Source organism: Pangasianodon hypophthalmus, chromosome 29 (assembly GCF_027358585.1).
Source record: "Pangasianodon hypophthalmus isolate fPanHyp1 chromosome 29, fPanHyp1.pri, whole genome shotgun sequence".
In the NCBI taxonomy this organism is placed as follows: domain Eukaryota; kingdom Metazoa; phylum Chordata; class Actinopteri; order Siluriformes; family Pangasiidae; genus Pangasianodon; species Pangasianodon hypophthalmus.
In genome coordinates this window covers 11,094,936-11,383,293 of record NC_069738.1, presented here as the reverse complement: position 1 = coordinate 11,383,293, position 288,358 = coordinate 11,094,936, and the positions used below count along the sequence as shown (strand labels likewise).

The following is a 288,358-nucleotide window of genomic DNA, read 5'->3' as shown; positions in this document are numbered from 1 at the left end:
CACTTGTATAATAACAAGGCATTTCCAAACTTATGCTGTCAACGTCGACTACATGTGAATCACACCAGTAGTGAATGATTACACGTAAAATATTAGAAATATTGTTTCCAAAATAATTGAAAATATCATGACATGATTAAGTTTCCCTTTCTATTTCATAGTCCTAATGGGACAGGCTCTAATTTTTTTATTTGATACTGAAATTGTACTCTCACAATATTTCTGCCAATCAAATGTGTAGGTATTTGAGAAAGCATGAAAAAACCCCACAAGGGTCTGGAATGTTTGAAGCATCACTGGACCTACACAAGCGTTTTGGAATGGGGCTTAATGTGTACAGACTGTGGGCAGTGTAGGCTAGGGCCCAGAAAATCCTGCACAGGCATGTCATGACAGCGATGACATTTTAAATATTTAAGTAGGAAAACATTACATTTCATCTTTAAAATACCTTCAGCAATATCATTCAAGCTGATCATGAACTGGTGCCATGTCATCTGTCAAATATTCATCATTCATCTTCAGGGTTATGGCGGGTCTGGAGCTTATTACAGGACTGGGCGTGAGGTACGAATACACCCTGAATGATATGCCAGTCTATCACGAGGATACACACATTCACACACTCAATCACATCTAGGGACAATTTATCTTAGAAAATCCATCTACTGGCTGGTTATTGGGAGGTGGAAACTCCATCTACTGGCTGGTTATTGGGAGGTGGAAACTCCATCTACTGGCTGGTTATTGGGAGGTGGAAACTCCATCTACTGGCTGGTTATTGGGAGGTGGAAACTCCATCTACTGGCTGGTTATTGGGAGGTGGAAACTCCATCTACTGGCTGGTTAATGGGAAGTGGAAACTCCTGGTGGGAGGTGGAAACTCCATCTACTGGCTGGTGGTTGGGAGGTGGACATGAGGAGAACATGTGAAAGTCCATGTGAGATGGTTACCTGCTACACGACCGTGCTGCCCTATTGTATTTATACTGGTAGTAAAGCATTAAAATTAATTCATTCATATGATAAAATATGTTTCGAATGGTACATGTTCATGTGTTTTCCTCTCATGGCAAGCTGTAGCGTTTTTAGTGGCATTTTGTGAATACGACTTTTCACTGCCAACTTCACTGCTATGGTATTAATTAGTATTTATAATGAAATATATTAATTTGTGTGTTATTGCCTTCCAAATATGAGTAAGATACTTGGATTGTGGCCCTGTTCTCTGGCTGGTAGAAATGGCGTCTGTCTGTCCCTTGTCAATTAGAACGACATTATCAAACTGTGACTGTCTGTAAGCTCATGTATATGGAAAACAGCAGTTAGGGTTCAGCTGCCCCGTGATGTTGCATGAGCAACAGTTTGAAAAAAATGTGGTTTTCTAGCTGTAACTAATGAGTGGTTTGGAATCTGCAAGGACTAAATTGAGGTTAAAAAAAATCTAATGAATGAATAATCATATCTAGTCCTACCTTATTTCTCATAAAAAGTTTATGTAAGATCAGTTCAGGATTCCAAAGTAATGGTAAGCATATTTGAAATGATAAAAATAATAATAATTTAATTGTTATTCACTTTCATTACCTGTATTTTAGCAGCATTTTAATAATCTAGAAATCTTTAGAATCTGATGTCTGGGTAATAAACTGTCGAATCTATTCATGATCTTTGATGACATTGAAATGTTCTGGTCTCCTGCAGATATGCTTTCTTAGCCTGCTTGGGTCAGACACAGCCAAGCTGTGAGGAGAATGATAATCCAGGTACCAACAGGCTTTGGCAGTGGACTACTTGCATAATGTAGTGTTAAGTACATCTGCTGTCTGAACAACAAATTTTGTTGTGCCAACATGCCTCTCCGAAGAAGTATAATAAGAACAAATGGTCAGTTCAGCCGATCCTTTGCTTTATTTCTGCCATGTGAAATGAAATGTGTTGTCTTTGTGGCTACATAAAGTAGTAAGGCTTGCATCTCGAAAGCACCAGAAAAAACAGATTATAAATAACCTAAAGATTTATCAAATATATTGTATTCCTGCTAGTCAACCGTGCTTGATGGCAAAGAAATAAAAACATGTAATGGATGTAGAACGAAAATGATAAATTCACTTACTTGTGGATCTTAAAAAGCAACTCCAGCGCTCTTTTTTTCCCTGTTGTTAAGCCACCATCCTGTTGTTCAAACACCATTCATGCACACCTTAATTCAATCACTTGGGATGAAATCAACCATACAAAGAAACTAAACAGTAAAAGCTAAAAAAGAGATATTAATGTGTTTATCTGTAGTGTATCCTGGCCATATTCGTAGCTCAAACAGACAAAATGAGCGAGTCCTGAGAACTGAACACACTGTGTTTGTGCGCTCAACAAAACATCACATTTAACACAGTCTTTGCTGTCTTTCTCATGTAATACTTTCACTGTGTACCTTTTACTGATATTGTATCTTGTTAGATGACTGTTTTCTGTCCTGAGTTTTACAGATGCTACAGAAAATACAGAGAATGAGAATTTTCGTGGGTGCTTACCGAATCACTAAAAATTGATTGGTGAGAAGTGGAGTAATTCTACTTTTCAAGACATCATAGGAAGTTCAGGGTGAATCTGAGATTGAGAAAAATCTGAGGAAAAAAAAGTATTCACCCCTCCAATGATTACTTCTCTTTTTGCTGTATTGCAACATCAAATTTAATCATATCAGAATGTTTTTTCTGCACCTTTTGACGTGACTGTCTACAGAAAAAAATTAATTAGATGTTCTCAGAATTATTTGAATTATCTGAATTTGAAAAAAAAAGTAAAAAAATTGAATAACTGCTTAACTGGTAAGTATTCACCCTCTCAGAGTGAATTGTCCTTTTGCAGTGATTACAGCATTGAGTTGTCTCAGATGTGTCTCTATGAGCTTTGCACGTTTTGCTTTTCTTCCATTTCTCAAATTTTTCTCTAACTCTGCCGAATTAGATGAAGGACGTTAGTGGTTTTTGCTGTGCGTGTGTTTACATGGGAGTGTGTTCAAATGTGAGGTGATTGCATGCTGTACTACAGTGGAATTAAAAACTTAATGAAACGTTATAACCAATGCCACTTTAATAAGCATTATTTTTAAACCCGATGTGCAGACAGCAGCTTCATTAACATTAAACTTATTTCCTCAAGCTAATATACTGTTTGATATGTTTGTATATATAGTGGTAATGCATGTTTATAATAATTGCAGTGCTATACAAACAAATAGTGAGAAAGCACTGGAAATGAAGCTTCACTCATCAATGCATGAATGATTGTAAATTGTTAGTGTGAATTGAATGAATGAGTTGCTGTATAAGCACAAGCAAATGAATTGACAAGCTTGATGTTGATGTTCGATGTATTTGAAGGAGTTTTACTTGACACTTAATGCTGAAGCATACTTCTGGGTTCTGTGTAACGCATTCAGGAAAACCTATAGAAACCTACAGAAAACTATAAAAGCAAAACAACAACAACAAAAAAAATCCTAATGAATTCATGGCTGTATGTGTAGCAGCTTTGCAAGATCTTAAATTAAGACAAATACATCAGTTGCCTTTGTAGTCTTTCAATAATGCAGTAGAAATGAGATTTTAAAATCCTCACTGTTTTCTCTGTGTTCTAATTTATAGCATACCAGTAAGTCTCTCTCCACTTCCTGACCTCTTAAACTATAGGCTAAACTATTTATGTGGCCTGATCTTCAGTGTTCGCTCACTAGTGAGGGGTTGACGAGTGTGTTTGTGTCAGATAGACAAGTGTCAAGATGCATTTTGACAGTGTGGGAATGAAATACGCCCCGTATGCAGTATGAGTTGACATCACATTGCGTTCTGGTGTCTGATACCAGCCCCCAGCTTTTTAATAAAATGCACTAGTAACAGAATATTTCTTTTGTTTAAACTCTGAAATGATCAAAATAAAAGTGATCTAAGTGATCCAGTCTAAGTCATGTTAAAAAATATATGAAATTGCTCTTCTTTAGGTCCTTTTGTCCTTCACCAGGGCTTTCTACAGTACATGAAGGTTAACCGTTTTCTCTGATACTGGTCTTCTTTTGTTTTTCTACACCATCTAACTTTAATAGAGTGACAGACTAAAAATGAAGTGATGGAGTGAGTGGAGTAGAGTGGAGACTGATTTCACCATCAGCTTTGCACATCTGGATCCTGATATTTTTGCCCATTCTTCTTGGCAAAATTGCTCAAGCTCGGTCAAATTGGATGAGGATTGTTGGTGAACAGCAATTTTCGAGTCTTGCCAGAGATTCTCATTCAAACTTCTGAGTTCTGAGTTTTGACTGGGTCATTCTAACACATCCAGGTTCTTGGTTTGGTCTGAATATATACGTCTAAAATCAAGTATCTACTACTGACACTGTATCTTGTTGGATGAAGACGGTGTTCTGTCCTGAGTTTTGCAGATACTTCGGAAAATACGGAGAATGAGAATTTTAGTGATGATGATAAAATTGACAAGTGGGGTCATTTTACTTTTGAAGATGTCATAGGAAGGCACCTACAAAAAAGTATTCATTACCCCCCAACCCCCTCACCCCCCCATGATTAGTTCTCTTTTTTCCGTATTGCAACATCAAATCTAAGCATATCTGAATGGGTTTTTTTTTTTCTGCTTCTTTTGACATGACTCACTGCAGAAAAAAAATAATAGATGTCTTCAGAATTATTTCAATATAAAAAAATTTCTAAAAACTGCTTATTAAGTATTCACTTAATATTATTAAGTATTCAGTGTGAGTTGTCCTTTAGCAGCAATTACAGCATTGAGTTGTCTCAGATGTGACTCTGTGAGCTTTGCACATTTTGATTCTGGCATTTTCTTCCATTCCTTGATGCAATTTTTCTCAAATTCTGCCAAATTAGATAGTGGACAGCAATTTTCAGGTCATGCTACTGATTTTCAATTGAATTAGGTCTGGGCTTTGACTCAGCCAATCCAAAAAACAAATTACAAGCAATTCCTTAGTACTTTTTGCCTTGTGCTTTGGCTATTTGTCCTGTTGGACCATGTATTTTCACCCAAAATGCAGATTTCTCAACAATTTGCTTATATTTGGCTCCATCCATGTTGCTGTTGTTTGCCTTTGTCTCTACACTAACTGTCACACTACAAGGTTATGAGATTATGAGAAAACGACACAACTGTAACACTTGGGACAGAGCAGTGAAAGGTGACAGAAAAGACACACACACACACACACACGCACTAATTTCCACCCTCATATGATTAAAATGCATTTCAAACAGATCATATGAAGATATTATCCTTTTTTTTAATTTAAATCACAGAATTATAGTTAAACCATAGTCACCATATATCATATTATAGTGATTATAATAAAACAATGCAATGAGGTAAAATGAAAAAATAAAAAATAAATAAAAAGCAAAAACAAATTATGAGCTCTGCATCATTACTCAGCAGTGTTGCTCTGCGTGCGCTTCTCCACATGTGCGTAATAGAGGTCCAATGACCTTTTGTAAATACATAATATTTTACAAGATACCCTCACTGGTATATCACACAGAGCAAAGGAATGTATGACGGTTTAGCATTAATTCTTTGGATGTTCATGTGAGTGTACAGTGTTTTTAAGCGGTGTTGACCACTTAAATTGTTGGTATAACTGAACTGAATGCGATATTAAAATCGTGTCAGATTAAAATAGATGGTTACCTATTTTGCTGCATCCTAGCATCTGTGTCAAATGCCTCATCTTGTCTAAGCAGTGAAGGATCATTCAATTCAATTCAATTCAATTTTATTTGTAAAGAGCTTTTAACAATGGACATTGTCACAAAGCAGCCTTACAGAAATATATAAATTGGGGATATAAATTTTAACTCTATACATTTTTCCCTAATGAGCAAGCCAGAGGCAATAGTTTCAAGGAAAAACTCCCAAAGAAGACATGAGAAAGAAACCTTGAGAGGAACCAGACTCAAAAAGGGAAACCATCCTCATCTAGGTGATACCAGTGCGATTATAAATCATTTCCCTTCTATAACTGTGTACTATATAGTCAAAATGTGCTAATTGTGTAAACAGGAGCTTATGAGAAGCTTACGAGCAACTTCTGAATATGAGCATTAGAGTTTATTTTCTGAATTCATTACAGTTTTAACTTAAAGTCTATTGTCTTAGAGTTATCAACAGTTCAGTGATGGAGACTTGAGTGCAGAACTGTTAGTAGCAATTACAGTCCTAAGACTATCTGAAGAAGAACATCCACATCCATCTTTATGGTTTCTAAGCGTTGCCATGCCATCGTTCTTACAATGATTCTCCAGACTGAAATAGAACAAACTGAAGATTTTAATTCTGAGACTGGGTTTAAACTGCATAGACAGACCAGAGGTCAGCCTTGAAACACAATATAACAGCCTTCATAACCACCTGACATTGACTGGGCCAGGATTCCTGGAAAAAAAAAAAAATTCTACCTGACTATAAATAAATGCAGAAAGGACATTGTACATATCACACTCTCCAGCGTCACCCAAATGAGGATGGGTTCCCTTTTGAGTCTGGTTCCTCTCAAGGTTTCTTCCTCATATCATCTAAGGGAGTTTTTCCTTGCCACAGTCGCCTCAGCCGCCTCAGGCTTGCTCACTAGGGATAATTCTGTCTAACATCTAGGACTGTTTGCATGTTTTTGTTTCTGTTTGCATGATTTTTGTTTCTTCTGTTCTGTAAAGCTGCTTCAAGACAATGTTCATTGTTAAAAGCGCTATACAAATAAAACCGAATTGAAATTGAATTGAAATTGGGATGCTGAACAATGAAGTGAAGTTCACCTAACTCAGAAACTATCAAGAAGGAATGCTACCATGAAGTGGAGGGGAAAAGAGCAACACCATCCATTTGCAGTCCTGCACCGCCATACGTCACTACCGTTTTGGGATAAAGACGGACGTGTACACTGTACACAAAGATGGCAGACGGCAGAGTAAGTAGCTGTCTTAATCTACATTTTCATCACTGATTCTAAGTTATGATTCTTGATAACATTCATAGCATTTAACATAAGGAACACAGTTTGTTGATAAGCTGGTAACCTGTCTATCCAGCATTATTGCCTGGATGAATAGCAATTTTTTAAAAATAAAATGAAGGCAGAAATACATGTCATTGGTAGTGAAGCAAAGAAAAAAAAAGATGTATAACAGACTTGGAAATCTGATTCTACAGACAAAAACTGAAGTTAGACATCTTAGTGTAATTCTGGACTCTGAATTATCTTCTAAACTAAGAACGTCATTAACTGCTTTCTATCATTTAAAGCATGTAGTATGAGTGATACCCTGTCTCCATTTACAAGATGATTTATTATTATTATTATTATTATTATTATTATTATTGTTATAGTTTGTAATTACATGCATTGAACAATATGAAAACCATTTAGTTTGGCTTTGTTGATTGCTTACGTCACTGAAGATCTTATATGGCTATAATGTTACTGCGTCATTGATAACTAAAGTGGATTTTTCCACACTACGCTTTTATATTTATCTGGGTTTTACATATTTCGAATACAGAGATTGAAGAGGAAGACAAGAAGAGGTCCCTCCAGGAGGCCTTTGAGGCTGGCAGTTCTGAGGAGGCGGTTTTGGCCAAGGAGCCGTTTGTTTTTTCCAATTCAGAAAAGACACGGAACATTTTGTGCAAAAAATGTGGGGATAGAATGGGCCTTAAAATAAACTGTTGTTTTGCTGTAATTGTTTTTGTGGTGTCTTGAAATGTTTTTAGAAAATAACATATGTTTTCCAGATATAATTATTTGCTTGTTGTAAATCCTCATCTTTATTTTACTAGTCATAGCCTGAGCTTAACCATAAGCTCGATTTTGGCTGACTGTCTTACCTTAACAAACTTTGTACAAAATTAGTTTTTTTTCAACCTTGTAAATAATTAACATTTCTATTTTATAAACAGCTGGCCCAAGAGGATCCAGTACACTTAGAGTAGAACCACGTCACGTCGGCGCTGGTTTCGGTCGCGAAATGGCTGGCATGAACTACAGTTCCCAGCAGCCCCAGCAAATCACATGACCTTGTCGCATGCCTCCCTTATCACTCACACCTGCTTTGTGTTTTCTCTAATTAGTGCCTCTATATAAGTTCTGCATTCTCACCCTTTAGTGGTGTCACCTCTGTTGTGGTGCTAGTATGCTGGTGGGCATGCTGTGTTTTGCTCTTGCTCTTGCTCATAGTTCTTGGCTTGCTAATTCCATGATTCTTTTGATTTTGTTGTTTTATCTGTATTTTTGGTAATAATGAAAGCTTGCACTTACATCCTGATATCTGACCAACCATTATATATTTTATGTATATGATCTTAGCAAAAGTGGGACACTTTTTGTTAAATGTACCAGGAAACCTTCATAAAAGCTACAGTGTCTTGTGTTTTGAGAGTTGTTACAATCCTCCTAATAAATGTGTTAAAGCTGTGTTTAATATAGCTTTTTTTTTTTGGATATTATATAAACCATGGATCACGGGCATTGTTTTTTCAAGTGAAGTGAGACAGTACAAGTTCCTAGAAAAATGCTTTTAATATTTAAAGCAACAAAACATTTAATTACATTTGTCTGAATGAATAAAAACTGGAGTGCCTTGATATTTTTTAAAAACAAGTGCTTCTGAAGGGTGGACTTTAAAATTCCAGACTCTGGTAAGAAACAGTCGAGACTTTCTCTCTGCCTCAACCTGCTCTCTAGATTCTTTTCATACTCCTCTCATTTTGTTCCTTCTCCTTCTTTTATGGTGTTTTTTTTTCTCTCTATGTTCTCATTGCCTTTTCCATGATTGTTCTGGTTTAGGTGCCATTGTAATAAAAGTGATTCCTATTAGAATGATGTTGAATTGGGTGTATATATAACATCATTCCTTATTAGAATCATGATGGAACAGACAATATCTTATTAATATAAAGCCTGTAGGCATAAAAACATATTTTTTTCTTTGCTGCATACCGCACGATCCCAGTACTGTTGCACACCTCTAGTCTCCAGTTGCTCTATGAACCTTTATAGCAAGCTTACTGAAAAAAAATAAATAAATAAAATCTAAAAAAATTATAATTCTTCTTGTTTATATCTGTATTTCTATCTATTTAGAACCTTATCTGTTTAAAACAAATCAAGTCTTTGTATTCGTTTATATCCCTAATACATACGTAATCAATTATTTGTAAATATATTTTAAAAAATACTATAAACAGGTATATAAGTATGAAATATCCTAATTACTGGTTAGCTATTAAAATGGCATAATAAATCAGAATATATCATATTGGTTTTAAAAGTTGGCCCTTTTAAACTTTCCCTAACATGTTCAGCAAAAGTGGGGCAGTATTTTTTTTTTATTTAATATTTAATCAAATAATTCAATCTAAATTTGTATCAATATACAGTATAGTGTTTACAAGAGAAGTTCTTTCCTGTTTTATTTATCCTCTCTATACACATCCTTACATAAATCAGAATACAACATATTTTTGAATATCAGTCCACACAAAGCACACAAACATATCATTACCATGTTGTGATATTTGCTGAGAATGAGACGTCACTCAAATAATATCTGCTCTGTCCTATAGTCTCTTTCCATTGATGGACGTGGTAGAGAAAGCATAACTTTTATACTGACAGATGGGTTAGACTCAGCTATATAGTGGACCTAAATGTTGGATGTATGTAATAAAATGGCAACTCAGTGTATATGAAACTCATTCTTAAAATAATTCACAATAAATGTCAGTGCAGACTGAAGCATGAATGGTTATTTGGACTGCAATAGCTCTAGGCAGCATAAAAAGCAGTTAATGGCATCATATGATTAGATTCATTAATGCTGCCTGTAGCTTTGTGCAAGAAAATGTTCCCGTTTCTGCACATATCTATTTAGTACATTTATTATTTGGTTTGTTACTGACAGAAACATTTCATTGTGCTTTCACTTTGACTTAGCTTAATGACTTAACTTATAATTGTTTTCACGTTTAACAGTTCATTATATTCATTGTTACTTCAGCTGCATCTTCAGTATGCTATAGAATAATCAAATAAAAATACTGGTGTGAGTGAAGGAAATCTAGGAGCTGATATCCTTCAGTTGTCATAATGTCTTGAGCTATTACCCCTTTCAAAGGCAAGATGGCGTACATCTAAAAACGGCATGTCTTGAAATTGTTGGTCCAAAAACCTTGATGGTGTAGAGCTGCAAATGGTGGTATCTTGGAAAAAAGACAATGAAGAAAAGGCAAAGGCTCTGGAAGAGGGCAAGAACATGGCAACACGCTGGGCGACCCAAGACATCATAAACTGGGTTACAATACAGAAGAATCTCATGCAGATGACCAGATGTTCCAGTTCTAGGTACAGTAGTGTGCCACCACTGTGAACAGCTGTAGGATGAAGTTGAGGCAGGAGAAACAGTAGTATCATAGCATGACAGTCTTTGAAGATGAAATAACTTCTACTGCACTCATTAAACCTCAACTAGCAGCCTCTGCATCATGGGTAAGAACTTTCCATTTTTAGTTGACACTGGTACAGCAATATCTGTAAGCATAGCAACAGAGCCATACGTTCATAGTATATCAGTCAGATTTTAATTCTGAAATAATGAAATCCTCATTCACAACACTATAATTAATAACGTTTTCTACAATGAATATATTTAAAGTTCTGGTGAATTACTTCTTTTGAGTGACCAACAATTAAAAAAAAAAAAGCTGTTTAACTATCCGACAGATATAAGCTGGCATTTCATTGATTTGATCATCTTTCTAGATGTGCAATTGCAGGACAGCATGCTCACTCCCCCATAACTCTGCACTGCAGACTTATTATTGCACCTAGTGTGCAACAAGCACTAAGGACCCATTGGGGCAGGAATCACACTGCCCCGTACTCGCCCTGTGAACATTTTCAGTGGAGGAGGAGCAGAGGACAGGACAGAAAGGATGAAAGGATTGTCTGGAATATGGAGTGGAGTACTGGAATAATTAGATATTAGTACATTAGAAATGCGTGTGACCTTGTTTCCTATGCAAAGGCTAAGAAAAAGTTTTCTCCCTTTTTGAATGCCTAACTTCTTAGAGCTAGTTTTAGGCCTTTTGTGTGCTTTTTGCTGAATTTTTGCTGAAACCTGGCAACCTTGTGTGCACCTCACTGGTGATGGCAAACACACCTGTTGTATCAAATTCAGTAGAACAAAGGTTTGTATAAAAGCGAACTGCTAGACTGTATGCTAGATGACTGTAGGTTATTGACTTTCAACTGCCTATTATGGAGTTACTTTAAAAATTCATCAGATAGTAGACTATAACACTAGTCAAGTGTGATAGATTCTCGACTTACATTTTGAGGCTATGTCACTATTAATGTCATCCTGCCCCACCAAATCTATGGTCATGAGCTGCTGCTGAATGTGAGGCTCTACCAGGAGCGCCCATCTCTTCTGAAAAAACTATCGTTGGAGCTTCAAGCATCAAGCAATGTGAAATTTAACTGCTTTCTTGTTTGTTAGGGATTTTGAAAACCACTGCTCATAAAAATTTTGAAGTTTTACTTATTCGGGTAAATACACCCCTTAAATCCTATTGGTATTATTTTCAGGATATAATGAGATATAAAATGTCAGTTCTCTTGAACAAATCTTGTGTTCCTATATTACTTCTTTACAGACATTTCCATTGCACCTGTAATTTTTCACCCATGCCAAGAGGTATTGAGTTAAAGTATGTTTGACATTCACATATTAAGCCATTCCTAGTCACACCGTAGGCACTTTCGAAGCCTTAGAGAGTATACCATTGCTCTGGTAATATTAAGAATCAGAAAGGCCACGTATCGAAATACATTTCAAATTCAGCGTCTAACCTCTCTCTTGTTCCATTCTCAGTTATGATGTCATTCAGTGTTTCTGTGGGCCCTGAGCCCCAATACTAATACTTGTCTCTATTTACTGTAGAGCAAAGAGGTGGATGTGGTCTGCAGTTCCCCTAGGACACATCACATTCCACAAATATAACAGAGCAACTATAGAAAGCATCCGGACATCCAGCATTACTGGCATGGCAACTGCACAGCTAGTGACCATAAGGCTTTGCAGCGGGTGATTAAAGCCTCTGAGTCCATCATTGGTATTGCGATCACAGACATCAAAAGCACTGGAGAGAGGAGAGGACTGAAGAGGTCACAGAGGATTATAAAAGACAACACTGACCCAAACCAGAGTCCCTCTGTCCAACCTGCCATCTGGCAACTATTACAGAACCACATACAGCCTGCAAACATACTAGCAAACACCTTCTTTCCCCAAACCGTGAGACTGCTGAGCTCTTCTCCACACAAGGAATCAAGCAATATAAGCTCATATAACAGTTATTCGTGGTCTTTTGCACTTAAGAGAACGTCTTTGCACTTTTTGCACCACCCAATTACTTTTTGCACCTTTTTTTTATGCATTTGCACTACTGTATCATGGCCTTTTTAATGGTTTTTTTTATTGTTTGTGCTATTATCCCTCTACTTGAACTAGATTTGCACCAGGATTCTAAGCTATAAAGACTAGCTCCACAGACTACAATTCAACTAATACTTCTCTAACCCTTTCCCCCAACATTGGGCCTCATTTCCCATTCTTTTATTAAAGGTGGGTGTGTATATATTCGTATAAGCCAAACCGAGCTAAAAATTGCTGCTGGATTTACAAATGTTTCAGAAAATCCTGATTTTCTTCATATTTGAGTGTGTATGTGGATGAACTCCAAACACACGTAAATTACCAGGCGCATGCATGCCACAGCTGACTTGCATATGATTTCCATTAAAAAGCAAACCTCACACAGTGGAAATGATGAGCGAAGCGCAAAAATAGACTTTCTCAAAGGTAGAATTGAAACTTATTTTGACTCATGCCAAGTTAAAAAAACTAAAGCAATGTAACAGCACCTGCAAGTCCAAAATCTGGAGGAAAATTTTGGAAAAGGTGATTTAGAATTAAATTAAATGAGGTGAAAAGAAAACAGAGAACAAAATATATATCTACTGTACCCCGTTGATTGCTAACACTAGACACATCACACAGGGAAACTGCTAATTTGTATTTTTTTTTTTAATTTGAAGTCAACTGTCTCTGTTACTCTTGACCAGAAATTCCTTGCACCCAGCTCAGTGCCACATTGGAAAGCAGAAGAGTGTGTATTTGCAAGGGCAGAAAGGTCCGCAGCACACCAGTGGTTATACGGCACATTACAGCTTGAGGCATACCAGATCGGTCACTTATCGGTCACTTAGTGCTGGCTCTAAGTGTCAAGCTATTTAAACTTGACAGCGCAATCCATATCTAAAAGGGCAGTAACTCACTTCAGTTAATATAGAAGTTGAGGTTTATATTAGTTAGTCTTCTTATATGTAAATTTACACACTCAGGCGCATGAGTAGGATATGAATATTTTTCCAAAAAATATGGGAGTTTCATGAATATCAAATTTTATGTGTAAATGTTCCCACAAACAATGTTGAAATAAATCTGTTTGTATCCAGCTTGATAAATGGGGTCCAATGTGTTTAAGGTTCTACTATGGGTTTGTATGTTTTGCTTTTGTTTGTTCTCGTCTTCACTTAACTAAGTATATTTTTCAGTGTCCTTTAATTTTAAGTATGTAATGTGGCACACAATGGCTCATTTCAATGTGCATTATGCTAATAAAGTTGACTTTGACTGTTAGTTTTTTTTTTAGAGTCAGTAATAATCAAAATAAGAGAAAAAAACAGTTCAAGATCAGGTTTTTGTTCATTGTTTTCATAAAATTCGCTGACGTTTTTTTTTTCCTTAGTTATCCATGCCTTCTTGTTGGGTAAGCAGCTCACTTTCTTTGTTGGGACAATTATAATATCATAGAAATTGTAGTCTGTCACACAGGTGGTCATTATAGAATATGCGGTCTCAAAGCACACAAATCTGTGTCCATTCTTCAATAACAGTCTTTGATTTCCTCTTACATATAGTTACAGCCACTGAATGCTAGTTTTCTTACTGCTTCTGTTCACCAACAGGTCAATAAATCCATTCAGCTTGATGTCAGAATCTGGTAGTAGCCATGTTTCCCTAAGGAACATAATTCCTTAAAGAGTAGTGCTTTTGTAGGGTTTCCTCCGACTCTGCCAGTGCATAGAGCTTATACAGCATGTTTGCTAAGGACCTCACATTCATCATAACAATCATCTGAAGGAAATATTTTAAAACTTCTTTTCCTTACATTCCATGATTTGACTTTAGCTATCAGCACACAGTTCCAGTTCCAGGTCTCCTCAAATGCCACATTTTTAATTTGGCCTTTCTAGCCATTGTTCACACGTATGTAGAAATGTCATTAAAATATGTATCTCAGGTACTATATACATATATGTTACAGATTTCAGTGAAGACAGCGTTAAATACACAAGGTGCTTAATGTACTGAAAAGGGCAGATTTGAACCCCTCTTGTTAAAATGCAACAAAATATTCAGTGAAAAAAGGACAGAACAATAATCTTTCTTTCTTTCTTTACTAGAATTCTATAGTTTAGGGAAGAATCAGTGTAGCCACACAACACTAAGCGTAAAAGTATCTACCTTTTCCATTCCCTACAAATATATTTTGGCAATATTTTTTGTCAGTAGAACTCTTGTCAAACGTACCAATTGCAAACTGACTAATGGCAGCACTTTACAGGCAGGGATAGATAAATCAAGAGTTGCCGAAATAGAGGCAGGGGTGGATTATAGCGCATTCTTCACTAATGGTCCTTTTAAAGTAAGATGATACACAACAACAACAAAAACCTACTTTCGCCTAGTATTACACCGGTTTGGAGGTGAGCACAAAAAAGAGCAAACACTGAAGGCAAAGAGCATAGTGACATCACAATTTTTTTTTTTTTACGACCACCACAAATGACATTGTTCGTGATGTCATTTAACATAAAGTAAATGTATAATATTACTTCACATTCCCTCGTACTACACTTTATGTTAAACAGCAGAGTGTGTGATCATTTTTGTGAATAATAGAGAGCCAACATTAGAGTGTAATATGTGTTAATTTAAGATAAGCATAAATTAATGAAAATTTGAAACATGGGAGGAAACATGAAACACATCTTGCAGTTAGTGCACCAGATAGATTAGCTAAAAAAAAAAAAAGGGAAAAAACAAACAAACAAACAAACAAAAACCCCTCAATTATCCAAATGTGTTATGTCTGTGCCAAAATTTTAACAATTTAAAACTTATTTCCTTTCTGGAGAAGTCTAAAAGTGTTATAGTGAAACTAAAACTTGCCAAACACACACACACACACACAAAGTCCAGTATAATCCCAGCTGTGACAAAAAAGAAAAAGAAAAAAAAAACTATTGTTTATGGGCGTTTCACCACTGTGAAAAAACCTTTTCACTTGCCCAATTACAACTGGCATGTATATGGAGCATGTAAGTACACTCATAAGAGTGTACCTGATCTGCTGTGATAATGCCTGATCATTTCAAGGTGTGTGGTCTGCTGTGCCACAGTGACTCTTGCATCTGGAACAGCAGTTCTGGTCTGATGGTCATTAAGGGCCTGTTAGTAACATCAACGACAGACAGAACCATAGCCTGTTTGATCAGAATAGGACTATCAACAACACTGGTTGCATTATCTGTCAGACACACTGCAGCGTCATCCGTAACAGTGACAGTAGAAGAAAAGTAGATTTGGTCAAATGGACCCGAAATCTCTCTGGGAACTCCAGGGGAAAACTCTAAAGTAACTTAGATCTCTAGAGCCAACTGCCAACTAACCCAAACCGAAGAAATCTGAACTGGTACATCACTTTTATGTGGAGGTGGATTTTGCCTTATTTTTTGGGAACCAGAAATTATCTTGAAAAGAACCAAGAAAGGTGATCAGGTCCCTGTAGTCAACAAAGAAAATGTCAAACTCAGTAACCACTGATGTAATGTTATGAAAAAACAATGCTTCAGTTGCAGAGGTACAAAAGCAGCCCACTATCAGTTTCCAGAAATGATGCCAGGATCATGCTGAATCATTGTTGAATCATGCTGTGGAGGTTTGGTCTTGCCCTTTTCTGGCATGAAACTGCCTTTGTATTCAAAGTTGTCGTGGCAGCAGATACATGGTCCTTGGTCTACCCTTTGTAAAGTGCTGCATATGCTGTTTTTGAAATCAAACATTGTGACAGCGTTTGAGGGTACCTAAAGATTCATTCAATCAGTGCCTCTTGGGCCTGTGACCCAAAGACCAATGATCTAGGTGCTAGTGGAAGGTGGAATAGAGTGTTTTAACCAGGCACTGGCTACTGCCACTGAAGCAAGGCACTTGCCTCTTTTTTGGGTTAACCCAGTGTTTTACTGCATCCCATTGCATTCCCATTGGCTCTCATAAATGCCTGTAGGATCTTTTTCCCACTGCATATCCCATTGTAGAAATTATCTAATTAAGGGCCAGGAAAAAAATTCTCGCCTTGTTAATGACTCAACTTACAATCACCAGAGTATCTCATGCTTTCAATCCATTTCTTTTGCAGCACAAAATTAGACATCCGTACCACCACTGAGGCCACCAGTATCTCTGGTCCCTGCCCTAGGGCTTCTGCATCTGCTACTGCAGTCATTATGCGTGTCCTATTATCAGATCACATCTTTCATGCACATTTGAATGTGCATAAGAGCTCTACAGCCATGTCTACTTCTCACTTCAATCCCTGCTGCAACAATGCAGCATCAGAAGAAGGCAATGAATCGCCAGCAGGTACGCCCCTGGTGTTGCTATCGGCTTTATGCTGCAGTTATGGTAAGGTTCTGTAAATGCTTACCGAAGATGCTCCAGTCTCAAACAACCTGTCCATTATCCATTCATCAGGGCATGGAAGAACAAACTACTCGCTGTCCTGTCATGAAATACAAGAGGTTGGGAAAGTCTCATTTTTCAACAATTCACAACATATTATGAAATGATGTATGTATTATATTGTGAAATAAGATCCCAGTGTTCCAATGATTCAGTCAAACAGTGTGTGAGAATAATAAATTAAATAACAGAAATACCATTTATACACATTTATACATATTTATTTTATGATGCAGGTTTAACAATAAGAAAACTAGTTTTATTAGCAAGTAATAAAGGTTTAAAGAACTATATTACGCTTCCTTAAGTCCATGTTCTCAAATCTCAACTTCTCGACAAGACAAGAATAGGAAAGAAGATGAGCACAAGCCTTTAATGGCTACTCATATGGCTCCCCAGTCATGACAAACACACAGGACAACGAAAGGAAGGAAACCTCCCTGATGGTCCAGTTTTCCATCTTTTAACCATAGAGAAGCATGTTATATGGCTAGTTTTTAAAGCAATACTATAGCTAAAAATTATATTACTAAAATTAGGAACTATTGGTGAAAGGCTGGTGAAATTATATAGTTTTAATCTGTCAGTGTGTTCTTAGGTTCATTCAACTTGATTCAGGGATTCAGCCTTTTTAATACGTATCATAATAGATGTATTTAAAAGTATATTTATTTACTATTAATGTCATATCCTCTGTGAGAGTATAACCTTCAGTCCTCCTGTGCAAATTTAGCTGCTGTTTTTCTCACAAAGTGCATGTTGCAGTCAGGCTTCATTGGGACCCCAAGACACTCCCCAATAACCCTTCAGCATGTTCTTTTCAAGTCTGTTGTATCTATTCCAGATCTATTGTATGCACAAGATGATGTGGATGTGGGGAGTAAAATCAGCAGTTAGCCCAGCCATATTTCTAGCATATTATATGTATATATATATATATATATATATATATATATACATATATATATATATATATATATATATATATATAGAGAGAGAGAGAGAGAGAGAGAGAGAGAACAGTGTTTATTTTGTTAGCAAATTGTAATTCATTTGATTTCTAGCAATTAAAATATAAGAAAATGAACGACACCCCTAGTATTTCCCAAATATAAAATACAATTTGGTTGAATTGGCTCTGTTTCCCTTCCCCCTTATGTGCTGGTACAACCTATCAAATTTAGGCCAAATGATATTTTTATTTTGGATTTTTCTATGAAAGTTACAAAATAGTAAATGCCTTTAAGTTTACCCCATGTATGTTTAAAAGTGCTCCATTTACTGAGCTTAATGCCACAATGCTTAGGACACACCACATGAATGTACAATGCATCAATTTTCTCACATTATTTTGTTCATTTATGGAAAATTGAATGGCTACTTTTTTTTCTCTTCTTCAAACTCATCTGATTAAAATGATGAGCTAATTGTCCAGCTTGCCATAAGATGGATCAGGTGTGTTTGGGAACAGGGAAAGCTTGAAATCATCACCATCTCTCCTGCTTGATGAAATAAAGCCTCTTGAATACAGTTTCCCTAACAACTTGTTCTTTTCTCTCTCTACATGGGATATCTCTGGTGCTGTTCATAATTTTGGTATTATTTCCTTTCATGCACATAGAAACAAATCTTTTGTTTTTGTCAGCCCTGTTTGACACAGAGGTGTCAGAGGGTGGGGTGTAATCTGTGTGAAATTACTTTGGCTTCTATCTGTAGTCAGACTGCAGTCCATATTTTAGACTCTCTCTCTCTCTCTATCTCTCTCTCGCTCTCTCTCGATCGATATTAATGTGACAATGCCATTATAATCATCTTAGCCTGGGTCCCATGGTTGCTCCTTCCTCCTTACATTCTGGAGATGTCCCAAATCTGCCTGATAGTAAAGTGAAAGACATGATGATTGGACAACATGGTGGACAGTCACAGGTTAAGCATTCTTTACACACTGTGCTACATGCCTTTTGTGTGCTATATTGTGATACTGCCATATTTTTGTGTGCTATATTGTGATACAGTGTTTGTCAGCAAACAGTAAACATTTTATTTCATTGCATTAATTTATTAGTAGCATACCTATAATATTTAAATCTCAAAAACTACTGTACATCCTGCAAATTGAGAGACATCCAAGCCAGGGTGTGTTCCTGCCTTCTGCCCAGTGTTCCCTGGATGGGCTTCAGATCCACTGTGACCCATATCAGGATAAAATACTTACTGAAGCAGAATGAATGAATGAATGAATTAATGAATCTACCTTATTTATTATTTTATTTATTTACACATTCATCAGGCTCAGTGTGAGGGGTTGTGATGTTTTTGTGAAGTTTAGATGCAATGTGTTCAGAATGAATAAAACTTCATCCAAAATGAGTAATAGCTCAATTCACAATCAATAAAATAAAGGTTTTCTAAAAAAGCTACACACAAACTGCTTCCATGTTTATTATAGTTTGTAATGCATGACTGCATGTCAGATTGTACATTGATCTCTTATAATAATAATAATAATAATAATAATAATAATAATATTACTATTATTATTATTATTATTATTATTATTAAATGTATTGGTCATAGTTTAACTGCTGAGCTATTGATAGCTTTGCCTTCCCAGCTAATATCACCACCAGCCGCCACTGCTTCTCATGTAATAACAGACGAAGAGTACAAATATGAGAATTATGAATCAGTGTTTAATTTATTATTGTATTGTTGCACTTCTGTTCAATAAAACTGTAAATTAGAACTCATGTATTATTAATAATGAATATGGCATGGTGAATTGATTTCATATACCAAATGAGAATTTTAATGGCTTTTATGATTGAATATCTAAAATTAAAGAAAATCCAGCATCCTTAATCTGTGGCTGTGTGGGAGAAGTGATGGAAAAGGGATGCCTAAACACAAATTTAAATCAATGCCTTAAACTGAGCTGTTTATGATAAACTGGGAGATGATTTGGACTCTTCTCTGCTAAGGCCCATTAATTGTTCCAGATCTAAACAGCTATATATGCAGGATCACCTTCATACACATAGCAAATAGCAGGCACACACACACACACACACACATTCACTCAACATCAACCTCCTGACCTGCAGTCTTCTCTCAGGCTTGTGCAAACAGGAAACTAGAAACTACTTCCCTGAGAGCATACAAGGCAGCAATGGCTTGTTCTGCTCAATATGACCTATACCACCCCAGGAAAATAAAGTAATTTCCGTACTAGGACCACAGTGCACACTCAACTCATCCCTCCGTCAGTAGAATAAACATGGGTTTCTGTATACTGCCTCCAGGCGTCTGAGCTGTCCAGATAAGAATCCACACTCACGATGATCTACCTTAAGCAGACACACACTGTGGGAAGCTGTCACAAGGGTGGGTCACCCTGCATATCAGATGTACCCCGGTTATCCATGCATCGCTGACCAGTACACACATTCTAGGCTTTGTTCCACAAGGAGCCGAACTGAACAACTGATGTTCCTAAGGAAAGAAAAGGCAAGAACTGTGCACATTTTATGCAAGGCTAACTGAAATCGAATTAACCTTAGCCTCGATAAGGGCCAGCTCAACTTCATATCTGTCCACATCATATTCAGACTGGTATAAACTGAATGTAAATTAGTTTTGCTTTATATTTATTATTCATATTATGACAGATTAAATTATACACTTACACATTGACTTACAGTAGAAAAACAAGAAACCTTTATTCGTTACATTTACATTACAGCATAATGAAATTCTTTTCTACACATATCCCAGCTTGGTAGGAAGATAGGTACCCCGGGAGCAGATAGGGTTAAGGGCCTTGCTCAGGGGCCCAATAGTGGCAGCTTGGCAGTGCTGGGGCTTGAACCCTGACCTCCTTATCAGTAACCCAGATCCTTAACTGTTGAGCCCTCACACTAACTGAGGGAACTAATATTTTTTCACAACAATGGTTTACTTTGGTAGAGAATGTATGATAAAAAAAAGTACAGGATTTGTAAAACTATTTTTAGATACTGATGGAATCAGGCAGCCGTGAATGCTGAGTCAAGACAGAAAGCCCAACTGCATTCTAAGGTCCCTTGACCCATAAATATGCCTACATGTACACACAGCTGCTACACGAGCAACACTGTTCACATAATCATCTGTACTTCTTTTGTGCATGTGGAGGATTAGAAGCTATTTTCACTAGAGACTATAGATCTATTCCAGGAAGAGAGCTTAAAAAGGTCTAAACTCAATCGCTAATTAGCCAAATCATACACCTGTGGATTTGTTGGGTTTCAAAAAATATTAGTTAGTTAACTGAAGCTCACATTCAGTCGAACCTGGAAAATGTGATTAGTTATATGTAGGGTACAGTGAAGAAAAATAAAGAAGGTTTCTATGTTTTCTTACTATAGTTTTTTTCAATATTTTTTTATACAGTGAATATAGTAAATACAGTAGTAAATATAATAAAACAAAAAAAAATATGGCTTATACCCCTGGTGATATGACATAAAAACCATGATTCAAATAGGCAGGCTTTCAGTAATAGTCTGTGTTTTCTGATCAACAATAAAGCTAGCCACACATAATGGGCTATTTTTCTTTCAGAAAGATCAGAAAGAGCAGTCATCGTTTCATCACCACCTTTCAGCCCCGTAGGCAGCTGTCTTTTCAGTAAAACCAGTTAGTAATCAAACTGCATAAAGCAAATTGCATAGCCAGAACAGATCTAACAGATATGAGGAAAACTGATGAATGTGTTCCTGACAGATCTTCCTATCAGATGTGTGACCAAAAAAAAAAAACTACTCTACCTTATAATTATTCAGGAAAATCATGCATGTGGTAACCTATAAAGCTTGAACTTTGACCTCCAATCAAACGTAATACTATCCTATTGATGGTGTGGATTACTCAAACTCTCCACAGAGAATAAATAGTGATGAAGCAATATTCAGTTTATAAAATCCGGCAAAGGTAGAGAGGGAACTCCATGTTTCCACTTATTACGATATACACAATATGGCTGTATATATATATATATATATATATATATATATATATATATATATATATATATATATAATATGTAAAAGACCCAAACCTGTTCCAGCATGACAGTGCCCCTGTGCACAAAGCGGGGTCCATAAAAGACATGGTTTACTTGGATTAAAGAACACAAGTGGCCTGCACAGAGCCCTTACCCCAACCCTACTGAACACCTTTGGGATGACCTGGAATGCTGACTCTGTCCCACATCTCCTCGCCCAACATCAGTGCCTGATCTCACTAGAGTAGAGAAGAGTAGAGGTGAATATAACAGCGAAGTGGGGATTAAATCCGGAATGGGATATTCAACAAGCACATACTGTATGAGTTTAATGGTCAGGTGTCCACAAACCTTTAGCCATACAGTGTATTTCCTCTTCCTAAAAATAAATAACATGGTGCATCTTTCTGTGAAGGACCGTTCTTCCCATTCACTATGTCAAGATGTCCAGCAGCTGGTGACGGAGGTGGTGTTTGAACACAAGGGCTTGATAGGAGAAATGGCAGCTGATGGTGCTCTTTAATGTGGATTTTAATATACAGAATGGGTACAGAGCGAAGCATAGTTGGCGTTGTGCTTGGATTATTTTGGGCTATACATGCATCTTTGATTTAATATATTAGTTTTTTTGTTGTTGTTGATTTTGGCACCAGATTTCCTGCTGACTCTGCACCCATCCTGAAAATGCACTTGTGCACAGTACACTTGAGGCCAAAAGTTTAAAGACACTTAGGCTAAAGACCTTCAAACTCAATTTTTCACAACTCCACACATTCCATGTTACCGAACCTTACCTGTGTTAAATCAGTTAGGGTATCTACTTTATTTCCACAAGATTTTATTTCAGAATAATAGATAAGAGACAGATTTATTTCAGCTTTTATTTGCCATATCTGATTTTCAGTGGGTCAAAGGTTTACATACACTTTGTTCACATTTGGTGGCCTTTTAATTTCTTAACTTGACTCAAACTCTTGGTGGAGCCTTCTGCAAGCTTCTCACAGTACATTGCCCAATACTTTTGCCCATTCATCCTGACAGAACCGGTGTAGTTCAGTTCACATTTTTATATGGTATTCAGGTCAGGGCTTTGTGATGCCTACTCCAATACTTTGCTCCAAGTCTTTAAGCCATTTTGTTATGACTTTGGAAGTGTGCTCAGGATCTTTGTCCTGCAGGAAGACCTAGTAACTACCACGTTTTAACTTTCTGGCTGATGTCTTGAGGTGTTGCTTCAATATTTCTAGAAAATCCTCCTTCCTCATGATGCCATCTACTTTCTGAAGTGCACCAGTCCCTTTTCCAGCAACACACCCCCTACAAAATGATGCTGCCATCCCCATGCTTCACAGTTGGGATGTGTTCTTTGGATTTAAAGCCTCACTCTTTCTCCACCACTCATAGTGCTGATCATTATGGCCAAACTGTTAAATCTTTGTTTTGTTCTGACTAAAGAACACTCCTTCGAAAGACTAGGCATTTGTCCTGGTGATCACTTGCAGTAGGAGCTTCTTTCTTGTGCGACAGCCTGTTAGGCCATGGTGATATAGGACTCCCTTAATGGTGGATGTACATACTTTGGTACCTGGTGCCTCCATCTCCTTCACCAGTTCCTTTGTTGTTGTCTTGGGGTTCAGCTGAACCTTTCAGCCCAAAGTTCGTTCATCCCTGGGAGTTCATTTGCACCTCCTTCCTGAATGATGCAGTGTCTGTGTGGTCTCAAAATTGTATTTTTATATTTGCATACAATTGTTTGAACAGATGCACATGGCACCTCAGTTGTTTGGAAATTGCTCCTAATGGGGATGCAGACTTGTGGAGGTCCACATTTTTTATATAACTGACATGAAATGTGTTGTGAAAATCTTTATCCTAAGTGTATGTAAACATTTGGACTGTAGATAGTTAACGTATACGGACAATGTGGGAATGGAAGGTGGTGCCAGTATTGCCTGTTGGTTTCGTTCAATATTCTCAAGTTTTCATTTTAAATTTTAAGTTTCATTCAGTATTCACAGATGTTCATTCTCAGGTTTCATTCAATATTCTGAGGTTTGTTGTTTCATAAATTCAGGCTTCAATCAATACCCTCAGGCTTTTATATCTATTTCCTGAATTGCTCCTCATAAATATAATACACACAAGCTCCAAAGAAAAAGGAACTCATTTACATTGTGGTCCATCCTGAAGTGATGACACCTACAGAGGGGACTTTCAAGGGAGAATGCTCTTGAAATATTTATGGGGTTATTCTAAACCCCATCACTGATATGTGGTGCGCATAGCCTTCGCAGTGAGTGGATCATAGTGATGATTGTGTCAGAATGGACCACAGTCTTATTCATACACTCTCATTAACAAGCCCATCTATGATTTAAATGAACAGCATTGGCAGGATTTGACAAGTAATCACAGCAATTGTGACCACAGCACCAATATCAAGTACTGAACAATAAAAGGAAACAAGCTTGGCATTACAGTTGAATGCTAAGTGGTTTGTGACAGGTGTCTTCTCTCTATCTCCCTCTCCCTGTCTTTTACTCTCTCTCTCCAGTGAATAGGGGACCAAGAAATCAAATGGAGCGACTAATGAACTAATTCTGCCCAGGCGTACAGGGAATTCAGTCTGCAATCACTCAGGTGCTTATTAAAACATCAAACAATGGCTCTATGTATATATGTGTGTGTGTGTGTGTGTGTGTGTGTTTGTGTGTGTGTGTGTGTGTGTAGTTTGCACCATCTGTAACTGTCTGCACATTACAAATTAATTTTGCATCTGTGTAAATGAGATTCTTTGTAATTTTTCATATACATTGAATATGGCTCATTAGGGACTGCTGCTGTTGGAACTTTAGGAACTTCTGGGCTATTAAAACTGAAGACTGCTGAGTCCTTATATTTCTGCATGGATATCTAAGAATTCTCCAAACGCCCAAGGATGGAATGGAGAGAAAATAGCAGAAAATAGCATGTAATTTGTATTACATTATCTGCTGAGTACGTTCTGGTATCACGCCTTACTGTAGCCCTTTCAGAACCACTGGCTCCAATTCTGGCTGCAAAAGCTATTAGTTTTTCTTCTGAATGATCCCAGAATAATACCCAATTTACTAGCTATTGAAATATATGACCGGCACTGAGCTGATTCAGGCAGAGCCAAAAAGAAATTATGATTTACTTGGTTTACTTCTTCTATTTCTGCAGTGGCTATGTGGTGGCGATGGGAGGCAAATGAAGTCAGCACACCTGCAGTGTGGCAAGTTTAATGTCCAAAGTGCAGCAGTGCAGTGATGGTGATGATGGAAGGAGATTTCAGATTATTTCAGGGGTTTTTTTTTCAGTGGCTTCTTGCACACAGGCAATTCTTTACTGAGAAAAAGAGCTTCAGGCAACAGTCATCACCATTTTTGCTGATGGGGCTGGATAAGTGGAACTTTTGCATTTGCCTTATTAGCTAACTTATTGGTTAACTTTTTTTTCAGGAAACAAAATCACTAAAAAAATTGGCTTGCACTACTCTGTTCTTTCAGAACATCCCAAATTATTGAAGATCTTACGTTCTATTCCCAAACCACAGAGAACCTAAAAAACTTTTCAACACAACAAAAAAATTCGCTAATTTATTTAAAAGGGGTTGAAAAGTAAGTATTGTCATGAAAGAGAGGCAGAACATCAAAAGTGGGTCAGATCCAAGATCTGTGCATGAGTTATTTAATTTGTATGCAGAATGAAGTGAACATATGCTGATGATATTCAACTCATCCTCTCCTTTCCTCCCTCAGACATGCATGTTTCTACAGGGATCTCAGCAGACATCTTGTCATCAGCGGAAACTAAAATATAGCAAGACGGAGCTGCTGTACATCTCCGGAGAAGCATCTCCATGTCAAAATCTTGGGATCTCCCTGGACAAATCTAAGATCCGTCACTGTACCCAACCTTGGGGAAGTCCTGGACAACTCGATCCACATAACTAACCTGACACAATCACACAGGTTTCTCTTTAACAACATCAGGAGGATCTGGGCATTTCTATCCTCATAGGCAGCTTCGATGAATTTGAGACTGAACTACTGCTGGCATCTGACACCTGCAACTCATCTGGAATGCAGCTGCATGACATGTTTTCAATGTTCCTAAGATCAGCATCAGATCAGTGTGTACTCATTCACCTCCCTCACTAGCAGGGTGTTACAGAAATCAGGCTGAGAGGGCAAGACCATCAATACACCCATGTCTAGAAACAAAAGACATGCAGAAGGCTGGAAGGCTAGCAGAAGCCAATATATAAAATACATGGCATAAAAAGAACTAGACAGTGAAAGAATGCCTGGAATAAAGCAAATGATTTAGCATAAGGCATCATAACCGGAGTCACTGTGTTGGACAGTTTAAACAGGCCATGACTGTAGGTGCACATAGGATGCAGTTCTGGTAGTTTTCCTTATGAGAACTGTCAGAATTTACAAGCTTATTAATAATTCCCACAGAAAATTTCAGCGTCTATCAATTTTACACTTTAATATGGCACAGAACTGATTATGTGGCCAAGCTTTTGTGCAGTTCTTTAAACTTGAAAGCATTATCCTAAAAGCATAATTTTTTAAAAAAAAATGTAGTGAACAAGAAGCTTGCTACTGGCGCTTGATGGAAAGTACCAGAGATGTACTCTTTGGAAAATTGTTGGCCTATAAAAAGAAGGCAAAAAGTTGATTTTCATAATAGCAGTCCATTTGCACAATAATTCCCTTTAATGGTCTTTTCAACCATGATAAATGGAAGATATGACTGAACTGCCTCAGATAACCCAAACAGTTTTACCAGCAATAATGGTTTATTTCTTCTTCCCCAACCTAGCATACATACAGAATATTTTTGAGCATGTAATTTTTGGAAAAGAAATTTCTAGTAGCAAAAACTGAATCAGCTAACACAGTGTCCTGGCTGAATATTTGTGAGAATTTGCTCAAGCCATCTTGTATGTAAAAATTAAAATAGCTAAGGTTATTGCAGTTAAGCTGGCTTAGCGTCCTAGCTTTTCCTACGACTTAAGTTGTTTAAAATATGGCATATCGTAAATCAATACAAATTTCACATGGAATTGTGTTCAAATATGTGTACTGGTGGCATGGTTATATTTGAGGAAGCCATTATAAGGAATTGAAAGGGCTCCAATTGCTCGTTTCTCAGTGTCTAATAAATGTGTTTCTGAAACCCCTGAGATGCAGCACAAGCACATACTCAATTTTTTAAGAAAGGTGTAAGAAAGAGAGAGAGAGAGAGAGAGAGAGAGAGAGAGATTATCTAAAGGAATAAATGTCACCATATACATTAGGATGATGAGGCAATGCGGTGCTATTACCAAGGAAATTGGATCCTTTGTACTTCCCCTCAAGGTTTCAGTATACTGGTTATGCACATTAAAGCTGTGGAGAGCTTTGATATATATATATATTTTTTCAGATTGTGTTCAAAATCAAAAGGGCTAGACATTTTACTAAATGGACAGAAATACTGTACTTAAAAACATTCTAACGTAACACTTTGGAAAATCAGTGTATTTTTGTTGTATTTTTGTAAAATAACTTCTTCCATCACAGCCTTTTTGTTACACTGCTATTCTTTGTCTCACTGGCTGATAATTCTAGCTTCTTTTGGAGACCATCATATTGCCTTCACTCACCCACCTCACAACCAAGACAACCCACTATTCCACAGCTTCCCAATCCTGATCCTGGCATACACCCTGTCCTTCACATTTTAGTGTTCTCCCTTCTCTTTAACTCAGGAAGGACTGTAAATTAGCTGATTAGATTGGATTAGATTAGATTAGAATCAGGTGTGCTGGGAGCAGGATAAACCGAAAATATACTCCAGGGGGTCCAGGACCAGGGTTGGGAACTTGTGCGCTATTCCATTGTCGTCGATTATCAGATGTGCCTCAGGCTTCCTGCTGGTGCTTCAGATTTGCTTTGTAGCGCTGTATGTTTTGTCTGTTGACTCTGATCTTCACTCTAGTCTAACCTCAAATAGAAGGATATGAGTGATGTTCAGGATCATGTTTACTCCCCTGAGATCAATTTCTTGTACAAATATTCTGCCATGATTTTCATGTACTACTTTTATCCATTATGATTTTACCAAGTATGCTTGCACATAAAACAGGTATGTAGTATTTATATAATTACACTATTTATTGAATTTATGTATACACAGATACATAAAAAACACATATTACTTGCTTATTCATCCTTGAAAAACAGTCAGATCACAGGACATGAATGTTACACAAATCACAAACACCCTACACAGAAAAATACAAGTGTCTCATCTAAATGAATACTAAGGCTGGTGATCTTAAGGCTGTGTGAGTCAGAAGCTCCCTGAGAGCCAGTGGAGGCTCATAATGTGCTGTAAGTAAAAAACCAAGAGCATTTACCAAAGAAGAAAAGCAAGCACTAAAGCACAGCTGAGTGGGTGGATGAGGAAAACTTCACTAATTCCTATTGGTTATCACAAGTTCATGCTTGGCACCCTAGGGTCCACTGTCATTCACAGTGATTTTGTGGATCGATTGCATATTTGTGACAGCAAGCAAAATGATTTGCTAAAGCTGACACTAGAAACAAGAAGAGAAGGCAACAATGCCTCTGTATTTTTGTCATAGGCATATACTTCTCACTACTGTTTAAAAAACTATGAATATGGCTATGAGTATCCATCATTAAAACCGGAAGAGTGCTGATGAATGTACAGTATATGCAATCCGTCATTAACACATTAGATCAGAGGGAGCAATTGCAGGAATATTGCAGTGCCCTCATTCACCAAACCCATGAATTGTATATTGCTGTCTCTGATATAATCTGATTTCACATGCTAATACAAGAATTGACAGCCTTTTTTATAAAAACTGTAATCAATAACTTGAAAATTGCCTTTGGATTCTTAAAACTCTCCATCCAAATAAATAAAAATATACTGTATATGCTGCATTTGCAAACACCAAACAAAAAAAGAAAAAAAAAAAAAAGCAAACTTCCCTTCAGAACATGATCATTGGAAGTGTGAGCCAGTGGAAAATGGAGTTTTACATCATTCTATGACAGAGTGGAGGGTGGTAGTTTGGTTTCCTATGCAACTAAAGTTTTCCTATTTGCACATTTCCTTGTCTAGTACTAATAGTGAAGTCATGACCTTATGACGGTGACCATGACCTCATGTATGGTGCTTATAAAAGGCCCCCTTCTGGCCATTCTCATGAACCTGAGAGACCCACATACTGTAGTTCCTCCATGCAGTTGGTTACATTTGTAATCTTCAGTTCTACTTCCTTTCATTCCAGACCACCAGGGCAGATTCTTCAGAACACTTGAAGGCCATGTATCAAGTCTTCATGAGGGTTCATAACACATCTGCCAGATAATATCAGACAGCATTCATAAATAGTGATAAATGCCATTCTTAAGTGAGATTGAGAATCACTCAAAGTGTTAATACTGCTTTTTATTGAAGGTGAGAATCTCTCCTGTACAGAAAGGTACTCCTCTCTATTGATGATAAGAATTTCTCATTGTGCTGATATTGTACTCTTTTGAGGATAAGAATCATTCAGAGTCTTGAGGATGTATACTATTGAAGGTGAGGGTGATTTCAGTCAAACTCACCACCGAGCACATGGGTTGCAATAAAGCAGTTAGGTAATGGGATTTAATGGAAGAAGACACCTCTTAACCTGTGTTAAAGGATGCCTGCACTATCACTTATTTACCTGAATTTATAGAGTGGACTCAATTACCTGAATTTAGAGAGTGGAGCCACTTTATGGAGCACCACAAAGCACAATAATAGTCGTTTGATGACAGTCACTGCTGGCAGTTTCTTCTACATAGCATTTTAGAGCCTTCATTGTACAACTGGAAACATTATCACCAGCATGTACAGATAAATTGATAGGTTTATTGATATACTGAGGCCTTGATACACTGTATGGCCAAAAGTACTGTATGTGCATGCCTGACCTTCATTCCCCTATGTGCTTGTTGTACATTATATTCCCCCCTTTGCCACATTTTATAAGGCTTTCCACTAGATTTTGGAACATGTGGGAAATTCTACACATTCGTTGATGTCAGTTGAAGAGGCCTGGTGCGCAATCGGTCTTCCAATTCATCCCAAGGGTGTTCAGTGGGCTTAAGGTCAGTGCTCTGTACAGGACACACTAGTTTTTCCATTCCAACCTTGGCACACCATGTCTTTATGGAGCTCATTTGTGCACAGTGGAATTGTCATGCAGGAACAGGTTTGAGTCTCTTAAATCCAGTGAAGTGAAATCTTAAATCTACAGCAGAAAAAAGACATTTTAGACAATTTTGTGCTTTCAACTTTGTTGCAACAGTTTGGGTAATACATATAAGTGTGATAGTCAAGTGTCCACATATTTTTGGCCATATAGTGTATTTTTGGTAGCTGAGTTTGAGCTATAGAGACTGTGAACTTACCAATAGCCCATGCAATTCACCTACTAGCCACGGCGAAAGAAAAAAAATGTATTAAACAAAAGCCACTTTATGTCTGCATCTTCCATTGGTTCATACAGCAAGTTGAACAAGCTGCTCCAGATCCCAATGTGAGATCACTGTTTTGCATGAGGCTTGGAGACACAGTTACAAAAAGTTTATGTTTATGTGCTCTCAGCAATCCTGTCCCATGCACTTTAAGGTAAACCTAGAAAGAGATGCTTCTACTTGACTCTGGAAGAGGAGAAAACATTGTTTTATACCACCTTGAAAAATGTTCTCCTTGCACACTTGCACAGTGTCTGACCTCTTGGGACATGACAGCATGATTGCAGAGGCCAAACCATAATTTCAAAGGTCTGTGGTTTGCTGTGCCACAGTGACCCATTCATCTGGGACAGTAGTTCTAATCTGATGGGTACTGGGAATGATGGACTCATGAGTAATGTCAGCAAGTGGTGGAACCATGGTTTGTTTAGCCACAATGGAGATAATGGCAACACATGTTGCATAGTCTTTTGAATGCACCACAGTCTCATTCTTTATTCTGTCAGTGGTGGGAAAAGCATGTAGCCATTGATTTGATCAATTGGGCAGTAGTACATCCTGGCCCAAAGCCCATGTTGGTCAACCAAATTGGTTAGTGTTTGTCTGTTTGTTCTCAAAAGCAGGTCAACTTCTGCTCCCCTGTAAGTGTTCAAAATGAACTGAATCACCATCTTGTGGATTAATCAATCCCAGGGTATCGACCTGCTGCAAGGCAGCACATCTCCTGTCACCCCAACCGGGATGCAGCTCTCAGAGGCAAGAGGTGTGGACTACTTATAGAGCTTGTTCACCCACCTCAACCATCACCTATGGTGCACTTCTACACACACTATCTGACACTACAGAATTTAACAATAACGAGATTAGTAAAAAATCAAAGGATTACAGCACTACACTTGTTGAATCCACTTACTCAAGACAAGAAAAGGAAAAAGGAAATGCAGAGCCTTTTATAGGCTGTACACACGACTTTAAATTCAAAAGGTGATGACTTTGTTATTAGTACTTAGGATGGAAATGAACAAATGGGAAAACTACACTAGTTCAGAAGGAAACTGCCTTGGTGGTGTGAAATGAAAAGAAGTAGAACAAAAGGCTGTGTGTGTGTGTGGGTTTTTTTTTTTTTTTTTTTTTGATATATAATGAGCCAAGTATGGTGTGACCACCACATAACAAGGGTAAATGTACTGAGCATTTAGTATGCACTTTCTTTGGAGCCTCAGCTTTGAAATCATTTTTTATGATCACGGCGAAAAGTACAGAGCGTAACAAAGTGCATGAGGGGAGGCTTGATGTGTCAAAGTCTACAGAAAGGGGTTGAATTGACTGGCCTTGACTTGAGGCAGCCCTAATGGAGAAGATTGAAAGCCAGGCTAGCTTCACCCAGTTTCACACAGTGTATTATGAAGACGAGAAAGCGTCTGTTCGAATATGTTATCCTACAAGGACTGAAAAAGCAAGGTTGTGGCTTATTGAATGTTTGCAGTGCAGTTTTATGTTGTTTTTTGCATGTGCAAAAATATTACAACACCCAAGGCTACATTTACATTAAGAGCCTTATTGCACAACAGCCCACATGCACACATCAAAAAGGGAAACATACTGTAGCATAACATTCACATAATCATTATAAAGATTATTTGCTCTGACAGACAGCAGCAGCTGTTCCTGATTAAAGTGAGAGGGAGTTTATTTTTTCAGGATAGACATGGTGCCGTTGCTAGATGATGACAGCAGTCGTACTGTATGCATATGCACATTTCAAGCTTGTACCATGAAGATAGTCCAGACAAAGTTAACCGTCCTGGTCCAAAATTAATATCTTTTTGTGATATGATTGGCCCAGAGCTGTGGGGTCAAGGATTATTTCTCTACTAAATAAATCACTGGAAGAATACTTTCAGATGGGCCTAAACTACAGTCATGCATGAGACTACTAATATAATATATATATTTAATATTATATAATATAATGATAATGTGTTGTAAACAGATACAAATACAGACATGCATAGGCTCACTATCACTTTCTTTTTTTGTCCAAAGTCAGTGGTTTGCTCCTGAACACTGCTTTACTGAGCTCCAAAATTAACCCATATTTATACAAACTGACCTGAAATATATTTATATCCTACACTATACACTGGGTACAGGTCAGCATTAAAAAAATACAAAAAAAAAACAATTTAATCATTAAAAAAAAAATTTAAAAATTACCTGTACATTCATTGTAAATTAAAATCTGGAAATTCTGGACCCCCTAGCAGCAGCACTGCATCCCATCTTTGTAGTAAGTTACAGTTACCTGATTTGGGAAAGACAGTGTTGTTTTGAAAGATTCCTTAGCTTACTCAATTACGTTATATAGAAAGCTTGTCAGAAGATTCACAGGGCATCTGGTTGAGACTAATTAGGAACTCGAGTGATGTAACCGACGCTGAGGAACTGAAGATATTCAGGAGTTGAATAATGTTATGGTCAGCAATTTACTGTTTGTGGTTATAGTCTGTGAGTGAACATAAATTTTTTTTTTTCAGAAGCACTGAGTTTATTTCCAGGGTTCAAGTAAAAAAATCCCATTTAGACCATACCCACTTCTGTTTCAAATCCAGATACAGACAGATATTTGGTGCACCTAACAGATACAGATAGTGGCATCATGTTACACCCCTACTAGTTGCACTCAAGTGGGGTATTATTAGCAAGAAATCAGAAGTGGAGAGTAGATGCAAGAGGTGCCTTTTTACTATGCTTTGGATCTGTGAAGAGTGTCTGCAGTGTGCTCTGGCTCTCACATGCACTGGCTCTGTGTCAAGAACAGCTGAGGGCTCAGTGAAGCGGTGGAGGCTGAGCTTCCTCAGGAGATTTTGTGAGAATAATAATTTGTCTTCTCCATTTGCTTGGATTGCTAGTGGTCCTTTTATTTCTTTCTGGATTCTTTACCAGCTGGTGAGGTTGTGGTCATTATCACCCTTTAGATGCTTTCAGTCAGCTGCATATGCTATATATATATATATATATATATATATATATATATATATATATATATATATATATATATATATGTATATATATATATATATGTATATATACACACACACACACACACACACACACACAGATCAGCCATAATATTAAAACCACCTGCCTAATATTGTGTAGGTCCCTCTTGTGCCACCAAAACGGCTCTGCCTCATCGAGGCATGGACTCTACAAGGCATTAGCAGCAGATCCTTTAAGTCCAGGTTGTCCAGGGTGTCCCCCGCCTTGTGCCCTGAGTCCCCAGGGATAGGCTCAAGGTTGCCTCACAACCCTGTGTAGGAGAATGGAGATATACACTATATTGCCAAAGGTTTTGGGACACCCCTCCAAATCATTGTATTCAGGTGTTCCAATCACTTCCATGGCCACAGGTGTATAAAATCAAGCACCTATGCATGCAGACTGCTTCTACTAACATTTGTGAAAGAATGGGTCGCTTTCAGGAGCTCAGTGAATTCAAGCGTGGTACCGGGATAGGTTGCCACCTGTGCAATAAGTCTATTCGTGAAATTTCCTCGCTCCTAAATATTCCACAGTCAACTGTCAGCTTTATCATAACAAAATGGAAGAGTTTGGGAACAACAGCAACTCAGCCACGAAGTGGTAGGCCACGTAAAATCACAGAGCGGGATCAGCGCATGCTGAGGCACACAGTGCACAGAAGTCGCCAACTTTCTGCAGAGTCAATAGCTACAGACCTCCAAACTTCATATGGCCTTCAGATTAGCTCAAGAACAGTGCATAGAGAGCTTCATGGAGTGGGTTTCCATGGCAGAGCAGCTGCATCCAAGCCACACATCACCAAGTGCAATGCAAAGCGTCGGATGCAGTGGTGTAAAGCACGCCGCCACTGGACTCTAGAGCAGTGGAGACGCGTTCTCTGGAGTGATGAATCACACTTCTCTGTCTGGTAATCCGATGGACGAGTCTGGGTTTGGCGGTTGCCAGGAGAACGGTACTTGCCTGACTGCATTGTGCCAGGTGTAAAGTTTGATGGAGGGGGGATTATGGGGTGGGGTTGTTTTCCAGGGGTTGGGCTTGGCCCCTTCGTTCCAGTGAAAGGAACTTCGAATGCTTCAGCATACCAAGACATTTTGGACAATTTCATGCTCCCATCTTTGTGGGAACAGTTTGGGGATGGCCCCTTCCTCTTCCAACATGACTGTGCACCAGTGCACAAAGCAAGGTCCATAAAGACATGGATGAGCGAGTTTGGTGTGGAGGAACTTGACTGGCCTGCACAGAGTCCTGACCTGAACCCGATAGAACACCTTTGGGATGAATTAGAGCGGAGACTGCGAGCCAGGCCTTCTCGTCCAACATCAGTGCCTGACCTCACAAATGCGCTTCTAGAAGAATGGTCAAAAATTCCCATAAACACACTCCTAAACCTTGTGGAAAGGCTTCCCAGAAGAGTTGAAGCTGTTATAGCTGCAAAGAGTGGACCACCTCCATATTAAACCCTACGGATTAAGAATGGGATGTCATTAAAATTCATGTGCATGTAAAGGCAGACGTCCCAAAACCTTTGGCAATATAGTGTGTATATATATTCAAGATTCAAGATTCAAAGAACTTTATTAATCCCAGGGGGAAATTGCTTTGCCATGTTACAATTGCTCTCAAAAAGAAAGAAAGAATAAAATAAAATAAATATATACCTATTTTATAAATATACACCTAAATTTGTATTGCACATGAAAAGTCCCTTATTGCACATGAATTGAACATGTATTGCATATGCATTACACATGAAAGTCCCAGCACTTATAGAGAGGAGTTGTACAGCTTGATGGCCACAGGGATAAAGGATCTTCTGAAGCGCTCAGTGGAACACTTGGCAGTGATTAGTCTCTGGCTGAAAGTGCTCCTCTGGTCGACCAGCACATTGTGTAGTAGGTGAGAAGGGTTGTCCAGGATTGTGTGGAGTTTTGACAACATCCTTCTCTCAGCCACAACGTGAACAGGGTCCAGCTCTATGCCAAGTACAGAGCCAGCCCTCCTGATTAGTTTGTCCAGTTTGTTTCTGTCTGCCACCTTCATGCTACTTCCCCAAAAGACCACTGCATAGAAAATGACACAAGACACCACGGACACATAGAACATCTGCAGCATGGTGTTGCAGACATTGAAAGACCTGAGCCTCCTCAGAAAATACAGCCTGCTCTGGCCTTTCTTGAAGAGTGCTGTTGAGTTTAATGTCCAGGCCAGTTTGTTGTCTATATGGACTCCCAGGTATTTGTAATCTGCAACAATCTCAACTTCCTCACCATGGACAGACAAAGGAGTGACGGTGGTCCTGGATTTTCTAAAGTCCACTACAAGATCCTTTGTTTTCCTGACATTGAGCTGTAGGTGATTGAGCTCACACCAGGTAACAAAGTTGTCCACTACCGTCTGATATTCTGAGGTGTCACCACCCTGAATACATCCAACAACCACAGAGTCATCAGAGAACTTCATCAGAGAAGGTGGACAGAAAAGCAGCTGTAAAGAAGCAGAAAAGTCATACGTTTGAGAATATGCATTGCAAGATAACGTTTGGGTGCTTCTTTAAATACTTCTTTAAAACAAAGATAAATAAAACGGCCGTGTTATAAAGTGTCTAACGTTTTCTTGGTCTCGGCTGTTTGTTGCATTCATAGGTCTGTTGACTATTTTACTGATATTTAGTTAAGTGTTGACTGTATGCAAAAAAAAAAAAAAAAAAGATAATTCATTTTACATGATGGCGTTATTCTTATATAGCCCAAAATTTCTGTGCTTTTTCGCAGCAGTGGTAATTAACATATGACCGGCATTATACTCATTTGTCTGGTACACTGAATCATTCCCAGACACCGCGACTGGCACTACAATTTCCTAACAGAAACTCTGCTTTCAAAGTCATTATCTTTCATAGAACAGCCTCAAGCTAAATTGTGATTAATATGCTTTAAAATTTGCCATGACAGCAGACTGTTTATCTATAGTCACATGATACTATGAGTTTTTTTTTGTTTCTTTTTAGTATCTGTCAGCTGAAGATTCTCTGTCTCTCCCACACACACACACACAAACACACACACACACACACACACACATTAGTTCAGCATATACAGTAGCTGGAATTTTTATAAAACACTTGAACTGGAAGGTGGGGAAGGCTATTTTTTCTCCTGTCAGCATTACCAGTTTCTGAAAAGGTTCACTCTGAGGTTAACCAAAACCAAAAACGACTCCACTGTAGGTGATTAGTTATTGATTTGGTGTCAGTGCACTGGATGTGCTCTCCAGTGCTCACTAAGATGAAAGAAGACTGTATGTCAAGGGGTTTCAATAAGACTTGACATGCAAAAATGAAATGAATAAATAAATAAATAAATATATACCTTATCAGTGTCTCACACATATTGTAATATAATTAAAATGGATGCCACCTTTCAGTGAGATGTATTTACATTACACAGACTGAAATCTTGGTAGCATTTTTCTACATGTGGTGTTGTACAAACACGTGTACATGTAGCTAGTGGTAATTTGTTGGTTGATGCTGTACAGTTGACGTGCAGTTACAATTCTAATTATAAGGATAAGTGATGACGTGGCTCCTGAGTGGTGCAAAGGAAGTTCAGAAGTGTTCACCCTATCCTCGGGAAGTTGCGAAACTAACCACTTGTAGCTGTCTATAAGGTCATGTATGTGGAAGAGGGCAGATAGCTCTATCTTCGTCATTTGTTACTCTGCCCTATGGCTCAGCTAGATAGCGATCTACGAGATGAAGACTACAGTGGTGTTGATCGAGGACGGGAGTATTAGCATGAAAGTTAAAGTTTTGGAAGTTGAGCAGAGTGTTTGAACAGAGTGTACAGTTAAGGGAGTGAGGAGAGCTGGATAGACTAAAGGACGTAAGCACTGATTCATCTCTCTCTTTAGGTAAAGATGAAACAAGGGCTATCAAGGGCACCACTATCAGCACAAAGTCAAACGGCATTATGGGCAACGTAGAAAACTGTTAACCAAAGTGAAAATAGACCAACTTCTTAATGAAAGAAGATTAAACCAACACAGTCAACTCAGAATCTGAGCTCATAAAATGAATCTTTTCATCACAGATTGATTATAAATATTGTATTGTGGTGTATTTTCTCCTTTAACTGCTATACATTTACATGTCTGCATGAACACACCTGAATTCCACAAAGGATTTAATGTCTTATTTACTAAATAAAACACAAATAATGCCAACCTCAATACCAGGACTCATAAACGTAAAGAAACAGTAGCATTTCACATAGAACAAAACTTACAGTTACAGTTAATAATTAGAGATTTAAGTGTATTAATTAATGCCAATTAATATTATAATAATTTATATTAGTGTCAATAATAAAAATCTTTTGAAAGGAATACATACAGTATATGGAGAGGGATAGTGGATTTAAAGCACAAAATGAAGCAATAAAAAAATTATATTCTTTCTGTAATTTTATATCCTGTATATTTCTTGAAAATGTCTAAATAACCAGTAGTAATCAGTAAGCTGATCAGTTACTAACTATCTACAGTATATGACTAATACATGTAACACCATCTGTTTCCAAACACAAGCTTAAACTCCTGTCCCATTTCTTACAGGCTAGGATTCTGATATGAATGTTCCCAATTTATGTCACCTCACTTTACCATAAAAAATTATTTCAATCAAATACTAACTAAAACACCAGACCAACATATTTTGTCCATAACAAATAATAACAAATCATTCAAGTGTGGCTATTAAAAGTGAATTAGGCAGTTGACATGCCATTATGTGTGGAACATCATATAATTAATACAATCAATCAAATGTGGAAGACTAATTAAAAAAACGGAAGTAAATTTATGGCTGTCATAGAGACGAGGAATTAGCCAATATAAATGCTGAAGCTCTCACACCTCAGTGACAACACTCAAGGCCTTGTTTATGGCAACAATGCACACCAGTTATGTGAGCCAATCAGTTATTTCTACACGATGCCAGAGCTCATAACACTTGACAATCACCTTCTAGTGTTGCAAAAGATGATCATGGACCATGTGTTATGGTATAATATATCGGGAGAGGTGCGTGTCTGGCTGTAATTCTAAGAAAACAGACAGAGAAGACAGAAAATGCATTTATTATAAGTTCTGTTGGCTAGCTAGTTATGTCTTCTACTAAGATATTGACTTAAAATTGTTTTAAATTATACGTACTTGTATCTCTCTATATAAATTTCACCAAAAGTGTTTCCAGAGCTCATGTATATGGATCATGTCCGACCTGCCTGATCCATCCTGATGCCCTACTTCTGGTTGGAGATCTCATCTACTGGAAATCACAGTAATCATTGAGATTACTGAGCATGGTACTACTTAAAAACCATGAAGATGGCTTTGGACCACAGTGAACAGTTATGCTATGATGGCTTAGGACTACAATTGCTATGATAGCTTTAGGACTGCAATTGCCACGAACAGTTTTGCACTCAAGTCTCCATCAGTGAACAGTGGATAAGTTCAACGAAACAGACTTCATGTGAAAACTGTAATGAATTTTCCTGGCTACACAATTGCACTATTTGTCCATGTAGTACACGGTTATAGAAGGGATTTGTTTATAATCACACTATCTGGTGTCACTCAGATGAGGTTGGGTTCCCTTTTGAGTCTGGTTCCTCTCAAGGTTTCTTCCTCATATAGTCTCAGGGAGTTTTTTCTTGCCACTGTCGCCTCTGGCTTTCTCATTAGGAATAAATTCATACATTTAAAATTTCTATCCTGAATGTATTTATTTCTGTAAAGCCGCTTTGTGACAATATCAGTTGTTAAAAGCACTATACAAATAAAATTGAATTGAATTGTACACCATTTTATTTGTGTACAGTATCTTGTGTATCAAGATTGTACCCGGATATAGAGATCTCAGGAGGTTTAGCACTGCAAGCACCTACTTCATTCATTTTCCATGTGCTTTTTGTTTTAACATGTGCCTTTGTTTGGGTTTTGGACCTGTCTTGCACCTCTGTCCTTTCATTGGTTTGTTATCCATTGTGCTCACCTGTATGCTGTTAGACCATAATTATTTTATCTATTTATACTGAACTGTTTCTGTGTTTCATGTTTGTAAGTCCAAGCCCTAGTTCCCTTTGTTTATAAGCCGTAGTTCCCAAGTGTCTTGTTTCTTTGTTTCATGTTTTCCGGTTCTGGCTCTGGCTCATTCTTTGGTTATGAATATGGATTATCCTTATTTACTGCTGCCTGTTTTGCAGTTTACAGTTAATTGCTGTTCTTTGACCCACACTATGGACTTTGATTATGATTCATGGATTGCTCTAAACAAATATCACACTGAGCACACAAACTTGTGTCCTTCCTCATATAACCACGTTACACTGTCTCTACAAGCTGCATTTGACCAAAACCTATACTGATATGACAAAATCATGGAAAACACACTATTATCATATGCAAGCAAGTAATTGCTTATTGGCATTTTCTTCTGAGGTTTCCATTTTGATGTATAAAGCAACTGGAAAAATATACAACATAGGAATTTGGTCTCTGAACACTTTCAGTCTGGCTAACTGGACACTGCAAATCTAAATGCACATGGTAAAAATATTGTCAGGATACAATCTAGATGGAAAATTCATGAACTGTCTGGGTGTTAATGAGGTCTTATATTTGTGTTTAAAGCCTCTTGAGTGCACTTTTTATACCTGTTTTTTTTTTTTTTTTTTTGAGAAGCCTGAAATATAAGGTGTGAAGTCTCTAACACATGGTGCGATGATCCTTTGCCATTTCTGTCTGCCTTGATGAAAAAATGTGCAGCATGTTTTGCATGAATATTGAGTATGTATTCTATACCTTAAATATGTCAGTCACGTCCCTCTCTTCATCAGCGGGTCAACATTTCAGGAACAGAAATGTTTTACAGCTCATATCCCACTGAGGGACATGCTGCCTTCTAGAGATAAATGCTGTAATAAAGATTGATTTAGATTTAGATTTATTGTCAGATCACAGTTTACACAGGGATAAAAAGTATAAAAGGCAGTTGCAGAGCTCCTAAAACAAAGCAATCAGGTACAATAAAATAGAAATAATAATAAAATAAGAACACAAGAGATATCCTCAACAGCTACTTTAATAGGAACACCTGTTCCCCTATTCACTCATACAAGTATCCGCTCGGCCAATCATGTGGCAGCAGCACAAGGCATAAAATCATGTGGATTAAGGCCTTTTAAAGTTTACATTGAACATTTCAGTCACTTTGACCGTGGCATGGTTGTTGGTTGTTGGTTTGGTATTTCAGAAACTGCTGATCTGTTGGGATTTTCACATACAACAGTCTGATTTTACACAAAATGGTTCGAAAAACAAAAAACATTCATTGAGCAGCAGTTCTGCAGTCAGAAAAGCCACGCCAAGAGGTCACATGAACATGTCCAGAGTGATTTCAGGTTCCAGGAAGGCAAATAGCCACTCTCAACAACCACGGTGAACAGAAAAGCATCTCAGAACACACAGCAGGCTGACCCTTGAGGTGGATGGGCTACAACAGCAGAGGACTACACCGGGATTCCAGTCCTGTCATCTAAGAACAGGAATCTGAGCCTTGAGTAGGCACAGGCTCACCAGGCGATGTTTCTCCAATCTTCAACTGTCCAGTTTCACTGAGCTTGTATCTACTCAAGCCTCAGATTCCTCTCACCGCTCTTAGCAACAAGGGGATTCTGTCCACAGAGCTGAAGATCACTAGATGTAATATGTTTTTTATACCATTCTGTGTAAAAAAAGAGATTGTTATGTGTGAAAAGCCCAGGAGAATAACAACCTTGCCACAGTTTGCCCATTCTAATGTTTGATGTGAACGTTAACTGAATCTCTTGACCTGTATCTGCAGGATTTTATGCATTGCATTGCTGCCAAATGATTGGATTGAGCATGAGCAGGTGTAAATGTAAAAGTGGATGGTGAGTGTGTGTGGTGTGTGTCTCTGTGTGTGTGTGTGCGTGTTGAATAATAGAAAATAGAAAAAAATACAAAAATACATATTAGAACTGCATATTGAACTGCATGAGATAGGAGAAAGTGTACTTGCATGTAGTTCTCATATATAGCAATGAGTAGCGATATACTGTATGAAGATAACAGAGTAATATATACACACATACGTATCTATTACATAGTAGTAATATGTATGTGTATAAAAGAGTTAGACGGGTAAATACAGTGTAGGATGCAGTAATGTGCAGTCTGTACACCCAGTTTTAGCAGGAGATCATATGCAATATGGAATTTAGTGTCACATTAGTGCAGTGTGAGATCATTCAGCAGTCTTATGGCCTGTGGAAGCAATAAGATTGTCTCCCAGTCTGTTTTGTGCATGTCCCAATACTGCAGTGCCATCTTCCAGAAGGCGGTAGTGTGACCAGATAGTGGTTTGGTGGACTGGGGGTCCTTGAAAATTCTCCAAGCCTTCTCCAGGCACAGTTTGGTATAAATATCCTGGAGGGAGAGAAGCTCATTTCCTGTGATCCACTGAGCATTCCTACTTTTCTCTGCAGCCTTTTTTTTGTGGGAGCTGTCCACTTCTCAAACTAGCGTGTAATTCTGGTTATGATATTCCTGACGATACGGTTATAGAAGTATGTAAGGACTCAAACAGAGTTTCTTAAGGTACCCGAGACTGTAATGGTGCTGTTGTGCCTTCCTTACCATAGCTCCAGTGATCATGATGTGGACACAGAGGAATTTAAAGTTGCTGACCCTCTCTGCGGCAGCTTCGTTTCTAGTGAGGGGAGTGTGTGTTCTCGCCTTCTTGCCTACTCTCTGCAGGCCGGCACATCAACATTGCAGATCGGTGTGTCATTAGTAAATCTGATGACAGTGTTGCAGTTCTGTGTGGCTGCAGTATACAGGGAGTAGAGAGGACGACACATATCCTTGCGGTGCACCTGTATTAGGGGTTAATGGTGAGGAGATATTGGATGTGGTTGCACTGACTAGTTAACAAGTCTACTAGTTGACTAGTACATTCATGATAGGGAGCAAAGCTGACTGTAAAAGAAATGCGGACAGATAGTAAAGAAAGCAGGCGAAATGCAGTTTCTTTGTTTGAAAATATTTTAAATTAGAATGAAGCCAATTCTACAGTCAACTGAACTTGTATAGGACTTTATGGGAATTTTTTTTTTTGTATTTGTATTTATATTTTTTATTCAATCTCACTGAGTTTAGTGTTTAGCATGCCAGCTAGATCTAGGCTCCATGATCCAGAATCATTTTTTAGACGCTACTGAGGCCAGAATTGAATTAACGCTGCTGTATGGCATCCTTCATCCACTGAAGGTCATTTATTGAGTTATCAGAAGGGCTCTGTTTATGCTCAGTTCCAGAATCAGCGATATGAACAGTGCCACGAACCTTTACACACAAGCGCATTTTAAGAATCGGTATGTTCTTAAATAGTGCAAACACATTTATTACACTGATTTAATTATTTTTCATCATTGACACTGTAAGAAAATATGAAAGATGGAAATGTAATTTGTAGCCTGTGCATGGCTGTTAACTGATGTGTGTTTTGATGCTTTTTTTTTTGTTTTTTTTTTTGCTGCACAAATAAAATTGCTTAAAAGTGATAATTTCCTGCATCAGTTTTTGCATTAATTTGTTTTAACTGTATAAAAGGTGACTTGTCGATTACTTTTTTTAAATTAATGGTCAACTAGTAAAAATGAATAATCATGCAGCCCATCTTCATCACCTGATTTGGACCTATTAGGGTATAATACTTCTTAATTATTTGACTAATCTTGTGATACAACATTATTTGAACAACAATTTTACAGTTTAAAAAAAAAAAAAAGAAGCTAGGGTCATTAAATCCAGAGCGTATTCCTGAAACACTGTCAAACATTTTTAGAAGATGAACTTCACTGACAATGAAGAGATGCTGCTGCATGATATAGAGCAAAATCAAAATGGTAAAGACAAATTTATTATTTTATTTTAAGGCTATGTGTGTGCATTTTATTGCCCCAATTACGTTTAGAAAACTTGCAATGCCATGAAAGTTCCTCATTATTGTTGTCTTCCACTGCTGTATTTAGGAACATAGTGTACTGTAGCATGAGGGCAATGAAGGCATGTAAAACATCTCATCATTCGGCTCATTTTTGGTTTGGAAATGCCAGACCTGTCTTCGATTTCATACTGAAATGTGCCTGTGGCTAAAAACCTGAAATCGACTGATGAGCCACTCATCGCTCTCTGCAAAAGAGGTTTCTGCACGTCTTAAAAACATGTTCCTCCCTGCACTAAGCTGCATGTGTCAAACCTTCAAACAATGCCTTATCTGAATCGATCTTCAGAGGTGCCTTTTATATGATTTTACTGCACATTTTGTCACATTATGAGCACAGGAATCAGTAATTACTGTGTCATTTATGCTGATATGATTGACAATAAGCGGTATGGGAGTTTCTCATAATCAGTTTACCTGTGATTACACTTTTCTACCACTAGGGGTTTTTGCATGCGCATGTTCAGGAGTGTCCGAGGATATATGCACATCCTCACGCAGAAAAAGAATTGGATAAATCACAAATTTGCATATCCCTGGACCCTGGTGCTGTGACACCATGACACCTGGAATGGTTATTATTATTATTATTGTTGTTGTTGTTATTATTATTATTATTATTATTATTATATTATTATATGCAAAGTTCAATATCACAATTAGAACAGTAAATGAGTGAAACTAGGGAAGAATGTTCTTGATCTACATGATTTACACTTCCAACACAGTGTTATTCTATTCCATATAAATCATGATCACTTAGAAATTCAAATGCTAGAAAGCTGGAACAAAAGGTCATTGTGGGAATTTTCACATCAACACCACACTTAAGCCATTGAGGCATCAGAGAGCTACAGATGTGGTGTCATCAGCATGCAAGAGTCACTGTGCCACATTAGATTCATTAAAGTGTAGCTGACAATTTGTATGCCAGTCACATGAAATGGGAAGGATACAGAAGGCAAAATGGTAGACAAGCAAATCAGGGCAAAAGGAATAGAAAACAAGATGATGGAAGACCTAAGCTTTTGAAGAAAATAGATAACAGACTTTCCTAGAGGTAAAAGCAGCAGTAAAGGAATAAGAAAATTCAAGGATAAAAAAATAAAAACAAATGAGAGAGAGAGAGAGAGAGAGAGAGTGAGAGAGAGAAATCAGAAATGAGAAGGAACATTATTAAGCAAGAATAGAAGGGAGACCGAGAGAATAGCAGAGAGTGTCCAATTCTCTGTTATATAAGGTCCATTTTAGGTTGTAGTTTGGTCAGGAAGAAGAGAGAAAGAGAAAGAGAGAGCAGGAATGAGAACGAAAATAAGTGCGACAGACATCGAGACATCAAGTCAAGATAGAAGAAGAATGATAAGAAGGCTGTTGTGATTATAATAAGAGACCATGGAATAGGGACCAAGAACGAATAAAGATGTGTAACAGTTCAGCATAGCTCTTCATGTTAGGATCGCGTTCCTGTCCCAAGCAGTGGCTAATACTCTAGCTCTTTCTGAGAGGGCATGGAGTTTAGAGAAACAGCATAAGATGGCCCATTCCCCCACAGCCATCACCCTTTCACTGCCACAGATTACTCCACACACCAACATAATCTATTTTCAATCCAGTCACGAATTCTCATAACAACTGCCTTGGGACAGAACGAGAAAGCCAAACAAGAAATGATGTCTTCATTCCGAGTGAGCAAATCAATGCTCTGTATGTTCAATATGTACCAGTGGGGAAAAAAAATACAAATAAAAACCCATACAAGCTGTACAAGAAGGGATCAAGATGATCTCTCGAACCTTTACATGATCACAATTGCACATTTCAGATGAAATCCAGGTGATATACTGTAGCTGTATTGTTTAAAATAGCATACAATAATTAGGGGTCCAAGCACTTCAGGTGAAATATCTCTTGCTCTTGTTAAATGAGAAAAATGCTCATGGTGGCAAATGACAAAAACACAGTTTTGCCAAAAAAAAAAAGGTAAATGCTATTAGCACTTTACTGCTACTGATACCATGCTATACTATTTATATAGTGTGTTCATAAATTCCTAACAGAGCTTGGACCCCAGTGATCTTTGTCTTTAGATTTTAAAGGCAGTGCTTTTATGTGTGTGTGTGTGTGTGTGTGTGTATTTCTCATCCCTAATTGGACTAGACCTCTTGTTCATTTACCATACTAGCTTCGAAACCATTTGAGAGAACAATCTTGTGTGCATTTCACCATATTCCTCAACATTATTCCTGCACATGCAATTTTTTCCAGTATGTCAAGCGTCCTCTGACAAGGGCCTTTCAGAGCAAAATACACATAATTGCAAAGTCATGTCAAAGTGAAGGAGAGATAAGCCACGCAAGAGCAGAGATAAAGAAAAGCCAGACAGAATTAACTTGGAGCTTCAGTCAGCAGTGTATACGGCAGCTCTCCCAACTCGCATCCCAGTGCTCTGCAGGTAAGACATTCTTTTAAATTCTTTTATCAATTTTGTCTTAAATATATAAGTGTTCTGGAATGATTTTATGTTTCCTGGACTAAATGTTTAGTCTTTCGTGTAGTGAGTAGCATCGATGCCTCATAGATCTTTGTGGAGTTTCTCATGTTCTCTTTGTGTTCCTGTTGGTGTCCTCCAATTTCACTCAAACATGCCAGTGTGTGTGTGTGTATGCATGTGTGTGTCTGTAATGCGCTATGATAGATTTGTGGTCCATCCAGGGTGCCTTGTGCCCTCGTTCCCAGGATAAGGGGAATCTGGATCCTCTGTGACCCTCATAAGAATAAAATAAAGACCACTTTTCAGATTAAAAAGCATAATTGAGACTTTTATAATTACTTGCAATAACAGAAGTAAGTAAAAGAGTCCTAATCTCAAAAAAAAAAAAAAGTTCTCCAAGATACTTTCAGTAGTTTCAGTGTATTAGTTTTTATAAGGATATAAGGATAGGTTTAATCTGTAAACTCAGCTAGCCACTATTTTAGCAATCCTTGCATAAAGTACTTCACAAAATACAAATATAAATGTATATGGTTTTTCTGTGATGTTCAGTTTTCACCTGTGAAAAGTCATTCCTTGTTGTCTAATTCTAAATTTATTTCAAGTACACTATATGGCCAAAAGTTTGTGGACACCTGACTATCACACCCATATGTGCTTGTTGAACATCCCATTCAAGATGTTGTCCTGCTTTGCTGTTATAATAAGCTCCACTCTTCTGGGAAGGCTTTCCACTAGATTTTGGAGCGTGGCTGTGGGGATTTGTGTTCATTCAGCTACGAGAGCATTAAGAGATCAGGCACTGATGTTGGGTGACGAGGTCTGGGGTTCAGTCGGTGTTCCAGTTCATCCCAGAGGTGTTCAGTGGGGTTGAGGTCAGGGCTCTGTGCAGGACACTCGAGTTCTTCCACTCCAACCTTCACACACCATGTCTTCATGGAGCTCGCTTTGTGCACATTGATATGCTGGAACAGGTTTGTGCCTCTTAGTTCCAGTGAAGGGAAATTGTAATGCTACAGCATACAAAGAGAATCTATGCGATTGTGTGTGTCCAACTTTGTGGCAACAGTTTGGGGAAGGAATGTGTGTGTGTGATGGTCAGGTGTCCACAGCCTTTTGGCGATACAGTGTATAATTCATAATTTTCATTAAAAATATCAAGTGTTTTGTGTTCCTGCTTTGGTAGGCAAGCTGTTTGATTTGCTCAGTGTTTCTTTTCATGTCAGTAATAAAACTGTAAAGACTTTTTTGGTCAATTCACAAGCAACAGCAACAGCTGGTTGGTTATTAATCCAGACATTTCTGTAGCTTGCAGTTAAATATCAGTTCAACCACTACATGATTTATTATTTATGCTGTTAGCCAACACTCTCTAGGGTTTTTGTGGTAAAATTCAGATATTTCTATCTGCCTGTGAGAATTTTTTTTTTTTTGGATAGCAAGGTTGGCACCTCTGATATCACCTAGCTGGATCGAAATGAGTGCAAGACAAGGCCAGCAGGGAAACCATTAACGGCAGTCACTGTAGATCATTTTCAGCTTTGTTTTTCATCTCTCTTCTCCATTTTTTTCCTATATAGCTAGTGAGCTGATTGGCACATGGCCTTTCGTCTCATCGGCAGTCCTGGCCACATTGCTGCCCATATGGCCTGAACCAAAGCCTGACATTTTTGATAGGTGACATGACAGAGAGCTGCACAGGTGTGATAAGAGTGTAACTGCTGCTATATGAGCTGCCATTCTGATAACCTGGATACAGCAACCTCCTGCAGCTGTATGGTGGCTGTGTGTCAACAAGTCTGAATCTGAATAAAATAACACAAGTTCCTTCAAATTCAGTATGCACAAGTGAGAAAAACATGGCTCAAGATGTGCCACTGGCAATCCATGTACACATTCTGAGCAGGGAGGGATCTGTAACACCAAGTTAATACATGCAAATGGTGACTATGAGAATACAGAGTATGTTTTACATTAGCATTGGCAAAAAGCTATTTTACTGGAAAAGTAGCAACAAAAAGTGACACATGGACCACAAATGGTACCTTGTATATATAGCTTATTTGCAGCAGTTGTTTCTTTGCTTCATTTTGTTTTCGTTTTTTGTTCAGTGGAGATTTTAGATTTTTGAACATCTGCAAAGCAATACAAAATATATGCAAAACAATACTGGTGCCTCATTAAACAGAGACATCTTAAACCACGGCTTGAGATTAACAGTGCAAGTTGCTGGAAATGGCACTGTACTGCATTATTAAAGGAAACATTAAACCATTGCACAACTTTGCTAAGGAAACTACTGTATATCATGGTTGTTGAATGTGCTAATTGGTCAGAGAGCACAAAAATAAATCTACAGATATGAGCTGAAACCCATGTTCTAAGCACATAAACTGTAAATTGCTATTGTTATCTTTATTTCGAAGAGTTTGACGAGCTCTAAGCGATAGGAAACCTCACATTCTTGGACCTGTTGCTGCACTAACTCTTACAGAAACTTAAAGTACAGTACAAACAAGTTTCAATACTTCAATGACATTGAAAACCTTTGCAAAGGTTCCATTAGCATAGACTATGCGCTGAATTTATAGCCTTGTATACTGTGATGAAGTTCTTTCTACAGCTTTGCAGGCAACTATTTTTCAACCTCCACACTCTGACAGTACAGCCTGTTCCCAGTAATCAGTATAAGGCAGTGATTGAATTTGAACCGACAAAGCATATTTTCCTTGATTGCTAATTTCCTTTCCTGTGGTTAAAATCTATTTTTCATTTTGTCATTGCTTTAAACTGATGGACAGCCACATCCTGTTGGCAAGCTGCACAAAAATGCCATACAGTATGCTGGTTGACTGGTTGTGGCTTAATGAGCACAAATCCTCACAACCACGCTCCAAAATCTAGTTGGAAGCCTTCCCAGAAGAGTGGAGGTTGTTATAACAGTAAAGAGGGACTAAATCTGGAATGGGATGTTCAACAAGCACATATATATACATGTCATGGTCAGGTGCCCATAAACTTTTGGCCACATAGTGTAACTTTTACTCACCAATCAGCTTTACTAATCAACCTTATTCTTACTGATATCATTTATCTGGCTGCCATTAAGCTGAAATACTTAAGTTGCAGACTTATTAGCATAGTTCACTTAAAAAATAATGGTATATAGGCAGTATTCATATGAATGACTTATGGCTTAATTAACTTTTGATATTTAATACAGTTAAATACCTACTTTCTTATGAATGCCGTCTCTGGCTTTTTGATCCTTGATCCTTAATCCTTAATTATCTTACTGAGTGAGGATAACTTATTTAAAGGAAAAGTTATCTACTTTATTATAAGATTATTATACAGTATAACAAATTTGGGTTACTACAGTATGTTATTTCTGAACTAACATTTTCTACTAAAATCAAGCTTAAAATTGTTAATCTATTGGCAGATCATTAATAATAAGCAACTTTATCTAGAATAAAACCATTTCAAGCTTGAAATGAGGACATCCATCCATTTTCTGTACTGCTTATCCTACACAGGGTCACGGGGAGCCTGGAGCACCCTGGACAGGGTACCAATCCATCACAATTGCACACACACTCACATGCCCATTCACACACTATGGAGAATTTGGAGATGTCAATCAGCCTACAATGCATGTCTTTGGACTGGGGGAGGAAACTGGAGTACCCTGACGAAACCACCCGAGTACAAAGAACATGCAAACTCCGCAAACACAGGGCGGAGGTGGGAATCGAACCCCTGACCCTGGAGGTGCTAACCACTAAGCCGCAGTGCCCTGCTGAAAAGAGGACAAATATCTAGAAATAGATTCAATAATCTTATAACTTCATGATCTAATCATGAGAAATATTAGATACATGTGCCTGTATTCAAGATGTACTGTATATTTTATTTGCTTAAATCTCCTTTTTGGCAGTGTTTAGCTTTATGGTTAAGATGCTAATTAACAGAAGCATGTCTTCCAATGACATTGACATGACAGCGAGTAGATTCATGCAGCCTTGACTAACACATCTGTAACACGGCATGATTGTGATTGACAGTGATTGCTCCTGGTGCACAATGAACATGACCATGGTGGATTATTTATTATATCCATCCGTTTTTTCTAAATAAAGTAGGTACACTAGTTTAGCATAAATTTACTCTTTTTTTAACATAAGGATGAAGGCTTTTTACATAAGGATGACTTACCTTGTTTGGTATTCGGAAAAAACACGGCGTGAAGCTAATACAGACTTGAAACATGAATTCAGCTGCCTATTTGTCGATGTGTACATAATAGTTTGCGTTCATCATTCTTATTATGCCAAGGATGAGACATTGTGATATAATGCATTGCTGTCTAATAGTTTCGCTGTTGATGGACATTACATTTTAGCCTCTAATTTCATAACCTGCCATCACTGATCTCATGCAGTTTTATCACACACTGGAAGAGAAAGTGTGACACTGGCTAAACACCGGACTGATATAAATGTTTCAGTTAGATAACTGTGCCAAAGAGACCATGCTCAGCATAGTTTTAAGCATTGCATGCTTGTGCAGAATAGAATGGCACTATTACGAAGATTTAGGAATTCCAAAAACATTCTCTTATGTCCTCGAAAGAAAATCCAGTAGTTGGTCTTTCTATAGATAAAGAGCTGATTAAGGCACATCTAATTAAATGATAAGAGCAAATGAAATAAGAGATTTCCCATATTTACTACAGCGATGCTAAGACTCATTTGGATAGTTATATGCAGAGGCAATCTCACACACTCACACACACACACACACACACACATGTTTGTCTTACTATCTTCTGGAGGACCTTCTATTGAACCCGTTAGCTATTCCTATCCTTTTGGACACACGCGCACACACGCGCACACACGCGCACACACACGCACACACACGCACACACTTATATGCACACAGTTATTTGGTTCTAAATGTCATTTTTTCACTAGGTCATAACTGTCACATAAGAAAATGATAAAAAACACAAAATAATAATAAAAAAAAACAACAGCAAGAAAAAGCAACATCATAATATTTTATTTCTTCATAATGTGCCTTATTCAGGAAAGAAAACACAACGAATAAATAGAAATTTAAAAAGCATCTCTTCTGACAATTGCCTTACCTTCTGCCCATAACAGCAAATTTACTTTTTTTTTCCCCAAAATTTTTACATTGGTCTTGATGAAAGCAAATATACTGCACAAGATGGCCAATATAGACCATATCTGAGATTGCATTGGGACACGGACAGTACAACAGGCATGCTGATGCATGAGTGGTCCTCTTTTTAATACACAGGCACACAAAAACGAATGTACTGGCATGTCAGAGACAACATTTAGAAACAGATTTGCAAAATACCTATGTTATTTACACAAATCAATAAATTAACTCAAGACCATCTTTGCATCGCTTCTGGACTGCCGGCTGATATACTGACACCGATCTGAAATCCACCTTTTTAAAAAACCTGGTGTATATCACATTTCTTAGAACATTACATATTCATAGTCCTTTCAGGGCATTCTTTATGAAAATTCTCTATCCACCATGTGCAGAGAATATGAATACACACACTTTACATATATGTTTTTTGTTGCTGCAGTCTTGCCATTGCATTGGCTTGGTTAGAATATGATGTGTTCGTCTTGCTCAGTGAATAAGGCAGAGATTGGCTGAGCTTCAGGAATCAAAATCAAAGCAGACTGGATAAACTGTAACCAGGAAATTGACCATTACCTTGTAGGGTATTTGGGAATGCCATTTCCTAGAAGAGTCTGTTGAGATTATATTTTTGCCTGATGAAACAAAACAAGTATAATACAAAGGTGAAAGAACCAGGACTCCCATGCCTGTATCTTTGTTGGGTTTTCGGTTTCACCACAGAAAAAAAGGTGAACATGAAAGACTCGTTCATCCAGGCCTGAGAGACCAGTAAAGGAAAGAAAAAGACATTGAAGGCCCCAGAAAGGCTCGGTTGCTCGTTCATCGGTTCTCTGGTCACTGGTTCGGGTGTTATCTGACCTCGAGACAGTCCAGGTACTCCAAAGCCAGGTCGTAACAGAACCGATACTGCTCCTGAAATGGAAAAAGAAAAACAGCATCAATCAGATTTGGCTTGATCTGACATTCTGAAAAAGATCAGACTCTCTACAAAGGATCACATATCGCATTTCAGGAGCTTTTCAGAATCCTGAAGGGTTCGAAATCACCCAGCAAAAACAAAATATAAGGCTTAATTTCTTACCAGACCATTTTAATATCAAAGACAATGGACTCGGCCATGTACACCGGTTTTTTTATGAGTACCAGCTCTCATTTATCAAGCTGGATACAAATGGATTAATTTATAAATAATTTTCAAGAGCATTTACACAAGAAATGTAGTATTCATGAAAGTCCAGTCCAAATGTACGTGTCAGGAGACTCACTAACGTGAATATTGATAGGCTTCAAATGGTATAATTAGGATAAGCTACTGTCATTTTATATATGGATTATGTTGTTTAAAAAAGCTTGTTCATTTCAATTGCACACATGAATTTAATGAACATTTTGTAAAACCCAGTCGTTCCACATTGATTTAAAAGCTAGCCATTCAATTACGACAAAAGAAATGCCACCCTATAAAAGTCTGTGCCTGTGCTCGACTATACAGTGCAGGGGTTGAGCTGGCATTACTGGAAGATTTAGTGCACACTGCACCAAATGGGATAGGATCTTTAAGGACTGGTTGAGTTTTTATGCATCTTATTTTTAATTCTGTGCAACACTTTCGAGTCATCACTCTTTTTTTATTCTTTTTTTTATTGCCGTGGATGTGAGTCAAAAGAACTTTCACATCTGCCTCTGTGAAATTCCTCTTCTTTGGGCGTTTAGTCTGCATTTTGTCATTTTGTGCTCTCTGGGAGATTTGCCTTTTAAGGAGTTTTGTAGGTGCCACTAAATGTAAATCAGCTGTGTTGTGAATGCGCTTGGTAATTTATGGGTAATTGGCATTGATCAATATATATGACATTTGTAATTTTTTTGTCAGTTTGACCTATGAAATGCGTTTCATGCATTCACACATTCATACCATCAGACTTTAATGAGAAACACGTGATCTTATCTTACATAAGAATCACGCACCAAGTATTAAACATAGGCTAATTTCCCACCACTCAGATGATCTGTAAAGCCCCTCAGATGTGCTCAGATGTTCTGAGGTGCAACTACCCTTTACTGCTCTGTACAGTACTCTTTTCAAAACCATCAGTGACAATTATCTACAGAATTAATACAGAAAACAAATACATGGCCATCCGAAACACAATCTACAATTTACCAGGGTCTCCACCATGTTAGTCTTGGAGTTACGGAGAGTCTTGACAGCGTAGAAGACATCCACCATGCTGTGGTGCCCGATCATCTCCATTATCATGGTGCAAGCACAGAACGTGCCACTGCGCCCACCTCCATTCCTGAATGACACACAGTCACATATTTCCATTTTAAACCACTCTAAAGGAGATTATCGTGTATATGTGTGTGTGTGTTTTGACATGGGGTTTAACCCGGTAGTTCAGTACAATGTGTTTTGGCAGGATTTAAGCCACTGGCTCAGTACAATATACATTAAATACTTTAAATTAAAGTAAGTGAGTGTAAAGAGAGGCAGCTGGAAACAAGCAAAAGCAAACAGACGTTTTCAGTATTAGCAGGTATGGAGAAAATTCAGTGCCAGAAAGAAAAGCAAGCACACCAGGGACACAAATACAGTATAGTATTCACAGATGATGTTGCTTTTCATTTATAATTTAAGGACAAAAGTTAAGCAAAACCTTCACTCTTTCGTCAGGTTATCTCCTCAGTGAAAAACAATGTGCACGTATTGATTTTTAAAGAATGTAACGCTGAAGTGAATGTAATTCCCTGCTGCATTGCTTTTCACTTTCATCAGTATGTTGCAAACGGGCCACACTGAAATGCAAAGTTGCTATCTGTATAAAGGAACTCCCTTTATAGGCACATTGCTTCTTCATTCCTACTGCATCATGCTGCATGTGTTCTCATGTCTCATGTCACAAATGAAACTGTTCGTGTGTTGTATTTCACATTTTCCCCTTAGTGCGATTGTAGAATCTTCTCTATACACAAGAGGAGGGAGCACAGAGAAATAGATTTTTGGGGGAAAAAAGGTGAAGTAAAAAAGACGATGAAGGGCACATTAGTGAGAGGTTTTTAACCTGTAATCTGTAAGACTCATTAACACATAAACCAAGAAAAACTGACCAACAGATATAGGCAGAGGAGTTATGTCCTCAGGCCGGAGAGCAGAAGAGCCACAGGCTATGAAAAATGATGCACTGAAAGGGGAGGAATGGATTAAGTGCCTAAAGCAGCTTCATCTTTATGGGTGCAGATGTTGAGGGATGAATGGGTGCAGGCAAGATGAGAATTAAAAAAATCAGTGTCATGGAGCATGATTTATCTTAAAAAAAAAACAAAACTGAGCTTTGGCAAACTCACAGGCAGTGAACTACAATGCGCCCATCACCACACTCCCTCTGCCACTTGAGCACTTGGGCCAGCAGAGTGAGAAAGGCCTTTTTGGAGTCTGGGATATCACGGTAGGCTGACCAGCGCAGGAACTGGAAATGACGCACCACCAGGTGACCCTCCTGCAGCTTCAAAACCAGAGAGTAAAAGACAGAAAGAAGACTAAACATGACAGAGCTCATGTTAGTGGTTCCTGCTGTATAAAAAAAAAATCTCTATATTTACCATTTTAATAACCTACACCATGCCTCTATTATTCTCTCTAAGCTTGACTCGATTACAAATTTTGATTAAAATTTACAAATGGGTAAAAATGGGGTGAGAAAGCAGGGTTAGAGGTCGCTTCACTTCACACACAAGAAATAAAAGTAAAATGTTTTTTGCTCATTAGAATTCCTACAAACTTTACATGCAGCCTGTTTGGCCTCTAACAATCTTAGGATTTGATTCCTCCATCTTGTTCAACATTAACATGATTGCCCCGCCCCTGATCTTGCTCAGCAGCCATCCTGACTTCTAGAGTTGATGACAGGATCAACTCGAGAGGAGTGCCTCATCCTAAGGTTCTCTCTTGGGTCCTCTGAAGAGGCAGGATGAGGATTATTTCTTACGCAATGTAAATATGCTGTCCTTACTTGTTAGCTATATTAGCCACATAGCACCACTGCAAAATTAAATAAGCTAACCTCAAATATCATACACATCTTGGATGATCTCTTAGACTCTGTCTGCATGATTAAACACAGTTTTAAGACGCGGCTGCAGATATACCTGCACTGAATTCATTTACACTTCTTCTCTAAAAAGATGAATTAAGCAATTAGCCTCTTAGTCCATTAGTGATGAAACATTGGCTGTGGACTCGAAAGAAGTCAGAAGTAGTTATATGTCACTCTAGCATTTTAATAAGGTCAACATTTCATGGGGCATTATAATTGAGTGGAACCAGTGTTAACCCCCTCACTGACACCAGCTATAATGGTCTGGCTAATAGAGTGCACATTATATTCATAATCTGTTTTGGCCATTACTGCACACTTACCCGTGTGATGTTATTGACCCGAAACAGCCGGGTGATGACATCATCATCTGTGGACCTGGAGAGCAACTCCACTGTCATAGGTCCAAACTGCTGCATGCCCGTCTCAGGCCAGTACTGCAGACAAGGCTGAGAGAAAAAAAGAACGAGTGATTAAGCAAGGGATGCTGTAGGGGCAGGTTCAGTCTGTGATAGCGTTATTTTCGTTTGTACCCACATGCATTATTTCTAACAAATTTAACTGGCTGTGTTTGCTATATTTTAACAACTAGCCTAATATAAACAATTCACCGTTACGAGAGATGAATAAATGCATGCCGTACGTTCATGTTAATGTACTTGGTCTTTGTTTGTATGAACCTTTCTGGCAAGCTTTCTTAAAAAACGAAACAAAACAAAACCAAATGAACAGTGCTCCTCCTATTCGTGTCTGTATTTGTTATCTGTTCATTCTGAGCAATTTATTCGTATTTGGTTACATCCCTCCATCATACAGTAAACTGCTTTCCGCCTTGCAATTTATTCTAATACACGATACGCCAAGCTTCGGAGCATATTTGTGCTTAAATTTGCATTTTACAGTGGGAGGAAGATAAGGACACAACATCCAGAGTGATATGCACACACGGATTATAGCAAGGGGAGAGGAGAGGAAGCTCTGAACACTGAAGAAAAAAATGACTGATTGGGAAAATGGGAGAAAAAAAAGCATTTAATCGGTGAAGAGAATTAATTTGTGCCACCTCGATTTCCTCAATTTTTCATTTGTAGCCTAGAGAGATAAAGGAGACCTTTTTTTCTTAATGCTTATAGTCTGCTGTGGCTTCAAAAGCAACACAGTCAATGTCAGGCTGCTTTTAACATCTGAAACACACAAACAGATAGAGGGAGGGGAGCAAGGTTGAAGTGACAGGGGCAAGCGAAGAGTGCTAGAAGCATGTTAATACCTTGTCACAGTGATGGAAGCGTATAAACAGGGTGGAGGGAGAAAACAAACATTTACATATACACAAGTTTAGCAACACATTTGCACACACACATACACACAATCACACAATTACAGTGGGACAGGATATGTGAGAAGCTATCCGTTACATGAAGTAAAAAAGGTGATTTCCAGAGTGATGCTAACAACTGTTTCCCAAACACTCACATACATAGAAAAAAGTCCTCAAATGGAGCGCAAGAAAGATCCAAAAAAAGAAAAACAGAAATTGTGCTAAAAACAGAGCTCTAAATCAGAGCTGTAAATATCTACTGGCCTGGGAAAATCCATTATACTCTACGTCACGGCATCTGAATTCTAGCCAACAGCCAAACCTTAAAAAAAAAAAAATACTACTTTACAAATACATAAATATATTAGCCCAAAATGAAGAAAATTTTTATTTTCTTGCTAACTTTGCCTTAGGTATAAGCCTAATAGATTCAGATTGTAATCGGTATAATTAGCAGCTGTCAAATTGTCCGCAGTGAACATGTGCCGTCTCTGACACCGTAGAGATGGCAGTGGACAACGCTGTAATGTTTGAATGCTAATCGAAAATAACATCCGAGCATGAACTAATCAAAAATTTAGCCAGGAGAAGAAAATTCACTGAATTTATCAGTGATCATTTCAGCACCAGTGTAACCACGGAAAGTGGTCAGTTGAATCAAGAGCGAAGATGAGGCTCCTGTTCATCAAATTACTGACTGTTACCACAGGTAACACTATATGGCCAAAAGTTTGTGGACACATGACCATCACACGCATGTGTGGTTCTTCCCCAAACTATTGCCACAAACTTGGAAGCACACAATTATCTAGAATGTCTTTGTATACTGTATAATTTTGGCAATATAGTGTAAGTCTAGAGAGACTGACATGGATGCTGCTTATGATGATCAGATTCTAATAATCTAAGATTATTTGCCCCTTTTCAAAACAAAATACAAGATCATTCATGCACTCATCTTCAGTAACTGCTACATTATTAAATATGGAATGACAGCTGAATGGGCGGGGCTTCTCTATACCCTACTAGTCTATAGGCTATGAAAAAAGTTGATAAAAATCTAGACATATACTATATGGCCAAATGTTTGTGTACACCTGATCATCAGAGCCATATGTGATGGTTGAACATCCCGTTCCAGATTTAGTCCTCCATTGCTGTTATAATAAGCTCCACTCTTCTGGGAAGGCTTTCCACTAGATTTTGGAGCGTGGCTGTGGGGATTTGTGTTCATTCAGATACAAGAGCATTAGTGAGATCACTAGGCCTCTTAGTTCCAGTGAAGGGAAATTGTAATGCTAGTTACATTATTTTATAGTTATTGTAAGACATTCTATACAATCACGTTTCCAACTTTGTGGCAACAGTTTGGGGAAGACGCACAGATGGGTGTGATGGTCAGGTGTCCACAAAACAAATAGTGTAGTTTTTATGATCTTATTTATTATTTTTATTTTTATTTTTTAGATATTAAATTAAGGAGAAACATACAGTGGGGTCCAAAAGTCTGAGACCACATTGAAGATCTGGGATTTTTTTTTTTTTCGTTTAAAATTGTAAACAAACAGAAGGTTTTACAATTTTGAAATATTTAACACAAAAAGTAAATGTTCAATATGTTGAATATTTAATATTTGAGATTCTGCACTTTTTTAGGTCCCTATTTAAATGTAAGCAAATTTGTGATATTGCACAAAAGGTCAGATTTTCCTCATGTCTCATCTCTTCTATTGAAGCGTGCGTTCAGACGACACTCCAATGGATTTGATCTAAAATTGATCATAAGGTTTTACACAAACTTGTGGAGTCCGTGCCAGCTCGAGTGCACAGTCATTAAAGCAAAAATGGGACGTAGCAAATACTAAGAAACTCTGAAATTCATGTAAATATTTCTAAGATTCTACTTTTCACTCAAGTTGTTGCTGATAATATCATTTGTAATGAAAACCTTTGTGTTAAAATGAAAAAAAAAAACATGCTGATTTCCATGTAAGTGACTGTTTTCATAATTTTTTTTCGTGATTTGAAATGTTTCCTGATACAGTATTTGCAATGGAAATGACTGTCATTATTGTAATAATTTCCATACACTGACAACTTTAGCAGATTGTTTGTCGATATGTGAAATGTTGTGAGAAACTACATTGGATGCATTCTGTCAAGAAAAGCAATGCAATTATGCATACATTTTGTGACATTTGGCATCATTTATCATGTGCTTCTGCAAGAACAACCAATATAAAACAGACCAGTGGGATAAGCAGGATGCTGGTGCTGTGCCGAAATCTTCCTGCCCCTCGGCGTGAATGTGTATCTCCTCCACTACCCCTAACATCTGTTCTCTCTAGTAGCTCCTGTTTCTAACCGGAAAAAAATTGTACCTTCTTTATATTAGACATGACATGCCCTTTCTGCTTTAAACAAAATCTGTGTAAAATTCAAATGCCTCAAGTCATATATAGCATGCTATAAGCTCACATAAGACCCTAATATTTAATGTCAATTATTTATACCAAATAAATGCATTCCAAAAAATGCTTTCATTTGGAAATGTAATGGAAATAAAGAAGAAAGATTTGAGCAACATTGGCAGAGCAGTGCAGCTGGATTAAGGAGATGGAACGATGGATTAAGGGATTAAGGGTGACATCTTTATTTAATGCTGAACTACAGCACATTAAATGGCCAGTGTCTTTAATTTCATGTGACATGGATTATGGATGTAGGATATTTACGGCGGCGGAATAATTATAGCGTAAGAAACTGGCGGATATTAGTCAGTGTACTGCAGATCAGAGGTGTATACTCCTATTCTGTCTGTTCTATTTTGCTACCTGTGCCAGATGGCTAAAAAAGAGTCATGGATGTTTGTTATATACATGAATGCGTTGATGGAAATGCGTCGAATACAAACTTTTTCACTGACAAAGCAAAACTTACGCGACAGCTGCTCTAGGACTGGACATCATTACATAAAACATTTTTATCACAAAATGGCTATATAATAGAAACGAGCTGCTGGCAGAAAAGTCTGCAAGCATTTTAATTTTATGACTCGGATTGCGTTTATAACAAAAGTTAATGGAAACTTAGTTAATGAGAAGGAGTTCTGTGGCAACACACCCAGGCAGAGTTGGACTGGTTGATCTGGTTGAGCATGACGATAGAGGTGCAGCCGTAATCAAACACCAGCCTCCAGAAATCTCCAGTGGTGATGGGCAGTGGGTGAGGCGTCACCACGAAGGCGGCTGGCCGAAGGAAACTATCCATCAGTGCTGCGTTGATGTAGTCGCTGCCGTCCACCTCTGTGGTGACGAGGAAGGCCAGGGCTCGGTCAGGAGGCAGCACATCCATGCTCCTGTTCTTCTCTCGGTTTCTGGGCAGCAGAGACACACTGCACTCCTCTACGTCTAAGTGAGGCGTCACAGAGTTCAGCGTCTGAGAGTCAGAAAACAAAGTAAGCAAAAGCGACGACGGAGTTAACTGAGTTAACACTGCATTAAAAAGCCAATGAGGGACAAGACAGAGAGAAAAAATGGAAAGGAATGCTTGATGGAAGAGGAGATAATTGGTGAATATTAAAATTAGAAAACCAACGAAACAACGAGTCAATAAACGAAATAATAAAGGCTCATGAATTGGTGTCAAAATTTCTGGGTTTTCTTTTTCCTTTGATTGTGCCGTATTATGAACACCAATATTTCTCACCAAATAAAAAAGGACAATAATTAATGGAAAAATATTCTAGCTAATCCTCTGTTCAATTAAATGCCTTTATAAAGGCATCACCTCTATGAACACTGGCAACTAGTTAGGAGCAAACACTGCTTGTAGGTATGGTTTTGATAATACTTTGTTCAAGATGTTATTCCCCTTTCAAACAATCCCTTTTGGTCGTTTTTGTGCTCATTTCCTCCTCCAAAATCTCTGATCAAACATGTACTCCAAAAGCACATGGCTCATCGTTGTCTAGGACATTGGTTCCCAACTATTTTATAGCAGAATTGACAGTTAGCTCTTTTGCTGGACTGGTGTGTAGTGCGGGAGGAGAAGGGAGGGAACGCCGGGTAGTAAGGGTTGCACTGGATGTGATAATATGGTTGATGGACTATGATGATCAGTACAGTAAATGTATGTGCTAGTGTGAGTGATTGAGCAAGTATGTGAAGTCACATTGTGTATTTGTGTTTGTTTGTACTGGTTGTACAGAAAGCTTGTTTCTTGCTATAGTTTTATTTCACTGACTTGTGTTAAACAGCAGTCTATGCTCTCTCCACTTTCAGAAATCGAATGCTTTTACTGCCGCATTGCTGCATTCTGGGACTAAACGGCTAACGTTACTACACCAACCTGTGATCTGGTGGCTGGAAACATCTGCTATGCAGAAAGAATCCCTAAACAGATTCAACAAGCTCTCTTCAGACTCATGGATGCATAATCAGTTGGTTTTCTTAGCTGATCAGTTTCTTTAGATTTGGCAGGTGTGTGGCGTATCTCAAGCCAGCCAAGCCCTATGACACACTCCCTCCTTGACTGTCTGTTTTAAGAGGAAGAATGTCAACACGCTGAATCAAATCAAGCCATTTCATTAACACTACGTTAATGATACAGGATCTTAGAAACTGCTGATCTCTTAGGACTTTCACACAAACCAGTCTCTATACAGAATGGTTCTGTGGACAATAACATCAATGGTTTGCGCTGACAGCAAGGCTTTGGTAGCTCAAATAATCACTCTTTACAACCGTGGTGAGCAGAAAAGCATCTCACAACAATGCACAATGTGCCAAACCTTGAAGAGGATGAGCTGTGACAGAAGACGTTCCACTCCTGTCAGCCAAGAACAGGACTCTAAGGCTACACTGGGCACAGGCTCTTTTTTTTTTTTTGCTATTGGGATCATCAGGGATGATGTGGTTCACTGAAGTTCTGGCTTCATGACATGAAATAATTTCCCTATTGCAATTATGTGCATGCTATTTTTTACTAAAAAAAAATCTCACTGATTAAAATTCCTATAAATTGTGTTTGAGATCAGTTTGATGAGCCAGAAAAAGCTCTCAGCATGCAGATCTCTGATCATGCTGATGCACGGAGGATTATTTTTCGCTAGAAAGAGCATGAGTACTAATAAGGCTTCGATAGAAGCATAGACGGAGGACTTGCATCTCCCAGAAAGCGGACAGTAAGAACTTCCTAATATTCAGACATAATGATTTAGATTGCAGTGTAAGTGCTTTGGCTGATTATAATGGTGTTTATAATGAACCAGCACATTACAAGTCCATCAAAGAATGGGATTTGAATGACAATAGTGTAGATTACTGAAGCTGTGATGGCTAATGTCCATCGCTCTCTGATGGGGCATTCCAAAATAGCATACATAGCATTAAGATTGTCTAGGTATAGCAATGGAATGGCATGCAGTGCGGTCCTGGAACACATTATGAGCTCCTCAGAAATGAAGTCAATAATATTTTCATGCAAAGACGACACAGTGAAATGAATGCGGTGGATGTAGCTCATTAAAATAACACAAAGCAATTAAAACAGGAGAAATAGCTGATTAAATAAAATCAATGGTGCATCTAAGGACCTGCATTTATCTGCTTATGTGCTAGTCTCACTTACTTACTGAAAAAGTAATTCATAGATCTATGTATTCAGATTAAAGGCAGAATTTCCATTTAAGTAAAATATGTATGTTCAACAAAAAGAAATCAGGTGAACAATGGTAGTATTGTGGTAACGTGGACATTATTACAATGTGTAAAAGCTATATAAAGCCATAATATATAAAAGCCATGCAGGAATAGTTGGGGTAAAAAATAAATGTATGCAATTTTACCCTTACCCACAATGTTTGCTGTTGGCACTGAAGCTATAAGGCTAATCGATAGCTAGTCGATTCCATTTCAAATTCAATTCTTTAAATTCAGATTAAAAATGTCAAAACACTACATCCGGGGACGTCAGTAGATTCCATTGCCACCATTCAGCCAATGTGCCAATGATCATGTTTTTAAATTTAAATCTGAATTTGAAGAACTGAATTTGAAATTGAATGTGCAACCAAAAAGTTTATCAGATTTTTTTTTTATCATCTGATTATTATACAATTGAATTTGTAACCTTGCAAACAATTTCGAAACATGGAACACAAGTTGATTGTATTCCATGTCACTTAAAATGTCACATTTCTGATTTGATACAATCAGAGTCACTGAACATCTGTCTTGGCTTTCTTTCTTTTATCCAATTCCAAAATTCACCATTGACGTAAACTTGTAGGAATCCGTTGCTTGAACGTACCCTTTGCAACTATTTGTTGCTTCAGTATTAGTTTAAAAAGCAGTAAGATATTTAAATGTCAGAAACAAGCTTATATCTATTATTTGATGCAGTACAAAAGACAAATAAACTGCTGTCAGATTATCGTTTAAAGCTCCAATGATAATCTGACAGAGCTCCATGCATCTCACAAACACACACCAGTGAATGACACCAATGAATAGACACAGAGCAAAATATTTTACTGTAAAGTTTATCTGCGCTTTACAAGTCTGACAGGCTTTTTCTTTTCCTATGGCTGATGACATAAGGCTTCACGGGCTGGAAATTCTCACCTGGAACTCTTCTCTGAGCTGAGAGGTGTTGCTCTGAGTGTCAACCCTTACTATGTCTTTGTAGGTGAGAGCAAACTCGTTGACTGGGATGGCTGTCTCGCCACACAGGCATGCCTCAAGGATGGCGTCATGAATAAACACATACTGCTCCTAAAAAAAGAGGAGTAAAAGTGGGTGAGGGAGCTGAAAATAATCTATGTTTGTCTCTTTAATTAGACATTCGTTCATTCATTCATTCATTCATTCTTCTTTATCCAGCTTTATCATGGTCATGGTGGATCTGGACCCTATCCCAGGAACACTGGGTGTAAGGTGGGAATACACCCTAGAATACACCAGTCCATGCGCACACATACACATGCACACACTCTTTCACACTTAGGGGCAACTCAATCTACCAGCAAGTTTTTAGAAGTGGAAGAAAATGATATAAAAAAAAGCATAAATTGCAAAGGTTTAAACAATATAGGTATCAGTAAATTACAGCTTTCCTGTTCTTCTACATTTTTACTGTTTGTCGTGTTTTCAGTAGGTTCTTTGCCTTTTGTAAAGAATACTCATTTTCAGCTTAAGTGTAATTTTATCTCCTGGATGAATCAACATAAAGAAGACGGTGCTCTCAGAAAACAGAAATCTGCCGCTGACATTTAAATACAATGCATCAATCATTGAGGAATGTGATCTCCATGTCCACAGTTCTTTGGGAGATTATAAAGCAGTCGGAACACAATAATGGCGTCATTCTTGAGACTGGTGCTGCACCTAGTTCTCCTAAAAGTATGTATTTTTTTTGTGAAGAAAACATACATACTTTTGAGTGTGTAACAAAAGAGTATGCAAGTACGAACTAACACATCATGTGACAGAGGAGAACGTTGTTGCCTAGTTACGCACGCTGTCACCGTAAACAAACTCCTCGCTGCATTTCAGCTTTTCTTCATACATTATTCCTTATATCATTTATACCGTATCATTTAATTTACCATTCCCTTGATTTATTTTTCCACATTTCATTTACACCTCTCTCTAAAACGCCTCCTTGAATTCGGAGAAGCAAACCATCACAACACTCCTCTTCCCTCACACAAGGAATTGTGGGTAATATTAGCTGAAAAAGTGTCCACACTTATCGATCCACATCTACCGGAAATAATAGACCATCCGGGTACCTTTGGGATCCTCATTTCAAGATACTACGATTTGGAACACACTCATTCTAATCTCGGGTACTATTTAGGATGGATAGTAGGCGAATTGGGACACATTAAGGGTTTGTTCATGTGTTTTATTATTTAAAAGTTCCAACATTGGTAGGAATGATTTTTATTGGTTGAATGGCAAGATCAGTATTAAGGCCAAAAACAAATAAAAGTGAGATATTATTATTATTATTATTATTATTATTATTATTATCATTATTATTATTATTTTGCAGAAAATCTTCTAAATGTTTGTTTGTTTGTGCACAATTTTGTCAGTGATTTTAGCATCATATACAGCATTTCAGCACAAATTCACCAGAAATTATAACACGCACTCTCTAAAATATAACCTGCTTTTATGAACTGGTTCATTAAACTCTTGTGGAGACTTCAGTGTGATTCATCCAAATTCTAATCTAACCTAATTTGGCCTTTTTGAATTCATACATTCTTTCATTTGCAACTGTGAGTTGTCCTAATAACGTGTTATTTATTCTCTTTAAACCCTTGACATTGACTTACTTACTACAGTCCTCAGTGTATTATTTTTTGTCTCTAAATATCTAGTGGAAAAAAAAAAAACACTGGTCAAGAGATCTCAAGGATTACTTCATTAAAAACAGGCACTCGACCTGATTATAGCACTCAAAATGTGGCTGTCTCAGATAATTCACAAACGTATGGAGGAATTCAGATGACTGTCATTAAGACCAAAGCCCAAATCAGAGCTGTATTATTTATTTATAACACATGGAATACAGACTATTCTGTATTTCACACTTTCCAGAAGGTATGCAGTGAGCCACAAACTTACAAATAAGACACTTTTTGCAAGTTTGACATGTGGTACAAATTTGCATTACACAGTAAATCTAACTCACAATTCACAAATTTTGTGTTTGCCTTACCTCGGTTTGAATCATGTTGATGCGCCGCGAGCAGAGCGTCTTGACGCAGTTGTAGATGTCTACCACTCCCTCACACTCTGCCATGTCCAGCATCACATCCAGGACGATGTAGCAACCCGTCCGCCCAGCACCCATACTGCACACAGAGATACAAAACACAAGGGCTAACTATGATTATCTATTAGTGTTAAGTAAAGGAGGCTAGATTTGTATTACGAGTCAGAGATTGTGCCACATATTTGAGAGGGTTCATCTGATTCATCTCTTAAATGGTGGGAAAATTTACAATGACTGATTCGCTCATTAAGGGCATGTTCTAAGGTAGAACAACTAACTCTCCTGGTCAAGACTTAAAGACAGTAAACATTCAAAATGACATGAAATGATTTTTTTTTACAAAACATTTATCTTTCAATAAATGCATAATTACATTGTAACTAATCAGTTATGAAGCATGAGTAACCTTATACATAAACCAGTGCTGTGTGCCTAGGTTGATATTGTGTATGTGTATATGTATGCATTTGTGTGTGTTGTGTATGTGTGTACCTGCAGTGGACGACCACAGGCCCGGTGTCGGGAGGTGTAGAGGCTTTGACACGCCGCAGGAAGGCCAACAAACCTGTGGCGTGATACGGCACTCCATGTTCTGGCCATGATGTGAAATGGAACTGACACACCTCATGTTTGGCTGGATAACCTCGCTGGAGAAGGGAGGCAAAACAAAAACTTGATTCCTGTTTTAAGCAGAAATTTCGGATGGTAGATGGGAAAAGCGTACGTTTTTGAAAAACTCTGAGTAATCTACACATGCCTATTAATGTTTTATATATGATATGAATGTGCTATAACTCTGTTTATCATGGCTGCTGAGCAGGTTGCTCATTTGTGGTCTGTAATTTCTTCTTTGATAATGTGCTTACAATTAAATTTCTGTTTTTTAATTATTTTTATTCTCTTATGTGCAGGTGCAAGAATATGTTACGTGCTGTACCGCTGCTAAATCCACCACTCTGAAGATCCAAGCGGTACTGCAAATATAGATTTTGGATAAGACCTGGGTGAAGTAGTAGTGTGTGCAATGATTGTTGTAGCGAAAGAGTGCATTTCTGCATTTCGCCTTCATTAAATATGAAAACTCTTAGCATTATTATTGAAGCATTTGTTATAATAGTCACCCTACCATATGTGCAATGAGTGCTGCGCTCGGGTTTGTTTTGAGTTTACTCCATGTGCTTTCTGTTGACATTGCAACATGCAATGCAGGGTTTTTGGTCCTGTCTCTGCCCATCCTGTCATTGTTCTGTTACCTAATGTGTGCACCTGTTCTGAGTTTAGCCTTTAATTACTTCAGCTATTTCTTCCCTCCTGTTGCCTTATCGAATGTTTCATGCATTGCCGAGCCATGTTTCCTAGTTCTGCGCACTACCATTTATGATTATGCATATTCCTATGATGACCCTGCCTGCCTGTAATGTGACGTATGCTGTAGATTATAACTATGATTCTGGGATTGTCCAGAATTTAAAAAAAAAATGCTTAGTGTATACACTTGTGTCCCACCCATTTCTACTTCACATTATAACATACTAGTGCTACCTAATAGGCAGGTGTGCTCATATGAGAGTTTTCTTGTGTGTATTTAAAAACATCTGCATGTAGACAGGGACTCCAAAGTGCATTATTACAAATAGAAAAATAATTAGAAAAATAATTTGTGTTGCTTACAATATACAATACTTTACAATCAAAAACATTTGTACCCAATTTTAGTAATTTCCACCTTCTAGATGAGTCTTGCCTGTTTCTTGAGAGCTGCCAATCTGTAAGGACGATGCTAACATGTGAACCTAGTTTCCACAACTATTTCAATTGCTCATATAACATACACAAGTAGCCATAAAGGACAAGGCTAAAGTTCCTGTCTGCCAATCAACAAAGGAGAAAAAAAGACCATCCATCCCACCAAAGGGAAAAGAGCAGGGGAAATGATTCTCTTTTGATCTCCTGCCATGGGTGGCTAAGACTTTGTTGGGACTCTTGACAAAAGTCTGAAACTTGAGACAGCAGTTTTGAAAGCTTGCTTTTTTTTCCTGAAGAGCATGAACTCAACAGCTTAGAGAGCAAGAGAGAATTTATTGAACTTCTAACCCGTTCCATGGTGAAGGTGCGCACTGTATATTCAGCCAGTGTTTCAGTCTTCAGCAGAGTGATCTTAATGTCTCCATATACCTCGCTATCATCAGGCCAGTACTTACAGCATTTCACCTGCCAGGAACACACACACACACACACACACACACACACACACAGAGAGAGAACAAACCCCTAATTAAAAACACTTCATAGGAAATAAGGAAACATTGCATGAATCATGCTTAAAATGTTTCTAGATTAAAGGTATAACTGACAAAAACAATGCATACTAGCTCCTATAATTAAGAATCTGATTACTTTTGCGAAATGTCTCATACAATCTGCGTCACAGCACTCCAATTTTTCAGTCATCAATTAAGACAGTTAAATGAAGGCAAGCTGTGCTAAACTGCACAGGAGACGGCTGCACTATGGGAGCTGAGAAATAAAACACATGGGCATGGCTCATCTCAGGAAATGCACTGTCTTTGTCAACCTGTATGACAGTTACCGTGAGCGATGGAGCAAGTAGCAAGAGCGATGAGAGATGGAGCTGCTTCGGTAATGGATGGTGCTCATTAAATGCAAGGGGAAGGAGCCACAGATGGGGCTATTGGAATGCTATACTCACTCTTCCCACCTCCACCAGTTTGGTGATCATCACAATGCTGTAGCAGTTCTCCTGCCAGACCATCCGCCAGAAATCATAGATCATGTCCTGCTTGGGCCCTGCAGAACGCCAGAAAGAGGGCTGAGGTAGAGGAAAATGTTTTGCAGAAAGAAAAAATGGACAAATGAAGAGGCTGTTGAATGAGATAAAGGGCAGGGTGGATAGAGAAAAGGGTAACGGTCAGAAATGTTGAAAATGTTTTGACATGATGGAAGATGCAGAGGAAGATAAAGGACAGAGGAAACAGGTAGGGCAAAAAAAAAGACTAATGCAGATGCAGTGACTCAGCTGAGGCTGTGAAAATTGTTTTCTGAAGTTGGGAATATCATTACAACAACAATTCTGCAGACATGGAACAGACACCATCTATCACCTTTACAGATGGTGAACACAAACACACACTGTGTTGAATATTTCAGTTGTCTGATGATATCCTGTGCTTCTTCTCTAGTTTCTGTACTGCTCAAGTTCCTCTGTGGACTTCCTTGTGGAGATGTTGTTTTAGTCATTAAATCAATAAAATAATTAAGTTACACAATTTTCGACTTACCTCCGAGGCAGTCAGTCAACCAAGACTTGCTTACTGATGTTTTTTTTTTTTTTATTGAGAAATTTTGGAGCTACAGGGCTGATGTAGCTCTCTCTCTCATCCAAAACTCTCCTTTAAAATATTTTCTTTGGCATATCGGCTGAATTCAATTATATTGTGACCTCAGGTAAATTTGGACAGCTTTAACTTAGCATCATTTACTTTCTGGCCTGATAAGGAAAAATGCAAAATTATGTTACTAATCCCTTGCTGTGGAACTGCTAGATAGAAAAAAACCATGACTTAATTCATGTGACATCATATAAGGGGGTGTGGTCAGCATCAAACAGGAAGTTTGAGGTAGGAAAAAGTGGCTTATTCTATAACTAGTTTTTTTGTTTGTTTGTTTTTATTATAAGGTTATAAAATTGTCAAGACTAATATATATTTGCATATATACATGTACTAAGATGTACTACTGTAACTAAAAAAAAATAAAAATAATGCAAATCATGTAGATTTGTTTATAATTGAATCATTTTCAGGGTTTGGTAATTTTGGGATGATATCGTTCAGGTAAATTGGGACAGTCTTAAAATACTAAATAATAAGTGGAGAGAGGAAAAGCAAAGAGTTGAAGGATGAATGAAACAACCCAAAGTTATGATGCATTAATGGATTTTCTGTATATTAAATTGTGTTTTATGAAACATCTTCAGAAACAGGGGAATAACGTAGACTGAGAAATGCAGAACATTATTTTGGCCTACTTCTGTGTACGCAGAGATTTTTACTTAGTGTACTATCTTCATTTAATTTTAAAGATTGATAGTGATGCAAGAAATAACTGATAAGTATTGCTTACTGTTTAGTTGTCGTTTTCTACTGTGATTGTTACTTAAACTGTTTGAATTTTACAAAAGAGTGGTTATGAATTTAGGGGGAAGAATAATTTTCTAAAGATTTTCTGAATTATAGATGTGGTCTGCCATGTCCATATCATATTATACTATGTTGATGATGAATTTGGAGAATGTTTCACTGAAATTTGCTTTATTGATGCCATATGTATATATGTATATATATATGTATGCTACAGATAAATAATGTTTAAAAAAAAAAAAAAAAAACGTTTCATTGAGGATGAATGTATGTCCCAAATTACCAAACATCATCAAAAATGGTGTTCAGTCACCCTTGATAAAAGGGTAAGCCATGCTTTTTTAGGATTTGATGGAAACTTTGCATATAGATAGTCAACACATTGTGGATTTCAGAAATGTATCATGTGTTAGTTATGGTATTTGTTCTATTAATGGCAAGAAAGCTAAGACAAATTGGAAATTCCAAAAAAAAAAGTCCCAATATAGCTGAATTCACCCCAATTACAGTATAAATAATATCACACTGAATTGCTGAAGTGATCTGGAAAACTGTAGGGTCCAGATCATAATCTGAAGAAGGTAGAATTGTACTGAAATTCTGGAGGTTTTTTCAGAACAATATACATTTAAAATCAGTTTAAGATCAAATTTGCAAGCACAGACTGCCTGCTATTTTTCAAAATGATTTATATAAAAGTTAACATTGTTTGGATCAAGTGTATCAAGATTGCGTAACACATTATTTGAAAGAGACCTACACTGTGCCTTTATAACACATTCATAAGCACGGCATTAATATTTTATAAAGCAACGCCTCAGAATTTATGAAAGACTTGTTAAAATACAAATGATGATATTAGAGGTTTCATGCAATTTTGGCTTTACATTGAAGAGAAAACGACAGCTATCAGTTATCATTATGAACCGACTGTACTTTTTTTTATCCATATCTTGTTATAGTTATTAGTTTGTTTCTTTTATAACATCATTCATGACACGTGTAGAAGTTAAACAGTTGTAGAAAGTACACATAGCGCTTCAGAAGACATTTAGAAATTTGATTTGAACACCTTAGTTTGAGGGGCATTAAAATAATTCATTTGGGCTTTATAAAAAAGAAGCAGTATTAGAACTGGGCTAAGCTACTGTAAGATACTGTACATAAGATCTTACAAAAGAGAAGAAGGCAGGTGGAGAATTTTTTTCCTAATTCTTTATTAAGGTATCTATATCTTATAAGAGCATGGAATTCAATGCTCAGTCTATTTGTATTAAAATGACCATATACCAATTATAGCATTTTATTTAGTAAGTCCATATATCAGCCAAATAAATGATTGTAATGCTCTCAAACTAAACCGTTAATTAAATTTACATTTATTACACTCTTATGAAGCACATGTATATGTACATTCTACAACTTTCTCAAACTGCTCTTAGTAATAATAAGCTAATAACTTGCAAAATATGGGTTAAAAAATACAATAACACAGTAATCAGTCAGTATATAATGATTGATGGCTGTTATTGCATCCATGACCTAAAGAAAAAAGATGCAGGAATCCTCCAATATTATCTTTTGCTTTTTGACATAAGCCTTTCATAAATGCTCCAGCATTGCGTTATAAAATATTTATACAATGCTTATGAATGTAGGCACTAGGTAGGTCAAATAAAGTTAAAATAAAGTGTTACTGTAGATTGTGTCATTGTGTGAGTGAGTAGAGAAGTGTAAAAAAATATCAGATACCAAATCTCCCTATCATTCTTTCAATGGATTGCATTTCTATTTTACATTAGATTTTTTTTTCCCCTTGTTATTTTTTCTATCATGTGAGGCATTTCTGTTTGGTGGAAAATCCATTATAAACATGTTTTTGGTTTAAATTCTGCTCATACCCAAGTGAATTTGTTTATTAAAGTTCAGCTTTGTTCTGGTAACCTGGAGCTGAGTGTTTGCACGTGTGTATGAAGTAAGGATTTGAAAACTGTAGCTGCTTGGCTGCTTGTGTTGCAGCATTTTTGTTTATCTGTTTAAAAAAAAAAAAAGGCCAGATTTGTTCTGGTGACCTGGAGCTTCTCTGGAGAGCAATCATGCATAATCATACACAGAATTTATCTCAAGGCTACAGTTATGATACTTCTTCTTTGTATAAATCCTTCAAACTTTCCATTATTCTCTCTCTCTCTCTCCCTCTCTCTCTCTCTCTCTCTCTCTCTCCCTCTCTCTCTCTCTTCCATACAGCACCTGTTTTTTGCAGCATATTGCATTAGATGTCTTTGTTGTAACACATGATGGTTGAGGCAGCCTGAGGCGAAGTTCTCCTCACAATTCACCAACAAACAGCCAGAGTTATGAACCTTGAACAAGTTCCCTTAATCGTGTGTGTGTGTGTGTCTGTTGGTGTGTGTGTGTGTGTGTGTGCAAATGTGTGGAATTAAAAAAAACCTGTATGTGAGGACCTGTGTATGTGTATTGTGTTGTGTATGTGTCCGATATCCATAATCGCCCTTGTCACCCATTTTCCACTTGGCATTCTGCCATGGCATTATGGCCAGTATGTAATTAATATTGAATATTTTAACCTAGTTAATATTCCCATCATTTTTTTTAGAAACTGTGATGTGTCAAAGCTCTGAAGTTCCAAGCTAGTCTTAGAGCTGTAAATTCAGAAGAATTTGTTTCAAATGGTTAAGCTTTGACCGGGGGCATCATTACTATTCACATCCAAATATCTTTTGCATGATAGAGTTAAATAAAGTTGATATGCAAAGAATTTCTGATGCAAACATCTACAACTTTTGCATACTGTATATCTGCATTTTGTCCTGTTGCATGGTGCATCGCTTACTCTATTAATTATTACTAGGGATGCATCAATAGTTATGAAGGTCAGTCTAATACTATGGTCGTTTACTCCTACTCTGATACCTAAACCTAGCATATGTTGTAATGCTAATTAACAGATGACACGAAATGACAGCGATCTTGACGTATTTCACGATTAAATCTTAGCAGACTGCAAACTGTGCTCCTTTAGAATATTGAGAGAAGCTAGTACAACATCTTTCTACAATACAAGCAGCTGCTCATTGCTGCAGTGAATGTTGGCTAGGTAAAAATAACAGCTCTTATCCGGTATGTTGTTCTGGACGATCATCCACTATGGGTCACTGACAGTGAAGGATTCTGATGCAATGAAAACAAAGTAATCCAAAGCAACCCATGCAGCTTATTAATGCACTTTGGCTAAAATGAGCTAGCTAACACTAATAAAGCATGAGCTTAGCACATAAACATTCATATGTGCACATTTCATAGCCACTCATTTCATGATGTTCCAAGAAATATGTCTGGAGAAAAAAAAAAGGTATTGATGCATCCCTAGTTATTACTCTATTATAGATCAGGTTTAAAAAGCCATCTTTTGTCAGTGATATAACAAGCAATGATTTAAACATGTTTAGAAATCTTCTGGCTCTGGTAAATCACAGCACAGCCAATCTATCTTCTTCAGAAGTGTAAAAATGCAGGTGTATTTTATCAGTTCTGCCAGAGGCATCATGGGGAATGTGAGCTCTTTAAGTGTTCCAGGGTCAACATTATATTTAAATAATCACTGTGATCTACTGATTGGTGTCTGGCTCCAACTTCTGCCGCTCCTCGGACACTTGAAAACTACCCCCAGAACACACTGGTTGATTACCGGCGAGAAACGTATCATACATATAAAGAAGGACATTCTTAGTACTCTGTGCAGTGTCTATCTGAGGCAATGTTACTCCGAGTACCCTTGTTTGTATGAAAATTCACTACTAATAGTGCATTTATAATAATATGGCTTTATGTGCATTTATAATAGCCATCTGAGCAGTGCATTCTGGGGGAAATTTGCAAGTGACTTTGGAGTGATGGAGGTCAAAGGTACACAGTGATGACATAAGAAGTCTTATGTGAAGAAGTCATGTTCACTGGGACATCACAGTGAATTATAGTGGTACACACACACAAAAAAAAATATTTACAGATATTTACATTGGAGTTCGTCTTAATCTCAAAGCATGAAATTCAACAGATAAAGGAAGGGGGTTGGCAGAGAATGAGAATGAGAATGAGAGAAAAATTGGCAGGAGTAGGAGTAAAGAAAAAAATCTAAAGATAGTGAAAAATTGCAAGAGAATAGGTGACACAAAACAAAGGAGTGCAACCACAAAGACTAGATCATAAAGCATCATGAATAATATTTCCACATTAAAATTTCATAACCTAATAACTATAAATATCCACAGCATATTAAATGCACTATTTCAAAACAATATAATCAAGGAACTGACCTTGAGTGGCGATGAAATGGTTGGAACGTTGGTATCCCTGAGAAACAGATAGATTGTGTTTTGACAGATAGAAAACAAAGATTCTTATTACAACAGGTCATTGACAGTGTCTAATAAAGATGTGGTTTCTGACACTATGAGGTTCTTTCTTCTTTTTACATTGATCTAGTTTGAAGAGTTCGGATATCACCGAAGACAGATCTCTAAATCTTTCAGCAGAGGTTACATTCATTTTGTGCCAAGTTTAACTAGGTGAGCGTTACCCTTGTGAACAGTGGTGGCTCGTCCATGGGGCAACCGTGCAACAAATATTAATCTTCATACAGTTTAAATTCTGTTGAAATTCTAATTACTTCATTTGAATGATTAACAATTTTTTTTTTTAAATGCTGCTATTTGACAGCTATAAGCCGATGTTCCATCTATTTGGTCACCTCATTTACCTCCATAGAAGTATATTATTGCAAAAAATGAGAATTGGAACAAGCATTAATAAACTCGCACTGGGGCAGGTCTCACGCTGCCCCATGCTCGCTCTAATTTCAGTGGAGGAGGAGCAGTGGACAAGACAGTTATTGACTGGGTTGCAAATTTAAAAATACTCTGCAGCCACTAATATCTTGCTTTATAGCAAATAACTGGACTTGAATCTAATGAATTTCTTTAACTCTTTTTAAAGAAGGCCAAAAAATGTAATTTCCACCTGTTTTGGGGTGCCCATGTTCACAATTGCTTTTATTTGTGATGTCACACTCTACAGTAGTGATCAATGGCTCATACGAAAGTAGACACTCAGGGCTTTAAGAATTTGCAATTTTTCTTAAGTATTTCTTTTTTACTAATTCTACTAGGTTTAAACATTATCATTTTATTGTGGCAGTTGTATATAATGTTTTACTCTGAAAAAGCTTTAGTTATGCTCCCTGTTTTATCTCTCTACCAGCGTTATTATGGAGAGGTGTGAATTATTTGCCCAGCAGAGCACTCATACCCCTCCCCCTTCCCATCACCCTGCTCACCAGCAGCTAAACACAGAGTCATGATACTCTACGCACAGAAACCCAACAGTGTCCTGCCTAATCTTATAACAAACTTGCAGTGATAAAATAATTCATTTGTTTATACTTATTGAACATGCCCAATAAGTCAATTTCCATTCCAATGGCGGAAAGGAACACCAGTGTATTGCGAGAAAGGGTTAAAAAAAGACAAAGTGTAAGTGCAGACAGTGTATACTGTATATGATGTATATGATACCATTTCTATTGTAAGATATATTGCAAAGATCGTGAGTAGGAAAGGAGGATTATGGAATGGATAATGTCTGTACATAAGAATTGCATGTGCACTAAAGGATTAGAAAAAAAAAAAAAAACATCTTCTTTTTCCAATGCCTGGATGGCTAGTTTTCGGCTAGTTTCATGTGTTTTGTATGGTTCTGGGGATTTGCGTAGGAACTTTTTCTGAAACCTGGCAAACACAACTTGAAAGGTACTTCTAAAACCACTCAAAACAAGCTGCTAGACTGTATGATGAATGACTGTATGTTGTCAAAATAGTTAATTCACACACCGTTTAATGTGCGAGAGAGAAAAATTAAACACTCTTCTTTCTTGTTAGATAACTTCCTCATGATATCAGATGTTCACATGGAATATTACAAAAGGAATGTTATACTATTTAAAGTATGACAAAAAAAGAAATATTCTATATGAGGCTCTTCAGTGCTGGAAATTCTACTGTGGAGATGAGATTTTCAATATGGCTACATAAGCACAGCCATTTATACATTCTTCCACTTGCTGCTTGCTTGTCTACACACACAAATCTCACGGGGTGAAGAAATAAATGCTGTATCAAATCCATAAACAGCTGGTAGATGTTGGTCTGTACAGTACACTGTAGAGTACTAAAAAAAAAAAAAATCGAAAAATTCCTCTGCCTGTTGCAATGACACTGCTCCATTACTCTTGTGAATATTTCTCTCTCTCAACCCCCACACCTCCATCGCTCTCTCTCTCTCTCTCTCTCTCTCTCTCTCTAGAATGTATATTCTTCAGAGGGGTATAGAGTCTTCAATCTGCTATAGTCAAGTATATATATATATATATATATATATATATATATATATATATATATATATATATATATATATATATATATATACATTTTTTTTTTTGCTGTAAACTTAAACTCTCCTCCTGATGGTGGTGTGCATGTGTTTATATGTTTGATGCAACACAAAGAAATATTATACAGAAATATCAAACTAACAACAAAAGCCTTATTATTTGTCAGCTTCAACCTAACGCCAGCTCAATATTTCAGTCTGTAGCCCTACTGTACCAGTGCTCGGGCATTGGATAAAATCCAAACTTCATGAAAGTTCTAAGTGCCATAGTGTAGGAGTGAAAATCTCACTGGATTAATGAACTTTATGTAATCACATCGGAGGTGCGCGGTTAGTATAATCTGATGTTCAGTACAGACATTTGCACTTTATATTTACTTAACCAGTGCATGAAAAGAGAAATTAATTCTCCACACAAGAACAGTGCCAGGTGTATAATGAAAGTGGTGGCAACGTGCCATGTGTGCAGTGTCACTTCTAGTATAAAATGGGCTTAACCTGCATCTGATGTCCCTCATTTTTGTCCACTGAAGTTTGCCCTGAGAGGCTGGTATCATTGGTGAAGTGTGAACGCTGTTTTTGAGCCTAAAAGATCTGGTCTGGGGCTCGCGTCAACTAAACTGTAGTGTGATCTGCATCAAGTGTGGACGCTATCTGCTCTCAGTGCTGCATGCTGAGTAACGTAACTGCTTCAAGTTTCATGATGGTGTGTAAAGGGTTGTTATGGGCAGCAGAGGAGACGAACATCTTATAGATATACTGTATATAAGAAGGCAATCAAATGCAAATGGACACAACTCGTAAAAAACTCAGAATTGTTTTTATACACACTATATGCACTATACACACTATATGGAGTACCAAATGTAAAAAACTTTTTTTCTCTTTGCCTTTTTTTTGAACATTTGTATCCATTTTGCATTTAGATGGTGACTCATGTCAAATAACTATAACTTTTAAATTTCAGTGTAAATTTTAAATATAAATCTAAATGTTAAATGTAAAGGTTGTATGTAGATTTGTAGAACTAAATGTAGATTTAAATGTAAATGTAGATTTAGATTTAACATTTACATTTAATATTTAGATTTAATATTTAGAACTGTAATTAAAATTGAAACTTAAATAACTTAAAAACATATAATTGAAAACTGTTATTTGACTCCAGTGACTATTCTAATGTAATAGGAAAGTCAAAGAGAAAAGAATATACTTTTACATTTGTAACTTTTTACATTTGGCGCCCCATACAGCTGCAACTCAAAGCTTTGCTTGAGCAGTTGATCACGGCTGAACTAAAGCAAAATACAAAAAAAAATAAAAATAATAATAATAAATTAAAATAAGCTCTGTTAGCAGTGTTAAATATTTTATTGTTTTATTTTATTTTATTATGAAATGGCTACAATATTTTGTATCAGTATAGCTTTAATGCAATCAAACCAACCTTTCACTTTTTTTCATATTTACATTTATAGATAAATGTTGTAAATGTAAATATGACTGGAGCAAGGTTACAGTAACTATCTCACCTTTGAGGTGAAGTGATTGGACTTTGTACATTGCAAAAAACTCCCCTCTCACACTCAAATGCATGGCTAAAGATCTTCCTATGTGAGAACAGCTCCTCATTTGTAGGACGCATGAAACCGCAGTTCTTTACCGCTTGAGTGTGAAGCAGATAAGGGAAAGGAGAATTATGCCCACCATTAGTGCAACCATCCATGTACAAAAGTGACATATGGAATTGCACAATCATTCAGAAGGAATTCTTTTATGTGAAAGCAAACCTGTGCTTATGAGCCTCTCCCACTAATGAGCCCAGAATCAGTCCTAGGTGCAGGCTCAAGTATTCACGCCAAGTGGGAAAATGACCTAATATTTTTAATGGAGTTGGATTAAATGTGACTGGAAATCTTATTAGCCTGTGAGGTTCTTATCTAACCACCTGGATGAGTGTAAAAGCCACCCGCTTGAGAAACTTTCTGGCCCTGCTGCACACCTCTAACGTGCGTGCCAGGATAGCGCTGCTCTCTGCATATGATATGAGAAGACACTGCTTTTCTTTTTCATATTTTCTCACATGAACGTAGAACATAATGACTGATCGGACAACGATTTCATTATTTTTATACTGGCGGTTAACTGGGTATTCGAATACCAGTGCATATCCCTACTCTTTCTTGTTCTCTCTCACTCACTCACACACACACACACACACACACCACACATCCTCCTCTCAATTCCATTTGAGCACACCACACAGCCTTGTGAGAGACGGATGACGCCCCCAATGTAACATCTCGGTAACCCTGATTCCCATGGGTCTGTGCTGTACCCATCATTCCCTGCAAGACAGTATATCAGACTGTCTGTCAGTTCTCACAGGATCACAGTTCTTATAGGATCACTGGCAGCAGACAAACCCTGAGTGGTGTGCAGGTATAGTGGGAAAATATGATGATATAATATGGATATCTTAATAAATGATTGCACAATACACTTTTCTTGGGATATATGGGATATCACAGATATTGTGATATTTATTGATATTGATAGCATTGTGGAAATGTCTTCACGTAACGTGATGTGATATTTTTGTCATATTGCCCACCGCTACGTGCAGATAATAAAAGGATATACCTTTAGACAAATCAGCATGCAAAACTGAAATGATATGAGTGTCAGGTTAGGTCATTTGACTTAAATGTATCCACTGGGTTAAAAAATGTAAGAATTTATTTTGCAACTGGCATAAAAAAATTAAAATCTCAATTCAAATATCAATTTTAATTTTAGACTGTCACCTTGATGTCCCTTATGGCAGACTTAATAGGAATCAGGGTTGAGATACTACACTGTATCGTATGTCTAATCAGCCTTTAACTCTCAAAGTATTCTTACAATAAATAACAATGGAATATTTTTTCAAATAGGACACTACAAAAATATGTCTATATGCCTTTGCTGTACGTATAAGTGTGGAATGCTGGGTGGCTTGTGTGACAATTACCAAACCGGCATAAAGAGAAAGAAAAGGAAGAAATAAACACTGCAGAAGTAAGAAAGAAAACAAAATAATAACTAGTAGGAGGAAACACAATCTCAGAGGAATGCATTATACAACTATCCAACCGCCCACAGTGTTAGTAGAGTGAGTGTTGTACAGTACATAAAGCCTACACATGATCTCTAAACACAACCTACACAGCAAAACATTTCAAATCTTTAGTTTTTAGGTTTAAATTACAGAGGTAATGCTCCCTTTCAATTTACCTCCATTTCGAATTACTTAGTGACGTACCTGTAATTAGCTACAAACTCAAGATCTGTTCTTGTGTCCTGTGTCCTCACTTAACATCATCTTTTATAATGCCCATGCTGCACTCCAATACTCAAGAACGCAAGTGTTCTTGATCTTGCCTAAGTACTGAAGATGCATCAGTTGGTGAATTGCCAATGAGAATGAACTGAAAGTCCCATAATTCATTGTAATATCAAAGTGATGGCGAAGGACGCGGCTCAGACCGATAATGGTATGTTTTTAAAGTTTTCTTATTTTAAGCCAACGATCAATGCAAATCTGTTTTTGACATGAAATGAGGCAAGAAATAGGGCCTGCATTTGATAAATCTTTGCTCATTCGAAAAAACAACACGTTTGTTTAGATATTTCGAAAAGAGAATACTCCTGTTAGATAGTACTAGGTGTGTTAGTATCAGCTAGAACGTGAACTGAAAGATGGATTTTATACGCTCTTCCGTTAAATATCATATTAACCATTAGAGTGAAACTGTAAGTTTTTGCTTTTTGCCAAAAAATCAAAATGAGTTCTGTAAAAAATATGCTAATAAGACCAGAGCCCCCACTGCATGAAGGAGGAGAATGAGAGTTCCTCTTATATTTATACAGTATATCACTGTTAAACTTGAAATTGTTTCTATTTTGTGCTTTGTGCGTTATCTTTGTGATTAATGCAGGCTTATCAGAAACTGCCGGAAAAAAAAAAAAAGCAAAGTAGAAGTGACAACTGTTTATGAGTGGATCAACTAGTGTTGGGAATACTGGCTCTTTTCAGTAAGGCATAGACAATCAGCGTAGCTCACTGATAAGACTCTTTGAGTTATGTGTCACTTAAATCTGTGTTTAACGAAATGTCTTTAATGAAATCTTTCTTGAACTTATGATTTACAATCTAATGTTATACTGTATGTGACATAAAAAACGCAAACCTAGCAAGTTGCCACATTGTTCCATTGACACATACAGTAGAAATCCTGGCATTGATATTACTGAGCCTGCTGTGTCTTTATTTAACTAAAGTAGAATTTGGAGAAAATCTCCAAATTTATCCTGACTCTCCATTTATCCTGATAACCATTCACCTCTTCAGTACATCCTCCCTAATATATTACGCTACATACATCAGTCACACACAGATGCGAGTCAAACACACGTCTTAACATTCTAACTAGGTCCAGCTCTCGATTGTCATGCTGTACCAAGCAACTCTTTCACTTGATGCAGTTCAGTCATGACTGCACTGAACATGAGTAATGGAATTGGAAAGATCTTGAACACAGAATACAGATGATTTTTCAGCAAAAGTGTCATGGAATCAGATATATGGTTTGACTCTCAATATGCCCAAAAACTCTAAAAAACAGTAGAATCACGCATCACTACTGGCCAGTATCATTATATATCTCAGGATGCATGACCTACCCGTGTCGTTTTAGCTTCTTTGACATTTAAGCAGCTTTAGTGCTCAAGACAATCAAGACAATAATGATATAACTAGATGATCTAATACAAGGTCATGGCCTTTGACAATATTACGGCTAGCCAGACTGCTGCCAATAAATAACTAAATGAAAATATTATCATATTCAACATCCATCATATGCAATTCATGGTGTATTTGTTCATGAGCAAGCAGGATGTTTTTGCATTCAGGCACTGACAGACAAAAAAAATCAGGTGAGCAATGTGGTTACTAAGAAACGAAGGAATTTATTTAATTACATGCATTAGTAAGTTGCTGGTTGTTCACTGTTGCTCACAACCAGAGAGGAGAATGCAAAAGAATGCCATTTTCCTAATTAATCTTTTTGCTCAGTTCTTCATTTTATTGCTTTAATCACTTCACTTTCAACACCTTACATAGAGAGAGCCTATAGAGATTTAATCACCTGACTGAGAATAATGATAATGAATTTGTGAATGGCATGGACAAAATGAATCTTTTAAAAGTGATCTGAGCCAAGAAACAAATTCTGTCTAAGGATCTGGCAACGCATTTATATCCAGTTCCTGCCACGGGTTAGAACTGCTACAATCTGCTAGACTAATTTTGACATACCAAGGTCGAAAACAAACTATTTCACACTTGAAACAAGCACAAGATGGAAAGCTTCAAAAGCTTTTTTGGACGTCCTTTCCAAATCCAAAAAAATAATAATATAATGAAATTTCAACCTTCTCAGCAGCAGCAAGTTTACTAAAACTCAAGCAGTCAATTTTTTCTCAAGGCAAGAAGCCCAGAAGAATGATATGGTGTGTAAAACTCCAGCTAAAGAACAATTACTGTCTTTAAAAATCATAGAGGGGAAAATAGTAAATCCAGTGACAATAACTGAGACGTTTACAGTACTGGAATAGATGGTAAAGTTCACTAAGTTCCTAAGCATGCCAAAAATGTCAGAGCAGGACAGTTTGTCACTGGGGGCTGATATAATTTTATGCTAGATCTCTGGTGTATACAGTATACTGACAGTATACTGTAGGTTACACATAAATTACTTAACTTATTAAATTATTCACATTTGCCTGATGCTTGATGAACTGACATAGAAAACATTATTATTTTTTTTTACTTAAAAATACATTTTTTGGCAACTGTACAGTATTGTCATGTATCTTTATTTTATTTATACACTTCGTGTACTCTTTTGTTTTCTTTTGCAGGTCTTCTTTTGTATTTTTTTAATTGCTGGTAAGTGACACGCACAAAATACATAATTAAACATTTTGCCAGGAATGTTGCAGTATGAACAATAAAGGGGTGAAAGGTGATAGAAAAGAAGAGTACTTACTTCCCTGTTTATCCGAATCTAAAAATCCCAAATGAAAAGAGATGGAAAAGTAGAAGAAGGTGGAAGAAGGACATAAAAGGAGGAAAAAGAGGAAAGAGAGCTAATTAAAGTGAAGACTTAAGACAAGAAGGTAAGGACGGCTTGAGAAATTAGAGACAGAACAGACCATCTGCACAAGAGAAAGTAATCACAATGCTTCACAGCTCGTTGCATATACAATTACTATCTACAGTTAGCACAAGTACTACTAACAACTTCATCTATATGTTTTGGGATCAGAAAGAGTCAAGGATTAGATAGCTGCCTAACTAGAAGAAGTGTTCCATATAATTAATCCTATTCTTGTTTTATTCATGTTGTCGAAATTTCATTCAACTTCATAAAAAAGGCAGAAGAACAAAAACAAGCCTTGTCCGTATTTCAATGCAGAACCTCATGTGGAGCGTTATCCATTTAAATGTTTTTAAAAATTTCCCTTTAGATTTTAGTATGGATAGCTAACAAACATTAGTTCTCTGAAAAAACAAGAGGAGATTTTTGTACATTTGTCCTAATGGCAGGGCCAGAACAGTCCACGAGAAATTGTAATAGGGATCATCAGTGCCAAACTCAAATGCCAAAAAATCACAGGAATTCTAACAAGCAATGGAAATGTAATTGTATTTTTATACAAAATTCTTATCAAATCATAGCTGTGAGACAGACTTGTAGAGATTGTAACTAACAAAATATATTGTTTGGCAAAATACAAAATGGAACAGTGGTTCTACAATTAAGGAGGACCACCGGGGTGGTTTCCTTGAGAACTAGTGGAGTATTCCTGTGTGCCGGTTTCCTTGCAAGTTATCAATAGCAAAGTCAATATCTTGTGACTGTGATCTCATTTGGGTAACCTATAAAAGGTCCCTCTTATATTGCGTTCATTCTCTGGCCAGCCATCAACCCAAGTGACCTAGGTGGCCTAGCAGCCCTCCACTTAGTAATGGAACACACAATTACATAACTTTTATAACTTTCCATTCTACTTCTTTAAATTCCAGACCACCAGGGCAGTTTCCTTCAGAACTAGTGTAGGTCATTTTTTTCGAAATCTTCATGAGAGTTCAGTAAAAACATCCTAATAGTGTACCAACAGACAGCACTCATAAACTGTTACTGTTCTCTATTGAGGATGAGAATCACTCAAAACCACAACAAACACATGGAATGTGATGAAGCAATAGTGAAGCTGTAAAACCTGGAAAGGGTGGATTTCAAGTACAATGTCACCACTTGGTATATTTCTAAAAGTAACACTGCTCTTACTGCCAGCCAGGAGGTAGCCATTACACTATTGAATGGCATTTAACAGTAAGTGCACTGTGCTCAAGAATGGCCATGCAATTGGTTCCTTTACCCAAATGGCTAATTTATCTTTATGTTGCTCCCCATAGGACACAAACAGCTGGTGAATGATGTACCAGCTTGCAGTCACAACCACATAGCCTCTGAGAGCCCTCACTAAACACTGGGCTACTCTGGGCACATTCTCATCTCACCAAAATATTATTAGTTCATATGGAAAGTTACACAAACTGCTTGGGACCAAAACTTACTACTGGACCATTGTTTTGCATGGAGATTGGAGATGTTCCATTGCTGCCAAACTGTCATCCAGAACCCTGCACGCAAGCATTGCTACCACGTACTGTACATCGTTAGGGTAAAGCCAGAAGGCAGCTCTAAAGACAGAAAGTGTGCATCTGCCCACTTAAAAAGCATGACCTGACTTGACAACTCAACATGAACTGAGAATTTGTGCCCCTTTGTGGTTGACTGAAACACCATGGTGTTATTGTTGGCCCACATCTAGTATGTCTACCCCACTTAAGGGTTCCTGAAAGTGTTTCCACACACAAAGTTCGATTCGCAGATGTTAATATGCTGATATTGAGACAGAGATCTGCCCTTGTTATATGGCTGACAGATGCCGAGTATTCAGCCAACGCTGAAATGGTTTGACAGTAGTGCAACATTCCCAGTTTTCACTACTGGAGCCAAGAAATACCACCATTCCATGAAGAAGGTCTGCATATTGGTGAAGTGTGGCCACTTAAAATCTCATGGCTACATCCATAATTAAGATGCTTCTTTCTGCCAACAAGAAGGCTTGAATAGCACTAACTAGCAACCAGTTTGTGTGTTCTTTTATCAGGACACAGCTTCAATGCACTCTTGAATGTGTGTAAGACCTTTACTATAAAACTGATACATTGGGATATCCCATAATCACTTGCTTGGGTGACTATATCCCAAATTGGTTTGGCATTTGATCAGCTGTATTGAGTAAAATACTCCACCAATACAGACCATCAGAATGCTCTAATGGCAGGCTATCAGTACTCTCCACCAGAGCGGGCTCATTATTCACATTTTGAGAATGAGAAGCAGCCAATGAGAGTACATCAGGGTCTGTTTCTATATGGAGGCATCTGCACTAACCACCTCTGAGTTCTGGACTTCTCTGTGCCGTTGCATTTCCTGTAACGGCTCTTGCATTTGGCTCATGCCCACTATCAACTCTTCTTTGTTCCAACACTATAAAATCGCTCACTCTTCCCATTCCAGGGAGCTGAGCAGCTGGGCCTTCTGCCCATTTCCTCCTAGAGGGCTGCGCAACTGTGTCTGCTGTTCGCTTGACTCCCTGCTGTGAACACACAGTGTCAGAGGAGGATAATTAATATTCAGCATTATTCATAAAGCCTGCAGGCTTCACACATCACACTCGACCTTATGCTGAATTTAGGACCAGGCTCTGTAAGCACTTGTTGAAGATGCTCTGGACAATATGGGTATCCATCACTGTCCATCATCCAACTCCATCAAGGCATCAAGGAACAAACAGCGCACTAGCCTTCCCTCACATTCAAGAGATTGGAAGAGTTCAACAAATCACAAGAAGTTATGGATTTATGACATTATGAAATTAGTTACTCTGCATCCACAGTCCTTACCCTGCTATAGGCAGACACAAGCATTAGTTCTAAGGACTTAATCAACTGTGCTGAGAATAGTAATAAGTCAAAGAGAATTGTAATATGTCACCTCTGGTGTGTGTCACTGCACACTCATTTGATATAGTGTTTGGTACAGATTTAACAATGTCAAAAAATAACAAGGAACACAGGATTAAAGTATTATTCTTAGCCTCTTGAATACACTTCCTCCTCTTCTTGGCAAGACAAGAGTGGGAAAGAGGAAGTGCGTGATGTAGTGGGACCCAGGTGGGTTCACAGTCACAAGCTGATGACTTCCTTGGCAAGGAAATGAAAATGCGGAAATACTCCACTAGTTCCTAAGGATACCATCCTGGTGGTGTGAAAAATAATGAAATAGAACTGTCATATATTACAGATATTAAATGAGTCACTGTATGAGGCATAATGTTGCTATATCCAGGCTTCCTGTGCGTCAGAATAGGCAAAGTCACACATGAAAGCATGAAGTTCTTCAACAGCAATCACCTCGAGGAAAAAAAGACACCAGAGAGAAGTAGAAGGAAAGAAGAGGATTGTGTAGAGAATGGAATAAACAAAAAGGAACTTACATCAATATAGTTGGCATTGACATAATCAGAGTTGGGGTCAGCCAAGAGAGAGTGCATTTTGACATGATGACGGTCATCTATAGGTAATAAAAATAAAGGGCTTTAGTTTGTAACTACTATCTTAAGCCTCTATTTTGTAAGATATGGCAATCCTAGGTGCTGAAATTAGCTCGGCATATTTTAAAGAAGTGGAGGCAACTGTCATGAAATACATTATTTATTAATGCAGATATATGGGGAAATTGTGGAAAAACCTCATTATCTCATATGACAGCATTTTCATGACTTTTCTTCTGGTCACTGTGAATGTGTGTGAAGGGTTAAACTCACGGGCCAACAGGGTATCGTGTCTGCCTTTGGTCTTATCTTTCCTTTTGGTGATGTCCCATCCATCAAAAAAGCTCTGAGAGAAGAAAACAGGCAAAGGTTTACCAAGACGAATGCATCAGTGACTCAGTATTTTGACACATGATTCAGTATTTTGTAGTTTTTCCATATGCTACAAGGCTACTTGGGGAGAACAGCCTGTTGACTGCATCTAAATGAACAATAATGAGAGCACCCTGAAAAATAAGCACAAGTCATGCTTCAACTTCAGTCTGCTAAGTGCCCTTTAGGTACAGGCTGAACAGCATTTGTCATTTTACGGAAATAAGAGTTATATTTTGTTGTTAGATGAAGGACATGGCTGATTCTTCTTTATGCGTCTATGTGGGCTAATCCATCTGCATGGCAGAGCAAACCAAGCATGCTGAGGAGGGGATAACTTCTGTGTCTGTCTCTCATCATAGTGATGTCACTTTTAATTCAACTCTTGCCTCCAGATATAATCACCCTACCTGTCCCCTTTCCCATCATCCCCTCCATCCATTTTTGAACCACTGCACATGTAACGCATCTGAAACAGAACGCTTACTGCCTGATTCTACATACAAGACTTAAAGTTTCTCACTATTTGCTAGCGTTACTGTGAGCCAACAGGAGAGAAAGTAAATGATGGCTAATTAAGCTCTCTTGGAGTCTCAGCCATGGATTCTTGTAGCTTCATTGTCATCTTCCAAAGATTCAATCGCTGTGTTTCTATCCTTTCCAACTACAACAGCAGTGTCAAACTAATTTTAGGTACCAGGCTACATTGCTCTTAGTCCAATAACACATCAATATCTCCTCTTAAAGGTGCAGTAGTCAATGTTTTTCATTTCTTACTAGTACAAATATTGTGGAAAATTATGTAATGATAAATAATAATAGTCTCTATTGTCTCAGAACAAGTCTATTGCAAAGGAAAAAAAAAACAGTTTGGAATGCTGCCTTCTGGTCCAGAATGTCTGTATTTTGATTGGCCTCTTGTCAGTCATTTTATAGACACGCCCCCAATGCCCTGACACATCCTCATAAATCATTATGGGAAGTTTATAGAGTTGGGCCTTCAAACAGTTGAATGTCTGAGTGTGCTTGAAAGTGATGTCATGACAGACTGGGCTAATGGTAACTCTACTTAGCATGCTAACTCTAGTTGAACTCTAGTTGGGCGGAGCTTTGTGTATATAGGTGGAAATGGGGGCAGGCTCCATTTTTTTTTTCCCACAAACCTTATCTAATTCACCTTTAAATGTGTTTATTTATAAATATACATTCTGGGCGCACAGATTGAAGATATATATCACTTAAAAACCACCACCACCAACCCCCATCCCACATTTTCCAAATTATATAATTATTTTGTGTAAGTATTCATCCCCATTGCTGTGAAACCCATAAATTAGATCTTCTGGAAAGAGACATGGTTACAGGCTAAAATCATTAGCCTACATCTAGTATCAGACTTCTTCTATTACCAGAATTCTTGCATGCCTTTCTCTCTGGCTCACTCTCCCATGTCCTATTTTGAAAGGAAACGAACAAGATGTCATGAGATAGTACTAAACTAAAACCTGCAAAGTACATGTAGCGTCTAAAATAGCGATTTGTCACCATTAGGGGTTTGGAAATACCTGATGCTGACATGCAATTTCAAATGTGCATGAATACTCTGTGACAGTACTGATGACCTTCAACGGCACATTGCCTGAACGTAACAAAAAACAGCCCTGATGATCATTGCAGGAAATCTGATCAAGATCTCTAATGGACTGCCCTGCTGCAGCCAAAACACATTTACTCCTAGCATGATTTATGGAAATTCAAGTGATAAAGCCTCTCCCACAGACATTCCTCCATCCTGTTTGTACCTCTGAGTAATCCAAATAGAAGCAACCTGCCCATCGATTTCAAAGGGGAGTGTTTTTTTCATCTTTGTCCTCTGGGCTCAGTTTAATGAATCTTGAACAGTGTATCTCTATCCTATTGGGAAATTCGGATAAAAGGGGTAGTAAAAGAAAGCCAGAGAGTGTCATTAAAGTGGTGAATAGCTGAAAGAATTCTGATATAAAAGAAGGCTGATATAAAAGATTGGTATCCGTTTTGTGAACACACATGACTGAGGAGTGAATTGATGTCTTTCACCTTTCCAAAGAACGATGATTTACTTTCTGAGCCATGTCATTCAGGAAAGATTGAAATAAAATGAAATATTTTAGACAGATTAGAGGAACTGAAATGCTTATTCAGACAGTCTAAAGGTAAAGGTCAGGATGTGTTTTTAAGTACACAGATTGTAACATCAGTCTACTTGTGAATTTTTTTATGATGCTCTAGGTGCATCACCTATTATACCTATTATAATGGTCATAGTTTACACAGAAATACAGCATTTTTCAACACAACACCTTCAATTCTGTTTGCATCAGTCATTTACTCATTTAGTTTTGCTGTGTTATATGTTTTTACAGACTGCCTGACTTACTGTATTGCCGTTCACGTTTTTGAGGATTACCTAATCCCGTTTTGTCTTTAAATTTCTTTTAATAAAATTTAAACTTGCGCTCTCTGTCCCTCTGGCTGCAGGTCATGACAGCACTGTCTCAGTTTACATTACTGGCATAGAGATGCTTCTGGGTGGGACATAAAATACAATAAATACTGATATGTAAGTTTGAATTAAAAAATAAATGGCGGTCAGTCCCAAAAATGCTGTTTTAGAAGCATATAATAAACTTTTTGTTACAATAACTAGGCACAAATACACTGTGGGATTCGATTAAAGCCAGGCTTCATGCTATGGACAGTTCTCTTATGGACATTTCACACCTTTGTCCTGATTAATGAAATAGAAGGTTGAAGGGAGTGTACATCTAAAAATGTAATTTGAAACTCGTTCATTCTTAAGTCAGAAATACAGCAATGGTAAAAGGGAAACAAAGCTTTGCTAATTGCACATAGAAATCACAAAAATCACAGAGCATGGACACACAGAGCCGACACTAAATAGCTAATTAGACAATTATATAATGAACTAATTGTTATAATGAACTAAGCTTTTTGTGCGTACATCAAGTGTTCATTTTCTCTTTTGTGTTTGTTGGTCCAAAAACAGAAAATAAACAGGATAAATGTGGATGTGGATAAATAAATATGGATGTGGTTACTTTGCGTTTCCGAGTTATTGCTGTGCTCTCACCTGCCTAAGCAACCTACAGCAAGGTGGGGGGCAAACGCACCAGGGTTCGAGTCACATAGACTAAACACTAAAAGTGGGGATTGATACTAGTAAGTGAAGGTTCTGAAAATTGGACTTAGAAATGCCGGAGAAGCAGCACCAAAACGTTCAGTCCCTGTCTCACCTCATATTCTTGCTTGAAGCCATAGCACTCAGATGTTTTCATTTGATTGATGTGCTGCAGTAGGTCAGCTACACGAACAGCTGGATGCAGCTGGCCTGTGTGGTACGGAGAGTTCTTCCTGCAGCAGTGGCGTCGTGGAGATCCTCCCAGCAGGCTGCTTGACTCGTTCACGGAGCTGCGCTGGTCGGCTGGAAAAACACACAGACAGTGAGTTCACCTGAATGCAGGATGAAGAGCAGGTCAATAGAATAGAACAGAATAGAAACAAATAGAATAGAATAGAATATGTATAGCTACTGAGAAACCTGTGATAAATTGTGGATTTGTTTCATTTTAAAAGTTATTGAAAAATGGACATTAGCCAAGAATCCACAGGAAGACCATTGGGAGGTAAAGTAAATAACTACAAACACAGGGCAGAGTTCCTGTTTTTCAAATCTGTTTGCCAAGAGATTCTGGCTGTTTCAGTATTAAAAACCAAAAAAACCTTTTTGGATTTTTTATTTCCTTTTTCCCACCTGCCAGGACAATTTTTGAAGACGGTTTTGGTGTAATGACATCAAATGAAGAGTATTCTCTTTCAACTTGCCTGAAATCCTCCATCAGAAATTGACGAGAAACATAAATAACATGCTTAATCCTTAATATCTGGGCACGTTTAGCTATTCTTCTTCCTCATCTTGACTAGTAGATGTTAGCAAAACCTAGAGATCGTCCTGTACAGCTGTGGCTCCTCTCGCCCTGCAGACCCGCCTGATTGACCCTGACGCTCTTCTCCTGTTCTGTTCCTCCTGTTTCTTCATCAGGAGCTTTCTGCACTTGTGATTCTCCTCCTGGTCTCACATGGATGTCACACTGAAGACTGGCTCTTCCCTAAGAATTAACCTTTGGTTCAGTGGATAATCGTACCTGGACAGTGTAGACTTGTACCTCCTATTAACTGTTGTAATCATAAAAATGGTCCTCTGCTCGTCTCAGAAATAAAGTTTCTCCATTATGTTGTCTCAGGGAGTTTTTACATGCCATTGGCTTAATTAGGGATTTAGGTCTACTTTGAGATTTCTGTAAGGCTGCTTAGTCGAATGCATCAAATTCACAAACCGTGTGTGCTTGCATTTGTACTTTCGAATCTTTAAGTGACTTGACTTCAGGTTAAATGCACTGCACCCACACATCCACTCTTGATGATCAATGACATCCTGAGGAATTGCCTCGTCTCCCACCGTATTCAAGAACAGTAATTACCGCTCTGATTTAACTCTTATGTTAAAACATAATGGTAAACAAAGAAGAAATAAAATTACTTTTCTGTACGCTCTCAGAAAAAAAGCCTATTAAACTGTACCTTTCCTCTTCATGCATTCTTTTGATTAAATGGACTCAATGGAAACATGCATGTAATGTACCTTTAATGCTCTAAAACTAATTATGATCCATTTATGTATCTTAAATCATTAAGCCATGCATGTATCATAAGCGAAGTTATACCTTATCCACAAGTCCAAGTAAAAGATGTGAATTAAATGTAGAAAAAAATTTAGCTTTATGGTACCAATCAAGCTATAAAAAACATGCAACTGTTTATTTCTTGTGCTTTTTTTTTTTTTTTTTTGAAAATCGCATCTTAAATTACTAGATCACAAACATCCCATAACTATGTTAGCAACCATGCTAGCTTAAATGTTCATCCTCAAGCAAGACTAGCTAGATAACTAACTTGGGTTAGCATTTGCTTTGAAATTATAGAACTGACCAAGGTATCCCCAATTATTAAAAAAAAAAAAATCTTGAGATGTGAGTTTAATTGTTTAAGTATTTTGGTGATACAATGGGTACAACTGGAGTGGGACAATAACAGATAAGCATTTAGTGGCAGGCAAAAAAAAAAATCTACTAATCGTCAACAGTGCAGTAAAAGTTAGGAAATAGCCACATCCTTAATACCTAATGTGAAGTACTATCCACAGCAAATGTTCAGAACAAAGCCAGCTTACCACCTTTATAAAATCTCACAACACAACCAGCTAGTTAAGTAGAAAATTTCACAACATAACCAGCTAGTTTACTGGAAAATCTCACAACATAACCAGTTAGTTTATCGGAAAATCTCACAACATAACCAGGTAGTTAAGTAGAAACTACTACAACATAATCAGCTAGTTAAGTGAAAAATCCCACAACATAACCAGCTAGTTAACTGAAAAATCTCACAACATAACCTGCTAGTTAAGTAGAAAATTTCACAACATAACCAGGTAGTTAAGTAGAAAATCTCATAACAAAACCAGCTAGTTAAGTGAAAATTTTCACAACATAACCAGCTAGTTAACTGGAAAATCTCACAACATAACCAAGTGATTAAGTAGAAAATACCACAACATAATCGGCTAGTTAAGTAAAAAAATCCCACAACATAACCAGGTAGTTAAGTAAAAAAAAATCCCACAACATAACCAGCTAGTTAATTGAAATATTTCACAACATAACCAGCTACTTCAGTATAAAATCTCACAACATAGCCAGCTAGTTAAGTAAAAAAATCCCACAACATAACCAGGTAGTTAAGTAAAAAAAAATCCCACAACATAACCAGCTAGTTAATTGAAAAATTCCACAACATAACCAGCTACTTCAGTATAAAATCTCACAACATAGCCAGCTAGTTAAGTAAAAAAAAACTCACAACAAAACCAGCTAGTTAAGTAGAACATCTCACAACATAACCAGCTAATTAAGTAGAAAATCTTACAACATAACAAGCTAGTTAAATGAAAAATAAAGTTATCTTGCTGATGTTGGGGGAGAATACTATTGGATGTCATCCATCTGTATGACTAGCTAGCTTCCTATGATTCATTTAGAGAAGGTGGAGTTAGTCCGGTACTCTGTTAGGAAAGAACTGTGCCGGCATTTTATTGATTTATTTCTGTATTTTTCATGGGGTGGGGCATAGAGAGTTAGAAATGCTTCCTTGCTCTGATCTTTGCTAGGTCTTTGGAACGAACTTTGCCGTTGGGTTGTTTGTCTATAGGGCATTCATTACAGTTGCATGTGCATACTCACTCCTCGCACTGCAGCTATGCACATCCATAAAGGTGTGTGTGGTACGCTCGTCCTGCTGCAGTGTGCCTTGGTCAGCTGTGCTGCAGTCCAGTGAGCCTAGCCTTTGTTTCTTCTCTTGCCGATAAGGCATGGCTGCTTTGTTCATGTTCACTTTCTTCCTTCTGGAAAAAGAAATGGAGAGACACAAGCTGACATTGAATGATATAAGATACTGTGAAGGAGAAAATGGAGGCGGAGAATCATGGAACAGATATGAAAAAAGAAAAAATTTAGCAAACATAATGGAATGATAGAAAGGGAGGAATCGATGGAAATATGTGGAGGAAGGTAACGGAGGAAGAGATCATTAGAGTCAAGCTATACAAAGGCGCGCAAATGAAGAATAATGGTAAAACAATAGAAGAAGAAGGGGGATCCACTTACGGGTTGTAAGGGTAAAAATAGAAGTCCCTTCTGTGTAGCATGAAGAGCAGCAAAGATAGATAATGTAAGAGAAAGAGGAGAAATTTAGAGCAAGAGAAAAAAGAGTGAGCTATGAGTTGAAGGTTGGTTAAGTTTTTTTTTTAATTAGACTTTAGAAAAGCAAGTTAAGCAAGTGTTCACTGTAGATGATAGCTGAGACGCTTTAACACATACTGTGCACTGTCTTAATTATTCTATTTTTAAAAAAATTACACTGAATTGTAGCTTTGCTCACATTGCACATCACGTCACAGTTTCACTTCCCTCATCAAATTTGCATAATATCTTAAAGCATATTATTCAAAGCCTATCTATCTTATCTTTATCTAAAAGCACTTTACTCGGTGACTACTGATTATTCTGTTAAGTCAATAGGAAAAGTTATATGGAGTTTAAGGGATTTAAACTGGATTTATGCAAAATTCATATTAATTAAGGATTATTTTGATGGATTCCTTACAAATGAAGTGATCTAACTCCAACCCTGGCCTCAACCTGAACCACTAGCGAACACGTATTCTTATTACTGTGCAACTGTTATCTATTAGAGGGTGGATAGCAACATCGTAGCTTAATAACACAAAAAAATAACCCTTTCTTTAAGGATGAATTTTAATACCTAGCCAGGTTCATAGGATGAATATCCCTACAGAGTTCAGGATAGAGAGGAGAACAGGTATACAGGTTTGTGTCATGCAGCAAGACAAATTGTGTAGCAGAAAGAATCTCCTCTCAATGGATTAGTGGACATTCATCCAATGAGAATGGCTGTCTGGACACATTGTTGAGAGTAGACTCTGGACATTGACATATTTTGGCCCCTTTAGGGCCAAAATGTCATAGTGTCACATGATGTCAACAGCATTTTATGTTTCTCGGAGCCCTGGGACATTTATATTACTGTCTTACAATAACTGTAGAGACAAGCTTCAGTTCGACTGAAATGACCCAAATAAAGATGGCACGCTGGGGCACACGCACACACACACACACACACACACACACACCCTTACCCTTTCTTCACAATGATTACAATGGCTCCCAGCAAAAGGACAAAGACCACTAGTCCTCCAGCAGAAGCCCCAAGTATCAACCCCATGTCCTCAGAATTCTGGGATATCTCCAGAGCGTGCTTATGATCCTTACATGCAGCTGAAAGAGAGTGGAAAGTCACTTGACATTACTGGAGGGATAATGATTGACAAAAAGATTGTCACCCTTTTACTTAATAATAATAATAATAATAATAATAATAATAATAATACCTTGAATCTAAAAAGACAACTATTATTATTATTATTATTATTATTATTATTATGATTAGTTGTAGTAATAGTATCTGAAAGTATCTCCAGCTGATACAGTATTAATACAGTTAAATACAGTATTTAAATGAAACACACAGTTTTGTTAGTCAAACATTTTAAATGGAAAACATACTGTATTAATGGACACACAATTCATTTCTAAGCATAGATCTGAAAGATGCATATTTCCACATTCCATTTCCTGCAGGGGAATAGCAGGCTCCTCTGCTGTCACATCAGTGGACACTTCGAGAACAGACGCAGTTATGAAATTTCGAGTCGCTAGATGTTGCCCACATCCTGACCGACTAAGTCTAGCTGGGATGTTGGTAGTAGTGAAACTGGGAATGTTGCACCTCAGACTGTTTAAGCATTGCCTGAATGCTCGCCACCTGTCAGCTATATCACCAAGGCATGTGTCAGCATTGGTGACAAGGCCATGTGCACTCATGCGGTTGGTCCAGTGCATGTTTTCTCCTTCAAGATGTGTGGGGAAAAACATGATGTGCTTGATGTCCGCAAAGTGTAGCTAGTGTAATGTAGACTTAAGTTAAAGTAAGGATCTAAAATAAATAGCGGAGTTAATATAGTGTTGTTATTATTAGGGGCCAAGCACCAAAGGTGCATAGACACGAACATGTAATTTCTTTCTTCTTCTTCTTCTTCTTCTTAATAATGGTAATAATAATAATAATAATTCAAAAAAGAAGAATCAAAGTAGTAGTAGTAATAGTAACAGTAGTAGTAGTATCAGCAGTAGCAGTAGTAGTAGTAGTAGTAATAGTAACAGTAGTAGTGGTAGCAGTAGTAGTAGTAGTAATAGTAACAGTAGTAGTAGTAGCAGTAGTAGTAATAGTAACAGTAGTAGCAGTAGCAGTAGTGGTAGCAGTACTAGTAGTAGTAATAGTAACAGTAGTAGTAGTAGTAACAGTAGTAGCAGTAGCAGTAGTAGTAGTAGTAGTAATAGTAACAGTAGCAGTAGCAGTAGTAGCAGTAGTAGTAGTAGTAGTAGTAATATTAACAGTAGTAGCAGTAGCAATAGTAGCAGTAGTAGTAATAGTAGCAGTAGTGGTAGCAGTAGTAGTAGTAGCAGTAGTAGTAATAGTAACAGTAGTAGCAGTAGCAGTTGTGGTAGCAGTAGTAGTAGTAGTAGTAGTAACAGTAGTAGCAGTAGCAGTAGTAGTAGTAGTAGTAATAGTAACAGTAACAGTAGTAGTAGCAGTAGCAGTAGTAGTAGTAGTAGTAATAGTAACAGTAGTAGTAGCAGTAGTGGTAACAGTAGTAGTAGTAGTAGCAATAGTAAGAGTAGTAGTAGTAGTAGTAGCAGTAGTAGTAGTAGTAATAGTAACAGTAGTAGTAGTAATAGTAACAGTAGTAGTAGTAGTAGCAGTAGTAGTAGTAGTAATAGTAACAGTAGTAGTAGTAGCAGTAGTAGTAGTAGTAGTAGTAATAGTAATAGTAACAGTAGTAGCAGTAATAGTAACAGTAGTAGTAGTAGTAGCAGTAGTAGTAGTAGTAATAGTAACAGTAGTAGTAGTAGTAGCAGTAGTAGTAGTAGTAATAGTAACAGTAGTAGTAGTAGTAGCAGTAGTAGTAGTAGTAGTAATAGTAATAGTAACAGTAGTAGTAGTAGTAGTAATAGTAACAGTAGTAGTAGTAGCAGCAGTAGCAGTAGTGGTAGCAGTAGTAGTAGTAGTAGTAGTAACAGTAGCAGTAGTAGTAGTAGCAGCAGTAGTAGTAGTAGTAATAGTAACAGTAGTAGTAGCAGTAGCAGTAGTAGTAGTAGTAGTAGCAGTAGTAGCAGTAGTAATAGTAACAGTAGTAGTAGCAGTAGCAGTAGTAGTAGTAATAGTAACAGTAGCAGTAGTAGTAGTAGTAGTAGTAGTAGCAGCAGTAGCAGTAGTGGTAGCAGTAGTAGTAGTAGTAGTAGTAATAGTAACAGTAGTAGTAGTAGCAGCAGTAGCAGCAGTGGTATTAACAGTAGAAGTAGCAGTAACAGCAACCATTGCTAGCACATGATTCATTCTAGTTACTCTTCCATCTGTTGCAATAACAATCAAAGAACAACAAAAAAAAAAACTCTCCTGCATCTTTCCTTTAAGCTAGCAATCTCTGAGATAGATGAAGAAGAATGAGGGGTTAATAAATGAAAGTGAGACAGCAAGAAAAATGAAAGAGAGTTGGGTGAGCAGTTCATCTTCATCTGGAAGGGTTCAGCTTGTAATTAATCTGATGTGGGAGTGTTGGAGAGAAGCACCTGGGGTGCACTGAGATACAGAGAAAAAGCGAGAAAGGCAAAGCAAAATGGGTAGACAAAGAGAAAAAGCAAAAGGACGAGAGAAACATCTTTAAGTGAACAACAGAATGAGAGAGAGAGAGAGAGAGAGAGAGAGAGAGGGACGAAAGGCAGAAGACACTTTAGACACCATCTTGTCACCATGGTGAGATGGTCATTACATACAGCCTCCATCTCCCCTGGACATGCACTTTGACTAGATATATCTTCTTTTTTGCCTTTAGATTTACTGTTTAAACACACAATTTAAAGCTACATTTCAAAAGCCATTTCATCCTCAGAGATTTTGGTGATGAGCTTTTAAAGCTCTGCGCTACCACTGCAGAATATGAAACGCTATGTAGTCGTTTTTTTATCTCTAGAAATCTTCTTCCAGGATATCACATGAAATAAAGCAAATTGTTGCAGGCAGCTTAACAGTTAGGGTTCTGAACAATGCAGTTGCAAATCAAACAAGCTTGAAAATGAAAATACATTGAGTTTCTTTTGCTAGAAATATATTAAAAACACTACCGGATGTTCTTTTAGGGTGCTTTCACATAAACAGTGGTTAGTCTGCTTGAGTCGAGTATAGAGCATTGGGTATAATGTTGCATTTTCCCTTGGTTCTGTTCATTTGGGTTCATCAAGCGAGAACACTGTAATTGCACTGTGGTATGGAACAAAACATCCTGTTTTAAGATCATCTGAGCGAAGTGGTGTCGGGTCAGTTCCAAGTGAAGTCTAGCTGCTAAACTCATTCACGAGGTGCAAACCGAGCCAAAGCACAGAGCTGCTTAACTGTGTTCTGGACATTTGGACCAATGAATAGAAAGAGAAAATAAAAGCTGGAGGTTTGTTTACTTTTTCCATCACTGTCTCATTAATGAACGATTTACGAGCATGGGTTCAGGTCTACGTGGTGTCAAACAAAACCAAACCAAATACCAAACTGACCAAATGTATCAACGTTGTATCCACGTTTGAACTCGGCAAAATGAATAATAGGTGAGAAAGCACGCTTTAAATAAACATTCAGCCTTAGTTTGTTCATGATAAATACAAAAACAAACCAAGGAACAAATAAATAGCAGTGATTAACGTGGTTCAATCATGAAGTACTGGACTATTTTACTGCAACAAACTGCAATCTTAACTTGTGTCATAACATGAGTGAAAATGGAGGCAGAAGGATGCAGTGTGTCTCAGAGGCTCACTCTCCAGTGTGTAAATTCAGGAGAAAAAAAGGGCTGAGTTACCTTTCCGTGCTATTCGAATGCAGTTAATCCGGGTCTCCTGCACACAAATACAGAGGAAAGAAAAGGTTATCAGGACTATCTCTGGGTAATTTATCTATAATAATAGTGCACGGGTATATGTAGATATGCTTAATGGCAAGGCGAAAACTGCCTACATCACACAGTGCAGCTTATTTTTTTGCAGTGTACTGGTTTCAGCACCAGGTACTGTTAATGGAAAGGCTTCTACCTAGAATGAAGAACTATTCAGGGCTCTTTAGAAAAGAGCCAAAATGCCTGGGGTGATTCATACTTTTGTTAAAAGGCTTAAGGTACAGTGAACATTCGCCTTTGAGTAACCTTGCCATTTACTCATTCAAACACAGCTGGACTGCTTAATTTTCATCGTTCGAAACATAAAAAGAATCTCAGAAAAGCCATTAACCTCTATTCCATTTAAATATGTCACATGCTCTGGTAACTGCAGTCTCTTCAGTAACTTCAGCTGAATTTGTAACGAAGCATGAGAAATTTTACATACAAAATTAAGGGGTAGTTTATTCATGTGATCAATATTTTTCAGCTAAAATGAGTTTTTAGTAATATATATATATATATATATATATATATATATATATATATATATATATATATATATATATACCATAACATCACTATTACTACTCTTTATTTGTTTGCATAAAAACATACAGTTCTGAAAAAATATCTCAGAAATATACAGGAAATGTGAATAGTTTTGTAGTTACAGTTGATCTCATTAGGCTGTATTCAGAAGTCAGTTACGCACACAAACTAAGGGGTTAATACTGAAAATGCACACATCGTGTCCGCCAAGTTGGCGTCTTAAGTCTAAAATTTATGTCAGTAATTATGCAGGGAAAAGAACGTGTATTCAGAGTCTGTTTACACACAAGTCAATTTTCAGGGAGCCCCATTCAAATCATGCAATCAACATAAATACGCGTGTAACCCGACTCTGAATACGAGAAACTTTCCCAACATGAGTATTGACACACAATAACTTTTGGACTTTTGGACTTAAGTCAACGATGGATAAGATTATGTGAATGTTGGGCTGCATAAGGGCCAACACTCACTGCCTCCACAGAAAAAAAACAAAACAATAACTGTACTGTACTGTTACTCATCACACTGCATATGAATAGGTTTAAGGGACCAAATAAAAGTGAGCTGAGCAAAACTCAGTCACATCACAACGGCTGCTAATGATTTACGGAGACAGGGTGTGAAAGCTTCCTTGACACACCTTTTTTATTTAGGAGCTAATTAGACTGAGTGGGACCAATTTATTTATATTAGCTACACAAGTATGAACAATTTATCACAATCTTTTGGCAGTTTGACAACATATTTTATATTAAGTTTGTGAAAAGCTTTTTTTTCTTTATTGGATAAGTGATAAATTGCTTCACAACTGAATTAGACAACAGAAAAAAAAGAACAGAACATGCCTTTTAGCATAATAGAGATATCCAGAATCTATGATTATGCAAACTGGGAGCGCTCCAGCACTAAACATGCTCCATCTCATTTCCATTTTCCTTTTGTAAACTGATGTAAAGCAGTGATTACACTAGACATTTACCTCTCTTCACTTCCAACTTTCACAAATTTGCAAGGTTGAAGATGAAACTGGTGCAAAGTAAATTAATGACTACCACCAGCACATTTCTTTTTTAGTGTTACTGCATAGTTTCCTACTCGAATGGATTGGCAAGGCAAGTTAAATTCATGTTCAGTCTGACTGCAACCTAATAACAGAAGACATTTGCTAAAAAGACATTTGGAACATGATAGGCTCTTATTTTTTATGACACAATTCGAGCCGATTTTACAATGAGATTTTCAGCTCCCAAAAAAATGGAGGGGAAACAGCTGCATTGACAGTTATTGCACATTGCCCAGTATGGGTACTCAAATTAATTCCTATGAAAATATATAATCATAAAACGGAAAATATATAATAGAAGTGTATTGCATCCATTTATCTCTTATGTGCCTTTCACTTCACTGTTGACCCAGACCATTAATTTTGGCTTCATAGCAATATGATAAAAATATTTTTCCAAAACAGTAGCTCCAAAATATCTTAACCTTGGTTAGAGGCAAGACAAACAATAATTATGCTATGGATATGGCTGTGGATAAGGAATAACATGTGACTGGGAATGACTTAGCTCTTCCATGTTGATAGACTTAATGCGAACATAATACAGAGTCATTAGAGCATCCATGCTAGGCATGTTTTACATTCGATTTTTTTTTATTGCTAGCTTTCTTGTATATACTAAGCAGATACAAATGAAGGGGTCTGTCTGAGACTTGGGAAAAGCGCACTACCCACTCACCCCTCTGAAGTTGCTTGCCGCCTGCAGATAGATGAGATAACTCTTGCTCGGGTCCAGGGGAGTGTTCCAGTAACCGTTGTAGGTGTGGTTGTCCCCTACAGTGAATGGTGTGGCTGCAAGAAGGCTGCTGGGAGGAAGCTCGGCCGTGTAGTAGTGAGGAGGAACGCCTCCTACTCTGCCCTGAGCCTCTCCCTGAGACGAGGAGGAAGGAAAGCAGTCATGGTGGCCAAGCTCTCTCCTTTTCACCTGCCGTGAGCCGTCCTCCTCCACCACCACCACATGGTAAGCACTGCAGGTATGACATTATATGAGATATGTTGAGCTCGGCCTAGTGTTTTTAGCCTACAACAAGAATGAGCACTAGACTGGTAGGTGATGTAGGGGGCAGATATTCACATCACATATCACTTACACTAAATGCATCTAACACTTTTTAAGACAAGACTAGGAATTAAATGAGTTTTCATTTGTTAAAAAAATCACATTTACACACTTTTCCTCTAACCCCAATGTTGTACGGTAATGTATGCATGCCACAAACCACATCCAGTTCTTAAGCAATGTTATGCAGTGGCTTAGGACACAGAAAGTCAGAAAGTCATGGTGTAGTCAATAAAAATGAACAAATCTCCATTTGTCTGAACACTGTAACATTATCAGATACATCTTGGATAACCTGGAATCCTTTATACTTAGCACAGTGCTGCAGTGGGACATTTTAACTCATAATCACGCCATTTCTGATGTGCATTTGTGCTGAATCAAGCAAAAAAACCATTGAGGCATCCATGTTTGTCTTTCGTTAGCAACAAGCTAGCCAGCGATCTATAATGAGTGATGTATGTTCACCTCCTCAAACAACAAACTATATAATGTTATAGATTTAACAGTCAAACATGTCTGTATGTTGATTGATCTGAAGCAAATACTTGTATATACAGCATAACTCATTTAAAGGTAAGAAGTGCTATTTTGTTTACTGTTTATGCTGCGAGCAGCCATGTTGATTTGATGTCACTTGCTGAACTCAGGGTTGAGGCTTCCCAAAGTCTAAAGGCTGAGTTGTAACATGTTAAACTTAAATTTGTAAGTATGGACTACCTTGTTATTTTACAGTATTGTTTATATAAAGGTGATATTACACATCTCAGTTTGGTACGATGAATTGTGCGTGTGTGTAAAAAAAAGATTGTGGGTGAAAGACTTCCAATATTTCTTAGCTACAATAGCCTGATAGCTCCAGAGCAAAAAAATGAGACACCAAACATGTTTTAGCTGATTGATTACATTTGGGATAAGTGGAAAATTGCATTTACAAAAACAGGAGGTTGCCAACAGCAGATGGATGCAGTTGTACTTTTCAGATTTTAATTTCAACTCTATCTATCTATCTATCTATCTATCTATCTATCTATCTATCTATCATATATAAGCTCTATGCTCCAGTTGCAGTTCTATGTTTTAGCACTTTGCCAGCTCATGTAATTATTTACAGCAGTTTTTAATCCAAGAAGTAGATGTAACACTGTTGAATTCTTATTTATTACAAATGCTGGGATGTGGCATTTGTAATAAATAGAAAGCCATTTCGCTTTTATGTTTCGTGAAAATGTCCTTTTAAAAGTGTCCCTCTATTAAAAATGCAGCACAGTACACTAATAAAAGTGTAAACTACAGTATGTGAATGCATGCAGTATGCACTGCCACCACAAGGCAAGCCCAATAATAAACAACCAATTTACATTCTAGAGAAGGAAAGCACATTAGAAAAGCTGAAGAGCAAACATTGTGTTATTTGTTGCAATTTGTTTGGTGGACACCTGACAGGAGCTCCTCGGGCCAGAGCAGGACGCAGCAGCACAGTGATGGTGCTCTCAGACTCACTTAAAGGAGCGGGGATGTCGTCATAGTCAAATGCAGGCGCTAAAGGAAGAGAAAGAGAGAGAGAGAGAGAGATAAAGAGAGGCTCCCATAATTAGTCCTAGACATCATCAATCTTTTAGGAGGTAAGTTAAAATAAGGACAAAAGCAATAAGAAAAAACACACTGCAGTGTCTAAAAGTAGGTTCACCGGACATTCCCCATTTTTCTTTTCTTTTTTTTTTTGTAATGGTGATTTTCAAACACAAGTTTTATTATTGTAGGCCAAATGCAGTTGTTCTTATTTACTAATTTGCAGTATTAGTGATAATGCATACCACATAAAGAATCCCATATTAGAATGAGCCATATTCAGAGTTGAGTTACATGCACACAGTGAGGGAACTGCACAGACCTCAGATCTGTTCAGACAGTTGAGTGGGATTTGCACATATGGGATAGGGTTTATCCAAAACAAAGGCATGTCTCAGTTATGCAGGTTTCTTTAGACTTAAACCTAAAAGTTGCATGATATCAGTCTGAAAATAAGATATCACCACAATATGTCATGTAAATACACTCAAAAACACCATATGGAATACCAGTTGAGGCCAATATATACAATAAATAAGCAAAATAATCCAATCTAATGCAAACAAATCCAATAAATACATACATATGAATATTAATATACGTCTGAATATTGATAAATTTCCCTATAAGAGCATCATATCCAAGTTGGCATATAAAATATATTCAAGGAATAGCATGTAAAAACAAATGAAGACTGTATATAATTGAAAAATGAATGTCATACATATGTATATATTTGGGTATTAAGCCTAAATGAATGAACCATGGGTTTTGAATGCAGTAGTTGGAAAATAATTTAAAAACATGTCAAATATGCATGTCAAAATAAGAGTTTTTCACATGGTATTTGGGTGGAATAGTTTATTTGTGCCTAAATCCCTGGTTGTAAGATATGTGATATACATAATGTTCCCCATATACTTTATGTCTGCAGCAAAATGCATCTGTTTTGCATTTATTAATTCAGTAAGTAGTCTTTTTAATGTAAAAAATATTATTGTTTTAATGCAATGACTTCAGGTTTTGTGTTGCAGGTCTGAAAGTTAAGATAAGAATGCCATAACACAAGGTTTGAAAATGGCAGTAATAAATTGGAAACTTGTCTGACCTCAGGTGTACAGGTGGAATGAAATGCAAATTTTACACACTGAAGTTTTCTTGAGCTACTTCTCAGTTCAACTGCAGTTGCAATTCTTTCCATCTTTCATGTTTACGACCATATAAAGCTCTGGATGTAGAGCTGCAACTCGTCTCTCCTACATCTAACCACAACACAAACCATATCATCAGATTCCCTGTGGTAGATAATAAAGCTGCATTAGACTGTTCCCCAATATTGTTGATAGCTTCTAGATGTGGAAGCAATAAAGTAGAATTCCTTCCACCACTGACACACCAGATCATATTCACAAAAATGATTATTCATATGAATATAACTGATACTCAGAATACTGGGCTGTGAGAACTTTGGCTGTTGAAAATGCTTGCTACTTTCTCACATATAGCATTTAACTTATATCATGCATTACGTGTTATTAGTTACAGACAGGTGACAAATAAAAACCAGCCATCTGTTAACCTGAGTTATATCACAGCGATATTGTTCTTGTTATTGTTCTCTGAATGGTGTTAATGAATTTTCTATAATAGCAGTTCTGACAGTAGTCCTGGCTGTAATTCAAATGATAGGCATATATTAATGCACTTGTTCTAATACGTTATTGTTTCTATAGTAACGGCTCGTTTCCGACAACTTGTATAGCGGCCGCTCCACATGATCGAAGTCTAATTAAACGAGATGCCTCCACCACCAACAAGTCTAGCCCTTCTTGTTACTAAATACCCTTAAAGCATACTTAAAATATAAAGAAAGCTATTAAAAAAAAAGGGGAAAAAAAACAACTAATTCAGACATTTGACCTTGCTGTGACCTTGATCCTGTTTGGATCAATTCCAAAATCTAATCAGTACATTTTCTGCTATGAGAGAGTCTTCAGGACTGAGGACTTTTTACAGCTTCTCTGTAACATGACAAGCTGTATTATTTGTCTTATTAACTTCAGGGAAGAGAAAAAAAAGGGAGCTTAAAAAGAGAAATATAATAGTTTGTATTGGTTATAACATAAGTGATAAGAGGAACTAAGCTGTCTCTCAAACATTTCATAACAAACTATAAACTATAAATGAAACTATAAATGGTTAAAACGGTGTAAACACTTTGGGTCACATGGTTATAGGAAAATAATCGAGCATGGTAACAATAACTTCATGCCATATCACACCACCCCATCATTAAGCGACCCAGTGTGTTTTATTCTTTATTAAACGTCAGTATAGTTAGGACATAACAGTGATCTACTGCATTTATAAACTCTGGTACGAGTAGCTCAGAATTGCCACTTTCACAATAATAAACAGCAAAATATTCTCCATACCTGTTTACAAGCGTAAGTCAAATGAAACCCTTCTACACTTTGGTGCTTCCTACTTGCAATAAACAATGCAAAATTTAAAAAAGTAAGATTTCCATTTGACCCTTGTACTTCTTCTCATTTTTCAACACCTACCTGAGATGTTTGTGGTGATCTCGGTTAAGGTGGTCTGGCCGAAACCCTTGGCAGTGCGGGCACGCACAGATACCAGATATGTGGTTCCGGGTTGAAGGCCTGAGAACATGTGGTACGTCTCATTCTTCAGCTTAGAGACAGTGCGGCGTGGCCCAGGCACATTCACGCTGGGGTCGAATGACTCAATGCTCTGGTAGCTGATCTGGAATGCGAAAAGAGAAAAGACGAGAGAAAGAGTCATGTTTTGACTTTTTATGTGTCTGTGATCGAGTGTATTTGCCCTGAGCAAATCAAATGTTTTTGTATGCTATCAAAGAAAAGAACAAATCAGAACGAAGTTAGAAGTTAGAACTAAACCTGCGTTTGTTTTTTTTGTTTTCAGAGAATCTACTCTTACCTTTTCCATCTCTTACCAAGAGATGTAACATACATTTTTTTTAGCTAAAACTGGTGATATCAAAAATCTGTAAGTGACTAACTAAGGGTTAATGTAAAATACCCCAAAAATAGTCTAGGGTTCTGGGATAGTGAAAATTACCAAAAAAAGGCTAGGGTTCTAAGTGCTAAGGAAAATGTCCAAAAATAGGCGAAGGTTGTAGGGGATAGTGAAAATGTATTTAAAAAAATATGCTAGGGGTCTAAGTGTTAGTGAAAAATAGGCTAGAGATGTAAGGGTTAATGAAAATTGTCCAAAAAGGGCTAGGATTCTTTGGAGAACACTTTGGAGCATGTACTGTAACTGCTCAGGCCTTCTTTCCAAACCAACAGTTAAGAAAACCTACTTCCTTTCCTTTCCATGGCTTATTAATCCTTTTTTTTTAATACTTTTCATTAGATCACATTGTATTTTCTGTTAATATTGCACAAGCATGTTCAAAAGCCTTAGTTTATGGTTAAGGACTATTTTTCTAGAGCTGTCAAGCACAAAACAAGAACAATAGCCCAAGAAAAACATTTGTATTCAGTAAGTAATGTAGTATTAGATAACTGAAAACACGTAATTAGTTAAATGATGAAAAGGTCTCTACATGCTAAATGGCATCAGTTATCACTTCCTTTAACCCCTTGCGCTGGATAGCCTGGACTTAAAGTGCAGGTGATCCAAAACAAATTGAAAACACACACCAAGGGCGGACACAACTGGAGCGTGGCAAGATGATGAAATACTAATATTATAACCACTTACGCTTGCCCCGCATGAGAGCCTCTAATAAAGGCAAATAAATGATTGTGTTTGTCTCCTGCTCTAATTGCAGCCCTGAGAAACAGCTACTCTCTGATTCGCATAAAAAGAAAGCTATCCATTTTTTTTTAAATTAGTCCAGTCACTTGGAGGGTCATGAAAGGAATGCATACAGATAACTTTTTTTTTTTTTTTTTTTTAAAGTGCCGTGAATATGTAAAAGATAAAGTGTAAAATATATAATAATGAGTAAATGTTAACAGTAAGTTATTCTGACTGATCACCTTTATTCTGTGATGAAACATTTCTATCCTGACAAGGAGTGTTCTCTTCTCTTCTAGATGATAATGTTCCCATCCACAGGGCACGAGAGCTCACTGAATGGAAAATGATGTAAATCAAGTCACCAGATCTCAACCTAACTGAACACCTGTGAGAGATTTTCAGCCACGCTCTCCATCACTATTAGCAAAACGCCAACTGAGGGAATATCTTCGGGAAGAATGGTGTTCATCGCACATCCAGTACACCTCCAGATGCTTGTAGAATCTATGCTAAGGTGCACTGAAGCAGCTTTGGCAGCTTGTTGTGGCCCAACACCCTATTAAGACACTTTATGATGTTTTTCTTTAAACTGTCACCTATTTGTAGTATATTTATAGGTATCCATGCTAAACAGCATCAGCTTTTTTTTTTTAAAACTGCCCCAATGAAGTATAAAAGATCTTTCCTGACCACAATAGGGACACAATGTATTACTTAATATAAAAATAAATGGGTTATTGTATTGATAATTTTATCTATTTTAAATGAAATCTATAACATAAAATATGTGAAGGGGTCTGAATACTTTCAAAACCCACTATCAGTATGGATTCTGAAATTCTTAGATAAAGTCTTACATAAATATTTATTCACCACAATGAACATAAATTTACACAAGTAACATTTCTCAGCAAAAGTTGTTTTAGCTCAGAACACAGAAATTTCTCCCTACGCAGTTAAACTAATAAAGCTGTTGGATGAGTGGTATTGTGGTATAACATTTTTAAAATCATATGACAAGTCTAGTCACTTTGATTTATCATTACTGGAAAGATTGAACACCTCTATAAACATACTGTGTATAAATAAGAGAAATGCTCACAGTGATATCAGGAGCAAACTAATAATGACTGAAGAATCATACAGACATTACATTAACCTATACTTTCTGGCTTGGTGTTATTCAAGAACAATCTAATATATAAATAGAAACACTAGATATTTTAGCTCTGGAATCATCCATGGCACATGGTCAGTGTAATCCACTGCACATCAAGGCTTAGATAAATCAAGATAATCAAATAATTCAGCTTCTTTTACCTCATATTGTGTGATCAGACCATTAGGTTCCACAGGCTCCTCCCACTTCAGAAAGATCATATCATCTAGTGGGGTTAAGGTCAGAGACTCTGGTGCAATACCCCCTGGGACTGTAAATGTCATAAAGAGAAGAAAGAGTCGATAGTAAGACAAAACAGTGAGGGAAGTACAAGTCACGGACCAGTAGTTACAAAAATATGCAAAAAAGAATGCAAATTAGACAGTTAGAGAGAAAGAGGAATTTGGAAGGATTTAGAGGGATTCTGCACCCCTACTGGTCACCAAATAAAAAAAAAAAAAAAACATTAAAAAAAAGTTGATGACGTGACAATTTTGCCTGTAGCAGCATTAGTGAGAGAATCAGATAAATTTTGAGAGCTACAGAGAAAATGAGCCATGCTGTGTAAAAAGTGTGTAATTAAAATGACAAACAGACAGGAATTCATCCAGACCAGAATGAAGTCACCAGAGGATGCAATGCTGTGAAAACTAATTGTCACACACATACATATTGTAGCCTTATGAAACCTCTATAGATGCCAACACGGGGGGAAAAAAATACACCAGAGGGAAGGCACAGCAGGAGGCTGATATGTAACAAATAAGTAAAAGAAAAAGAAAGAAAAAATATAGACATAAACCATCAAATATGGTGCTGTCAGACCTTCAGTCTCTGTTTGTGTGTTTATTCTTATACTGATGTCTATGAGCATATAACTACAATTCTGCTTAAGGCAGGCTCAGGGCTCCTGGCAAAGGCAAACTGTGAGTAATCACCAGAGTAAGTATAATCACCAGCACAAACAGAGCCACCAGATGGAACTGATTACTGGCTTTCTGTAATATGTAAAAAAGAAAAAAAAAAAAGAAAATATTCCTACTATTCCTCTAAGCACATAAATATAAACATTAACCTAGATGTAACATAGATTATAATATTACATTGCAAAACACATTTTGATTTTGCAGAAGATATTTGGTTTTTAAATTATTTTTTACCCTGTCCAAATGAGATGCAGTACCACCCACTGAAAATGAGGCTAGCGATGAATAAGTGAGATACCAACCAGGTAGGGTTAAGGCTAACACAGGCTTCGTCTGAGACACGTGATGCTAGCCAACCGCATCTTTTCAAACTGATGCCTTTACTGTGTCACATCGCAGTGTAACACGCTCAGAGGAAAGCACTATCTGCCCTTTTCTGCATACGTGACCTCACAGATGTCCATGATTGGCTAGTGTTCCTGTGATTGACAGGGCAGAGAGAGTATGCCACCCAGAGAGCATGGCCAATTTTTCCTCCCTGGCTCCTGGCACCTGGCACCACCCACACATGACCATTCACCAATTGGGTCAGTTTAGCATCACCGATCCACCCAACAGCAGGTTCTTGGGAGGTCTGAGGAAGCTGGAGAACTTGGAGGAAACCCTCACTGGCCAGGGGGAGAACATGAGAAACTCCACACAGATAGTGACCACCATGCAACCCATGAAGAATCCAAACCAAAAATCAGTCCAAAATGTAGGTATTTAGTAAACTAGACAACAACTGGCCATAGGAACCCTGGATTGGAACACATTAAAGGGTATATTGTAGGATACTCTTGATTTAAGAAGCGAAGAAAACAAAAAACAAAAAAAATCAAGATAGGTCATAAGCTTTTGTTTGGACAGTTTCGTCATCTTCCATTTGACAGCTGCTGGGTGCAGTAGGCGTCTATCCTATTTAGAGAGCAATTGTTTAGTTAGTTTGACGGTCTTCAAAGAGTGAATTTGACTGTGTTAAACATTTCAGTTCATGCAACATGCAGCATAATCTGTGATGCACAAATGCCTCAGTGTATAGTATATATACACTATACTATATACCCATACACACACACATACACACAATATGGCTAAAACTATGACCATCTGCCTGACCATCATCATGCCCATATGTGCTTACAATCCAAAGTCTACCCACCCCCCACCGCCCTTTGCTGGTAATGCAGCCTCGAATCATCTGAGATGGTTTTCCTCCACTGGATTTGGAAGCGTGGCTGTGGGGATTTGTGCTCATTCAGCCACAAGAGCATTAGTGAGGTCAGGCACTGATATTGAGCGAGGAGACCTGGTGCAGACGGCATCCCAGTTCATCCCATAGGTGTTCAGTGGGGTTGAGGTCAGGGCTCTGTGCAGGCCACTCGAGGTCTTCCACTCCAACCATGTCAAACCATGTCTTCATGGAGCTTGCTTTGTGTACAGAGGCATTTTCATGCTGGAACAGGTTTGGGCCTCTTAGTTCAAGTAAAGTGAAATCTTAAAACTTCAGTAGACAAAGCCATTTCAGACAATTAAGTGCTTTCACCTTTGTGGTAACAGTTTGGGGAAGGCCAACATATGGGTGTGATGGTCATGTGTCCACAATCTTTTGGCCATATAGTATATCATGTATTGCTGGAGGATGTCTACTGTATTTATGATTGATTCACCTGGGATCAGGAATCTCTGTATTAATCTGCATTAATAACAGACAGATAATAAAGGGAGTGTCTTCATGATGTCCGCATGGTCATGACATTAAACATTCCATGCTTCCTATGTAACCCTCATATCTTTAATGCAAACTGATTGTTTGTGACCTTTATAATTAGGGCTTATTGTGGCAGTGCAAATTGCGCTTTATTTGTAGTAGCTTGACAGTTCTTTTTAAAATATTCTCTATATCATCTATATCTTGTTTGTATTGTTTTAAAGTAGGTAAATACTTGGTTTCAGATTTGTTTTAGTGGTACAGGATTAAAAAAGCCCTTCCTGGAGTGTCTCCATATTGAAGGAAAAGCATGAAACCTCTTTTCCCACAGGATATAACATAATCTTTACCAACATATCAATTATATATTACCTCTTATCTCTATCCAGACATGAGAACAAACAGCCTGTAAAAATTACTGACATGATGTATGCAAGTGTATGGCAATAAAATCACAGAGATACACCAGTAATAATTACATTACCCCACCTTTCCATGTAAAAGAAATCCAGTAGTATTGGAAATAGCTGAGGTTTGTGGTTTTGATTGGCCAAGCATGGAGACATGATACAGTGAAGTCCATTCTTGGTGTCAGTCAGAGGTGGACAGATGGATCAATTAAAGGCCATTGGCATAGATAAGAAAAAAACTGGTGATGTGATGCTGTATAGTTACATTGTGGCACATGTGATACACAAGCATGGGTTAAATTTGCCAAAAGAGGTGAGACTGTAAGATCCTGTTCCTTGACCTCCAAATATACAAACAAACAATACATCCCTACAACTGTGCTTTGGTATAATAAGCATCAGGAAAGGATTAAAAAGACCTCCATTTCAACCAAACCCACTAAGAATCAAAACCAAAGACTTTCTCTCCATTCCAAAAGTCACCCAAATCAGTAATGATGGAAGAAATTACAAATGGGACATTTGTACAGCAAAATATGCCAAGTGGAAACTTCAGAACAAACTGCAACTGCTAAACACTGCTCGTCTATATGGAAATGCCTTAAAACCATTTCCAACTGCCAAAAAAACGACAAACTATCAATGCATTGCATCTATTTTCCCCAGGTATCTCAACACCTACTGCAAAATGGAAAAAGAAAAACTTCTAAAAGTTTGCAGATGATATCTGTCTCATGGCCCTAATGGTAGATTCTAATGCTATGTGGGATGCTTCATATCTTGGCATGCCAATAGCATCCTTGGAAACAGTGGCAATGGGGACTGTAGAAATGAAACCCTCCACACACCCTTCTTCCATCCAATTTCCCACGATCCCAATCTTTAACATTTTCAGGTAGGATACAGACAACATCGCAAAGAACACGTACATTCTACATCAACTGAAAATGCTGATACTGATAACAGCCAACAAATGTGAGGCAGTTTTAGAGGAACAGGTGCATCCAGTGGTGAAAATGCTCTTTCTTGATGTTGCTCTTATATTCCTGGATGATAATGGCCCCATCCATACTGCTAAAATGATACAAGAGTGGTCTGATGAACATCGGCATGAAATGAAGTGCTTCTAGGGCCTATCCAATGGCTAATTTGCCTTTATGCAGATACTGGGGATACGATCCTACATATATTCCATTTCTTCTACTAACTGTGGACCCTCAGGACCAGAATTAGCAATGCTTTTTTGCTCAGTTTCAGGCTCAATTACGATGCATTCTGCCCAAATGACCTTGCATATTATGTACAATACTGGTATACAAGCCTAACCACGCAGTTCACGCTAGGGTTGCCTCTGCACATTTTTACACTTCCACAATATCCAGTGATGTTTATTCTGATTATATTATATTATCAGACCTGCCAACCTTTACATTTTTTAGCATAGGAACTCCGCAATTTAACATCTGACTAAGCTGCTGTGAGTTATCACTCAAAAATTTGGCAAAAGACCAGTCTTCTTGCCCTCCCCCCAGTAAAACAGGAGATCAACATATTAATCTGGAATGACTGACAGACTGACTGTCTGGAAGCCCCGCCCCCTTCTGTACATCTCACATGCTCTAGACAGGACTCGCTGGGCGCTGTCACTTTCTGTCAAGGTAAATGGAGAATATTTATGTTTTAAATCTACCTTTCAACTTAGCATTAGACAAGTATATATCTGTTAACTATAATTATTAGGCGAACGTTTCAACAGAAAATTGTCAAAAAATGGCAGTTTTCAGTCACAAGAAAAAAAAAAAGGATAAATTTTTTGACCTAAAAGGATTAAATAAGCCTACAACAAAGTGTCACATCTAACATTTACAAACATATTTTATGCTTGTTTACTGGGCATCACTTAAAAATCCACCATCCAGCTCAGTTTTCATGATTGTCGCTGCCAGCAAACAATTCCAGCTGAACAGCTGATAATATTATTTCACCTTCCCATCCTCTCCCTAAGTCTGAAATGGTGGAAATGCTCATTTCCCTGTCTTTTTTAAACTATCAGTTCTGGTAAATCTCTAGCAGGGAAAAGTCAATATCACACAAGCCTAGTTCATGCACCGTTTACATGCCAGGGCGCGAAGTATTTCCTCTCCCTCATACATACTATATGCATTTGGGAGAGGATTGCACAACTTTGGGAAGTGGGAAATCAGTTTGGGGGATTTGCATTAGATTAATTACCTTCTCTCATATATTCAGCTTGTTAAACAGTATTTCTGTACAGTACTTTATGAATCTATTTTTGCTTTATTATTCATCACCATATACTATATAATAAAACAAGTCCTTAACTGACAATCCTTGCCCTAGCTGATAGTTGGAAGTACAGCATTTGAAATTGTGCTGAAAGAATATTTGCTAACAGAATAACAATTCTCTCATTTCACAGAAATAAAAAATATCAGGGACATGTTAAACAATCACACTATTTTAACTCTGTTGTATAAATTAAGATAATACACAGCATTCCCATACACACAAGCAGTCACAGTAGAAATTCAACACACATTTTAAAATGTTTTGACATTGCCAATTTCCATTTTAATTACACAATTTTTACACAACCTGGCTTGTTCTGTACACAGCAGTAATTTTACTAGGGTGAAATGAATCTCTTCCTATATTTTCATTACTAAAATTGTATTTCCCCTGTAGCCTGAATTTTCAGATGGCTCCAAGATTGACAGTTTCTTCCATTTCACAGTGCTTTTTAAATCCTGTGCCTCACACAAAATGCATCTACTTTGACTGATTAGTTACGATCTTGACTTGAATATTAATTTTAGATGCATTGTGAGTGCATTTTGAGGCTGAATAAAGTCGCATTTTGCACTTCACCTCCTCACGTTCATACATCCAGCCTTCAGTGGTATAAATAACCTTCCTAATTTGCTGAACACACGTCTTTTTTTTTCTCCTATATTTATGTTCACATTAGCAAGTGAGAAAGCTACAGGCAACCATTCATTTTATATTGACACGAACGATACAGAACCACGATTTCAGCAACAACACAACAAGTGGCTGAGATGTAATCAACTGAAATTGAATAAATTCTATGCAAATTACTTATGACACAGTAAACCGACATCTTATCCTATGGTGCATATGTGACATTTCTTCAATTCTCCACTCAAAACTTTAGTTTCTACAGTTTAGTTCCTGTTAGTTCCCATTTCCTGCTTGATGGAAGAAAAACACCTAGCTGTGTTTTAATATTATCCTGTCATAAATGACAAAATAAATGAAATACAAAGCTTGGAAGGAAGTAGCAGAGATCGTTGGTGCCTTTGGTGAGTGTATGCACATTCCAAGCAAATAACATAAATCAAACAGCCAATTTTTTACACTGATTGTTTAATTTGTGTTTAAAAGTTACTTTTAGAAGCTATATATAGCTACAGCCATTTTTCATTGGAACCAAAAAAAAAAATCTGGACAGTGCACGCCCACAAGCGCTAACACAGACCTGGACACACAGCATGGGCGACTTATCACTTGCTAGAATGAACACAGGGTAAAAATCCTTTTGAAGAATGATCTATAGACGCCATTGAACATCTGCAGGAATAAATGAAAGTGCAGGAAATGCAACAACACATTTCAAATCCATCTAAGAAAGGACTATTAGGCATCTTAACTGTGTACAATGCCAGCTGCTTATCCCAAATGTCCTAAGGTAGATGTCATATCAAGGGGCAGCAATAAAAAAAAAAAAACCAATGATCACGGTCTGATGAATTCACATCTGATTGAACAATGAAAATGTGCAAACCTGAAGCATGGAAAGCCTTTCTTTTATCACAGCTGGACTCTCTAGGGTGGATTTGGTTGCCAAGATTGAAGTGCTAGAGAGAGGGTGATAAATAAAGGCCCCTGTCCACACCTGTTTTTTTTTTTTTTCTTGTACTCTTGCTCTGTTTTGCTGTGTAAGCTCCAGGTTTTCACACTTTATTAACACAATTAATTCTGATGTTTACAATTAATCATTAGTGCATGACACGCTAACTATGGCTGAAGAAATCTAATGTGAAATTGAGGCCAGAGGAGAAGAAGAAAGGGAGGGGGACCCTCCGAAAATTCCTCTGAAGTGATAAATAAGGTGAAATGAATGAAAGAATGAATACCTTTATTCACTGCCAGCATGGACGGTATTTATTTACTGATTAGTTTAATCTCTCACTATTTGCATGAAAATGTGCTTTATTACCTGTCCAACATGACAAAATAGAAAATGCAAAAATAAGCAAATTTCTTCTTCCAGTTCACTGATGGTTGTGGTTTATTAATTTGAAATGTTTGCTCAGCCGTTTAGTTATGCTGATGCCAAGCATTTGGAGAATCGATATTTGCATCGTTGCTATAACCAGTATAACTGTGCAAATGCCGGTGAACAATGGCACAATTACTGTATAATTAGTTAAAGCATGCTAAATGATTTTTACTATTAGAAAATCATAGTGTTTTGTGTCATTTTTGTTTAAATTGGGACTGAATTGTACAGTGTCAGATTCAAATATGCTTATAGAAAATAGATGAATATGTTTTTCATCAAAGGTAGTATACTAGTAGTGTAATCTCCAAGTGCACTGCTCCTCTTCAGATGCACTTTTTCATAATTACATTACCAGTTTCGACACACAATACTGAATATACACTTTTTCATTGTCTTATAGACATTGTGATAAAGCCTTATCCATACATTTTACTTAATTCAAGTCGTTTTACTTCAAATTAAAATTGTTCCTTTAAATAAGTCATTTTCCTTTAGAAGTTTTCATTTAGGAGAAGCAGTTAACAAGTGCTCAGCCTTCCTGGGAACTTTAGGTAAAACCTCCAACGTGAAGCTCCCTCAAAATGCTGAGTGTGTCCAAAGCTTCATCAGGAATATTGTAAAGAATCGAAAGTATAAGATTCATCTGATTCTTTCCCTGAAATAATCACTGCATAATTCCATTTCTGTTTCTTCTTATTCTAAAACTATAGTAAAAATATTGAAAAAATGAAAGTGTCCAAACTTTTGCCTGGTAGTGTATTTAACCCTTTCGTGCATAAATTACAAAACATATGCAAATTACTTATTATTATTATTATTATTATACAACAGTTAGCTCTGGTCCACTACTTTGATTGGTCAAGCGGTGTTCCAAGAGTGCTATAACCTCACTGGGACGTTTTCAGCATGTAAAACTCCACTTCCTAATTCGAAGCAATTACTACAGTACAGTTAGTGACATCAGCAGCAGACAGGAGAAATGATATTTTCCAGGAATATAACTTTTGACGTAAACTATGAAAGATCGTCAGATGAAGATTAAAAAGAAGAAGGGACCAATTTTACCAGAAGCACCTTTAACAGGAATACACAAATCAGCATGAGCTAGATATCCAGCTAGCTGACGTGATTGAGGCTTCTTCAGGATCTGTTTCTGCTTGCGGAGCAAAACAGAACATTTGGCCATAATGTGTCTGAAATGTCACTAAATCAATATTAATTTCTTGTTTTTTAGAACCGTTTGTACTTCGGCCTGCAGGCTCGTGCCAATGCCGAATCACAGCCCTGCTGATATTCAGTACACTGCACTCTTGCTTGCGTGATACTGCTTAATTATATGTTTTTTCTAAATAAATATCATGGACTATATTAAATAATTAAAAGAAATTGTCCATGTGCTGGAATACCATATGTTTAAAAATAAACAAATAAATTAATTCTTTTTTTCCTAATTAACGGGAAAAACGCCTAACATTAAAAGTATTCGGGTCTAAAATATTTAATGTTAATAAGCACAATAATAGAAAATATAATTTTGGGATTGTTTTCTTGACATGTACAAAAGTCATGCAGTTTAGGACTGTTACATGATTCAGCTGATATCGGAGGTTAAAAAACTCTTCGAATAAAAGTAAAAATATATATATTTAAAAAATATTTAATAAATTAATTTAATAAAAATCTTCAAATAAAAACCAAAAAAGTTTTTTTTTAAAAAAAAGGTGTTTATTGGTCTCTGGTACAAAATATTTGATTTGATTTGAGATTTTATGTGGAAGGTTTGTAGGGATATAACAGAGACATGATGCAACGAGTCCAGAGAGAAACGTAAATCAGAAGAAGGGATTTGGAGGTGATGTACATCTTATATTTTGAACCTTAAAGACCTGAGCCCACCAGAAAGAATCACTTTTATTTATTAATAATAATACTAATAAAATAATATAGTAATAATATAATGTATTCAATGATTCATAAACAGAACTTTGGGTATAAAGAGAAAGTTTTTTTCTTACTTTTAAGGAAAACTTTGGATGATATTGACAGACATCTGAATATCCTGTTGGTTGTAATCAGTGTTTATGTCTTTTTTAATCTTTCACAGTGAAGAATGCTGTCAGACGTAAACAGTTCTAGGTAATGGACTGAGATTTTTGAATCCTATTCTGTGTGTATGTCTATAATGATGTTTTTTTGTTACGTGAAGATAACCATGTACTCACTGTCCTCCTCCGTCTGGAATGTGACCTCTCGGCTCTCTTTCTTGCCCTCGGGGTTAGCCAACGCAAGGCGCACGTGTACAGGACGGAACGGGGGCAGGTCTCGTAGCGTGAAGCGTGACATATTCCTTTCCACTGACAGACACTCTCTCACGGTGGCGTTATTGGTGATGGCTCCGCTCCCTGTTGCGGTGTAGTAACGGTAGCATAGCGACAGGGAGTACGTGTGACATCGTGTCAGGTTGTAGCCGAGGGGCTCCCACTGTAGCACCAACTGGCGTGACTGAATCTCAGACGCCGCGAGACCTCGGAGTGGACGCATGGGCTCTGTGTGAGAGAGATAACTTCATATCACTGAATATGCTTTAAGAGAGAATGACTCTATCCTCAATTAGCTGTGTATAAATATAGAAAATGTCTAAAGTACCAAAACCTGCAAACCAAATGACGCAAATAGTCTTTGACAATCCTTTATTTTGATAACAATAATAAGAATGAGAGAGAGGCTACACTGATAGAGCATTGTCTTGTCAAGATCCTCGTTATTTCTCATTATACCATAGATTTCAAAGGAACGGGACAAGATAGAAGAAAAAAAGCATTTCAGCATTTTAAGGTAGTGGAACTAAGAAAAAAATGCACGATCTATTTCATCTTAACATCCATTTGCTTTGGATTTACTTTCTCTCTCTTGCTGCTTCTAGATCATACTAATATAGTACGACTAATGGTATGTCAAATCTGAATGCACCTTAATGACATCTCACATTTAATGCCGCATTTCTCTGTGAATGAAAAACAATTCATTGTAAAAGTGCATTTTTAAGACGTCTTCGCCTCCAATTTGGTGCAATCCAAAACCGTACATGTAATGATGGTTAAAATCTATAGCTACTCAGCTGATCATATAGAACATTATAACCGCTAATTGAACAAATGGCCTCGGAGAATGAAATAAGGAAGAAAATCAAATCTCATTTGTGACTTCTGTACTGTCTCACTGTTTGGGCCCGAACACAACCTCGCAGCATTGCTGGATCAAAATCAAGCTACACTGATTAAACTAATTAGTGACACGCATCTGTAGGGACATCTTGAGGCTCAGTGTTAGACAGACCATCAAAAACTCCCACACACTGCAAGAGGTGCCTGCATGTTCTCACAGCTAGGGCTGTATGATATGGATTAAACCATAAATATTATATTGTTAGTGTATTGCTACACATTGTAAAATATTAAAATAACCAAGGACATGTTAGATGCATAATATCCAGTATATACATATAATATAGAGATTGTTTCATATAATATTCGGCATTATAATATTAAGATCCAGAGCCTATCTTGGGAACACTATCTTGGGTGTGAGACAGGACTACACCCTGGATGGGACGCCGATTAATCCCAGGGCACCATGCAAACACACCTACACACACTCACACACTCCTTCACACACTCGTTCACACCTAGGGGCAATTTAAATCCACAAACTGGCATGTTTTTGCGAGGTGGGAGGAAACCGGAGAGCCCAGAGGAAACCTATAGAGACATAAGGAAACTCAAAAATATCAAAAATTGGTGTTCCTCTCCATTTGCCTTCAATTTTGTTCTTATTTACACCATCGTGCCGTTTTATAAGCATCTTTGAAAAGTTCTGCAGACTTTGGCAGCCTCACTTGCTTCTGTTTCTGCAGGTAATCCCAGACAACCTTGGTTATGTTTTTGTCTGTAAAGTGGTCTATTACATATTATTCTCTTTTTAATACACAAAAAGGTGTTCTTTGCAACTTTTTTTAAATAAATGTTTAGACCTCAAAATTTTGTTCTTTTCTACCTACATGCTAAAGGGGAAGACAAACAAAATTGTAAAAATAAATAAATAAATAAAGTTAAATAAAATATTTGTTGCACATTGCTGTTTTTTTTTTTTTTGCAATATTCAAAAGAAAATATATTTAAAGACTTATATATATTTAAATTTATATTTAAAATTCTTTATCCTCATAGAACATCATCACAACTCCTAAACCTCCTACAATGTACATATGATGCAATATACAAGGTATGTACTGTAAAAGTAACATTATTTTGAAAATACCATATATACCATAGCTTGACATATGGTAATACAAATATTTGATTTCTTACAGTCATATAATACAATTTCCCTCCTCACAGTCTTCCACATGGTCTTTGTAGTAGCTTTATGCATTTCAAACTAGCTCTTTTTCCACATGCATTTGGTAAATTACACATAATGCCTTTGTGTGTATGTATGATTAGCCTGCCACACAGCCAGCTTCGCAGGGCTGCTGTCAAAATTACTGCTTCTGTGATTGATTCTAGCCACTGAATATGACCAGTTTTTCATAATCGCAACATTAATTCAGTCACAAAATATGTGCTATTGTCTGCAGAGAAGTGCAGATAAGTCACATGGTGTAAGCAATACTTTTGTATTACAATGAATATATGCAAGTGAAACAGAAACAGTGAAAAAAAGGATCAAAATCCTCATACTTGTCACAACTATCAAGACATAAAACATGAGCGTTGTGTGTGTCTGGAGCATTAGGCAGATATAAGACAGAAAATTCTGATTTCGAGGCCCGCTTCGCCGCTCTAAGTGACTGAGATGAATTGACACTTCAGGCCGTGCTGACGTTGATGTATAAGCCGAATAAAAAAGATGAGCCACTATACAGGAAATGGATCAAAACATTTCCTGCACCAGCTCCAAATCCAGTGCAAGCATGTACAGACTTCCCAAGATGGATGTTATATTAGAAGTCACGGAAAAGTGGTTCAAAAGTGATCCGCAAGCCCTGAACAAAATGAACTTCATACTGAGTGTATATCTAAAGAAATACTCAAGCACATGACACTGTTTAGAGATGTATAACAAATTTAAAGGAAGTGTCTTAGTAAGGTGTTGGACCACCACGACACACCAGAACAGCCTCAATGCACTTGATTCTACAAGTGTCTGGACCTGTACTGGAGACATGAACACCATTCTTCCAAAAGATATTCTCTCATTTGGTGTTTTGATGATGGTGAAAAGCGCTGTCTAACACACAGGTCCAAACAAATCTCCCATAGGTGTTCATTCCAGTTGAGATCTGGTGACTGCGAAGGGTATAGTATATGATTTACATCATTTTCATACTCGTCGATTCAATCAGTGACCCCTCACGTCCTGTGGATGGGGGCGGAGTCATCCTGGAAGAGACCACTCCCCATCAGGATAGAAATGTTTCATCATAGGATAAAGGTGATTCGTCAGAATAACTTTCTATTGATTTGCAATGACGCTTCCCTCTGAGATGCCCCAATCCATGCTAGCAAAAATAAATACCCCCTGCAGCATAACAGAGCCGCTTATTTCTGCCTTTAATTTCTCAGCCATCGGTAAGTCAGATATTCAGTGAAAATGATAGAATTTGTCTATTTGACTGGACACTTGAATTGAATTATTTTAATTCAAACCCCAATATTATTATTAGCCAAGATATTTTTGCAAACATATAAATAATGAGGCTAATATATAATTTTTCTGTACTGATGGGGTCTGTGGATTTAATTTTAATTTTTTTTTTACTTGCTGCAAATATTTTGAGAATCCCTGCTTTATTTAATGTCAGTTTTACCAAATGTCCGATCAATATTTCAGCCTGTAAGCCTACTCAAACATGGTGTTGTGCAGCATTCAAACTTCATCAAAGTTATAACTGCCACAGAGTTTAGAAGTGAAAATCTCATCGGATTAATGAACTATGTGATCACAGTGGGAATGCGTCTCTATAATTATCTGATGGCCAGTCAGATATTTACATTTAGATTTACTAAACCAGTGAATGGAAAACCAGGCAGCGTCTGGTGTAAAATGAAAAGTAGTATGGAACAGTTGCCACATGCCGCATGTGCAGTGTTGCTTACGACGTAGAAATAGGCTTAATCTGCGAATCTGAGGTAGCTCATTTGTGTCTGGACACATTTAATAGAGACTATTAATTCAGTTATACTGAACATTATCGGTTATATCTCTCTCTTATCTTCCACGAGCTTTACATCTGCCCAACGGCTCCTTCCTGCATGAGATTCATATCATGATTCATATCATAAGAGCCACTCACGTTAGTTTGCTAAATCATATGTTCCAAATAAGATTACATCATATAAACAAAATATTTAGATGCAAATTTTGTCTTGTTTTGGTTTTAATATTATTTTGGTTATTTATCAAAATATATCATTTTTAGGGTGCAAACTGTAAGTATTCAAGCTACTTTTTAAAGCCAATATAATAATATGATAAATGAGATAATTGTAAGTGGTAAATGAGATAATTGTAAGGGTGTCTGCCAAATGCCATAAATGTAAAAAAAAAAAAAAAAAAAAAAAAAAACCTTCAGGATAATTTGAGAAGGAAATGAAGCAATCCGCTAATCTCTTGACAATTTACCAGTTTTGACCAGAATTGGCAGGTGATTCATGAAGAAGAAACTACAGGAAATAGCTTATTTCAATCAGGGTCTAATACAAGCTAGTAGGTATTATACATCTTTTTTATTGACAAAATGAATAAAGCGAGCTCTCTTTTATGCTTTTGTGTCTTGTACAAACAAGTGTTACATTCCTGTTGAGGGATTTCTCCAGCGCCGGCTTCTATCCGGCCAAACAGAATACAGAGCCTAAAGGCTGCTCGTATAAAATACGTTGCATTGCCGAAGTGAGATTATTACAGCAGGGATTAATAATGTACTATAATACTTTATTCTGTATATGTGCTAGCTTTAGGCGCTGTCAGCAGCCGCTGTCATTGTCAGCAGCACTGCCGAACTACTATACCCGACAGTCTAATGCGGCTGAAGCGGAATAGAGACCAGTGTACAGACCTAGAGCTACTATCAGCCTGTATCTATTTTACATCTAGGTGTACATTTACCCTCTAGACCTCACAACGTCCTCTGAATTTCACTAAAATGACCACTGATGGCCGTAAGTGTCATTTCTGATAATCAACTAGTTTTGTACAGTTAAGTCATACTTTAATGTGATGAATGCACTAAATTGGCTGAGTCTTTGCAGCCTTCTGGAGATGATCTGTATGATGAGCTGTATATTGTATGACACACACACACACACACACACACACACACACAGACTGCTGACTATTACAGCACCTCATTCAAGCTAGACAGCTAGACAGCATGGCACCATGACATGAACGTCATTTTTGCCTATTTATAGGTTGGAGTAATAGGAGCATTAGTGAAAAACTGTCTTGCTATCTGAGACCCATTGAAAAAAAAACACATTCATGGACTAAACTACACAAGCTGATGTGAGAAATGCTTTAGTAATCCACAAATAAATACAGGCCACTTCACAAATGCCATGTGATGAGTAAATGCGTACGGAGCAATCTACAAATAAAAGCAGCTGATTTGACAAATAAATGGAACAGTGAGTGAGGTTTGTGAATTACAAAAAAAAAAAAATGTGAATCTCTTTTTGGTTATTTGTGGATCTTGTTTTATTTTTGTGGAATTTATGCTATTTATTGGCAAATTATACACAAAAATACCTCCATAGTTAGAGGGGATGAAAGAGAGGCCTAGACAGATGAGATAATGCTGCACTGGATTTAGCTTGAAGGGATTCTATTGCAAGTCCTGTCATCCATCCTTGCAAAATTGGTGCTCAAATTGCTTGAATTTTCATTTAAACTCCTTTTCGCACAGTGGAAATTTTCTCTGCCTCCAGAGCTGCAGCCAACTCATGGTATGGAGGAAATGATGACCTTCACTGGAATTAATATAGTCATAGGAATACATCGTGTTCCTTCCAAGGAATATTACTGGATCACAGATGCAGCGGTGTAGAGCAGAGTTCCATATGAAACCAGAATGATGTCCCGAAACCAATTTGAGCTTCTGTGCGAGTACTAAAAGTTAAAGTTCAACATTCCACAGTGCCATCTCACAGGACAAAAGTGAAAAAGTTCGTCTATTCTTGTGGGGTGCTGCAGGATATTTTGCAAAAGCTCAAATATGATAAATGACTCAGTTGGACAGAGTACATGAACAAAAAAAAAACAGCAAATGAGAAATTACAATATGGTGTCTGTATCATTCCCTTACCCCAAGCTCCTCATTGTCTCACCACCATCTATATTCTGAAAGTCTGAAAGTTTCCCATGTGAGAGACTTGCAGCATGCTAACTCATTCTACTGAGGAACCATCAAGAAGCAGTTATCTCAAAACAAGAGAGGAGGGAGCATCAAATGGTGTCATTAACGCTAACGTTATAGTGTGCAGATGGAGGTTGAAGAAGGGTGTTTTCTTCATTTTTCTTCATTTCATGCAGGACGTGATAAAGATACGGTGCAAATGGTGCAACCTTCAAGAAAAAAAAAGAATACACTGCAGTCTAGTCTATGAAGCTGCAGCTCAGGTGTGAGTTATGTGGTTGCTACAGTAAAAGGAAACAGGGGCAAAGTGTGTGTCAGAGGGGCAAGTGGTGAGAAGTGTGCAGCTCATTTCTTGTGCAAGCCAGGAAATTCTCTTATCCAGTTTATAGGTTGCAAAAGTGGTTGTGTTGCCTGTATGGGGGAAAAAGTGGCTGATGTATGGAGACATCTTTTGGATGCTTAATGCTTTGTGATGCACACTGCTTTCAGAAAATATTCTAAAAGGCTATTTTTGTCATAAACTTGTCATAGATATTGAGTTTAGTTTTTAGCTTCCTTTTTGCTCAAATGCAAGATGTGCTCATTCATAATTCCATAAATGTATCATCTAATCACATTATGTTTAGCATTTTCTAGATAATTCTAGTTTACATTTCAGTTTCTCATTTACAGTTTGTATATTTATTATAATCTGTTTATTACACAAGATGTATGAACAAGAAAAAGAGTCTAAGATCTTATTTTTGCTAACTGATGAATTGATTCATTCGGTCATGTTCAGTAATCTATTTATCCTGGCGAGTGTTATGGTGGAATACAATGGAATACAATCTTGATGAGACAACAGTCTATGGCAGTGCACAATGCTCACACTCAGGGTTTTTTGGGTAATGGAAGAAAACTTTAGGACCCTGAGGAAACCCACATGGACACAGAGAAAACATGCAAAACTTCACACAGACCTAAATTCAGGATGAACCTGCATCCGTGGAGTTGTGAGGTGGCAACGCTACCTACTGTGCCACTGTGCTGCCACATTTCTAATAAATTTAGAGTATTATGGTTTCAGCACGCTGCATCCAGTCCGTTCCATATCCCTCTTGTTGAATAATTATGTATAATTATATTAATTGTACTGTGTCCTGCATTATAGCTCATAGAGTGTTTCACTGGTTGACTAACTGCTCTGAGATCTATCATATGGTTTTCAGATTAAACAAGTTTCATGTATCATTCAAATAAAATCAGTTTGTATTATACATTGATAAACGCACTCTCAAAAGCAATGATCACTGACCCTTTAACTATCATCTAAAGCATTAATGTGTTAAGGCTTTAGCTGCTGTATTCCAATTATTCCATTGCCATCCAATTGGGAAAAACATGACTGGAATAGATATATACAGTATATATTTTACATATATGAAGTACTACAGTGCATTATTGATCACGGTCTAGTAATTCTGCATCATATTAAAGGGTCTTTGTTTTCATTTATTCATGCATTCCACTTTTCCTGGTGGGTGTCGCAGTAGCAGCTGGCTGAGAAGTTCAATCCAGACTTCCTAGACACAGATCCCTGCTCTTCTTAGGAGGTCCTGAGACGTTCCCAATTCAAATGTGATACATAATCTCTCATGCAGGTCCCGAGTCTGTCCCGGCGTCTCTGTATAATGGGACGTGCCTGATAGAGCTCTACCAGAAGGTGACCATAGGACACCAGAGGAGCAGAACTAAACTTCATAGAGATAAAGGCTAATAGTAGCTCTGGGTCTGCATCAGTGACTACATTCCACTTTAGCCACATTCAGCTCAAGCTAAAGCTGGATAAAAGCCCATGCAGAATTAAAGTAAGTACACAGCCTGGATCCTGCACATATATCAAGTGCATATATTACAGTGCATCATTAACCATTGCTGTAGTGATTCCCCAACAGGAATGTAACTCTTGTTTGTGCAACTAACATCTTCCAGCCAGATGACATCCTTCCAGCTACTCATCACTAAAAAAAATGAAGTGTTACAATTTTCTCTTGATTTGCTTTTTATATTATTGTAAGAGACTTAAATTACTTCTCACATCAGTATAGGCACCAATATAACTACCCTAATAAATGTGTGGCTAACTGTATTGGGAATGGGGAATCAGATCCTTTCACTTCTCAGTCGTCCATCACAGAAGCTGTTCACTAATATCCCCTACAAGACAGGCAAGCTACTGCTGCCACAACTTCCCAGCACCAGCAGCGAACTGACAGCATGAATCCGTCAAATGTGCAAAAAAATCTACTGGGACTGGTCAGTGTATTGTGGCAAAAAAAGACAGTTGGATTTAAATCATTCATTTGTTTTTATTTTAGTAAATAGTTCTGAGTATGTTCATTAGAAAATATCGTTGGCGTGTACAAACAGAAGTATCAGGGCAAGAAGCAATCAGCATGCGCAATGCATGACTGCACCAGAGGACAAACAAAGAGCTGAGGGGTCAGAGCAAAGTGGGCCAGCTCTCCATCAACAAGAGCGAAATAGAGCCAACTGCCTGATACACACTGCAGAGAACAAAATATACAGTACATGCCAAAAGTGTCCAGGTCTGCAGTCAACAACGGACACCTGGCTGGAGTAAGCCGGGATCAGAGCACTTTGTTGGTAGGAGGACTATGGATTGCATTTATTGTGTTTATTGCATTGTATATAAAGTCTGCACTTTTGTACGTCTGCATGTCTGTATGCACAGTATACACATTTTCTTGTTTGCACATTATAAGAAGCATCTTCACATTTAAGTTCTTACTCACCAGCACACTTAGTTCTGCTGATCAGAGGTGGTCCAGGTGGTCCAGTTCCCCCCTCACCAGGTCGGGTGAGGAGAACGCTGATACGGTACTCAGTGTCTGGTTCCAGATGCCAAACTTTGTAGGTGAGAGAGCTGACGCCGTGAGTCTCTGACCAAGGAGAATGGCTGGCTCTGTACACTATCTCTCGACGAATCACCGGCCCATCTCCTACTATAGAGTTTGTGTTCAGCTGTATGATCAGGTAGGTAGAGCCTGACCTCAGCAGTTGGGGTGGGGCTATTGGGGAGGGCGGGACTAGATAAAGAAGAAAAAAGTGAAAGGAGAAGTAATGTAGGTTAAATGGAAAGTAATTCCCAACTCGTTTTATTTTTTATTTAATCCATCAATCAGCCAAGCCATGTTTGGAGTTCAATTTTTAGTATTCAGGCTAATAATTTTAACAAGAGATTGAAGTCTATCTCACCCAATTTTTTTTTAAACAGAAGCCTCAAACCACATCCAGTTCCTAAGGAATTATATATAGACTTGGCAGCATGGTTTAAGAAGCACTTCCTGTATTTCACCATGCAGCTGGACATGGGCAGCCAACTCTGACAACTGTAATTGCTTTTCTGCCTTCAAGGCCCCGCCTCTTTCTGAAGGCAGAATATGATCAGAAAATGAGTGAGTAAGCATGCAGAGGATGAATTTGAATTTGTATTTGCAGACTATCCTAGCTGTTTTTTAAAAAATATTCATTTACAAATGAGCTTAGGGGGGCACAGTGGCTTAGTGGTTAGCACTGTTGCCTTGCACCTCCAGGGTTGGGTATTCAAACCCTGTCTCCGCCCTGTGTGTGTGGAGTTTGTATGTTCTCCCTGTGCTTTGGGGGTTTTCTCAGGGTACTCTCGTTTCCTCCCCAGTCCAAAGACATGTGTTGTAGGCTGATTGTGCCCTGCGATGGGTTGGCACCCTGTCCAGGGTGTCCCCCACCTTGTGCCCCGAGTCCCATGGGATAGGTTCCAGGCTACCCCACAACCCTGTTTAGGATAAGCAGTACGGGGAATGGATGGATGGATGGATGGATTACTATGCTTAATAATATTGTGTGAAGCAAGTATGTGAATATTTAACTTGAGTCTTAGATTTATCATGGTCAGTGTCATGGTGGATCTGGAGCCTATCCCAGGAACACTGGGATAGGCACGAAGCGGGAATGCACCCTGCATTGGATGCCAGTCCATTACAGGGCACCAACACATTCACACACTTTCTCACACATAGGGCAAATTTAGAGCTGCCAATACATCTAATGGCAAGTCTGTTGGCAACCCAAGCTGTGTATGAAGATTTGGACATCTACATCTAAATGATTTTGGGCAAGACTTCATTATCTGTGAGCTACTGTGCATCATACTGGTAGATCAAGTGCAAATCTATCAAATCAGATGTCAGGCGTCAAACATGTTTGGCTTGATTGGCACCATTAAATGGAAAATTGTGTAAATTTGATTTCTCACCAAACTATTTCCATAAAGAACAGAATAAATCTACATCTACCGAACTAATAGCAGATCAACCAAATGTCCTCTTAAACAGAAGACTACAGTGTGTCCAGAGAGATTGTGCAGGCAATGAGAACTGGATCACAGCTTTTAATGTGGAGCTTAGAGAAAAGAATGTAGACTATATTATGACATCTTTCTTCAGCCAGCACTTCCTCAAGGGGGTTATTCTGACAGCTTTTCCCCGTGTGTATATTTTATGCCACTTTTGTGTGTGTGTGTGTGTATCTGTGAGTGTGTTTGTTTGTGTGTGCATGCCACTCTAAAGTACTTAGAGATAATTACTTTACCTTTATTTTATAATATACAGAACATTTATTTATGCTCTGAGATAAGGTTGAGTCACGAAAGCATTTAATCACAACAAAGTGGCACTTGAAAAATTGGCAGATTCTTAACTCTGACCATGAAGCAGAATAAGGCCTCATTTGCACGGCTGATTATGTGTGCCAACTGGTTATTTTTTCAAGTCTGTGTGACTCTAACCAGTCTATTGACTTGATTTCATAAGAAACACTACAGGGTACACGGGGCTTTTACATTAAGCTCAAGGGCTTCTGTGATGCACTTCCAAATTAGGTTGGAATAAGTGAAGTGGAAGTAAGAAGGTATCAAAGGGGCAAACACAATCACTGGGGTTACTTGTGGACACAAGCATGAACTATGTAAAATGTAAGACAATTTGTTTGCAGAATCCTTGGGCCAGCATAAGTACATATGGTACATATATCGTCAAGATGTTTCACCAGATTGAGTTTGAAAAGAATATGAAAAAAAATCTCTTAAGATTATTACTTTTCACACTGTTACACGATGATCCCAATAAAATCCTGGTGGAATTCTATAACAGACTGTGCGACAACATCAGTCTCCATGTCAGATTCTACAGTGAAGGTCCTCTAATGGTAGACATTCTGCTTACGTCATTAATCAGTGTGATGCATGTTTATAAAGAACATGATACACAGAAACATTCTTTAAAGTGAGCTAGAGGTAAGAGGTAAGGATGTTTTTTCTGTCCATTAGCATGTTGTAGCCTCGTAGCAGCGGTCATACTCAGAGAATTTATTTGAAAATTTGTCACACTGCCATTATGTCATCTTTGGTCGCAACATTGGCACTAAATCAAGTGCCAGTGCATGACCACTGATCTCACGACACACACACACACACACACAAAGAATGCTTTTATGATGTGTGATTTTTGTCCATGGCAGTAATATTGTGCAGAAATTCTTACCATGCAAACCCAGCTTAAGTTGACATCAAGGCAATTGAAAAAATGAAAATTACAGATCAGACACTAATCCAAGTCTATATTGCTATAATAAAAAAATAATAAAATAAATAAATAAGAGCAAGTTTAAGAAGCAAAAGAATCAAAATTATCTACCAACAGAAACAAGAAAAAGGAAAGCTCTTATATTTTATTTAGAATAACCGCATAATAAGAAATATTAGATATATTTGCATATTCAATATATGTCCATTTGCTAAAATGTCATTTTTGGAGTGTAAAATCCTGATAAATGCAAAACTGGGCAAACTGGGTTCTTCAAACACTTCTGAGAACTGGATTTGTATAGCTGGTTGAGTTATTTCACTGCAAAAAATGAGAACTTAGCAAGTTAATATCTTGAATATAGTCAAATGTTTCTAGTATTTCCAATTACAAGCTCACCATAAACCAAATATAAAATTATTAACCCTATCTCAGGACATTTATTACTAATTTCAAGCTTTGAAGTTTCTTATTCTACCGGCAAATAATATTTACTTCTTTCTAGATATAAATGCTTACATCTAACAAAATTATGTAAAGGAGAAGAAGACTATTTCAATCTTGAAATTAGTAATAAATAAATAAATAATCTAGAAATAAGTTTAATAATCTTATATTTGGTTCTTCTGTTGTAATCTTGTAATAGATTTATATTATATTAATGTAATTTATAACAGGAAATAGGACGTAATTTTGACTCAATTCAAGATATTTTCACTTGCTAAGATGTCATTTTTTGCATTGTTAAGATAAAAACATGCTCCTCTTGCCTGGATATCAAGACTCGAAACCATGATCAATATCAGTGAGTCAGTGAGTGGCTAATACGAATGCTTCAGAAGAAAAAAAAAAGAAATTACACAAAAAAGTCACCACTTCTCCTAAGAATTGCCGATATTCGACAGTCCACTGCTACATAGAGAAAGGTCTATTAAGAGCTCTTATGGACAGATGAGACAAATAACGATTCTCATTTGCAAAACATGGCTGTATGAGTGTCTGCTCCTGCCAGTGGAACAGCCTTCAGTCAGTCATTAATTGCAGATAGTTCACGATTAATTGCTGCAGAGCTGATGGACGGCACTGCATGTAATGAGAATTGCAGTTATAATAAAGTACACTATGGGGAAATAGTATGCCATTAAACTCTGTGATATTTCACAGCAACTTGAGGTGATCTCTCATGAACAGCAACAACTAATAGACTAATGGAAATCAGTGTGATCACTTACAGAGGATAAGGAGTATAGAACGTATGTACTGTGTGTACTGTATGTATTGTATGTTCTTTACTGATGTAAGTGTAGTGAACAGTGTGGGAGAGCTTCAAGAGATTCGTGAGAGGTATTTTATTAAAAGGAAAAAAGTAAAAGAAGAAGTAGTGAGTCAAATGTTCAAGGCATTCAACGTAGTATTTCTAACATCTAGCATCTGACCAAGGTTAAAAAGAGAGAGAGAGAGAGAGAGAATGAGTCACTGATCTTTGAATATTAAAAATGGGTACACATTGCTTGCTATGTTACCAGAACACAAAGCGTCCTCCACAATCTCCTACACACAAGACCCTTTGGAGTTATTATATCTTTACAAGCAGTGTGGCTGTAGTGAATTACAAAGAAGTTAAAAATGTGTATGTATGTATGTATGTATGACATGATTGTGGGTGTGGCACTGATATATTGTAAGAGTATAATGCAGAAATGAGATAATCTGGGGGTTTCTGTAACACTTTAGTGTCACAGCCCTACGTGACACAGCTCTCTGTGGTCAAGACAGCAAAATTGGTCATGCTCTCTGGTTGAGAAGGATGGCAAACTCTCTCCTTTGTTAATCACAACAATGCTAGCGAATCATAGGAGTCTATGAGGTCATGTGTGCAGAAGAGGGCAGATAGCGCTTTCCTCTGAGTGTGTTACACTGCCCTGTGATGCAGCAGTTCGAAAAGGTTGGCTTTCATGTGTCTAAGAGGAAGCATGTGTTTTCCCCACCCTCTTCAGTTGGTAATTGTCGCGTGATAGAAGAGAGTTAGCTAGTGGTTGGGAATTGGCGAATTGGCAGGTGACCAACCTGGTGAGAAAATGCGGCCTAATACATTCTACCAGTGATTGTGTGAGAACCTCGTGAGTGTGATGATACCTCTGACAATGAGTTCACCAAAGTTGGATACAGCAGCTCCATAGGAAGATTGTGTGATACAGCGATAAAGATCCTGCTCGGTCCGTTGAGCTCCATCTATTTGAAACCATGCAGCCAAACGACGCTCACCAACTGATGATGTGAGTGAATATGGGACCATTAGAAGACCATTATGCCTCTGGGAAAGAGAGAGAGAGAGAGAAAGAGAGAGAGAGAGAGAGAAACTCCTATTACACATTCTGGAAAAAAATAACCAAAATTGTGATATTTCAGATTTAGTAATTAAAGTACAAAAGCACTTAATTAGCACTCAGTTGCATTAACTTAGACTTAAATTAGACTAAACTAAATTATGAGATACAGCAAAAAAGACGAATATAAACAGGATATCCCCTCACCATAAGAGATTAGAAAAATTATCCTAACCAAATGGAGACTCTGTGAACACACTATCTGTGTCTACATACAGGGATCCTTTTTTAACAACTTAAATCTATTCATTCAGACTACAAATGTGCTTTTTTTTTTTTTTTACCTCGCATGCAATCACAGCGAAATGTAATCATATGCTCGGAGCGGCATTTAGTGTTATCATTACCATAACAGCATGAGTGTAACAAATACTTAACATTAGATAACCATGTTAGCTGAGCTTAGTCTTTAATTCGTAACTCAGGAAAATGTATTCTATTTTCCAATCTCAGCTTGTGATGCAAATATGTTACACGTCGAGAAGACACTGTGACGCCGCCACTGGGAGAGACAGTGGGGAATAAAAGAATAATTCAAGTTTACTACAAGTATACTAATGTAAATTTGTTAAAATTGTTAATTATCATTAAATAGTCCTGAACTACAACTTAAAATAAAAAAGTTGACATATTCTGTCTTGACTTATTTCGACTTCATAGCCTGCCATTTTCAAAAGACAGTATTATTCTGTTAAGATATTATTTCATAATTTCTTTCTTTCTTTCTTTCTTTATTTATTATATGCATTTATTTATTTGTATGTATGAAAAGTTTATATTGTGTGTATATATATATGATTTCTTATGATGATGAAATAGTCATTTTTTTCCCATTTCAACTTACCAATTTCAGTATAATAGACTTTTTAGGTTCAATTAATGGTCTGACAGTGCTGATAGGGATACTGTATGATTAACATTAACATTAGGTTATTGTATTACTGTATAAATAATTATCTCAAATCCAAAAAAATCATTTTGACTGTACTGGAATTCCAGCAGTCTGTGTGTTAGCTGTATAGGAGTAAAAACCTTGGCTATATCTGAACACATTTAAGTGGGTTACCAATTATTAGACATACAGTATGTGTGTCAACTAAATTCCAGTAAAGCAATGTCTATCTGGGAAACAGCATGTGGAATAAGAATTATATGCTGATATTCAATAAATTAGCCCTATTGCTAGATTGAGAGAGATAGCTGACAGTTGAAATAATGAGACAACTTGAAATACTAAACTTGAATAACTTGAGTTATTAAGTCAAAGTAATGAGATATTTTAAGTTGAAATACCAACATAGCACTTAACCATTTTTTTGTCAATTTATGGTTCATAGCTTCGATACATCTTATTTTTTTTATGTGAAAAAGTTTTAATCGTCATTTCAACGCAGAGAATAACGTCTCACTACAATTCCCAGAATCCATCTCCATACACAAACATGGCCGTCCAGCACTACATTTTATAATACACACACTCTCTGCTGCGTTCAAAGTCAGCAGATTTCTGACTGCACACACCTGGACCTAGTTATATCCATGGCTATATAACACACACACACACACACACCTACACACACACACACACACACACACACGCACGCACTCAGTGTGAAGTATTGCTCAGTGTTACCAAGCTTTTGTATTTTTTGACCACTGTTTCTCCGGTTATTGATGTTGTATCTGGTCCTGGTTTTTGATTCAGGTATCTGGTCCCCCACATCGCCTTTCCTCTTGCATGGTTTTTGTGCTTTGCTTCATGTTTTTAGCTTTCTCTGCTTGTCCTTTTAATAAAACCCATCATCTGCACTTGTATCAGTCTCTGACGCCTGACATTAATCTAGTATACAAAATACTCATACATTTTATCAAGCATTTTAAATTGTTTTTTGGGAAGAGATTTTAAAACCTGTTTACTCACATGCCATAATTTAATTTTATTCTTAATTGGCCTGTGGTCAGTCGATCAAGTTCTAGAAAATCATAGAAATTCTGGAAATGCCATAACAAGGATGTGTTTCCTCTCACTGTATCATACAAAAAGATACAGTGGCTTCACGAGTCTTGGAATTAGCCCCTTCATCCTTCTAGTCAGTAGCATTTGTGTGATCTTTACTTGTACTTTCAAGTGAATATGTCAATCACAGTATCCTTTGAAAATTCATGCATTCAACTTCATAAGGCAGCATATTATTTTCCTTATTAATTGGCCAAAAATATTGCTAATGGTTTCATAGAGCTTTTCCAGTGGTTCTTGTTGAAACTGAAACTTTGACAACAAAGACATATCATTCATGGTCCTTCCTGTTCTTCTAAGAGTTACAAATAGTCTATTGGATCTTTTGAATATAACCATAATGACTAATATTATTGTGCCTGCATGGAGAAAGCACACTGAGCACTGCATATTAGAAGTGCCTGATGCGAATATTATAACAGTCCACTCAGCCTACACTGCGCAAGTGGGACAGCTCGAAACACGTGCAACAGGGAATAAAGCAAATGTCAGGCTGATTGACAGGAAGGTTGGAGGGGCTGGAGAGCAATTCATAAATGTCACAGCACATTCATTGCTCACATTTCCTGCCCTCTAACTCTCACTGTAATGCTCACTTTATCATTAGATAGACACATGCACATTTCTTTAATGTCTTCCAGTCATTTTTATACCAGAGAGCAGAGAGCTAGATTCAATTAAACACACACACACACAGACACACAGACACACAGCAGCTTCTACACTTGGACCTGGCAATGATTAGTCATACTAATATCATCTCTTAAATGTTTTGACAACTGTTTTAACACATACACTTTTCTTTAGTGTTTTCCCACCATGTTTTCCCACAGAATGCTAGATTCAGTCACACACACACACAAACATATAATCATTTCCTACCTTTTACTTTCGTCCAATCAGAACGTACCTACAACTCTAGCCTGTTTGTCCAAACCAATCTTGTTCAAACACACCCCTTTTAAACAGGCCTTCATGGCTGGGCCTTCAAGTGCCAACTTGTGGTGTTATTTGTCCCTTTATTGGTACTTCTGGTACAACACTTTTCTGTTGTTTTGAAGATACATGCACTGGACGTGAGGCAGGGGACACACCCTGGACGGAACACCAGTCCATTGCAGAGTACCATGCACACACATATTCAGACATGGTGGCAATTTAGCATAGCCAATCCACCTACTGAAACATTATTGGGAGGTTGGAGGAACCTGGAGAACCCAGAAGAAACGTATGCAAACATGGAGAGACTCCACGCAGACAGCAAGCTAATCTCAGGATCAAACCGGAGACCCTGCAGGCGGCAATGCTACATGCTACACCACCACGCCAACCTGAAAATACTGTATATTCATCATTTAGTTAAGCTTTCAGTTTTCACTAATCACGTTCTGGAAATTTACAACCAGTCTGACACGTGATGCTGTCATGTGTGTGATGCCAGACAGCCGGGCCCTCTCCAGCATTAAAAAGTTTACATGTGGTTTTGAATTGCTCTAAAATAAAATCCCTGCATACGCCTTTGTATGTGTTGCGTGTATCATTTATGTATAGACACGACTATTTCAACTCGTGTATTTCTTACAAAAAGGAACAACAACCCAAAAAAAAAAAAAAAAAAGCAACTGCAAAGTGGATTTAGGCATTTACTGAGATTTTTCTAACCAAACAAGGATGCTACATGAAAGCTTATTAGTTTGTTCTGTTTGAAGACCCGCGAAGCAGAGCTGCAAAGAGTCCGTCAGGCAAGCCAGAGCTCTCTCAAAGCTTTAAGGATCAAAGTAAGAGCTGAAATAATTCTGCCACAAACAACCTCTCCAGCATCAAACAGCAGACAAACACAGGCTTAATGGGCCACGGCAGCACATAGGGCAACAAGGTGGGTCTTCGTTACTGAAACTGCTAAAAGTAATTATTAAATAGCTACTGTCTTGCTTTAAAAATATTATTTTAAATATATTAACATATTATTTATTATTTTATTATATTAATGTATTATTTCTGTCTTTGTATGTCATGACAGAAGAAATGGAGAAGGTGGAATGGAGAATGGATATACATTTTGATAAAGCACTATTTCAAATGTAGTCAATCAGCCATGACGAAATTGATGGCCAAAGTCTGCCTCTCTTTTGTTACAAGGCTAATGGAGCTGACTCCAAATGGGAGTCTATCTCACCAAAAATCCTTTCTATACATACTATATGAACACAAAAGTTATGTATTTGCTTCAGACATCATATGATTTGTAAAGTAACAGGTTTGTTAAGTAAGATAGTCAGATATCAGATAGTGCGTATTTACGAAATGTAATTTCAGAGCTGAATTATTATCAGATGAATAGTGATGGTGTAAATTTACACATTTGACTGAGTGAGTAAATTTACACATAAGAAGACTAACTAATGTAAACGAGTCAGTTGATCAGGTTCAAATCATATAAAGTGAGAGGAGTTACTGCACTTTTATGTACAGATTACACTATCAAGTTTAAATAGCTCATGTATATCAGTTTCACACACAAATTTATTTGTTATTTTGTGAAACCCAGCTGTTTCCTATTAAAGGCATTAATTAAGGATATGTTAAATATGAAAAAAAAAAGAAAGAAAGGGAGCCAACATAAATCCATCAATTATGACATACTGTATAAGATCAGCCATTCAATTAAGAATGTCTGTGTATAAAAGGAGGATGAGCTGCAATGACTCGGCGTATGAGTCGGTTCTGTTTGCCACGGCATCTTCTTTTATTGCTGTGCAACACTTTATTAGAGCAAGCACTAAATAACCGATAAGTGACCGATCTGGTATGTCTCAAGTTGCAATGTGCAGTATGCTCCAGATCTTGGCCTGTTCAATGGGTTGTTATGCTGTTAAATAATATTTACTTTTATTTAGGTCAAAATAACTTTCACTTCTACCTCTAGAAAAGTTTTTTTTTTTCGTTTACTCGTCATTTCAGCACTGTAAGCTTTGCATTTATGGAGTTTTGTGAGCGTCACCAAAAGCAAATCAGCTGTGCCATACACACTCCTGGTAATTTACGGGCAAATGGCATTCATCAGGATATACACGAGTATGAAAATCAGTTTTCCCGAAACTTTTGTAAACCTGGCAGAATTTTTTAGTTTTGTTTGACTTACGTAACCATACTTTGCTTTTCACTTGCACTCTCTCTCTCTCTCTCTCTCTCTTACCTCCATGGTGAAGGGATCCATCTTGGATGCACGTCCATTAGCCACACATTGAAAGGTCGCATTCTGCCCTGCATTCACCTCCACATCCCCGAGCCTGGTGAAGTGTGGCACCTTATCTATGAAATGTAGGGAAAAACACTCATGAATAGTCATCATTTCTCATTTAAATTAAAAGTAAATGAAAATACAGCTTATTGTGCAGAGTAACCAGCATCACTGAGTCAACAAAGGCAGGGCTAAAGTAAATCTGATTAACTAATCCCAAATTTGATTATGTGACATCATCACTCTTTTTTATCTCTTTGACCAAATATGAAGCTTTGCATAAAAAAATATTCTCATTACATTATAAAAGAGTTTATTAGCCAGCTTAGTAGATAGCTTAGCTAAGGTTAATATTAACTTTGTCACTAGCCAAGTTTGCTAGCATGGTATGTAATATGGAGGTGCCTTCTGCATAATTTAATATTTAAATGTCTGAAACAGTTAATGAATGGATATTTGCTTGGATGTAGTGTAATCAAGTATCATTGTTCCATTTGGTGGTGACATACTGTTTGTGTTTCTCTGTTTGAAAGATATATATAGAGATCAATAAAGAAGCAATTCAAAAGCTTTACTGAATATCTTAATAATCATAATAACATGCTCTCTGGCATCGGTTAAAATCCAAACTTCATGAATGTTCTAACAGTCACAAAATTTATGAATGAAAATCACACTGTATATAATCACACAGATATAGATATAGATATAGATATAGATATACATGTGATATTTACTAAAGGCTGGCAGCATATGATGCTTTCCCCAAGATATTAAGACTGATTGAGTTCACCTGCACTAGAGATGTATCCAACTATGAGTAAATTATTCAGATTGAACAGATAATGTGTTCTAAATGAATAAAAATACAGATAATATGAGGCAAACTTTCCTTTTCGTTTTGCTTTATGGTCAGTGGTTTGCTCCAGTAGCCTGAGATAAACACCAGCTCCAAAATAAAACCACTTTTATATACAGACTGGCTTGAAATTCACAAAAGAAATATGCTTTTCATTGACCTCACTGAACATTCAACTCCTCAGCTTATTAAGTTTTAATTAGTAATCAAATATCTCTAGCTATAAGAAACAATTCAATAGTGGCTGATTGAGGCATAGCCATTTTGGATAAGCCACATGTGGTCATATGTCTGAAGAACAGAAACACTGAAGAAATTACAAGCCAAGGCAATTTTCTAACTTTTTATTTATTTATTTATTTATTTATTTATTTGAAATTTGATTTTGTTGAATGCATTTAAAGTCTTGAAACTCATAAACAATAACTGTTAACCACTGACCTGTGAGATTTGACAAAAGCTAGTGTCTAGTATCTAGCCATATCTCACCTCAGGAAGATTTTTTTTAATACTGCAGTAGATATTTTAATGAAAACTTTTGTATCATATATGAGCACTTCAGATCTGCAATAATATAATTTTACTGTCTAGCAATTGTTTTTTTTTCTTTTTGTCTTCACACATTGTTATGTCTCATTTACTCCTGTCAGACACTTCCGTCTGCTTTGCCTTCTGTAATTATAAGCTCAGAGATCCTTGCTTCTTTCTCGCTTTTATTTTTTTTTTTGCTCTTACAAAATGTCTCTAGTTGCCTTCCATTCTGATTGACTGACTGATTGGTTGATTTAATGGTTTATTGACTGATTGGTTAGTAGTTTCCAATCTCAGTTTTAAGTCTTTAACTCTAACAAGAACATTCATGCAGACCTGTGAACAAGTCAAAACCAGAATACAAATGTTGACGCTTACATTCATAATTGCACAAATTTGGAAAGGGGTTCATAGTAAGCATCCCAAATACAGATTGATTTGATTGGACTAAAAGGACTTCATTGACAAAAAAAGGCCTTACTGAATGGATACAATGCTATCTCAGTTTGTTCTGCATCAGTACCCTGCCAAGTGCCATATCGAACCTGCCACTGTATAGAATTTTACTGCCTGTTTAATAGCTTTTTTTTCGATAAATTGATTGCTGCATTCAGACATCTTTCAGACTTTATTAACATACCTTCTGTGAACTATTATATTGTTTTATGACTATTTATTACAGCATTTAGCACTACTGTGTGTTGCAGAGCAGCTCAAAATATACCTCCTTCACATTAATGGTGGGGCATTAAATAGAAGACCCCATGTGCACTTTAATTTGTTCAACCTGTGCTTGATTGAGTTATAGATGGAATTTGTGCCAATTGTAAAAACCCTGCAGAAAGCCATAATAACAGACACCGTCTCATAATAGTTATTCATCCGTTTATTTTTCTTCTGTAACTACTTTATCCTGGTTAGGGCCGTGGTGGGTCCACATCCAATCCTGAGAACACTGGGGGTGAAGCAGGATAATTCACCCCTGATGGGTCTCCTAGTATTCAAGTTTCACTAAATCGTTTACAGCAAAAAGACATTGCATTGTAATGCATTGTATTGTATTGTATTGTCTTGTGCTAATAAAAGCCAAATAAGCACCTAAACAATAGAAAACAAACCCAAGTATAATTTCAACAATAAAGAACAGAAGAACCTACAGTGTTTTAGCAAGTTTAGTGCAAGGTTTCAGTGGAAAACGCACAAGTTTTTATACAGAGTAACTTGTCCCCTTCAGATGCCTTGTAGTCTAACACAATTGGGTTATGCAACTTGCAAGGTTAAATCAATAATACATGGTGATCATACATTGGCTGATTACTATCCAGAAAGCTTCCCCCCACCGTCCCACCCTGGGGCCCTTTCACTCTTTCATTAAAGTGTTACATCAGCTCTTTTTTCTTCTGCTACAAGGACCTTGACAACATCGGATCATGTTTACTTGTCCTTTAAAGGTCTTGAATGGTTTAATTTGTGTGAGCTCTTGAATTAGTGGTGCAGTGCTTACAAAACATTCTTATTTGCCCCTTGCTGACATCCCAGCACTGTCTCAGTATCAGGAAGCAGGTACGAACACAAGTGCAGGTCTTCAATGTTTATTGGAACTGTGGCAAATAATACAGAGGCATGATCCAAAAGGCAGAGTAAGTAATCAGGCAAGGGTCAGGCGATGAATAGACAACATCAACTAGGCTAGACAGGATCATAAATGAGAAAACCAGACCTAGATCAAATCCAGGGTGACCAAAAGTCATTCAAAGGCTTGGTATTGACTGGTACAAATTAGTCATTGCATTGAATTAGTCATTGCGATGATAAATGAGAACTGAGAGTCCTTTTAAATTGTGAATGTGGTGTGATAGTAATAGAGTCTAGGTATGTGTAATCAGTAATCTGGTGAGCGAGAATGTGAGAGAGTTTAGGTGTTGTAGTCCTCAGCAATCATGTTTGTAAGCCGTGCTGTATTCAGGGAAGTGTAGTTGGATTTCTCCAGTGCTCCCAGAAATGCATAAACTGTTCAAAATAAACTGCATCCTGCAATAGAGTTTTACCTTAAAATGCCATGAGGATCTTCTGGAAAAATGAGACATGAAAAAAATCATGGTCAGAATGTGGTCAAATATCTTAATGAATCTGCTGCTAAAATGTTTGGACAAATAATTTTAGTCTAACTGACCATGAACTCAGAGACTAATCCATGTGTAATGTCTGATGAAAGGATTTTTCTCTCTCCACATTTCTACACTTTCAGGAGTTTAGAAGTTCAGGGACTCCTGCACTTGACTTGGCACAGTGACTTGAAGCATGCATTTCTTGGTGAAAAACTGTTTATTCTTCTAGATGATCATTTATAATTTACAGTTATCACCTACTAAGGCATATCCATCCCTTCCACTATTAATATAAAGAAAACAAGTTTTAGCTCTTCTATAGGAAGTGAAAAAAAGAAGGTAAGACAGTACCTGAGCAAGCAGACACCATGTGACACATGACTGATTACTCAGATCTTTAATTTTTGTACTATTGTGCCATGCTTCTTTAAGTGCAAGTACTTATTTTCAAGAAATTTAAATGCAGTTAGACGTTTTAATTATTTCCTCATTTTTATTATTTCTTCTGTTTGTAGTACTCATGATTTTTTGATGATTTCTTGTATTTATTTACTGTTATTCTTGTTTTTCTTTCAGAACCCCTACTTTTTATTATTTTGTCTTTTTTATTACACTTATTCTTGCTTCCCCTGTGCTTTCTCAATTATTTTATATTTTATTAGTATTGCTGCTCATATTATGTCCCTACTTGATTCTTATCTCTTTTATTGTCTTTTTAATTTCCTTGGGAAGCACTTTGAGCTGCATTTTACGTGCAAAAGTTGCTATACAAATAAAGCTCTTTATTGTTATCAGGGAAGAAATCTTTAATATCAACCTTTTTGACAAAAACTATTGTATGGGGGTATGATCCAGCCGAGAGGCTCCTTAAGAAACAGCTTCAAAGAATCGCCTTGTGAAATGTCAATGTTATTATCATTAAGAGGGCTGTCTTGTCAGCTAGTTTTGCTCCCATCAGAAAATACATAATCTTCTCTAAATGGAATGTTATCTAAACTGTCAGCCTAAAACTACATTTTTTTCTTCATTTCACACAGAAAATTCAGCATTACCCTTTTACTCTGCAGCACAGTACATGCTAGGAACTGCACTCTTTGCACTCTACATTTGGCATACCCTCAGCTGTTCGCTCTCCACCGCTGCTCTCGTAGCAACTCCCAGCTTACAGCCTGCATTAGCATTTTCTTCCTCCTGTCTCCTGTAAGGGCAGGCAAGCTCTAGCGCTCAATGTCCAAGCTACTCAGGCTCGTAGCCCATCTTTACCAGATGGTAAATTGTTCAATAAATGTTTGAGATTTTCAAACCGCCTCATTGTTATGTTATTGTCTTAAAAACAATGTGCCTATTGTGTAGCATTAGTAGCGCCAATTTAGAAATTGTTTCCTTTTCATCAGCACTTACCAGCTGGCATAGATGGTCTACCAGCTTGACCAGCTCGGCGTGTGTTTTGGCAGCTGGTAGCTGGACCGAGCTGGATTTTTCAGTAAGGCAGTTCTAGCCCATATTTACACTACCACTTTCATCTGACCAGCATAACACTATGGACTACACAGTGCATGCAACTAAATAACAGCATGCAACTAAATAATTCGATTTTAATTACCTCGGTTTAACACAGCACAAACAGCTGGTTTTGTTTAAGCTGCTGTAAATCAGCAGCAACATAAACAAAATGTAATTACAGTATACTGTAGCACAAAGAAATCTGGAAAAGATTTTCTCATCTGCAAAGAAGAAACACCTATGTCAGGATTCTATTCATCAATTACAACTCAGCCTTCAACGCTGTTATGCCCTCTAAACTGGTCAGGAAGCTGAATAGTTTAGACCTGTGCAATTCCATCTGCACCTGGGTACTTGACTTTTTGACCAACAAACTGCAGACAGCGAGGATTGGAAACAAAGAAGAATCCTCCACACTGACTCTGAGAATGGGAACTCCACAGGGGTGCTGTCTTAGCGCTCTGTTATACAGCCTGTTTATCCACCACTGTGTGGCCAAATACAGCAGCAACCAAATCATAAAATTTGCAGATGATACCATGGTGATTCGACTCATATACAATAATGATGGAACCGCCTACAGGACAGAGATAAGTGATCTGTTTGTGTGGTATGTAAACAACAACCTCACCCTGAATGTCACCAAGACTAAAGAGCTCATTGTGGACTTGAGGAGAAACAGACACCCTTACTCTCTCATCTACATCAACGGTTCATCCGTGGAAATCATCAACAGCTTCACATTCCTTGGCGTGCAGCTGTCAGACTCACTTTCCTAGTCCTTGAACACCTGCAGTATCATTAGAAAAGCTCGACAATCTGTTCATTCTGAGGAGAATCAAAGGCTTTAGAATGAACATCACCACTCTGGTTGACTTCTATAGATAGAAACGATAGAAAGTGTACTGACCAGATGCATCATAGTGTGCTTTGGCAACCTGACTGCACAAGACCTCAGGCTTCTGCAAAAGACAGTTAAAATGGTTTCCCAAATCATCAGTCCTGAGTTTCCATCACTTCTCCCCTCTCCCCTCTGGCAAACACTTCCGAAGCATCAAGACAAACACCACTCACCTCAGAAACAGCTTTTTCCCGCAGGACTTTCGGATTTTCTACAGCCAAGAATAACTACTGTACCATCTCCATGCCATCTCTCTTCACTGCCACACTGCACTTTATTATATCATATCTACAACATTACATCTCTCAATCACCAGTCTATCACCAGTCATTTCAGATGTTTCATACTTCCATATATTAATGTTATGTTGAAATTTGTCTGATTATGTCCTTGTCCTTATATACCCCCCACTGAGTCACTTTCTGACTGCATGCAATGTTTAGAATGTTTACAATGTTTATTATTATTTTCACTAGTTTAGAGTATATTAATAATATTGCACTGCCTGTGTTCAATGTTCACAGCTTGTTATTTTTTGCACTAATGAAGAGTTTATATGATTTTTTGCACTGTGTCTTTGTCGGAGTGTGCAACTCTAGCACAAGAATTTCATTGTATATGGATGCTTATAGCACTCTTTATGCACATGACAATAAAACGTCAAACTTGAAATGACAGGCATTAAACAAGCTGTGTCTCCTAGTAAACATGAAGTTATTGTAGGATATTTTGTTACATTTACTTTGGAAAAAAAAAGTTGGGAAGAACTCTAGGAAGAAAAGATGCATAGCGTGTAGAGTTGAGGTTTTAGGACCTGGGAAAAAAGGCAGTTTTGATGATCATTTGGCAGCTTTTTGAAAAAAAGTCATGACCATTCAGAGTATGCTGTTGTGTGGAACCAGACATGGTGTCCCTATGGGTAGAAGGAAATGTAGGCATGCGTAGGTATGGCAGATCACATTGATAATACTGGTTGTAATCGATGGATTTCTTCATGAATCATCATTAATGCTGCGAGGCTTGTTTTGCCCAAGCCACAAAGGAAATGTCTTACATGCAACACAGCTTTACATGCAACCTGCAGGGAAGAACAGTACCTGCATATATTTAAATGGGATTAATGGAGTGGTTAACCCTGCAAGGCAACTTCGACCACTGCTGTTGTTATTGCTGTTGTTGTTCTCCTCCCCCAAAATATACTATACAGTACATTGGTTTAATGTCAGCCCACCTATAATATCTGGTATATTTTAGTCAGAAGTACATTGTCAAGTCTTATTGGTTTAATGGCATCCACTGGAATTAGCTGTAGTTACATGGGGTGCTGTCTAGCATTTCTTTTCTCCCCTTAGTCACTCCTTAGATTACCATGCTAAGTGGGCTCTCATACTTTAATTGAGTGCTGTGTAATCACTGAAATATTAAGTACAGACAATCAGGGAACTAGTGGTAACTATTAAATGACATAACAACAACACCAAAAAGTGTGCCCAAGGTCACACGTAATTAATTTTAATTCATGAGAGGAAAGTTGAGAATCTTATGGGACATTAGTCACAAGCTGATGACTACTTCTGTTGTAGTTTGGTTTCAATACAAACCTGTAGCATTTGCTTTTCTCACCATCACTGAGAATGTACCTGTTTTGAGGTAGTAAGAACTAAAAAAATGGCTTACTTTCTCTCCCAGTTTCCAATGTCTACCAACAAAGTCTGTTTTTTCTGAAGGGTTTCATTTCTTTAATAGTTTTATTTGTATTCTTAGCTTTCATTTTCTGCTCTGACTACATAAACACTTACGGCTGTGCATCCCTAAAAAGCATTTGTGAATGTAAGGAAATGGGTATGATCATTAGCCTCTAGGAAAAATATATAATATAAATATTTCATTTTCTACGTAGCCCTAATTTAGACATATTTTAATGATGTTTTAACAGAAAATAATTTTATTCTATGTGAACCTGTGACCAGTAAAATGCAGGACATTGCTTGATTATGTGGGATGCATATCCCATGTAAAGCAGGATGAGTGGTCACCCTGTATTGGTTCTCCATTCATTTTTCACACAAAAGGAGATCCAGAGCTCATTTTTGGGCTAATCAAAAAACACAAAGTCTATCTCCTAAAAAAAAAAAAAAAAAAAAAAAAAAAATTATTGATAGATGTTTATTGATAGACATCACTTTCCATGAAGGGGCAAACAGTGGTGAAACATGTGTCATTTATAAAAATTCCACCCACTTTTAATTGACTGACAAGGTGTTGATCTCTTAGACAAACTAGTTCCACTTTATTCATGCCAGATACCTTAACATGCCGTATCTTCCTTCTTAGCGTGCAGAGTCAAAACTTTCCTCTTCCAACTAAGCGAGCAGTTTCCACACACTCAAAAAGAGCAGCACACGTGGTATAATTTCCTGTTTGTCTGAAATCGCTCTGCCATCTGGGAGTTTTAGGTTGCTGAGAAGTTTATTTTCTCTGGCTGTCCTCTAATCCAAAAAAGAAGGATGAAGGTGCAATCTCTATCACTGAACTATGTGAATCATGCTCAGATCAATGCCCCACAGCCTCTCTCCTCCAGTAGGTTTTTAAGCAGCAGCTTTTTGGTTCCCAAGGACTCTCAAGCAATTCTCTCCCTTATAATTTATATCAGGTGCTGTATTTTCCTTTCTTTTTTCACCTTTGAAAAACAGTTTTGTTTAAAGACAGTAAAGGAAGACAACCCGCATCAGATCTGTTTGGAATCCTCATTAGGAAATGATGACAAATGTATGTAACATCTTCAATATTTTGGCATGGCCATCCTTGACTTTTTTTAGTGTCTTGAGTGCAAAGTGTTTAACTACTCTTTTCCCCTCGTTAGTAATAGATTTACTTGTGAGATGTGTAGACTTGTAGGCATTCTGACAATTAAGATTGTAGCATTAGAGGTGCACATCCAGACATTCGAGAGGACTAGTGATAGTGGGGGCAGCATAGTTTCAGAAGAGGGAGTTCTGGGTGCCTTAGGCAGAGATAGTGAGCCCCAAACTCCAGATTTACAGCCCTCTGGTTGCCACTAGAGCCACATATGTAAAAAAAAAAAATATATGAAAATTAATTTTTTATTTTATACAGTAGGTTTGCTAATATCAACATTTTTAATGACACACCTTCCTTTTCTCAAAGATCCTAGAAAGGGTTTTAGCTCAGAAGCTAAGCACATACAGTACATTAAATCTTTTAGTCAGGGTTTAGGCCTCATCACAGGACTGAGACAGTGCTGGTTAAAGTAGTAAATGACCTATTACTGACATCTGATCAGGCATGTGTCTCCTTGCTTGCATTGTTTGATCTCAGTGCAGTTTTTGATATCATAGATCACACAATTTTCTTCTTGACAGATTAGAAAATTTTGTTAGAGGAAACATCTCTTTCTTGACTCTAGCAGTTCAGTTTGTAAATGTTAATAATGACTTCTCTATACACAAAAGGAAAGTTTCATGTTCCACAAGATTCTGTCCTAGGCCCACTGCTTTTTTCCTATACATGCTACCTTTGGGGGCAATTATGCATGAACATGGTATTAGTTTCCACTGCAATGTTGAGGAAACACAGCTGAATGTTTCAGCAAAGTCAGTAATTGACAGTGGCTTAATAATGTTGAGGAATGTGTAAAGGACATTTGACATTGGATGCCTCCTATTTAATTCTCGCAAGACAGAAGTATTTCTACTAGGGCTACAGACAGCTAGAAATAAGCTTTCTGATTATATACTAATTCTTCAGGGCTTTTTATTTGCATCACGTGCAGTGGTGAATGACCTTGATTTGAAGCGCATATAGACATTTGAAGCGCATATAGACATTATCGGATTGTCTTTTTTTTTAATTTCAGAAACATCACTAAGCTAAAAATATAATGTTCCATGATGCAGAAAAAAAAATCATGCTTTTGTTACCATTAGGTTGGCCTGTTGTAATGCCTTGCTGTCAGGATGTTCCATTACTAAAAAAGCTCTAGTTAGTCCAGAATGCAGCATCCAGAGTCCTTACTAGAAACAGAAAATCTGACAATATTACCTCTATTTTATCCACACTACATTATATATTACTAATGACCTTTAAACCACAGAATGGTCTCAACCCTACAATACCTGAGTAATGGGTCCTCAACCGTAATGGAACAGTGGGTAGCATCGCTGTCCCCAGGTCCTAGGTTCGACTCTGAGCTAGGGTTGCTGTCTGTGTGGAGTTTTGTATGTTTTCCTTGTGTTCGTGTGGGTTCCACTGGGTTCTTCAGTTTCCTCCCAGTGTCCAAAAACATGCAGGTAACTGGATTGGCTACCCTTAATTGCCCCTAGATATGAATCATTGTGTGAATGGTGCCCTGCAATGGACTGGTGTCCCATTCAGGGTGAATTCTCCCCCTTGGGGCCAGTGTCACTGGGAGAGACTCCAGATTCACTGCAACCCTGACCAGGATAAAGTGGTTATTGAAAATGAATTAATGTGCCATATGTCATGTTTGCTTCAATTAAAATTTGCAGGCTCTTTATTAGTACCTAGAATAATGAAGACTACAGCAGGGGGCCAAGCTTTTACAAAGAGCCCCAGCTATATAATAAGCTTCCATTTATTGTTCACCAATCACTGTCTCAATATTTAAGCCTAGTTTTGAAAACCTACATGTTTAGTCAGACATTTTGTTAAAAGCTTTTTTCTTAGATGAAAGGTGCAGATTGTGGGGGCCGATGGGCACTGAGAGTTAAAGTATACTGGAATGTTTTGATTATGTGAATTGAATTGAATTGACACAACTATGGAATAGTCTGCTTCTCTTGTGGAATAATCTGCTTCTGTTCTGTAGGTCTGTATATAGAACTTCTCAAGTCTAGCTGTAGAGATCATGTTTGAATTGGTTTTGACCCATGTGTATTGCCTCATTCTGGGGAACGAGTCCCTCCGCACATTAGTTAAATCATGGTATACCACTACAGACCAGTGACTCTCTACTAAGTGACTGTGAATTTCTGTCCTCACTGTGCATTTGCATACATAGCCTAGTCATGTAGAGGGACATGACTATTATCTACCCCTGGATGTACATGGTATTCTAGCCTTAACATATAGTGCAGCAGTATATTGCTTTGCCATTCCATAGCACACTGAAACTCTTCTTTGAAACTTGTGACAATCTTGCACCACAGCTATACTAGGCTAAACAAGGCTCTCTAAAGAACTATAAAATCACTATAAAATGCTTTGGTATGCTGAGAGGTTTATGAGGGTGCCTAAATGGGTTTGAAAAAAGCATATGAAGCATGTCAGTAAAGCATGCAGTCTAAGACTCAGTGGGCTTCATTACCTCATAACAACCCCATTTCTATGTGTTAACCTCAGACTGAATGATCCTCCTCAGTAGGATTAAACTAACAAAAGATCAGCAGGCCAAATGAATGTAAAAACACTGTACATTAATTAACCTCCAACCAGAAGTCACAGTCACTCAAGAGCGGAACAGTAAAATATTCCTGGAGCGGTGTGTATTCCTGTTTCCCGTTTGACCAGAGGTTTGCATGATTATACAGGTAAGGTACTGTATAAAAGAAGGATGCGGTATGCTGTGGTAGGAAAATAATCAACAGCAGGGTGGTGTGATGCTGATACAGCCATGAAATGTATCATTTTCTAATAACAGCATGTCACAAAGTGGTTTATTTCTCTTATTCCACAGCAATTTGGCATCAATTACAATTTTTTATTCATTAATGAAGGACACTTTTAACTGCTTTTAACTGTTTATAGTTATATTTAATGCTGTTATCTTTGAGACAAGTTCCTACTATCACTTATAGCAGCTATAGACAATCTTTCACTCACCAACCTCTCTTTTTTCCTCCTCTTTCTTTAAATTTAATACCATAAAAAACACAGCTTGTCATGTCAGAGAAACCAGAAAGTGCAAAGTCTTCTGTCCTGAAGACTCTCATAGTGGAAAACGTATTACATGAGTGCATTAATATAAACATGATTTAAATTACAGCCGGCACTCTTGTCAGAGCCATGCTGTTATAGAAAGTTAATCAACACCTTCTGACCAATCATATTTGAGAATTCAATAGAGCTAAGTTCTAAATGCAGAATATGAAATATTCTGACATTTTGTGGACATTTTGCTCAGAACCAAACACTTTGAAAATAGAAGACATAGTGTGTGTGTGTGTGTGTGTGTGTGTGTTTGTGTAGATCACACACAGCCTGGATCGATCAGGCAATCAGGGAACAAGGTTCATTGAGAATGCTGGGGGGGTGGGAGGGGCTTTCTCCACCACTCTGTTTTTTCATCATAATCAGAAATTCTCAAAGACATCCTTTCAAAGCTGGCAGATGAAAGGACCATAACCCCAGGGGCAATATCCTCAGTGATCCATGTGACAAAAAAAGTTAATCAAAGATTACCATATCATTTCATATTAATGGACTTTGTCATGTTTAGCACTGTGCAGTTATAAATTATTTTGAATGTTCCTGTCCCAACGATGCCTTGAGCCAAGCTTAAATGAACATAAAGTAAATTATTCAATGAGCATCTATGTTGAACTTTGATTAAAGGTTCTCCTTGATCAATATAGTATTTCTTGTTCCTTTTAGTACTAATAATGTGGAAATATCTGGGGATAAAACAATTGTGGGAACAATGTAATAAAACAAAAAAACCTAAACAAAATGTACATCCTTGTTGGACACCTTAGTTGTGTTTACATCCTTCTATAAGTCACGTTTTGGATAAATCCCATATTTATTGCTCAGAAAAACTAACATAGCAGAATTCGGTGCTAAACGGCCACCATCACTGGACTCTGTTGTGGGAGAATAAAAGAAAGATCTACCATGTTAACGGATAATGCTGGCTGCTTTAGGAGCTAATTTCCAAGATGCAGAAACCTTCTGACTATGAAGTAGATGACGTTCATAATTTGATTGTTAATTTTATAAATTGCTAAAATGTTCAGTTCAGCAACAAATAAGGAAGTTACTTGACTCAAAGTTGACCCAGGCTGTCACAAATTCCCCAGTGTGGTGAGCGCTCCATTAAATGTGCTTTTGTTTTGGTTCTGTCTCCACCCTCTTCTTTTTCCCACTGGTCTGTTTCCTAACGTGTGCCCCTGTTCTCAGTTCAGCCCTTGATTAGTTTGTTTTTTATACCCTCATGTTCCATTGTCTAGTGGAAAAGTCTTATAGAGTTGTGTGGTACTTGTGTGTTACTGAGCCTTATTTTCTGGTTTGTTGTCTTGCCTCCTTCGATAACCTTCTTGTTTTCTGATCTGTGCTTGGAACAATGAAATTGATTATTGATTTGCCTGAAATAAACAACGCTGAGTTTACATGTTTCCATCCTGCCTCATTAGCTCACGTGTTACACAGGCATTCATAGGCTCGTGCAGGGGATGCCACTGACCAGAGGATGTGGCAGTGACATGTTTAATCAAGGCATATTCATCAAAAATGTTGGTTTAAAAGCTGCATTGTTTCAAACTCTCACTCTTCCTAGTCATTAGGTTAAGTAACACATAGTAAGTTTATAACTTTTTTTTTTAACTTACAACTAGATAATGGAAAGTAGCTACTGAACTAACACGGATGAAGTTTGCTAGCCCCTTCATCAGTGGGGCATATTCTCTTTATACTTCTGTGGTATATATTTTATATATACATATACATATATGTATATCATATATATATATTCCAAATCTCCAAACTTTTTTACTTTGAGGTTCTCTCTGCTAATCTGCTAGCCATCATAATCCACAATAAATTATGCAATACAGACATCCATGACCACATAATATAGATGGTCCATGACTGTCCACAAATTTATGTTCTATTTATACGCTAACAGAAGCGAACTTACTCAAAGACCAGAGATGTTTCACATATGCTCTATAAGAATAATACAATGGAGTGTATTTACTGTTTTTTTTTTATGTGTAATAGTCTGACACATTATAAAATTCTTCACTGCTGTGGAAAGCTAATATTATAACTGTCACCAGAAAACAGCATTAAATATTACTGACTTCATAAACTGATCTTTCTAGAGCTTTCAAGCTCAGCTAGCAGACTTTCTGGAAGTTTCTAAGGCATATACATTCTGTGAAATGAAACTTGAAAAAGCACATGGTCATAATGTGGTCCTAATGGGATTTAAAATGTCCTTCTACTGGTTATTAATTATTTATTGAGATTGAGATAAACAGTCATATAGTTAGAAAATATTTAAGTTTATAGGACTTGCCTTTGAACAGCAACCAATCAGCAACACTGATTGAGGTGAGGCAGGAACACTGACCCGCCTCATCACACCTCAGTATAAAGTCCAGAAATTCTATGAGTTGGGCATTAGATTTCCATGCACCTGGGTCTCTGATCATGAACTTTAGAGTCATGATTTCAACTCTTAATTCTGGCTGATCCCACCTTGATTTTAGTCAAGTCTCCACCATTGCAAAACATAGACACAGCAGATCTTCAGACCTTCAGTGAAGATAGCAATTGTGTAAGTAAGGCTACAGTTGGACCTTGGGCGTGATTCCCACTGAAAATTGTCCACGCAGCATCATACGCCTTCCTCCATGATCCCTGGAGCAGCAAATGCGACACTACAGCTAGACGTTCAGAATGATCTCTGCTGAAGTGTGCCACATTGAGGACTCTTTCTCTGCAATCCTCCACTGATGCAACGGCTGACTATGCTGAATTCGTGCAACGGATCAGAACCACCAAAGAGATACCATCAGAGAGTGACTATAGAGCTTCTCTAAGTACCTTCTTAAATGTTGCCATTGTAGTTTAGATGAAATTAGCACATTAAGTAGATCCACTCTTTTGCCTATTTCACATAATAACATCTAAACAGCTGCCTACACTCACTGTGTCTGCTATTAAGCGTAATTCCACTCATTATCTAATTCTCTCTCAATTACTTCCACTACATTTGTATATATTTTCAGTTGTTGTATATTTTGTATTATATTGATGCATACCTTTGTTATTATAATTAAACTATGTGTGTTTTTATGTTCTATCAATGGATTCACCTAATTTGATGTAAATCAAATCCTTCCGATTGCTATTTCTTATCTTGGTGATGCAACCATCATTAAGTCATCATTAAGTTCATCCATTGGACTGGTTCTGAGTGTAATAGAATTATCAATATGAAAAATAAAAATAAGTTCTAATAGTAATAATTTACCTACCTGCATATCATACATCTGTTTGCTAAAACATGTCTCAGTTGGGATGCATTTGATATTGTTCCTACCCTTGCATTCTTTCCTTGCATATTTTCCTTGCATCTTCAGAGAGTGTGTTGGGAGTGGGGAAAAAAGGCAAGGGTAGAATTAAAGAAATAAGAAAGCACCCACTGTTTAATATTTAACGGAAGGTATGTTTTGCACATTGTTATGCTCACTGGCATCTTTAATAGGAACACCTGTACATCAGCTCATTCAAGTAATTAACAGGAAGGCTGAGGCTATAGTGGGCGTAGGCTCATCAAAACTGGACAGTTAAAGATTAGTAAAAGACCAATGTGATGTTTTGCAAATTTACAACTGTCCAGTTTTGGTGACCCTGCTCCCGCTGTAGCATAAGATTCCTGTTCTTGGCTTACAGGAGTGGTCTTCTGCTGTTGTAGCCCATCCTCCTTAAGATTCCATGTATTGTGCATTCTGAGATACTTTTCTGCTCAACACGGTTGTAAAGAGTGATTATTTGAGTCATCATAGCCTTCCTGTCAGCATAAACCCATCTGATCATTCTCCTCTGAACTCTCTCATCATCCAGCTGTTTCTGCCTGTTGAACTGCTGCTCAGTGGATGTTTTTTTTTTGTTTTTTTGCCCCAATCTGTGTAAACTCCATGTCAAAGTCTCTGAGATCACATTTTTTCCCTATTCTGATATCCTTATTTCATGTCAACTGTGGCAGCAGGGACGTGGTCATGCGCTGCTTGTGAATGGAGGGTGTGTGTGATTAACTATGCTCTTTTTATATGCTGTATCTTGGCATTTCCAAGCAGTGACAGTCAATGGTCCCTATAGGAGCGACTGTATGTGCGAGAGCGTGAAAATGGCAGTTTCATTTCGGTTAAACTATTTACATTGAGTTAAGTTGTTTCTGTGATGAAAAGTGCAGTACAATGAAAAAAAACAGAGCCACGCTCTCTCTCACATCAACATCCCGAGTCTTCATTCTCCTCACAACAGCCGGGGTGTTACTTGAACGCTTTCTGAAACTTTTGACACATATCTGTATAACTCTATGCATTTTGCTGATGCCACATGATTGGCTGATTGGATAATTTCATGAATGAGCCGGTGTATTTTTTTTGTTATGTTGCACCATGGTCCTAGAGAAACACATTTTGATCCAATGTATATGAGCTTTATAGAGGAATGACAATAAAAAAACCAACTTGACTTGAAATGTGTTTGTTTCATTTCAAAGGGCATGGGTATGCAAAGTTTTTTTTGCAGTCAACAGCACAGGGAATTCTACAAAAGTAAAGGAGTCCACTGACAAAAGCGGTTGGTGAATTTGTGTGGAGAGCCTTCTGTCTATAGAAGTGCAAGGAGAAAAGAAAGAAGTATGGCTGGGAGTATTCAAACCCAAGCAGGAAACAGGTTAAGAATGTAGCGGAATATAAGAGATGACTTTTTTTTTTTTTAATTAAACGAGCAGCAAGGATGAAGAAAACAAATGGACTAGAGTGAAGAGCTAAGCATGTACATGTCAAACCAATTCAGATTAGAGATGACATCCTTGATGAACTGAAAGATGAAAAGATGTTCTTTTGTTCCTGCCTATTGGAGGTAAAACTGGTCTTTAGTTCCCAGAACCAGCTAAGAAAAAGGACAGAGAGAGAGAGAGAGAGAGAGAGAGAGAGAGAGAGAGAGAGAGGGTATATAAAGTGAAAAAGGTACTTACAACAGGGGTAGTTTAGCAGGACTATATCATCCAGGCCAATGTAGCCTCTCTCCTCAGCAGAGATGGTAGCTTCAAATATGATCTGCGTACAGTAAAGGAAGATGTAAATAAGTATATTTAGGACTATCCATGTAATTGTCCATGTGCCATGTGCCTTAAGAGAATAGTTTGCCATATTAAATTAAACATACATAATACAGATTTGGAGAATGACCTTTTGCCGTCTTGAGTTTTGCAAGGGAGCTATAAGTAATTGGAAATCTATCTCACCAAAAATACTACACAGACAGGTCACAAATTAAAATAAACACCAACATATTGTGTCTGGGCCACCTTATTCTTCTTATAGACAGTCTGATCATGTCCTGCATTGACATTCTCTGTCAGATGAAGAACAGTTGCTCTTCAGGTTTTCCTTACACAATGAATGAATGCAGTGGTGTCACAGTCATTTAATGTGTGCTTTCATCACATTTTCCAACCTTATTTACTGACATCTTTCCCAAACCGTCAACTGCAGATAGATCACTTTTCCTATTACATAGGTGTCAACAACACTAACAAGAAAAACCACCAGGCAAAGAGAAAAAAAGCAGAATTTTACCATTAAAAAAAACCCTGTGTATGTTGTTGAACAGTTCCTTGGTAACAGCATCAGTGAAAAACATGTAGTGGTTCAACTGATATTTAACTGCATATTGAAATGTGTGGAGTTATAAACAACCAGCCAAGCATATAAGCTTAATTTATACAACTGTTACAAAATTACCATAATCACCATACCATGTCTGGTCTGCAGTCCAGTCCGTGTACATTATTTGGCACATAATAAATTGTCTACAACTGTAGGGAAAGATATGTATACAGCTTTTTTCCCATAACCCTTGCATCCTGATCTGTTCTACTGTTTGCAAATATGAAAACAAACAGGCAATTTTAAGCCCCAGCTTATGACCTCTAAGTGAAGTGAAGTGATGTGTAGCCAAGTATGGTGGTGTGCTCTGCATTTAACCCATCCAAGAGCGCACACAGTAGTGAACACACACACACACACACCGTGAACACACATCCAGAGCAGTGGGCAGCCTTTTTTGCTGCGGCGCCCGGGGAGTGGTTGGGGGTTCAGTGCCTTGCTCAAGGGTCTCACCTCAGTCATGGTATTGAGGGTGGAAGAGAGGGCTGGTCATTCGCTCCCCCCAACTACAATCCCTGCCGGACCTGAGATTCGAACCCACAACCTCCAGGTTCACCTACTTCAGGATAAGAAAGTAATAGAGAGAGAACGAACCCACGACCTTCAGGTTCACCTTTGGGTTACAAGGCTGACTCTCTAACCATTAGGCCGTGACTGCCCCCCATTAGGCCACGACTGCCCCCTCTAACTCTTATTTCACCTGTGAACACACATCTATATAAACACTCACTGGCCAAATAATTAGGAACTAATTATTTAGTATTTCATAAACAGCTGATCTTTACAGTTTGTAGAGCTTACACAATCTGTAGAGTTTACACAGACTGTGCAAAAAAAACATCCAGGAAGTGGCACTTCTGTGGGTGGATGTGGCTTTTTGATTAAGGCGCTCCAAGAAGAATGGCTCGAGCTGACAGGAAGGATACGTGAACTCAACTAACCACTCTTTACCACCGTGGTGAGCAGAAAAGCATCTCAGAATGCACAACTCTTGAGGCTTGAGGCGAGCGTTTTTCCAATCATCAACTCTCCAGGTTTGGTGAGCCTGTTCCTACTGTAGTTTCAGATTCTTGTTCTTGGCTGACAGGAGTGGAACGTGCTGTGGTCTTCTGCTGCTGTAGTCCATCCACCTCAACCATTGGCGTGTTATGCATTCTAAGATGCTTTTCTGCTCACCACGGTTGTTGCCACATGATTGTATGAATGAGCATGGGTGCAGGTGTTCCTATTAATGTGGCCAGTAAGCGCATAGCAAAACCTGCTCTCTACTACCAATTTAGACTGCTTCCATACTAGACACCATTTTGCTTTCTACAGCCAGTGCATGATTTACATGTAATCTTATGGAAAACAGCTGCAAGGTGGGCAGAATGCAGCCACTTTTAAAAAAGCACAAGAAAGTATCTAAAGGTCATATAGTCGGTATGTAAGGTTGCTTTATAGAAAAAGAGCTAGCACCTTTTGTGCTTGTTTGATAGGAAAAAAAAGTTTCTTTTGGTTATGAATATTCAGAGTGACTCAAGCACTTTTCTACTTCCTGACCAACCAGGCTGCAAGTTGGAGGTCAAGCGAGAAAGACAAACAGAGGGAGAACAGAGGGCCGGTGAAAGAAAATTGTCTTGTTATTCAGCCAATATAAGGCGGTTTACAACATGTTCATATATATTTCATTTACAACACTGCCATATAACTAAAAATAACAACTTGCCTATCATTGGGACATTCACCGGTACGCGATGTGAAATCCCACTAACTGTGGCAGCATATAGTCAAGTCGCACAAGCAGCTCCTGTTCTATTGATTTCCTGCCTCCAAAGACACAGCGAAGGCAAACAACCTCCTCACTGCCAGAGTTAAACCAATCTTTATTTAATCTTTATTACTGCTACTAATAAATCTAATCTAGAAAAAAGCCTAGGCTAGTTAACTGGTTAGGACTGGTAAGAGTGTTCTTAAGAGTGGTTACAGTGTGCATGTCACATGAGATTTTTTTCTAACAAACAAGCACAAAATGTTCTAGCACTTTTTCTATAAAGTGCAAAAGCAACCTTATAGACCAAACTATATGACCTTTAGATACTTGGTTCACACAGCAGCAAAAAGCCAGAGGTATCTGATGGCAAAAGCAATGTGCTGTCAGAGAAAAGGGCTTATGTGTTCCTTACTTGCTTGCATCTAGACAAAAAAAAGAAGATATAGCAATGAGTAATGTTAGCAGATCTGTGCACTAATGCTAGCATGGTGCTTCAGTGTTCCCAATACATCACAGGGTAAGTGTCCATGTGGGATCAATACAGCCCAGGGCCCAGAAAGATGGGAATGAGCCAGGGACCCATTCTCAACTAATTTATTTTTACTTCTCATTCTTATGAGCGGCTGGTAGAGACGTCCAACTGATTAACCCCACCATTCATCAGCCACAGACTGAGAACTGCATCGACTGACTCGTTGTTCTCTCTGACCTGGATTTATTCAAACGGTAGCCATTTACTTCAGGATAAGAAAGTGAGAGAGAGAGAGAACGAGAGTTGAGCAGATAGAACATGTTATTTAAGTCGTGTCCTAATGATTAGTCATAATTCAGTCACTCATAAGCATTAATGCTTGTTATTAAGGATTAAGAATTATTAAGGACAATCAGTACAAAATGATGGGGTCGAAATTTAGATATGAAAGAAACTGAAGAAACACTCTATAACAATGCTCTGTGGTAGTGTAGGAGGAGTCTGGAAGGAAAAAAACATGATTTGTTCTTTAGGAAGACAAGGACAAAAAAGCAACAAGAATAAAATAGCGTGTGTCAGAGAATCCGCTCAAGAAATATAGAAAATAGCAAAAGACAGAAATCTCTGCCCAGCGAGTGAGAGATGGATAGCAGGTAAAAAGGAGGGGTTTTTTTCAAGTTGCTGCACTGATATTGGCAGTCACTGCATGTTTGACAGCATCTTTAATATTTCATAAGCAGCTACGCCTCATCTCCAACCCCTACAGTATCAACAGGGCATAATAGATTAAGTACACAGACATTTCTCAGACAGTATGCTGCCTGCAACTCAAGATGTTGCCTCACTATAATTTAAAATGTTTGACTCTAGATTTTGTCTTTTTTTCCGTCTTTTTTTTTCTGTAAGCTGTGGCATAAAGATCGAAATGGCTGGTAGACAGGTAGCACTACAGTGTTGCTAACATTGTAGTGTCACTGAGATCAGTAGAGTGATTTATTTTTTTTTTTTTTGGATCAAATTCAGGATTTTTTTTTATCAACGTAGCACCATTTCAAGGCTGAAAGGTTGGGATTTTTTGAGTTTGAGTTTGAAAATCTGTTCTGCCCAAACTGTCAGGTCAATCTACAGACACATAATTATCAGTGTTTATAAGGTAACATTTAAAAAAGATATGTTCTCATAGCAAAACTGGTGCAATTTGTGGGAGCCCACGTCCCCCTTAATATTAATGTCATATTAACCTTAACCAGGCTATTGCACAATGTACCTTTCATCCCAAATGTATTCAACATATTTGCCTGATGACTGCATTTTCAGGTTGTCCCTATGAGCCTGTCACTGGGTCACCAGTTGTCCTTCCTTGGACCACTTTTGATAGGTACTAACCACTGCATACCGGGAAAACCCCACAAGACCTGCCATTTTGGAGAGACTCTGACCCAGTCATCTAGCCATCACAATTTGGCCCTTGTCAAAGTGGCTCAGATCCTTACGCTTGCCCATTTTTCCTGCTTCCAACACATCAACTTCGACAACTGACTGTTCACTTGCTGCCTAATATATCCCACCCTTGACAGGTGCCATTGTAATGAAATAATCAATGTTATTCACTTCCCCTGTCAGTGGTTCTAATGTTATGGCTGATCAGTGTATTTGTACGTAGCTTATACCAGTTGGAGTTCTTTGATCGGCTGTTACATGACTAATTGCCTGAACGAACTTTTGCGATACATTAGTACAGAAAAAAATGTCGGAATTGGTTGTCTACAGTGTACTATAGTTAGATAGCTAGCTAGCTAATTAAGACCGAAATTAAAAATGAATTAAAAAATTATTAAGATTCCAGTAGACTACTAAATATAAGTGTGACAAAATAACTACATAAACAAATAATAATAATAAAAACAATTTCTTGATATCTACTGTTGACAATAGTTAGCTTAGCCTGTGGATTTTGCGATGGGATGTTGCTAGCTCACCACTCCTTCCAAAAGCTACTGTCCCTGTTTATCACGTAAGAGGGTATACTGGTGAACAGTTTCCATTAGCCTTATTCATTCAGAAACGTCCTATTCTATTTTCAGATCTTAGGTGATTTGTGTTAAACAACAGAATAAATAATATGTTTAGAAACATGAATAGCCTTAGGTTGTGTCTAATAAGCTACAAGGGCTCGCAAATTTGAGTCTGACATCCCTGAACTATATTATCATTCACATAACTTCTGGCTTTTTCAGTACAAATGTGCCTTTGTACTAAACTTTAATTGCATATTAGCTCCATTAGCCTTAGAAGCAAACTTCAGACACCAAACAGCTTTGCTGAAAATTATGTAAATTTATTTATTTTCTTTTCCCACTACTCTTCCTTTAAACTGGGTTTTACTTCACATAAAAAAAAAAAATCATCAGAATTTGAAAATGTTTATTTTACGTTAACCCTCCTTTAGTTCAGCCCACACAGGAAAATTAACTCACTCTAGTTAATTTGAGCTTGCAATAGATGCCAAATCTACATCTTAATAATATTTAATATGTCTACTGTTTAATTTTGCTGATACTCTGGAAGAGATAACTGTGCAATTTATCTCTTATCGTCAAACATGAAAGCTTTGACTTAGGATGACAAGTCTTCAGTTGGGCTTTTTGATTTTCATCTCAATGCAAGCCAGGGCTTAAAGCCGCTGTAACTCCAGTCAGATGAGTCCTCCATTCCCCCCATACTCCCCCACACACACACCCCCCCCACACACACACACATTCAATCTCACACTCTCCATCCAAAACTTTCTCCAAAGCCATTTAATCCAAATATATGCATGCGAATTATGCAATGGGCCGAAATGATGGAAAAGGAGAGGAACCAGTGTCAGCTCATCCGTAGAGGCGAGTGGGGCAGAACTCCATCAGAAAGAGTATACCAGCTGTTCAACAAACGTTAATCTTCATGGAGACCTCATTCCCATTTAAAATTTTTCAGAAATATAAACTACCTCCTTTGAGTGACCAGCAATTTAAAAATATACTATACTAATATATTGCTATTTGATAGATATAAGATGCTTTGTTTGCCTTTCTAGATCAATAGGCAGCATGCTTACTGCCCCACTTAGCTCCACAGAGTTATCAGTGCTCCTAGTGGCCAGAAATGGGAACTGCAACAAGCTCTGTTAGAGGCTCATTGGGGCAGGAATCATGCTGCCCCATGCTCACTCTATGAACTATGGTTGCCAGGGTCATGGTTTTTACTCCATGGCCACCAAGATCTTGTTTTCTATTGTGAGATACTGTATATTGTAAAGATTGGAAGAGGGAACGTGGCAGTGGATAGTATGATGAGAAATGTGATGGTAGAGGCAATTTATGCTTCGTATCCACGTTTATGATTATTATTGTAGAAGATTATTGTTGTCATATGGTTGTGTGGCAGGTGACCAATCAGATTAAGGATGAAAACACTGTCTAACAGGAGTATTCATTAATTCACGTTTAGTCAAGTGAAGTCATATTCATTTGTATAGCACATTTAAAAACAACTTTCACTGACCAAATGCTGAGGTACCTTATTACATAAAATAGGAGAAATAAAGACGAGAAGAGGATAAAAGATTAAAAGGAGGAAAAAGCGACAGGGATCAGGGATCAGTCAGAGTAGGGAAGGTCCTAAAGTTGAGTAGTTCCATAGCCTAAGGGCAGCAACAGAGAAAGTCTGACCTCCTTTTCCCTTAACCAGAGAAGGAGCAATTGATTAGCTGACTTGAGGTCCCTGGGAGTAGAACAGCAGAGGAGAAGGTCAGAGAAATAAGAAGGTTCCCTTTCACTGAAGGCTTTAAAAACAAAGAGCAGTGTTTTAAAATCTATTCTATATTTTGCCAGTGAAGTGATGCCAAATTTCTGAAGATGTGATCTCTCTTCCTTGTTCCAATCAAAAGCCTAGCAGCTGCCTTCTGAAGACGTTCACTGTTACATTGTGTGCTTTTATCCTTGAGATCAAATTATCAAAGCCAGTCAGATGACCATATGTGATGGATCCAAAGAAGTTGCGCCTCAATCAGCCGTCTTTGCATTATTTCATATAATGCTGCATGAGATATTTAATTACTAGCTAAATCTGTGATTAAAGATGATGCTCTGTATCATCAGTCAATTGCAGTATGTAAATGTGGATGCACATCTTTGTCTCAGTGTTCACAATGTACACTAGTCTTAACAGTTTCAGACACCTCTGGAGCAATGCTAAATACTCACCCATTTAACAGTAAACTTAAGGCTAAATCATTTTTATACATTGGCTTTATTTCTAAGTATATTTTCCATTTAAGACCAGCCCAGATGATTCTTCCATCTGAATGAATCTGAATGTTTCAAGTCTTTCTAATGCTGAAAATTTACACTGATGTTTACTTTTATCCTTTCTTGTGCACAATGCTGTTCGTTTAGGGACATTTATTTTACCATTTAGCATTACACACATAAATTTCCTTCAACTCTCCTCTTATGCCTATCTATACTCTATCAAACTAGCACTTCACTTTATTTTGTTTTGAGCTATTAAACATGTAGTGAGGACTGATTTCTTGTTTCTTCATTGGTTAATTTAACCAGACTTGTTAAGTCATCTTGTTATGTCATCATGATACATTATGTGAAATGTCAATTTTTAAAAAAAAAAAATCGGTTACAGCAGTTTTTTTGGTGATCTGTAAACATACGTGCCTTGATTTGCCACGGATCAAGGACAGGGACAATATGGGATGAGTTGTTAGTTGGTACTGATTTAGTGCCTTCTCTCTAAACAATCCTGAAAGTTAATGGCTAAGAGAAAACAAGGGAATTGAAGGGCAAAAGAGAAGGAAGTGAGCAGCAATATGAGCGAGCAATGAAGCGATAGATGGTAAGGAAATGATATCTATAAAAGTTGGGAGTGAAATAATAAATGTAATATATATATATATATATATATATATATATATATATATATATATATATATATATATATAAATGTATGTGGACAGCGCAATAGATGGTGAGTTTGAAGCTAGGCTGAGTGTGGGACGCAGTGAAAAGAAGAACAGTAAGAAGCTAAGAAAGGTCATCTGGAAACAAGCCATGATTTCAAAGCCAATCTATGTGCCTGCAACTTCAAGCAGCTTGATTCAACAGTAATATCGATAGAGTACCATGTTTGAAAATAAACTACAGAATAGTTTGAAGTATTGCCTTTTTGAAATCTTAACAAAGATACATTCATCAAATTTAAACACTGAAATTCACAAAAACTCCAGTGAATATATCAATACGTTGTGTTCTCTTATGATTTATGGTCATATAAAGGAGTGCTCTTCACTCCTTGTCTCATTTTCTGTGTCATTTGCTCTCATTTCTCTCTCTCTCTCCCTCTTTCTCTTTCTGTCTCTGAATCTCTTCCCTTTTTCAGCGTACTTGGTTGTGTACTTGCAGGTTTAGTTCTTTGGTTCTGGCTATAGTTAAAAAAAAACTGAGTTCCTGGGTGCTGCATTCATACAACATTCATGAATTCTGGAGAGATTTAGAAATGAACTGAAAGAAGTCTGGAAATGAATTGATGGCGAGTCCCTTCAGAGCAGGTGAGATTTGGAGCAGAACAATTTAAGCAACTCCATCACTCCCTAAAGCTCTCACATGATCAGAGGAGATAACTCCTTTGCCTTTCTCCTTATTATCTCTCTCATTTGTTTCACACTCTTTTACCTCTGGTGGAGGAACAATGGCTCCGTTATTGGACATGATCTTAAAGACAGGACTGCGATGCATTTGCATTTGCTGATCTAACTGAGACAAGAATAATATTGTCAGGCACCTTTTGTTGGCTGATATACATAAGAATGTCACAGACTGAATGAAGACTTATGCATGTATGTATACGCCCATCTGATTGATATAATTCAGCTGCTGATGACAGCCTTCAACCTGCAAATGGGAATTGCACTAGATGGGTCCAACAATGACTGTCTCTAGAATAAAGAAATAACATTTATTTACATTTACATTTATGGCATTTGGCAGACGCCCTTATCCAGAGCGACTTACAATAGTGTAATAGTGTAAATAACGTTACATAGACAGGCTCTACTGATCAAAGGAGCAGGTCAGTGGTTGGGAACTGACTGAAGTAATACTGGGAGAAAATTAAGGAGCCACTGAATGACAACAGCTCATTTCATTCATGAATTAAATGACTGAACTGAACTGAGTCAAAATGAACAAAACCTGGGTAAATGACATGATTCAAGGACAGTGAGGACTCACTGATCCAGGTTAGGTTTACAATATTTCATGTTTTACAACAGTAAATCCTATATGACAATGAATGGTAAAAGCAAACTAATATGTGCATAAATTAGGCCCTCTGTTTCACAAATTTAGTTCAAGCCATGGTCTTGAATCTTCAAGCCACATCATACAGATCCGAGAGCTGGCCAGTGAAGGAGATGGGCAGGAATGTCAACGTAGAAGAGGATGGCCTGCTATGCGGTGGATCGACATAATCGCCACAGCCATGGATGCCTAACTTTCAAGTCTTAGCTAGTTGGTGGAAGACCGGGCACTTTTCAGGACAACTATCCATAAATCCAAGTATCACCATGAGTCGGCATTGACTTGACGGTACACTAAGGCAGCATACACTTACGTAATCAGCTATATACAGTATAAACATAATGCTATATGTTTACCCGACTGTGGTTTGTTTTTACATTCATATAAATAGTGTAACATTCATAAAAATTCATATTTGCAGTTGAAATCCTTTGTTCACAAATGATATTCCTTTGTTTGAGCACCCAGGTTCCCTTGCAATATTTACTAACATAAAAATGTAATGGCAATGCATTGTAAAGTAACCCTGTTGGCAAGAAAGATTTTTTTTTTGCTAAACTGCAAAATAAATATATCTTATTTATATATTGTTGTATGCTCTTGAACATTGCTAGCCAATGAGTTATTTTACTTCTTTTGATTCCAGACTGCTAGGGTGGTTTCCTTTCGAACAAGCAGAACATTATCGTTTGCTCATTTCCTTGCCGAATACCATGGTCATGACCATGACTGTGGCTTCATGCTTGTCTTCTTTCCTTCTCTTCTTGTCAAGGGTTTGGGGAAGTAGATGCAAAGACACTAACTGTAGTGCTCTAATCCTTTGCCTCTTGTATTACCACAGCAGGGAGCGAAGTACGCAGCAGACATCACTCTATATCCCCCTACAAAGAAAAAGGTAAGCTCCTTTGCTGCAGTGCTGCGGCAGAAACAGAAACATGCAGAAGACTGCTGATCAGCCCCATGGATGAGGAGGCCCGAGTGCCTTTACTCTGTTGGAATGCAGACTAGAGGAGTTGGCAGGTGGCACAGGGAAAATGCAAGAGTTGTTAGCGGCAACGCAACAGGGCAATGAAGGGCAGAGCTCAAAAGAGCTTAGTACAGCTACCTCACATACAGAGACAGACCCTGATGTACGTTCACATGGTTGTGTCTCATTCTCTATGCTTGAGGCTCACCTTGGTGGAGATTGTTGCTAGCCCGCCAAGTTATTAACATTCCTCAATGTACCAATTTCATTAAAAGGCTCTTATATCCATTTAAAACCACACAGAAGCTATGTCCTGATAAAAGAATATGCTAACTGGCAGAAGCAGAAGCCTTAGGCTTGTGCATGATGCCTCCAATAGAGAGACTTGTGACCATTTTATTGGTAGGGTTTGGTGAGTCTGTGTGAGTCTGTACTGCATACAGCCTGAACAAAAAAGAACTGACATGCTACTTTGCAAATCATTTGTTGCTATTGAGAGTATAAGTTGTATCGCACATTTTCTCCTAATCCTTAAGAAGTTAATCCTACACTTATGATAGCCATAGCAAAGTGGTGGGGAAAACAGTTAATACGTTAAAGCAAAATTGATTTGGCTGTATCACCAGAGCCTAGTAAAAACACCACTAATACCTGGACAGGTCTTTGGTGACCCCTTGGCAGTGTAGAACACAAAAAAAGATTTGTGCCAGAGCAGGCATGTGACCAAACCTCCTGAGCAGGCATGACCAAATCTCCACAGCATATCCATATAATGAAAGCTGTATGGCTAGGGCTGCAAGACTTTCAAGAAACTCTAAGGGGGTTACAGGTACTGACCATCATGGTGATGTTTAACATTAAATCATAAGCGAGGTTGAGGTGGGTGAACAAGCTCCGGAAGTGAGCAGTTGCTCACCTTCTGTTTTTAAGCGCTACCTACTGACCTACCTGATCAATGCAATCATGGAAATCATGCAGCAAGCATCTGCCCAGCGATTGGAACAGGTAATTTGATTCAGATAATTTGGGACACCTATGGAAGTGGGGAAGTTGATCTGTGTGCAAACAGACAGACAACTCATCGTCCAATGTTCACAGACAAGCCAAAGACAGAGGCTTTAGGCCAGGATGCGTTGGTGTACGACTGGCCGGATCCACACACTTAATGAGATATGTAGCCATCAATCTGTATTTCACTTCCTCTGATTTTAATTTCAGTATAATATAACATAATGAAACAGTCCAATACTCCCACATTTCCACAGTGTCAATTCCCAACAAAACCAGGTGGTCATATCTCCTTAAGGAGCTCTTTATGAGTTTTGCAAATGGTGGTATTGAGATTAATATTACTTACAGTGGCATTCAACCAAATCTCATTTCGCAACAGTCCTCGCAACAGTCCCTTAACAGTTTTTTAATTCTATAGTTTGTCATTAGTTTACACATACAAATGGATTGCATTTTGTTTTGTTCAACTTCCTGAACAATTTGAACGTTATACAATTGATGTAACATGATAATATTACTTTAAAATGTATATTTAGATATCGGTCCTAATTTTGTGGTTGTTTTTTCAAGGTTAAATTATTGAGATGGTTTGCAGTGATGCAATTTAGCAGTGTGTGCTGGAGTTTAGTATCCATATACAACAGTGCAATAAAGACAGGTGCCATCACCTTGTGCTATCCTTATCCTAAATCGAGAACAATATCAGTCCCTTGAGCGATTCTCATCCTCGATGTAGCACAGTATCAGAATTTTAAGCAATCTTTATCCTCAATAAAGAACAGTATGAGAACTTGAGTGATTCCTATACTCACTAGGTAGCAGTATCAATAAAGTTCTGAATAAAGTATCTGCACTATTAATGAGTGCGGTGTCTTACTGTCTGGTGAGCTTCATTATAAGGACGCTACCTTATTTGATATATATTTGATACACAGCCTCCACCTTAGTTGAAACCAAGCAATCTGAAAATGAAGGGGAGGTGTCTGAGCACAGTTTGAGATTGTTTACTGCCACACTGCCACTTTTGTCAGCTTTTACGCTTAGAAAACCAGATTACAAAATAACGGAAGTGAACTAATTTAGAAAATGATTAACTCGACATTTTAGGAGGAGCTACATGTCTTGCTTCTTTCAGTCAGACCCCTAACACAAGTGGTGTCAATTGTGTGGCACATGAATGATCACACACATGCACACTACTGAATAATAGTGAGATATTAATCACCAGCTAATGAGCTAATTCCAGCCTAAACCCAGCTCTCTCCCCCAGCAGCGTCACCAAGAGCTGTCAATTATATGTGAGTAGAAAGTGTATTTATTACAAAGTACTACCACACAAGCAATCAATTATATAATAATTAGTAATGCCAAAAGCACCAAGGAGGAATTATAGATGTATGTGTTATATGAGCTCATCTCTCACCTGGTACTCGCTGGGCCAGAAAGTGCTGACTGCCAGTTCTACCTGGTGCCATTGGCAGCCCTGTGATCCGGAAATGTTCCAAACTGAGTTTCCATGTGGTCCACCATTCACCTGCACATAGACACTGAGCCTGCCTGGACTGTGGCCATCACGGCTATACAGGAAGTAGCTGAACTGTACACAGTGGGTGTCATTTTCACTCAGAGTGTGCAGCAACAGCTGAGCACGCTCGCCTGCGCTGTGCTGAGACGAATTCACCAACATATAGGAACCTGCACAGAAAAAGAGAAACAGAATGTTTTTAATGAACCTTGCTCTTAAACCTTCTTCCATATAAAAAAAGATCATAAATAAATGCACATAGTTTAAGTATTAGCCTGGCTGTTCTTCTCTTATGCTCAAAGACGTCTCATCATCACAGGTACCTAAAACACCTTCCTCTACTGATACCTTATTCAAGTCTTGCAGTCTGTGATTCGTTTCCTTGTACCTACATAATTATCAGATTCATTCATCTTCGGTAACTGCTTTATCATTGTCAAGGTCATGGTGGATCCAGATTCTATCCCCCGAACACTGACGTGAGAAGGGAATACACCATGGATGGGATGCCAGCCCATTGCAAGGAGCTAAGTACACACACATTCACAAACTCCTTCACACCTAGGGGCAAGAATCACCAATCCACCTACGTACATGATTTTTTAATAGGTAGGAGGAAACTGGAGACCCCGGAGGACATACATGCAGACACAGGGAGAAATTATTAGGCATTTGTATCCGTTATATATTTACATTAAGTAAGTTATACAGTATATAGAGTGGTGTATCCATACAGTGTATCATATTGTATTGTTTGAGACATCTGGACATCTGGACTATTTGTTATGTCTGGGTCTCGAATAATACATTCAACAGACTGCATAATATAATAGGCAATTCATGCTTGTATTGTAATAAACATTTAAATTTTTTTTTTTTTTATAGCTCAAATCAAAAAAAAAAAAAAACACTTCTCCTTAGCATACTATTACCCGTGTGACTGGCGTGCTAGCATATTAACTCATGATAAACAGTAATGGCTATCTTCAGCAACAAAAAAAGAAGGAACAAAGGAACTGGATTCTCCCAAATCCTTAAGATCTGGAGTATGAGGGCACTTTGGCTTTACAAGTTACTGACCAAAATGTTGCAATGTGCTAAATCTGCCAGATAAGAGTACCACACACTGACAATAATACCATGACATGTCCACTCCTCTCTGCAGACATCATCCTTTTGTGTCAGTCAGTGAAACTAGATGAAAACACGATGCAGCACACACACAGCAAAGTCTCTCTGCTGCATTCAGGCAGCCTCTCCTAGATAAATGGAGCAGGCAAAACTACACTGTGTCTTACATAAGTACACTTTCATAATGTTGAATGTTTTAATAAACTGAAAATGGATATCTAATGCAGTAGTGTGTCAATATGATACCTTTTTCTATAGAGCAAAAAAAGCCAGTGCCTTTTTTGCTGTAAGGCATTGGCTTTTTTGCTATAGAGAAAAAGGTATCATATTGACACACTACTGCATTAGATATCCATTTTCAGTTTATTAAAACATTACTGTATCATATCGAATATCGATTTTTGGGTATCATTGCACTCATAGTGAAATACAATACTATTTGATCAGAGACTGCCTTGCATTTTATTCCTCTTCGTGAGCCGGACAGCAGGTTTTGCTTCACCTATTAAAAAATGAACATTTGGGTGAAAAATACCTTAAGCAAAAAAAAAAAAAAAAAAAAAGCACTAGAGTGTTCTCCCCCTTTCTTCCAATGGGAGATAGTGGAGGTATGTACAGGGACCTGCAGCAACCCCGTGGCACCAGCAAATCTGACCACTTGACACCTTTGAACTCCTTTGAACGGAGTGGTTCTGTAAAGCTAGGTTTACGCTCTCTGATTTTCAGCCTGATTTTGCTGTCCACAAAACTCATCTAGAAATGTTTGTTTTAGCAAGCAATCAGTTTAAAATACTAACATTCTAACATTAGCAGCCTGCTTGCCCAGCCCCTTGTATAGTGAATTGCCAAGTAGGTATTACCTCAAGCTCACACTGAAGAATAGGCATTTCATTTTGTTCTCTTTACCTGCCCATTATTGGCTCTGAACAGCCTTTTAAAACATATTTTTCCTAGATATAACATTGCTAATATTATACCGAAGGCTTTTTCCTGTTTATGCGACCCCATTTTCTGCACGAACCGTGACTGCGCTGATTCATGACATAACCAGAATATAGTAATTTTCTTTAATCGCAGGTCTATCATTAGAGGATTTTCATTATATGTATAATCTGACATGGAGAAGACAACACTGGTGAAATTTCACAGTCTAACTCAGGCTTAAGAGAATTTATCACAACTTCATAGAGGTATAAGTGCAAGCTTTTTAAAAACCTTTGAATTAGAGAAGTGACTCATTCTCCTCCTTGGGCTCCACAACTACAACAGCAACAGCAGAAAAGGGAAAAGCTGCCAGCCCCCTCCAGAGCCCTGCTCTACAGCTTTACTGAAGCAGGCAGGCGATGTTAAAATCACTTCTCTGAAAACCCTCTACAGCTCAAAGGTGGACTGTGGACACCTGCCTCTACACTTAAATCACTGATTTCTTCCAGGCCATGTAAGCCCTCAATCTTCCAATTCTTCCAAGTTCCCTACAGTGCCAGCAAGCTGGACTGTAAAACAATGTATCTTCTTCAGTACTGAAACACGGCTGAGTGTCATTTCTAAAGGTCTTTCATTTGGTGCTGATAAATCTGTTTCTTCTAGGCATGGCATAATATTGTCACACTTGCAGAATACAGCATTCCCATGTTGTCCACATCAAAGTTTCCCTGCAGTTGGACAAATGAATCAATACCTGACCCATTTCCTGCAACAACAAGAGTTGTTGCAGAAGCAGAAGTCCAATGTTGTCCTGTCAAAAAAAAAAAAAAAAAAGCTTTTCTTGACCTCTCAGATCAATGGATATTGTGGCTCCAAAACAGTTTGACAATCTTGACACATTCTAATTCATGTCTTCTAATAAATTAGGAAATTAAAAAATAGCCATTGGAGAGCTGCTCAGCCCTCAGTCTATACAAGGAAGCCTCTTTTGCCTGTCTAGCTATTCTCCTATGGATCTAGGTTCGCCCAGCCTAATTACATGCTATTAAAAGATTTTTCATGATCAGTTGAAAAACTGGCAGTAACCCCAGACATATGAATTCAGCTTCCAGTTATATCACTTCACAAACAAAAAAAAATTAGTTGTGCATTACGCTATATCTGTGCTGTTTCATTCCACTAGAAAGGCATTTAGGCAGCATTTTTTTAGACTTTACATAAGTGCCAGACTTTACAAGGTCCCAGATTCCTTAAAAGCCCAAAGTCCCTTCCTTTAGAAGCAGATTTCCCTTGGGGAACTGAGCGGTTACCGCAAAGTACCAAGGGATCATTTAAAAACAACACACAAGTCCATTCCAACTATTTACCATTCTAATGTATAAAATTTACCCAGTGCCTGGCGCACACCTAAATAATAGCTGTACAATAACAGAAACAGTACTAAGTTGCTATAGTTTAATAGTGATGGTCTGTATAATAGCCAATGCCATTCTGTAACGTGTGATGAGAAGAAGGACACAAACATGTAGACTCACTGTGTTTAATTTCAGCAGAATTGCAACGAATGTCCAAAAAAAAAGGGTTCAAAACACAGACAGACAGCATCAAACAAGGTTAATCTATACTCAAAGTTGAAACACAGGAAAGGGAAAAAACAAGAAAGGTGGAAATAGGAAAACAAAGCTCAGACCTAATGATATGAAATAAGACTTTACAAAGAAATAACAGGGTATACAAAGACAAAGGAATCAAGGACTAACATAGAACAGGTGAACACAATCAACAACAAAAGTACATCTCGAACCCAAACACAACTCAGAAACCTAACACAGAAACAATGGCACATGGTATAATAAACAAAAAAGTGTGTAGAATGCTTCATAGCATGGAGACGGGACTAAAACAGAAATAAAGGCACATGAAGAACTCAAATCCAAACACAACACAAAAGCCGGACACAAAAGTACTTTCAAGTTCGAGTTCTTTCTTTCAAAACTGATGATTATTAATTTTGTTAATCATCTCGTATTCTAGTGGTCATATCTACATGTATCTTTCCATTCCTTTCATAGTTCTCTTCACAACTCGTGTTTGCGATTTACTTTTGACAGAACTCCATAATTCATCTTTATGCCTCCTACCCTTATGAGAATCCGAATTCCAATGTCTTTAATTTCCATTTCTTCCAGACATTTTCTACAAAAAACTCAGCTTCAACTAATATCACATTACAATGCAAGTAGAATCTGGGCTATGATTTTCTTTTTTGTTTTTTTCCCCACAACATTAGCTCTACTGTGACCATGTAAAGGTCAGAAAAATCACCGTGGAATAAAAACAACTTGAAAATTGTATTTCAATTCATTTCTGGTACGTCTTATCTCACTGCATTAATTATTGTTTTAGACAACTTGACCCATTTATACTGCTTTACACCCCAGTTTCATTTCCCCTAATATCCACAAACTCACGCTCTCTAATTAACCCATCCAGCACCATAGAAAGCTGCAGGTTTCTATTCAGCATGAAGTGTGTATAATATTTCCAGTCCCTGTATAACTACTAGATGGATATTGCTATATTGTTGCAGAATGCTCCTTAACCTCAGACATTCTCACCCACAAGTCATCATTATTAAATGCATACATGCTCACAGACAGTAAGCCTAACCTTATACTAGTTATATATTTAGTAAGCCTAATCTTATATATTAAAATAATGAATTCTGCACTAACTCAATTCCATATAGACTGGCTATCTGTAAACCTCTTAAAGCTTCTTCATCATGTTGTCTCGGGAAGTTTTTCCTTCCCGCTGTCACCTCTGGATTGTTAGGGATTTTGTAAAGCTGCTTTTTGACGATGTCTATTGTATCTGCGTCCTACGTTATCTCATCCCACCTTGCTACCATTCACCAAATGACACTGCTGCTGCTATGGCAACACATCGAGTGTCATCACCTGTTCAATAACTACACTATCCTCTGGGGAAACCTGGGGCTCATCATCCAGACTGACCCCACGCACTCTTCTGCCATTTTGTATCCTCCACGTTCCAACCTCTTCATCAATATCTGGGACACGTTCACCAGTATCTCCTTCTCTGGCGGCTTCAGATTGCCTCTATATTTGGAACAGCTATAGCTTCAGTTCCCTCTTCTCTTTAGCATTTCCAGGTCCCACTTCCTCATTAGCATATGCTCTGTGTAGACAGATTAGCTATTTAAGCCTGATGTGTTCAATGCACAAACAGGTTCATGTATTTGCATATTATATATAGTATACAGTATATGAGTTTCCTACATGATGCATTCTGAACAATATGTCAGTAATGGATTCCTTCCAAAATATGAGCATCTATCAATGGAACAAGATTGTGTTTTAGTGATGGAGTTTTGTGATTTTGCTAATACTGCTATGAATGCTATGATCATCATCAATATCTTCATTGGGAAAAAAACTGTGGAGGCTGCGTAGAGGATAAAACCCTTCACTTAATGTTGTTCTGTGATCAATTAATCAAATACCTAGTAGGAAACAGCGAGAAGGAAACAGAGAAAGAGTCCAACTAGAGCTAAAATGTTCTTTTTAAAACAGACTCACAAGCAGAAGCAGAGGTCAAAAATCCCAGAAAGTCAACCTGAACCTCCAGGTTTTTGAGTACACTTGGCCAAGATAAAACTTTTGACAGGTTCTATAATGATCTAAAAAGTTTTATCCACACATCTAAAACTCTGTACTGTCATGCCATGATGTGAGATAGACAGATAAAAGTGAATGAGATGATAAATTTAACACCAACTTTTTTCTGACCAAATTCTAGAAGTTCCACTAATTTATAATTTATATGTAACTTATATACAGTATTTTATGTATTATTTATATCAGCACTGTCGAAGTCAGAATCTGGTCTGGATTAGAAAGTGTTGATTCATTTTCAGTTACAGCAGCACTGACAATAGTGGCAGCTGTAATTCAAATCACAGGTTTATATTAATGCCAAGCTTTCTGTAAGGAGATGTTTATTTAACATTTATGGAAGGACCCTCGGGCATCAGTGCTTTGTAACAGTCAGTATGTTTTCCTCCATGGGAAAGTTTTCAGGACAGAGCATTTTATGCTTTCTGCTTTCTCTGTAACATGACAAGATGAATTTTCAAGACAGAGAAAATAATAGAAAAAGAATCCATTTGGGTGTGGTATTATCACACACCCTGTCATGGAATATTTTCCTATAACAGTTCATCCTGCCATGTTTTATTCCTTACTTAATTAAGAATTTAGAAATTCCAGATAGCACACAGTTGTAGGACAAATATGGTTGTGTTTAGGCATATAAGGGTATATTATGGCTATGATAAGTGTATTTTGCAGCAAAAGAAGCTCAGCTGTAAGCACCTTTATCTGGGCCAGAAATGGCACTAATGCAACTGGCGACACATAATGAATCATGTGGTCCAAAAGAAAGCATAAGCCACCATCAGAAAATACAAAATTTGCATGACTAGAAAATATTTTGTATAATCAAGAAGCACTCACAGATTAAGTTTAGCTCTGAGCAAGAAGTAATTGCTCCAAATAACCATCTACAATGTTAATTATTTAATTTGAAATAGAAATTTAATTTGAAATAGGAGGAAAAATAAATGACTGGTACAAAAACAGATGTCCAATAAGCTATGTGCTACTGCGAGTAAAAACAGTCAATGGTTTTAAAGTCCACACAATACTTAAATCAATGGTTTTAAAGTCCACACAATACTTAAATACAGAAATCACAATTTTTATATCATATTTTCATATTGCCCAGCCGTCCACACCTTCACACTTAGGATTGTTATTTCTGATATTATGTTTACTTGTTTACCAATATTATCTTTTGTATAAACACTGCCTGGAAACCTAATGTAATATGATTACATATATCCAGCTACTTAGGTAGTTAAGTGCATTAATACAGACTAAAGAGTATACAGAATGAAGGAGTATATGAATTCTCAGGAAGAGGATGAAGTTTCTCATTGTGTTTTAAACAAAAACTCTCCAAATCATTGGTGACTGTTTCAGCTATGAGCAGTATTGTGGTCTCCCCACATTTCAAGTAAAAATATGACTGGGATCTCAATAGTGTCATTGTTTTTTTTTTTTTCTCAATATACTCAACTATGAGTCAACGTATTGTTATAGCAGGACAGTTATATGACAGGCAACTACAAATAAAAACTAATATATAGTGGGGTCCAAAAGTCTGAGAGCAGTTGAAAATGCTTCTCTTTGGCATTCTTTTTTGCACAAAGCTCATTACAAATGATATTATCAGCAACAACTTGAGTGAAAAGTAGAATCTTAGAAATATTCACATGAGTTTCAGAGTTTCTGAGTATTTGGTACGTCTCCTTTTTTTTGCTTTAATGACAGTGTGCACTCGAGCTGGCATGGACTCCACAAGTTTGTGTAAAACCTTATGATCCACTTCAGATCAAATCCATCGGAGTGTCATCTGAACGCATGCTTCAATGGAAGGAATTAGACATGAGGAAAACCTGACCTTTTGTACAAATAACATGGTTAATTTCACAAATTTGCACATTTAAATAGGAACCAAGAAATTGTGAAACATCTTTAATATTATATAGTCAAGATGTCACACATTTCCTTTTTTTTTTTTTGTTTTAGAATTTTCAAATTTCCAAAACTTTCTGTTTATTTCCAGTTTTTTAAAAATTCCCATATTTCTAATGTAGTCTCAGAGCATAAAATCTGCTCTGACAGATTTGTCCCAGACACCTGGGCTACAGATTTGTCCACCGGTACTGTAGCTTTGTATATTGCTATCGCTTTACCTTATTGTTTTGTACTTTGTACAGTTTATGCAGTCCTAAATAGAGAGCTCTTACTGTCTTGTCTATTGCCCCATGATGCACCAATGTGCAGTGAGTCTATAGCACTCCATAAGTGCTAATGTAAAGACACGTTAAGGACACATCAAAAAAAGGATTAACTTTTACTTGATAAAGCCAGCTTCCTGAGTTCTGATGTTATACAGAGCTGGCTGTAAACTTGCTGGACGACAGGGTGCTGTGTGGGTACTGTTTAACAAAAAAAAAAAAAATCAGTGGAATCGGTGCAGCGATGACAGCTACAGTCCTCGCTCATTAATCACATTGGCACAGTTATTAAATTTCTAATGTCTGCCAGGACAGTAATTGGGCACACACACTAACACACACAGGCTCTGGTCCAACTCCTGCTGACCTTTTCCTCTGTCTTAGTGGCAGATATAGTGATTAAGATCCCCATCTGTCTTATGAAGCTTAACTGTTACTCCCTCTCTCTAACCATATCTCCTTTCCATTTTCCATCCTCCTCTTTTTTTAACACACAGTTATGTCATCCAGCTTCCCATGTGTGACTTCAGCATCTCTCCCTCTTTCTCTCCATAGCTTGAAAATAAGCGAAAAATCACTAAAGACTGATTTGATGAGTGTTGCCTTCCACGTTACATGCAATGTAAACCCAACCTACTAAACTATTCATTAAATCTATTAAATGTCAAGTTTTGAAAAATGCTACACTCATCAGATGTGTATGTTCATTCTGTGATTTGCCAGACTGAGTGTCATAACCAGTATTACACTTCAGCTGAAAATCATGGCATGTACTTTTTATAGTTTGGAGAATTAATCAATGTAAAATCCAAGCTGTTGCATCTTCTTAGAATTATTTGCCAGCTCAGATTTTTAATGCGTGCTCAGCTTTTTTCTAATCAGACACATGTGTTATGCAGGCAAAGATTCAACCAGGAATCCAGGAAACAAGACTACATATGGGGGAGGCATATGGCAATAAGGCGGGTATAAAAAGAAAAGCGCATGGCAGACGACTTGACATCTCATCTGCAAAACAGTACAGGTGTTCATTTAGAGGTTAATTAGACTCAGGAAGAAACTTTCTTTGACAGCATATACAGTAATTGGAATAGCATGGCATGATCTTAGTATTATAAGGTTGTATCTGGGTGAAGAGCTCTTTTTAGATAGCGTACTTCTTCAGTTTTTCACATTCCAGCAATCCAAATGTAGCAATATCTACATTTTAAGGTTACTTCAGATTTGCATTATGGAAATTCTAAGACATTTATAAAGTAGATTTTTGAACACTGGCTAAATGTAGATAAATAAAAAACAATACTGTATGGTTTTCTAAGGTTTGAGATGGCTGTTTCTTATTATCTCTGTCTCTCATTAAATAAATAAAATGGTATAACTCAGTAGAGAATTAGAGACATTTTGGGCCTATTAACACCATATTATGTACTTACTATATATTCGTTTTTTCATTGCATTCTCTAAGATCTAAAATACAAGATATTTCACTGTTAAAAAAAATGAAGACAGGGTATTTTGAAGACAGTTTCTTTGCAACCACACAGTTTCTGTGCAAAAGTCTCCTAGTTGACCTTCAGTCCTTCTTACAGTGGAAATTTCCAATTATTACGCACATTGCATGTAGCTAGCTAATGTGAGTAAAATTTAATGCTAAAGTTATCTGATCTTAGCCACAGTCTTAGCTTTCCACTGCACTGACAACTTTCTAATGTTTACATATTGTAAAACCAGCAAGTACAGTAGACCTCTACTGTACCTGTTTTGTACTGGTGCACTGTATTCTCAAGGAGTATACGCAGAATATCTAAAGTTAAAAGTTACTTTCTGCTCCTGCTTGTCATACTGAGACGTCAAGTCTGTTCTGTCAGGGTGTAAACAGAGAGTAAATTTTGATGGACCAATGCTGCCTATGTTGTGTTTATCCATTGTTTATCCTGGATGATGGCTGGTTGGCAGATAGAACTTGTAAAACCCTGTTTATCTGTGATTTTGAAGATAGAGAACTTTTAATTGGGGAAAACAAGAGAAGAAAGAGAATAAAATATGCCCCGGTGATGAAGTTCATCTTGTTAACTCTTCTTTTACCAAAATGCAGATAACTTACATAACATTTAATACTGAGTTCACAATAGGTGGTAAAAAAAAAAAAAAGATGGATCAAGGGCAAAATGATATCCTCTCTGACCTCTAAGAAATCATCTGATACTGTTTGCAGCTGCAAACCAGTCAAAAGAAATGGTACCACAGTGTCAATATCAATGAGCAGACACATAAATGTCATTAATGAGTGTGTGCTTCTGTTGTCTAGAAAATACAGAACACAAGGTTATTACGCCGCTGCCAGCGTTAATGCACCAAAATGGTGGCTTCCCATTACAAAAAATTGCACCAAAATGGCCAAGAGGACAGGCAAACACCATCAGAACCATGCGCTTGCATTTTATAGAAACTAGAAAATATGCATTACTAGTGATAATATTGTGTGGAACCAGGAGGAAGTCACAGATTGCACTTAATTCTGAGCACTGGTATTATATTGATAATGCAGTGTTTGAATTATACCAAATCTCCACGGTACATTATCATGGTACGTTATCATGGTACATTATGTTTCACGTGGAATAAGAAGGAGCAGAGTGCTAGAACATTATTCACAAAATGTGTTTACAAACCTTAGTGACATAGTTTGAAAGATAGGCCTAGTGTAAATGAACTCAATATATTGCTCAGCAGCTCATGGACATTCATTCTTTGCGAAGTCTTGCCATCCCTGTGTAGTGTAAGTCTTGTTATTGTCTTTATATGCTTTGTACTCTTGCTCTGGGTTTTGGACCTGTCTTTAGATTGGTATTGTTGAATATAATTATTTGTGTTTTGACCCCTTCCTGTTATACCACTCTTGCAAATGGATCCTCATTCTGCTTCTGAGTCTCCAGTGTTTCACGTAGATAGGCCACTACACTATATATTGCAGACCAACAGCCGAAAGTTGATTTAAATATCATCAGCCTAAAGAGTCTGATATAAACATCATATATCTAAAACATACATGCCTGAGGACAAACCTAGATCTGCAGGTTTTTATTGATACAATGAAGATAAATGACAGCAATAAAGTCAAATATTGTGTGAGGGAATCTGGGTAATATGCTACCCAGACAATCGACCCTAAACTATTACTGTGTGCTCACAATCTGTGTGGGGCAAATGAATGAAAAATAGGCCATTGAGTCAATTAAAATAACAGCCTAGTCTGTCAACAATACAGCACAGAAACAAATTGCAACAGCTTGTAAAACCCTGTTCTGCTCTAAGCTATTACCAGGGCAAAAAAAATCAACTCACCTATCAGGAATGAGGTCACTGCTAAATTAGATTTTAACCTTTAACTTCAAGTTGTCTTCTATTTATCAAATTGCTGCTAAACCAGGTAGCTTTGCTTCAGTGTTGATAGAGTATAATTTATTTGTTACAGAAAGAAGATGTTTTTGGTCAATGGCACCCCAAACTATTTACATATTTACAAAACTGTAATTTCTATTAAGAATTCAGACAAAAAAGTAGAAAAGGTCTCCGGAAATAGACACAAACATGGTTACGGATGGAATAACTCTCTTTAATGACTTGTAAATATAGCTACAGAGAGAGATTAAAACAAACAACAAAGAAGTGGTAATCAGCGATTGGTCATTAGGACACAATGGTGATCAGTGATTGGTCATTGGGAGACACTGGTGATCAGTGATTGGTCATTGGGACACACTGGTGATCAGTGATTGGTCATTGGGAGACAATGGTAATCAGCAATTGGTCATTAGGACACACTGGTGATCAGTGATTGGTCATTGGGACACATTGGTGATCAGTGATTGGTAATTGGGACACACTGGTGATCAGTGATTGGTCATTAGGATGAACTGGTGATCAGTGATTGGTCATTAGGACACATTGGTGATCAGTGATTGGTCATTGGGACACATTGGTGATCAGTGATTGGTCATTAGGACACATTGGTGATCAGTGATTGGTCATTGGGACACATTGGTGATCAGTGATTGGTCATTGGGAGACACTGGTGATCAGTGATTGGTCATTGGGACACACTGGTGATCAGTGATTGGTCATTGGCACACATTGGTGATCAGTGATTGGTCATTGGGACACTTTGGTGATCAGTGATTGGTCATTGGGACACACTGGTGATCAGTGATTTGTCATTGGGACACATTGGTGATCAGTGATTGGTCATTGGGACACATTGGTGATCAGTGATTGGTCATTGGGACACATTGGTGATCAGTGATTGGTCATTGGGACACATTGGGACACATTAGGACACATCCTACAAAAACCATCAGCTATATAGTAGAATGGTCTTGAAATGTTTGTTAGTCAGACACAGTCTAAATATTATGTTAAAAATCTCTTCTCTTAGATAATGATCCAGATCTGGGGGTTTATGAGAAAAGAGAGCTTTGGTACACTGGGATGTTTTCATGCTGTTGCAGATGGTGGGATTCTGGTGCCAAATCTTTACTCATGTTTGGTCTGAACACTGATTTTAGCTAAAAAAAAAAAAAAAAAAGGCAAAAAAGTTTAGTTTTCAGGTGTCAGGTATTCAGGTATTAGTGGCTAAACTGTAGATTTTGCGCAATTATTACCTCTCACAAAGGGAATCTTATGACATATCTTATGGCATATTTAAGGTGTGAATTCCACATCATTCGAGAAATAACTCCTCATAAACAGCTATGGCAATTTGAGTCCTCAAGTCTTTAAGAAATTTGCTATGGTGTCATTCAGATGCTGGTTATGTCCTATAGCTTATTTGTATGCGCATACCACACACAAGCCTTATTCCCTTAGCCCTGAGATGGCCCTGCTTATGATTCACAGATACAGCTAACACAATATTTCTGGTCATCCATCTTACTATCAATATAATATACTTAACTGAGTTTTATTTTAAATACAAAAATAACCATGAACATCGCAGAATTCACATTTCCTTCCATCAAGTGGCTAGAAATAGATAATGCTGACGAGCCATGAGCCGAGAGCTCAGCCTCCTGGAGGAGCTGAATACACTTTTCAGAAAGCATAAATTTCACTCCTTTCGTCCCATCTACCTCTGACACTCAGGACTGGGCACTGTACCTTATTTTAAGGTATATCAGTACTGATTCACATAAAGGTATGCATGTTTATGGTATGCATACCTTTGTGAATGGTATTTTTCCCTTACATTCTAAAAATTGCTCATTGCAATTCAGCAAACAAATTTGCACCATACTATATACATATATACAATATATGTAATTTCATATCCCAGTGTGGTGGCACATCGATAAACCGAATCAGCATTATGTCACAGCAAAAAAGAAGTTAATTCTGCAGTACTCCAGTAGTACTGCACTGGTATGACAATATTATATTTGCATTTGTATAACTGTAGTTTTTTAACCCAGATAATGAAAAAAAGCACACTTTCAGTGATCTTGTATTAGATATCAAAATACATAGATATCATGCAGCTGTAAATATTCATATCAAGAAACTCGATGTCCATAATGTTGTTTTTTGTTAATATTAGCAAACCTGTAAGTTATTATGGTTCAATTTGGTCATTAAAGTCTACTTTTATAAATTGTTCTTCCCATGTCGATCACAGTTAACAGGTCCATGTGTGTTTAGCATTGACACTTTACTACTTGTTTTAAGCTATTAAAAACAGTCATTGATCTTGTTGTATTACTGTATTATAGAATAATGATAGTGATTTTAGAAAACTTGTGCGTGCAGTCACGAGAGAGCTGGCTGCAGATAAAGGTCAACTCTGAATAAATATAAACAGTTTATTATGGTTGGATGATTTTTACACATGTAGTGAATCTACAATTTAACATGTCAAATGAGGGAGGAAGTAAGAGTGCACAGAGGACAAGGTGTCATAAAAAAACAGCGAGAAAACAAGAAAACAAATCTCACTGCAGACAGACAGGAGGTAAAAGCTGGAAAACAGAATGAAACTAAACCTAATCGGCTGTGTACAAGGCTCTATTTGACATTGCAGCCTCAAACACAAGACGATTTCACAATGTTCTGGTTCAGTCTCTTACACTCATATTTACTATGACCTAAACCACCTCCGCTGTTCAACGTGAAATCCTTCACCCTCCCGAGCTGTCATATGATAGAAGAAAGTTCACTGGAATTGACCAAAACTAATTTTTTCTAATAAATAAATAAAATAAAAAATATATATTGTTGGCTGTGGTAATATATATTAATAGAAAGTTCACTGGAATTGACCAAGACAAATTTTTTCTAATAAATAAAAAAAATAAAAAATATATATTGTTGGCTGTGGTAATTTATATTAATAGAAAGTTCACTAGAATTGACCAAGACTAATTTTTTCTAATAAATAAATAAAATAAAAAATATATATTGTTGGCTGTGGTAATATATATTAATAGAAAGTTCACTAGAATTGACCAAGACTAATTTTTTCTAATAAATAAATAAAATAAAATATATATATTGTTGGCTGTGGTAATATATATGAATAGAAAGTTCACTAGAATTGACCAAGACTAATTTTTTCTAATAAATAAATAAAATAAAAAATATATATTGTTGGCTGTGGTAATATAGCCCAGTCGTACTTACATAGGCATAGATTTATCAATCCTTTGGTTCTTATTCTAATAGGATATGAGGAGAAGAAAGAAGAGGAGCTAGAGTGAATCAAGAGAGAAGAAAAAAGTGGCATGTCTAGGCAGTTCTTGTGACTTGTGAGGGATGTTGCAGTGTTGTTTTGTGAGGGAGTAGATAAATATACTGTAACATTGTAAGATGAATCCAGACTGAGAATAGAAACATCATATTAGACAAAAAAATTAAAACTGAATACAAAAGCATAACATAATTACACTATAAGTACACCACAACATAAATTTATGACTTTTTTATAATGATGTTCTAATTTCCTTCATTAAAAGTTTAGAGATTAGACTAATTAAAAACAATAAAAAGAAGTCATTAGCTCAAGTTTGAGACGAGTCTCAGCGAGATCCATCAAAAGTTCAGCTTCATGGGATGGGGTGAAATTTAATAACTATAGTTAATTATAATCATCATTTATATAGCACATTTCATGTTAAAATCCAAAATCTCTAAGTGTTTTGCACAGAAAAGATGAAAAGATTAGATGCGTTGTTGGTAATTGCTCATTAAAGTAAAATTATAACATCTACAGTCAGATAACTATTAATAAAAAAATAAATAAATAAAATAAATTACCCAACATCTACGAATAGGCCATGTTAAGCAAGCATGTCTTGAACACTCCTCCAGGGTTAAGTGTTGGTATTTTAATGGTTAAAACATTATATATAAATATATATATAAATATATAATATATGTATCGAAAAAGTGAGTGTAAAGCTCTAAAGTCTTGTCCTGACAATGCTAAAATCAATATATTGCACAAATGATATGACTACAATTAAGCATTTTACATATTAATTTATTAATAATGCTGTACATACAACTTTGAGATAGCATTTGATGCACCATCTTAAGGTAACAGCTCTCAACATACACACTACTGCCTTGAAGCAGGGGCGTGTCCACTAGCAATATGGGCGGATCTGAGGCGGGCGCACTGTCCGACCAGCCGTATCTACTGCACATGCTTGGACTCCAATTTTTGGCAAGATGCGATTAGCAATTAGACTAAAAAGACTTCAAAACCACATAACGGAAGTAAATAAGCCATTGTCTTTATACACAGTCATTGTAACAGTAGGATTGCTGCCACTGAGCAAAGTGTTTGTTATAGGCAGAACTTTATTGTCAGTGTGGGACTTAATACGGCAGCCAGTGTAGCTTGAGTAAGACTGGGGTAATGTGCCCTGACTTTCTTTTCCTGGTAAGGACACGGGCTGCTGAACTTAAAGTGGCAGTAGGGCAGCCAGCCAGCAACACATTGCAATCGTGCAACAAAGGTTATGAAAGCATGCACCAGTTTCTCAGCTAGAGTAAGTTTTATTTTGGATATGTTGGAGAAAAGCCAGCCTGACTGGTTGTATACATTTTGCATGTAGAGAAATTGCAGTGATTGAGTTTGCGGTTATTGAAAAATGACCAGTGTGTATTTGAAATATGTTACACTTATCCAAATGGGAAGATTCATGCTGTCTTGGTCAAATTTTTTGCATACATACAGAACAACATATAAGGAAGCAATTCATCCTTCATCACTACTTGCTAAAACTGCTGCCTTTTGACAGGTTTAAGCCAGGTTCAAGTGCAAAAATATTCCGCTTAGTGTGAATTTCCAGCACACCACAGAGAGAAAGATTAGCAGTCACATCAGAAAGAGGGAAGAGAGAGAGAGAGAGAGACAGCATCAAGACTTTTAAGTCTTGAGACGTGCAGCTACGCATCGCTAAGCTTTGCTTTTCCAGCTACCTTTCAAAGAAAAGAGCAGTGGAAGCATTTTCATTGGTGTTTTGAATCAACATTTTTTTTTTATTTTATAAGCACTGGTTAGCAGTGTGACAGCTGGTGTAAATGCACCAGCTCGTGTGTTAAATCGGCCTTGAATAATCTATGTATGTCAGTTTATTTTCCCTCTCTTCTCTCTTACTTTCTGCAAGTTTCTGTCCATCACAGACTCACAGAAAAGCATCCCATTGTTTTTGGCTTTTGTCTTGCGTTTATTCATGACTTTCCTCGTAGCTATTCTTAGATCAGATCATATTTGAAGGGCAGCACCATGCTGATGTGTATTAAGACAGAAAATAACTCCTTGCCATTCTCTTTTCTTCTGTTCTATTGAATCTCTTACAAAATCTTCCAAAGTTAAGCTCCTGACATTTCCACTTCCAGTTTTCAGCAAAAAAAAAACAAGCAGTCTGGTTTTGCAGAGAAGATTAGGAAATGCGCCAGGCAATACCAACTGGTCATAAAATAAAGTCCCAGAGTCCTTCAATTAAACAGTGAGGTGCATTTTGTAGTAACTCCAAATCTAATTCCAAACTGCAGTCCTAAATAAAACAATTTCTTTAAAGGCCACTTCTAACCAGAAATTGAAAAGTGGGTGGGACTGGGTAAAAGAGGATGGGCAAGGGAGTGCAAAGAAAACTCAAATGCCAGCAGTCACTCAAAAGAACTTAAAATATTGCAGAACATGGCCGACAAGTTGAAGGGCTACAAGGTGAAAGGTTCGTTGTTTTTCCAGGCCATTAAAATTAGAGATTTTTACTGTTCTACTGTTTTAAATGTGCTTTTGACATTTCGGGACGCCAACTAGAATTTAATTCCCTAGGACTCTTTTTACTCTCTTACTAACTACAGCTAAGTGTTAACATTTGCAGGTCTATCAATTCCAATGTAACTTTCCTATAGGCTAGGAAATTATATTGTAAATATTGAACTATTTACACTAACAATATTTAATATGAAATATTGTTTCAGAAGAAACAGAAAAATAGCACATTTTTAGCTAAGATTTCATTTAAAACTATTAGGAGACCCATGATAACAGTTTGTCAGATTAATCTTTGGTTCCAGCGACTTTTAAAATAGTTTTATTCAAAACTGCCTCATCAGATTTTTATTAAATCATTTAACTTTTATAACGTTTATATTACAGGTAATTATTTAGTTGATTTTGTTTTAGTGTTGCACCATGCATTCCTCCACAAACTGCAGTTCTTCAGCTTTCGGATGTGTCCGATCTCCACTCTGACGGGGCATCTCAGTGTCACCAGAAACTGAAATACATTTCATGTTACTATATCCTCTGATCTAAGATGGCATCCGGTCCAGAGAAGGTAAACTCTTTACTGAACTAGCCTGTTACATGGCTACACATCCCACAGTTTACACCAGGTGCTGAGCAATGTCACTCAATGCAGCTACTTAAAGTTGAAGCACCTAGCTACAAGGTCGCTTATGTGGGTGGGCCTGGGTGTACCCATTTGGATATCTGGCCCAAACAAAAAAGCGATCTTGTAGCTAGGGGCTACACTGCAGCCTTGTTAACACTAGTCGCAAAAAAAAAAAAAAAAAAAAAAAAACGGTTCTCGCTTGCTAGGAGCTACCGCTTTAAGTAGACGCATTGAGTGACATTGCTCAGCAACTAGTGTATACTTTTCGAGGCCATCATGTAGCTTTGCTACTGGTGAACAGGATTAAAAAAAAACAGTCCATATCTCAAGTTGGAACCAATTTAGAACTCGAGTGATGTAGCTGAGTTTGAGGAACTAAGAGAACAAGAATTCACAGACCATGCTGATGGTGTTTTCCAGTGTTTCTGGGGGCAGAATGATAGGGTTTGTATTTAATTTAAATAAATTCAATACTGAACAGATACAGATGAATAAGACAATGACATTGCTACTGTAAAAACTGAAATGCCAGTTTGAAAACTCTGTACTCATGTATGCTTTAGCCTACATAAATAACACTTATTGGCAAAAATCTTCTTGGTAAACAAGCGGCTCATACAAAGGTATCCTCACCATGTTATACCAGACGTCCTGATGTCCTGTTACTACTTGTGTACTATTAGAATTGTTGAATCTGGATCCGTTTTTGTATGAGTATGTTCCTGAGATGCTGTGACCTTTGCCACACTTTTGTTCCTCTTGCTTTGCTTTGCTAGATATGTTGCTGCTTGTTTATATTTTACTGGCGTGCTGGAGCCCAGGTATCTGCGAGCATGTTCTGATTAAGTCAAGGTCAAGTGCAAATAAAGGCATGCTACAGCCAAACAAGTCATGTGTGGGGCGCTGAGAGCTTCACAGTTTATCTCTGTTTGGTTAATTAAAAAAGCAACCCCCACCACAGTGCTGATTGTCTGTCTGTCCATTTATAAAAGCACTGTAGATTTTATACATCAAACTCTGATCAATGGTGAGTCAGCCAAGGTGCTACGAAAGACCGGACACGACTCAAGACATTTTCAAACTGCAGCTGTAGAAGAAGAAGCTCAAAGCTGTCATTTTGATGAGCCAATATCCAAGGTCCAAGCAAAGAGAGAGTTTGGGCCCCTGTGATATCATTCACATACTCTGGTGAGTTGGTAAGTTTAAAGGGTTTAAAAGGTTTGGTTTTACTGTTTTGATGTATTACTTTGTGATTGATTACTCTTAATCACAGTGACACTAGCCAACTGTGGCCATCTGTGAACAACATATATGCGGAAGAGGGTAGATAGCGCTTTCCTTCAAGTGTGTTATGCTGTGACACTGCAGGAGCAGCAGATCAAAAAGAAGTGGTTGGCTGGCTTGGCATGACTCAGAGGAAGCATGTGTTAGCCTTCTCACATGCTTTCTCAGAGACACATCAAGCCAGCCAGCCACATCTTTCAGACCACACTATTTAGTTTAGCATGTAAGATCAGAAATGATCGGCGATTCGTGGTAAAAGCGCATATGAAAGATCAGGAAAATCAAGCTAGAACTGAGGAGAAAGCTTTGCAGTCTAAAAAAATTGAATTAGCTGAAAACCACAGATATAACACAAAGGTTAGAGGAGAGCATTCAGATGTCAGAGAAAGAGAGATGGAGAGAGAGGATGTGTGCTCACTCTAAGCCATGTCCAGAACTGAAACAAAACTGTTTTGAGGCTTTGGGACCCTATGCAAACACACTGAGAATCACTCTAGCCATTCAAAGAAGAACAATCTCTCAGTAATCCTGATGCTGAGGAAAACTTCAAGCAACCCAAATGTGCTCTGTGCAGACTCTCCACTGGTGTTCCACAAGGCTCAGTGCACGATCCTCTTGTATTCTCTGTACCTGCTCTCTCGGTGAGGTTATCCTCACATGGGTTTTCATATCATGCCTATGCTAATGAAAGTAAATTTGGTGTTCCACAAGGCTCTGTTCCAGTTCCACTGCTTTTTTCCCTATATATGTTACTTCTGTGTATGGTTACTCTATGTCACTGATTTGTATGTTCTATTTTATGCTCTATGTTATGTATTCTCTTCTCTTCTCTTTTTTTTCTCTTCTCTTTTTTCTCTTCTCTTAGCACTATCTCCCTATATTTTCTTGATCACTCTCACTTAGTGATTTAACAGCTGGCTTTGTTAATGGGCCACCACCAGGGACATTCGAGCAGAGAAGTGGATTAATATTAGAAATTTGGAGAACAAAAGCACATAGATAAAGAGGGAAAAGCCAGCTGAATTACACATCTGTAAGCAGCTGAACTAAATATACACTAATCTGCAATCTGTCAACAGGGGCATAAAGTGTGCCAAAGAAAGAAAGGAAGACAGGATATATCTCGTATTCTGTCATCCTTTCTTTCTTTGCTATGGGGAAAGCTAGGAAGAAAGCGCAGTAGCTCCATGTGAGCTAAAAATCCATTAATATTCCAAGAGATAAGTGAAAACATGTTCATGTAGACACCCAAATTGGAACAAAGCAAATTGATTAAAGCCAAGCTGAATTAAATTCCTATATGATCAAACAAACTTTAATTGCTATAATAAAAGAATAACAGCCTGATAAACTTTTGAATCCAATTTATAATCCAATTTATCAATTCAAGTATTTGCTCTATGAGGTTCATTTGAGATATTTTGAATGTTTTAAAAAGATTGGATGAGGAATGAGAAGGGTATCAAACTAATAGTACAAGGCAGAATCATGTGGGACACAATTATTCTCTTTAATAAGCACATCTGGAGTACATTGTGCTGACAGTGACATCATTTAAGACTTACTGACACAAAAACTGAGGTACTGGGCCAAGAAAAACCTTGTAGGAATGTTATAAATGTTAAGGTATATGTACACGAGTGAGAAAAAAAGAGCAAATGTAAAAAGAGAGCATGTGGGATGTGGTATAAGAAGATTTTTGGAATGCAGCAATGAGTTCCCGTCTGACTCTAAAGCCTCTGAAAGAGCAGCCAGAGCTTTAAAGGCTTCAGCAGTCACTCACAACAGGGGGGTTTAAGAATCTCCTTAATCCCTATTTCCACCATTAACAGGCTGCTCCATACATGGCTAAAGACACAGACATAATCGCAAAATAACCTTTTCAACAGAAAGTACAAATGGAATATGCAGCATGCACACACTTTCACACACATAGATAGGTGGATTGGCAACTGCTAATTGGCCTTAAGTGTGAATGCATGTGCAAATGTGCATGTGTGTGTGTGTGTGTGTGTGTGTGTGTGTGTGTGTTGCCCTATGATGCCCCCATCCAGGGCGCGTTCCTGCCTTGTGTCCCATGTTAGGATCTGGATCCACTGCATCCCTGACCAGCATAAAGCAGTTACTGAAGATGAATGAATGAGCAAATGATGATTTTCTGCATTTTAATATGTTAGAAAGCAGCATCTACAAATAGCACATACAACCAACATCTTGTGCCTGCTAAACTCTACCCTTCTGGGCAAGCAGCAATCAAAATGTTCCAGCCTTGCAAGCAGAGAAGACAGCAAAAGGAAATGCAAGCTGGAGCTGAAAGGATGAATCAATACAGAGGTTCAGAGGGCTCTTCAGATGAAACAACACAAAACTCAAATGGTCTTGAAAAAAACACAAAATATTTCTGCACAGTGCAGATACAGGGGGAAAAAAAATAAAAGTAAAAATCGAGCCAGTGACAATCCTAAAATGCTCAGGCAAAATCACTGCAGCCATTAAAGATCTCAATTGAAGAGGACCTACAAAAGTAGTGTTTCACCTCATTGCATGAAACATTTTCTGTTCAATTTAACCTTAAGAGACTGGCTGCCTGTGGAACGGATAATTTTCTATGGGAGAAAGTGAACTGAAAAGGATGAGTGGAGCGGGAGATGGATATCACAGGACACAGGACATCTGGGATATGTAGAATGAGTGAATGGAGAAAAATATAGCTTCTTAAAGGACCAAGTGGACTGGACAAAAGCACAAACTCATCCTGCGCAGGGCAAATATAGGAAATAAATATCCAAAAATAGAGCTGGAGACAATCTTAAACCCCACTAACTGCTGTTGCCTTTAAAGATCTCATTTGAAGAGGACCATTTAAAGAGGACCTTTCTGGCTGGAGCCTCCTGAAAATCACTCGCTGCTGCTGAGGATGGCCCACATAGATATCCTAAAAATCACCATTAAATTGCTGTGGATGGTACCACATGGATACCTTAAATATGGCTTTGGATGTTCTTCCTTGGATAGCCTAAAAACTGCACTTGCCAAAAACAGATTTTGCTTAAGCGTCAATAACTGAACAGTCAATAACCTCCCTTGGATATGATAGACGTAAATTTAAAACTCTAATGAATACAGAAATGACTCTGATACTCACACTGAAGTTCCTTTCAACACACGTAGCACAGCCTGACTCTACAATATACAGTTATAGAAGAGTAATGATTCATTATTGCACTCTCTGGTGTCACCCAGATGAGGATGGGTTCCCTTTTGAGTCTGGTTTCTTCCTCATGTCTTAGGGAGTTTTTCCTTGACACTGTCATCTCTGGCTTGCTCATTAGGGATAAATTTAAAATTTATATCCAGATTTCTGCAAAGCTGCTTTGTGACAATATCCATTGGTATAAAAGCACTGTATAAATAAAACTGAATTGAACCTGCAAAAATAGTGTTTCACCTCATTGCATGAAATGTTTTATGCTCAATTTATCCTCAAGGCATTAGCTGCATCTGGAAGACTAAATCTTGATTCTCTAATTCTCAATGGATATTATCAGCAGTTTTTAAAATAAAAAATAACCACTACCCACAGCTTTTCTTTTCCTTTTCTTGTGTTGCATTCTTTGTTCCATCAAAGAAAAGACTTTTTCACTAGGCAGATTATCTTCATGTTTGGCCCATCCACTGTTTTAAACGATCTTATGATTGATTATGTATGATGTATGATTGATTTAATTGCTTAGACCATGCTGTAACCTTGCATGGTCACTTCATATTGAAATATATTGAATTAGGGAATGCTGGTGCTGTGAACAAAAAATATCATGACAAAGGGTGGTTGCTACAAATGGACTAGCACGGTTAAGCCCCTTGGCTTTCAAAGATAAAAAGACATCAATATAAGGTTTTTATGGGGGTCCACATCAGATTATTTGCTGTTAACAAGTGTCTTGAGTCAAATTATTTTGGACTTTTGTCCAGCAACCACAACAGCACCACTAATGGTCATAAGTAAATTACCCAGAATGGTATGAAGAAGCGAGGCTGGGGCTGATTTCTTTCTAGCCCAGACTGTAGTTTCATGCAGCCTATCAGTAAGAGTTCTGTACCTAAGCACACACTGTCCTTTCAGTTACACAAAAGGACAGACGACAAAATTATATGTTTAGGTGGTTTGAATGAAAGGGTTAATACATTTCTGTTTACTGTGTTTAGAAACACAGTAGAGCATTATGGGCTTGAAATACTTCAAAACAATTAGAAACCACAAATGCAGCTACCTTTACGTCAGTGTGTGTGTGTGTGTGTGTGTGTGTGTGTGTGTGTGTGTAATAGTCTGCCCCACATCATTTTTATCACACTCATTTTCAGCTATTTTCCTAGCCCACACCACCCCCCCCACCCCATGATTACCTACAAATGACATTTTTTGAAAAACAAAAATAAATGAAGTACTCATATTTTCACTAAACATAATGCTATTACTTTTTTTTTTTACTTTTTTTACAAGAAAAAGCATTAAACAGAAAGACACAGCAAATAATATCAAAGACATTTGATGAACATGGAGAAGAAAGCACTCCCCCAGCATTTAGAGCAAACAATTTTCCAAAATCACCATCTATATAGTGAGACATTGACCACCACTAGGTGGCACACATTTCTAACACAAGATTTAAAAAAAAAAATCACAAAGCACCAGTTGGCAGGCCTACGTTCCAGGCCCCAAGCTGTGGACGGTTAGCTGATTGAATATGTTTAAATGCCCCCTTGTGAATAGCAGGACAACAGGTTAGCTAACAAAAGGGTCCCATGAGACAGCAACGGTCCATCAGGCTGTTTACTTTTCAAATTCACTTTGTTAAGCACATTGGGCAGCCAAGAAGGTGGCCAATCAAAAACCTCAAAGCATGACTGAAATGAGACAAAGGACCTGCATAGGAAAGCTGACTGACTAATCTAGTGGTATTTCTAAACCGTTACTCATTAAAGAGGCTTTGTCATGCCTGTGTAGAATGAAAACGGTGCCTAAGATTAATTCATGGTTGATTCTTAAAACAGAAAAACTGAAAATTACAATCAATACTAATAAATCATAATGAGAATCTGTTGGGAGACCTGGGGGGGGGGGGGGTGGTTGATGTGGAGGGTTAATATACCCTGCTCTCATAAGACAGCCAAAGTCTATTAAACGTTGAAGAGCACAGTCTCTAATCCACCGATCCGTCTGTAGGGCCAAGTGGCAAATCAACTTTACCCACGGCAATTCAAATCTTCCCTTCTGGTCCAGTGCACAAGCTTTCATTAATTAAAATCCAAATCCAGGGTGTAATGAGAGTGCGTCGAGACAAATACAGAGAGAAAAGAAAGCTCAAAACTCCATCTTGGTTTATGAGGGATTATAGAGCACACATTATTAAGGTCAAATCCTGGATTTATTAAGGCTATAAGTGCACAGTAAAAATGTCATGGCATGAATAGGAAAGCAGTCCCGATAGCTTACTTCATCTTGAATTACGTCTAACTTTGAGTCCTTCCTGTTCAGAACAACATCCAATACTTCCTTTCTTAATATGACCCTGCTTCATGAAGACAAGGACAATGCTGTATTTGAAAATGGACCAGATATTTTAGTGTAGATCAGGGCAGAGGTATAAGCATGGCATGGGATTTTGTTTGCAACCTAAATTTAGGAATAGAAAATACAGTTTTTCTAACCCTAATGAAAGTGGGAAGCTTCTACTGAAGTGCAATTCTGACCACTTTTACATGGATTTCCTTTTCTGCTTGTGTCAGTTGCAGTGTGTGTGTGTGTGTTTTGTACTTGTCAACTGCAACCGTTGCCATGAATGCGACCGTTATAATTATGCATGCACACACGCAGTCTAGAGGCCCATAAATGCATCCAGACAGGGGAAATGGGGCGAACAATAGGGGCCACAGTTGGGAGCTGAGTTACCCAGTTCAATTAATCTACGACAGAAAGTGTGTGTGTGTTCATGTGTGTGTGTGTGTGTGTGTGTGTGTGTGTGTGAGACAGAGAGAGAGAGAGAGAGAGGGAAGGTTACATATGTAACTAGAGGACCACCAGAGTGTTTTCCTTCAGAGCTAGTTGATTATTGCCACATGCTTGTTTCCTCTCTGTGTAACAGTAGCAAAGTCATCACCTTGTGATCATTACCATAAACCAATGTAGGTACCCTTTAAAAGGTCCTCACTATATAATACTCATCCTCTGGCCATTCTTGTCGATCTGACTGACCCAGATGGCCTTGCAGTCCTGATAAACCCATAACCTTCATTTCAACATTCCATTCATTTACATTCCAGACTGCAGCAGACATTTCCTTCCTAACTAGTGGAGGCTGTGTATCAAAGTCATCACAAGGTTCGTAACACATCCTGATAGTGCACATCCCGACACAAACTCACTCATGAATAGTGCTGATATTGTACTTTATTGAGGGTGAGAATCACTCAAGTGCTGGTACTGTCCTTTCCTGGGGGTGAGAATCAATTAAACTCACCACAGAGCATAGAGGGTGTAGCTCCACATCATGGCTTCTACAAGTGACACTTATATTAGTGCCAACCAAGAGGGAGGCATAATACATGTCGAATTCAGATATGCCTGCACAATCGCTTAATTTATTCAATGGGCTAACCCATTAATGATAAGACAGCAGGGCGCATAAACAGCTGGTTATTGACCTGCCAGCTGGCAATCACTTAGTGCTTGAGAGCCCTCACTGGGCACAGGGCTGGCCTGGGCACATTCCCATTTGCAAGAGCAGACAGACTGATAGGTTTATTAATATCGTTGTGGTGGTGCCAATACTTTTGGCAGGAATGCTGTGTTCTGGCACATTTGTCCTGTGCTGACTGATAATTGGTGCAATTTGCTGACTCATCTCCCCATAGTGATGGCCAGTGAAAAATCTAGATTCAATATTCACTTTATATTCATTGTATCTTTAATTTCTTCATATATTCTTTATTTTTTACACCAAGACCAGATCTCACTGTGGGGCCATCCTTTTGTATGGATGTTGGAGATGTTTTGCACCTTTAACTCTTAGAACCCAGTGAACCTAATTTTCATATATTCTTTAACTCAAAAACCATTTTTCACTCAGAAATAAAAACTTCAGAACAAAAGAACGTGCCTTGCCTTTCCAACTATCGCATCATTACAGCTTTATTGTGCCATAACTTATCAGCGAGTATTCCAGTTTTAAAACAAATAAATGTCCTATATTGGATACAAAACACACTCCTTACAATTGATATCATCCTTCCATTTTTCATTCACAATAGAGTCATCAAATCGCTAAATCAGACAATTTTGGGTTGGAGTGCTGAAAAGGGTTGAGAAAGACCACGTGTCTTTTACGTGGTCAGACGCAGATGCTGCTGATTTGCAGCAGTTATTTCTGGGGTGAACTCTCAAAGAGAGACTAGTATGAAAATGCATCTAGTTATGACTTCCTCAACTTCATTATGTTCTATTGTTGTGTAGAACATCAGTTTTTCAAGATACATGTGGAAGAAAGTGGACAGAGTGTAGGTTAATGAAGAAAGGCATCTTTGGCATTTTCCAGTGAGAAGAGAATGAGTCAGGATAAAGGGGCTGATTTGAGTGTGAAAGAGAGGAAATTCCACCCCACTGTTAATAAAATACAAATTAGCCCCCTACTGCCTTCCCTGTCCATCTCCCTTGAATTAATGTTGTAATTCAATATCACTATTATTAATATTTTAATTGTAACCATATTTGAGATTTGCACACCTCGTTGCCACAGACAAATGGGGATTTCTTTGTGTAAAACCAATAAAATTAGGATCTGCAGAGGGGGTTGTTACGTGGAAGTCAGGATAGAGAGTCTAAATTGGCAGTTTCTAATCCAATCTTGTTTTAACACTACAACCTATCTAGAACTGTGGCTAAATCACATGCACTAAATTATTTCTAAAGGGTATTTGCTCCCAGGCCAATGGGATTAAGGATATCCAATTTGTGTGACATGATCTTTCCACACAGGCTTTAAATTAGTAGGCTGGTTAGCTAACTAACTGGCTCTGGACTTGTTTGGATTTCTTTTTCCTGGATGCTTCTCAGGTAGTTCATATGGAGCGCCCCACAACCATCATTTGAGACCACGACAACCCCTTTAAATTAAAATTTGACCACTGGATGAACCAGAGATTGCAAAGAGTGTTGTAATTGTATGAGGAGGCCAAGAAGGGAGAATGGGACAGAAATTGAGTTAATGTGATGTCCAGTGCCAGAGAAGGTCTACTGAATGTAACAGCCAAAGTTTGGAAGGAAGATATTCAAAATAATGGAGGTTAGCTACAGTAAGATGACAGACAAATTCCCAGAAGTGCATGTGCGCACCTCAACACCATGTTCCCCCTGAAACAGAACTGACCAAACATTACCATTTCCCTAAAAATTTTGTTTACGTGCTGCTCCTCAACAGTTACATTATGATATTTTGCACATTCATATGCTGATATTTATAAGTGTACAAATTGTACAATTATGCTCTTATCTAGCACAGTATGCCACCTACTCAATGTTGTCCTATTAAGTTATTGGACACCGTCTTATGCAAAGTCTACTGGATTTAATTTTATTATTTTTGCACTGGAACATTGGAACATAGAAGTATTTGACTTGACCTGGCTTTTATAGAATTCCTATAAGTATTCAAAAAAATAGATTACAATATCATACTAGGCTTGTTAGCAAATGCCAAAGCAGAGTAATTAAACACAAATTAGACTGTGAACATCTAACAAAAAAAAAAACCTACAACATTGACAAATCCTGCTATGTATTGGTTTACCTGTTCAATCTAACCACAGAAACATGACAAAACTCCAAAACAGAATAGGATATGTGGCTAGCAAAAGACTCCTTCATTGTGAAAGAATGCAAAATGCTAAAAATGTATAGGGAGAGAAAGAGAAAGAGGAAGAAACACAGATAAATAAGTGGTAATAGCGCAAAAGATTGTGATAAATGAAATAGAGAAAATACCGCCTATGATGTAGACACTAAAATATAGAGAGGAGAAGACATCAGGAACAAGGGAGGATTCAGAGAAATAATTTGGCCAAAAAAAAAAAAAAAAAGAAGAGCTAACACACATACCATCTAATGTCTAACTGTAACACTGGATAGTTATTTAGAGAGCCTATCAGTTTGCCCTGATGAGCTACAATAATCAAAGCTCAATATGTCATATTGATTGAAGCTTTTGAGTTTGAGGTAGAAGTGTCAATTTGGGTCACCTCAATCATTTTTCAGCTTTTTGGATAAATAACCTCTATAACATGTCTTCTCTTGAACTGTAGCAATATATTACAACTCAAAATATTCTTTAGAGTCCCTATCAGTGTCTGTCAGACTATTTTTGTCCGCTAACAACCACTTAATGATGGCTTTAAGCTCCGCCCACTTGGCACAATCATGCCAAACAAATGTACTTTTTTGAAACGTTCCAATACAAAAAAAAAATACTTGTAAGAAAATTGATTGTGATATCTATTGTGTTAAAAATAATGACCCTATTCATCTAGAGTGTTCTGCCTTAAACTAAAAGCTGTAGATGTTCCATCAAAACTCATGACTGAATGCACACTTTTCTTGACTGAGAAAAGGCCTGTTTACGGACAGTTATTTTATCTATATGACATGATTTAGACTAAATCTTGAATGGGCAGGTTTTACAGGGTCTGGTCTCCAGTGGCCGCTGAGGTCTGAAGTGAGAGCTGAGTTCACTGGGACGAGAAGTTAGAATAATCCATCATCTTTACTCCACTTTCCTTGAAGTTTCAACCCGTTTCTTTGAACTTCTGAACGGTGATAGGAGTGGTAATAATAACGTCAGTTATCTGCTGCAATTCACCTACATTATGTTTTAGTTTAATTGATATGATCTGATTTTTAAAATGAAGAATAACTGTACTGCCCAATCATTTGTGAAGGTCACTAAACAAATGACAGTTGAGGATAACTTGTCCAACTCCACCATGGTTGCTTATGTCACAGTGAATGCTCTAATTGCTTCTCTAAAGTCAATGACTACTATTTGAGCAGTGAGCATTGTCTGCATGTCTGCAATTTTTTTTTTCCTTTTCTTTTCTGCTGGTAATTAGTGGCTGCAGCACACATGATTACCCCCAGTGCTATTTGATATATTCAAGTGTGTGTGTGTGTGTGTGTTAGTATATAAAATCATATGTATGCATATGTCTGTTATAGTACATGTTTGTATGTCTTAATGACTCACAGTCGCAGTCATGTCTAATAAAAATCATTCTTTGACTATATTCTCCAAACATAAGAGGAAAAAAAGTTGCTGGCAGATAATGAGGCGTGTGGGCTGTTGCTATTTTTTATGTTTGGTGAGAAGTGCTGGTAGGATGGTGCTGCTGACATCACTCTTTTTGGATGAGTGCTGTGCTGTTTTATTTTTAAACACACTTTGGCTCATGCACACTCATCCTAGCAGGTAAACTAGTGAAGAGGCAACAGGGGGTAGTGACTCAGTCAGGCCAAAAATAAAATCAGCAGATTTCACCATTATGCTCCGAAAGTTCTGCAACAATTATATGTGAATTGATATCAAAGCAAAAGAGGGAGAAAATACTCATAACTCCCTGATATCTGCACTGGTGATTATCATGATCAGTTATTTCAGAAATGCTTTTCCTTTAGCATAGTCCAGTTTTGCAGACCAATGCACACGTTTGTCTTACTATCCTTGTGAGGACCTTCCACTGACATAATTATTAATGCAGCTAATGAATGTGATGCCTAAACCTAAATCTAGCCCTTTAACTTTAACCGCAGTAACCAAAAGGAAACATTTTGAATCTTTAGATTTTTGTTGTTGTTCTTGTTAAATAAAATCCATCCCTATGTCCCTGGGAACAAAGTTCAAAAGTATCAGATATTCCTATCCTTTTAGTGACATTTGGTCTCCGCCATGAAAAAAAAATTACTGAATTACGTAGATTAAGATTAAATTGAATTAATCTGTTCATATAATGGCCTGGAGAGAAAATTACACCCTAGGCGATAAATTCTAATCGCCATAAATTACCAAGCATTTTGACAGCACAGCTGATTTACATTGAGTGATGCCCAAAAAATGTCATAAATGGAAATTTAGCAAAAAGCAAAGCACATAGTGAGCTGGAAATAACAAAATGACCAAACAGTGTGACGTGTATGAAATCTACCAATAATGCAGCTCAGCCATTGCAGCGCATCAGCTATCATAGACACACCAACAATTCCTTGCGTTATAGGGTGCCATTACTTTTGTCCTAGTGCCTAGTCTTGTTTGTTTTGGATTGCTTTCTTTCAAGTTATTAATATGAAAGCCTTTCCCGAGATTCAGAAAATTTTTATTAAATTCATTCGTACAATTGTAATAAACAAGCTGTTTAAACTTGACTGTAATCCGTATATAAAATTGCAATAACACTAGTATACAAGTTGAAGCCTATCAGTCAAACTTCACATTACTGTGTCTCCTTATGTGTAAAATTTATATTCAGGAGCTTTCACAGGATACCTTTTTTTTTTTTTCCAAACTCACTGTATATTCATGAATACCACATTTCTTGTGTAAATGTTCCTGCAAATGATTCACGTAATAAATAAATTTGTTCATATGCAGTCTGATAAATGAGGCCCAATGTGCTGATTGAGCAGCATCCCAATCGGAGGCCCTCTTGAGACATTAATTAAGATAGACACAACATTTGTATGTCAATTAGCTGATAAACAGCACTATCAGATATGAACGGTTGGAATGACTGGAACATGCGTTTTGCGAGCACAACATGTGGCGGTCGCACATTACCCAATGGTAGACATTATTTATCATTTCCAGCAGTGATGAGAGAACAGCTGACTCAGACATAATGAAGAAATCACGTCTTTCAAGCGAAGATGCTGTATGCAGCGTATAGAGAAGAGTTTAAAGAAAGGCTTAATTTGAAGGGTGATAAATCACACATATATTTGTTGATGAGTGCAGAACTGGAGACATTTTTTGTGTGTAGAGGAATTCAATGTCAAGCAAGCTATTATTTAATATAGAACAGGAAAAAAAAACCTGTGTACTAATATGCAACACTGGCAAGGTACTGTCCTGCTGACCTTCTACTCTGTGACTCTATTTCCATATTTTTAGTTGAGCGGCAATGTTTTTTTTTACCTAACTCAACATTTTTCTCTTATATAGCTTGCCTCAGTCTTAATCATGGAACCATGCTGCTGCTGCTTCCAAGGAACAGTTGTGCTCCAAACCACGTTCGTAAATGTAATAAAATAATGATAATACAATTTTAGTAATACACCATATGGTGGGCTTTCACTGCAAAGTGAACTACACGGATCCAAACAAAAGAGGCACTTTCAAAACAACAAAAAAAAAACTTATACTAAGTGTTGAAAGGTAGCATTTCTCAAAATACGAAATTCGCTACTTTAACTGCATTGTTCAGTGGTGAAGTGGTTGTAATTCGACTTTGTAAATCACATACCTTTTAACTAATTAAACTTTTTGGATTGTAGAAGTGCACTTTTTTTTTCCTCTTCACTACTGGGGTGAACCATACTTTAAAATACTGTAACATGTGATTGAGATACATTATGTACAATTATAACATCAAACTACAGGCTTCCTAATGTGAAATATGTTTCTCCTTTGCATGTATCTCAACCTCAAGTAAAGTTCTAGCACTTGAAACTCTGATTATCCCCCAAAAGTAAAAAGGATTATGAGCATTTAAAGATTCCAATCAAGTCAAGTCAAATGGGGTTTTAAATTGTCATTCCTCTATATAGTTGTATAGATTGGAATGAAATGTCGTTTCTTCAGGCCCATGATGCAACACATAAGTGTACACAAATCTGCAGAAAGTGCAAACAGACAACAGTGTGAGATGAGATCAGTACAGTAAATACACAGAACAATATGTGCAGAATAATAAATATACAGGACAATAAATATATAGAACATGGACTGTAAACTATTGAACAGTTTTCTTTCTCTAACTCCGATGTCTGAAACACTTTGATGCGTTGAGTATCTAAAAGCAACTGCTATTTATTTATTTAATTTGAATATAATTTAATATGTAACCAATAAGACAGTCGCATTAGAAACTTGGGAAGCACACCAGGTGAAACACAACAATGAAAACTTTGTTGATCTTTAATTCAATTCAATGGCATTGTAAATTGTATAATGCTTTTAACAATGAATATTGGTCAAAGCAGCTTTACAGAAACATGGATATAACATTTGAATTTAAATTTATCCCTATTATTAATTGTGTATTCTAAGTTTCAACAGATTTACAGTTGCATGTAGAAAAGTGAAAGTGTACAGTGACATTGCTGAGTGTGGTGAGCGCTTTTGAAGAGGCAATAACGGTAAAATAAATTTTCACTAAAACAGATCTTTGCTCTGTTTGAACCAATCTTTACTCTTCTCTTTACTACATCTTGAGTATTCAGAAATCAGCCGAGAATTATTCCGTTTAATAACGTTATCCCTTATTTAATATAACCAGAGCCAACAACAATTATAAATTAGTAATCATTGTATTTACATTATAAACTATTTTAAGAATCCTTAATATCTCTGATGTCATTTCTGAGTTATCTATTTTGGGATTATTTGAACAGAAGCGTAATCCAGCTGCTCTAGTATTAACATAGGAGGTAATGTCATTCATGACATTTAAACACGAGTCTCCTCATCATCTCTTCACTCAACTGATCATTGTTTGCTCTTACATCGGTGCTAAAATAATTGCTGATTAGTTCAGTGAGTTCTGTTGGCTATTTGTCAGCTGTCAGCTGTACAGAGTATCTAAACACTCTTCTGTTTTGATGAGTGGGATTCTTGTTTAGGTGCATTGCGGACATTTTGACAGCCAGTCTGATTACCAAGTGAATTGATTAGACTTATGTCTGTGTATCGCCATGGCACATAGTTATCCAGCAACTTGTACAAATCATGCTATTCGTTCACTGTGTAAGGAAAGCACACTGGGTTAACACCGTTTTTGAAATCAGGCAGACTGTTTTTACCACTGTGTTAGTTAAATTGGTTGCTTACCCAATGTAATATTTGCATAAAGCCTAGGTAATATTATAAAGTAAGTAAAAACACTTCTACATAAATGTACGGTTTCTTAAAGTTGAGACATTAATGTATATTACTGGCAGAAAACCCAGATTTTGGTGTACAACTAGAACTACAGTATATGCTGCATGATGTAGCATGTACTGCGCTACTACTAGCATGTTTAGCCTCTGAAGGATAGCTTTATTATAGCTGAGTTGTATTGTTTGTAGAGTGTAGCTTAGCTGAATGCATGTCTAAAAGCAGCTTGCCCAGCACTGCTTTTAATGTAAAACTCTTAACTAGACGTGCCTTTTCTATCTGTTCAACTGGCTAGATTTACCACTTACCACACTTGCCTATCTCGTCCTTAGGAAAACTTTGCAATGTTATTAAATTTTATATTTAGCAGTGTTTTGAGCTCCGCTATCGCCTTCACTCTGATAAAGGAGATAAACCTACTTATCTCTTGAATAATTAATTGAAAAAGCCCAACAATTGAGAGACTCTCACACAGATACTTCAGAGCAGTGCCAGCCAAATACGGTGAAGTCTAGAGTGATTAGCAGGCTTTAGGGGAATGACCAGAATAATGATATACAATTGATATTACACACAATGATTCACATTTTTCACTCAAACAATTTGAGGAAAGAATTCCTTTTAAATAAGTATTAATAATCATAATTTCTGATAACAATCATTCATTTTTATAAGAATTTACTTTTTTTAATCACTCACAGTCTCCTGGAACTTTACTGTTGCCTTAGACAGTTATAAATATCATTAAGCATAATCAGGACCATAATTTAAAAAAAAAATTCAAAATTTGCTAGGAATCAAATGTATGAGAATACCGCCCCCATGCACACAAAGGGAGAAATAGAAGGCAAGGAACAACTTCAAGACCATATTTTTAGAATTGCACAATTTAGTTGATTCTGAGGGTTTTCAAGTTTCAAAATCAAATAGATGCCACTTCCATAACAACAATAAGCTGTTCATCTGACCATATTCTTGGTAGCCTCAAATCTCATGTCAAGTCTCTGGGGCCACACCAGCAGTCTAGAACAGATTCCTTATTTTCACCATTCTCATCTTCTTCTCAGGGAGCCATTCGTGCCCAGGAATAAACAGCTCCTGTAGAGGAGCTGGAGATGCCAAACCTTAACCATGCTTACATATAAAAAAAGAAGTCCCTCACCGTTCTGTTCACAGAGTTTCATCAAGACAAGGGTCCTCTCCAGTCCCAGGCTGCCAGCCCTGTGGAAAATGTAACTTGCCATTCACCTCCACAGCAAAACTCCAGGGCCATATAAAACCCCTATAAAAACTACTGGGTAAAAGTTGCCTTTCTGATTCATCCTTCAATAAATATAAACCATTCTGCCGAACCCAGAAATAATTGCAATCCCTCAAAATTCCCTATGGAAGCTCAAGGACAGCTAGTCGATACAATTATATGCTATTAAGTTGTTTGTTGCTAGAGTCTGTCTCCAAAAAGACATACAAGGTAGAAACTAATGCCATTTTCCTAGTCCATCTTGTACTGCTTCTAAAAGGCCCTTCTAGATTTTTGGACTATTGTCTCCTCACCCAAAAAACCTCTAAGACCTTATTTATTTAATCCTTGCAAATAAATCTTCTGTGATTATGTCTCAAAAATACCTTCCCATTTGCCACAACCTGTAGTGCTACATGTAATTCCAGCTGTATCAATCTGTTACAGTTCTTCATTTTCTCCAGATGACATGTGAGTCTGGTAAAACTGTTGTTTTGAGAACTCCACGATCCTCCCCCCTGACCATAGTCCATATAAATGCTAAAACCCTCAAAAACATTCTCAATATTCTGAAAAAATCATCTGATCAATGCCACATGTGCTTCCAACCCCATAATATCCACTAACTAACTTGGCCATCACCCTCCATGGATTCAGTGAAGAGTTTGAATCCCCACCTAGAATGCCATGCTTGGGTCTCTCTTAGGTTATTTCAAACGTGTTATGATGCTGGATCTAAAATATCTACAATCTGTAACATGCAGGAAAGAGAGTCAGGATGCAAGTGCGGATAATCGATGTGAGGTTTATTAAGGGAAATCCAGGAATCATAGTCAGAAATGAAAGCAGGGTTCATAGCACAGACAGGCAGCAATAAACTAGGATAATCCATAACCATAAACAGTAATGCTGGCAAGGGTTGGAACATGAAAGAGAAACTAGAAAACACAAGACTCAAAACGGCATGATATATTCACTTTGTAATGATACATAAGCCCTATTCGGATGGGATTAAATTTATATGGGATCCTGGGGGAATTTCATATTTTACAGATTCTCCTCAGTGATTGTATTTCCATCTGGATCAGCCATGTTGGTGTTTTTCTTCATCCTTCCCTGAGAAAATGACAGGCCTACTGTTTTTCGCCAAACTCAGCAGTCGTCAGATAATTTTAGTCCCGTCCAGATACACGTCTGTGATTTTCTATGCAGATGCCAACTGCTTCTACTTGCCATATTTATTCTCATAGAGTGCATATCAGTGACCATCCCCGAAATATTAAACACCTACAGAGTCGCAAAACAAAAAACGGATGCTTCTCTGATACTTTGTAATTGTGGTTTTATTGGATTTTCAAATTGACCATGTGACACAAACATCCAGGTTGATAGAAAATACAACCCAGTAGAAGCTCACTCCTCCTGTGGTACTTTCATTGTGAGAGTTTTATCACTTATGATGTGCAAAAAATTATTACAGACATCCCCCTGAAAACGAATCCAATCCGAACAGGGCTATAGACACAACTGGTATAAGTATGCACACTAATCAAGGGATAACACCAAACAGGTGTTAAACACACCAATGGCATGGCAGGGGTAGTTTGTGACATACAGTAGTCACAAACTAACAGCAAATATTCGCAGTGTCATACTCTGCAAACACACGTCTGTCTTAGACATGACTTTGTGATACCACTTTATCCTAATATTGTGAAGCTGTGCCTTGGAGTATCTGCTGATAGAGGAGGACTACCACTGATTGAACTTTTAACAGCTCAGAGAAAAAACTGTTCTAGGACTTGCTATAATGTCCCGGGGCCATCTTGGACAATTTCTTTTAAAATGAGATCATTTAACATAGTGTTTGATGCAAAATTTGGATATACAGTGACTTTATACACAAGTCTTAAGAGTGCCTTAAAAGTTACCAGTTTCATCTGGATTACAAATGACACTTACACAAATTGTTCCAGACAGCATTTTTATTGCAAACCAACATGCTCTTAAAGTTCATTTTCAAAGTCAAAATTCATTATTTGTTAGCAGATCTTAAAAAAAAAAAAAAACTGAAAAATGCTACTTGCATAATTATTCAACCCCTTGAGATTAGTTTTTGGTAGAACCAGCTTTTGCGGCAGTAACAGCTTTAAGTCTGTTGGGGTAAGTTCCTATCAGCTTTGCACGCTGTTTGGGAGAGATTTTCACCCATTCTTTTGCTCCGTTGCTCCAGGTTCTTCAGGTTGGTTGGATGTTGTTTAATGACTGCACTATTCAAGCAGTGCCACAGATTCTCAATGGGACTCAAATCTGGACTTTAACCTGGCTATTGTAGAACATTCACCTTTTTGTCACCTTTTTGTTTTTAACCACTTCTATGCTGCTTTGGCCTTGTGTTAGGGACTGTTGACCTGCTGAAAGGTCTCCCAAGCTTTTAGTTGCAGGTTTTCTTGTAATTTCTCCCTGTACTTTGTTCCATCCATTCTCCCTACAATTTTGACAAGAGGACCATGTCCCGAGGATAAAAAGCATCCCCAGAGCATGCTGCTGCCACCACCATATTTCACTGTAGGGATTATGTTAATTGAGGTATGGCCTGTGTTAAGTTTGCGCCACACATAGCACTTTGAAACTAATCTCAAAATAAATATCTCAATCAATAATAAATATCTCAATGGTTTCATAACACCAAAAAAATGGCTCTTCTTCAGCATTGGTTTCTTTCTAGCCACCCTCCCATACAGTTCTCAATTATGCAGAGCTCATGAAATGGTTGTCTGTTGCACCTTCACTCCATTTTCAGCCACTGCTCACCATCAGAGTGTCTTTTGGCCTCACTGTGGCTTCGCTTACCAGTCTCTGTCCTGATTTTGCACTGAGTTTCCAGCACCCTAAATTATGAAATTCTATTACCTTATCTTTAACTTCCTTCAAGTGCTCCTTTCCTTCCTTCAAGTACTCATTTACACTCATTTCCTTCAGACTGACAATCTCTTCAATGACAGTTCAACTGAGGGGGGGTTTTGTTCAGAAAACAGCAGCTGTTTTAATATTTCACAGGAGAAGGTCAAATATCATTAAGAGAATATCTTTCATCTAGGGGGTTGAATACTTATGCAACCAATAATTAATTCTGACTTTGAAAAATCACTGTAAGAGAACATGAGTTTGCAATAAAAATACTGACAGGAAAGGAGGGAGATACTTTTGCAAGCCACTGTATGTTTATGGGAAATATCATTTATTAACACTATCATTTCATATAGAAAATAGGGAATTGCTCCCAGTGACACCTAGTTCCCCTGCCTGACAGCTCACTATATTAGTGACAACGCACTAATTCACTTATTCGTATCTCTTTTCTGTGACCTCATTGCTATATTCTCTTTGTTTTAGTTTTAACACATTGATTCAGATTTCTTTAGTCCACTGTCTAATCTCCTCCACACTTCCTGAGCAGAAATTTCAGTAACTGAACCCTCACTAGTAGAGGCTTCAAAAACCTTACAGAACAACCTCAGAAACATTATTCAGTAGGCAAGTTGCCCTCATTCTCTGTTATTAACACATTTTACCAAGAGAAAGATTTGTTCTCAGTAGCAGCCTCACACTTTTGTCATTCAGAAAATCCTCTGAGGCCAGTTGCACCAACAGAGCTTACACCTGATAATCTAAATAGGTCAGAACCTTCCGGGTGTAAATTTACACCATTGCACCAACTGGGACTAAACTGAATTTTCACTAAAAGCAGATGTACAAAGGAGTAAACTCAGTTCTAGACAGGAGTATTCAACAAAAACATCTGTAACGGTCCAGCTAGAATGCTTACAAAGGTCCAAATATGCAGCAAACATGACTGAATGGTGAAAGGTGTTTTGTTGTTGCAGTTGTTGGTGGTGCTGGTGGTGGTAGAGTGGGTCTGATTAAAAAAAAAGATCTGTTGAAACTCTTCCAAATCTTTTCTTTTTAAACGGACAAGAATAGATACTACACTTAATCTTTCTTCCTTTTCTTGAAAAGATTTTTTTCAGATAATTAATTTATATAAATCCAAGTGTCCACTGCAACTGGGGTTGCTGAACTACCAGGACTTTTTTAAATGCTTTAATTGGCTCTGCCACAGTATCTTTTTCTTTTTTCTTTTTTTTTTTTTTTTTTTGAGGGCAATGAAATACTTTGCTGGGTCCGCAAGTGCCTATGTATGAGCTGCTACTATAGGAACAATAACTGAGTCATGCTGTTATATGAAAATAATGCACACCTTCTGACCAACTAGATTGAAGCACTCAACCACACTGTGGTATAAAAAACATTAAATGCTTCAGTGGCGGACCTGATCTACCATATTTACAATGAGTAGTGTTTGGAAAAAGTGGTTATTAGAGACTGATCCTCTAATCCTGTATATTGTCATTGTGAATTCATAGAATTCATGCATATGTCATATACTTGCATGCTTCTTCATTCCAGGGATTTTAATTCCATTATTGAAAGAAACATGTTGGAATTAAACAGTAGTGACAATTAGAATAAACTTCTGAAGAACTTCTGAGTGATGAGAGATAACGAGAGATGAACACACAACTAAATATAGGTCTGAGGTGCTAGAACCTGAGAGAAGAGAGATAGAAAATCCACACCTTCCACTTGAGTAGATTGACATGCTTCCTTTTGGACAATAAGCAAAAGAGACAGGACGCCAAGGGGTAGGGGCTTCTAGGACATCCTGCTGATCATGAAAGCAGCGATAGAAGGCTTGAGTGTAATGCTAATTTATCACTGTTGCAACCACGGAGTGACTAACACAGACGTACAGCAGAAATGCAATCAGCTAATAGCAAGACCCATACTAAATAAACAAACAGGACAATACAATAGAAAGCTGTCTACCGCAAAGTGTCTGTCTATCTCTTGACAGATCAGGTATGGTGCCTTATTCAAAGACTTGTCTCTCTTTGTGAAGATTATTATAAAAGAAGAACACAGCTTTTCTTCAGCTCTTTTCTCAAGGGATGTCTCAGCACAGCCATGCCCAGTATGTATCAATTACAGTGACAGCTCCATCTTTTCTGTACACCTCTCTATTTATGCCACTGGTTTCATCAGAAAATAATCTCTAGCTTCTCCTTCCCTCTTCACAAATAGCACAAATAAGAAAAACACATCAGGTACCATATACAGTGCAGGGCTGTAATGCAGTCCCAACCTATATACACATCAACAATTATTATATGTATAAGCAATGTATAAGCATTGTGGCTGCAGACAAATTGTTCAAAGAAATTTCATGCAAACTATATGATAAACCAAGGTACAAATGCATGCAAGTCTTTAATAATAAACACACTGTATATTAATTAGAGAACTCATGAAATAACTAGATGGAGAGAAACTAGAACACAAGAGAAGCAAGAACACCAAAGACCAAAAGCAGAAACTGGAACTATACAGTATATGCATCATGATAAACTTGAAACAAAATACAGGAGACATAATAGACTGAAAACACAAAACCAAAACAATAACACAAGCATATTTAAAACTAAGAACCAGATGTGAAAGTAGCGCATGTTGTACTGGAAACCAAAAAAATTAATTGCACTATATTGTATTTTTGTAGGTTAGTTATGTCTCTGGGGTATTGTGGTGGCACAGTGGGTTTCATTGCTGCCTCACAGCTCCAGGGTCCCCTGGTTCGATCCTGAGCTTGGGTTACTGTCTGTGTGGTGCTTCTAAACATGTTTTCCCTGTGTCACCATGGGTTTCCTCCGTTCTCTGGAGGACTAGTGGTTAGGCCTCTGTGCTCTCACTGCCACGGCCTGGGTTCAGTTCCCAGCCAGACAGTGCACTTCCAGTGCCGGTCCCAAGCCTGGATAAAATCAGGGAGGGTTGTGTCAGGATGGGCATCTGGCGTATAAACTGTGCTATATCAAATATGCGGACCAATGATCCACTGTGGCGACCCCTAACGGGAGCAGCCGAAAGAAGAAGAACAACAACCGTGGGTTTTCTCCAGGTTCTCCAGTCTGAGAGTGTGTGAATGTGTGTTTGTGTGTGCATGGTGCCCTACAATGTGCTCCTACACTGGACAGGTGTACTCCTGGGATAGGCTACATATCCACCACGATCCTGACCAGGATTATTAAATGTAAGTTAAAGAGAAAGTGAGTGAGATGTCCATCACCATTGTGTTAAACAATAGCACGCAGTAATGTGCAGTAAAAATGCGTTCATACAAAAACAAAGGACCTGCATGATTCCAGTGAGTCACTTCTCCAGTACATTTCTGGCAATTTAAAAAGCATTAGTGCACATCTGCTCTCAGAACACAGGTGTAAAATGTTCAAATAAAAGCACATGTATATATAAATCTTAAGGGGCAAGAGACTGTGGAAGAGGGAGAAGTGTACAAACCTGTGGTGATATATATAAAAGGGAAGAGTAGTACACAGAGGACAGAAGCTGTCTGAATACTTCAAATTTCATCAAATGATATGTGGGTCATTGCCTAAGTATGGATGAGGTTGAAGGGTGTAGCCTCCACTGATCCTTCTGCAGCATTGATAATATGCGACGGAATAAGACTTGGTGTGTGAGTACTATCACATAAACAACAACGCATATTACTGTACAGCGGTAATCTTAATCCGAGTATGCTATTGCAGACTGTGCTGTAAACCATGGAGCTATATTTACACTCTGATGGTCAAGGATTACACATCACACCTTACACCAGAACAAGAGACCCCAAAAGTCAAAGTGGGGTATGCAAACCATTCCATTTGAATCAGAGATTCAGAATGCTATTGCACAAGATGGCACCATCTTTCAGAACATCATCCCTGTAAGTCTTTCCCCTATAGACATGATTCTGAACAGGCACATAACGCCAATAAATCAATTGAATATGGTTGCATCTGAAGCAGGAAGGTGCAGAGATATCTGGTGAGTAATGTGTTTCCTTTCTATAATTTACAGTATATCTGTGTTTGATGTGAACTATGTCATTTTTGTGTCATTTTAAGTGAACACATTTGTATATGAACACATCTGTGTATGTAAATGATGCAGGATTCAACCTGAACAAAGTCAGGCAACGTATCATAAGTATCGAACATCACTTCAATTCAGTTTTACTTGTATAGAACTTTAGCAGCTGTACAGCAGAAATGCAGAATTAGGATGCAGATTTAGATCCCTAATGAGCAAGCCCGAGGCGCCGAGAACATCATAAAGCCACAGTGAATGCATAAGGGTAACACTACAACATGTGCTGCAATCTCAGGAAATAGTGTCATGCACCATGTTCCGACCACTGGCCTGTACAAAACAGACTGTCTTCTTGATTTCTTGGGGCCTTTACACTGCTCTAATTACAGATTATGGAAAATGAGTGGTGAGACAAGACATGCCAAATTACATCAGGGAATGGTTCGCTGCCCACTAACTAATATCAAGAAAGGAATAAAACATGACAGGGTGTGCTGTTGTAGAATAAGAACACACAATGTTACTACCCTAATGTGGATCATTTTCCTATAATATCACTTCCCAAAGTGTTTTATTCCTCTTATACTTCAGCGAATAGAATTTCCATTTATTAATAAATAAAATGGTTCTTTTTAAGTGGTTATACAAGGTGTCACAAAAGCCCCCATACATAGGGAAATTACATATATATATATATTCTTTGTCAAAAGAAGAACATATTAAAATCATTCTCATGGCTGGATCGGGAAGCTGTTGCAAGGTTGTGATGTACTTTAACAGGAAATATGCACACCAATCACACCACACATTAAGCACATCACACACGACACTGTTCCCAAACTTATTGACAAATTCAAAAAGGCTGGAGGTGTTACAGACCAACCAAGAAGCGGACATGAACATCCACTGACGAAGGCACAAACAACGTGGTGCTGGTATACATAGTCCCCTTTGTATGGTGACTTTTGGGACCCCCTGTAGTTACATAGTAGTTTAATGTTGTGGAATGTTTGCCAAGACAAGATAGTTCCTGTTATGACTTACAGCGTTCCTTCACCAGCCTCTTTTTTCTCTCTCTTGAAGTTAATAAGACAAACAAAGTTTGTCACATTACTGAGAACCCAGAAAGCGCAAAGTCCTCTGTGCTGAAGCAGAAAAGTCTGAAGCTGAAAAACCTTTCAACCGTTGCAAAGCACTAGAGACTACTTCTATAAATGTTCCATTCAATTCAATTCATTTTTTATTTATATAATGCTTTTACCAATGGACGTTATCACAAAGCAGATTTACAGAAACCCAGATATAGATTTAGATCCCTAATGAGCAAGCCAGAGGCAACGGTGGCAAGGAAAAACTCACTGAGATGACATGAAAAAGAAACCTTGAGAGGAACCAAACTCAAAAGTGAACTTATCTTCTTCTGTGTGACACCAGATAGTGAGATTATGAGTCATTACTTTTCCATAACTCTATTCTATAAGGTCATACAGTATTGAGTATGTTGAAATCTTCAGGAAGAGTTCTTAGCTCTATTGTATCCAAGTGAAGTTATCTACTGAAGAATGAGTGAGACCTGGGTAGAGACTATTCATGTGTGTCATGTCAATGCCAGAATCCGCATCAAACTCCATCTTCCAGAATATACCATGGCCTACAATCATGACCACCCAAGACTCCATTCCCCAACACACATCTACGTTCAAGATCACACGACTTCTAATCACCTGAACTCAATAACACATGCACACTGTAAATACTTACTCCAAACACTTACACAATGAGAAGCAGTGCTCAGTGTTGTTCTCACCTCCTGTAGCAGGCCTTGTTTCTCAGGCATATTAGTCTGATTCATGATCTTGTTGTTGTTTTCTGGTTTAGGGATTCTAGTTTTTGCCCTGCGTAGCCTGTTTGCTAATTGCCTGACCTTTTGAGCATTTTTTGACTTTGCTATTGCTTCACATTTTGGATTTGTCTGTCTGTCTGCTTTAAATAAAGCATATTTTGTAACTGCATCACATCTGCCACGTGACAAAGTGAAACAATCCATAGCAACCTTTAGGGGATACTGTGTGGTAACATCCGCAGCAATCTCCTGGCAATCCTTATCAAATATTAAATAAACATATTCCATAAAGCTTCTCCATATCAACAATTATGTGTTTTTCCTTGCTAAATAACATTTTTAACCTGTTTATGATTAGCCTTAGAACATCCACATTAAAAGTTCCTGTGTTACATTAAAAACAATATCGTATTAGAATGATCGCATTAATATAAACTTATCAACCAAAAGCTATCAATAGGAGAACGACATAGAAAAACTCATGGGCCAGCTACAAAGGTTTATGTTTGAGCAAGTGATCGTTTAACATACTGGCTTGCTCACATTAAACAATATAACATTACCAGGACACATGCCAGGCCCCTCGTACAGTGAGTTGCAAAGCTAGCATGCAAGCGAATGGATAGAAAAATGCCCTTATCACATCAAGCTAACCTTGAAAAATGGCATTCCATATTTTCCACATTTACCCACCTACAAATGGCTCCAAACTTCTATTCTTCACCTTGTAAATTGTGTTTACTCTAGGCATGAAAATGCTGTCACATAAACACAGGTCTATCGTTAGAGGATCTTCATCCTATAATCTGACATGGAGAACACATTATCGCGTCCAAGATTACTATGTCCAAGATTTAATTGGGATCATCTCGTACAGTGTAACAAGTGATAACGGCTGAAATCGGACAGCTTGAAATCAGCTTTAGTCAATTCAGTTCTGATATAAATGTTTAGCATTTGTTGTTTCAATGTTTACACAATATTCAGAATGCTATTGGTGACATTGTTGTACTGATTGACTGTGTTTGAGGCAAATGTTTTAAATGCTTAAGGTCCTTCTGCACAGGTGGTAAAGTGCGAAATGTTTCTGCGGTTCCCAGAATTATGCTTATGTTTTGCACTTATGAGTTCTGAGAATTAGATTAGTGGTTCATGGAAATGTGCAGAGAAATTGAGGGGGGTAAAAAAACCTGTAAGTGACTCTGGCAAAGCAAAACATTCAACTCTTGTGAAAAAAAAAAGAGTTATAGCAAAAATAGCAACTCATAGGTGTGTGTTTGTGTGTGTGTGTGTGTGTGTGTGAGAGAGAGAGAGAGAGAGAGAGAGAGGAAAAAAAATACTGTAAATTGAATCTGAAACTGAAAGCCACAGTTTATATGATGGAACATCTTTCAGTGAAAATCATTCCACCCTTTATGAATCTCTCAAAATTGCCATTGTTGTTTTGATGATTTCTTTCAGGCAGTCAGGTGCAAACGTACTAAGTGAGTAAGTGAGTATGCGGGTAGAAAGTGAATAAGTAACAGGGCTCGTGAAAGGGTAAGGGACAAGAGTGAGTAAATGACAGGGTGAGTGAGTGAACAAATGTGTGTATAAGTGAGTGGGTACATAAGTGACAGTGTCAAAGTAAAGCTGGTGATGAAGATCAAATGACAAACAAATGAACCACCGCTTAATGCTCAGGTCATTGGTATGTTCAAAATCATGTCAGTGTATATCTTCTTAGGACAATCTGCACTGCTGGGGGTTTGCCACAGGCTAAATATTTTTGAAAACTCTGCTGCAAATGTTTTGTCCCCTGCAGGTTGGGAGCAGAAGCAATGTGTCGCCTCTTGTTCCGATTCTCAACATTATGTCTGTACGTTATTGCATGAATGTATATTATTGTGCAGCAGAAATTTGATTAACTAATTCTCATAGCTAATCTTTATTTACATCAATATCATTCTAGGACCTTGGTGAAACAACTTGGTGTTTAGGGAAATTGTGTGCACAAAAATGTGCAATATATCTTATGCCGTTATTCTAAATAGGATTTATACATATTATATACAATAGCAGCCATTCAGTTACACTTTGATTAGCATATAATGTTTGGAAGGGGAATATTTTGACTTACAACACTACATAGCCAAAATTATGTGGACACCTGATCATCACACCCATATGTAGGTCTTCCTCAAACTTTTCCCAGAAAGTTGGAAGCACATAATTGTATAGGATCTTATGGGTATGCTGAAGAATTTTCCCTTCACTGTAACTACAAGGCCCAAACCTGTTCCAGCATGTGCACAAAGCGAGCTCCATGAAGACATGGTACTGTATGCCAAGGTCGGAGTGGAAGAACTCGAGTGTCCTGCACAGAGCCCTGACCTCAACACCACTGAACACCTTTGGGATGAACCGGAACACCGACTGCACCTCAGACCTCCTCACCAACATCAGTGCCTGATCTCACTAATGCTCTTGCAGCTGAATGAACACAAATCCCCACAGCCACGCTCCAAAATCTAGTGGAAAGCCTTCCAAAAAGAGTGGAGGATATTATAGCTAAGTTCTCAGTTGTTACCCCTGTTGCTTCCATGACCAAAGGCATATGAGCAAAGAAATGACCTGGAAATCCGACTGTCCGACTGAGTGATGCAAGTTGCTGATGTTCTTCTCCTATCGGCTGCTCCCGTTAGGGGTCGCCACAGTGGATCACTGGTCTGCATATTTGATTTGGCACAGTTTTTAAGCCAGATTCCCTTCCTGACACAAGCATCCACAATTTTATCCAGGCTTGGAACAGGCTTTGGGAGTGCACTGTCGTGTGCTGGGGTTGGTTCCCTGGCCGGGAATTGAACCAGGGCTCTGGGAGTTCCAAGGAGTGATGCAAGTAACCATGCGATATTTAGACCAATCACAGACAGGAGCAGATTTTCAAACAAAACACATGGTGAATAGGGGTTCTGTTTGGCAGAGTGACTTATAATTGAGACAGTACACAACTGGAGCAGTTGCGGATTAAGAGATTTGCTCAAAGGACACAACAGTGGCAGCTTGGCATTGCTGGGATGAACTCACAACCTTCTAATCAGTAGCCTAAAGTCTTAACCACTGTTTCCCATCCTGTTTCTCCACCTTGAAGGGTGCCTTCAAAAAGCTTTATTTTCAGTGACCCAAAACACAGTGACCAAAACACAGTTTTTGTGAAGACATGAGGCCAAAATCAATTTTTTATCTGTATATCTATATATGAATAGAAGGGGCCTGAATGATGAGTGAGTGGAGTAGAGAGAGAATGCCCACAATTTGATGCCCTTTTAATGCCCAGGTACACAACACTCAGCCTCCCAGAATTTCTGATGGGCAGCAGGATTCATCTACATTAGTTAGGTAGCTAGCTAACTTTCTATTTATTAGCTAAACACATAGATTAACACCTCATGGATCAAAACCCCATCACAAAACCCATTTCTAGCTTACTATCATGGCCTTCGTTATCTTTGGTACTGCAGTTATCTAATCTAGATACCTTACATAAACCGTAAAAGCCTTCTTTTTAATTGTACTAACCTCTCCAACTTAGCATGTTGACATGCTAATCAGTGTAGTCTGTGAGCAGTAGTGCTTCAGTCACACACACACACACACACACACACACACACACAAACACACACACACAAAGCTTATTCTATCAACCAAAGTCTATATTTTGCCATTGGCTGTGCAACAAAATAATAATTTCTAGCTAAGGCCAGTGTTTGGATATAAGAACAGTGGGCTAGTTAATGTTGAAACCCCATCTCGTACACCTTTACTGAAGAAAAATCTGATAACCTTGGAGGCCTGGACTAATAATAACATGAATGGAGCACCCAGAAAAACAACTTAAGTAACTGTGTAACTCGACTCTGAATACAAGGAACTTTTACTGCCTTAACATTATTGAATTTTAATTGACTTAACTGAAGTCGCAGACGTGGCAACTCTGAATACGACCCCGTGTCATTTGCACATTTAATGATTTCCGTTGGCTTCAAAGGTTACATCAATAAAGTTTTCCTCCTTCAATTTAGGGGCTGAGTTAATTGCACCATTAATGCATATTGAGTCCTTGGTTTTTATGATTATATTCAGTGTTTCTTAAAAATGAAAGAACAGGAGCCCACAAGCTGCTTCTTTTATTATACTTCAACATCAAAGATGTCAACCCAGCGTCATTCGAATGAGCATGAGTGGTAAATAAACACATATTAACATGCCATTATGCCTTTTATTGATTTTTTTCCCTCTCTTATTCCTTTTTTTTATCATCAGTATTATGGATTATGGTGAACCCCTCTTAGCAAATCATTTCTGGCTCATTTAAGGTCAACAGTGTGGAAATCACAGGAATATATTATCATGGGATACATTATAAATTGTTTTTGATATTGATAATTAAAGTTTTAGGTATTTTTGATTAAATGAACACCACTGTCAAATATGAAGAACATTAGCGAAGAACAGAAATGGAGTTAAAGAGAAGCCGAGCAGTATTAAAATGTAAACTCACCACAGCACCTTGGCTTAAGTCCTGCATAAAGCGCCTCATAAAATAAACACATATATACTCTGATCTTCTCCTGTAAAAAGTAATTCCTTGTTCTCTTGCTTTGAAGTGTGCCAGCATTTTTGCAAAAAAATCTTCATGGATGCTCTGAATTCAACTCAACTCACTGGGGAAAGTTGCTTCCACTATGAAGATGGTGCTGTTGACGAGTCATCTGGGTTTTATATTTATATTACTATACCTATGTACATTACCAGTCAAAGTTTGGACCCATTAAATTAAACAGATATATTTCACTGTCTATAAGACATTCTGAGAATGTCTTATTGTTGAGAATTTATTGTTGAAATTTATTTTTTTAAAACAAATTTTCACTATTATTATAATACACTATATGGCCAACGTTTGTGGACACCTGACCTTCACAACCATATGTGGTTCTTCCCCAAACTGTTGCCACAAATTTGGAAACACACAATTATAGAATGTCTTTGTGTGCTGTAATTCACTGGAATTAAGAGGCCCCAAACCTGTTCTAGCACTACTGCTGAAACAACTTGGTGTTTAGGGAAATTGTGTGTTTGCCATGTGAAATACATTTTATGCTCTTATTATAAATAGGTTTATACATGTTATATACAACAGCAGCCATTTTGTTAGACTTTGATTAGCATATAATGTTTGGGAGAGGAATATTTTGACTTATACAACACTATACAGCCATTGTATAAAGTATGTGGACACCTGAACATCACACCCATATGTGGATCTTCCTCAAACTTTTCCCACAAAGCTGGAAGCACACAATTTTATAGGATCTTTGTATGCTGGAGAATTTTCTCTTTAATTTCCCTTCACTGGAACTACAAGGCCCAAACCTGTTCCAGCATGTGCACAAAGCAAGCTCCATGAACACACGGTTTGTGAAGGTTGGAGTGGAAGAACTCGAGTGTCCTGCACAGAGCCCTGATCTCAACCCCCCTGAACACCTTTGGGATGAACTGGAACACCGACTGCACCTCAGACCTCCTCACCAACATCAGTGCCTGACCTCACTAATGCTCTTGTGGCTGAATGATCACAAATCCCCACAGCCACACTCCAAAATCTAGTGGAAACCCTTCACAGAAGAGTGAAGGTTATTATAACAACAAAGGGGGACTAACTCTGGAATGGGAAGTTCAGCAAAAACATATGAGTGTGATGGTCAGGTGTCCACAAACTTTTGGGTATAGAGTGTATAATAGAAAGAAGAAAAGAAAAATGAAGCCTTATGAGCAGGTTTGTTGAAAGGTTTGACTGGTAGTTGATTATATAATATGGTTAAAGGTGCTGGAAGATGAATGTAAAGCTGAATGCACAGTCTCTCTCTCTCTGTCTCTCTCTCTCTCTCCCCATATTTCTTGACCACCATAAAATAAAGGCTGCTGTGTCCTCACCTGATAACTGTTATGGGTATACCCATTGTTTCACTATAAGCACACTTAGCAGTAAAAGTGAATATAGACACAGGAACAACTCTGTCTCTGTACTGTTTTTTTTCTCTCACTGCAGTTCAACCTCATTCACATGACAGCAGAATCTCACTGAGGATCAATACTATTGAGCCAGCAGCTCCCAATGCACTAAGCTATTGTCTCATTTGGTATCTCATTAGAAGCTTTCAAGGAATTTAACACACCAGATAAGTATAAGTTTTTAAGATCTGGCTAACAACTCTGCATGCTCTTTTGACCAAGCCAAGAACATAGAAAAAGCCCCAGGAACAGAAATGCTTGGACTGTAAACACAAATAATACACAGAGAAGGGGAGTGACTATGTGTCAGCTTATCTGCTATGCGTCGTCTAATGATTGCAGGTTCCTGGAGGTCTTGTATAAAACCAGACAATAGGCCTCGACAAAAAGAGAGACCCACCAATCAAACACTGTGAATGTGTGTTTGTGTGTGGGTGTGTGGATCCCCAAAAGGCCCATGAGGACAGAGTTAAAGTATTGCACTTTTTTGCACCTCAGCAGAATAGGCGGAAATGTAATCAGCACAGGCCCATGCTGAGCTCTAGAGACTGGAGTGAAACTGGCCGAAGAGGAAACGATTGTCATCAAGCACAGGACAATCTTCTTTTGAGGCTGAGATTAAACAAAAAGAAAGCTACAAACAGTAAATGAAAAAAAGGAACTGCTGTGACTTGCTGACACTTGTTTATGCATGCAAATAAGCTGTTAATTATATCTCATATCATTTTCTGCTTGGATGTTTAAAGCTTACATTCACACTACATACAGTATCAGTGGTGCATGTTCACACAAACAAATAATATGATCCAGAACTCTGATATAATAAGAACTATTTCAGGAATAATCGATTTATAGATCAACCATGAATAATCAATTGATATCAATTGATTAACCAGATTAGCTGAGTAGAGATTCTAAGCTCCTTTACTTCACACTATTGGCATCTGGGCAACGTTGTCCTATTTTCTCGGTTGCTGAAGCCGGAGCACCAGATGCCCCGCACAGAGAGATGCATTGTGGGAAACAGGTGGCAAGACTGAAAGAGGCTCATTCTGTAGAACTCACCCCACGTGAGGTCAGAGGGCACTGAAGGCCAGCTGGAGGTTCGCACCAACTGCCAGTCAAAGTCATCCTCCTGTTCCTGTCTGTACTCGCACAGGTCGGCATTGGAATCCTCCTCAAATGTGCAACCTGCTTCACAGAGAGAACAACATGATTACAATCACTGCTGAGTTTTAAAACATAACACATTGCTGGGTTATCCTATTACTAAATATGCAGCCCAGTGCATTTAGCCCTAATAAAGAGCATTCCTAAAGTGATTTGTTTCACAAACAAATGCTTTTTTCTTTGGGCTCAGTTTCTCTAATGAACAATGAAACTAATATTTCTATTAGACAGATTATGTTGCTCTGAGAATAAATAGGTGGAATAAATATGCTGAACATGACTGGCCTTTGTAAATCTGAAGAAAAATTCATTTTAGTTCATGTCATATTACATCCATCATCAGCTACCATGAGAGTCTCTGCATAATCCACTGCTAAGTATTAAACAGAACAGAGGGTAGAGGTGTGCAGCAGACTGTTTTTTGTTGTTGTTGTTGTTGTTTTGGGGTTTTTTTGTAGGTGTTGCCCACTCCTGTAGAAACTTCACCTCACCCTGCCGACTCCTGCAGTTATTTTTGTTTGTCCTCATTGTGATATTTTCTAATGAACTTAGTTCCACAAAATGTAAAGAAATAGTAATTTGAACCACAGCATCCCTGACCAGGATAAAACATATTTTGAATATGAATGAGTAACTGCAATTAAACGTGTCAGGCATTGCTGCACAAGCACCTCACCGCATCCAATACACTTCCTGAGATTTGTCCCACAAGCTTTATATCTGACGCTCGAACTCTGACTGCATGACAGTGAACACCACCTGCTTCCCCGGTTATTTTGCTAGGTTCTTTGAGTTCTGCAGGATCCCATTCCCGACACAACCCCTATATGTGGGTTAAAATAGTAACTTAATTCCTTTCTCACATAGTCAGTTCTATTTCACAAAACCTAACCAACAGGGGCAGTGACAATCACCTGGATGCCTTCTTGTGCATGTGCATGCCTGCCGAGACCTTGTCACTGTAACAATGTAGTATTTGTTATAAATGCCATTGTCAATCATTCCCTTATTTCTTCTCACCTTGCACACATCAGACCTCGGGTATCTTGTTGCTATCTGTGTAAAAGCTTGTGACTATGGTCAGAGATACATCCTCCAAAGCTGGCGACAGAGGTAGGAAGTAACAAATTATAATTACTTTGTAACAGTTTAGAGTTCAATCCAATCCAACCCAAGTGCTGCAGCCAAATCAACCTGCTAATCTTTAAAGTTCTTACCTAATGACAACTGATAAACAGAGTATAAAAGTCAAGCAAGTGATTATAGTCTCTTTCTAGGAATGTACACTGCACCTTTGTGACACTGGTCATTGAAACTTTATTTCTGGCAAATGGACAACTAGGCCTGGATGCAGGACAGCTCTCCAATAATCTGGTTTATACCATCACTATTTTTTCAGAAATTAGAAAACAGCACAGCCAAATGGAACGACTACATGACACCCTCAAACCACCACAGCTAATGCCCACATAAAGTTTAGAATACAAACCCTAAATGGACAGAGTCTTGCTCTTAGGTCCCTAGCAGGCACATGAGTGACCACAATTTTTGTGGGTCAGACTCCAAATAGCGCAGCACTAACCAATTGTGGAGCCTCTCCATTAAAGAGGCGGACTGGAGCTGTTAGAAATAAAGAAATTTCAGAAGCGTGGTGTAATCCTGCAACCCCAAATACCACTGAAAGAGACATGTCTTCATCTCAGCAAGAGGCGCATGAGTTCTAACTCACCGGAGGCACAAGGCCTTTCTTACAAGAGTGTTCGGTCTTGAAGTGGTGCCCCACTGGAGAGAGTTAGGCACCTCGGACGCCTCCCTCACACGCTGGGGGCGATTTAGTGCCACAGAAGCCCAGAAGGCATGTGGGGCCCCAGTGTGAGAGTAGAACACATCACCCAGCTGGAACTGAGTCTATCTGGCCCTCAAGTTCTTCTGACTGGTTCTAAGACACCACCACATGCTGAGGCATTCAGACAACATTGTAATAAATGGTTCAATACCTAAAAAAATGTTCAGTACTTTCAAGTGTGCACAAATTACACATGCTAATTTGGTTCACATGACTGAGGCTTGCACAACTTGTGGAATAGATGGCCTCAAAGAGTGGGATCTGGGCATATTTTTCTTACCTTGCACACACAAAAAAACAGTATGCAATAGCTGTAATAAATCCCTCTAATGCAAAAAAAGGCTGCCATGAGCAACTTGGCTAGAAATCTTACTGACAGGAATCCCAACCTCTGCAGGTTAGATGACTAGATTTTACTGAGGGTTTAATTCAAGCCTATGATTATCTGCTTTTCCTGTGCAGTGACTCATAATGCTCATGACACTGAATTCACTTCTTTGTAACCGCCATCACAAATTAATTGACTAATTTTTAAGAAGCCTATTTTTGAAGGAGGGGTAAAATACCGGTGTTCAAAACAGAGATGTGTTAAAAACGCAAAACCAGTTTACCCTTACGAACTGGTGGTACATACACACAGCACACAGCTAAGTGTGTCAGATGCTCCCTGCGCTTTTACTTATCACTTATTAAGCTATTTTTATGGCCTAATATTTTATAGATTTTACTTGACTCCTGAGTCATCTGGCTCTAACCAATGAATTCAGATGATATTAAATGAAACCATGCTTGAATTATTTAGTTACTTAATTGAAGCATATGAAAGTGGAAAAATAATACTACTGAAATTTTTTTCATCAAGTTAACCATTTTCTTTTACTTATTTGATATTATGGTTGGTTCAGTGGGACATCAATTGCTGTAAAGTAATGAATAGAACCAATAGGAGGATAAAAGTAGGGTCTATAGATGGCGAACTGCCTGATTTTAGCTCACTGCAGAGCAAAAATTTGTTTATATCATTATTATACCTAATCTGCCACTCACCAATTTCCAACCAGAGCAAGAGGAAGAAGTCTCTATGTTCATTTCAATCCCTCAGTCAATGAGCTCTAGTCAGAGGGTTTAAGTGTTCTTTCAAGTATAAGACAGGGAAAGTAATTGTTTGACATGCTAGACAAGAGTGCTACATTCAGTGCTCTCAAAGCAATTAGTTTTGCTACGAATGTCATAATATCCAATAGTACACACTACTAAAACTACTAAGTATGGATAATTGCAAGGTACACTGGTTTATATCAGATAGGTAATCACCAGGCAAAAAAAAAGAAATGCCTGGAAATGAAAGCCATTTGCCTGGGTAGACTTATCTAAACATACAATACACTTAGTGGGAGAGAGAATTATGTGGTATCATGTGGCCAAACACTGTGTCATCAGGTGACATTTGAAGGGTTTTGAAGGTTGTGAGGCACTCTACAGCACAAACAGTGGTGAGCAGGTTGTTTCCCCATTGCAGAATGACAGACTGAGTCTCGTTTTAGTCTAGTTCAGTGTATGGAGCCTGGAAAAAATCCCATGCTGAAATCAGATTACGCTGCCTTCAAATCAGGCATTATACTGTATCTGCACTGTCAACTGTCAACCCACACTATACAGCTGTACCATCTGATCAAAATCCCACTATCTGGTGTCATCCAGAAGAGGATGGGTCCATTCTGAGTCTGGTTCCTCTCAAGGTTTCTTTCTCATGTCATCTCAGGGCATTTTTCCTTGCTACCTCAGATACCTCTGGCTTGATCTGAATTTTTGTAAAGCTACTATGGAAGAATGTTAAAAGAGTTAGAAATAAAATTGAATATTGTATACCACATGCCTTGTGTGACTATTGTGTGTTGCACCATGCCTCTGGATAAACAATATTTCTGCCTCTGTATAGTCTACAGATTTGGGTAGGATGATAAGAAAAAGATGAATTTATATATATATATATATATATATATATATATATATATATATATATATATATATATATATATATATTGGACAAAAGATTCTCAACCACAACTAAATTTCTGTTTATGCATACAGGGCCATAATATGTACAATAATTATTGTTCCATCTAATTACTGTACCAACTTGTATATGTCTTTTTGTATATATCTTTTTGCATATGTTTAATGGTTTTAGGTGTCTCATTTTAGTGTTTTTTTTTTAACCTCCATGTTTTTTGTTGGTTATAAAACAAGTAATAACCAGTTGCTAAGTTGTTTTAGAGCTTCCTTACTAGTTAACTACTGTATTTTTTTTATTTGAACTGGCTGTCTTTATTCTATCTTTCTAAACAAAAAGAAAAAATGATTTACCTGCTGAGCAAGAAAAAAACTAAAACTCTATCAATCCTTATGTCTCTCACAGAGTGTATCAAATTCTTTCACTCATTTGCTTTGTTTAAACTCTCACGCTCTCTCTAGCTCTCCGTCTCTCCTGATTGGCTGCCGGCTCCTGCCAGTCAATGGGTAGTCGAACTTCTTTCATGTCTGATGTTCGGGTGTTATAACCTTTGACATTTCTGAGCTAGTGTACGACATATGCATGCAAATTTCCCGCATACAGTAAGTGTGAATTACTACTACAGGATTGTCAGGATGACTCACAACAGCTCAATAACAGCATATTATAAAGTATTTTTTCCTCCTCTGAGTCAATAATGTTTCTTTCTTTAAGGAAAAAATAAATCCTACATCATACACTCTGTAGCTTTTTACAAAATTTAATGAAGGTACCCCACTGATTCTACTACTACTATAATAATATTCAGTAGATTATAGAATAATATAATATAATAAAAATTCACACACCTGCTACTTGTTATATCTGAAGATGAATCCTCTGTGGGAAGATTATAGCAAACTGCAAAAGTGACTCATAGGGCAAGTAAGCGAGCATGATAAATTTATAATAAGCACGGCCATGGTCAGATCACCCAAGAGACGCATTAGTAACATTACACCACTGATGTTGACTATTAATAAATGGCTGTTTGTTAGCTATCCTATAGATGATGATGAATTGTGCTTCTAAATAATATCTATTACTTTGGAAGCTACCACATTTTTAACAATACATTTTTGTGACCAATGAAATGAAAGATTGTAGTTATTTATTTAACTTACAGTAAATGGGCCTATCTTCATTAGTTGCCATGATGCTTTTACATATGCCCTACATAAGAAATGAATAAACACAACGCTTCCTTTAAGTCAACTAATCTAATTACAACTAGATATTCAACCAACACATTGTCGAGTCAAGCTTAAAAATATCGACTTTGACACTTTCCTAATATTGACAGGAGTAAAGGAATATCATGCAATCATTTACTCATTCATTCATTCATTCATGTTCACTAAACACTTTGTCTTGGTCAGTGGATCCACAGCTTATCCTGGGTCCAGAAGGTAGGGCTGTGACCAAGATGGGCATTTCTCTGCATATATGAGTGCCGATAATACACACACACACACATATATACATATATGAAGGAAAAAAAAAGAAAAAATTGTGTGTTTTTTGTACAAGATATATGAATTCTGTGAATGGCCTTTTAGTAAAGTATTTAATTAAGAATAATTAAGGCTGCCTGGGTACGTTGGGCAAGATGCAGAAATACATCTTGAGTGCTATGCTAGTCCACTGCAGTGCACCATGCACACACACACACACACACTCACACAGAGAACCAATTTAGAATAGCAGAAAATACACAAATAAACCAAATATAGTGAAAAACTAATAGTACTGCATGACATTAGCTACAGCCCCAAATAACTTCAGTGAGCTTGTTTGTGTATCTATTTCTCAGTCATGTGGTTGGGGCAGAATGAAGAAAGCAAATATGTCTGCTGTGAGTTTAAAGCTTAAGGCAATTTAAAAAATAATTAAAGAGAAATTGAAAAAAAAAAAAAAAACGAGATTTCATAATGTAATTGGTTTACGTTAATACTAAGTGAACTGGTCATGCTCACTGCATAATTTATTCTAGTAATTAGAAACATGTTTAGATTAGTTTAGATGTTTAGTTTAGATTAAGTTTAGTATAAGCAATGAAATCACATTTTGATGATGTTTGTATCTAAGCTATATGTAATATGGTCTCTTAAATCTGACTGACCATATATTACATTTTTTCCATGTAGGTGGAAAAAGGTGATGCCATCTACCATCCAGTGGGCTAGTCTCTGTTTAGACAGGGGATCTTCTTTTCTCTTTCTAATTGACAGACGAGCAGTTGACCTGATGATCCAATCAATGCCTTCTGGTCTTAGTTGTACCATAGGGCATATGCTGGGCATAGCAAGGAGCACTCAGCAGGTTGCCTATCATGGAGTGTTGCAAGGTCAATAGTTTGGTGAGATGACTTTGGGCTTCAACCACAAGCTCACTCTGTAGACAAATCTAGTAAGGATTGGGATGGAGAATTTTCCCTCAGGGTATAAAAAGGACTGAGCTAAAGAGCATATACTGCTTAATTTCCAGTATCAACAAAAAGCCATGTCTGTTGCCAAGTCTTATACATCGCTCCATCATCATTGGGCAAGGCCATTTACTATCAGTAGGCTGTTTACTTGGGTCAGACTCAAATTATGGTCTACCAGTCTGCCAACCAGCCATCCTGCCTTCTCTATGATGTCCACTGGTCAACTTCAAGGCAGTGGACATACCGTTGGTGTTCATCTTCAGCTTCCAGGAAGCTTAGACATTGGTGACCGTGAACCTGGAAGGCCCACTGGTTGGCTAAGTGGCGAGGAGTGGGAAGATACAGCAGAGTTTTTCTCATCAGTTTTGTCAGTTTTCCTGAATCTAGCTGTTCTGACTTCTGACAATTTTTCAAGTCTATTGTTCTGGGTTTTTTTTTTTTTTTTTTGACATCTTGCAATTCTTTTATTTTTTTCTTTAATCCATTTCTTATGTAATTTGGTGAAATGCTTGCATTCACTGTACTTGTATATACTTTGTATGGACTTTTTATTGGCATGTAAATAGTGGCCTACACTGTAAACTACCAGCAACAAAATGCTATTTTTTTGGTTGAGTTTATTTCCTCTGTCTCTGTTTCTCTCAGTTGATTTCATTCTTCAGTATAATGTCAAGGACTATGGAAAGACGAAGGAAGTGACAGTTATCCCAGACAGTGTTAGAGGCTATGTCTAGCCTCTCCTTCATCGTTCATGCCATACCTCTTTCTTGGTATGGTGGGTTCAGATTGGCACTGCAGGGTGTAGGGTGTTGTGTGAAATTGTTTCATTACAACTCCTCGTCCACACACACACACACACACACACACACACACACACACACATACACACATAACCCATCACTTACACAACCCACCTGCAGGACCACAAACACTCTCTCTCTTTGGAGTCAGTAGGATAAATGAACTGCTTGAGAGAAGGTTGAAAACAGAGAGAAAAATAATAATAAAAAAAAACTACAGAACATGGCAGTTGAAGGTTTACAAGCTAAAGTAAAACCAGGTTGGTGAAAGGTTGGAGAGAAGAGCTTTTAATGTATCTTATTTAATAGAGGAACAGACAGGTTGTTCAATTACTCTCGCCAATTTGCTAGGATAAGACAAGATACCCAGAGTACCAATTCCTCCAATTTAATTTACGCTGCTTTTCCCTTATACAGCAACATCAGTTAAATGACCACGTTCTTCACCTGGAATATTTACATCTCTGCCATACAAACATGCTTTTGACTGTATTACTGTGTAATATAGGAGTAAGAGATTGGCACTCAGGTGGGCTGAACAGAGTCTTGATCAATAGAAAATAGTGCTCGCTTCAGCAATCGGAATTATTACGGCTAGACCACATCTTTTAAAAGGAAAGAAGGGTGAGGGAGAATGGATAGGAGTGAAAGAGGTGTCAATGCTGCTGGAATGTATGAAAATTTAATTTAGCCTCCTGGAGAAGAGATTTGTTTTTCTCCAGAGAGAGAGAAGCTGAAGGGTTATGTCAAGGCTCGCACCATCAGGCCGAAAAACATGCACCCACAATGTTGATTCATCTGCCAGTGTGGCTACAAACACAACAGTTTGAATTTTTAGTGTGCAACTATCTGTGCACATTCCACCTTAAGAAACTTGTGTTTTGTTAAAAAAAATAGAACAATACCACAATACCAAAAAATCCCTCATGTGGTTGGTGCAATTTTTCTAATGGTGAAAAAGAATCAATTTCAGATTTCAGATTTCAGAGATTATATTTAGATCAGTTGGTTTTGACAAGGTGAATTAAAGTGTTAAAAGGATTTCGCTCTGTCGTATCACTTCAATCTCTTCTTTGCACTCATACCTTCATGCCCACACCTTTTGAATGGCAAATGCTATCAAAAAAATGCAGCTTAATTCTAAATGAAAGAGGAGTGGCAACTTTTTGAAGTGCCCCTGATAACCATATCGTTCATAATAAATATGTATAACGGATTACCGCCACCTATTAAATGTCTTTCCCTACATACGGTAATAACTGAGATGAAAATGAGATGTATCAGGTTGTTATTTTAAAATATATTTGACAAATGAATTACTATAAAAACCAGAAATCAACAGAACACCCATGATAAAGCAGTAAAGAAAACATTTGAGGCTTTATTGTGCAGAGCCTGTTGAGTTATACCTGTAAACTCTAGAGAAACTCTGAAGTCATTCCATTTGTTTTCTCTGTATAAAAAGCAGCATGGATGATAGTATGGCTGGAATACCAAGTGAGGGGATGCAGAGGGCAGTGAAAATCTCCCTGCTTCTGCCTTCTCACCCTGCCATGTTCTCAGACACACACACACACACGCACACTCACACAAAGTCCTGAGAGACGTAGCTGCTGGCAGGTGCTTGACCCCCATTACTGAGAAAAAATCACGCAATCCCATCAGGAATCACAAGACCAGCACAGACCTCGTAGAAGGTTTGCAGAGCAAAGCCAACAATAAACACACACACACACACACACACTTACATTCACACACGCATACCATGCTGTCATACTAACCTGTCATTTACAACAGTTCCATGATCTTTGCTGAAACAGAATTCACTCTCAATAGTAAACATGTCACACATTGTCATTTCCTATAATCTTTGAAATTCCCAGCTGGGGACACTCACACACACACACACACATGCACACACACACACACACACACAGGTTTATCAAGCTATCCTTATACCTAAAACTGAGCCTAACCTTAACCTCAGTAACCAAAAGGAAATGTTTATGTTCTTTTTATTTTTTTTTTTTTAAATAAATGCTACAAAAAAAAAAAAAATCCTCATGGGAACCAGCCAAATTTTATAGCTTGGGGCCAAATGTCCCCATAAGGATGGGAATGTATTTATACCTCACTAAGATGAAAACATAACACCCCCTACACACACACACATACTATTCCATTTACTAGTCATGAATAAAGTATCTCAGTGTTATATCTGACCTAAATGTTTATATTGAAAATCATTAGATTAGGATTATTCATCCATCCATTCTCTGTACTGCTTATCCTACACTGAGTCATGGGGAACCTGGAGCCTATCCCAAGGCACAAGGCAGGAGACATCCTGGACAGGGTGCCATCCCATCACACTGGGGAAGAAACCGGAGTACCCAGAGGAAACCCCTGAATCACGGAGAGAACATCCACACACACGGAGGATGCAGGATTTGAACACCTAACCCCAGAGGTGCGAGGCAAATGCGCTAACCATTTAAGCCACCTTTCCCCCTAGATTAATTAAGGATTTATTGGAAGTCTCTTCATGAGCTCTTTCAACTGATAAAAAACTTTTCACTTTTTGTGATTTTTATATGTAAAGCAGGTTAACAACATTCACTAGCCAAGTACGACAAGTAACAACCCAGAGCTACTTATCAGAATGTGAATTCGAGACCCTGGTGAATATTAGAGAGTACATTAGTTTAATTTGCGAGTGAACAGCCTGTTTAGTATCTATATGGAATGTAAATGCTCTTTTAAATAGGAAGTATTTCATCATTCATCCCTTCGATGAATATTACCTGCTTAGAATATAATATATTCTACATCAGTAGTATGGATGGAATTTTCTAATTAAAGTCGGTGGTAAACATGGAGAAACTAAAGAATGGTACGAGAGTAAATATGTGAGGTGTGATTCATCTGCAGCTACATTTGAGTCCCACCAAGAGCGAATGTGAGCGAATGTATACTCATAATACCCCAAAGCAATTAAGTAAATGTGCTGTTAATTTGAAAACAAGATGTGTGAATAATTGAAGAGCCATAATGGTGCTTCCATATTCCCTGCCTCTTCAAATAAGTGCCTTGCATTAAAGCAAAGAACTTTTAATGGTCCTTATGAGATCCTCATGTGGCATTAAATTATATCTTGTGGCAAATAAATGGCAAAAACAAGTGTCCGCACAAGAGGAATCCCTTATGGAAGGGTTAAGCAGAGCATTTACATAGTTTAATGGTTCTATTTTGCTAATGTTGTTTATTTTAAGAATACTTTTTTTCTCCCCAAGGTTGTGAATGCCTGCACTTAACAAAATGGCAATAACATAAACAAGTCACAAACATGGAGCCACTTGAGTGCGTGTAATGTCCCAGGGGACATTCACATTAGCTCTGTTGGACAGAAACGACAATGTGCATTTACTTTTTATCACCACATACAGAATACTGGCTCTTATTCTTCAAAGATGGGTACAGTCCATTTAATCGTAAAACAACGTAAACCTAATCGTATGCAAATTCCGCCGTGTGACCGAAGTCATGGACGGGGTGTGCGTGTAAATTTGAATTTAACAACCTGAAAAAGGCTTGATTTGATCAATAGTTTTAGCAAGTATAACTATTAAATAAAAATGATAACAACCCAATAATATTTATTAAATCATATTTATGAAATAACCAAATAATAATTGTTCATTGGTAACCTTGTAGTAAAATATAAATAATGGGTTTTAGTGTCAACATGTATTTTGTCAGTGTGAATAAGAGGCACAGACGTAGATCTTTATCAGATCCGTAGTCTTTGTATAATTGTGTAATAGTTGTGTTTATGCACAAGAGGCACCATGAAGTGCTGACATGGATGCACAGTCTTATTGGGCAGATGTGGATATAATCAAACTAATTATTACATAATATTGTGTCAATAATAAAAGTTAATAATAATAAATTAATAATTATGAATCATTTAATTTATTTCAGAATTTTATTTACATGAATTAAGTTTTTTTTTGTTGTTTATTTGTTCAGGATAGAAACGTATGTATAACGTATGTATATGTATATCGCAGGGTCACTTTAATACTGTTGTGTGTTTGTGGTTTTGTGCATTCTTGGTGTGTCTCTTTTGTATTTTTATCCTTTTTATAAGTAAAAAGGATAAAGGGATAGGTCTCCTATCCCTTGCTGCTGTAACAATGCAAATTTCCCCATTGGGGGACGAATAAAGGATTATCTTATAACTCAACATTTATAAATAAAGCTTTAATTAAATCTGACTTCTGATAAATTTCATCCGTTTAAATACTAAATGAATATAAACCTAGCTATAAATAAAGTTCCCGTAACTACCTGCAGGTGAGGCTGGAAAATGCTTCGATTTTCTATTTAGATTTTTCAGGATCAAAAGATTTTTTTTTTTTTACAAGCACCTCAGACACAAGCACCTCTAACTCAGCTTCCCTGAAATGTATTTTTCTCCACTTTTGTCCATTTACATCCTCGGATCTTGGATCTTGAATGCTTTCCTTTTATTGGCACACTGCCTCACAACACCTGCATTAATTAGGCCATGTTTCATGTAAATTAGATGTATGCAAGGATAAATTGGGATGTATTATATACATGTGAAATGTAAATAAGAGACTTGTAGATGGCAGCTTTAGGTGAAGGATTCATTATTTGAGATTCAATCGCGGCTCATTTTGACGATGTACGACTGCTTCATGAATCTGACAGAGATTCGGTCATATGCTGTCCCTGGCGCTCAAGTCCTTGATTGTTTCTATGCAAGATGGTTGCTGTGGTGTCACAGGTTCACAGTTATTCATGGTGTAATCATCAGATAGTTACTTCACCACTGACTTTTTCAAAATACACATTAAAATGCATTTCCTTCAAGCTCTTTTGCTGTATAATCTTCTAATTCTGTAAACACGTTACATTGCTACCTCAGCTGCCACTCCTAGCATGTTCATAATTTGGCATTGCTGACCATAACCAAATGAAACAACTCTATTTTTGGCTAAGCAACCCTGCATACTGCCTCACAGTCACTCTCTTTTTTACCTCATAACTACAACATGATAAACACTGACAATGTAAGAGATTTTATGGAAAAGTTCTTCATCATATATTTTTCCAAAAGATCACAATTAAGGGATTTGATCTTTTTGTATAAACTTTATTCTAGTATGTGCAGAAAGACATTAAAAGATTTCCTAATAATTTTTTCCCTTTAATGTTCACCACTAGCTTGAATGCATTAATTTGTCGATTAATACTAATACTGTGATACCGTGATATTGTTACACTAGGTTATATCGCAGTGAAAATTTTAAAAAGCAACACGCCTACGATGTAACCTTGATGAATAAGGGCTATTGTGCTTCGATAATTTGGAAGAGTTAATAATGCCTTTCAACGAAACACGCACAAAGAATCAAATGTAAACCACAGAAAACAGGATTATAAAACCAGACACTTAGCATCAGACAGAGAGAAAAACTAGCTTTTTTTCTCTCTCCACTTAGAACCCTCTGAGAGATGAGAGACTTATATGTGCTAAGGTCCTCTTTCAGAGTGCAATTTCAATTTAGTTTAATGTGAATGTGCTTCATTTTACATTCCAGCTAAGTCTTCTGAGCAGCGACTCCCCCAGATTCCCCATTCATGGCAAATCTTTTGAAGATGTTAATTGCGCTACTTCTTCCTTCCTCCCTTTTCTGTATACAACTGTAATTCATTTTATTCCAATAAAAAGGCGCATGGGATGTAGTAAAAAGGTTCGGGCTGATGAATGAGCAATTGAGGTGGAGAGAGGGATGAAGTAAATAAGAGTTGGGACTGGCGGCAGGGATCATAAACACACACACACAACCACACACACACACACTTATAGACGTATACACATACTGCATACTGAAAGAGCTACAAACTAAAGGTTAGTGGTGGACACTTCATTTCCAGTCCCTGCTCACTCTCACCGCCTAATAGGCTTCCATTTTTCTCCTTGGCTCCCTCTCTTTTTATCACTACTTTCCATTTCTATTTCAACAGAACACTTGGCTTTCATCTTCTTATCGCTGTGTGAATCTTGATACATCAGTGCAGCTCCTGTTATTTTACTGCCCTGTACAGTATAAATTTCCCTATTGGTCAATGTGGGTGTGTGTGTGTGTGTGTGTGTGTGTGTGTAGCCCATGTCACCCAGTCCTCACAAAATAAATCGTTTTTATGAAAAATACAGATTTTTTAAATATCCAAAACATTGTAATATAATGTACCACTAAAACAATAATAATAATGTCAATAGAATGTCCCACAAAGGTAAAGCCACCATGCGTGTGTGTGTGTGTGTGTGTATGGATTGGTCTCTGTAAAGACCATTCCATTGACATAATAATTACTGTAGCTAATTAATACTACACCTACATCTTTATCTAATATTTAGTTAGATATAGTTTAGTTTAGTCTTTTAGTTCTTTAAAAAAAAAGCTGTAAAACACTATTTTGTGACGTGTCATGTTAGCATGGAATTCGGAGTGGAACTACACTACCCATCAGGCCCTGCACATCACATGACCCCACTGAGCCCACACACCTGTTTCGTATTGCAGCTAATGGGCACTGTTATTTAAGTTCTGGATTTTGTGTTTCTTTGTGTACTGTGTGTTACTTGCTGTCTGTATGTTGCTCACCTCATATCCATAGTTAATGTTTTGTGGCCATAGTTCAAGCTTAGACTTCTCGTCTTTATTTTGTTTGTTTTTTTTGTTTGTTTTTTGTTTGTTTTTTGTACGTGTTTCACATAAAATTAAAATTGCTTGCGCTTGCATCCGACTCCCAATCCTCACATGAAGACATTTGACACTATACATTCTGAAGACACTTGGTCCTAATCACAAAGTGCTGAATATGTGTAGTGTAGTGTGTGTGTGTGTGTGTGTGTGTGTGTGTGTGTGTGTGTGCGTGTGTGGGTATGGCAGTGTGGGTGCTATTGTATTCCTTGTTTAGTGTAATCATTATCCTGAGGGCGTGTGTGTAGGTGCATGTTAAAAGCTATGAATGCAGACATGGTGCTGCTCTTGTCAATGTGGGAGCCAGTAAAAGGGCAAGCTGTGATACAAAACACACTTTTCACAAAATCTGTGCATTCGTACTAATTTGTTAATGTAATTTAAAGAAATAGCTTTTTTTCCATATCAGTCACTATCAGGGTGCAATCCCAGAGACTGATTGTTTGGTGCGCACCTGAGTACACGAGGAGTGTTGACATCTGTCAAAACAAACCGGACTAAAAGAAAAATCATTACATCCGCAACAAACAAGGTGGGTGTCAAGGCACACTTAAACTCACACAGGTATCAGTCCGTGTGTCAGGGCTGCTTTATTCAAGTGAATTACATAAGCAATATTCTAGCGTAAATAATAAAAGCTAATTTGTGGATATACTTAATGGAATGACAGTCATTTCGGGTTTCATAACACTCTTTATTGGGGTATTATACAATATCCATTATTCATATCCACAATATCCATTAAACTCTACAGCCACTTAAATAGCCTGATTCTCACTGTTGAAACTGAGAGAGAGAGACAGAGAGAGAGAGAGAGAGAGAGAGAGAGAGAGAGAGAGAGAGACAGTTGGGGTGTCAGTATATTTGATCACACTGAAGCATTGGTAAGTACCTCAAAGCTGAATTGACTATGCAATTGACTCTCCAGTTTTTTTGGGGTTTTTTTTTTGGCTTAATTTTTTGTCTACACAAATAACTGCAAAAATATTACATCTTAGCAAGTGAGAATATCTTGAATATTGTCAAATGTATCTAGTATTTCCTATTATAGGCTCGCCATAAACCAAAATGTAAGATAATTAATCCTATTTCTAGACATTTTTATAAATAAATGTGTGAAACAAAAGTGTAAAATCAGCAAATGTATCTATCCATAGAACAAGACTATTTCAAGTTTGAAATTAGAAAAATAAATGTCTAGAAATCAGTTTAATAATCTAATATTTGGTTGATCAATTTCACTATATTAAAGGTATGTCCAATTGCTATGATGTCATTTTTGCAGTACATCTGAACAATTAATGATGTAAATAATAATTATTCATAGTAAATAATTAGTCTTGAATAGCCTCACAGTCAGCAAACTCAATGAAATGAGTTTTCAAAAATGTAACTTTTAAAATGCATATCATTATACTGACAATTCTGAACTGCAAACAACCCCATGAACCTGGACTGCAACTCATTCAGTCACTCATTCACTCACGCAGTCACTCCCTCACTCACTCACTCACTTGGTCACTCAGTCCCTCACTCACTCACTCAGTCCCTCACTCACTCACTCACTCACTCAGTCCCTCACTCACTCACTCCCTCACTCACTCACTCCCTCACTCACTCACTCACTTGGTCACTCAGTCCCTCACTCACTCACTCAGTCCCTCACTCACTCACTCACTCACTCAGTCCCTCACTCACTCACTCCCTCACTCACTCACTCACTTGGTCACTCAGTCCCTCACTCAGTCCCTCACTCAGTCCCTCACTCACTCACTCACTCCCTCACTCAGTCCCTCACTCAGTCCCTCACTCACTCACTCACTCACTCAGTCCCTCACTCAGTCCCTCACTCACTTACTCCCTCATGCAGTCAATCACTCACTCACTCAGTCCCTCACACACTCACTCACTTGGTCACTCAGTCCCTCACTCAGTCCCTCACTCACTCACTCACTCACTCAGTCCCTCACTCAGTCCCTCACTCACTCACTCACTCAGTCCCTCACTCAGTCCCTCACTCACTCACTCACTCACTCAGTCCCTCACTCACTCACTCCCTCACTCCCTCACTCCCTCACTCCCTCACTCAGTCCCTCACTCAGTCCCTCACTCACTTACTCCCTCATGCAGTCAATCACTCACTCACTCAGTCCCTCACTCACTCACTCACTCCCTCATTCAGTCACTCACTCAGTCCCTCATTCACTCATGCAGTCACTCCCTCACTCACTCACTCCCTCACTCAGTCCTTCACTCAGTCCCTCACTCACTCACTCACTCACTCAGTCCCTCACTCACTCACTCACTCACTCCCTCACTCAGTCCCTCACTCAGTCATTCACTCACTTACTCCCTCATGCAGTCAATCACTCACTCACTCAGTCCCTCACTCCCTCACTCACTCATTCAGTCACTCACTCAGTCCCTCATTCACTCACTCAGTCACTCCCTCACTCACTCACTCACTCACTCCCTCACTCAGTCATTCACTCACTTCCTCACGCAGTCAATCACTCACTCCCTCACTCACTCAGTCCCTCACGCAGTCACTCACTCAGTCCCTCACTCTCTCACTCAATCACTCACTCACTCTTTCACTCCCTCACTTAGTCCCTCACTCACTCACCAACTCCCTCATGCAATCACTCACTCACTCACTCAGGCACTCACTCACTCATTCAATCACTTACTCCCTCACATAGTCACTCTCTCACTCACTCACTCACTCAGGCACTCACTCACTCATTCACTCACTTACTCCCTCACATAGTCACTCTCTCACTCACTCACTCAGGCACTCACTCACTCATTCAGTCACTCACTCACCCCCTCACTCACCCCCTTACTCACACATGAATGTTTAGCAAGTTGAAAATTCTCCACAGGGTGAAGCTTTTAATCAAGTAATGTTTTTGTGCTTCATTATATAAATGGAGAAACTGGCATCCCAATTTTGACATATGCACATACAATATGTATCCCTTTCATCCATTAATGTTCCTTATGGCCATATGGTTAGGTGTCTTATCTGTCTTGTTCTCTTTGCTGCAGTATGAGGGGTGTCATCACCGGCCACACAGGGGCGCTCTGTCTATAAAAGTCGAGAGAAACGTTCTAGAGAGAAGCGAGATGTAGAGAACTCTCCTTATGCTTCCGACATATCTAAATATGCCACCCATGTAAACAAAATCGACACTCGCTTCAGCCTTAATATGACTTTATTCTTCTACACTGTTGTTGAAGTACTAGCTAATGCGTGTTTGGAGTGCCATGTTTTTTTATTTCCGTGTTTCTCCTGCTTTCAAGGATAGGAAGGCAGAGTAGATTATGTTTTTAGGTTAGATGGTGGCTCAAAAATCTTTAGTGATTTGGTTATTTTGTTTGTTATTTTGCTCATTCTGAATTGAACATCCACCGCGAGAGTGGAGTGAGAATACAACTATATCAATAAAACTTGATCGTCTATTGATCTTTTAATAAGTGCTCAGTGTGTTGGTCTGGCAGAGGGCTCAGGGCAGTAGAGGAGTTCACTTTCTCTTTCTTGTTGTCAACTCTAGACGTGCTGTAACAGTATCCTACATATTTGAACAAGGGCAGTTATTTAATGTAGAAATATTCAGGTCAGACAACCCAGCATTCAGTCCAGACCTCTGCAGTTTTTCAGGATTGTTAAGATAAATTCAGGCTACAAAACAACACAGTGCATCACTGACACTGTTGGCCTGATCTACTAAGCTGTTTGCCTTGTTATGTTATGTACAAAGCTGGCATATGAGCCTAAAACATGCAGTTTATGTGCCATACAAGTAGCAACATAAAAGGACACTTTTCTCCCTCATACATATGCATTTGAGGGAGAATTGAGCAAAAACTGGAATGTCAGCACAAAGGGTGAAAAAAGGAAGTGCAGTTGATTACATACAGTATTCCGTTCTATGCACTAAACTCTGTGCTGCCCGGTTTTGCACATGGTTTTGTCCACATCACAAAATTCAGAATAGTATAGTGTTATTGTTACCACATGCATGGTTGTCTCACAATGGGCCTCATTTATCAAGCTAGACACGAACGGATTTATTCATAAACACTGCTTATGAGCATTTACACAAGAAATGTGGTATAAACTAGGAAAACCTTTATATCCTACTTGTGCTCCTGAGTGTATGTAAATTTATGCATAAGAAGAATATCTCCTTTAAACCTCGACTTGATTGATCAAATCATATAATTTGCACTGATTACTGCACTTTTATATCTGGATTATTCTATCAAGTTTAAATTGCTTATTTTTATTACGTTTACAACATTTAGCAGACGCCTTTATCTAGAGCTACTTTGGAGTCTCTATCAAAAACACATCCTCTTGCTAGTTCACTAGGTCAGGGACTAAGAGTGCCGTTGAGAACATTTGTGAAAACCAGGCATTTTATATTATTAGCATCAATTAAAGAACAGGAAAAATAAAGATAGTGAGCCAACACAAACCCATACATTAAGAGCAGTAAAACTAATAACTTAATTATGACAAAAGAAATGGGGCTGTAAAAATGGAGGCCGGTCTGTCCGTGTCTATAAACAAAGCTTGATAATTATTATTAATAACATTTATTATTAAATATTTTTATTGGCATAGAAGTGAGTCAAAATAACATGCATTTTAGCCTTTACCCTGATCGTTTTTCTTTTTTTTTTTTTTTTTTTTTCGTTCTCCCAGCTGCCTGTGCACTTGAAGTTTGTGGGCGTCACTAAATGCAAATGAGTTGTATCGGGAATGAGCTTTGCACTTTACGGTGATCAACATGCGCACACAAGTCAAAACATTTTAGCTCGGTTTGGATTACACAAACATTTACACACATTCTGTGTTCATTTTTTAAGAAAAATCATTTCTTAAATTTAGATCACTTCTAAACTAAGCAGTTCCTCTTTCTTCACAAGCTTTTTTGGAAGCTCTCTGGTTTACCATGTCCGCCACTTCATGGCAACTTTTATCCCATAATTTGTACCTCACACAGAGCACATTTATTAGGTGCATTTCTTGGTGTGATGAGCTACAGCCTTAGTAAACTGAATGTCAAGTACACCGCAAGGGCATTTTGCGGCAGCATTATGTCACGATTCCTGCTGCGCCTCCTCATGTGCATGCATACTGCATCCTTGTCTTTTATAAATACATAAAATCTTTATCTCAAGATTATTAGAAATAATCTTTATAGTCTTCAGTTCACAAACGTGGACAACTGACAGAGTTAAAACTATATTTTAACCTGAACAGAAAAAGTGTGGAGGACAAAAATGAGTAAAGCCCTTTATTCAACCCAGCGCAAACAAACTTATCACAACACACACACATACACACACACACACACACACACACACACCCTCCATTTTGCCCTGAGCTCTCACTTTGTCACATGGGAACATCAAGGTAGAATAAAAATGAGAGGGAGAAAGCTGGTGGGCATCAGCATGGCCATATGCAGCTTTTCACACTGACATACAGGCACAAGAGCAAGGGCAGCACTCTATGATCAGGCCAGAGGCAAAAATAAATAAAAAGATAAAAGACCAACCCTACAGACATATATAGACACAAACCGGAAGCCCCCAAGATTCAGGGACCAGGACTAAAATGTGTTCTGTGTTCACACTTTGTGTAAATCATGATTAAATGTTACATAAGGAAGGCTAAGTTAATGTACACTTACTTAGCATCAAGATTATGCATATGAGCATATACACAATAGTAAATTCACTCACTAGCTACTTTAATAGGAACACCTGCAGTTCATTCATGCAGTTATCCAATCAGCCAATCATGTGGCAGCAGCACAATGCATAAAATCATGCAGATACAGGTCAAGAGCTTCAGGTAATTTTCACATCAATCATCAGAATGGGAAAAATTTTATCTCTGTGACTTTGACTGTGGCATGGTTGTTGGTGCCAGACAGGCAGGTTTGAGTATTTCAGAAGCTGCTGATCTCCTGGGATTTTTCATAAACACACTGTATTCTATAGGGTTTATCCAGAATGGTGTGAAAAACAAAAAAGGTCCAGTGAGCAGAAGATCTGTAGGTGGAAACACCTTGTTGATGAGAGAGGGACTGAGGAGAATGGCCAGTTTAGTACGAGCTGACAAGAAGGCTAAGGTAACTCAAATAACCACTCTTTACAACCGTGGTGAGCAGAAAAGCATCTCAAAATGCAGAACATATTGAACCTTGGGGCAGATGGGCTACAACAACAGAAAAGTGCATGAGGTTCCACTCCTATAAGCTAAAAACAGGAATATGAGGCTTCAGTGCTACAGGTTTACAAAAACTGGACAATAATACATGGTGTTTTTCTAATCATCAATTGCCTAGTTCCTAATAAAGTGGCTAGTGAGTGTATAAGCCTACAGGTGAATATGTAAATACACGAGTATCTAAATATTGCAGTAATACTTGTCAGCTGTATGCTTTGTCTGTTTATAGTTACACAATAGTCAAGTAATTTCATTAGAATCCAAGAAGCCAAACATGTGGCTTTTCAGGCAAAGATTTCAGGCCTCTGTGAAAAGAAAACAATATGCAATTTTATTACAACTATTGTTGGCTGCATTATTATTTGCATTGTCTGCATGATTTCATGATCAACTCTCTTACCACGACAAATAAAATTGCCACAAAATAATCTGCGTACATTTATATATTTGCCGGTCTGTGAAAACTCTCCACATGGTCCAATTTTGACAATTTCTATCATATACAGTAGTGAAAACTACAGGGTTTCCTGAACTAAAACAGGTGTCTTAGAGGCACATACAGTCAGGTCTGGCTGACAGAGTTTTTGTGATTTTGCCATTATACAAAACCACAATGGATTTGAAATAAAACAATCAAGATGTGATTGATGTGTAGACTTTCAGCTTTATTTGAAGAGGTTCCACAAAAATATAGCATTTACCATTTAGGAATTACAGCCATTTTAAGCAAAATACTTCCATTTTCAGGGGCTCAAAGGTATTTAGGCAATTGACTGACATGAAGTTAATTGACCAGGTGCGGTCCATTCCCTCATTACTTCAAGACAAATGAAGCAGATTAAAGGTCTGGAGTTGACATCAGGCATTGAGTTGGAATTTGGCAGCTGTTCGACTAGAGCTACCAATATGAAGTCCAAGGAAACCTCAATGCAAGTGAAGGAGGCCATCATTAGGCTGAAAAAAACAACATTAATCTATAAGAGAGAGAGCAAAAACCTTAGGAGTGGCCAAATCAACAGTTGGGTACGTTCTTAAAAAGAAAGAAAGCACTGGTGACCTCAACAACATCGAAACGCCTGGAAGACCACGGAAGACAACTAAAGTGGATGATCACAGAATCCTTTCCTTGGTGAAGAAAAACCCCTTCACAACATCAACAGAAGTCAAGAATACTCTGGAGAAGGTTGGCGTATCATTGTCAAAATCTACAATCAAGAGAGGCCTTCATGAATGTAAATACAGAGGGTTTACAACAAGGTGCAAACCACTGGTAACATTCAAGAACAGGAAAGCCAGATTAGACTTTGCCAGAAAACATCTAAAAAAGCCTCCAATGTTCTGGAATAAGATTCTTTGGACTGATGAAACCAAGATTAACTTGTACCAGAATGATGGGAAGAGAAAAGTATGGAGAAAGAAAGCAACACCTCATGATTCAAAGCATATCACATCATGTGTCAAACATGGTGGAGGCAGTGCTATGGCATGGGCATGTATGGCTGCCAATGGAACGGGCTCACTGGTGTTTATTGATGATGTGACTGCTGACAGAAGTAGCAAGATGAATTCTGAGGTGTACAGGGCTATACTCTCTGCTCACATTCAGCCAAATGCTACAAAACTGATAGGACGCTGCTTCACAGTACAGGTTGATAATGACCCTAAACTTACTGCAAAAGCTACTCAAGACTTTTTGAAGGCAAAGAAATGGAATATTCTTCAATGGCCAAGTCAGTCGCCTGATCTCAACCCAATAGAGCATGCTTTTCACTTACTGAAGACAAGACTGAAGGCAGAAAGATCCACAAACAAGCAGCAACTGAAGGTGGCTGCAGTGAAGGCCTGGCAAAGCATCTCCAGGGAGGAAACTCAGAATTTGAGTTTTGAGAACATGGGCTCCAGACTTCAGGCAGTCATTGACTGCAAAGGATTTTCATCCAAGTATTAAAATTATGGTTATATTTACAAAAATCTGAAATGAGACCAAAAAATCTACGTCAATCTTTATAACAGCCTTTATTTTACAATTACTGACTGATCAGCTTTTCAGAAGTGTAAATAATTACATATATTTACACCATAAACTATTTTAAGAGTTTTTAATTACTTTGGTGTTCTCTGTATATTATCTCAGTTGGAATGATCTTAATCTGATTTCGAGCTGACAGGCAAGCAAACACATCATTTGTAACCTAATGTACTTATGGAAAAACAACATTAACTGCCATTTTTTAAAAGAATTATAAGTTTATAATGGAAAATAAGTCATCATTTTGATTAACATCATCATCCATTAAATGAGTTCGTTAAATCCATTATCATGATTAGCCTCTGTCTCATCACCTGAGGTTAAAGTCACTCGTGGTAGTTGAAGCCTCGATGGCCACGTTTACCTGCACATCAAATTCCGTTTAAGGTCTATATTCGGGTCGCAACCATAATATAATGTTTATGTGCGTACAGGTATCGGAATATTCCTGTATACATGGTTGTTGTAAGTATGCCTGCGTTGCCATTCCTAAATACCTAATTAGCACTTTACGGTGATCAACATGCGCACACAAGTACGAGTCTGGCAAAATATTTTAGTTTGGTTTGGATTACGCAAACATTTACACTCATTTTGTCTTCAGTTAAAAAGAATTTCTGAACAAATTTAGATCACTACTAAACTAAGCATTTCCTCTTTATTCGCAAGCTTTTTGGAAGCTCTCTGGTTTACCATGTCCGCCATTTCACTGCAACTTTTATCCTATAATTTGTACCTCACACAGAGCACATTTAATAGGCGCATTTTTTTGTGTGAGGAGATACAGCCTTAGTAATCTGAATGTTTACTAAACTAAATACCTAGCCTACAACTAAGCATCTGTTAGAACCCATAATTCCTTGCGGACTGAGCGTGCACATATATCTCTTTTCAGTTGATTTTGTCAATAAGGTGTTTACATGCAACAAATTTCCGAATACAACAGGCATATTCCACGGGTGAGAATCGGAATTTGGGGAATCAGAGTATTGTCTTAATCTGTGGTGTTTACATGACTCAATACTACTGTCAAACTCTGATTAATATCGGAATATTGATGTGTATGTAGACGTAGCCAATGTCATCTCTAATCTCGACTGATCACTGTTCGCGCTAACATCAGAGAGGAAATAATCATTGATTAATTCAGTTCTTTTGTGTTGGCTGAATTTCTTTAGGTCATTTAATCATTTTTAAACATTGTCCTCTGTCATCTGTACAGAGTATGTAAACACTCTGTGTTTTCTCTGTTTTGATGGTACAGGAACATCCCAGACATTTTGACAGCCGTTATCTGATTACAACCTGAAATGATTAGGCTGTCCTAATCATTGTCCATTTTGCTATCCAAAAAAATAGCAAATAGCTATCCAAAAAAATCCTGACATTCATTTCTTGAGAAAAATAGACTTGGCTAGTAAGATTTTAGACACCTTTAGGATGAGTGACTGTATGTACAGCGTGATTTGGGTCATGAATTCTCTCTCTCAGCATGGCAAACACTGTTATGTTCTTTCTTCTCTATGTGTTTTTGTTTTATTTTGTGCCTTTGTTCTAGTCTATGCCCCTGTATTGTCATTGGATTGTTCCCTAAATGTGTGCGCCTATGTTGTGTTAGTCCTGGATTCATTCATCTATGTCTACCCTGCTGTTTCTTTGTTCGCTGCAAAATCTTATCATGCACTTTTGTACCTTTAAGTCTGAGTCTCATTTTCCGGGTCGTTCTGGTTTTGAGTCTCTCCGGTCAGTTGACTTTGATTATGGATTACCCTACTTTGATGGTTCCTGCCTGTGTTCTGACCCCCACAGTGATTATGATTGCTGGATTCACCCTAATAAATATTACGCCGAGCACCCACGCTTGCGTCCCGCCTCATCAACCTGCTTGTTACAGTTTGTTAAACTGGCTCCTTACCCAACATGCTCTTTGCAGGCAGATGAGGCAAGGCATGCACTGCAGAAATTACAGCTTAACAAAGTGGAAATATCTAGAAGATAGTCAAATATATCTTGTATTTCTTATAATAAGATTTTAATAAATTAAATATATGATTATTAAGCATATTCTATCCATTTTTTACTCATTCAAGCAAGCTTGCAATAGTCTTGTCCTATTAGCAGATAATTTTACTAATTTTAGGCATTTATTTCTAGAAAGAAGCAAAATTATCTGGCAGAAAAACGAATTGTTTTGGCACAGATACTGCACATATAAATATATATTTGCATCTGCTATCAGTAGACATGTGTGGACCTCTTTTAAAGGCCCTATGTGTGTGTGTATGTGTGAAGCATGAGACAGAGGGAGCCTATTCATCCACAGGAAGGAAGGAGAAAGGAGGAAGGTGGTAGGAGGCATTTGTGGGGTTACACACCACTGAATTTGGAGAATTACCAACCACACACACATTCACACACTGCACCAAGCTTTATGGGACAGAAGTGCGAATAGATGGAGTTGGCACATGCTTTTGTCCTTTCAGAAATGATATGACTTTCCTTGGGACTGTGCTGTAATCATTCTCACACTGAACTCTTTCCAAGTCTTTCGAATCCACAGAAAAGTGCACCTCTGTTGTTACTATTTAAACACAATGCAGATTTAAACAGTTCTTTTGGGAGCCATGAGGATGCAATACACAAAACTGGTACACAAGCGTTTAAGAAAACACAGCAAGTACTAATTTATGTAGGTTTCTATCACTTACGCTGTTGTTGTTAGATGATATAGTACCTCCTCTTGATTTTTTTTTCACAGAACACAGTTTGCAGCCTGCTATACTTTGATTGCCATCATTAATCATGAAATACGTCTCCATCATGCTATATGCTCATTAACATGACACTGTACACTAGCTTTATGTCACATTGTATAACATGGTATAACGGATGTAGGTATCAGTGCTTTTTTTTTTTTTTGAGTACATGTATATATGTAGAATAAATATAGTTTTTTATATAAACCAAGGTTGGTATCCAGGAGGTGTCCGTCTTGTTCCAAACATGTTCTCCTGAACCAGAAAGCTTGGAAAATCTGCATCTATAATACAGGTTGGGGTGTGCATTCCCCCTGTGGCTAATGCTCAAACAGAACATCAACAGCTGGCTGACCAGATTATGGTGTGGAACAGGAATAATCTGACTCCCCAATCATATCAGGAGACTTTATATGTACTAACATTAACCACCCCAAAACAGGCAAAAATATAAAGATCTCAAGCCAAAGGCAAAATCAGTGAAGATGGTCTGCTGATGCCTGGGAGCTGATGCTGCTGCTGATGATCATCCAATAAATGACTATTTATAATGCAACAATAAACCTTGGTTCACCTGAAGCCTGGCAAAACTGTGTGCTGTAAAGGACCCACAGGAGTAGTGACAGAGATGCATACAGAAGGGCCAAGTGTGCACTTAACAGTGGCGTCAGAGCTGCCGAACCTCAATACAGAGACAAACTGGAACAATCAAAGGACCATTCTTCTATTTGGAAAGAACTGCAGACTGCAAATTATACACTAACATCCTCTAATGCTGCAGCAGACCCTCTATTTCCTAATCAAGATTTGAAAGACAAAGGATTTCTGCCTCCAGCTCTGCCCTCTCACAGCAGCCCATTCACAGTCTCACTTTCTGAAGATTAAGCGGCCAGCCCTGACCGTGTCTCGCCAGCAGCACTCTCACTGATCAATCCAATTAGAGCCGAGTTGCCTACTTAAGTACGAAAGTTATGTGGGGAAGTTTCTCCATATTCCTTATAGTTTCTTCATATTCAGGGGGGGGCTTTTCAAAAGCATTTAGACAAACACTTGCCCGAAGAATACTGTGAGATAGAAAATGCTGACTAAAAAAGCAAATCTTGTGGGTTTTTTTTTTATTTGCTGTCAACTTCAATATGATGTAACATTAAAAGTAATTTAAAAACAAACAAATACAAAGAAAGACTAATATGATGATACATGAATGAGATGGCAAGCATTCAAATCTAATTCAAACATCTGATACAAGTCTAGTAAATTGTCAATATATTGCTGCATGAATATTATTAGTTGTAATTATCACATTGAAAATTTGTCTTAATTTAACAATATGGTTTCCATCTTTGTCTGTAAAATAGAAACTGTTCTTAAGCTCTTCATAAAAATGACCATAATCAGCATAAAAATACCAAATAAAGACTAGATTTAGATTTAAAGATGAAATAAGGAACGTTTGAAAGTAAGAATGTGTTTTTTACGTTATCTTGGAAGTTATTCTTCCAAGAGACAAAACAATAACTTCTTTTGTGAAGTATTCGTGATTGTATTGAAGTATTGTGATCATACTGAGATCATTCTGAAGTGTCATGGTGGAGTATTTACTGTACATATTTTTGCATGGAACTGAATGTTCCTTAATAAATTTAATTGCAAATGCACTTCATTTAAGAAGCACCATTCCATACAACTTCACTTATTTATGAAGCCCATATGCCACCCAATGAGTCATTTTAATGCCCTCAAAGTAAAGCGGTAATCAAATTTGCAGTTACGATACTGTCATGAAACGCTACGTGAAACTACTGCAACATTCTCAAAGAGTCATGAATGCGAATGTGCCGTAAGTTTTTATCACAATCTGACGCTTACATCTCAAGACACGATTTGCACACAGCGTATGATTTATTTTTCACTAAATAAAATGCACTCCAGGAGGAGGCCAAATAACCTGTCCCATACAAACAGCCACAGACATATATGCAGATGTTGTGTGTGATAGGCTGTGATGATACAGCAGGGGGTCTCAATGGGGAGCACATCACTAATCCGGATATGATATGCCTGGCTGTTTAAGCCTGGGAGCCTTGCAGGACACAATTATGTCATTGTCATCTCTCATGTAGATTCCATTGGTCTACTTTTCTACATGAACTTTACAAAACATTCACTTTCTAATTATATAACCCACAAAGTCTGATTACCTACAGATGTGAAAAGGGAGAAAAACACTAATCCACTGACTATCACAAAGCAACGGATATGTATAGATACAATTTGCATTTAATTTATAAATTAAATATAAAATCAATAAATATGACCACTCGATTTAGCAACGATTATAAGTTCTTGATGAAAAATGAGCAATCACTTTTATCACAAGTATTATTCACATCGGTCTCTCTAGATTCATCTCCCGAGGTAAATGTCAGTCACATGATTTGATGATAGCAATTAAAGCTAGCAATTAAAACACCTTTAGACAGACTTAAGTATTTTTACGTTTGTTAAACTGACTCCATCCTCAATGTTAATAAAAGTTAAAGTTAATAAAAAGCATTTCTACATTGTTTTAGGGAGAAATATAGTAATGTTTTCTTAAAGCAGAAGATGCAAAAGTATGTTAGAGACAGAAAAACCTGTTCTGAATTCAGCCACAAGAACATCCAGTGGGTTTTCCCAGTATGCCACATATATGGAGTTCATAATGAGCGATTTATAAGTACTAAGTATGTTGTAAATTGTTATTATATAATTACTAAGTAATTAACTAGCTAGCTAGTATTTAATAGTGAAGTTCATGATAAGTATATTTTATGGAAAAGGTAAATATATAGCAATTACAATTTTCCATTACACACCAATTAACACTTTAATTTTATTCAAATACATAGTAACTTACGTGAAAACTAACAGGTTTCTGTAGAAATATTTTGCGCTATGAGACAAGAAATACCCAATAATTAATAGGTAATGATGTAGTACTTACAAGTAATAGCTGGTGCATACTTTGCAAGTTGGAAATATACGAACATGGTAACTAATGTGGAAATAGATCAGGTAGCATATGGCAGTATTTGATTAAAAATAATTAATCAATTAATTAATTAATTAATTAATAAAAGAACAGTACAGGCACCTTTCTTTGCTCCACTGTATCCTTGTTTCCATAGACTGCAGTTCTTTCAAAAAATTCATTCCATTGTTATTATTGGACCACTTACTAGTACATTCTCTGTAATAGTGTTATAATAAGACTGTAAAATGAAATGTATTTTGGTAATTAATCAGTAAATATTCTCATCTTTGTGGTATTCAGACCATTACCAGATACAATCAGTATTACTAGATGCATACTGTATGCATACTGCATAAGTAATTCCTGTGAGGTGCCACAAATATAGGGCCATAAAATAAAGTGTAATTTGTACATGGTAATTAAATAGTCATTATTCTATTTGTCTTTGTCATAACAAGTAAGTAACCAGACAATGCTACAAGGTACATACTGTATGCTAGTACGTATTTGTAATGCATCAGACATAGAACTGTAAAAATAAATAAATAAATAAATAGTCATTATTCTCTTTGTCAAAATCAAAACATAACAAACATTTTAGATAAATAGTAAATTAGTAATTAGAAATTTGTCTAAATGCAAAACGTAACCAACTGTAGACAGTACGATGCATTCACTTACATGCAAGTCCTCGTAACACTTTGAAAACATGCAGACTATTTTCTAGTCACTACAATGAGCGGACAATAAGGACATGGACAGATTTCTCGATTCCCTTCTGGTGTCCATTTCATTGACGTTTGTTTGGATTTGTTTATGGCCATTTGAAAGTCTTCCTCTCTGTGAAGCCCTGGCAGAGCTTTCAGTGGAAATGAACAGCTTGCACCATATTTAACTATTACCAATTACCATGAATAGCATGCAACATACTGTACTAACCTAAAGTCACAATTTTTTTATTTAAAATTTACATAGAGCAGTCATTTTTTATTTTATCTTGATCATTATTTTATCTCTCAGTCCAAAATAATCTGATAGTCTGATCTCTGGAATATAAATATTACTATGTGAAGAAAAAGAAGGTTTCAAGTTGCAAAAGTTAGTTACAGGATTGATTCTTCAAGTTAAAAGATTTTACATGTATGAAAAAAAAGATAATGAAACCTCACCCTCTCCTCTTTCAATTCTATAAATTCTACGTTCTCTCTGTTATAAGATGCTTTTGGAGTCAGGAAGTGTCCAGATCCATAAATTACCACTATGGGAAATAAGAAGTTATTTAAAGTCTTCCTCCTAAAAGCATACTCATGCATGCAGCAGAAATCCCTGTCATTTGCCAACTAGTGCATTATGACATATAACAGGTTATAAAGCAGTCACTGGATTGATGACAGAAGGCATGTGTTTTCAGTACCTGCAACATATGTCATGTCAGTAAGATGACAAGTAGTGCTTTAAGCTGTGTTTCTACAAATACCTTTTTCTTTATGTAATTGTACCCCATTTAGTCTAGACATCAAAATAAAATGTGCACTTAAAGCTGCGGAAGCCATTTTGGAAGAACATTTTGTAATGGCTTTGTCCTTCTTCACTGTGCAAATAATCTCACAGCTGCAAGTCCCAAGTATGACAACAAGTAAAACATAGAGAATTCAACACTTTCTTCCAAACAGCACACAAGTAGTATGTCTGAATATTAAGAACACCAGTGGAGTACTGGCATACCATTTAGTATTTGCAGTCCAAGTGTTTGTATCTCTGAGAATATAAATAATCTGGTACCACTGCTTTTACAGAAGTGTCATGAGAATAACGAATTTATCGATGTAATTGTTAAAAGTACTGAGTATTAGATAAAGATTAGATTTTTTTTAACAACAGCTTGTCTTTTAGCTGCCATCAGCCAGTTAGATCTCAATGTGGCTGCCTAGTTCATCATTGCTGATGATGCAGGGAAAAGGTTGCTCAGGTGTAATCTCACTGCTTGCTGCTTAATGGTATGGCAAGTTGAATGTTGGCACTTTCTCTGAGTCTGTACACATCTCTGGAGCTGATAATAGGTCTAATGAGCTAGCTAAAATACTGTGTAGAGAACAAAACTAGGCTGTCTGCTCACTAAAAGACGGATCAGCGGATAACCTATACATAACAATACAGAAGACTTTGAAGTACTAAGATATACAAAAACACAACAAATGCAACTAGTTATTCACGTTTGTTATCTCTTAACTACGTAACTGTTTAACATTGCAACTGATACTAATTCCACAAGGAGAAATCAAATGAATTCAAATGAATTTCCTTCACTAGCTTTCCAACAAATTAGAGAACAAATAAATACCTTGTTTAGCAAGAAAAAAAAAGCTAAATCCATTTCTCCTAATTCTCACACTCTCAGACTCTTATTCACGCTCTCTGCCTTGATTGGCTGCCTGTCAGTAGAGGTGGACCTCTTTGGCAAATGATGTATATGTACAAATTTCACACCAAATTTCCATGTTGAAAGTATTTCATTGTCTTAAATGTTTTTTTTTTTTAATTTTCAACAAAAATCGTACACAGTGTAGCTTTGAATGATATTTAAATGCCTGCATGTAAAATCCAGCACACAAACACACATGCATGAACAGACCAAAAAGCGCATGTTAGAAATTGGATATAATGATGAGTGTTCTGTCAGGCCCCATCCATTACTGAGCAGTGGACATTCAACAGCTTGATAGACTAAACAGACTAATAAGTTACATTCACATCCAGACACACACATATTGAGGCGCGTGCTGGCGGTAATGGAGAGTGCTGAGAGAGGTGGGAGAATGAGCATCCAGCATCCTTATCTACTCCTGAGCCATGCCCTTCACTAAGCATTAGTGTTGAAGACTTGCACTGAAAAGTGGATAGGGAACAAGAAAGGACAGAGGTATCAGGAGTGTGTGTGTGCTTGTGTGTGGAATACAGATAACCATGAGTCACTTTCTATTTCTTGGCAGAACCTTAAACGGGGATATTTTAAATAAGGTTGAAAATATCCATGTGTCCAGGCATTGTTGCTCTAAATACACTCGTGCGATTGTACTGTATGTAGACAAACTAGCATCTAAGGTTTAACTTCATCCAGACTTATAACTATTATTATAGATGTTAACTAGCACAAAAAAGATGTATTCATAAGTATATACAAAGATATGTTTAAAAACAAAATTAATATGGAAAAAATTATTCAAACACTTTAAAAAATACATAGAAATAAATTATGTTCTAGCTATAAATGCTGCAAAAAAAAATATGTTCTCATGTAAATTGCACCTGGTGCCATTATATAAGACATTGCCATTGGTTGGAAAGATTTCACACAAGAAGTAGCGCTCAGGTTGAAGGTGAAAGAGCTTCCTAAAGTTCTCAGGAACAAAATTATGAAAAACATTTAAGTGGAATAAGTTCCAAAGCCATAGCATAGACCTTAAACATATACTGGTGGAAATTTCATGGAACCACAACTAATAATCCTTGGACAAGCATGCCACGCAAGATTTCACAACAAGCCCTCTGACTAATGCTAATGTAGCTTAAGGTAAGAGAGACGCCAGCAGTCACTTAAAACAGAGTTGCAGGAAGACCTGAAAGCAGTGGGTTTAATCTCATCAGCCAAGAATTGTAATCTGAGGAGAAGATGGATGCTTCAACAAGACAATGACCCCAAACATACAGCCAAAATAACTCACCAAGGCCTTGCATGACCGAGCCATCTCCTGACTTGAATCCTATTGAAAATTTATGGAGAATTTTGAAATTGCGAGTCCATCTGAGGGACTCTCATAAGGGTGGGAGCTGAAGATGATCTGTGGTGTCTGAAAACTTTTTTCCCTATCATTTTAATTTTTTAAACATATCTTTGTTTATGCTAATGAATACACTCTTTTTTGTTAATATTCATAAGTACAACGTCAAAGCACAAAATTCGAAGTGTATATATGCACTGGAAGTATATAAAATAGAATAAAATTTAAAAAATAAAAAAAAAACAAGTGTCCGAATACCTATTTCTTTATTCTTATTTAACCAGTTCACTCACAATGAAGTCTTTTCATGTGTGAATTTCATGTGTGCATTTCTGTGCGTTATTTTCTCCGTTTTTCTTTTCCTCTTTTAACTTTGCTTCTGTACATCATATTTCATTCCCCTGCATTGTTCTGGATATTTGATCAATTAACCCCTCCCTGGTTTCCGTTTACAATTTTGTCTGCCGATTTGTTTTTTTCAAATAAAACTATTCCGCTACACGACACACAATTTAAGGCATAAATCTAGAGCAGAAGGAGCACTTTCACATTCCAGTCATTACTTCATGCACATAAAGACAAGAGCAGCAGATAATTGGCAAAATACAGCTACTCTAATGGGTACAATACTGGAGCTGCTGACAAGTCTCTACTCACTGCTGCGGCACGCACATCAACAAAAGAATAGGCAGCTTGCTTCTGGCCACTACAATCATTTCTCTTTTCGCTTTCAAAAAAGACAAGAGCAGTAGATAAATGGCAATCTAGTCACATTAGAGGAAGTTCAGTAGAGTAAGTTCAATGTTAAAAAGAGAGAAAAAGAGAGAAAGATAGCTCTATTACCACTCATCTTGTCATCTTGCATATATTGTGTACTGAAATTGCCATCAATTAGGGGAATTCAAGCATACTAATTTAAGAACTTACATGTTTCATAACAGGTTACTCCAGAGATGGATGGAAAAGTGGAAAACTCCACTTTACTGAGTATTCCTGCCCTGTTCCTGCCCTATTGGCATACCACATAAAACACACATGCTGCCACACCTTATTGAGATATAGAAATAGGTTCCTGAACCCAAGATTTTTTTTTAATGGTCTCTGATCAGTGCTAAAGACCTTGTTGCAATCTTGTTCAACATGTAGTGTAGCCTCAGAAATTCCCTCAACCTTTAACACTAAATGTGTGATTTGGTTTGAGACAGTGTGATAGCTCTCTCTTCTCTGTCTCTCTTTTTACTTTTCTCTGAGATGAGGGGAAATTCGTCAGTTTGTCCTCCAGTAGCAGTCATCATCAACAGGATGGAGGTAAGAGCAGAGACAACCTGTGTTGTTCCTATTTATCTTCAAGAACAAAGGGTACATAAAAGTGCCATGGTATAACACAGATCATACATCCACATTTACAGAAAGTTTCTATAAATTCAGATGGATTTTCATAATAGTGGCACTAAATAACTTTCTTCTTGGATTTGAAGCATAAAATTCATTATCACATAGGAAGACATCAAATAAGTATTTAAGAAAGCTCTAGCGCTTTGTCGTAAAGAGCCTCATTAAGACCTGACCCCATTGATTTAGCAAGATTATGAAGAGAAAGTGAGGCGGTGAGCCTCCTGCTGCACAGTAAGCCAATAATAGTATTAGAAACCTGGTAAACAAAGGCATTGAAGAGTCCCAGAGCTAGGTTGATTAGCGTAGCTGAAGTAGACCGATAATGACTGTTAGCTCCCTGCTAATCTTCTCCAACACTCTCCATACCTCTTGTGCTCATTCTCAACTAAGTTTTTGGTCCAACGATAAAAGACAAATGAATAGCAATTAAATTAATGAATTCCAATGCTGAGCAGCATTGTATTAATATTCAAGCTATTGTTACGCTAATGCGCAGATCCTTCTGGTGTGAAATGAATCTTTTCTATACACACATAATTGAAATACATTGGTGAAACACTTCATGGGATTGATCCGAAGACAATAGTGGAATGATTGAAATGTGACATAATTTGCATTATTCTGTACAATGGGATAGAAGAACTGCATTCTTTAGTCATCAGTTTCACATAGACTTTTCTTTATGGGCTAATTAATCAGAATGACTTCAGATTTTGTAAAACTAAGTGACGCTATAAACACAGAGCACAGACAACAGGTCAAGTGATTAGCTGAGAATCAAGGTGATGCAATTCATATATTAAAAGTCATTCCTGCCTTTGTTTAATATTCCAGCTTTTCCCATTTTTTCATTCTAAAAGTTCTAAAATGATCTAATATATTCTCATTACAGTCTTGACTGTGAGAAGGTAGGGGCGTGTCTCTTAATCTTACTTCTTTGGACACATTCCAGTGATGCAAGTGGTCCAGTAATAGCCCCAGAAATTTAAGTTTACCCACCCATAGAAAAACCCCATACCAGAATAAACTAAAACTTAGCTCATGATTGTTTGGGAAGCACATTGCCAGAATACTTTAAAAATGCTGTGAATATTTATAAAGATTTGGCCAGCTTATAGCACTATTATGTTCTTTTCAGCTCCCTTTAATGATATTGTTGTGACGTTCCTGCTGATGTTTTTGCCTTCTGTTAGGCAACAGGCTAGCAACCTGCCCATGCTGCACTTCACGCAGACCTCAGTGAAGGCTTTGCTGACAGGACTTGTAATTAGACAATCTAGTTACTCTAATAGGTTCAATGCTGGGGCTACAAGGAAGTCTCTACTGACTGCTGCAGCTTGTGTTGTCCCTCATACAGACAAGTTGTCCCATCTGATATACCATCCAAGGTTTCCACAAACTCAGCAGGAGAGGCCCTTGGGCCATCAAGGTCCGTCACACAAAGGGAGATGCTTTGTGTCTGGTTCACTTGTTGTCATAGCATCATTCAGTTAGGGTTCATAATTGCTGTAAGCAGCTGTAAGTAATTGTAGGTGCTCGTCCTAGTTATGCTGGTTTCCATCCGTTCCTACACCTAGTTACACAGTACCATTGCTGGGTGCTTTGAAGGTGAGAGCTTGCTGTGCTGGAACTTTCTCATTTCCATTCTGAATCTAGAACAGGATGCTGCAGTGTTTGTACTCAGAAAGAAAGTTCCTCTGGATGTAGAATAGGAAATAATGACTGCTTTTGTCAGCCACTTTTTAGCTCCTCAATAGCTTTCTGCTGGGACTAAGAGTAGGACATTGTAGGGCAAAATGTCCATGGTAGCTGCAGAGCCATAAAAAGGTCTGGAGCTGCAAGAGATTTTTCAGAGGTCTTCAGGCTCTGACATCCTGGACAAGCTTAGGGTTTGAGCTGATATCTTTGCAAATGATGATGTGGCGGAACTTCATTCTTCATCCAGTGACATTTGGATTGAGCCCATGCACTTAATGACCATTTCAGGATTGTTCCAAGGATGATTGTCAGCAAGGCAAATCAGAAGATGTTGCCACTGCAACCCTTTAAGCACAACCCCAATCACCCTCTGACAAATGCTGGGGCTTTAGCGAGCCTGGAAGGCATCACCGTGTACTCATACAACTCACAGTTTGTGACAATGTCAGTTTTATACCTGTCCTGTGTGTACTTCAATCTGCCAATACCAACTATTGTAGAGAAGACTGCTGATACCTCTATTGTATCGAGGCACTCCTCAATCTTTGGAAGTGGGTAGGCATCCTTCGGGTTGAGCTCATTAAGATGCCAGTAGTCTGTGCATCACCTGACTCCACCTTTTTTTGTGGACAAGGACTACAGATGATGCCCACTCAGAAACTGAAGGACTTTTTTGAGATCAAACTACTTCTTTAAGGTGCTTCTCTTCTTCGACCTGAAATTCAAATGGTGTTCATTATTTTGCCTTTCTGAGAGGTCATGCATCACCAGTGTCTATGCAGTGAGTTACAGCACTGAAATCACCAAGATCTCTGTTACTGGTAGCAAATATTAACTGACACTTCAGGAGTAGAAGGAGAAGATTTTCTGCTGATCAATTAGGATGGTGTTTGCAGATGTGAATAATTCTCAAAGGTAGGACACCAGGTCGAGGGCACTTTAAGGCTAAAGTTAGTCACTGTACCAACTGGAGGGTGAACATATGTCTGTCTGCTCATAGTAAATGTGCTCAAACTTGTTACCTTGTTTGGTCGACCAGTAGTAATAGGTGATTTCCAGGCATTTAGGGTTTTTTTTGGGTGCTGGACATCACATAGTCTTTCAAAATGTAGTTTCCTGTGAGGTGGATATGTCATTTGCAAGGCCTATATGTTCAAGAACTGGTATTACTCCAGGCCTTGGCTCTTCAACAAGTCCCCAGACATCACAATTTTAGATCCCTTTTGAATGGTTACATTGGCTTCCAACATGAAAATTGATATCCAGGAGTAGGGAGTTATAGATAGGATCTCTATATATACAAGTCTAAATTTTTACTGCCCACACTGAGTCTCACATCACACCCCACAGAAATGCCATTTTCCATTTTCTGCATTCTGTAACTAAGCCCCTTTGTTTCCCAACTGATTTTTTAAATGAAGTTGCATGAACATTACAGTGGATTCAGGTCTTGTTTCAAAACACACATAATGAGCAACTGTCTTTTCTGAACAGGAATATGCAAATTTGCCTCATCATTGATAGCTCTGCTTGCTGCAATAACTGGTGTATTAATTTTGTTTCTACCTTCTGCAGGTTTAGTTGCATTGCCACCTTGACTAGTTTCATTCTAGTGTCCCTGGACCTTTGGGCTTTGGTATCCAGAACAATGCCATTTGCAGTTTTGCCACAGTGAACGTACAAAGCCTTGCTGCTGGTAGAGAAGACTTATTCTCTTTGGCCTAGCATTCTGGCTTTGTTGGTGTGCTCGTCTGTCTCGCTAATCAATTACAGGTGCATCGTTGGATAGCATGCCAATGACTGAATTAGTGGAAAAGGCATCAGAGATAAAAGAGAAATGCCAGTACATGTCATGGCTCCTCCTTCTTTCTTTGAATTACCACCAACCAGAAGCGCTGTTTGAAGCTGTGTGTATTTCCATCTCATGTGTGAGATTAAGTGTATCCTACCACAAAAGTGACCAGAGCACATCCCATGAAGGACAGGGGTTCTCGATGGGTTTCTTTGATACTGAAAGGTCAAAAACCTCACTCATTGGGCAGTGACTACATCTGATGATTGGGTCTTGATTATCATGTTTCAGAGGTGCAAACTCCAGTTCCAGGCTCAGGGCCCCATCTATATCAATCCCCAACAAAGTTATTGCTCTGACCCAAGAAGTTCTTATTTTGATAATTAACTACTAAGAGCATGTCAGTTAAGGTGTTATTTCAGATTGGTCTCTCTGGAGTTCTAATTGTTTTTACATACAAATGTTAATTATTTTAACATTATTATTATTATTTTTATTACTGCGTAGGTTCATGTTTGCTAATGATTATGTTTGTGAACTAATGCTGTAACTAATGTTACTTAATGGAAAACATTTTTATATTATAACCATGGTTCATAGTCAGAACAGTCATTTTGGGAAAAAGGCAAGCCTCTGTGATTTAACAGAAAGCTTTTTATGAAACCCATCATCTTTACACTAGTCATCAAACTGTCTTAACTGTGACAGAGCCTAATGAACAGTGAGGATTTTTATGAGGATTTTCTTGAACCTTTCAGGACCAATTTAGACTGCAAATCATTTTGCAAGCATTTCCTCAGTTACATCAGTTCTAATTTCTTCAGCAAGTAGAATTCTAAGTGGAAAGCTAAGGCAAGAAGTTTGTCCCTGTGGCCTACAGCTGGGGGTTTATCTGTAGAATACCTAGAGTAGATTGATAGTGGGGGGGAAAAACTGAGAAGAAAATAAGATGCAAGATACAATGGTCACCAAAAAGAGACAAGAGGGAAAAATGTCCAACGGTCTGAACCCAGGCAGAAAATAAAGATGATCCGGAGAAGTAATATGGATGAAAAGTTAAATCAAATGGCAAATGGGAGAGGAGTGAAATGACTATCTGTGTGGATCGATGGCAACAAACATGCTGTTAAAGAGCATGATCCTGGAGGAGTGTGGCCTCGTCTGCCATGGGAACATGGTCTTGCCACTCGGCCACTATTGATTCATGGATCATTTACTCAGTCTTTCAAACACACAGAGAGAGAGAGAGAGAGAGAGAGAGAGAGAGAGAGAGAACTAGTCAGATCTTTAACAGTGATGTGGAGAGTATGAGGACAAAAGGCACACAAGAAAGATCTCCAATTAGACCATTCAAAATTTTCAAGGGAACAGTGGAAGATTTGAAAAAGGAACTGTATCTTTGACAGTTATTTATTCTCCTTTATCCTTTACACAGTAAAGAAGTAATAATATATAGTAGCCTTTAAAAGCAATACAATCTACTGAGGATTTGCTTTGCAAAAGCAATAACAGGTCATTGTCCAGGGAGACAGACAATGGTCAATGGTCTAATGATACCTCAGCATTATCAGCACATCACCTGAATGATCTACCACTGCTGTAATAGTCTGAAAAATTATTCACCCTGGAGGCAAAATGATCTATTCTGTCTGTCTTGGCTTGAATTTGCTTTCATGACAAGCATCCATTTACAAGCTTAGAACCTTACAGCACTATGTCAGAGATAGTGAGCCATAAAACTGTCCAGATATGGATCAGTGCAAGGTCTATGCTCATCTTGCTCTGTCTCATCTCAATAATAGAGGCGATTAGTAACACATTTCTCTGCTTTTTTATACTGTAGAAGAATGGATATATGGTCTGGGCATTTGGGTTACAGCAGAGTTTTTCTTGATAAACAATGAATATACATATATATATAAATATAGGCAGTAAAATTGATGGTGAACCTGGGCTTTAACTGCTACTCTGAGAAACCATTTTCCAAGTACTGGAAGTTATTTAACATAAGTGAAGTTATTGAATATGAAGGTTTCCACAAAGTTGTTTAAAGTTGTGCAAAAACATTCTCTTGAGCATAGAGCTCTGCTCTTGCTACACATATCCTCCATCATTAAAGCAAATGCATAATGAAGATAAGTCACCACTCTTTCCATTTGGATATGATAAATCACAGCTCTGGAATATGCTCTTAGTAAGTGGAACAACTGTCTGCAAGCTTCTGTTGCCGAGTTATGCATCAGAGGCACAATGGTGGCAGGCTTTAAAAGTTTTAAAAGTTTTTGTCTTGTGTTCATCACATTAAGGTGGTAAACATCAGCAGGGATCTAGACCTAGATGCATTAGGGTTAAAGCTTGGTGTAACAAATAGGACTCAGGAGAGCTGAGTATCCATGTGCAGGGGGTTTAATAAAAGACAATCCAAAAAAACAGTCCACAATCCAAAAATCAATGCAAGTAAGGGCAGGGTCAAACACAATAATCCACAGTATTATCAAACCAAAGTGCCAATCCAAAGCGTAGTCATATAAGCAAGACGAGGGTCAAACACGATGATGCAAAACACCGATCAAAAGGCTCAAAACATAAACAAATATGATCATTGGTAAGGCTTCACAAAAAATGATGATAATCTATTTACTTTATATAGTCTCAAAACAGGAAATGAGTAACAACCAAAAAAGATTCCTTAGTATTCGGGGAGGGGCCCTGTGGTGGCTTGGTGGTGAATTATCCCTGATGGATGTGACACTAGGGTGGGCGATATTGATTACCTCCAGTTGGAATACAACTTTCAGATCCATTCAAGATAAACACTAAAGATAAAGTAAGTTTAATGTTAAAACATAATGAAACTAAGGCCTATTGTTTAATATTGGAAATTTCAGTTACAGCATTCATAGACTTGACCTGCTACAAAGAAGGAGAAAGAGAGTTAGAAAAACCAATGGACAAGTGGTGTACTGTGTGATGGGGCAAGAGCTCAGTGCACAGATTTGGCTGCTGCTAATTGCTTTGGTAAACTGTACTTGAAACAATCATGCCAATGAAGCATTTCTGAATTGAATTAGTTGAGATGCTGGTGTGTGAATAACAACACACAGAATGGTGATGATGGTGAAAATTGTGCACTTGGCACATCTGCCAATTGTACACACTCTCACAACCACCCACACACCATCACATACACACTCCCATGAACACAGGGCTGTCAGTTGCAGCTGAACACACTGGCCCTGCTGTGCGCTTCTGATACAAGGATCCTAGTGTTGCCATTGCTGTGGCATGTCCACACAGACAAATACACACACGCACACACACCTCAGTCGCTCACACTCCCCCATCTGTCTTTCTCCCGCACTTTTACTGCCTTCACAAGAACACATTCAGTTGCACCTGTCATTCCTGTAAACTCTGCTAATGAGAGATAAGTCTAACTTTTTGCATTTCATTTTGTGTCTGTACACAACGTTTTATATATATATATATATATATATATATATATATATATATATATATATATATATATATATATATATATATACATATATGTATGTATGTATGTATACACACACACACACACAGAGGAATCCCGTACCATAGTCTCAGACCTAGATGAGGTGGCATCTCCAGCCAATTGATCTGAATAAATCACGGTGCTGCATTGGGTGTTGAGACAGTGACGGAGGCAGAAAATGGAAAAAGATTGAAAAATAGACAGCATGTGTCCCAATTAAAATAATAGTCCAGGGAAAAAATCAAATTTATTATTTTCAATTTTCCATTTTCCCCAAATGTAGTCAGTCAGTAAAGAATGTTTGGTTTCCAAAGTAGGGACTGAATGAAATATCAGTTGGCTCAGCTGATATTAACGTTTCAGTATCAAAGGAAGTCAAGCCGATATAAAGGTGAGACCAAAAGTTTACATACAACTAGGCTAAAGATATTCAAACTAAATTTTTTCTACTTTGTTCACATCAGAGGTTATTTTAGAGCAATCAATTAAAGCAATCAATTAGAAAAAGATTTATTTCAGTTTTAGTTCACTATGTCATAACTCCGGTGGGTAAAATGTTTATCTATGCCAAGTTGACTGTCTCTTTAAACAGTCTTGGAATTCCAGAAATTGACTTTTAGAAGCTTCTGCTTGGCCAATTGTCATAATTAGGGAGTTAATTGATTTAATGTATTTTAAATCATTTTAGAGAATGTATTTTAGAGCCTGTATTTCAAAGCCAAAGATGATCAAACTGTAGATGAGTTCATTGATGAGATTGAATGAGTGATCAGAGTAAGGGGTTTGAACATCAAGTAGACTTCATCCTCTCTCACTTAAGAGGTTCAGCCTTAGATGAGTTTAAAATCCATATGGGGAGAGAGATGAAACAATCTCAAGATCTGTTCTCTTATTTAAGAGGAGCCTAGAGAGAAATGCACAACACCACAGTTGTTACATGCCTTTTATGCACCCAGATAGGTAGATTGGGAAGATTTTTGTGACTATTGCCATGCACTTTCTCAGCTTCTGAATGTTGCCCTCCAACAGTCCTCTAATGTCGTGTCAGACCCACAGCTTGTGCTCAGAGACCAGTTCACTGAAGGGGTGTGAGACCCTACCCTTCGCAGAGAACTGTGCAGGTTTGTGAGAGAGAGGCCACACTGTACTCTGTTTGGTGTCCATATTGAGGCTATGATGTGGTGCATGGAAGACTGAGCCCTCAGTGCTAATATTGCTTGAAGTAGGAAAATCATGGGGGCAGGGCTGGCTGAGCTTTCCAAGCAGGCCAACTCTGGCTGTACGGTGACCACTGAGCTAGCTGTAATCCTGTAGGAAGTTGTTAAAGTTTTTACTTAGCAGGGCAAAGTAATTGGCAAACTTACTAATGCAGTGCGTGAACTTGCCATACAGAAAGTCAGTGTTATTGCTGACAAGAACACAAAGCCTAAATTCAGGCCAAAGTATACCGATTATGGTCAACCAATTAGCCTAAAATGTGAGGGTGTGGTAGACTTAGCTTGACACCCCATGATCCAAAATCCCAGTCCAATGCCGCATCAGTGTCTGCAATAAGGGAAATAGGGGGACCCTCCATTGCAGTGGTAAATCTGAAGGCTCCAAAAGCAGCCCGTTGACCAAAGAAAGATTTCTCAATCATGCAGTAGGTACATCAGAGCAACAGGCAGAGCTAGGTTTACACCTGAGGGAATATGCAGATGTGTTTGCAGTCTGTGATGAAGACCTCGGGTACACAGGCAGGGTAAAGCATGAGATCCCAGCCATACCGATTTATACCACCGAACCAGTTTGAAGAAGTCAGTGAGCACATTTACAAGGCATCATACACAAGAGTTCCAGTTCCTATGCTTTACTGATTGTGTTATATTGTGCAAAACATATGGGGATATCGGGCTTTGTGTTGAATAGGAATTTAAATGCTAAGACCAGGCATGATGCTTTCCCATTACCACACATAGATGTGAGCTTGGATGTGTTGGGTGGAGCAGAGATTTTTTTTTACAATAGACTGCCAGTGGGTATCATCAAGTTGCTGTACATGAGAAAGACCGGCACAGGACAGTGTTTATCACCCCGTTTGGACTGTACGACTATCACCAAATGACTTTTGGGCTTTGCAACACGCCTGCAATGTTCCAGCATCTCATGCAGGCCATCATGAGTGACCTGGTGTTTCACATTGCCCTTGTTTACCTAGATGTCTTGCTCATGTTCTTGTCTACCTTCCCAGATCAGCTGGTGAGACTTGAGGCAGTGTTTAAAAGGTTGAGAGAAACTGCAATAAAAATTAAAATGGAGAAATGTCATTTCCTGCAATTGGAGGTCAGGTTCCTTGGACATTCAGTCTCAGCTCAAGGAGTGAGTATGGACCCTGAAAAAAGTGCAGTAAAGCAGTGGGTAGTTCCTAGCACCCCTAAGGAGCTCAGGTTATTCCTGGTTTCTGGAGTTATTATCAGTGATTCATTGAGGGTTTGTCCCAGGTAGCAGGTCCGTTGCACGATGGCGTTAATGTGTGTCTCTGAGAGAGTAGTCCTTTCAAGGCAGACCAGTTGTTTAAGTGCTCTTGGACTCCTCTCTATGAATCGGCTTAAAGATAAGTTGACTGGTGCTCCAACTCTGGGGTATGCAGATTTTACCCTCCCATTTGTAGTAGAGACAGACACTAGCAACCTTGGGTTGGGTGCCATCTTGTAACAATACCAGAATGGAAGAAAGACTGTGATAGCTTACATGAGTAGGAGGTTACATGTGGCTGAAAAAAATTATCAAAACAATAGCAGTATGAGGTTAGAGCTCTTGGCACTTAAGTGGGCGGTGACAGAAAAATTCCAGAGTTACCTGTTCACTAAGTTCACTAAGGGTCTAAGTTCACCACCATCATCACAGACAATAACCAATTCTGTCACCTTACAACCTCTAAGTTAGTGGCCATTGAACAGCGGTGGGTAGCTCAACTTGCTGGTTTCAATTTTGATGTGCAGTACCATTCTGGGCAGATGCCCTTTCTAGGAGAACAGGATCAGGTGAACTGGAGCCTCACAGTGAAGACACAGAGTATGATGGCTGCGTAGCTATCACTAACTCACTTAGGGCAGGAACAGCTAGTGTCCACAGCGAGCAGAGATCACGCTGCTTGTAGCAATACCCCTACCTTGCCAGGACATTGAAAGGCAGAACAGTTTCAGGAGACCGATCTGACACTCTGAATGTTCAGGAAGTTCTGGAGTAGGACAAAAAAGCGAACTCACCAAGAGAGGATAGGGTTGTCCAAACTGATGCTGGCCCTATTGAAACAGTGGCAGAAAATCAGAGAGAAGGAAGGACTTCTATACTGTGTAGTGGAAGATATTCCCACTGGGGAGAGCCACCAGTTGCTGTTACCTATGTGTCTGTTTGAGCAAATTCTGAAAAGTGTTCATGATCAAATGGGTCATCAGGGCATAGAGCGAAGCCAAGCCAAGAGCCAGCCAAGGATGGGCATGAAAATGTCCTTGTGGTGACTGATGTATTCACCAAATTTAGTCAGGCATTTCCCACCTGTGACCAGAAGGCAGAGAATGGTTTCTGATGTATGGAGTGCCTCAATGCCTGCATTCTGACCAGGGCAGAAATTTCGAGGGTGCTGTGATTGCAGAGCTTTGCAAGCTGTACGGAGTGAAGAAAACTCACACTACGCCACATCACCCTCAAGGGAATCCTCAGTGCAAGTGGTTCAACCGAACTGTCCATGACCTCCTATCAACGCTCCCACCAGAAAAGAAAGGGTAGATGGTCGAGAACACTTATCAGAGCTGGTGTACGCCTATAATGTGATGCCACACTCTTCCACAGGTTATTCTCCATAGTATTTGTTGTTCTGGGATCCAACCACACCTTCCGATTGATGCCTTGTTGAGTTGACTACTTCAGTTCCAGTGCTAGCACCAAGGTTCATAGAAGAAGAAATGAAGGTAGTACTCAACTAGGGGTACCTTGTCCTGAGCCACATAGGACACAGAGAGCAACAGCTTGGGTACATAGTAATCAAAATAGGTTACCTAAGTCATCAGTAACTTTGAGTCCTGATGTTCTTTCCCAGGTGTTAGCAGGTGTAGTCCTTTAAACTACAGGGAAACTTCAGGGGCGGATGGTGTAGTCACCAAGGACGTTGACTATCAGCAGGGGGAGAGTGTTACCAGGGGGAAAATGACCTGGTATGTAAATGTCTAGTTGAAATCATTGTCGTACAGTATTGGTACCTATCCCAGATTGTCATATTATGACACTGGCCCTTTAAGATCTGAGAGAGTTGAGATCTCATTTGAGGGTTAGTCTCGCAAGTGTGCTACCAAGTGAGTTATGTTAAGCTCACGTTGGAGAAATATGAGCGATATAAACTTTGTAAAAACTGCAAAAAGGTGAGAAATATTCACTTGTATTAGTACAGTTGCTTGTTTTGAGAGAGTTTACTGAGGCAATGGTGTTGTGATTCGTGAAGATTGCTGAAGATTGATTGCGGGCACACGTGTGCAGTGTTTCTGCCATGAGCAAAGTTCACTGATTTCAGAGCCTAAGTTTGGCTTATTACTTAAATATTGCATAATATTTAAGGGGAGGAAAATAGCACTTCATAGGCTCTCTGCAAGTTCCTGATTGTCTTGGTCAAAGCAGAGTGAGTTAATTTCTTTATTTTGTTCATATAAAAAGTATACATCTGATACAAGTATACAAAACTTGTGTAAATTTGATGTATATTTTGAGTTATTTGGCCTCTAAATCCAAGTACAGTCTGCTGTCAGACACACACAGTGATGTGTATAATTAAGGGAGGATTTATATGAGATATGTGGCCTTATATGTGCATTTGTGTATATACTTTTTATTTTCAGGGATGTAAAGGCCACTACTGTTGTCTTTCTTTCTTTTTTTTATTTTTATTACTGCTCAGAACAATTCTTTTTTATTATTCTTATTCTTCAACTTTGCATATTTTAACCCCAAAAAGCCAAAGCTATTTTTAAATGCTGTGTCCCTTTTCGTCATGGTCAGGAATAAAAGACCCCAAATTTAAGTTTGCCTGTGTTCCTGGCCTTCTTTCCTCTAACAGTAGGCCATTAGCCTGGCAACATATGGTAACATGATATGTGTAGAGTTGTAAAAAAATTAGGTTAAATGTCTTACTTTATATGTTATAAACTTTTGGCCTCAACTTTATCCAGGATTTGGGTTACCACAGAGTTCCTCTGTAGCACCACTGCAACACCAAACTGCTCCCCGGGGGAATCAGGGCAGATTTCACAGGGTTGATTTGCACATGTCCAGCAAAGCAGACTGTGTGAACTAGACTTGAAGCTGTGCATAAATCAGGCTGGGGGAGAATTGGCCCATATCCTAGCCAAGATGGGAAAACCACTCAACCACAGACCTGCTAGTCAGCTAGACAGGAAGCGATGTGGAATATATGGAAGAGTCAATGGCAAGAAGAAACTGACCCAGCATGGAGAAATGGCAATTATCAAGGGAAGAGTAAAAACTACATAGTGAAAGCTTGTGGAGATATACTGCATTTTGGCCTGTATGTGCACAAGAAGGTATCCAGGTGTTTCTCACCACCCCTGCTGGTTAGGAGAGGTGATATAGAACATCAGTTACAGTATGCATCAAGCTGACAAAAGAACACTTTTCTGCACATAAACTCAACTCAGCTGTTTAAACTGTTTATGCACTAGGATTTGCAAATTAATTAACTGCTCATGAGATTAATAATTAAAATTAACTCTAATACATTTAAACAAACAAAGAGTAAGTGCATATGGTGTGTCTTCTTTTCCCCATGCTGGATGACTGTATGCTGTTGATTTTCAACTGACTATTATGGGGTTACTCTAAAGGTAAACTAGATAGTAGCATATAGCATAATTCAAGTGTGATAACCTCTCAACTGAATTTTATTTAAGGCTATGCTGTTATTAATGTCAAAATCTATGGTCAGGAGCTGCTGCCGAGAGAGGCAACAGATATTTAAACCTAACAATCACAATACGTGGGCATTGACATACACCCTGCTTTTTCAATTTAACTAAGGAACTTGACATCATTCAACTGTGAATGACATCATAAGACTGACAAATGAAATCATAAGAACTGTTTTTCTGACCATAATTTTACATTAGGGAAATGTATTTATTTTTCCATGTGAAATTTATTTAATGAACATTATTTAGATTATTCCTTTAGTATACTAACTGGCTTTCAATTATTTATTACTATTGGTTGAACACTAAGTGTCTGCTGTTTGTTTCAGGTCAGATCTGATCAGTAAAGCCTTGTAAAACTATGGCTATGTTTAATTTCTGATTATATGAAATTATATTGGCTATCACCAGTTATCATAAGTTTTATCACTCTAAAATTGGTATCCATATTAGTAACAAAATGTTCATACTACTCAGACCCTAGTCTGGAATTTGTTATTTTAGCTCTGCACTGGAAAAATGAAGCTAATGCAGCCAAGTAATGGAAATACATTATATGGCCAAAAGTATGTGGATACTTGACCATAATACTCATATGTACTTTTTGTACATTGAATGAACATTGAATTCCAGATTATTCCCCCCTTTGCTGTTATAATAACCTCCACTCCTCTGGGAAGGCTTTTCACTAGATTTTGGAGTGGGGCTGTAGGGATTTGTGATCATTCAGCCACAAGAGCATCAGTGAGGTCAGGCAATGATGTTGGGTGAGGAGGTCTGGGGTGCAGTCGGTGTTCCAGTTCATCCCAAAGGTGTTCAGTGGGATTGAGGTCAGGGCTCTGTGCAGGACACTCGAGTTCTTCCACTCCAACCATGGTAAACCATGTCTTCATGGAGTTTGCTTTATGCACAGGGGCATTGTCATGCTGAAGCAGGTTTGGGCCCCTTAGTTCCAGTGAAGGGAAACTGTAATGCTACAGCATACAAAGACATCCTAAACAATTGTGCGCTTCTAACTTTGTGGCAACAGTTTGGGGAAGAACCACATATGGATGTTTTGGTCACTTATGGCAACACAGTGCAGTTCAGGTACATAGTGAAATTCTACATCTGGTGCCTTTGGTTTCCTAATCATGTAGGCATATTTCAGTGGCCTGTATCACTGATCTTGCCCAAAAAAAAGATAATGTTTTTGTAGTTCCAGTAGCTTTTCTTCTCTGCCCTCCCTCTCTGCCTGTTGCCAGCAAGAGAGAGACATTTTTCTGAGAAATTTATTCCTATGATTTCAGAACTCCTGATGCCTGGAGATTTGCTGACCAAACATAGGAAGATATGTGGAAAAGCACTGAATATTAAAAACTAGGTGATAGGGTGGTAAGACAGAGAGAGGACAATGAAAGAAACAAATATGAAAAAAGCACTGTATACATTGTGTACATTCTAAAACAGTACATAATCCACTTTTTGGAAAGAACAGCAATGCAATAACAGGTCTCCTGGAGAAAACAGTAAGCAGAAGGCATGACTGAGGCATGTACATGCTCCCAACCCTCTGCATGATCTCTTCTATATCCCTCTTCTCATCTTTTGTTCTATCATTTGTCTTTCTTTTCATTGATTCATTTCCTCTCATCTCTTCTTTTCTTGTCCTGTCACCTTTCTGTGTTTCCCATAATCCTCTCCTCTTCCTGCAAGCAGAGGTGCCAAGGGGAAGCAGCCTTTGATGCATGAAAGCTTTATTTTTGTTTACCTACACAATGTACAAATATCAATGGAGAAAAGTGTGCATGTGGGAAGACTTGAGTGAAGCATGTCCTTTCCCTTGTATTCTCTCTCTCCTTTCTTCCAACCTGTCCTCCTCCACTGCCTCCTCTTCCACTCCTTTACATAGAAATCCTGATTGCTTCAACCCTATACAACTGGCCAGAGTGTCAAATGTTTATAATAGCATAACATGGTCTTTGTTTCAATCACAATGCACTAACAAGTTGTGTTACAAAGCATCAGAAATGAACAAAGCCTTCCTAATCTTTGCCCAGCAACAGTAATTACCCACCTAACAAAGAACATTATTACAGTACCTATTTAAACTGTTTCTTAGCATTGCTTGTAACATCCATCCATTTTCTGTGCTGCTTATCCTACACAGGCTTGTGGAGAGCCTTGAGCCTATCCGAGAGGACTTGGGGCACAGGGTGGGGGACACCCTGGACAGGGTTCCAACCCATCACAGGGCACAACTGCACAGATACCCACACATGCATGATGGACTATTTAGAGATGCCAATTGGCCTACAATGCATGTCTGGGGAAGGAACCCAGAGTACCCAAATGAAACCCATGAAACATAGGGAGAGTATGCGGGCTCTGTGCACACAGGGTGGGGGTGGAAATTGAGCCCCCAACCCTGGAGGTGCGAGGTAAGCATGCTAACCACGAAGCCACCATGCCAACCACCTCCTATCCCCCTCTTGTAACATTCCAAAAATAAAATGATATGTTGTAATAACAGTATGGTGGTGTTAATATTCCTATAATTAAAATGTTGCACCATGGCAGGATTATTTCTAAACGTTGAAAGTGCAACATTTAAAAAACGTTCTCCTAACTTAAAATTGTTAGCTGAGAACAGTCATTGTATTGCCTGAAATCAATATGTGAACCACATCAACCCAGAGTTCTGAGGTAACTGCCTTAGCTGCTATCACCATCACTCTAACTGCTTCAGCTACATAACCAACACAATCCAAAAACCCATCTAGGAAAAGGCCAACCTACTCATCTTGAGGCACAAAATTGGTTCTAATTTCGTGGAGATTCTAGTGGTTGATTTTTGAGATAAACCCAATACTTTCTAAACGATAATTTATGGTAATACTGTTAGAAACAGCTTATAGATAAGATAAATTATGCTATTCTAATTGAATAAATATCTAGGTGTCCCTGGCCTAGTTTGCAAGATGAATTCAGTCATAACACAATCTTTTGTATGCTGAGCAACAAAACAACAAGCACTACAGTTGTATTCGGAGGAGAGAGAGGTCATGAGATCAAGTGGGGGTTAAAGCAAAGGGGCCACTGTTTGTTTTGCCATTGTCTTTCTATGTGGACATTATGGAATGTGGGAGGGAGAGAAAACAAGCAAGTATTAGAAACCATTTTGAATAGCTTGCGCAAATGATTTTTGATGCCTCCGCTTGTCTTAGATCTATCACATCTTACATCTTTTATAGTTACAACAGAATCATTAACAACTAAGTTGGCTTTTCAACCATATGCTTTAGATCTCTAAAATGGACCATATGCAATATGTCTTACCATTTCCTTCTGTTCCCCTAGTACAGATATATTATATACAACTACTGTATAATAAATCCATCTCTACACATGAAGCCCAGTAGTCCTTGGGGAGTTCACACTCATTCAAGGGTAATTAAACTGCAAGCTCATTGCAACCTTGTCCAGTCCTGTCTATACCAGTTATAGATAAATGAATTAAAATGGATTATAAATTGTGGCTTTGAGAAGAGTGATAGCACTGTGTTCATGAGTCGGTCCCACACAACCCTCATGGCCACCGTGTAATGGTCATGTAGATGGGAGGAAGGAGCAGCTGTTGTGACAGATGCTGCATTGCTGGCACACCTGGAAGTGTCACCCTCTCCTTTGTGGGCACTAATGAGCACAAAAAAAGTTAGGAGGAATACAGAAATAAATAACAAATGGCAGGCCAATCCTAGCCCATCACAAATAGCCACTTTAAAATACTGTAGTTTCTCATTCATTAATGTGATAAAGAAGCATTTAGATGTTGACCCTATACATAAATTGTATTTAATTGAAATTGGCCTTGTATTGCTTTCTATTTACATACTGAATAAAAACATCTGGATGTGGAAGTGCTTGTAAACATCACACCTATTCTGCAAGCAATCCTCAAACTGCTCCATATTGCTTTTGCACTGCTTGTGATTTGGGTTCAGTATTGTTTTGGGTCTCAACCCCAGTGGCACACTTTTGCTTAAAGGAAGATTTGCACAATCCATTGTGACAGTTTGGAGATATGAACCTTGCCTCCTCTGTGACTGTCTGCAAGCTATGTTCACCCATAAATCATCTGTTCATATGTATTATTAGGAATTATGAATTATCCTCAAATGATAAATACAGTTGGGGTACTCCTTAAAGCCCTCAAATGGGAGATAAATACAGGTCAAAAGTTTACATACGGTGTGCAAAATGTTAATAATTTAGAGAAAAAAAATGAGGGATCATAAAATTTCCATTTTGTTCTTTATTTAATACTGCCCTTGATGAGCTATTTCTCATAACAGATGTTTACATATAGTCCACAAGAGAAAATAATAACTCAATTTACACAAATGAACCAGTTTTTGGAAGAAGATGATCAGTGGAAATTATTTTTTTTTTTCTTCTGGGAAACATCTAAATATGTTATGTAGCTTCTGAAGGGCAATACTAAATGAAAAAAATAAGACCTTTGTAAACTTGTAAACTTTTGAACTGGTTCTTTAGTGTAAATTCAGTTATTATTTTCTCTTGTGGACTATATGTAAACATCTGCTATGTGAAATAGCTTATTCAGGGCAGAACTAAATAAAAAACAAAATGCAATTTTTATGATCCCTCTTATTACTTTTTTAAATTATTAACATTTTGCAGATTCTGCAAGGTGTATGTAAAGTTACGACCCCATCTGTACAACAATCACGATTAAAAAAGCTCATCAGCAGATTTTATTTTATATGGATGTTGCTGAAACATAACATTTCTCAACCAGTTGTGTCTGAGTTTTACAGATCCGCCATGGAGAGCATCTTAACCTGGTTGAACTGCAGCGAATTGTGCACACTGTCAGCAACAGCTCTAAGTTCAGGAGCTGCATGATAAGCAAGCTGGACCCCACACACTTAAGGGAACTATCTGTTTCATAAACTCCCATCAGGTAAACCGTACAGCTCCATCAGAATCAGCACCACACGACATCTGAACAGTTTTTTTCCTAACTGTGGTCAGTCCTCTCAACAAGCCATCAATAAGCAATAAGCAAAACTGACCTTATCTTCACCTGATAGCATTGAATGTGAACTTCATTTTGTATTTACTGTTTATTGTTCTGTATTTAATATGATATGACTGTATGATTATACACTTTCTGTTTGCACATTACATGTTCTTGCGCTGATCTGCCAAGTTAATTTCCTGTGTACATTTAGCGAATAAAGTGATTCTGATTTTAGATTAGGCCAGTTTGATATTTATTAGGTAATGACATCCAGGAATTTATGAATGAAAAATGCATTCTTCCATAACATAATATGTTAAAACTTATTTGAAACATTAAAAGAAAGCTATTCACTGCCTAGATTTTTCTCTTAGTTGTGTGCAGCGGTAAAGAGTGCAGCTCGCAGACTGGTTTAGAATGAGTTGAGTACATTCCTTGCTTAAAGATCTGAGGAATGAACAGTCCATCTGGAGACATTTGCGTCTTCCTGAGGTATGGTTTCTAGGTATTCGCTTCTTCTCGAGGTATTATTCATCTTTTTCGATCTGATGGCTGATTTTGTAAGGAAAATTCTCTTCAACTCACTCTTTGGAAGGAGTCTCATATCTGTGGATGTATAGTATAGTCTATACAGTTGTAATAGTCCTCTAGCCCTTTATCAGTTTAACCACAGGACTGCTGTTCTCTATTTATTTTGGTTTTGATTATTTCATTGTAGGTCTATTTAGTTTAATTTTTGGGTCAAAATTTTCACCTTTGGCCAAATAGTACCATTTTTGACCATTTTTGGCCAAAAAGTTCCAGTGAACAAAAAACATTCTTCATTTACCTTGACAGAAAGAGATGGCACTGCATCAATGAACTCAAAACATTTTTCAATTATCTTGACAGAAAGAGAGGGCACCACATCAGTGCATCTTCCAAGCAAAAGCATTACTAGTGTGAGATGGGGGAAAGGGGGTGGGGCTTCCAGAGAGTGTCAGTTAATATCAGAGCATTCAAAACACAAATGCGCAAATGTTGATTGACTCATCTGTCGTTTTCATTATAAAAAAAAAAATACAGCACTTTTGGCATATTTTGGAATACGTTCAAATGCCAATGTTAGAACCAGGCACTCCTGTGCAAAATGTGTAAATGTTGGCAGGTCTGAGACAGTGTTTTGAATATTTATTTTTGATATTTTCCATCTCTTATGCACCCCCTGCAATTCTTTCATGCTCCACTAGGAGGGTGCAGCCCACAGTTTGAGTACCTCTGACACAGAGTGTTGTGAATAATGTGACTGTGAAATGCGAATAAATAAAGATTTAAGCATGACGATAATATTTTGGATGAATAATGCACAAGTTTTGCCATTAATAAATGCTTCCAGCTAGCTATATCAGTATAGCTACACAATTAATGTGTGTTCAAATTTACTTTCGCAGCCAGACAATATTATTTCAATTATTATATTCCTGCCATTATATAAATTGTGTGTACAGTAAAATATGTGATGTATTATCATAAACCTTAAATCATATGATAAACATGTAAGCATAAAAATAAGTTGGGCATCACTTATTTGACATTTTTACATTTTCAGGCCTATACTCAACACTTGGGAAGCATGATTCCACAAATTCAGACAGATGAAAAAGAAAGACCTCTTTCCACATAATGGAATATAGCACATAGCTCTGCATAACAAATACCTATATGACTCTGTTGGGATAGCGACAGAGACGAGGCCTTTGGGAAAGGAGTCAGGATGGAGACATTATGCACTCAGTAATGTGTGTGTTGTCTCACACACACACATTTCTTGTACTCCCACTTTTTTTGTCTTTCCACTCTCTCCGATATTATTTTTTGCACTGTCTGTGCAGTTTTATTCTACATAGGTGATGACACTAATTTAGCTTTTTATGCAGGACCAAGAGAGAGAATAAGCCAGTGTGGCCTGCTGTGTGATACGAGATCTTTTTAGAACCTTGCTGCAAGAACTACTGGTAACACTTTCTTTAAAGGCCAGATCTATAATGGCCAATAAATAAATTCATGACGTGTTTAATAAAAATAACATGTTATAATACATATATATAATTGTTAATATATCCAAGTATTGTACATACGGTAACACATTATCAGTAACATTAACACATGTCGAAGACAGTCAATTTGCAGACTGTAAACAGTTTTCATTACATATATATGTAATATCTATCTTCATTAATAGTGATACTGAACTATTTTGGCAAATTCGGCATTCTAATACTTGTCCAATACTTGGCTACGTTTGTAACACAGATCTACAACACTGCTAATCACATTTAGACTCAATCTGATAAGATTCTTTTTTTTTTAATAGGAACTTTATGTACTAACACATTTAGCTCTGTCTTTCTGAACCTGAATTTCCTTTTAAGTCCTGTGCTTTCTGACAGCTCTATGGTTGTCCATTTCCTGCACTTCACATTGGATTTTAAACCACAATTTATGCCTCATGCAGATCTTAATATGCAGTCTCAGGAGCAGTTGGTATAATGAGCTACTGCCTTAGTAAGCTGAAGGTTAATGTTAGATATATTGCAAGAGCATGTTTGTGGCCATGGCTGCACTTCCTTACGTACATACATGTGGTCCTGAATGTCATGCATGTTTTACCCTGCTATTGTTTTTATTAATCGTTCACGGTTACATGGTTGCAGAAAAAGACCAGACTTTTTCAAGAAATTTAAAGATGCCAGCGCTATCTTCTCTTTTTCTCTTTTTTCACTTCAGAATGCCTACAGAAATAAGCCTCATTTGTTGAAGTCATTTTATAGAACTTGCCCAGTCTTGCCCAGTCACACTGCTAAAAGAAAAAAAAAAGTATAATTAATGTGGCTGATGCAAGATAAGGTCTAGAACTCGGTATATAAAGATTCACTCTGAAATATTGCTTTAAAATAATTTTTTGCAGTATAATTTGTGTTTCTGGTAATATTACGCTGTCTATTATATCTCTGTTATTCCAGACATTGTGTAAAATGGAAACAGACAGGTTGTAGTGTAAGCTCCTGATGGCTTCGTTCTTTTTCCGATGATTCATTTGGAAATGGAAAAGACAATTAAGAAATACAGTATTGTCAGTCAACCTGCTTTCAGGCCACTCACATCCATAATCTGAACAGCTGATGACTGCAATTTTCTTGCTACTGACAGCTACTCAGTCATTGCCTAAGAAGGTAGCTGACAAAACTGACAATCTTAACAGCCCATAAAGTCTATACCATTAAAACAGCACATACAGTACAACCACTAACAGTCAATTAAATGCTTGAGATTTGGCTGAAGCTGAGTTTTATTTGGAAGCAGCTAGTCTGATATGATGTATTGCTCAAAGCAGGTTTTAATCATAGTTGGAAATTTGTTTTAAAAGTAATTGGGTGATACATTTGGAAATGTAAATGGCAATAGAGAAGTACATTTTATTTCTTTACTGGACAGGTTCATCCAAAGCAACATAGCACTAAGTCAACTTTGTAACCAAAGTAACCGTTTGGTAGCATTATGCTTTTTTAAGATATTTTTCTGTTTACAATATCTCTCTTTTCACCACTCTGCCTACTGCATCATACTGGATCATACTGTGGTGTTTTCTTGTAGAAGATGTTCTGTGTTCTCTGACATGCCCTTGTCCCTGTAATAACTTTCCCTGCTGCATTTTCATGGTAAATCATGGATTGGTAACTGGAATAGGGAGCCTAAAATGTGATAAAGCCTAAAATGTGATAAAGCCTAAGGTCCACAGATTTTCTTCCCCCAGCATTGATCATCCAAACCATGATGACTTTTTGAAAACCAGTCCCCATACTTACACCAATAAAATGATGCACAGCTGTTTATTTTGTTATTGGCTCATTTCTTTGTAATTTTGATAAATCAGAGCCATTTTAATTGTCCATTAATATGACAAAACTGAATTTTATACTTCAATTTATGCTTTACAAGCTTTTACAGTAATCCCTGAGTGATCTATTATCATTTTTCTGTTTATATGGCAATATTTGTTTTTATTTTGGTTTACTTTTTAATTTCATTTATATGAGACACGAATGCTTAATATGTTAATGAAGCCATTGTGTGCTTTAAGCCATGGCTGCCATTGATGTACCTCTTTAAATATCCATGCAAACAGTAATTCCTTTTTTTTTTTTTAACTTTTACACCAATTATAATGTGACTATTACCATAAAATGGGTCTGCCCTACATTTCCTGTGTTTTTACCAGTGCTGCATGACCTGGGAGGGTCAGGTTTTAGGGCAAAGCCTTATGGACAGATAAATTTATCTTCACCTTCACCAGAGTGATGAAATGGGGAAACTGTGAATTCCATCTTATCAGTAAAACACACTGACGTGTACAAATATGGTTGCCAGTGGAGCCATGCTAGACTACAAGTTCTCATTTTATATTAACAGAAACACGATGCCAGATGCAGCCATTTAGCGACTCTCAACAAGCTAACGGCTTTTCTCACAGGCAGGATAGCGTCTGTGTCTGCTTACACTCGTGGAGGAACTTTGTTTGTAGAGGAGGTGTTCAGAAAACATGTAGTATGTCAACAATATGTCAACCAAAACACCCTCTTTGTATGCTCCATTCTATATTTTATGGCATGGGTTTTGGCAGTTTTAAAACAGTTTGATAATTATCTTTAGTTCATTTAATTTGTTTTTATATCTTTCTTCATATTGTCTAACATGAATATTATAAGTCAAACTCATTAAATGTTCAGTGTTAATTAACTAGCCTACTATTTGTAATGTCATTGTGTAAATGAAAAAACAACCTATTTTTTTATTCACTGCATCATTCAAAATATATTTTCTTCAGTTAAAGGTTAGATTGCTTTCAGATTTTCAGTGTGATACTAAACTAATTAACCACAGGCAATTTTTTTTTTCATTTCTTTTTTACTAAGGGAGCCAATAATTCTGGAGTTGATTGCATGCTTTGTTGTTTATCCTGCTTCTGTTAGGTTTAGTTCATATATACTGTGTCACAAACTGCTTATTAATATGTAATCTGTCCTATTACTATTTAACACAGTAGCAGTTCTGCGGCATTGTGTCCTGAAAGCACAATATTTTGTTCCACATAAATAAATTCTAAATCAAAATTGCTATACTTCACTTTAATCTCACTGACATTGTTTTGCTTAAAATCCATGCCCTCACTTTACTTAAAATCCATGCCCTTGCCAAAGCAGCTGAAGCACAGCCATTTACAGGTATATTTGCTAGTGTGAGTTGGAAAGTCGTTCCCTGGCTCGATATATCTGTCACAACTGGAGCCAAAACTGGCATCACAATAACATACCGCTGGTACAGCCCATTTACAGATGCAGTCTATAATCCGTGGTGTTATATATCAGACCTATTTATGTAACAGTGGTTCACAAGTATAACAACACATTTTCATTAGAGGCGGTTACAGATGTGTCAGTATTAGAAGTGGTTGCATAGGCATTGCTGAAATCCTTGAAATCCTTTGTCCTTGGAATTGCCTGTTCTGTTGCAAACAGCTTTTCATGGACGTTTGATATCAGCGCATGTCACTTTGGCCAAAAGTACAGCAGAGCTTTTCAGCCGTTTATGTTTTGGGTGGGGTCACTGCAGATGTTAGAGTGCAGGTACTGAAAGATAGTGCTTGCTGGCATAGAGACATCTGAGGAATAACACCCTGCCGGTGACAAAGAAGTATTGTTGACAGAGAGCGGGACCCAAAGTGCCCTCCAGTACGGCTGTGCAAGTCACTTCCTGTGGAGCTCTCCAAGGAAAAATGCAGAGGAAGAGATGAGTGGGCAGGGATGCTCCCTGTGCATTAACGCCACTATAGTGGATGATTCGTTAGAAGGGTCTTACTTTTGCTACATTTCAAAAATTACAAATGATAAGTTAGGGTTAGCAGTTGCACTTTTTCTTATAATCATATGACATCCAAAATAATTGTTCTTGTTCATTTGAATTGTTGATTGATTTTTGCATGAGATCAGTGATAATGTTGTGCACATCGAACTATATATTAGTATTGAGAATTATTTCTGTGTGTAGTGTGCCACTTGAATGAATTAAATGAATGGCATTTCAACAATACACACTTGCTTAAGATTTAATTGTGACACAGAACACATTTTATCCCTTGTTCACTTAAACATGTTTTTATACACTGTTGTATCGAATGGGAGGCGAAGGCGGATGTAAGTGCAGACAATTTATTACGTGAAGTACAAACAAACAACCAAAAATGAGAAAACAAGAACAATAAACATGAACTTTGGATATGAGGCAAAAAAAAAACATACAGACTAGAAGCAATACTGTGACACACACAACAACAAATGACAATACACCAGAAGCTTGACAACGAGATGCTGAAAAACTAGAACTTATATAGTGGTGCTGCTAAACAAGGTGAAACAGGAAATAGTTGTGAGTGATAGTGACAAGTGACATGCTGGGGTTGATGGGTAGTGTAGTTCTGTGCCCCTTTGGCACTACCATGACAACTGTATTGACATAAAAGTTTATGTACTGAAAGATGTCATTGTCTGTGAGCAGGATGCCATATACAGTATATCATGATAATATTACAGTGAGAACGGCAAAGGGAGTGGCACAGAGAGAGAAGGAAAGAAAAGAGAGATGGAGAGATATCTGTATCTGTTTAGTGCTCAAAATATTTGTATCTGTTTTTTTGTGGAAGTGGGCGTGGTCTATATCAGAAATGGTGGTTCTGGTGGTTTTGTTTGTTTGTTTGTTTGTTTTGTGTGGGTTTTTTTGGGTTTTTTTTGTTTTTTGTAACGTGAACACTGAAAAAAAAAACTTGCCTGCTGGAAAAAGAACTCATTTTGCATTCGCATATTATAACAATAAATAGCCATCTAATAATCTTTTTTATCAGATTTACTTCAGTTTTTGGGTTTGTTACATTCCAGAAGAGTTCACCGGACACACTATCATTATAATGCCTGTATGATTTTCTGGGAAGACTTTCTTTTAAGAAAGTTGAAAAATATGCACAACGAACATACAAGTTACTAGTTTCTAAATTAATTCAGCTCTGCATCTCTGTGCACAGCGTGTGGTCCGTGTGAGCTATATGGAGCAGCAGCTTTAAAAATAAAAGCATATTTCTTTTTCTATGTGTACAGAAATATAGTATAAATATGCTTTTATTTTGGAGGTCAGTAAAGCAATGTTTTTACATCTTGCTACTGAAGCAAACCACTGAGGACGAATTTTTTTGTTTCTTTTATTGTTCTTCTTTCAGCTGCTCCCATTAGGGGTCGCCACAACCGATCATTAAGCCGCATATTTGATTTGGTGCAGTTTTTATATCCATCCTGACACAAACTCCCATTTTATCTGGGCTTGGGATCTGCACTAAAAGTGCACAAATCCTACTGGCTGGGTTGGTTCCCTGCCTGGGAATCGACCCTGGGCTATGGCGGGATCCTTAGACCACTAGGGAACTCAAATAGCAAATAGTACATCTCCTATTACTATCCACGCATCCATCTATTCTCTGTACCAATTAGCCTACACAGGGTCACAGGAGCCTGGAGCCTCTCCCAGGGAACTCGGGGCACAAGGTGGGGGACACACTGGACGGGGTGCCAACCCATCACAGGGCACAATCACACACACACACACACTCACTCACACATGAGGGACAATTTGGAAATGCCAGTCAGCCTACAATGCAAGTCTTTGGAATTGGAAAGGAAACCCAAAGCCACTGTGCCCCCATTACTTTTTTTTTTTAAAATGTGAATTTAGCTTTGTGTGTGTGTGTGTGTGTGTGTGTGTGTGTGAGAGACAGAGAGAGAGAGAGAGAGATTTGGACACTGGAAAAAAATGTCTTAAATTATATAGCAAGTGAAAACATCTTAAATATAGGCAAATTTATTTAATATTTCTCATTATGAGATTATTCTAAAACGCGAATAATTCAGTCGACTCCTATTTTTAATCATTTCAAGTTTGAAATAGTCAGTGATTCTTTCAAGCTCTCATTGTTACTATGAGAAATCTCCCTCCAGCTACATGTCTGTGATGATTCCAATCTTTTGTTCTGTGCCTGTCTTGATTAGTGTTTAACCACAGACTGCTTCACGTTTATTGATTTAGTCATGTCTAGTTTATTCCTGCTTGCCGATCGCCTGAGCTTTAGCCTGCCTGACGTTTTGCCTGGCCCTTTGTCTGCCACGATGGTTTTAATAAAACCACTGAACCTGAACTTGCATCCATCTGTTCACTTCATGACAATTTGCACTTGCTAAGACATCATTTTGCAGTGGAATTATCCTTCATTGATTCCTTCCTTCATCTTCAGTAACTGCTTTATCCTAGTCAGGATCATGGAGGATCTGGAGCCTATAACGGAAACACGTGGGAATACACCTTGGACAGGATGCCAGTTCATCACAAGCGTTTACTATTTTTCCAGGAAATATGAAAAAACTATTGTTAACTAAAATTAATATTTTATTCTTTCACTGCTTTTTGTCTGACATGTTGTAGGCTTTTTTTAACATAGCAATATAAAATAAAAATGGTGCATTTGTGTGCATAGCTGGTCTCAGTTCCTGCGTGCCAATTAACACTCTGCTGAGTAGTAGCGTGAGCGGCTAAGTTACTGTAGCCACTGAGAAGCAGCTAAGTAAGCTTAATTAATGAAAATATCCAGTGCGCCTAGCAAGTCTATATAACTTTTGTCAGGTGGCAGAGACAGTTGCAAGTGCAGGCAGGCTTTATTACAAAAAGTGGACAAATCCAAATCGACAGGCAAGAGCGCCAAGAGTCAAAAACACGCCTAGGTCAAGAAATCGACAGAGACAAGAAAAAAAAAATGTGCACAGAATACAAAGGCTTGGTATCATTGTGAATAAACTCAGAGTGAGACTTCGTGCTGTGTATGTGAGAGTCCATGCAATCAGAAGCTACTCAAACCAGATCATGTGACAGTGTCATGTGAGGCTGATGAGACATTTGCTGCGTCTCAATTCACCTACGTATACTATGCACTAAAAGTATGTACTCTTTTTGTGAAGAAAAAGTACATACTTTTGAGTGTGTAGCAAAAGAGTACACAAGTACTGAGACATATGAACTAACACGTCATGTGACGGAGGAGAACGTTGTTGCCTAGTTACGCACGCTGCCACCGTAAACAAACTCCTCGCTGCATTTCAGCTTTTCTTCATTCATTATTCCTTATATCATTTATACTATATCATTTAATTTACCATTCCCTTAATTTATTTTTCTACCTTTCATTTACACCTCTCTAAAACGCCTCCTTGACTTCAGCAAAGCAAACCATTACAACACTCCTCTTCCCTCACGCAAGGAATTGTGGGTAATATTAGCTGAAACAGTGTCCATGGATCCACACTTTGAAAATCTACCGGAAATAATAGACCATCCGGGTACCTTTGGGATCCTCATTTCAAGATACTACGATTTGGGACACACTAATTCTAATCTTGGATACTATTTAGGACTTTTTTTTTAGTTCAGATAATTATAATTCTTTATCTACTTTTTAATTCTATAAAGGAAACTCTGGAGGATGAACTTTAGTGACCTGTGTGTCCTTGAACATAGCTCTAGTACACTTCCATACTGGTCTAATCATCTAGGAACATCTACACTGACCCTCGTTGCTCCTAATCACCAGCAACACACACTTATACATACACACACACACACACACACACACACAGAGTCAGGGCAGCATGGTGTGAGCCTGATCTCATAATCACCCACACCAACTTCCCAGTTAATGTGCATGGAAAGACCACTGAGGTTACCTAATTTACACTTAGTACTGATTTAACTTAAATGGCCATTAAAATAATCCACAATAACACTAATATTTATGTAAACACAAAACGAATATTGTCTACTACTCATCACTTTCATCCATTATCCTGCGTTTTCTCTTCTTTACCTCTAAGGAGAGTAAAATAAAAGGCACAAGAGTGGTTATGCCTGTATGGGCTAATGAGTTGAAAGTAATTGCAAAAGCATCCATTCCACGATTCCTTTCCCTTGCCCTAGGCGTGTCTTACGCTAGCAGGAAAGACTGTTTCGCTCTGGGTGATGCTCGATGAAGTCTGAATGTCACCAAGCCTCCTGATCAGTCTGATTAATCCTGTCTTCCTCAATCCGACAGACGTGGAAGAGCACATGGCCCATGAAAGAACCACAGCATCTCAAGAACCAAAGATATACAGTTGGAACTAGGGGAGATTTATTAAGTGTGAAATATTTTGATTAAAGTGGAGGCATATATTTGTGACTCAGCAGAGGCAGCAAAGCAATTAAAGTGCATGCGCATGCAGAGAGAAATATTAGTTGTAATAAGTTGGGCAATTAAATACTTAGCAAATAAACAGTTCCTATTTCTTTTCTGTATGGAATATAATGCTGTTTGCATACAGGTGTCACTTATGGAGAAATACTTTGGACTATATATATAAGCAAGCAAGCATGGGCAGTTTGATAAAAAAATAATAATAATACAATGAAAAGTGAGCATAACTGAGTAAATCGTGCATAAAATGTTTGTTTGTTTGTTTGTTTGTTTGTTTGTTTCAATGACGTTGCATGCAACACGACATACTCCACGAACTTAAAACTGTCACGTTCATGCATCAGCGCTGGGAGGGCGGGCTCTGGCACGGTCTGTGTTTTGCTCATACTTGATCTGATTATTCATGAGTAAAATGGTTGCTCTTTATAATATCAGTATGTCAAAATTGTGCATGATGAACAAAGAAATTTTTAAAAGTTCAGTGTCGAAATGGCATGACTGCATTCGGTGATGTAATTCAGATACTTTGCTATTTTATCTATCTTTCTATTTGTTTGTTTGTTTGCTTGCTTATTCATTCATCCTGAGATTTCCCTGTTCCCAGTAAACAAATAGAAAGCTACGAATCCACAGAAAATGTGTGTAGCTACGTCCTGTAGATAACGAGCCAGCTACACTTAGGTGAGTGTGTTGCACTTTGATGGTGATGGAGCCATCCTTTCTGGAAACTGGGAACTACTACTGTAAGCTTAAAAATGTTCATGATGTCTACACAGCAAGATAACCAGCAAGCAATAAGATCAACATTTGTGTGGGGTTTGTTATTAATAATTATGCACTTTTGTCAATAATAACTTCTCTCTTCGACTGTGCAAGACGATTATCTGTATACACAGACTGCACAACTCGTGTGTAGTGCCTGCTAAAAACAATCTTGAACAATTAGGGTATTTGTTACACATATTTACTCTATTTTTCAATTTCCCCTCTCATTCTTGCATTTTAGAAAGAACTGCTCACCTGCTACCAGTTTGTTGTTTGTTTATACAGTTAATTTATGTGCTGTGAGAGATACTAAAAACCACAGTCGCATTCCTAAAAACTGATTCTGACCCTGACCCTGAATAAGCCTTAGTTTCTAAACTCTCCATATACTAACTGCTAAAGTGTTGTGCCTGTAGTGTCTAGCCTGACACTGTAGATGTGTGCAAGTTTGCTGTGTGCTGCTTAGTTGGGGCTCTCATCAGTGATTAAAGCTTTGTGCTTGGTCTCACAGTGATTACAGTGATTAGTGATGAAGTGATTAAAAGTCATGAATCAGAGTGACCTCATATTTGAATTTCTAAGTAGGCTACAAGTAATTAGTATTGGCAAAGAGTTCTGGGGTCTAGGCAAGTTCGAAGCATTTATTCTGTTCTTTCTCTTCAAGAGCGAGACAGAGAGAGAGAGAGAGAGAAAGAGAGCGAAAGAGAGTTGCAATATTTAAAAAACAGTCATTATAAGAACTTTTCATTTCATCATCACAGGATTAACAGCTGCTCAGCTTTGTCCATGGGAACACTTGTGTGCAAAATGTACCTCAGTTCATTCAAATAACTATAAATGCATCCTTAAGAGAAAAGGATGTGTGTTGCGCCAGCATCAGGACCATCTCATCAGAAGTGATGTGAGGAAATCATAATAATGTGCAGACAGTGGCACAAAATTATAGGAAACATCCTTCCAGATTTATGCAACGCTGTTAAGAAACTTCTTTCATCGTGTGAGGCATGCTGAGTACCAAATCCTTTTTAATACAGTGCTTCTAAGAACTTGTGCAAACTTGTAATGGAGCAGGCAATAACTAATGATCACGCACTGTGTGACTATATATATATATATATATATATATATATATATATATATATATATATATACATATAGTGTGTGTGTGTGTATATATGTATATATATATGATGAAATGTGCATTACCTGTTGGCCCTTCAAGATTTTCCCCGCAAATCCCCATAGCAAGAACAAGTATAAAAGTCACTGCGTTCATTGTTATTCCGGTTTATTCACAGCGCTTGATATCCGCGTAGTGCCTTGGAGAAGTCGCGCGCGCTTTTGCGCCCATTAGCCGCCGCTGTTCTGCTTAGAGCTGATGCTGAGTTTACGCGCAGCGTGTGCGCGAGCCCGAGCCGCTCCAGCTCCAGCTGACGTCAGGACCGACGGATCAAACGAGTTTTTTTTTCCTCTCCTGTCTCTCCCAGCTGCGCTTTTTCTCCCCCCAAAACTCTCTCTCTCTCTCTCTCTCTCTCTCTCTCTCTCACACACACACACACACACACACACACACACACCACAGCGAGTCGATGGCGCCCTCCTGAGGAAACTGCACATCATGGTTATGTCCGAGTACCATAACAGCCAACATCTTGGCTCTAACACTTTTCACACAGATAACCTCTTTTTTAATCCTTCAAGTAACAAAATCAGGATAAAAAAAATACATTTCTTAGATGTCCTGAAGTTGCAACAGTGCCACAGGAGAGTAGCCTATACTTTAAAAAGCCTAATAATAAAGGAAAAACCTAACTATTTGTGTAAACTTTTTATCCATCTTAAAGCGAACAGACAAAATCCATTCATTCAGCCTACTCAAGCTTCACTAAACGCTTCATCCTGGTGAAACTGTCATCATAGTGGATCCAGAGCCTATCCCAGGACCACTGGGATGATAGTCCGTTACAGGGTACCATGCTCAGACACATTCACATACGTATTCAATGTTAAGGGCAATTTCGCATAGATAATCATCCTAGTGGAAGGTTTTTTTTGGAGGTTGGAGGAAGCTGGAGAACTCCATACGGACACACAGGGAGAGAACATGCACAGACTGTAACCCGAACTGAGGACTGAGATTTGATGATTATATAAAATGAACATTATCACTCATAAGAACTTATTTTTATAGTATTTAGGTATTATTTGTAAAAGTTTGTGGACACCTGACCATCATACCCATACGTGCTTTTGAATATCGCATTTATTCCCCCCTTTGCTGTTATAATAAGTCCCACTCTTCTGGGAAGGCTTTCCACTAGATTTTGGAGCGTGGCTGTGGGGATTTGTGTTCATTCAGCTACAAGAGCATTAGTGAGGTCAGGCGCTGATGTTGGTGAGGAGGTCTGGGGTGCAGTCGGTGTTCCAGTTCATCCCAAAGGTGTTCAGTGGGGTTGAGGTCAGGGATCTGTGCAGGACACTCGAGTTCTTCCACTCCAACCTTCACACACCATGTCTTCATGGAGCTCGCTTTGTGTACAGGGGCATTGTCATGCTGGAACAGGTTTGGGCTTGACCTCTCAGTTCCAATGAAGGGAAATTGTAATGCTGCAGCATACAAAGACATTCTATACAATAGTGTGCTTTACACTTTGTAGCAACAGTTTGGGGAAGGAATACATAGGTTTGATCGTCACAAATTTTTGGCTATATAGTGTGGATTGACAGCACTTTAATAGAATATGTTAATCTAAGTATGACAAATTGTCTTCCTTCAAAGTGTCCAGAAACTCTCTTGCTGCCTTTGACCAAATAGGTTGCACACAATAGGCCTCATTTATCAGGCTGGATACGAAATTTTACACAAGAAATCTGGTATTTGTATGAAAATCCCATAATTTCAGAAAAACGTTCGTATCCTAATCATGCTCCTGAGTGTGTGTAAATTTATGTATAAGGAGACTAACTAATGTAAATCTTGATTGATCAATTTCAAATCATATAATTTGCATGGACTACTGAACTTTTATGTAGGGAATATACTGACAAATGTAACTTGCTTAATTAATTACATTTACAGTGTTTAGCAGACGCCCTTATCTAGAGCAACTTACAGAAGTGCTTTGGAGTCTCTGTCAAAAACACATCCTCATGGTAGTTCATTAGGTCAGGGACTCAGAACACCATTGAGAAATATTTTGTGAGATCCAGTCATTTTATATTATTGCCATTAATTAAAGAATATGAAAAAAATTGAGACAAATAAAACTCTTTTAATTAAGACTAAAGAAATGACACCATATAAATGGAGGAAGAGCTGATCTGTCAGTGCATAGCTGGAAGCCTTAAACAAATGCCTTAGCTGATAGAAGATTTAGCGCATGTCAGGATGAAAGCTGTCTTGTAAATCAGTTCCATGGCATCGTCTTAAATGCAGTACTTTAGATCCAGCACAGTGGCTGAGACACTTAAAACAATCTTAAAACAGCAGTTTCCCTGTGTTTTCTTTTCACCTTGCTTAGATCATACCTAATTCACCTTTTGTGTAATTTGTCTCTAGATTTTGACCTTTTCAGATGCTGTTGCCCTGCCAAATATTGTTAATGTTGGTCTAGAAGTGAGTCAAAGTTCCAATTCTGCCTTTTCAATCACCATTTAGTTGTTATTTTGTGTCTCCAACCACAAAATTGCAAATCCAAAAGATTAGAAAGATTAATGAGATCAGTGTCTAAAACAAACACTCTTCTTCAGCAAGTCTTCTTGAACGGTTTTGACTTTCTATAAATATATTTGAATAATGATCAAGGTCCCTTCTTCGTACTATGCTTAACAGATCCAAGATAATTTACAAATTGAAATAATTACAAACAAGCTAATTTTTTTGAACGACTGGATTCAGCTGCTTGAGATAACTCTATAAAGAGATAATAACTATCAAAGGTAACAGCAGCTAGCCTCCATTCACACAACACTAAATGCACTTTTCAGTTGATTACAACATCTTGCTCCCTACTTAGAACAAGTCCATCATCACCCCACCTGTGAAATTCTGCAGAATGCCAAGGTTTTCTATTGCAGTACTCCGTGTTGTGATATCATTCCACTATCACGCAGCTGAATTTCCTGTTCATAGACAAAGCCTCATTGTGGCTTATTGTCAAGGACTCTATCCTGATGTCCTCACTAAGCTGGCATATCACGATACCCATTCCACACTGGACAAATGAATCATCCTTATAATACGCCTCGACAACACCTACTCAAGCGGCCACACAGTGTGAAACACATCCCTATGAACATCAGGCTCCTCAGCCTGAAAAGCACATGCAGATCCACCACACACTCATATGGTGAGTCAAACCCAGTTTCTATCTTACAGATCATTTCTTTTCAGAGTTGAAAAACTGTGCATTCCCTAAACACCAGCTATATAGTGGTATTGTGGTATTAATGTGCTATCAGGCCTAACTTTTGCCTTGTTCATGTTAATCCCTTTGCAGCCACAGAATAAAAAGCCATGGAAGAATACATCAGTAAAGCCCTCAAGCAAGTTTCTGTGGCAGCAGGGGCATTGTCGAGCCTCGGCCGAGGATGGAGAGGTGGCGGGTTGGACCAGCAGGTAACATGTGATGATTCTCACCTGTGTGTGATCACAGTGAGTTTACTTATGTATGTTTTTTGTCCTTTCAGAAGAACACTGTGAGTCAGAGACAGACAGAGCTGATGGACCTGACACAAAACACCATTCTCACCATGATCACACACAGGTGAGAATCATCACTTGTTACCTGCTGCTTCGACCCACCTCCTCTCCGTCCACAGCCAACAATCGACCATGCCCCCGCTGCCACAGTTATATTCACTATTTGATCTCACCTGCATGGGGTCGTCTTTGTGCAAAAAAGGGAGAAGGACATCTACCTTGTATTGATCATCAGAGACTAAACCAAGGAACAGTCATGTCCCTTGTTCTCATAAACAATGAAATTCCCCAGTGTCTTTTCCAAACTTGACCTTAAGACTGCATATAATTGCGTTCGGATCAGAATGGCAGACAAATGAAAAACAGCCTTAAGCACCCCCCCCCTGGACAATATGAATACCTGGTCATGCTCTATGGACTGTTTAATGCCCCTCCATCTTCCGGGCTTTCATAAATGATGTCCTCTGGGATTTCCCAGGGAAATTCATTGGCGACATTCTGATGTATTCACTTGTTCAACATGTTCAACATGTAAAACAAGTTCTGAAATCATTTATATGTTAAATAAGGGACATATGTGAGTTCCATGTACCCATGGTCACTTTCCTGGGGGATGGTGCTCATGGATAAGGATAAAGTGAGCACTGTCATTCAGTGGATAGTTCCAAAAACAGTCAAAGAATTTTGTCACCTTTTACAGTCACTTGATTTGTGGATTGTGGATTTGTGGCTCCTCTCGTTTCCTTATTACAGGGAGGCACTATAAACTTGTCTGGACTCTCCAAGCCTTCCTGCAATTCAAGAATTCTATTCTTAAACATCCTGACCCTTTGCTCTCATTTACCAGAGATTCAAGTGGATGCACTCTAAAACTCTAAGTGAGAGTGGTGCTCTCAAAATGCCAGGGACATCCCCCTAAGCTCTAACCTGTGGTCTTCTTCTTTCTGATGGTCTTCTTGATGTCACCTAGGACATCAACTAGGAGAAATTAGGAACACAGGCGAGCCATCCTCTGTATTATCCAGTCACAAAACCATACATACCCCAAGCCTGCAAGACAAACTGAACACCTGGGTGCATCCTCACTGGTAACTGGGCAACCATTTTTGTGCTAACAATATTGCAAGCTATTTTGATTTTCCCACAGATTCATAACATTTAAGCAATATCGCGAGAGCAAGAGTGAGGTTATAATGGCTGTGGTCACCTATGGCACTCTCCCTGCAGACTCGTGCCTACGCCAAATCACAGATATTCAGTGTAACCGCAAGATTAGGGTGCAGTATTTTTTTTGTCTCATACAACAGTTCTATAAACAAGAAATTAATACAGAGTAAGTGACATTTCGGACACAATATGGCCATATATTCTGTTTATTTCTCCTCCGCTAGTGGGATCCTAAAGAAGCCACACTCAATTTATAGCATGTCGGCTAGCTGGCTAGCTAGCTCACATTGATTTGTATATTCCCATTAAAGCTGTTTCTGGTAAAATTGTCGTCCCTTCTTCCTTTCCATCCTTTTCAAGTCAAAAGTTATATTCCTGCAAAGTATCATTTGCCATGTCAATGCCAAAGTATCAAATGCCATGCTAACACTACTGTAATAATGTTTTTGAACTCAGAAGTGGAATTTTACATGGTAAACACAGACAAGCGGAGTGATACACAGTAAAACCTCCCAGTGCCACTGTAGGAAATTTAAGCATTCTTGGAACTCCACTCGACCAATCAAATCAGTGGCCCATAACTAACTCTTGTATAAAGTTAATTCATTATGTGCTTTTCATTTCCAGGTTGTAACACTGCAAAAATGGGGAAAAGTTTATGAGGGGAGTAAATATTATGCAAGGTTTAGTTTTGAAATAAATAAGCACTGCCTACTTTAAAAAGGGGAGAAATGGAAAAGTAGACATCGGAATGACAGAAATGATTCATACCTTCTACATACATAGTGTTATTTCTCTAATAATATACAGTATGTCCTCATGATTATAACTGTACATGTCTTTTTGAGCTATTTATGTGACACTGTACAACAACAAAAAAAAAACCCTGTCATCAGCAGTGTACTGATCACACTACCCAGCTCAGTCTCTCAGTGAGACAGTGAAAATCACTTCACAAAGTCTCACTGACTCTGTATAATACCTCATGACATGTTCACACTGCATGATTGTCAAAAGTTAAATGCCTTGATGACACTAGTCACAAGTGTTGATAAGCAGGCAACGCTCTTTTTTGCAGTTTTATGTGCTAAAACATTATAAGGAGAAAGGAGGTCAAAGGAAAGGCTGCAGACATGAAGCACATTAGATTAGTGCAGCTTCCATCGCCTGGGTGTTTCTGTGATCTTTTTTTTTTTTTTTTTTTAATTTAGCGACAAGATTGCCTTTGGATTCAAACCTGTAAAACCAATAGCAAAATCTTGGCCCTTTGAAGATAACTTTGAACAACTATATTAGGTTGATGTTCCTGAAATTATGGAGGCTTTGGGAAAGGTATGGTATTGTTTGTGTATTATTTGTGTTCATTATCCACACTCCCCCCTTTTTTTTTTTTTTTTTTTTTTTTTTTTTAGAAACAGCGATTGTGTACCTAGTTGCCCTGGCCACTTTATAAGGGGTACCTATTTTATAGGTACATTTGATCAGAATGTAGCTCATCTGATGGCATGCACAATGCATCAGCTAGTTTCTGCTCTGTTTGTTCTCGTATCAGGGATGGGCACCTTTTTTCATGGAGGAAGAAAAAAGAATGACTAGGGGACAGTGGACAATTTTTTTGAATGGTAGGACTACTGGAATTAGTTAATGATGCAATCAGTCACAGTAGCAGATGCACAATAGACTTATAGGTGTACTTACAGGTGTACGATCATTGACTGAAGCCTTTCTCTTGCTATCTGACACAATGTATTGGCCCTTTCTCCCACATCCATCAATGAAAAGAGACTATCATATAGTAGGACCACTGCTGCAATCCTTTTTAACAAATCCATAACTAATAACTCTCATAAAATATCATGCCCAGATAAAGCATAGTGTTTAGGAGACACTCATTATCATTAATGTTTTTTCATACAGAACAGTGGACAGTGAAACAATATAAAAAATGGAAGACTACTGGTATCACTTTGTTGCATAATGGTGAAATTAGTTATGTGAAATCAGTCAAAGTAGCAGATCCTCAATGCACTTTATAGGTTTGCAATCACTGGCTATCTGTTGCACAATGTATTTTGCCACCTCTACCTCTACTTCAACCATCAATGAGAAGAGACCATCCTAGACTGACTGCTGAGCAGATATTATCTGAGTAGTGGACCACAGACCTTATTAAATTTATTGGGGTTGCTTATCACAGCCAACAAATTTGTGACATCATACAATTTCAGAACATCGATATCTCAACCTTTGTATAAAAATAATATTGATATTTGCCCTTGCCCTTGCAAATGTGTTTCTGCTCACAGCACTCCTCAGGGGATCTGAGCTTCAGGTTTGACCATATTTAATAACAAATATTTTTATCTGCCAAATTTTATGAATTTTTATTGAAATATGAAATATGAAGCAATTTAATAGATCAGATATATTATAAATTTAATATAATAGAGAATTCAACTGAATAGAGAAAACTAGAAATAACAACACTGCATTTTGCTAAGCTTTTTCTTTTTTTTAAACAAAGCAGGCTTGAATAAAACTTTCTAAAACATTCTAATTTTTAGTTAAATCCTATTTAACAAATCCATACCTAACGACTCACATAAAATATCAGACTTCATGCCTGGGCTGAGTGTAGCGTTTAGGAGATGCTCATTATCGTTAATGCTTTTTTCATACAGAACAGTGGAAAAACCATGCACCACTGACTATGTTGCATAATTTTTGCCTATCTTCCAAAATACTGAATATTTTTGTCATTATCAAGGCTTAAACTATAGGCAACTTTCTCTAGAGTTCCCTGAGAGGTTTTTGTCAATGAACGGCTATTTTCTCTAACGAAATTCTATGAATGAACACATGACACATAAGTTTTGTCAGGCAGCACAGATGGCTGCAGTTGCAGGTAAATGCTTTATTTAAAAAAAAAAAAAAAAAAAGCAGACAAACAGATCCAAACTGATACACAAGAGCTTGGTCAAAAACAGGCAAGGGTCAGGTGATGAACAAACAGACTTGGGAAGGAAAAACAGATTCCAAATCCAGTAAACAAGCAAGATTTTAAAAAATCAGAATGTCTTGCATGAGATTAACAAGGCTTGGTATGTCAGCAGTGAAACACCGGAGTTTGAGATTGGGTTTTATAGTGTGTGTGTGTGTGGCTGTGTGCGTTTATGTGTGTAAGCATGTGTGTCCAGGTGCAAACACTCAATAATCAGGCGAGTTAGAGCATGACATGGAGTGTGTGTTGGGAGATGTAGTCCGTGGTGGCCATGTTTGTAGGATGCATTCTGTGAACTGGAGTGTAATGCCGATTGCGGCATTGACATGACATGTTTCCAGCCCCTTTCCCCTGGATATTTGTGTTACCTTGATCCCTCTGTCCTGATGCCAATGCATGAACAATGTTTTAATGGTTTTAATGGTTTTAATGTTTGCTCTGCGTGTTGTCACTGCCTGTGTCCCTAACTGCATATACAAATATTATGTCACAGTTGTACACTGCCAAAGGTTATGTGTTTCCATTGGGAGGATACTATTTTACCGTACTGTTAGGTTTGTTTCCTGTATGAACAGGTAGTACAGAAGCTGAAATACT

The 288,358-nt window shown here is 37.8% G+C and overlaps 1 protein-coding gene across 5 annotated transcripts; it reads right to left on the bottom strand.

Annotated features, from left to right (window-relative positions):
* Positions 1-51,237: 51,237 nt before the first annotated feature.
* ptprua (protein tyrosine phosphatase receptor type Ua) lies at positions 51,238-280,362 on the bottom strand. Of its 5 annotated transcripts, none has more exons than XM_026942351.3 (31): positions 280,098-280,362; positions 216,529-216,657; positions 165,912-166,183; positions 153,236-153,317; positions 136,317-136,432; positions 130,853-131,030; positions 125,891-126,184; positions 116,899-117,222; positions 107,425-107,534; positions 104,877-105,078; positions 102,177-102,279; positions 100,357-100,645; positions 97,988-98,024; positions 94,160-94,298; positions 93,108-93,137; positions 92,685-92,845; positions 89,622-89,809; positions 86,230-86,302; positions 85,900-85,976; positions 82,314-82,331; positions 74,088-74,124; positions 68,301-68,398; positions 67,685-67,801; positions 66,083-66,237; positions 65,534-65,669; positions 63,424-63,573; positions 59,921-60,235; positions 55,803-55,928; positions 54,731-54,888; positions 53,547-53,682; positions 51,238-52,297 (listed from the first exon to the last, which is right to left on the bottom strand). In XM_026942351.3, the coding sequence occupies exons 1-31, from the start codon at positions 280,165-280,167 to the stop codon at positions 52,235-52,237; spliced, it is 4,383 nt and encodes a 1,460-aa protein (XP_026798152.1). In that variant the 5' UTR covers positions 280,168-280,362; the 3' UTR covers positions 51,238-52,234. The 5 variants fall into 5 exon arrangements, with proteins under 5 accessions (XP_026798152.1, XP_026798153.1, XP_026798154.1 ...); XM_026942352.3 differs by having other exon boundaries at positions 216,529-216,654; XM_026942353.3 differs by lacking the exon at positions 82,314-82,331.
* Between the last annotated feature and the right edge of the window lie 7,996 nt (positions 280,363-288,358).

What these genes read in the sequence shown, in the direction of transcription:
- ptprua (XM_026942351.3), bottom strand. Translation starts at nt 280,167, where the DNA reads ATGAACGCAGTGACTTTTATACTTGTTCTTGCTATGGGGATTTGCGGG. An exon ending in CAGCAGAACTAAGTGTGCTG is followed by an intron (nt 117,223 to 125,890) that starts GTGAGTAAGAAC and finishes TCTCTCACACAG; the next exon opens with AGCCCATGCGTCCACTCCGA. An exon ending in ACCAGTCCAACTCTGCCTGG is followed by an intron (nt 55,929 to 59,920) that starts GTGTGTTGCCAC and finishes TTTTTCTCTCAG; the next exon opens with CCTTGTCTGCAGTACTGGCC.